The 209732-nt window shown below is 38.2% G+C and overlaps 10 protein-coding genes and 1 long non-coding RNA gene across 27 annotated transcripts; 8 read left to right on the forward strand and 3 right to left on the reverse strand.

The window, feature by feature from the left end:
- Window positions 1–6259: 6259 nt before the first annotated feature.
- On the forward strand, window positions 6260–17011 carry LOC127418699 (uncharacterized). 7 transcript variants are annotated; one of them, XR_007893527.1, is made up of 6 exons: window positions 6260–6329; window positions 6889–7010; window positions 7586–8577; window positions 11592–11811; window positions 12528–12735; window positions 14799–17011. It is a non-coding gene; the product is annotated as an uncharacterized LOC127418699 (long non-coding RNA). The 7 variants fall into 7 exon arrangements; XR_007893528.1 differs by lacking the exon at window positions 11592–11811 and having other exon boundaries at window positions 7586–7810; window positions 7905–8577; XR_007893529.1 differs by lacking the exon at window positions 11592–11811 and having other exon boundaries at window positions 7586–7810; window positions 7916–8577.
- Window positions 17012–20053: 3042 nt separating this feature from the next.
- On the reverse strand, window positions 20054–26992 carry LOC127418692 (ORM1-like protein 2). Of its 2 annotated transcripts, none has more exons than XM_051659403.1 (4): window positions 26913–26992; window positions 26270–26471; window positions 23597–23748; window positions 20054–21077 (listed from the first exon to the last, which is right to left on the reverse strand). In XM_051659403.1, exons 2-4 carry the CDS (start codon window positions 26441–26443, stop codon window positions 20942–20944), a joined length of 462 nt encoding a protein of 153 aa, XP_051515363.1. In that variant the 5' UTR covers window positions 26444–26471; window positions 26913–26992; the 3' UTR covers window positions 20054–20941. The 2 variants fall into 2 exon arrangements, with proteins under 2 accessions (XP_051515363.1, XP_051515364.1); XM_051659404.1 differs by having other exon boundaries at window positions 26270–26444; window positions 26913–26986.
- Window positions 26993–34532: 7540 nt separating this feature from the next.
- LOC127418659 (PAN2-PAN3 deadenylation complex catalytic subunit PAN2-like) lies at window positions 34533–72982 on the forward strand. Of its 6 annotated transcripts, none has more exons than XM_051659329.1 (27): window positions 34533–34621; window positions 40056–40356; window positions 40661–40830; window positions 41956–42076; window positions 43636–43713; window positions 44623–44893; window positions 50606–50951; window positions 51044–51103; window positions 57565–57661; window positions 58121–58240; window positions 58584–58703; window positions 62419–62547; window positions 62638–62837; window positions 63635–63783; window positions 63906–64012; window positions 64452–64550; window positions 64877–64959; window positions 65362–65503; window positions 65648–65785; window positions 66107–66166; window positions 66294–66384; window positions 66526–66683; window positions 68366–68509; window positions 68862–69041; window positions 71448–71541; window positions 71666–71869; window positions 72403–72982. In XM_051659329.1, exons 2-27 carry the CDS (start codon window positions 40069–40071, stop codon window positions 72435–72437), a joined length of 3684 nt encoding a protein of 1227 aa, XP_051515289.1. In that variant the 5' UTR covers window positions 34533–34621; window positions 40056–40068; the 3' UTR covers window positions 72438–72982. The 6 variants fall into 6 exon arrangements, with proteins under 6 accessions (XP_051515289.1, XP_051515290.1, XP_051515291.1 ...); XM_051659330.1 differs by having other exon boundaries at window positions 71666–71857; XM_051659331.1 differs by lacking the exon at window positions 51044–51103.
- A 4714-nt stretch (window positions 72983–77696) lies between these two features.
- On the forward strand, window positions 77697–81445 carry LOC127418679 (zinc finger protein PLAGL2-like). The gene is made up of 3 exons (XM_051659389.1): window positions 77697–77829; window positions 79866–79932; window positions 80042–81445. Exon 3 carries the CDS (start codon window positions 80088–80090, stop codon window positions 81240–81242), a length of 1155 nt encoding a protein of 384 aa, XP_051515349.1. The 5' UTR covers window positions 77697–77829; window positions 79866–79932; window positions 80042–80087; the 3' UTR covers window positions 81243–81445.
- Window positions 81446–89772: 8327 nt separating this feature from the next.
- On the forward strand, window positions 89773–97040 carry LOC127418519 (trafficking protein particle complex subunit 6b-like). Its single transcript, XM_051659105.1, has 6 exons — window positions 89773–89848; window positions 94410–94439; window positions 96002–96123; window positions 96324–96407; window positions 96704–96842; window positions 97009–97040. Exons 1-6 carry the CDS (start codon window positions 89773–89775, stop codon window positions 97038–97040), a joined length of 483 nt encoding a protein of 160 aa, XP_051515065.1.
- A 695-nt stretch (window positions 97041–97735) lies between these two features.
- Window positions 97736–111515, forward strand: LOC127418666 (targeting protein for Xklp2-like). 3 transcript variants are annotated; one of them, XM_051659350.1, is made up of 18 exons: window positions 97736–97862; window positions 98393–98519; window positions 100415–100451; window positions 100851–100997; window positions 101095–101212; window positions 102410–102484; window positions 102795–102929; window positions 105892–106001; window positions 107059–107222; window positions 107349–107517; window positions 107662–107800; window positions 108101–108317; window positions 108408–108503; window positions 108862–109032; window positions 109182–109328; window positions 110308–110419; window positions 110658–110845; window positions 111117–111515. In XM_051659350.1, exons 2-18 carry the CDS (start codon window positions 98475–98477, stop codon window positions 111225–111227), a joined length of 2181 nt encoding a protein of 726 aa, XP_051515310.1. In that variant the 5' UTR covers window positions 97736–97862; window positions 98393–98474; the 3' UTR covers window positions 111228–111515. The 3 variants fall into 3 exon arrangements, with proteins under 3 accessions (XP_051515310.1, XP_051515308.1, XP_051515309.1); XM_051659348.1 differs by lacking the exon at window positions 100415–100451; XM_051659349.1 differs by lacking the exon at window positions 100415–100451 and having other exon boundaries at window positions 110679–110845.
- Window positions 111516–112612: 1097 nt separating this feature from the next.
- Window positions 112613–148636, forward strand: LOC127418664 (serine/threonine-protein kinase max-2-like). Of its 2 annotated transcripts, XM_051659343.1 has the most exons (16): window positions 112613–112744; window positions 121514–121809; window positions 122560–122645; window positions 122847–122925; window positions 123633–124425; window positions 128297–128490; window positions 129236–129344; window positions 129454–129547; window positions 133951–134060; window positions 134238–134379; window positions 135092–135162; window positions 135723–135851; window positions 136850–136921; window positions 147280–147360; window positions 147881–148013; window positions 148168–148631. In XM_051659343.1, the coding sequence occupies exons 2-16, from the start codon at window positions 121545–121547 to the stop codon at window positions 148246–148248; spliced, it is 2439 nt and encodes an 812-aa protein (XP_051515303.1). In that variant the 5' UTR covers window positions 112613–112744; window positions 121514–121544; the 3' UTR covers window positions 148249–148631. The 2 variants fall into 2 exon arrangements, with proteins under 2 accessions (XP_051515303.1, XP_051515304.1); XM_051659344.1 differs by lacking the exon at window positions 147280–147360 and having other exon boundaries at window positions 148168–148636.
- A 1990-nt stretch (window positions 148637–150626) lies between these two features.
- On the forward strand, window positions 150627–169950 carry LOC127418687 (CD63 antigen-like). Its single transcript, XM_051659398.1, has 8 exons — window positions 150627–150788; window positions 154852–154936; window positions 163782–163964; window positions 165324–165398; window positions 165482–165577; window positions 168929–169072; window positions 169292–169375; window positions 169532–169950. Exons 2-8 carry the CDS (start codon window positions 154871–154873, stop codon window positions 169595–169597), a joined length of 714 nt encoding a protein of 237 aa, XP_051515358.1. The 5' UTR covers window positions 150627–150788; window positions 154852–154870; the 3' UTR covers window positions 169598–169950.
- Window positions 169951–170051: 101 nt separating this feature from the next.
- LOC127418680 (LETM1 domain-containing protein 1-like) lies at window positions 170052–176411 on the reverse strand. 2 transcript variants are annotated; one of them, XM_051659391.1, is made up of 9 exons: window positions 176292–176411; window positions 175221–175375; window positions 174800–174915; window positions 174604–174686; window positions 174284–174470; window positions 174028–174129; window positions 173100–173252; window positions 172916–173012; window positions 170052–170157 (listed from the first exon to the last, which is right to left on the reverse strand). In XM_051659391.1, the coding sequence occupies exons 1-9, from the start codon at window positions 176408–176410 to the stop codon at window positions 170093–170095; spliced, it is 1077 nt and encodes a 358-aa protein (XP_051515351.1). In that variant the 5' UTR covers window position 176411; the 3' UTR covers window positions 170052–170092. The 2 variants fall into 2 exon arrangements, with proteins under 2 accessions (XP_051515351.1, XP_051515350.1); XM_051659390.1 differs by having other exon boundaries at window positions 170080–171442.
- Window positions 176412–178900: 2489 nt separating this feature from the next.
- On the forward strand, window positions 178901–182847 carry LOC127418520 (gametocyte-specific factor 1-like). Its single transcript, XM_051659106.1, has 5 exons — window positions 178901–178918; window positions 179847–179973; window positions 180481–180561; window positions 180759–180819; window positions 182775–182847. The coding sequence occupies exons 1-5, from the start codon at window positions 178901–178903 to the stop codon at window positions 182845–182847; spliced, it is 360 nt and encodes a 119-aa protein (XP_051515066.1).
- Window positions 182848–200463: 17616 nt separating this feature from the next.
- On the reverse strand, window positions 200464–201459 carry LOC127418696 (protein reprimo A-like). Its single transcript, XM_051659409.1, has one exon. The coding sequence runs from the start codon at window positions 201258–201260 to the stop codon at window positions 200949–200951; it is 312 nt and encodes a 103-aa protein (XP_051515369.1). The 5' UTR covers window positions 201261–201459; the 3' UTR covers window positions 200464–200948.
- Window positions 201460–209732: the final 8273 nt, after the last annotated feature.

Below are 209732 nucleotides of genomic sequence, written 5' to 3' on the forward strand. Positions count from 1 at the left end.
GACTGTCCCACAGTTATGGCATCATTTTCACTACACCAAACAATTAAGCCCTAATAAAGTTTTATAAAGATATTAATTTTTTATTATTATTATTTTATTTTTTTGGCCATCATATTAAAATCAAGCTGTAATTTTGCCAAATTATGTAAAACATGTGAAACTTATTTAATTATGTGTATTTAGGATATGTGAAATGTTAGCTATTAAATTAGCTTTAGCAAGACAATTTGACCATTTTATTTCATAGTGGCAATATAGTGGATATTAGATAGTTAAAATGGGGACAATTAAAAAATCAGTGTATTGTTTGTAGTCATTAAATTGGTATGAGGCACACATAGATATTTATGTAGGTAGATATTTATTTTATAACCACAGTATTGTGTAGAATAATTTTTTCAAACCACTTCCATTATGTCCATGGCAGGGTTGAGGAAATAAATGTGGCCAAATCAGAACTCACATTTTATTAATTAAACCTCTCGCCATGGAGTTCCTCCTTAACGGTGTGTGTGTGTGTGTGTGTTTCTTTATTTTTAAGAGGAGGATTTTTTTTAAATATGAATTTTTAAAACTAAGTGAACATTTTCTTTATATATATATATATATATATATATATATATATATATATATATATATATATATATATATATATATATATATATATAATTGAACTTCTTATTAAAATATTTTTTGCTATACTTAGAAAAGTTGAGCATATTTAAAAAAGAGAAATTTGGGAACTTCTCCAAAGCTGTATAAAAAGCATCCTGGATACATCATGAAATTTGTCAAATTTTTGTCACCACATACAGTAATTCCTATACTTCCATTTGTGTTATCTCATATTTTTGATGACTTTATTATTCTAAAATAATGTGGAAAAAAGTAATATAAATAAATACAGAATGAGTGGGTGGGTGTGTCCACATCAGTGAATTAGTAATGCTTTGAGCCAAAGTTAAGAATTTGAATTGAATTGAATACTGTATTTATCGACCTTGAAATGTCTACAAGTAAACTTTGGACTCCAGTCCTTCAGACCCTCCTCTGATGCTGTGACGTTTAAGATGTGGGGCTCTAAACAGGGCTGGAGTCCAGCCAGCATAACCCCTGCCAAGCTCCAAGGGGATGTGAGTGTACAGTCTGAAGGTTTGCTCAAAGGACACGAATAACTCGTGAAAGTTTAGTATAATGAAGCCGAGGTCTCTCTTCATTGCCCCGCGGCTTGGTCTATTTGATAATGCTGGTCAGGTCGTCAGTAGCAGCACAGTCTCGGTCAACCGGAGGAGAAGAGGGCCAGAGACATGCACTTCACTTTTTAGCCGGAGAGATACGAGCCCTTAGTGGAAGAAGACGACAGCCAACATAAACGAAAAGAGAAAAAGAAGGCAAAAAAGAAAGCAAAGTATAAAAATGACAAAAGGCTATTCTTTATTTATTTATTTTTATTTTTGGTTTTGTTTTATTGGGTTATTTCCTGATCTTGTAGCTTACCTGTCCATACAGAATTGATGACGATTTCACTCAATATATGATACTATAGGTATTACAGTTATTGTTACAACTGTACCAACATAATAAATTAATACTGGATCTCTTAAAGAGTAAGAACATGTTTCATTTATTTATTTGACCTATAGATATCAGCTAAGTTACCACTATTTTACTGTAAAACCTTCACTGGCTATTTTGGTGGAAACTATTATTATGTTCAATTGCAAAGGTTCGTTACTGCAGAATTGTTAGAAATGTTATATATATATATATATATTAAACTGTTGTTTTGATAATCTTGGTTTGTCTTTATTGACATCCCAATGTACAATCCCAAACAAAACATACTCTACCAACCCCAATTCTTTAAATTCTTTAAACCACAAGATTATAAGTTTTCAGTAGGCTACAAATTTCAGTACTTGGCAAAGTTGCCATATTCACCAAGATTTAACTTTACATCAGTATTTTGATGACTGTAATGTACCTTCTGTTTTGTTTTCAGGCAATACATTATCTTGTCTGATCACTTCAATTTTGAGTGCCTGAGTGGCTTTGAGTTTGCATGATCTGATTGATTATGGTCAATCACTGATCATGTTTTCTATAGCTAATTCAAAGTTTGTGCTAATTGTCAGCTTTCTCAACAATATGAAATATGAATGGGACTTGTACAAATCATTCCATAGAACAAACAAATGAACGAATCAACGATAATGTGCAGAAACAGTGTGGTTTTAGGACTTGCGGGTGACTAGACTTATGATGGCTTTATTGACAGACAGTATATTTGTAGGATGAACTAGTGCAACAGACTTATATTTTGCCTATACTGAAAATGCACTTCTCTTCTTTAACAACATTAAAAACATTACGTTGCATTATATGAAGCCACAATGTGTTTTGGCTATATCAGGTACCTGATACACAATGAGGGTACAAGTCAGGAAGGGGGTCATTCAGGTCACATGCAGTGATCTATTTTTATGATGCAGAAATTTCCTCCCTCAAGATAAAGCTGTGCATCCTGTTTCTGGCCTGTTGAGAGTAACTGCAAGTGACTCCATCTATTAACCAATAATTCCTTGTAAATAACATGTTTTACCATGTAGTTGATACATTTTAGAGTTTAATCCAGCTAAAGTGTCCACTTGGAAATCCTTTAGGTATAGCTTAAAGTCTTTATTGTCTTTATTCTCTATGGAATAATGCAGCTGAGACAGAATTATCCTCCATTAGCCCCATTGCCTTACCCAAAACTATTTTATTCAAAGAAATTGGATTGTGTTTCAATTATTTAAATGACTTTACTTAGTTGTTCAGATGTACCAATGGCCAAAATGTAGGGGACAGATAAATGTCCTCCAGGTCTGACAGTCAAGAATTAATTTAATTCATGCAGTTCTATTAGTTCCATTTACTAATTAAAACTCTTTCACAGAATGTGTGCAATTAATTGGGTTTAAATATAGGCTATTATTATAATTTTCATAATACAATGCATGTTTTCTATTGGTTGTCAATTTTGTTTTGTTTTCTACTTCATGTGAGTGTAGTGTTTAATATTTGATGTTAAAACTGACTTTGTCAACATACCATTTGTCTCATAGAATGTAGGAAAGGCTCTTCGCTATAATTGGAAATGTCTGATGCTAGGGTTGCAGAACTTTTGGATACTCCACCTTACGATTGTTCCAGATTTTCACCCAGGAGGAGCTTGGGGTTGAGAGAACCAGTGACCAGTTATTAGCTATTTATATTCCAGAGTTTATTTTCGGAGTGGACCGGCTGTCTTCATACACAGACCCGTTAACACTGCATGTTGAGATGCAAATCTAAAAAATGGACTAAAGTGGAAGTCTCCAACCTTCAACAGAGACATACAGCAATAAGAGAGAAATTTCCTTTTACACTGAATCTAATCATATATATTTTGCTGTGATTGAAAGAGAATTTACATGAATTTCTATTCTTTTATTATTGAACTACAGAATGTAATATTGATTCTGTAATTATTTTATGCATAGGCTGGAATGTCTTTCTGACAATCTCCCATTATCTGCAGGTAATGTGTTCAAGTATCATGTTTTCAAGTAGAAGTAAGAGTAAGTGTTTTGAAACTGCAATTAGGACAGGAGCCTTTAAAAGGCAGGATGGATTTTAAGAGGAACAGCAGGAAAGGACAATCTGAACTGCTGCGTTAAACCCTATTTAAAAGGGCTACTGCAGTTGGCTAATAATGCATGATTGTGACAGATACTTAGGATATTTCCCTCAAAAATGTAAATGTTGTCATTATTTACTCATCCTTATGTTGTTCCTAATCCATATGGATTTCTTTCTGCTGTAGAACACAAAAGGAAAATTTAGGCAGAATGATTCACCATTCACCGCTCAGCCACTTCCAGGTTCTTTTGACAGCCCAGAAAAGTGCTATACACTCTATCGGCGCTTTTCACAAATTGAGCTAAAAATGCCCCAAAAATGTTGTTTGTTGGGTTGAAACACCCCATTTTCTACAGATTATTGGAGATTTAGGCTCCTTTAAATTTCAAACAGCATCATTGTATCAGGAAAAACTCAGGAGTTGACATATAATGATATTTCATGGATCACCGTCATTCATTGTCATCGCAAATCTGATCTGATCTATTGGACCAAAATGACCCGTTGCTGCTGTTGGTGGATTTGAACTTTTCATGAAGAAATCGCACATACTCTGATCGCAATTGGCTGTTTTTAATTTCCAAAGTGCAACAGCTTTGACAGATATGAGGCCAAAAATTATCTAACGATGATCTTATATGAACAAAATCCAAGGAAGGTCTAACAGGAAAAATGGGACCCCATCTCCACCATGCAGTCCATAGGCTACTGTTTGAGAAAAGAAATGTGAATAAAAAATAATGTCATACTGCTAAAATGATGTCTTTGCATTTATTTTGAAGGCAGTAAGTAACAACTGTTAAATCGAAAACGGCTGAACATGGAAGAGACAAGGGGCTTAGCCCCAGAAACACCCCCACCCAGGAATTCATTTTTAAAAATGTGTTAATATTGAATATTTTGATCAAACATATTCAGTGTATTTCATTGAATAATGTTTATAAATTTCCCCGAAATAATGTTTGAATAAAATTCAAACTTTAAACTTACCAGGTCACATTGTAAACTGTGAACATTTGAGAAGTCAGACATAAGATCTCAATTTTGCTGGAAAGTGGATAGTACCTGGTTACGCATGCATATTACCTCATCAGTTCTTTGAAACAATGATGGTCTGTTAAAACCTGCTGAGTGACAGCAGTCCCATCTACTGACTGAAACAGGTAGTGTTAAGCTGGCACTCTCCGGGTACCTAAATGAACATGCAAGCGGTAATCAACCACTGCTTTTAATCAAGGACACACTACTGGGCGAACAAAGGCAAAGTCATCAGACATATTCTTGAAGTGACACTAGTAAGAATCTTCAACAAAGCTCAGGGTCTTGGGATAATACATCAGGGGCTTAAGCCCCGGAAGCCTCACCCTCGCAACGCCCCAACTTGTAACTGCTCGAAAGAACCCGGAAGTGCAGTTCCCTGCAGTGTGAAGACAGAGTAAATCCATCGATTGAGCTGTTCAGTTGTAGTCCAAAAACCCAGAAGAAAATTAGCTTTTTTGGACCATGGGTTCCCTCCGGATGTTCCTATATGTTTTTAAAATGGCAGCGTAAGTATTTATAAGTAGGCCTAAAATAAGGTCTGTGGTAAACAATACTTTAAGATATTTGGAAGTTTTGTTCTACAAGATAAATTGCACAGAGTCATACTCTAAACGTGACTTTTGAAGCAGTCGTGTTTTTTAAAAAAAAAGTATGTTGCTAACAAGTTGCTAAATAATACTACTACATCAGTAGTATCTTTAGAAAAACTAAAGATAAAAAAAAAAAAAAAACGTTCATTCACTCAGACGAGAAGTACTGACTGACGTGTAAACTGGCCAATCGTCGATAAGAAGTTACATACGATCCAGCCAATAAGATTTGAACTTTTGGATGTAATTACCTAGTTTGGTTTAGACAGACGGTTCCTAGGTGTGCACTTGTCTTAGTGAGGAGATCTCTTAGAATATTGAAATGTACATTTGAAGAAAGAAGAAAAAAAGACTGGGTAAAATCCAGGTGTGTTTAACTACTTTTCTCTTAATCTTAAAGGTAAACGGCGTTCTTGTTTACATGACGCTATAGAATGTCGTTTTCTGCAAAAACCCTGGAATAAACTGTTTTCTTAAGTGCATGTAAAAGTGGTTATATACTATAATAGATTTACTTCATTTAAAAATGGACTCTTTGCCAATGTAACTTTTAAACCTATTTTAAAGTGTAGTCCGTGTGTAATGATGCATACATGGATGTATCTGGGCTACGCCCCGGATGTCCACTGACCCTAGAACTGGCCCTGCTTCCAAATATCTCCTTTTGCTTACCACAGAGGAAAGCAAAAGATACGGATACAGAACAACATGAGGGTGAGTAAATGATGACAGAATTTTCATTTTTGGGTGAACTATTCGTTTCACCTACCTCAAGATAAATTCCTGGTCTTGTGAACAAATCTTGTTTTCAGTATGTATTATGGTTGTGTGCGTTGTTATTTCTCTGTAAACAGTAAAATAAAATCCTTATTTTTCACGGAATGCTTGTAGTGTGTAGTGCGCATGCGTCATACGCGCTCCTTTTCACTCCACTACAGCAGATGACGCTGTTCATTTGTCGGTAACATCACTTCGAGCACTGAAGAAACGCGAGAAGACATCATGGCGGGATTCATGAAATATGAAAGTATCAGAGTGAGTGTTTTCTTGACTACTGTGTTGCTTTTCCCTCAGTTTTTTGAGGAAACGTCAGGTAAGTTAATGTTATACAGTGTTAGCCATTATAGTTTGATATACCTTGCTTTAAATTGCTTTGAAAAGTTAAGAAAGCTAATTGTTGTTGGCGTAATTATTAGTGTTTTGTTCATGTGAGTTAAGAGCGTGAATACAGATGTTTTGAATGAGAAAGTTATACATACGTCAATGTTTATCCTATTTGTACTTTTTCCTGTTATGTGTTGTAGTAAACCCAAAACTTCCCATCAAAATTTGAGAAAAGCATAGATTATTTCATCTTTATTCATAAAACTTGCATTCATTTAAGACGCTGAGGATTAAAAAAAAATGCACCAATGTTTTGTTTGGATATTTTTTCATGTGGTTTTTTGAAGAAAATGATGATTTAGAAAATTAATTGTATGAATCATTTATAAATATGAACCTAAAATCAAAAATAGTAGCGCCTCAGGAACATAGTGGTAAACATCTACATCCAAATCACCACACCAAAACACTCATGTTCATCTTTGTGTAGGTGCCACTCCTCTCATCATAGAAATTAAAGATGGACAAGAGATCAAAACACGTAACGCCCAGCATTTTTGCTATACTAATACCATCACACCTGGATGGAGGGAAACGTGGACTAGAATGCAGGTAAAAGATATACAGTTTTGATCTATGTCTCTGCCAGTGTGATGGCCATGATTTAGGCCACACATAGGGTCTATACTTTTATATCTGGACTTGTCAATAAATGAAAGGACACTGAGAGAGTAAGAGGCCAGAGCAACCATTTGTTAATTGAAATATTTTTTTGTTCTCTTCACAAATTAAATGATGTGAACTGAACTGCATTTTGCTGATGTTTTTTTTTTTTTTCATGTTTTTTTATGTTTTTTTTTTTATTATTATTATTTTTACAGTTTTTGCCTTCTCACCAATGGTGATGTTTGAGATCATGTTTTTACTGGCCTAAGCAAGTTCTAATAAAAGACTGTCACGATACACCCTCACTTTGCCCCTTGTTTTGTGGCTATGGTCTTTTTGTTGTGATTTGCTGATATTGCTTAAGGCACATCCATCACAACTGGTGGTAGTGGTGGGATGCCACTAGGGGGTAGTAGTGAGTGGTGTTTTTTTTCTCTCTCTTGCTTTTTTCTGGCCTTACTGCAGTCATTTTGTTTTTGCCTTTTTTTTTTTTCTTTTTTTTTTTTATGATGGGGCCAAAGAAAATTCAGACTGGGCAAGCTAAGGACGCCACAGGAGGAAAGGAGGATACCGAGATGGAATTGGGAAACCTTCCTTAGGATGCTTCTCTCCAGGAGCTCAGGGACATGTTCCAGATACACATTGAGATGCAGCAGGCACTAGACAGCCGTATGGAGCAAGAGGCAGCTCGTCAGGAAGCCAGATGGAAGTCCATGTATCATCAGTTTAGTCTACTCCAACAAGAGGTACATGTCCGCACCACTCCTGTACTTAATCCAGGGCTTGGCAGTAGTAGCCATGATGACGCTGTGTCTCATCCTTCCATACAACAAACTCTAGTGTTCCAACAGAGTCCTAGTTGCAGACAACCAGTGGCATCACCAGTTTTCCAGCAGTACAACTACCCTGGGCTAGGACAGCTGGCAGTACAAAGAGAGCTTCACCTGCAACAGCTATCTGAGTTAGATGACATAGAGCACAGCCTTACAACATTTGAAAGAAAAGCTGTGGTGTGTCAGTAGCCGACAACCGACTGGGCAGTTAGATTAGTGCCCCTGCTGACCGGCATAGCTAGGAGCGCCTATGTACATATGGACATTGCTGAATCACTCGACTATGAGAAATTTAAAGTGACCATTTTGAATAAATATGACATCAACTCTGAAAGCTATCGCCTGCAGTTCAGGTCTTCAGATGTAGGGAGGGATGAAACCCCAAAGCAGTTAATTGTAAGACTGAAAGAACTGTATCACATGGGTTCAGCCTCATAACCGAACCAAAGAAGAAATTGGGGAAGTGATTGTTCTGGAACAATTTCTGCGTATTCTAGCCACTGACCTGCAGATATGGATCAAAGAACGTGACCCAAAAACTGCTGCTGCAGCTTTGGTGGATGTTTTTATGTCAGCTTGACGAAAGAGCCCAGTATGGACTAACAGCCAGTGGACGGGGTCCAAAGAATCAAAGAGTCAGGCCAAGATGACTTCAATCTGGACCAAGACCACAAGTGAGGGTAAGTCGCTGGGTGATTGGGGTGGTCCTGTCAATCAGAAGTTTAATAGTAGGAAGGGTGTTGTGTGCTATCAGTGTGGACAGGAAGGTCATACTAAGCCAAAATGTCCCAACAATCCCTCCACTAATGCTAATTTGTGTTGTGTGCCACGACCTGTTCACACTGAGCAGAGAAAGGATGTTCCTTTATATTATACAACTGTAGACCTTAATGGTCAGGAATTAAGAGCTTAGTTGATACAGGAAGCATGCAGTCATTGGTTTGTACAGATTTAGTTCCAGAAAATCTCAGAAATCTTGTTATTAAGATGCCCATCCATTGTATTCATGGAGATGAGGTATGTTATCCTACAGCTGATGTCCATGTGAAAGTGCAGGCAGGTTTATTTGCTGAATGTTGGTCTGGTTGATGATCTTTCTTACTCAATGCTTTTAGGCCAAGACTTACCAGTGTTGTTTGATTTGTTGCCTGGTATTCATAAATGCTATGTGGCTGAAACACGGTCTATGGCTAGGAAGAGAGAGGAGGATACACAGTGTCTCTGTGCATTGCCTTTATTTGATTCAGATCTAGATAATCAACCAGGCAAAGCCCGTAAAACTAAGAGGCAAAAGAGACAAGAAAAATTCCACTTTATTGCAAACAGTACTGAGGATGAACCCCCTTCTGAACAGCTTAAATCATGGATAGATGTGCCTAAAGATATAGGTCAGTTCCATCAAGATGGTCCAGAAATTGGACCATTGTACAGACAGGCACAAGAGAACTCAAGTCAGAGTAGTGGAGAGGGCCATGAGTTTTATAAATGGGATGGAGTGTCGAATAGGCAGCAGGGTTCAGAGGCAAAGTTGGTTGTACCGCAGAAGGCTAGAGACTTGGTGCTTCAGTTAGGCCATTCAGTCCCCTGGGCGGGTCACTTAGGGAGACAAAAGACCACCGTATGTATAAGCCATAATTTCTTTTGGCCAAACATGAGAAGAGATGTGGGTGATTATTTTAGGAGTTGTCCCGAGTGTCAATGTACAGCCAGTAGAGGTCCCCCTAAAGTTCCTTTAGAATCCCTTCCTGTTGTAGTCATACCTGGGAATGGATGTGTTAGGACCCATTGAACGTAGCAAGACAGGGAACCGGTACATGTTGGTTATCACTGATTATGCCACTAGGTATCTGGAGGTCTTTCCTCTTAAAACAGTAAGGGCGAGAACTGTAGCTCTTTGTCTTGTCCAGCTGTTTCCTAAAGTGGGGTTCCCCCATGCCATAGTGAATGATCAGGGATCCAACTTCATGTCCAAACTATTGAAACAAGTGCATCAGCTGTTAGGGATAAAGGGCATAAGGACCACACCCTACCATCCATAGACAGATGGTCTGGTTGAAAGATTTAATCAGACCCTTAAGCAAATGCTACGCAAGTTCATCAGTGATACTGGGGCTGATTGGGACCAGTGGCTCCTTATCTTTTGTTTGCGTACAAGGAGGTGCCACAGACCTCTTTGGGGTTTTCCCCTTTTTAATTATTGTATGGTTGTGAGGTACGAGGACCCCTGCCACTTTTGAAGGAAACCTGGAAATGAGGCCAAGAGGTCATCGGTCCCCAGAGTGTTGTTGCCTATGTCCTCCGAATGAGAGAAAAGCTGGAGAGTGTGACACAACTTGCCCAAAAGAATTTGAGTGAATCTCAAAGTCAACAGCGAATGTGGTGTGACAAAAAGGCCAGAGCCAGATGTTTTGAGTCAGGAGCTAAGGTGCTGGTGATGCTGCCTAGTGACAGCAGCAAGCTATTGGCTAAATGTCAAGGGCCCTTTGAGGTGGTTTGAAAGCTGGGATCTACCACCAATGAGATTGCTTTACCAGGGCAGAGATGTTCCAAATGGGAAATCCCTCCAAGTGTGCTATAGCCAAAAGGGAGACAGAGTACTTGGGGTATGTAATTAGTCATGGTGTCATTAGACTGCAAATTCAAAAGATTGAGGTCATTCAGGGGGGGTGACAGCCATGATTTAGGCCACACATAGGGTCTATACTTTTATATCTGGACTTGTCAATAAATGAAAGGACACTACACCATTGGTTTGGCTTACCATCTTTATTTGTCATTATACTGAGTCAATGCATGGGCTTAGTTAACTGGCTTAAAGGAAAACAATATTAAAATCAGTTAAAATTCCTTTAGAATAAAATGTTACTAAAACCTGATTAATACAATTTCATTTATATTGACTAAAATACCTATAGGAAAGGCTTTAAATCTGTTATATCTTGATTTAAAATGTTTGGTACCTGCTGTGGTTATTTCATTATATTCGGATGGACTGGTCCAGCAGCTAAGAGTTTTATAGGAAATTGTAATGGTTGATGGAATAGACCAACAGTGAATTTCTGGAGGGAACATTGGGGAAGTTGGGATCTTGAGTAAATGTGATTTAATATAGCAGAATGTTGTTTACGTTAAACAAAATTATATCCATGGTTCTGATTTTGGTTAATTTATATAATGTTGTTTCCAGGACATGTGTTTTCAGTGTTTGTGTAATATTGTGTTTGTAATTCCCCCCTCTGTATGTATATGGTGCTGGCCACCTCCTTTAAATTCAGTGTGTGTCTTGTCTAGTGAGTCAGTCAGTTTGTTATTTATTTGAAGTGTCTGGTCCTGGTTAGGTTTTGTTGTGATTTGTCTTCTGAGAGAGTAAGAGGCCAGAGCAACCATTTGTTAATTGAAATATTTTTTTGTTCTCTTCACAAATTATATGATGTGAACTGAACTGCATTTTACTGATTTTTTATTTTTTATTTTTTTATTTTTGCCTTCTCACCAATGGTGATGTTTGAGATCATGTTTTTAGTTGCCTAAGCAAGTTCTAATAAAAGACTGTCACAATACACCCTCACTTTGCCCCTTGTTTTGTGGCTATGGACTTTTTGTTGTGATTTGCTGAAATTGCTTAAGGCAGATCCATCACAATCAGTAATATTGGAATAATGGTTAGAGCCCCTTCCCCTTGTTTGATTGACAGGTGAGAGTATGGAGCACCATAAAACTGAAGGTGACTATGGTCAATGATGAGCAGGATCTGCAGGAGCTTGAGAATTTCAGCATCTGGAAACTCGTGCAGTATTTCATTTGCGAACAGACTAACGAGACTACCGTGAGCGTCAGTATCTTTAGCAACAAGACATGTTTCCGAGTGGACCCCTCAGACTCACGGACGCTTTATACAGTACAACTCAGTTGATGTGAGTTGCAAGGGACTAACCATCAGGGCGTAAAATACATCAGTAAAATTGTCATAATTCTAATTAATTATTATGATGCAAAAATTTAGAAACCTGCAGATAATTCTGAAAGAACACTGGCATCTGGCCATTGGTAAGATACCACCTTTAAAATATTGGGCCTTTTCTAAACTAGTTAACTATCTACTAGTTAATTCTTTGTCAAGTTTAACCTTGGAAAATATGTAGACAGTACTTTTCTTTTTATCCTTGCAAAGCAAGTTGTTTTTTTGTTTTTTTTGGTATGTTCTTAAAGGCATCATGAAACTGCATTCACAACTAATTTAACTACCATAATGCAACGCATTACTGTGTGAAAGGGTGGAACTTGCTGTTTAGATCATGAAAAGTGAGCTAAGAATTTATTGGTTAATATAAATTTCCCTCCCTCTGCGGCCTTGGATATAGCAGCAGAAAACAAGTCACTTCAGGGCCAGAGAATGTTATTACAATTTCATAAATGATTATGACAACAACAACAAAAATCTTCAAAAAACATACACTAATGTATTGTGCACAATAAAGTCTAAGAGTTAATAGGGTCAGTTTTGATTTCAAGTTGTCTTGTAATGAAGTATTCATATAGTAGTCTTTGGAACGTATCAAAAGTTTTCTGATTGTTGTTTCTGTTCCTAGTTGTTCTGTGTCTTTATTTTTAGGTTATGTCCTTGTTGTAGGGTTCATCAGTTTTGCAGTGTGTTACCGTTATGGCCCCCTGATGGAGGAGCGAAGTATCAACATCCTGTCCTGGACATTGCAGATATTCGGCCTTCTGCTGGTGCATCCTGGAATTCAGGTCCAGCAAGTGGCTTTTGTTTTCATGGTGGCTGCATTTTGCTCCAAGAACCTGGAGTACCATTTTTCCATGGCTTTCCAGCTGTATCAGTGAGTATCTAACTCTCACCTCAGGAGAAGTCAAATCTAACAATTCATTTTAAACATTGTATTTTAATCAGATGTTCTTTTATTCTCTTGTGCTTTATTTGAGCCTCACAGCACAAATAGCAATAAAATATTGGAGTTATTTTTTGTCAAATGAAGTGCTACACAACAGAACATCACCAGTGTGAGAGATTGTGTAAATATAATCCAGTTACATTTGATTTATTATTATTAGTAGTAGTATTAATAGTATTATTACAGTGAATATTACATAACCCTAAAGTAGTGAGGTACTGTATATCTGTCATGTTTTTCTATTTAAATTGAGCTTTTATTTTGGTGTAAGCTTTTATTTTGAAGTGAAGCCCTTTCTGTTTCTGTATGTTTTTGACAGTAGTTTCTCCCTTTCCATAAAAGCAAGTCGTTACATGACCCAATGTGTTTATTAAACTGCAAAAGGCTGCTATTTAATTAAATAAATATGTAGTCTGTGAAAGTGAATTAGTGCTACAAATTGAATTTGCCATTACCTCACTGTCATCTGCTATAAACAGAGTGCTCAGTGCTCATGATGGTGTTTTCCATGTAGCCAAGGAGCTCTAAAAGTAGCCGGCATCAGCACAACACTGGCTCCAATCACAAGCATTCACATTTGAAGTGCACAGTAGAGGTCTGCACGGGACTGTTTTCCCATCCTGCTTTCGCCCGCTCCCACAAGTTTCTATGCCGCACCCGAATGCTCCCACTGAATTTTACTCCATGTTCACCCGCTCTCTGCCCGCAGTGATTTTCTTCCAGACTGCTCCCTTTCCCGCAATCCCGCATTGTCTTCCATATAGGGCAAATGGCATACAAATAGACAAGTGTAAGCCGCAGATCACCATTACCGCTGCTCACACGTTTATTACCTTTTCCTGATAAATACTGTTTAAAGCGTTCATAGGACTTTACTGTACACGATGGCGTATGTGTAACTGGTGTGAGATTGTGTATATAAACACACTTTGAGGATCACGCTTTAGAATTCTATTTAAAATTCTGAAGAATTTAGATGCATTGAACTGTAACATCTGTGGTGTACAATAGCATATTTTAAAGGGGTCATGAACTGAGAAATCAAAATTCCCTTGATCTTTTGACATATAAGAGGTCATTGTACTATAAAAACATCCTGTAAGTTTCAGAACTCAAAACTTTCTTGTTAGTCTAAAAACAGCTTATATTGAAGCCAATCTGCCAAAATGACAGGATGTGGAATGTGCCACTTTATTAAGTAATAGTGTGGCTAAACACCACCACCGCAGAAGAAGATCAACGCCTGCTTCTACATCACTGCCTGTTTAGCCCCGCCCACCAATTCACGCATGTAGTAGGTAAATAACGAGAGAGGCAACGCAGGTCTACGCAGAAACCAAACGATAAAGATGGCTGCGAAGACAACAAGATGCTGTGCATTGCCAAGTTGTGGAAAAACACAGTCTTTGCATTGCCTTCCTTCTGATCCCAACATTAGGAAAGAGTGGATGAACTTTATTTTTAATGAAGTTCCAGACCGCGTCAGTAAGAACTTTGTTCACTTCATTTGAATTACATCACACAAGTGTGAGTAACTGTTTTTATTACGTGGTCACTATTGCTTTATCTGTTATTACAGATCGTTTGATATGTACTGAGTATTTATGCGTTTTTAACCTAAATCTCAGCAGCGTCCATCTATGAAGGATGTAGGATTTTTAAATATGCAAAACTGTTAGCCAATCATACCAGTGGGCGTTTACTTCCTAGTCTACAATCCGCCACGCCTATTCAAACGGTATGTTACGATGAGGGGGGTCAAAACAGGACAGAAAATAGCCTATTACTTCTAAATTATGATGTTTTTTGATGTAAAAATCTTGATAACATTATAAGTGGACCTCAGAGAACAGTACAAAAAAAAAAAAGAAAAAAGGCAGTTCATGACCCCTTTAAGGTACCTTTGCGATATGATAGTTTTCATTCCCGGTGGTTCATATGTAAGTTGTAAAGTATTGTCTTTTTCTTTTTGCTAAATGAATGTTTTTAAGGAAACTGAAGCCAAAGAAACTAGAACCATGACAACTGCTCTCCGAAGAGGACTATCAGAGACAGGGAGGTAGAGACTCAGAAAGCTCTAGAGGAACTGAGGAAATATTGCAGCAGACCAGAGTTAAACACATGGAAGACTGTTTCTTGACTCCAGTCTCCTAAAAGATATGAGAGAGATTATTCTTGAGACAAATTACATTTATACTGTTTATATAAAAATGTAAATGTATTATATAATGTAGTCCCTTTATAAAGTTTCATGAAATGCTATTTTTATTTTTTTTTATCATCCACTGATAATGTCAGTAAAGTTTTTTTTGCACCAAAACTGTCATAGTTTAATAATAAATGATAATTTTCCACCTTGTTTCTGGCCCTCTGTCTGAAATGCTTGGTTTTGGCCTCAGTGACTCCTTTAAACTTCAGTGTAAACGCCCACTGTTCTGATTGGCCAATATCATGCAGCCCCTCAAATTCAGCCATATTTGAAACTCAATCGGAAGAGAATAAACAAGCTCTCCACAACATTATAAAACTAAATTTCAGGTTTACACACAATGCACATCCAATATATTGCATCCGAACATATGAAATATTCATGAATGAAACTGTTTTAGAGTTGCGCGGTTTACAGGTACTAACGAAGTACCACGATACCAAAAAAATTACAATGGTACGATATCATCTTGTTACTAATTTCGGTACTATATTACAGTATGCTCTCATTAGCAAAATGATATGAGATGTGACAGTTTTGAGATAAAATCAATGACCATTTGAAAATAAAATAAAAAAACCTTTGGATATGGCCAAGTGTGATCTTTTAAACAGCAAAAGGATGTAATTTAATTAAATAAGTCACATGCGCTGCACGCTACAGAATGAACAAGAGGTGCCACTCTGCTCTATCATATGAAACACACAGGCGCGCACACACAGGCGCACGCATGCGCGCACGCTCACACAAATGCAACACGCACTACTGGTGCTTAATTTTCATGCAGTGTGTTTAGAGTATAAACGGCTGTTAACACTTAAATGAACTTCTCTGGTGCAGCTCGGAGATTTCAGCTTGAGGGTCGCAACGGGAGTATCCCGGCATTAATGGGAAGCTTGATATAACTAACCCGAAAAACAGGACGAACTCAAAGGTCTGTCATAATAAAAGCTCTATTCAAATGGATGTGTAAAATTGAAAACAGAAATATATAACTACTTTATAAAAATGTAATATTCAAAAAGTAGCAATAATACTCATAATTATTTAATATTAAACAGTATTAATATTATTATCTGTAAGCATTATCACAAACGCAAGCAGCGCTGTGCTACAGGTAATCAGATTTTTTTCATTAATGTTTTCATTAATAGGGTGAAGCTCTGTTGTGCAGCATTTTATTTTACCAAAAATGAAATTAAACTTTTTTTGTAAAAAAACAAAAAAAACAAAACAAAGCATTGATATTTTTATTTGATTAATACTGTATGTATCAATTTGATTAAACAACATTTGATCATAACATTTAATTAAAACATTTAACATGGAAACGGAAAACGCATAATTTGAATCTGTAAGACTTTATGCAGTTCTTTTTATCAAATAATTTTCTGTGAAATTTCAGAAATACTCAAAGCTAATCTAATGGATAGTGGTGTACTTTTAGACGTAGAGTCAGGGCAAGCAGTTACTAAAATAACCTCTCCTTCAGGGAGGTCGGCATGCTCTTTAACGTTTGAGCAGCAAAAAGAGTTATTACAGCTTGAGTTAGAGCGTGTAAAACAACAAAGTGAACAAGGCAACCTTGAGCTTCAGAAATACAGTCTATATTTGATTCAAGCTGGTAAACTTGGTAATGAGCGTCCTTCTGATTTTTCTTAGCGTGATCCTTCATTCGACACCGTTGGAAATGTGCAGTTGTTACTGAAATTTTATGAGAAAGATCCTGATATATTTTTCACATTGTTTGAGCATGTGGCTGATGCAAAAAGTTGGCCTGATAAACATAGGTCAATGAGGCCAATGAGGCCAGTGCCCAGGGGCCCTTGACTAGGTCTCGCGGCCCATCAACTTTGAAAACAAATGTTTATATATGCTTAAATGTGTGGGCCCCAGAGCTTATACAAGGCCCCCTCAACAGGGCCCTGTGACTATGACGGCCCCCAGCCCTCTTATAGGACCCTTTTGCCTTCCTGTTTCTAATAAAAAAATTTGAGCAACTCTTTAACCTTATTACGCTGCGCGTTTCATATTTGATAAGTGACTTTCTAAAGCCTCTACATCATCATCACAATGTCTATGAGATGTCTACTGTCTCCTGGTGAAAGTCATGCTATACTGAAAGTAGAAGACCTTTTTATATAATTTTCAAAAGAGGCTTGAGTGCATCATGTTTTGATGCATTTTTATGTGAAATCTTTGCTGATTTTGAAGTAAAATTAACAATAGCGTTTATTTTGCTACTGATATTTCAAAATTAGTGTTTATGGAATTCAAGTAATATGTGCTTAAAATTTCATTATTTTAAAGAAAAATAGGTTTAAACAAAATTTAATTTTCTGACCGTTATTTCATATGTTAGGCTTTATATGGTTTAGCTTTATTCTTTGTATAAAAGGTCTGTCGAACAAAAATGTTTATTATACCATTCATTGCTATAACTGCATGTTTGCCCTATATTACAAAAAATAACTTGCCTTAGGTGGTTGGGAAAAAGAAGATATTGATATTTTACTGATTAAGTACTGATTAAACTAGATATGTAAAGTTTGTCAAGACAAACTATAATGTTGGTCTGACAAAACCTTGTCTGAATGTATAAAATAGTTTTAAATGCTTGAAGTTTGAAATATTTACAGGTTTTAAAGAAAGAAAGAAGAGAGCATCTTAAAGCAGATTAAAGGGCTTGTAAATTTTGACAGCTTAAGTTTGAAATCACGAAGATTCAAAAACAGACTAGACTCATTTTAACATTCTGTTAATATAATGTTTTTCTATGGAGTATTTGGACACTTTGAAAAGGCTTAAATGATGTCTTTGCAGGGCTTTTCGATGGAAGAATAATAATGGTAGCCAAGCTGTTGAGTTGTTCCAAACAGAATTTCCCCAAAAATGACCAGATGACCACTATTTCTGAGACCTACACCTTTCAGCCATTTGAAGCTCTCACAATGTAGGGTAAAGTCTTTAAAGGAAACAGTGTGTATGGATGATCACTTCTGAATGGAACGCACCCCATCATAAGGGAGATTTACAAAATGTGTAGTGTTGTAGAGCCTCCAGGAACAGGGTTATGAACCACTGTGTTTTCATTTTCAACCATTTCTGGTTGTTTCTAGTAGTAGTGTCATTATCCTGCTAAAAGACTGATGCACAGATTCAAATCACCCTATAAGCTGGAGGATAATGAAGGTTAGATTTCTTATTTGATCTTGTTCATGTATCAAAATGTTTATTTATTTATTTATTTTATTGATTCCATATAACAAAAAAACAAAACAAAAAAACCCCCCCGAACATTAATCGCCCCCACCCGACACAAACACCCCAGTGGTCAAATGCCAACTGACAATGACACACAAACAGACAATAAAACAGTAGAATTTATATATATATATATATAAGTATACGTTCAAAAAACAAAAAGGTTGCAACACACACATTCAAAACAAAAAGTCTCTCTCCACTGCCCCTCCCCGAGAGCCTTCCAAAAATGCTAAATAGCTGCCCCATTTCCTGATGAACAAATCTATGTTGCCCAGCCTTCTATGTGACAACTCCTCAAATGCCGCCACCCTGCCCATTTCCGCGTATCGCTCACGAAACGAGGGCGCTCCAGCTGACTTCCATCCCCTAAGGATGACCTGTCTGCCTATCATAACTCCGGCCAGGACCCAATTCTTCATGACTGTCCGAGAAAACTGAGTGCCCTTTTTCACTCCTGAATTCAACCCACCCCCCACCCCACCATGCACTACGAGGTGGTTACATACTTTTTCACCAAAAAAACCTTATCTGGTTTGGACAATTTATATATGAATTGAACAATATGCTCTCCAAAAAGAAGCAAATCGTCTTCAATTGAATCATTTTCACCTTTCTTTGGTCTTGATTTTTCAAATTGCTATTAGAGACCTGTGTCAGGGTAAAACCGAAAGCTGACTCAATTCTTTTTCCGGGTAAAAGATCCTGTCAGATACAAAGTCCTTCCCCAGCAGCTAGCAGAATAAGATGTAGTTCCTCTTTAAGCACTGTTTTACAGCTGATCACCTCTTGCTCTTTAAACAAATGCTGTGGTTGGACTGACCTTCATTGCTCAGTGTCGGCCTTTCTGATGACTGGCCTGAACAGGAATACAAAAGAAAAAAGAATTGGGAAACATTACCTATTTTATTGAGCTGTCACAGCATCTCAAAAAGGAATCTCGCCTCACTTTTTGGTTCTTGATCTGACTGATTTTGAAAGGCATCCACAGCTGCGGGCAAGAGATATTACACCCTTCCTTTTTATTCTTCCTCTGCACTGCAGGTTATGCAAATTTTGTTTGCATTCCAGCAGTGACATCAGCGGTGGTCCCCCTTCACGCTTGCACAGGATTCTACAGTATTCTAGTGCGCTGAGCCAGAAGAACATTTCCATGTGCTTCCGTGGTAAACAGACAGAACGTGTTACATTCGGTAGGCAAATTGGTGGCATCGGTGGGAGGAGGACACTGTTCCCCTCTTCCCTGAAAGGCAGAATGCAACCAACTTGTTAACATTTGGGAGACACCTGGGCCAGTAGGTGGGGATTCCCGTGCACCTATCAACTTATCGCTGTCGCTGGGCTTGCCCCTGTGTGTGTGTGTAGGTGGAGAATGTAAAACTTGCGGATTTCCCCCGATACACCTTCACAACTTATCCAAATGCACATCCATATTATTCTTTGGATTTGTGTGTACGGTACAGGTTTGTTATGCTTCCTCCTGGCTCTTTCACTCATGTTTGCTTGTGTGGTTTCCTCTCTTGTTATTCAATAGGTCAAAAGCGAGGATTCCCATGTTTCTGTCAATCTGCATGTGGTTAGATCAATCTTCTGCTATTGCTTCACAAGATTTACAGCAATATGATGCAACTACACTACTTCTACTTAAAGAAAGCTCTCAATTTGTTATCTGAACATCATACTTGCAATACATTGGTGACTAAGCAGATATACTCATCTGCATATCATATCATCAAATCACCTGGGCAAAAAAACTTTCTGTGGTTACTTAACTTCTGCAAGAGTAATTTTAATGAAACCAGTGCAAAATCTGAATCAAACAGATTTCAAACATACACAAAAACTGAACATTTAGACTGACGATGAAATTGCTTTTATGTTAACTTACACAGCCTCACTTTCAACAACATCTTCATGTGAACAAACATGATCCACACTGACATGTACATATGTGGAAATAGGGGTACGTTCTGTCACAGTTTAGAGGATTATGGCAATTACTTCAAGTTGGAATGTTTGTCATAATGATAAAACCAACTAAATAAATAAAGTTCAAAGGACTCTAAGCAAACTTCTGAACAATGAACTTTGAAAGAGCACTTCAACAGAAACAAGACGATTGTTTACCATCACATTCACACATTATTGCAGATGCTTATTCTGCACTTTTCGAGCAAATTAAATGAAATTGCAACACAAAATAATTTATAATCAAAACAGCATTCAACACAAGCCTTCAGGTAAGTAGTTTGGGGATAATTCTGATGAGACATGTAACATCTTGCATATTTCCTATTATTACCCAAGTTGTATACAATGGAGCACTGTAGGAAAAATGGCTTATGTATATATGACCATAATAGAATGAATTTCAGCAGACGATGGAATGGCATTTGTCTGTTATGCAGAATGCATCCCTAAGTGAATGTGATGAATTTAGAAATGATGATGATGTAAAGAATTTACAGACATAAAATGCCACAGATTGAATAATCCTGAGCATGAAAGGCCTTGTTTTTAAACAGTTTACTTGAGACCAGTTCAGTTTTGGTTCCTTAAGGCTATGGATCAAGGAAGCATCTTGTGGAGAGTGAAGGAACATCAGTAAACTTATCTCCATGATGCTATATCCCTCTCCATTTGTGGGGCTGAAGTGTAATATCAGTATTTGTTTATGCCAAACAGACGGACTCCATGAAATTGTGGCAACTTGGGAAGAAGTACACTTAGTAATGAGCCTGTGTTGACTAGGAAGTGGGTGGTATCATATTTGGTGTAGAAGCTGGCCAGAATGTACCTATGAGAAAAGATAAGGGACTTTAAAGAAACAATTAAAGAGTATAATTAAATGTAATTATTAGGCTTTTACAACCCCAGTTCCGAAAATGTTGGGACAGAATGGAAAATTCTTATTAAAACATGGCGTGTCATTTCACTGCTACGCCGATGACATGCAAACTGATCTTCCAATGAAGCGCGACGGAAAAAACATTCTTCAGCCATTGCTGGCCTGTCTCAAGGACATAAGCTTATGGCTCTCGTTAAACTTTTTGAATTTGAACGAGCAAAACAGGACTGATTATTTTCGGACCTTATGACAGCAATACTAGCCATTATTTGGAGTTAGGTGACCTTGCCTCCTTCACTACATCCTGTGTGAAGAACTTTGGCTTTCTATTGGATAGCAGCTTTGAATTCGACAGACACATTAATGCTGTGTTAAAATCAAGCTTCTATGACTTCTAGCTAAAGTAAATCCTTTTTTGTCCTTGAGAGATTTTGAAAAAGTTATTCATGCTTTTATCTCATCACGGTTGGATTAAGCCAATCATCCTTATTTTGATTACAAATGGTCCAAAATGCTGCCGCACGTCTTTTGAAGGGCATACGTAAATATGAACACATTACTCCAGTCTTAACTTCACTTCATTGGCTGCCGGTTCGTTATAGAGTTGATTTTAAAATTTTACTATTCGTTTACAAATCTCTAAATCATTTAGCGCACCCATACCTGTCAGAACTTTTATGTTTGCACAAGCCCTGTCTAGATCTCTTAGATCTGCGGACGAAAGATTGCTCTCAGTTTCCAGGTTGAGGACGAAGCTAAGAGGGTGATTGTGCCTTCTCCATAGCTGGTCCTAAGCTCTGGAACAGCCTGCCTCAGCATATCAGATCTGCCCCCCCATCAAACATTATTTGATGTTTTTACATTGTAAATTCTTCTTCTTATTATTATTATTAAATATACTGTACACTCATTTCAAATCAGATGATTGCAACACACTCCAAAAAAGTTTGGACAGTCAAGTGTTTACCACTGTGTAACATCACTTCTTCTAATAACACAAGTGTTTGGACACTGAAGATACAAGTTTGTTAAGTTTAGCAAGCACAATTTTCCCCCATTCATCCATTATGCAGGTCTTCAGCTGCTCAATTGTACAGGGCCTTCGTTTCCGTATTGTGCACTTCCTCAGTTGGAGACAGGTCAGGACTGCAGGTAGGTTTACACAGCCATGCACTTGTAATCCGGGCAGTATGTGGTTTGGCGTTGTCCTGCTGGAAAATGCAGAGACGTCCCTGGAAAAGATGGGGTCTGGATGGCAGTATATGTTGCTCCAAAATTTATATGTATCTTTCTGCATTATTGGTGCCCTCACGGATGTGCAAGTTACCCATGCCGTTGGCACTGACAAACCCCCATACCATGACAGACACTGGCTTCAGGACCTGACGCTGATAACAGCTTGGATGGTCCTTTTTGTCTTTGGCCCGGAGAACACGAAGGCTGTTTTTTCCCCAAAAAACTATTTGAAACTTGGACTCGTCAGACCACAAAACACTATTCCACTCTTCTACATTCCATCTCAGATGAGACCAAGCCCAGAGAAGTCAGGGGTGCTTCTGGGTAGTGTTGATGTTTGGCTTCAGCTTTGCATAGTAAATGCATCTCTGTGGATGAAGCGGCGAATGGTGTTCACTGACAAAGGTTTACCGAAGAATTCCATGGCCGATGTCAAGATATCCATTACAAATGCACAGAGGTTTTCAAGACAGTGATATCTGAGGGTTCGGAGAAGGAATGCGCGTGCATTCAAAAGTGGTAGTCTAGCAGGACAACACCAAACCACATCCTGCCCGGATTACAAGTGCATGGCTGTGTAAGCAGAGAGTGTGGGTGCTAGATTGGCCTGCCTGCAGTCCCGAATGTCTCCAATTGAGAATGTGTGGCACATTATGAAGCACAAAATACAGCAATGAAGACCCTGTAAAATTGTGCAGCTGAAGACCTGCATAAAGGATGAATAGGGGAAAATTCGGCTTGCTAAACTTAAATTTGTGACTTCAGTGTCTAAATGCTTAATTGTTATAAGAAAAAATTGTGATGTTACATAGAGGTAAACACTCGACAGTTTCAACACTTTTGGAGGATGTTGCAATCACCTGATTTGAAATGAGTGTTTATTAAAAAAACAAAAACAGTGAAATCCACAAGGCAAAACATCCAATAATGTGTTGTTGTCGTGCTTTCAACATAGCACAGGGTGTACAGAATTTACAAATCACTCCTTTTTTGTTTTTATTAGCATTTTCCATACTGTCCCAACTTTTTCTGAATTGGGGTTGTATATAGATTTAATACATCAATTACACTGTAAATCATTATAATTTAAGATTATACAAATAAAGAAAAAATAAGAAAATTAACAAAATTACAAGCCATAACCTACATTACTACAGTAATGAGCACATTGTGGTCATAATTCTGTGTCTACAAGTTCCTTGGGAAATGTCTCATATGAATACATGGCTTACAGTACAATGGGTGAGATGGTGAGGAACTTTCTCGATGCTGTGAACTGGATGCCATAGTCCATCTGTTCCCAGTGAGTGAGCAAGCGTGCCTTGCCCTGGTCCGGCGTCTCAAACGGAGTGCCTTTCACCGTGTGCAAAAACAGATACATGGCCTAGACAGCAGAGAAGAGAGTGAACAGTGAACCAAGAATTCAGCTCCAGCATGTTTTCTCCTTAATTACTTAAAAGATCACAGCTACTGAAGCTTGACTTGCCTATTCTGATTCATCATTTAGCTGATGCGACTTTCATCCAAAGCAACTTCCAGTACACTTATTAATGGGAATATTCCTGAGGAGGGGTAAAGGATAAAGTGCCATGCTCAAGTTCTAAATGGTTATAGTTCATGTATCACCACTTGCGATTTCAGAAAGGCACTTACAATGGAAGTGAAAAGTTTATTTCCACAAATATTAAAATAAACACCGTTTCAAAAGTATAGCCACAAGACATGAACATTATATGTGTTAACATGATTTTTGGTGCAATAAAATCAGGGATTTACCAGATAACAGTGCTTACCAGCATTACGTCGTCATTACAACTAAGTTGTAATATTAGATATAACTTTGCACAAATAAGGTTTTATCACACTAAAATCATGTTAAAGCATATATTGTTTAGGACTTTTGAAACAGTGTGTATTTCAATGTTTATAGACTGCCCCCATTGCAAATGCCTTACTGTATCATGAGTTTTGCTTTTTTTTTTTTTGTTTTAATGAGGGTCGATTATTTTTAGTATTTACATTTATGCATTTGGCAGATGCTTTTATCCAACACGACTTACAGTGCCCTTATTACAGGGACAATCCCCCTAGAGCAACCTGGAGTTAAGTGCCTTGCTCAAGGACACAATGGTGGTGGCTGTGGGGATCAAACCAACAGCCTTCTGCTTACCAGTTCAGTGCTTTAGTCCACTACGCCACTAGTATTAGTCAACATTATGTCACAAATGCTATCAATCAAGCTGAACTTGTATTGAACCCTGAACATTCCTTAAGAAACAATAATGTCATCATTTACTCACTCTCATGTTGTTCCAAACTGATATGACTTATTCTTCCTTCCGTGGAACACAAAAGACATTTTGCTAAATGTTCACAAATCTCTCACTGAAACTATTACTCACTGGAAATCTCATTTGCACATATTCAGTCTTGATGTTTGAAGATGTGTCGCACCAGGTTTGATGTCAGTGATGCCAAACACAATTGGTTCTGGCATATCTCATAAATAGGGCTGTCATGATTATGACACTTGGCTGATAAAGATTAATTGTCAAAGTAATAATTGCTATTTGTTACGATTAATTGTCTGTTTTGGGGCTTTCACAATTATGATTAATTTAATCAAGTCATACAAATTGTCATACTTTTGTATGTGTGCTTTATAAACCTTTTATAAAGTAATTTACAAAATATCTCAAAATTCTTCACTTTTACACTTTATTTTGACACTCTCCGATTAAACCCACCAGCCCTTATTTCACATGAAGAAAGACCTTTAAAGGGGTAGTTCACCCAAAAATGAAAATTCTCTCATTATTTACTCACCATCATGATATCCCAGGTGTGTATGACTTTCTTTCTTCACCAGAACACATTTGAAGAAAAATAGAAAAATATTTTAGCTCAGTAGATCCTTAAAATGCAAGTAGATGGAGATTTCTCTTTTGAAGCTCCAAAAATCACAGACAGTCTGCATAAACATCATCGATATGACTCCAGCGGTTACATTAATGTCTTCTAAAGCGATACGATCAATTTTGGTGCAAAAATAGATAAATATTTAAGTACTTTTTAACTATAATCCAATGTGAGGGTGCAGTCTCTCGTGTGACGTATTCGCATTGCCATGATACTGACGTAATCTCACATTCTCCACTCGTTTGAGACGTAAAGGATGAACACACAAACACACCACTGTGAGTAAAGAAACAGATAAATACAGATCTAAACTAAAACCAACCAAGCTACTTGACTTCTGTACAGCGTTCCTCCTTCTCACTTGTAAACAGCGCTGCTCTTCCGGCTGTGACACACATGCGCCAGTTCTCGCATGTATCAAATGCCAATGCGATTACGTCACACATGCGTACCGCTCCTGACCTGAAGCATGATTTAGAGTTAAAAAAAAGTACATAAATATTTATCTTTTACGCACCAAAAGCAACCGTGTCACTTTAGAAGACATTAATTTAACAGCTGGAGTCATAACGATGACATTTATGCTGACTGTCTGTGATTTTTGGAGCTTCAAAAGAGAAATCGTCATCCACTTGCATTTTAAGGACCTACTGAGCTAAGATATTTTTCTATTTTTCTTCAAATGTGTCCTGGTGAAGAAAGAAAGTCATAGGATATCATGAGGGTGAATAAATAATGACAGAATTTTCATTTTTGGGTGAATTATCCCTTTAAGATTCTGGGTTTCTTCATTTTATCATCTCCTTAGAAATAGAGGAAACGGGCGTGACACAGAGCTCCTTTGTGTCACTGTGTGTCATTAACACTGAGTGTATGACCCACAACGACAGATAGCGTTTGCCATTACACAATCGTTAAATTAAACTGAAAAATGAGAGGGTGAACTATTCTTTAACTGCCTCAAATGACTGCTTGCAAGGACTGACCAGGTTGTGTATGACATTGGTGAGTGTCCACACCACAGGAACACTGAAGAAAGGGATGCTGAGTAAGACGACATGAAGGACAGTGGTGAGCAACAGGTAGGACAGCCAGATTCCCCGGCTGTTCATCACCCGCGTGTTCGGGTTCACCTCGCTGTGAGCCACGCCCACATTCATCCTGCACAAACACAATGGCCGGGATATCCTTCATGCAAACACCCGAAGCCATTAAAAAACAAATAGGGTTGCCCTTTAACAGAGACCACGACATTAGCCCACTCAGTTTTACAAGGAGGTATGAATACATGTAGTTTCAGACTGACATTACATAACAAACAAACTTCCGCGACGATAACTTGTTAGTATTTAAGACGACTGACATAGTATGCACTTTTCATGGTATAAATTAGTAGACTGTACGACAGACATGCTGTTTTAGTATCTTAGCACTGTTAGCTATCTAGCTAGATGGTTGCTCAATCTATAAAGTAAAAATAACGCAGCGCAGGAACGCTAAACAAAACATGGAAAGAGACGAGTTAGGAGTAAAAACGGAGCATGCAGTGAAAACAGCTGAGAACACAAGTTAAAGTGAAAGAAAGTCATGTAAATAAAGAGCTAATGTTGTCATATGACAGCCACCCACCTTGCGAAGTAACCAGGAAATGGAGAGTATGGCTGCGTTTCAAAACCTATTGGGCTGCCTACCTAGACAGCAGTTTCCAGCGCTGTAAGTGCGCATACAGCGTTTTTGGGCGTCGTAGGCAGAGAGTGTGTGTGTTGAACTAAGTTGACTCACAAAGAGCCGACCATGCCTAAAAAATACTGCATCTGCACAAAACTGCTGTCTAGGTAGGTAGCTCATTAGGTGTTGAAACACAGCCGTAGACTTTCTGCCCGCTAACCTGCTCTGCGTCTCATTTAGACAGAATGAAGATTAAAATAAATACTTATATATATATATTATTAATATAAATAATTATTTATAATATTTAGACAGTTTAAACGTTTGTTGCACTTGTCTTATTAAGCTTGTTTATTATGTATAGGCTAATATAATATTTTATTTTTCCAATTTACTGTTTTTATACGACTTATAGGTTATTCTTTTATATGATAAAGCCTATATCTTTATATTGGTGAGCTTGTTTGATATCATACTTTAATATCACCCAAGTACTGTTACTTTGAACTTTTGACATTCTGAGTAGGCTTTATTAAAAATGATTTCTTGTGTGAGACTCGTGAGAGGAGTTATCAAAGGAAATATCTCCTGAGTTTTTCCAGGTTCACTGGTATTGGCAATATTCCCACTTCCTCTCTATGTATATGACCACAGAAGAACTTTACACGTGCATGATATTCAGTAAGACAATAATAAAAAAAAAAGGTAATAATAATAAATATAAAAAATAAGAAAATTATGGTAGAAATGCATAATGAATATCCTTGCACTCTATCATTTGTTTAAAAAAACGTATTTGCATATAATTTAAGTTCCTGCCACTTGCAAAAGTCTCCCATGCCTTTCCCCTTTCCTTTTAAAGAAAATTAGAAACTGTATTAGCTGGAATAAAACAATAATGTGACCTCTGTCAAATTTGCTTGCCTTGTGTGTTTACTGGTAAACCAAGTTCCCTTTTTTATGTGTGACATCACTATTTATGAGACAAAACACACGTGTCCCTGTGAAAACTTTTGCAGGAGTGGTCACAGCATCTCAGGGTTTAGGACGGACTTTGCAGGAAGCTTCACACTGATGTATAGAGTAGTCTGAATGTTTATGGAAATCACATCTTCCCTCTCCTTTTATTGAGAGCTGCTGAATTCAGACTGGGAAATTTCACCACATCAGCACTGTCATTTCCTTGTTGAGGAGAGTACTATTAGTATTAGTAGTCATTTGCACTTTCAGCTTCCAGATTAGTTCTTCAATTGATTCCTTTGTTCCCTCAAGGAATAATGAATGAAAACAACTTCTGAGTATTATGTTGGAATACTTGTTCACATATTTATTAGTTATAAATTACATGCATCCTTAGAAGTTGTATTAAAAATGTTGAAAAAAAAAACGCTTATTGTACAATAAATAGAAATAAATAAGAGTACAAGAAATACTTCAATAAATATCACCTCATGTAAAACATGAACTCTTAATCTTCAATGTAACTTCAAGCAATTGTTATATTCATGTTATTATAACACAGGAGAACATTTGTAGATGCAGCAAAAACTGTTTAAACATTTTGACCAACGTGATCATGACTAGTGTCTAAATCTATCTCTGTTCTCTGTCTTTCCTCCCGATTTAACATTGTTTAACCTCAGCTTTGGTTTTGACTGGGGAAGCCAGAAAAGAGAAGACACGTGCAGACACGATAGAAAAGGAGTAGAGCCTTTCCACACCGTCCCGACACAGAGCACTGTCAGGCCAGTCAACGGCGATTAAAGGAGCATCCACCTCAGGTTGTTGTGTTGGCTGCTATGAAGAAATAAAAAAGCGTTTTATTATAATTTCAAAACATTAAACTTTTTGACTCCATAAACTTTCATTGTCATTCTTTTCCTTATTGTAAAAATGAATGGTGACTAGGAAAAAAAAAGCAGCTTGGACATTGTGCTAGATAACTTCTTTTGTGTTTCACGCAAGAGTGAAAGTCATACGGGTTTGAAATGATGTGAGACTGAATAAATAAAGACAGAATCTTCATTTCTGGGTGAAATATGCCTTTTAAGCTATCAGACATTCTTTATATATATAAAAAAAAGAACAACATGTGGCAATAAAAAGGCACATACCTTCAGTGTCTGCAGGAGATTTCTTGAAACTTCTGCAATCTCGTTCGCCTGCTCTCTCCACTTACTGCAAGCTGAATTCTTAAACACACCATCCCAGTGAAAAATTCGGGTGTAGTTTTTCAAAGCAAGAACAATTCTTGATTGACACGTCTAAAATGCACAAATCGGTGACACAAGATTTAGGCACTGCTTCTGTTATACAAGATGAAAAATAGCTGTTAAATTTGTGTTCCATATAGAAGTCACTAATATAGGCAATGCATCTGATAGACCTTACCTCTTTATTGGTTTGAAGGCTCCAGGGATCACATGTGTCAACTGGTCTTATAGACACTGGAGGGTCGTCAATGATACTTGCCATATTTGGGGACTCAACCTGCATAGAACATATATATTGACTCATTAACAGCTTATAACTAAAAAAAGATGTATTAAAAAGAATATATGTCATCCTTAAAGTACCTACCTTGTTGTATAAATCCCTCGCCATCTCATTGAGCTTGATGGAGAGCGCTCTGCAGTCGGCGAAATTCACCTCACCTGGTGCGCGCGCCGGGGCTCCACTGGCGCGTGAGAATAAAGATAGCGTAAAGCAAAGTACTAATGTCAACGATGAATTCATAGTAATAATGTTTCTCTTTAGGCCTGTTACAGTTAATCCCTTCTTTTGCTGTGCTTGGAGGTCAAGCTGACTGTAGTTGGAGCTTTAGCGCATCTTTATTATATACAGTAGTGGGGCAGTGAGTCACCAGGATTTCCCCACTCGCGATCCTACAGGTAGGCTATTGTCACTTAATTTCATTAAACTAATATTGTTCCTTTTAAAAAAGATGCTCGACATAACACTTGAGGAAATTTTGATTAGATCAAATATTAGTTCCCTTGTAATTAGCTCTATGACGTCATGACAAGTAGGCTTATGTCTAAAGGTCCGTATATGATTTAAAAAAAATGTAAATCAATTTGTCAACTTAATAGCTGAGACTATCACACACACGCACACACACACACACACACACACACATATATATATATATATATTTAGATATACAGGGTTGGAAGTGTTACTTTTTAAATGTATTCCACTACAGGTTACAGATTACATGCTGTAAAATGTAATTTGTAATGTATTCTGTAAGATTACTCAAGGTCAGTAATGTACTCTAAATACTTTGGATTACTTCTTCAGCACTGGTAGATTTTTTCACTTGTTTTGACTATAAAAACTCTGCCAGTACAGTAAGACAAAATACACATGTTAAAAATACATTCTCTGAAAAACCTAAATATCTTATGCAGTGTTGTTTCTAAAACAAGATAAATCAAATTGATCATGTTTTAAGGATTTTTAGATATTTTTACAGGAAAACAATACAAAAATTATTATCAAGAATATGATTTTTGCCCTAATATCAAAGGTCTTACTAGAAAAAAAGAAATTATGATCTAACGTGAATTTTCTTGATAAAAAATATGATCGTGCCTGGTAACATGTGCATGTATAATGGCTAGAAATAGCATTTTAGCTTAGCATAAAGCTGACAATTTACACAAGGTTTATTTCTATTTCTTCTGCTCCAAACTTACTTCAAACTTACTTCTCTGTCAGCTCGTATGAATGTAACACATCATAAGAAAGTGTTTCACCGCTGTTCAAATGCACTTTGGATCACATCATTTATATGGATAAATGTTTTCCATCTGAAAGGACTAAATATTAAATGAAAAAAATGACAATAAAATGCAAAGTAATCTCTTCAGTAATTAAAATACTTTTTAAATGTAACTGTATTCTAATTACCAATTATTTAAACTGTAACTGTAGTGGAATACAGTTACTTATATTTTGTATTTTAAATACGTAATCCCGTTACATGTATTCCGTTACTCCCCATATATATATACAGTATATATATATATATATAAGGAAAATTAGCTTTTTTCTGGTTGAAAAGTGTATCAAGACTGAAAAAAATAATTGTATTTTTAATGAATATTGATGGAGCAACAGAATTTGTGTGAAAATTAGTCTATTAATTAGTCTATCAATAAGACTAATACAATTACACACTTCATTTTCATAAATGATTAATTTTTTTCATTAATGAATGTAGATGATCATACAACCATGTGTGAATTTGGTAAATGTCTGTTTTGCATTGCTGATGTATGGATATGGGTGATACATGCCATTTATGTACATAGAGGGAAGACCGGGGCTATTTGTTACAGTTTTTACTCCAGCGAATATTTCTCAGTGTGGGAATATTTTTGAAAGTCATGGTCTGTGTAGGCACATACCTAAAAGTCTTGGCTACTAATACACTTTTGGACTTTTGACTCAAAGCCTTATAGCTGAGATAGACCCAATAAATTCACTGTGTGAAAAGTAGTTCCTGCACACTTTCAAGTCTATTTCAGCATATGGAAAGTGGAAAGTGCAAGAACAGGCTCAGTTTGTTGTACTCTGAATACAGTTATCAGTGTTGGTGCTGCTGGTCTTTTTCTCACGATGCTGGTGTTCACCGTGATGTAAGGCCGGATATCATTGGAAATTTTGAAAACTAGTTCACCATGGTTGATATTATAAAAACATTATTAGTCTACGGCTTCCTCTTTACACTGAAGTGCAAAAGAATTGTCCCTAAACTGTCCACTGCTGTGGCTATCAGTAGATCAATGAGCAGATTTGTAATGTCTTAGAGGCCTACTGAAAGGGATACGGGAAGTTTGATTATGTAATACTTTGATAAACAGATGTAATACTAAGTCTATATATACTATTAATATTTGCTTTTGAAAATAACATTTAAGACATCAACATTAAAATATCTATTGCTTTATTAAAATTTACATAAACACCCAGTTATTTATTTATTTAATATATTTGAAGTAAAGAAGGTAAGACCAATTTAGCACAATATACCACTTTTCAAATTACCAGAGAGTCATGTACTTATCAGAAGCCAAGATTTGTACTTCTAGATTAAGGTATTTTTACTGGGAGTGCACCTATTGTCAGTAACATATACTGTAAGTAAGCATTCCTTGTCAATAACTTAGAAGTCAGCATTACATGCAACAGGAATTTTCTTCTTTCACAAGTAAACACATAGAACATTCATATGTGTTTGAGAGAGTGTCAAATCTCTTCTGTAGATCCTCCAATTCACAAATGTGTTATTATGTTACAATGGACCAAAACAATCCTCCCATTAAGAGAACTGAATTGATAAAACTTCCATTGCTGTAAATCAAATCACAGCATTGTTCTTAGAATCCTGAATGGGATAATTTCCTCATGTGAAAGTTGGTCAGATGTTATGCTCTTTTATTATTGGAGGAAACCATACATAAAGAGTGCATGTCTAATAGTTCAACAAGTAGTTGGCGTACCAATGGCTCAACAATGTTCTCTTTGGAAGAAGCATCAGATATTCTTCCCATTATATTTCATAGGTACAGATACAAATAATATCTACTAGAAAGTACGGTGAAAATACACTTATGACGAATCATCATCATGTATGAACGCTTTGGGGGGCTCAATGGCTTTATGGGGTTGGGATATATTTTATTGTGATATTTCACCCACCAGATGAGCTGGGCAACTTTGTAGAAGAGTTAGATATGCTATGGTACCCTTTTTCTGAAGATGTCTGTTCATTTGTGGGTCTTAGTAGCTTGAACATTCACCTTGATTGACTTTAAATAACTGACCTACTGGCTCTTCTGGTCATGTTTGATCTTAAACAGCTCTCCATTGCTGTAACTCACATAATGGAGAACCAGTTGGTCCTCTTTCTTTCACATAACCTTATCACAGACATTTCATATGTGCTTTCCAATCTCCCCTCCAAAGTTTTAACTTTCGATTAATGCTGCTTACTACCCCAACAAGTTCAACAGACACCTGCAGAGGGTTCATTATATTCACCTCTTTCCTTAGTCCTCCATCACCTCCACTCTAACTGCTGATGATTTCCCTGTTTTGTTTTTTGTTTTTATTTTTTCACTGAAATGGGGGCCATCCCATCTTCTTCAAGTCTCTCTGTAACACTCCCACCCTTCATCAGTTCATCACTCATTACTGGCTTCCCAACCACTTGTGGGAAGTGGGCTTGTACCTCCACTTCTACAAATCACTTTTTAAAAAACTTCCTATTACGTAAACGTATTAGAATCGGGGATATTTAACCTATATTTATTTTATTTGTTTTTAATTTTAGATTTTTATTTTTAGAGATTGTTTAATGTGTTTGAAGCAACATGTCTCTTAAAGACTAGCTAAGTGGCTATCTGGATTTGTATTTAGGAAGTAACAACAAAACAATAGAAAATCAAGAATTTTGAATTGGCAATGCCTTTGTCTTGGTGGTCTTTGGATCATTCCTATTGGCATAGAATTGGGGGAGATGGGGGAAACACATCCCCCCAGTGCTGTGAAGGGGGTGACATTAACATTACACATAAACATTAACCCTAATGGTTTTTCTGAATGTTTGATATGATACAATGTATAAATATTTAAGAGTATGCAATGAATACACTTTTTTATTTATGTATCTGTGCATTCATTTGAACTGTTTTTATGCATTGTGTAATGTGTTGTAATGAAGCGTTACAACCCCCCATATTTTGTGATGTTAGTCATATGTGGTCAAGCATAACATGTCCACCCCGTAATAGGAAGATATAGGGAAAATTTGTAAAATGTTACAATTTCAATATATTGTTAACAGAAATAAAATAATCAAAAATCACCATTTTATGAAAATTTTTGCTAGATATCATTCACAGACCATGTTGTGGTTAATTTATGACCCCTGTTATTTTTTCACCCTGATCAATTTTTCTTTCTGGTAACATTTGTTTTTGATAAGAAATTACCTAAAAAAAAATAAATAAATAAATAAATAAATAATAAAATAAAAAATAAAAAAAACATTTGCTAACGCTCTCTGTAAGTTCATATTATGTTGTCACACCACACAAAAACTTCCATGCAAAGTTCTGGGAACATTTATGAAGATGAAACCTTAAAAGAACATTCTAGTAGGGTTAGGAATTGCTTCCCAAAAATAACCAAACAAGCTAACTTTAGGAGAACATTCTGTGTTTTCTGGATTTCTCAAGTCATTTAGCTTGACTTATGTATTGACTTTAGTATGACTTAAAAAATCTTTAATATGTCCTTTTAATGATGAAACATAAAGCTGCTTATAAAATTATGTTTTTAATTTTTTTGAACGTTTTAAAGTGTAAATGTCACCGAATTGTAGGAATAACCCATTTATTAATTAGGTAATGGAAAGTTCTGTCTATTGAAATCAGTTCAAAGTGGCCATTACGACTCTATTTGTTTGTGTCTGCGCGTAAATAGTACTAAGCGAATGAGAAAGCAGTGTTTCACTTGACATTTTTATAGGGTAACCACGCTTATTTCGTCCACAATCATCCCGGATGCAGTTCTCACCCGGAAGTGTGTGCTTGTTTTTGTTTTGAGAGAAGCGAGTACTGTGCGCAGATGGATCCGAGGGAAACTACAGTCTAGAGGTATGATTTATCCCGTTAAATGTTCAAACTACATTTTCATACCCTTCCTGCCCAATTGTTGAGAAATCTGCATCCAGTATTGCATCCAGAACTTTTGACTGTAGAAATTAGTCATGCCATGCAATGAGAACAAATATGCTGGATTGCTTATTTATTCGTAGGTTTTATTGTACAGAGTTAAAACAAGAGGAATAACTGAATATAAATGCTTTAGATTTAATTGCATTGCGCTGCTATTACTTATGCTGCGTTACGACACAAGTTGGCTTGACGTTGGACGTTCGATATTTAGAAATAGTTGCAAATTTAGGGACCGTCTCTAAAGTTACATACGACATTGATGTACACATTTCTAACTTCAATAGCATTTGAAGCATATCACCCACAGTCACAAAACCAACAATAATGCACACCATTTAGATTTTTCACATTTACTAAAATAAACTATCAAATCATATGTAAACATTGCTATGTATATCCCTACTGTATAGGCTTATACACAAAATATACCATAATTTAAAGCTCAATAGCATTTGAAGAGACCAACTCCAAAGTGTTCATCTAAGTGACAGCTAGGATGTACACCGTTTAGATTTTTGGTAATTTTAAAAATAATTTTTTCCAATTATATGTAAATATTACTGTATTAGTATTGTAATAGGCCTTGGTGTCAGGATAACAGCCTTTTGGACTCAACAGACATTTTTTGTAATTGAGTGCAATTTTTGGAAAATGTATTCAATTGTAATTGAACTGAATACACTAATTAATCACTAAAACAACATGAAAAGAAAGACAAATTGCTATACAATACTGGGAACAGTTTTATTTATTTATGTACATGTTTAGACAGATTGTGGGTGGGAGCCATTGGAATTCACACTTATTTACATAGGCAGCACTTCCAGTCAACCTTTTGAGCCCTGTTGAACTGCTTGTCTGACATAGAAAGGCATGCCACATGGACATTCAAACTGAAAATAATAATAATAATTTTATCAAATTGCCCAGTAATCACTGAGTCACTCTCTCACTCATTCACTCACTCTCTCAGTCACTCCCTCTCTCCCTCCCTCCCTCTCTCTCTCTCTCACACACACACACACACACACACACACACACACACATACACTTGTAAACAACATAGTATGCCCATTAAACATAATCAATGCTACATTACCCACCCAAAATGTTTTTGGACCACCACCTGGGGATTTTGAGGCAGCACATAATGAGCAGGAATGTCCACTCTTAAATACTGAAAACATGCAGTTATATGTTAGTTGTGTTGGCAAATGGTACATACTGTAAATAGTATGCCTTCACATAAAGTAGAGTCTGCTCTGACCCTTCCTGTATGTAGCCTATATTTCCCACTCAGTTCTAGTTTGTTGTCTAGGTGCACTCCAAGATCTTTATAAAACTGAACCAAATCAACATTCTGCCACACAAATTTATAAGAACTGTGTCAGAGTTTATTATGAGAACTTGTGTTTTTCTTCATGTTGTGCAATTTAATGAGGAAAACCAACCTGCATGACAAACACTCCACAGCTGTCCCAGTCTTGTTGTGTGGAATGGTTAATTTGTCCTCCATTCCATTTTATGTCCACCCAGTTATTTTAAGAAAGTCATGAACATTGTTCATGTAAATAACCTTTTTATTTGTTCCTACTTTGTTGATTCTAAATGTACAGAAAGGTGACACATCAAAGGAAAATCCTGATTGCTTGTCTCCTACATGGGGCCTGGGGCCAGATTCATGGCTCTTAAGAAGAAGATTCTTATTTACTACCAATTTCATCTTAATTTTTAACTTAATTTCTAATTTCTAACTAGGAATTATTTGTATTCCAATAAATAAATAAAAATCTTAGGTGAGTTCTTATCTTGTAGTGTTGTAGCCTAATGGGCTGCGCTCATGACATGGGATGTAAATGCAACGCGTGTGACCCGGGTTTGTTTCCTGGCTTACAGTGTCCTTTTCCGATCCCATCCCCACTCCTCTACCCTATCATTTCCTGTCAATTCTCCAATATCCTTACCACAATAAAGGCCCAAATATATTAAATATATTGTTATTAAAGCAAGTTCATGTAGAAATGTGATTTTAGACCAAAACACATTTGAGTTTTATACTGTTTTTATTTTCATCTTTTAAACCATATGTTTACCAAATGTTATTACAAAATCCAAACAATAAATGTTGTTGTGAATCTTTTTATTAAAGATACCCATTATGTAGGTACATTTATTGTAAGGATTTGACATTGTTTAAAACTCATGAGCAGGCTAGTGTACTTAGACGATGTCAAAGCCTGTCATTTTATTTTTAAGAAAATAATCGTTAAGGATCCAGAGATTTGAAAGATCTATGCCAAGTCTCTGGAACACCAACAGGAGAAATTTTCAAGATGATATTGGAGAGCGATGACTAACAGCTTGGTCCAAAATATCGTATTTTTGTTTAGTTTACTAAAGATCTGGTGATAGAAAAGGTCACAGCATATCACTCACCATTCTATACCCCATGACAAGAAAAGAAAGCAAAAAGAGCCACTGGGCCTCTTTACACTAGGGGCTAAGCATTCAGGCTTTTTCTTCCTAATTTGTCACCCATCTTTTTAGCTACAGTATATAACAAGCAAAAATGTTACCGAAATCTACTGGCTGCATGCATGGATTTTGCTTCTTCGTCCTCATGTCCCACTGGGTCTACCACAAACACCTGGCTGGATGCTGCATGGAGATACTGAGCAAGATAAAACTAGATTACCTTAAATGAAACTAGAAAACATAAAGTTTGTAGACAAACTTTGAGGTTGGTTTGAAAAAGTCTAGCCTTAAAGTTTAAATTATGGTTGGATGGATGGATTCATTCATTCATTCATTCATTCAACTGCTCCAGACCCTTGTGTCTGGTGTAGATATGGTGAAAAGCATAAGGCTTTGTGTAGGTTTGTTTATATTTGAATTTTGATGGTTGTTTTTTGAATAGTCTTTGCTTATCTGAACATTCTATCAATGCAATTTTTCAAGCCAACCAAATTATGAACATCCTCCATACAATAGATTAACTTAACAGTGTCTCATGCATATTAAAAAAGGGACTATAAAATGTATTCAACAAAATATTCAATGATTCCTGTTGACATTCAGGAAACTTATCATTCCCTGGTAGTTATCAAAGTTCACCTGAAATCGAATAATTGACATTGTGTTGCTCTGAATTTATGACATTTCATTGTTTTGTAACTCTCTCAAACTCTTAAAGTAAATTTTTACCTGTGAAGTGATCTAGGATATAAATCCTATGTCCCTGGTTAGTGTTATTCACCAATACTTGAAATAACATTGGATGATCTAAGAACAAATGATCAAAAATAAATGATAGTTACCTCATCCAATGTTTAATTAAAAATGGCGGGGGCCTGGGTACCTCAGCTAGTATTGACGCTGACTACCACCCCTGGAGTTGCGAGTTCGAATCCAGGGTGTGCCTTGTGACTCCAGCCAGGTCTCCTAAGCAACCAAATTGGCCTGGTTGCTAGGGAGGGTAGAGTCACATGGGGTAACCTCCTCGTGGTCACGATAAGGGGTTCTCACTCTCAATGGGGCGCATAGGATATTGTGCGTAGATAGCGGAGAATAGCATGAGCCTTACATGCTGTGATTCTCCGCGGTGTCATGCACATCGAGCCACATGATAAGATGCGTAGATTGACTGTCTCAGAAGCGGAGGCAACTGGGACTTGTCCTCCACCACCCGGATTGAGGTGAGTAACCATGCCACCATGAAGACCTACTAAGTAGTGGGAATTGGGCATTCCAAATTGGGTGAAAAGTGGATAAAATAATAATAAAAAAAACAATGGCTTAACATTGTCATCTTTACATAGGTTACTATGTTCCTCTATGTTCACAAAATAATTTTCAATTGTCTTAAGAGCAAAGCATTTCCAAAAGTATGAATACTTTTATCTTACTTTCCCCACCAGCCATTTATGTGGCAGGAGTGTTTTCAGCTCTGAATGATGCAGGATATAAGACCTTTTTTGTCCTTTGACTGTGTGATGGCAGTGACTATCTCACATGCTTTCTTAGACCACAGAGCTTGGATCTGCAATGGGATATTTGAATATAATAAGTAAAGGTGGTATTCATATGAACAAAAGCTGTATGACATGATTGAGAATTGCATAATACCTGGGCCGATGTGTCCTCTGAATGATCCTCAGATGTTTGCTTTGTTTTGCATCTTTTTGGTTGGGGCACTGCCTCTGGTGGATCGAAATACTTTGTCCGATGCTTTGATGGTCTTTCAGATAGGGATATATATATATATATATATATATATATATATATATATATATATATATATAATAACACACCAATTCAATATTAAGGGAAAATAAAGTAGCTTTGGCCAAGCTGCTCAGCTAAGCTACTGAAAAAAGTAGTTAAGCTAGTAACTAGCTACTCCCAAAAACTGAGAAACACACATTCTCAAATAAATGTGATATTTACTAGAACTTCTGTCTGTTTGAATCACCTGTCCTCAAACACCTTTCCTGTCCACTGTCCAGTTTGCAGCCATTTTGCTCATTTTTCATTAGGTGGATGCACATTTGAAAATGTGGACAGCTAGGCTGGACCACTTTTCCTTTCCTTTACCCACACCATGTCTAACAAATGCCTTTCCTATTTGATTTCTGCCACCAGCCTTTGCCCAAAGGTCCTTTTCTCTTTTATGTTTTGCTTTTTAAAATCTGACCATGATGCCTCCTGCAGTCTCCTAACAGCATGCAACTCTTAATTGACTCTTTGCTAAGCCCCTCCCCCCTTGGAAGAGTTCCAAGAGTGTAGAACTCCTCATTGCTATCGAGCTTCAAATTATGGTATGTTTTGTGTATAAGCCTATACAGTAGGGATATACATAGCAATGTTTACATATGATTTGACAGTTTCAATATGAAAAATCTAAACGGTGTGCATTATTGTTGGTTTTGTGACTGTGCTTCAAATGCTATTGAAGTTAGAAATGTGTACATCAATGTCCTATGTAACTTTAGAGACAGTCCCTAAATTTGCAACTATTTCTGAATATCCAATGTCCAAGCTCAAGCCAACTTTATGGCAGTCAGAAACCTGTCATACACGTCAATATGACCTTTGTTTATTTGTTTGTGCTTTTGTATGCTTGATGTGGTTTATTATTCTTAATTTCTTTAAAGTTATTTAAGTTATTTTCTCCTTTCTTATATTCCCTTTTTTATATTTGTCTGTCTATTAGTTTATTAGTTTGGCACTTTTTGTAAACTTTTGTTTTAATCCCCTTTGCTCTAATGATGCCCAAAAATGTTGTTTCGGTCAAATTTGGCACAGAAACGCTGAACGGACAACTGTCAATCATCATACTGTCTCTTTCACCCAGCACCACCATCCTCATGATGAACTTCGAGGGATTGGAACCGGGTCTGGGCGAGTACGCGCCCAGTCTGCATGGCAGCATGGAGCCTGGTCTGAACTCATCCCTGGACCGGCGGCTCGACCCGGCGCTGCTGCAGGGTGTAGAGCTCAACCCCGACTCGCTGGCCGTCCCCGTGTCTGAGTCCATGCACATACTGGAGGGCATGTACTCGGAGCTTCACAGTGTGGCCGCGGAAGTCGGCATCCCCGTGACAGCTGCGCACTTCGACCTGCAGGAAGAGCTGTTGTGGATGGGGAATCACCGGGTAGAGTGACACATTTATTGCAGTTTAATTCAGTAAAATAAAACCAGACAATATCCCTGGAGATGCATTCACCAAAAATTCTGCATGAATGGATGAATTTCTCCATTGAAGTTTGGAGAAGTTAATGTTGAAGTTTAATCTCACACCAAAATTTCAGCTGTGGGTTTTTTGTTTTGTTTTTTGTGAGTAACCTCAAATGCATCATTTATGATCTACTTCCATATGAAGGTGATGTCACTTTATTCACAAGGCTCAGTCACATTACTGACTTGTGTGTGTGTGTGTGTTTTCTCTTTCATGACAGGGACACGCAAGTTCCTTCTTTGGTCCGACGATGGGACGGTATTCCTCTTTCCAGGTGCATATGGCTGATGACATTCGCCATATACAGAGTATGGACACGGGGGTACTGTTTCTGACCAAAAACAACCTCAAATGCCTCACACGTGGAGGATTCCTTATGTTTGATTATCCGTAAGTTACACACCTGCACAAACTAATGTATATAAATATTTTTTATTCCCATTTCCATTTCCAGCCGTACATTTATTTTTATGTAAACATTGCTGATGAAGCCTACTGATGGAATGTCTCCATTGGTTAAAAATTTTCAGCATTCAAAAGTCCCACAATACTTTCCTTTTCCTTTTGTTGGTTCACATGTTGTCCACATGCATTCTTAGATGTTGGGGGAAATTAACAAATTCTGCTGAAGATTCTAAACAGTGTTCCAGACAGACACTCACCGAGCACTTTATTAGGAACACTATGGTCCTTATAAAGTGCCCAACTTGGTCTTCTGCTGTTGTAGCCCATCCACCTTAAGGTTTGATGTGTTGTGCATTCTGAGATACTATTCAGCTCACTACAATTGTACTGAGTGGTTATCTGAATTACAGTAGCCTTTTTGTCATCTCGAACCAGTCTGGCCATTCTCTGTTGACCTCTTTCATCAACAAGGCATTTCCGTCCTGGATGTTTTTTGTTTTTGCCACCATTCTGAGTAAACTCTAGAGACTGTTGTGTGTGAAAATCCCTGGAGATCAGCAGTCATAGAAATACTCAAACCAGCCCCTCTGGCACCAACAATCATGCCACGGTCGAAATCACTGAGATCAAATTCTGATGGTTGATATGAACATTAACTGAAGCTCCTGACCCGGATCTGCATTATTTTACGCATTGTACTGCTGCCACACGATTGGCTGATTAGATAATCGCGTGAATAAATAGGTGTACAGGTGTACCTAATAAAGTGCTCGGTGAGTGTAGATCACAATGTCCTTCGCTTGATGCAGTTATGAAACAGCATTTGCATTACATTTATCTTCCATAATGTGACATTCCATAATGTGTCAGAGTGAAACAGACAATTTAGGAATTACTGTAGGCCAGAAACTTTATTCATAATTTTATCCTGGTTTCATCTACACACAAGCACAAATACTATGGTGTAATTCGTAAGCCTTAACATCTCAACATAATACCTATGCATCAGCTTATGCTGTTTATTGTGTGTATTATGCTCTGAATATTGGAATACGTTATTTCCTTGAGCATGCCTATGTGTGGATGTTTATTCATTCATTTTGTTTTCAGGATGGAGGAGGGTGCAGATATGCATAGCTTGCTTCTGACCGATAATAACACATTGGTAATGGGAGGTCTGCAGAACTATGTGGCTGAACTGGACCTCGCTACGGTGCAGGAAACACAAAAAGTAAGATAATAAAATACCACCATTAATTAATATTAAGTGGTTCATGTTTGTAGACTTAATTTACTTATTCAAGGACTATCAGACTATAATTAAAAACCTGTACAGTACATAATTTGAGTTCATCATAATGTTCTCAGCTGAAACTGTATCCCTTCTTATGAATTTCTATTGATTTCAATTCTTTTGTGACTCATTCCACATAACGTGATAAAATGTACTATGGAAGCAGCCCTCATATCATTTCATTATTACAGGTATTTATTCCTACATATAAAATTACATTTACAGTGGAAGCAAGGTAATTTGACCTTTTGTACAGTAAACATGGTCACTGTCACTAAATTGCCTGTTTTGACTGAGAGCTTAGACATCTTCGAACACTCAAAGGGGTAGTTCACCCAAAAATGAAAATTCTCTCATTATTTACTCACCCTCATGATATAGCAGGTGTGTATGACTTTCTTTCTTAACCAGAACAAATTTGAAAAAATAAATAAATAAATAGAAAAATATCTTAGATCAGTAGGTCCTTAAAATTCAAGTGAATGGAGATTTCTCTTTTGAAGCTCCACAAATGACAGACAGTCAGCATAATTGTCATACATACGACACCAGTTGTTAAATTAATTGCTTTGGTGCATAAAAGATAACTATTTAAGTACTTTTTTAAACTATAAATCACGCTTCCTTTCTGCAGTTGTACAAGCGTGTGACGTAATCGCATTGGCATTTGAAACGCTAGAACTGACACAAGTGCGTCACAGCCGGAAGAGCAGTGCTGTTTACAAGTGAGGAGGAGTAACGCATTAGCTTGGTTGTTTCGGTTTAGATGTGTATTTATCTGTTTCTTTACTCACAATGGTGCGTTTTTGTGCTCATCCTAGATCTCTCAACTGAGTGGAGAACGTGAGATTGCATCTGTATCCATGGCAATGCGATTATGTCACACAAGAGACTGCTTGGACTCCACCATCTTGTGAAGCGTTGGATTATAGTTAAAAAGTACTTAAATGTTAATCTTTTTTTGCACCAAAAGCGATCGTGTCACTTTAGAAGACATTAACCATTGGAGTGGTATCGATAACGCTTATGCTGACTGTCTGTGGGTTTTTTTGAGCTTCAAAAGAGAAATCTCCATTCACTTGAATTTTAAGACCTACTGAGCTAAGATATTTTTCTCTTTTTCTTCAAATGTGTTCTGGTGAAGAAAGAATAGTCATACACACCTGAGATATCATGAGTATGAGTAAATGATGAAATAATTGTCATTTTTGGGTGAACTATCCCTTTAAATATGTTCAGGAGACTTTATCTCATTACTTTGATTTGTTGTAAATCTTTAGAACCCTAAAATTTTCACTGTGATGTTTTGGAACACACTGTGTTTTCGGCTATTATTTAGTCAGTCAATAAAGAGACAAATTATTACATTTGCCTGGATGCTTTCAGTACAGATTTTTGAATTTTTCATGTTGTGCTATTACAGTATTTAGTAAACATAATTTCCTTATTAAGATGCAACTTTACATGCTTACTGTACATCCTCACTGTCACTCTAGTTTACTGTTGAGGTGCCTGGAGTCGCCATCATGAGACAGTCCAATCGCTTCTTCTTTTGCGGTCACACCTCTGGCAAGGTGAGTGAAGGAGTAAAATGAAAATGGATTTGGAACAAATAATTTCTTCCTTTTGTTTTTCGTACAGACTACAGGAAAAGTTTAGTTCTTAGCTTGTGTGGGAACATGCTGCTCACAATTAAGCTGTAAAATTAGGGTGGAATACTTGGTGCTTTTTCTTTTGATTTCTCCAGTCACACATTCCTGGTTTTCAGCTCAGACTGTTTGGCATTCAGAAGTTTTAGCTTGTCCATAGAATAAAATGTATGGTGGTTTATACACATTGAAAGATTTCTCTTACCACATGATCACACAATAGTTCACAACTACAGCAAAGGTTTTGCATGTTAGGATTTACATTGAAAAACACTTGGTATTTCATTAGTAATTGTTAATATATCTGTCTGCACTTGTGTATAGTACCGGTCAAAAGTTTGGACACCTTTCCTATTGCTACCTGTTTATTATTATTATTATTATTCACCGTTTGAGATGGTAATAAAGTCATCAAACCTATGAAATTAGAAAAATGGGAATTAAGCAGTGACCAAAACATCCTTAAATCAAAACTGTATTTTATTTTAACTTCCTCAAAGTATCTACCCTTTGCCTAGATTACAGTACTGCACACTCTGGGCATTCTCTAAACCAATTTTATGAGTTATCCATCTGGGATGCTTTTTTTCCCCATGTATGCTGGTCACTTGTTGGCAGCTTTTCCTTCACTATCTGGTCCAATTAAAATTAAAATTTTATTTTGTGAAGAATTAATTGTCTCATTTTGCCTACAATTTTGTTTTTCAAGCATTTAAGCATAAACCTTCAGATCAAATGGTCTTTAAAATACAGTATACATAAAGTAATCTTTAAATTATTCTTGTAATTTAGATGATTGTCAGTGAGCTTTCCTTTTTTTAAAACATTTCCTAGGTGTCATTGCGTGATCTCCGCACATTTAAAATGGAACACGAGTTTGACGCTTTCTCCGGCAGCCTGTCTGATTTTGATGTACATGGTAACCTGTTGGCAGCCTGTGGCTTCTCGAGTTGCGGCCTAAATGGACTGTCGTGTGACCGGTTCCTTATGGTGTATGACCTGCGCATGATGAGAGCAATCACCCCATTGCAGGTCCATGTGGACCCCCTTTTCCTCCGCTTTATCCCAACATACACCTCACGCCTGGCTATCATTTCACAAACAGGTATGACATACACGTGTGTTTGTGTGTGTGTTATAGACAATAGAGGTGCTGATACTTAACTATTATCACTGAAAACAGACAATAAATGTAACATATAATAAAAATATGTAATGTAAAATACATTATAAGTATTGTCGACCGATAACTATGCATAGTTGCCATACTGTATATATCAAGTAGGGATGTCCCGATACCATTATTTTGAGAATGAGTACATATACTGATACTTCATTTTTGGTACTCCCCAATACCGAGTAACTTAAGTTCATGAACATGTTTTGTTTATTGACATAACTGTTTCTAGGGTCATATAACTGAGATTGTTAATTGGATCAAATGAGCAGAGTGTTCGATCAATGCTGAAAATCTCAAAACATTAAAATATCGGCCAATAGGGCTGTTCAGCTGTGACGTCAGTTTTTAGGTAAACCCGGAAGGCTAATTCAATGTGAGTTACCTCAAGGTTTTTATAATGGCAGTTTTAGATTTAGGAGTGAAATAAGGTCTGCAGTAAACATTACTTGAAGAATTGTGGACGTTTTGCACTACACATCACATACATATTTCTGTAACTGTTGATCTCCTTGGATTTTCATGCAAAACAGTCTCTAAAGTTTACTCAGAATGGTGCCAAAACAAAAAACATCCAGTGAGCAGCAGCTTTGCAGACAGAAACACCTTGTTGATGAGAGAGGTCAGCGGAGAATGGCCAGACTGGTTCGAGCTGACAGAAAGACTATGGTAAATCAGATAACCCCTCTGTACAATAGTAGTTAGCAGAATAGCATCTCAGAATGCAAAACCTTGAGGCGGATGGGTTACAAAAGCAGGAACTCTGGAGACTTTTGTGCTTGAATATCCCAGGAGATATCTGCATTATTATATGCATTGCACTGCTGCCACACGATTGGCTGATTAGATAATCGCATGAATAAGTAGGTGTACAGGTGTACCTAATAAAGTGGTCACTGAGTGTAAATTGCACAAAGCCATACCCCAAATGTGAATTTTGAAGCAGCAGTGTGTTTAAAAAAGAAAAAAGAATGTTACTTCAATGCGTCTTCAGAATTCACGTTTGAGGTATGACTTTGGGTAATTTATGTTGTAGAACAAAATGTCCACATAGTAATGTTTACCACAGAGTTCTTTTTACTCAGAATTCCCAAAATGCCATTATGAAACCCATAGGAAAATCCTAAAGGAACCCATGACTTGAAAATGCTAATTCTCTTCCAGGTTTTTGGACTACAACCTGAACAGCTCTATTAATCACAGATATATCAATCCATCACTGGTTGTAAGTTTTTAAGCTCTAACATGGACATCTTATAGGTGATAATTACTGGTTCTTGGATTCTGCAATGGAACCAATGTGGCTTTCACATCCCAATTTCCAATTGTTCCTTTACTAATAAAGAAATTTTAGGGGATTTTTCTTTGCAACTGAAACTATTTTTTTGTCATTACATAGTGGTCCTCTTTGATCTACCATTTTCTTTCTCAGCCTCACGTTTTATATACAGTTGAAGTCAGAAGTTTACATACACCTTAGCCAAATACATTTAAACTCCTGAACAATTCCTGACATTTAATCGTAGAAAACTTTCCCTGTCTTAGGTCAGTTATGATCACTACTTTATTTTAAATTATAAATGATTTTATTTGAAATGTCAGAATAATAGTAGAGAGAATGATTTATTTCAGCTTTTATTTCTTTCATCACATTCCCAGTGGGTCAGAAGTTTACATACACTTTGTTAGTATTTGGTAGCATTGCCTTTAAATTGTTTAACTTGGGTCAAATGTTTTGGGTAGCCTTCCACAACTTCTCATAATAAGTTGTTGGAATGTTGGCCCATTCCTCCAGACAGAACTGGTGTAAATGAGTCAGGTTTGTAGGCCTCCTTGTTCTCACATGCTTTTTCAGTTCCGCCCACAAATTTTATATTGGACTGAGGTCAGGGCTTTGTGATGGCCACTCCAATACCTTGACTTTGTTGTCCTTAAGCCATTTTGCCACAGTTTTGGAGGTATGCTTGGGGTCATTGTCCGTTTGGAAGACCCATTTGCGACCGAGCTATAACTTCCTTGCTGATGTCTTGAGATGTTGCTTCAATATACCCACATAAATTTCCTTCATCATGATGCCATCTATTTTGTGAAGTGCACCAGTCTCTCCTGCAGCAAAGCACCCCACAACATGATGCTGCCACCCCCATGCTTCACGGTTGGGATGATGTTCTTCAGCTTGCAAGCCTCACCCTTTTTCCTCCAAACATAACTATATGGTCTTTATGGCCAAACAGTTCAATTTTTGTTTCATTAGACCGGAGGACATTTCTCCAAAAAGTAAGATCTTTGTCCCCATGTGCACATGCAAACTGTAGTCTGGCTTTTTTATGGCAGTTTTGGAGCAGTGGCTTCTTCCTTGCTGAGCAGCCTTTCAGGTTATGTCGATATAGGACTCGTTTTACTGTGGATAAAGATACTTGTCTACCTGTTTCCTCCAGCATCTTCACAAGGTCCTTTACTGTTGTTCTGGAATTGATTTGCACTTTTTGCACCAAACTACGTTCATCTCTAGGAGACAGAATGCGACTCCTTCCTGAGCGGTATGATGGCTGCGTGGTCCCATGGTGTTTATACTTGCATACTATTGTTTGTACAGATGAACGTGGGACCTTCAGGCATTTGGAAATTGCTCCCAAGGATGAACCAGACTTGTGGAGGTCCACAATTTGTTTCTGAGGTCTTGGCTGATTTCTTTTGATTTCCCCATATGTCAGGTAAAGAAGTTTGATGGTAGGCCTTAAAATACATCCACAGGTACACCTCCAACTGACTCCAATCAGAAGCTAATTGGTTAATTGTCTAAAGGCTTGACATTATTTTCTGGAATTTTCCAAGCTGTTTAAAAGCACATTTAACTTGGTGTATGTAAACTTCTGACCCACTGGAATTGTGACACAGTCAATTAAAAGTGAAACAATCTGTCTGTAAACAATTATTGGAAAAATTACTCATGTCATGCACAAAGTAGATGTCCTAAACGACTTGCCAAAACTATAGTTTGTGAATATTAAATCTGTGGAGTGGTTAAATTTTTTTTTAATGACTTCAACCTAAGTGTATGTAAACTACTGCCTTCAGGTGTATATATATATTTTAATGTCCTGATGAAGCCTGCTGATTTAATATCTCCATTGGTTACAGTTCTTCAGCATTTCAAGCATTTAATTATAAGTGTAGTGGTTTAAATCCATTTGAGTTGCCACATTGAAGACTGAGAATATTGCGCTTTTTGACTCAATTGAAAGAATAAAATATATAAATGTAATGTCCAGATGGTGGGGTTTCTTTTGTCCATCAGATTTATTTAGAAAAAGTTTTACAACTGAAATAGATTATGTTAAATAATAAAAGAAAAGAAACAAGAGCAGGGGTTCTTTTGTGCTGGAGTGCATAAGCATGTGGTCAAAAGACTGTGCCCCATTCTCAGCCACACCCCCATCATGGCATGGCTTCCTCTTATAGAACAGCTTGACTTGCAGAGGGGGCACAATCACAAATCTTTCCCAGACACCACCATGATGAGAGGCAGCTGGGGGATTAAAATTCCATTGGATACCATCCCGAAGCAGAGCATTTCGGATTCCATCTTCATTAATAGAACCGAGGGCTTCATTTAGCTCTCTTTGTGCACCCGCCAAATTTGTTCAATTATCCGATATGATATGCTTGACTTATCCTCTCCTACATACAAATCGTCTCAAAGAATGTGTACACGAGTCAGTGTCTAGTGAATGTGCTACCTCCAAATGTACAGCTCTATTGGACATGCAGGTGAACAAGACTCCATATCTCTTCACAAGACCTCTTCCTCTTTTCACCTCTAGTGGGCCAAAGTAATCCATTCCAACACTGGTAAAAGGGGGAAGGTCTGGTTGAATCCTATCCAGTGGCAAATGTCCACTAATTTTGCATTTCACATGGCGACAAATTGGAAATAATCTTTCTTGCTGCTGAATTGCCCTTTATAATCCAGTATTTCTTACGCATTTGGGAACGAATGTAGTTTCTCCCCATGTGCCCAGACTGCATGAATATGTTGCAAGATGAGAGTTGAGACATGAAGATCTTTGTGCAGGATGATAGGGTGTTTTATCTCATCAGGCATTGCAGATTTATTCAGTCACCCCCCAGTCCTCAGAAGACCATCTTTCAAAATCGGATCCAGTTTGTAAATTTTGCTTCCCTTCTGAATACTGCATGAGACAGCTCCCAATTTTGATATTTCAACTGAAAATACTTTCCACCATGAACATGTGAAACGCATTTTACAGTTTCTGCTTATGTGACCACTTGAAAGACATCCAAAGCATATCCCTTTAGTCTAAAAAGGTCACATAAGCAAAAACTGTAAAAGGTGTCTCACTTGGTCAAGCTGTTCTATAAGAACATTTTAAGACATCATAGGCATTGGCTGTTCCAAAAGGTACGTATCTTAAATATGCTGCCTAATGTCTTGTTTTGGCAAAATTCTGAACTGAAAAAAAGTCAACGTAAAGTTTAACGGTAAACTTAAAACCAACATAAACAAACATGCAGCGCGGCCGCGTGCATCTCTCTCTCTCGAACCGGCGTCTCTGGCCGCCCCTATATCTCGCTCTCCTGCTGATCAGCTGATTCAGCGCCATCACGGCCCGGCTATGCCCTCCTCCTCATCACACTCCTCCCCCGCATGATTCAGGCCGGGGCGCCACTGGTCTGACTAACCCCCCCCATCTCTAGGGGGGAGACGCTGTCCTTCTGGCCATTCTGTCAGCCGGTGGCCCACCCCGCTTCCTGTGAATCTGAGGGGAGAGACGAGGGGAGGCGTGGGGAGAGGGAAAGGGCAAGCGGAGACACACAGAGAGAGAGAGAGGAGAGAAGAACTTGCTCGCCGGCTCTCGGACGCACTGTCGCCCGGTCCTCAACTGCTCCTCCACCCTCTGGCGGATGCCAGCTCGCGCCTCCCCCGTTGGATGGCAGCGAGTCCTCCGGCCCATGGCAAGGAGGAGGCGGGAATCGGCTGAATGGTCAATGTAAAGTTTAATGGTAAACTTAAAACCATACATAAACAAACGTGCAGCGTGGCCGCTTGCGTCTCTCTCTCTCTCGAACCGGCGTCTCTGGCTGTCCCTTTATCTCGCTCTCCCGCTGATCAGCTGATTCAGCGCCGCCGGCCGTGCTCCATCACGGCCTGGCCACGCCCCCCTCCTCACACACTCTCTCATGAGGCATCATTTCCATGCAGGATGCTTCCATAGAAGACAGCTGCCTATGTAGGCAGCAGACCGTGAGGCAGCTCACTAAGTTTTGGAACAGACTGGTTATGTCTCCACTGGTTAACATTTTTTAGCATTCAAAAGTTCTAGCTTACTTTCATTTTCCTTTCATTGGTTCTCATGTTGTCCACATGCTTTCTCAGTTGTAAATAAATTCTGTTGAAGATGCTATACAGTGTTCTGTGCATGATGAAACTGCATTTCCTGTATCTCATCCAATCTGATTTTAGGGAGAAGAAAGTAAATAAATTAGAATTTATGTTGTCTTTAAAGCTTGCACAGATGTTAAACAGATGTTTGGAGCTCGATTGCCTTAAAATTATCTGCAGCTCTGTGGAGTGTTATTAAGTTTCTGAAATATGTGTGTGTTTATGTCTCCCTGTAGGTCAGTGTCAGTTTTGCGAGCCCACAGGCCTGGCTAGTGTGGCTGACATATTCCACGTGAACACAGTGGGGCAGCTCCTGATGAGCTTTGATGTGTCATCCAGCAAACAGGCACTCTCTTTTGGGGACTCAGGTGGCTGTATGCACCTGTGGTCCAGCACTCCAGAGGTGTCCTTTAACAGTTACTCCAGAGAGACCGAGTTAGTCCTGCCCTGTCTTGTGGACTCACTACCCCAGCTGGATTGGAACCATGAGCTGATGCCTCTGTCTCTTCTGCCCATGCCTCTCACTAGTACTGAGCCCCTGCTCTCTGATTGGCCCACGTCCCATATTGCGCCCAGCCCCAGGTATGACTGAGGCCCTTTTCCATCTTTGATAGATGTAATGTCATATACTTCTCCTGATAATGTGTGGATACTGTGCATGTTTGTCTTTATAGGAATAGTTCACCCAAAAATGAAAAGTCTCTCATTGTTTACTCACCCTCATGGTACTCCAGGTGTGTATGACTTTCTTTCTTCTTCAGAACACAAATGAAGATCTTTAGAAGAATTTCTCAGCTCTGTAGGTCCATACAATGCAAGAGAAAGGTGACCAAAATTTTGAAGCTCCAAAAAGTACGTAAAGGTCGCAAAAAGGTAATCGCTAGTTACGAATGTAACTGTGGTTCTATGAATTCCGGATGACTGCCAGTGGGGTTACTTGAGCACTAGTGGATTATTGCAGCACCAGCCAGATAGATCGAGAGAATATACCAACAAAGTCACATGGTGATGTAGGCGGAGCTCTGAGGATGGTAAGCCACAATATGACTTTCTCGCACATTCCGAGTTACCAAGAACTCTGGCGTCATTCGGAATTCACAGAACCACAGTTACATTCGTAACTAGCATTCTGTTTCATTTCTCCTGACTGCCAGAGGCATGCTTAAGCACTAGAAGCATTAGTCCTCTTAAGGTCACTATTCTGCAAAGGCTCGAACACGATTGAGCAAATGAAGTCATGCACAAGGGACAAATCCCACACTGGAAAATGGGGAATTGCGGGATGACGTTAAACGTTTTGCACCCTTTATAAAAATGCCAACAAGTGTATGGGAACCAAGGGAAGAACCACTAACAGGAACATAATAAGCAGAAAGGGCCGCAACATATACTGTACACTGGCGGCCAAAAGTTTGGAATAATGTACAGATTTTGCTGTTTCGGAAGGAAATTGGTATTTTAATTCACCAAAGTGGCATTCAACTGATCACAAAGTATAGTCAGGACATTAATAATGTAAAAAAACAGCACCATCACTATTTGAAAAAAGTCAAATCTAGACAGGCCCCATTTCCAGCAGACATCACTCCAACACCTTATCCTTGAGTAATCATGCTAAATTGCTAATTTGGTACTAGAAAATCACTTGCCATTAAATCAAACAGTTGAAAGCTATTTGGTTCGTTAAATGAAGCTTAACATTGTCTTTGTGTTTGTTTTTGAGTTGCCACAGTATGCAGTAGACTGGCATGTCTTGAGGTCAATATTAGGTCAAAAATGGCAAAAAAGAAACAGCTTTCTCTAGAAACTCGTCAGTCAATCATTGTTTTGAGGAATTTCAAAGACAAAGGACAACTGGCTCTAACAAGGACAGAAAGAGATGTAGAAGGCAAGATGTACAACTAAACAAGAGGATAAGTACATCAGAGTCTCTAGTTTGAGAAATAGACACCTTGCATCAAATCAAATCACTTTTTTTGCACACAACCATATACACAAGTGCAATAGTGTGTGAAATTCTTGGGTGCAGTTCCAAGCAACATAGCAGTCGTGACAGTGATGAGACATGTACAAATCTACAATAAACATCAAATTTACACAACACAATTTAAAATCTAATATACACATAATTACACACAACACAATATACAAATAATAACATACAGTGTACATTATAGGATACACACAATATAGAATACACATTATACAATAAAAAAAATAGTATATATAGTATATATAAAATGTACAGTAGGTTGTATTTTACTGTATTGACATTCAGGCTGTCGGTTGATAGTCAGTTGCCAGTGTGTTAAGAGAATATAATTTATGCATGTCCTCAGCTGAAAGCTTCATTGAATTCTACCTGCTCAACACCAGTTTCGTGTACAACAGTAAAGAGGAGACTCCTAAAGAGGAGAGAAATTTTTTTTTTCATATTGTAATAGTAATTTTTCACATTATTAATGTCCTGACTATACATTGTGATCTGTTGAATGCCACTTCGGTGAATAAAAGAACCAATTTCTTTCCATAAGAGCAAAATCAGTACATTATTCCAAACTTTTGGCCACCAGTGTACCTTCAAGGTGGAGGCTGCCTTGCCTGCATCCAAAAGATGTTGCAAGAAACTCAAAAACCGTGGAACCTCACAGTGTATTGGATCAACCCCACGGTCTCTGTGCCATGAAGAGAAGAGATTCCAACACGAGGCATAGAGCTGACGCGTAGAGGCAGCTGTAGTACTAGCAATAGTGTGAACAACAGCAGGTTCACAATCAGTTAGAAGAGGGCTGGACCCAGAGGCCAAACCCAAAGCTGCAGGCGGGCTGGGTGCGTGTGCCAAACACCGCTGTCCAGCAGTGAGAGGAGATCCCTCCTGAGGGGAAGCTGTCACGGACTGCCCACCAAGAGTTACAAGAGTAAGGGGAACCAAGGCCTGGCCGGCCATCGAGATGCTACTAGGATCACTCTGTGGTTGAACAAGGAGATCCTGTGTACTGTCTCCCACAACAGTGGAAAATGAGTGAATGCATAAAGTAGGCAGTTTGGCCAGTTGTGAGATAGTGTGTCCTGTCCCAATGGGCTGGATGTCTCTGTCCTTGAAAACCACAAGCAAAAGTGAGTGGTCGCCTCCAAAGCAAAAATATCATTTCTGCTTTCCCAAACCAGTGCCAGATGCTCTGCACTACATCCGGCTGAGGCCTCAATTCCCCTGGATGAAGAAGATTTCAGGAGAGAGCATCGCTACCTGATTGCTTGATCCCGAAGGTGAACTGCCCTCAATGAAGCAAACCGGGGAAGCGACCAGGTGAGAATCTTGTGAGTGAGAAGGACCTGAGGGACCTTGTGTCACCCTGATGGTTGAGATGGAACACTGTCAAGGTGTTGGCGGACTGAACAAGCATGTGGCTGCCTGCCAGGACCTGTAGGAAATATTGTAGAGCTAGGTAAACCACACATAGCTCTAGCAGGTTGATGTGATTCGTGGACTGATCCGGAGTCCAATGGCCGCACACTCCCCTTTGATTTCATGTTGTCCCCATCCCTTGAGGGAAGCATTGGCCGTGAGTACTTCCTGCCGAGAGGGAATGATACCTAGGGGCACACCGGTCATCAGAAACTCCCACTGGTTCCATTGTGTCAATGTTGGATGCAGCGGTTTGAAACAACATTCATCGACAGCGATGTCTGGTGGAGCTCAAATGCAAACTGTTGTTCCATCGATGGAGAGGTTTGAGGTGGAGCAGGCCCAGTGGAATTGCAGAAACGGCAGCTGTCAGCATCCCAATAAGCTGAAGCAGCACTCCATATGGTAGTCTTGTTCCCAGCCGGAAACTAGCAAGGAGCTGCATGATATTGCTTGCCCGAGCATGTGACAGAGTGGCCGACATTGCACAAGAGTCCAAAGTCATTCCAATTAATGTAATTGATTGTGTCGGAATCAAGCAACTCTTGGTCTCATTCACAGTTAGACCCAACTTCTGCACATGCTCCAAAAGCAATCTGGTGTTGTGGACAGCCTGACATCTTGTGGGGGCACAAAGCAGCCAATCGTCCAGATAAGGCAGGATTTGCATTCCCCTGTACCACAGGGGAGACAGAAATGCACTCATGCATCTTGTGAAAACACAAGGAGCCAGAGACAGACCGAATGACAGGACCTTGACAGGGCTGACGCAGCCCTGCAGATAATTTTCGGTGAGGAAGTTGGTAGCTCCGAGCGTCCCCATTGACCCTAGGCCTCTGTGGGGCTTGGGGTTGAGGTGTATGGTGTTGGCGGAAGCACTGTTCTGGTGTTGAAAAACGGTGCAGAGCCTGAGGTGTTGGCACCCTAAAGGCAGGAGCACGCTGCACCTGTGACAGCTACCAAGTGACCTCTGAAAACTTCACTCGCTTTTCCAGTAACTCTGGGTCATTTACCCTGGAACAATTGCCAGGTCCCTCAAGGTTCTCTTACATTCTTCAGGCAGCCTTGCCTGGGCAAGCCACACCTGATGGCGAGCTACCAGAAGTGTAGCTTACAGCATACCCAACTCACGAGTCTCATTACCCATGGTCAATAGAGCAGTTTGCAGAAAGTGCTGAACAGAGGGATCAGTGTTCACTGACTCCAACGTGCTGGTGGTAGCAAGGAGTAATTGATAGATAGTGTTCTCTGCTCGGATTATGTAGGCAACTGTCTTGTATGCCTTTTTCAAAAGTGAATCCATACATCTACATTGTGCACTAGGACAGCAAACATTACCTCATAGTATCTCGTCAGGAGACACTACCAAAGCCACAACAGCTTGTTCTATCTCTGTCACATGTCCCACACTATTAGAATCAGCTTCAGCCATATGCTAGAGTATGAGCAGTCCTTGAATGCCGTTTAGAGGCACTCAAACCAATAAGTGCATTAGAAAATTCAGCAAAGAAATCTTTACATGGCAGCATAACAAAAGAATTTGACGTAGAAGACTGCCTGAAGAAGTCATTGGACTGGGCAGCCTGGATAGGTCTCTTATCGAGGCCCAGCCAGGCCACTGCCATCTGGAGTACATCCAGATTGTCATCAGAAGAAGATGGAGCATTCACTGATAAATAAACAGAACCTCCACTAGAACAAACTGCCACTGTTAAATCACCAACAGGAACATTCTGAGGCAAAGGGTTCACAGTAACATTATCCAACTCCACACTGTCATGGAAAAATTAGTTGGAAGCACATGTAGACAAAGCATAAAAGTCCAAAATAATTGAGATTGGGGGAATCATGAAATGCTTCCCCAGTTCCTTGATTTTAACCCTGCTCATTCTCCAGTATAATTTCTACCGTCGGTGCTTGAGGAACAGGTTGAAGCAATTGAAGGAGACGCTTCATTTCTGCCATTTCAGAAGAAAGATCAGCAACTGTTTTAGATAAAAAATTATCAGTCAAACGGTCGCTTTTAGCTGCAGACTTCTTTTTGGGGGGGTCGATGGCTGCTGCAGTAGCGCGACGTTTCTGAGCACGTGGTGGAGTTAGCTCACGCTGCACAAGTGTAACGGATGAGTTAGGATCCAACTCGGCAAGGCGAGCTATCACTAAGACATAGGCAGCAAACTGCAGTGCAAACACGGGTGTGTGAGAGCATCTTTTAAATGCTGAACTCCCAAGCATGATGGGCAGATATCATGTCCATTATCAGGAAGGAGGACATTCAGACACATCCTACAGCTCAGCGGAAAGCCGGTAGCAAGAGTGCTGTGAGCCATAATCGGACTAATATGCCATCAACCCCTTCGGATAAAACTGTAAGGTAGGAATAAGAGGATAATATCCACCGATCAACAATCACTCGCCACCGGATTAAAGTGATACTGATCTACCGTAATTGCTTCTAGAATTCAACAATCAGCCGAAAAATAATTCAGTTAGCGGGGAACCGTAATTTTTCATAGCGGTCAACACCATCCACCAGATAGTACCGTGAGGCTCAGAGTGTTACTGACACAAGAAACAATCCCACACAAATGACACAAAACGTACCAAATCGATGAAAAACTTCACAACTGTAGAAAAATACAGTCCCACAAACGTAGAAAAGCACTGTCACAGCATGATAGGACAAAGCTTCGCTGCTCTAGTAAGCTGCACTTGACAGTGCGATGATAAAAATTAATGGCCTATCTGTACTGGCGAGAAAGCGAAAGGGACTGAATGCTGAGCTACTGTGACTTATCATCCTCAGAGCTCCGCCATTATTGGTACATTCTCTCGACCTATCTGGCTGGCGCTGTGATAATCCACTAGTGCTTAAGCACCGCCTCTGGCAGTCAGGAGGAATGAAACAGAACCATAAGACTTCAGTGGTTTAAAAAGCACATAAAGGCAGTATAAAAGTAATCCATGTGACTCCAGTGGTTTAATGCATGTCTTTTGAATTGATCCAGTTGATTTTGGGTGTGAACAGACCAAAATGTGACTCCTTTGTCACTGTACATATTGCCATTGCAATCTCTAGGCACAATCATAATTTCAAGATCGATTACACTTTCTAATTCTTGATGCATGTGAAGATCACTAGATAGCTCCAGGAAGTGTAATTGAGCCAAAAAAACATGATCACCAAGGAGACTGCTGATGTCAAGATTTATAGTGAAAAAGGAGTTACATTTTGGTTTTCGCACCCTAAACCAAATGAATCGCTTCAAGAGACATGAATTATACCACTGGAGTCACATGGATTACTTTTATACTGACTTTATGTGCTTTTTGGAGCTTCAAAGTTTTGTCACCATTCACTTGCATTGTGAGGACCTACAGAGCTGAGATACTCTTCTAAAAATCTTCCTTTGTGTTTTGCAGAGGAAAGTAAAGCCCTGTTCTTAATGGCGCACTTCATGTGGACTTATGCATTTCCTTGAAGTCCACAGAAGATCAATTTGTGTGTGCACTTGTGCGACGCCCACGCCAAATGTAACAGTGGACTACTACCAAATAGTCTTTGCAAAATTACATCACCAAAGTGTGTACTTAGTGTTGGGCTGCAAGGGCTTGCGGAATTATTTGGGAATGTTTTCTCTATGCTTATTTGAATGGAAGAATCTCCTGTAAGTGTTACAGTGTAATACTGCCCTCTGCAGTACACAAGGCTGGACCTATTGTGTCAGTATGATCAAGTATTTTGTGATTTACATAATATTTTGGCATTACGAAATTTGTTCGTTCCAGACGAGCTCCTCCTGTAGATCCAGAGATTCTTAGGACTATGAAAACTGTGGGATTTATTGGATATGCCCCCAATCCTAGAACCCGTCCAAGAAACCAGGTAAACCTGTTTTCTTCTCAAATAAAAACAGGACTGTAACATCTAGTTCATATTTTTAGATATGTGGAGGTGAAAAAGGCCACAGTATTACAGGCACTAATTTATTTATTGATAATTATATTTAGCACAGCAAGAATATAATATAATTTATTTATTGCATAAACAATTGTTTAGTAGTGGCTTAATCATCAAATCAGTTCTGTATTCAAACGTTCTGTTGGGGAAAACTGTGCTGTTTATCTCATTTTATGAGAAACAAACATGGTTACTAACTAACTGCTGAGTTATTTAAATGAGATTGTCCATGCGCTGTGAAAAGGAAGTCATATTTTAAAGTCATGCAACTAAGCAAGTGTTTCTGGTTAGTATGTTATCTTGACAGCCTGTCAGTCATTCCGGAATAGTAATGAAATATGAATGCTGTCGAAATGGGTTAACTTCTTGTCTGTTTGATCTCAGGTTCCTTATAAGATAAAAGATGTAGAGCTCGAATATGACAGCTATAATCAAGTCTCAGAGTCTCCCAATGGTCGAGATGAGGAGCCCCATCTTTACATGGTTCCAAAGAAGTACAGAAAGGTAGTTATGAGTAATTGTTCCATATTATTCAATGATCTTCTGTGCTGTTCTATTTAAATAAGCATGTGCTGTTTTTGCTATGTTGTCTGTTACACATTTTTTGGACTGCCCCATGATGCTATATTATATGACAATACTGCACTTGTCTTGAATAGAAAACCATTAATTGCTCATTTGTGTCATCACACAATTAAATAATTACTGTACGTCAAAATTTCAAATCTTGACCCAAGTATTGTGATAATATCTTGTTGTGGGATTCATAGTGATTCCCACTGTTGTTATATACATGTGAAACTTTAGGATTAGACAGTTCTGATTATGTGCTAAATGTTTGTGTTAGGTGACCATTAAATATTCCAAACTGGGACTGGAAGACTTTGACTTCAAGCACTATAACAGGACTCTCTTTGCTGGTCTGGAGCCTCACATACCTAACGCCTACTGTAACTGCATGATCCAGGTGAAACTATATGCACACATTTTGTACTGTTAAATTATTATACTTGTGCTAATTTCCTGGAGTCTCCTTTAAAATCCCCCCGTTGACTTAAAAACAGAGAAATATAGTATAATAATATATCAATTGATTTGATAAATATAGACAATATTAAATCTCCATTGGAATTTGATTGGATCATGAAAAGAGGATGTGTCCACTGTGAGTATATATATATATATATATATATATATATATACTGTGGTTATATATCCACAGTATATATATAAACCAGTAATATATAAATACACACACAAGTTTGGAATAATGTACAGATTTTGCTGTTTCAGAAGGAATTTGGTACTTTAATTCACCAAAGTGGCATTCATCTGATCACAAAATATAATCAGGACATTATCATTATCAGGACTGATGTAAAAAACAGCACAATCACTATTTGAAAAAAGTAATTTTTGATAAAATCTGGACAGGCCCCATTTCCAGCAGCCATCACTCCTAAATCATGCTAAATTGCTAATTTGGTACTAGAAAATCACTTGCCATTATATCAAACACAGTTGAAAGCTATTTGGTTCATTAAATGAAGCTTAACATTGTCTTTGTGTCTTTTTTAAGTTGCCACAGTATGCAATAGACTGCCATGTCTTAAGGTCAATATTATTGCAAAAAAGAAACAGCTTTCTCTAAAAACTCAGTTAATCATTGTTTTGAAGAATGAAGGCTATGCAATGCTTGAAATTGCCAAAAAACTGAAGATTTCATACAATGGTGTACACTACAGTTTTGAAAGACAAAGAAAAACTGACTCTAACAAGGACAGAAAGAGATTTGGAAGGCCCAGATGTACAACTAAACAAGATGATAAATAGATCAGAGTCTCTAGTTTGAGAAATAGACACCTCACATGTCCTCAGCTGACAGCTTCATTGAATTCTACCCTCTCAACACCAGTTTCATGTACAACAGTAAAGAGAAGACTCAGGGGTGCAGGCCGTATGGGAAGAATTGCAAAGAAAAAGCCACTTTTGAAACAGAAAAACAAAAAGAAAAGGTTAGAGTGGGCAAAGAAACTCAAACATTGGACAACAGATAATTGGAAAAGAGTGTTATGGAGCTTTGAGCTTTTGTGGGATCAGCTAGACTGTAAGGTGCGTGAGAAGTGCCCGACAAGACAGCCACATCTATTGCAAGTGCTACAGGAAGCATGGGGTGAAATGTCACCTGAGTGTCTGGACAAACTGACAGCTAGAATGCCAAGGATCTGCAAAGCTGTCATTGCTGCACGTGGAGGATTTTTTGATGAGAACCATTTGAAGTAGTTTAAGAAGTTCTTTTTCACATTTTTAATGTCCTGACTATATATTGTGATCAGTTGAATGCCACTTTGGTGAATAAAAGTACCAGTTTCTTTCCATAAGAGCAAAATCTGTACAATATTCCAAACTTTTGGCCGCCAGTGTATAAATATATACAGCTGAAGTCAGAAGTTTACATACACCTTAGCCAAATACCTTTAAACTCAGTTTTTCACAGTTCCTGACATTTAATCGTAGAAAACATTCCCTGTCTTAGGTTAGTTAGGATCACTACTTTATTTTAAAAAAGTGAAATGTCAGAATAATAGTAGAGAGAATGATTTATGTCAGCTTTTATTCCTTTCATCACATTCCCAGTGGGTCAGAAGTTTACATACACTTTGTTAGTATTTGCTAGCATTGCCTTTAAATTGTTTAACTTGGGTCAGACGTTTTGTGTAGCCTTCCACAAGTTTCTCACAATAAGTTGCTGGAATTTTGGCCCATTCCTCCAGACAGAACTGGTGTAACTGAGTCAGGTTTGTAGGCCTCCTTGCTCGCACATGCTTTTTCAGTTCTGCCCACAAATTTTCTATCAGACTGAGGTCAGGGCTTTGTGATGGCCACTCCAATACCTTGACTTTGTTGTCCTTAAGCCATTTTGCCACAACTTTAGAGGTATTCTTGGGGTCATTGTCCATTTGGAAGACCCATTTGCGACTGAGCTTTAACTTCCTGGCTGATGTCTTGAGATGTTGCTTCAATATATCCACATACATTTCCTTCCTTATGATGCCATCTATTTTGTGAAGTGTACCAGTCCCTCCTGCAGCAAAGCACCCCACAACATGATGCTGCCATCCCCATGCTTCACAGTTGGGATGGGGTTCTTCGGCTTGCAAGCCTTACCCCTTTTCCTCCAAACATAACGATGGTCATTATGGCCAAACAGTTCAATTTTTGTTACATCAGACCAGAAGACATTTCTCCAAAAAGTAAGATCTTTGTCCCCATGTGCACTTGTCTGGCTTTTTTATGGCTATTTTGGAGCAGTGGCTTCTTCCTTGCTGAGCAGCCTTTCAGGTGTGGGTATTACTGTGGATATAGATACTTGTCTGCCTGTTTCCTCCAGAATGTGTTTTCTTCCTGAGCGGTATGATGGCTGCGTGGTCCCATGGTGTTTATACTTGCATACTATTGTTTGTACAGATGAACGTGGTACCTTCAGGCATTTGGAAATTGCTCCCAAGGATGAACCAGACTTATAAAGGTCCACAATTTTTTTCTTAGGTCTTCGCTGATTTCTTTTGATTTTCCTGTGATGTTAAGTAAAGAGACACTGAGTTTGATAGTAGGCCTTACAATTCATCCACAGGTACACCTCCAATTCAGTACACCTCCTATCAGAAGCTAATTGGTTAATTGTCTAAAGGCTTGACATCATTTTCTGGAATTTTCCAGGCTGCTTAAAGGCACAGTTAATTGTGATTATAGTAAATTAAAAGTAAACAATCTGTCTGTAAACAGTTGTTGGAAGAATTACGTGTGTCATGCACAAAGTAGATGTTCTAAACGATTTGCCAAAACTACAATTTGCTAATACAAAATCTGCGGAGTGGTTAAAAAATAAGTTTTAATGACTTCAGCATAAGTGTATGTAAACTTCTGACTTCAACTGTATATGTATACACTACCGGTCAAATGTTTTGAAACACTTGACTGAAATGCTTCTCATGATCTTAAAAATCTTTTGATCTGAAGGCGTATGCATAAATGTTTGAAATTAGTTTTGTAGACAAAAATATAATTGTGCCACCATATTAATTTATTTAATTATAAAACTAAAATTTAATTAAAAAAAAAATAAAGAAAAGTTTTTGAAATTGATGACATGGACCAAATAATAAAGAAAAGCAGCCACTAAGTGCCCAACATAGATGGGAACTCCTTCAATACTGTTTAAAAAGCATCCCAGGGTGATACTTCAAGAAACTGGTTGAGAAAATGTCAAGAGTACATGTCTGCAAAATCTAGGCAAAGAGTGACTACTTTGAAGATGCTAAAATATAACAGTTTTTATTTATTTTGGATTTTGTTTAGTCACAACATAATTCCCATAGTTCCATTTATGTTATTCCATAGTTTTGATGACTTTATTATTATTCTAAAATGTGAAATATATAATAAAGAATGAGTAAGTGTTTCAAAACTTTTGACTGGTAATGTATACTAATCATGTAACTGACATTTGCTTAATCGGTCTGGAAAAATTCCACTACATCACCATGTCGGTTTCTCTATAAATTCCTAAGTTAGGTATTTTTTTTGTTCTCTGTAAGGAATTTTGGAAATTCACAGTATTAGATTTGGATGTTTAAGCTCTCTGGAATTGTATTAATAGTTAACTGTGTGTGCCGTGGCAGGTGTTGTATTTCCTGGAGCCAATCAGGTGCATGGTACAGAATCACTTGTGTCAGAAGGAGTTCTGTCTGGCCTGTGAGCTAGGCTTTCTCTTTCACATGCTGGATCTGAGTAGAGGAGACCCCTGCCAGGTACACGTGACATCACTACAACTGCATCTTCTCATCCAAATAGATTTCAGAGCTGCATAGCTATACAAACTTACATAATTTGTTTTTCAGGCCAGTAATTTTCTCCGGGCTTTCCGGACAATCCCAGAGGCATCGGCGCTGGGTTTGATCCTAGCTGACTCGGATGAGCAGACAGGGAAAGCCCGTCTGGGCCGTCTCATCCAGAGCTGGAACCGTTTCATACTTGCACAGCTACATCAGGAGACACTGGAGCAGGAGGGACCACAGGCGTACAGAGGAGCGAGCAGCAGGTGTGGACGCTACAGTGGAGCTGCGCCAGGCATTTTTTCATTGTGTATCATGATGTTGACTCAATTGTGAAGTGTGTAATTTTTGTGCCATGAGTGGCACCAGACACAGTCTACCATGTTTCAATTAAACAAATGGTCCCGTCCAGGCCCAGATGGAATCTGCTGACTTTTTTCACATTTTCTGTTGGATTAATTTTTTGAAGGAAAAGCTGTGGAATTCTGCGGAAGGGATTTTAATATAGTAAAATGTGTTAAATGTAGCAGAGAGTACTACACTCTTGTTGGTAGCTGAAAGAATAATTTTATGAGCCAGAATAGTTAATAAACAAACAGACAGATGTTTCAATTGCAATTCTGCGGAAATCTCTGCAGAAAGTTAAGTTCTGTGTGCGCAGATTCCGTCTGGGCCTTGTCCCCCCCCAACTTAAATTGTAAAGCAGGACTTTGACATGTTGGATCATTTCACTCAAACAATTTGCTCAATGTTTTGCAAGTGCCACCAAGTTTACATTCTTCAGAAAGTCAATCTACAAATTCTTTACTTATGTCTCTGCATATTAAACTGGGATAGGTTTATCATTGAAAATGACATGCTTCACCTTTGATGCATTTCGATAGGAAATTTGTGGATCAGAGCTGAAAAATGAGCTGAATTTACAGTCGCAGAGAATCATCTCTTTAATTTTTAGGTGTGTTGTTAATATTCCAGCTGCCACCTCTAATTCTGCTGTGTATACCTGCATGTGCCATTATGTATTCTTCTTTATTTACGTGTGTATGTTTTCAATCCATGGCAGTGCTCTGGGTTCTTCAGGGGAGTCTGTGATTGGACGGTTGTTTGGCTGTGAAGTGGAGAACAGCAGTTTATGTCGTTGTGGGAAGGAAACAGTTCGCTCCTCTTTGACTCTGCTGTTCACTATGCACTACCCTGAGCAGAGATCTCTTGGTCAGAACTGCCAAATCACAAATTATTTACACATTATTCCATCAATCTACACCCAGTAGGCATGTTTTCAAAAGTTAAATGGAGAATGGAATTGATTTGCTGGGCTGGTTTAATTTGGACAGATAAGACGATAGAGGAGCATGAATTTGCAGAGATCCTGAAGAAGAGTATTTGTCTGGAACAGATCACGCAGGCCTGGTGTGACAACTGTGAGAAATACCAGCCAACAGTGAGTCTCTCTGTCTCTTTCCTTTGTTTTCTCTTCTTTCTCTCTCGATGTCCTTCTGGTCTGGACCGCTTTCCCTAGTCGTGCATTGCTCTAGTCTTGCTCTAGACTAGACTTCTGGCTTTTTCTATCAGCATAAAGTCCTTTGCACTTTTGCTTTTTATTCTGGCCAAGAATCGCACATGTAGACAGGAAGGGGCTGTTTGGCTGCCATGCAGTATGACCAACCACAGTTTTTATTGTATGTGATGTATAAGGGCAGGGAACTTTGAAATTGAAATATTACAATAATAGACCGGTGAGCAATAAAGCCAAATAATGGCACAGCATTCTCTCTGAAAGATTGTACAGACAATACCTAAGAATTTAGAGGAAAGTGTGTAAATTTTGTGATCAGAATTTCAATTATTTCACAGACTTTACTGTGGCTCTCTCTTTGTAGGTGCAGACCCGAAACATTCGCTGTCTGCCTGATGTTCTGGTGATAAACTGTGAGGTGAACAGTGCTAAGGAAGCAGAGTTCTGGAAAGCACAGACTGAGGTCAGACCCTTATATAGTACCTTTTAATTGCCAGGATATATAGTCATGCATTCATTCCTTTCAGTCCTAAATCTGCCCTTAAAGGTCATATACTGTTTTATGCATGTTTTTCAGGTAATTAAATTAGACATACTGTCATTATATGAAGATGCCATCATGTTATGTTTATGTGTCATATTATGTGACGAGTTATTTAAGTGGTGTAATAGCAATGTAACAACCGGTTCATTGAGCCGATCTCTGTGTAATTGGTGTATTGCCCCCTTAGGCACATTGAGTTGTCTTTGTTTTCTGTTCTCTGAGATAAATACTCTTACTGTTCGCAGTATGCATTCAACAGAGCTCTGAAGAAAGAGGCAGCGGAACCTCCCAAACCAAAAGAGCCTCTTCCTTCAGAATGGTGCTTAGAGTAAGTCCGCTGATTGGAGAAATGTTCATCTGTCAGCCAGATTATGTTATCAAAAGCACACAAATACAAAGTCAGCACCATGTCAAAGCTGTGGCCTAGTGGTTAATACATGTTGAGCTGGTGCTCATGTGGGTAACATGAGTTCATTTTTTTCAAATCCCAATATTTTGTCATTTCTTGTTCTCTCTCTCTCTACACTATCACTGCTTATAAAATAGATGAAATGGCAAAAAAAAAAAAAACACAAGAAAAAGAAAATCAGCAGCATTAGAAACATTCTAAATGTAGTATTTTAAAATATGTTGTATTTATAGGTCCATTCATTCATGTAAGATTTAATGATAGATATCTTATATTAGAGATCCCTGCCTGTATATAGCTACAAATGTTTGCTTTGTATAGGGATGAACTGTGTAGTGTGGAGGGCTTGACGTTTGACATGCAAGCAGAGGACATGAGACATGTGTGGATCCCTCTCAGTCTGAAGATGTGCATTAGTAAGACTCAAGGCCTGGAGGTCAGCAGCCTGTCTGAGGGAAAGGAGGTGAGAAAATACACTCAATAATCATACTGGGAATTATCAAGAAGAATAGGCAGTAGAATTGCACGGGGGATGTGACATATGAGGTTATTTAAATTGAGGAACAATTGTGATTTTTTTTTTTTTTTTTTTTTTTTTTCCTCTTAGCTGACTGAAAGTGAAGAGGCAGAGGGGGCGTCTGTCTACGACCTGGTCGTCACGGTGTCGCATATCCAGGATGCTCGGACCGGAGGAAACCTGGTGGCTCATATCAAAGTGGGCGAGACCTACCACCAGAGGAAAGAGGCGAGAAATGGGCCCATAATTTAGTTTTCCAATGATCTCTGGAACATCTTTAAATTACTTGAACGAGACAATCAAACATTTATCTTATTTTATAATATAGCCTTTTACCCATGTTAAACTACTTGCATTTCTAGAGAATTTGTAATATTGTGTTGTTTTTAAAAGTGGCCTAGTTTTGCGTTCTATACACACACACACACAATGCTCTCTAAAAGAAATGTTAGTAGGCTGTGTGAGAAACACTTAATCTAATGTACCTACTAGACATTGGACTCCGTTAGACATGGGGAACAAACTGTCTTTTCTGTGTTTTGCTTTCAGGGAGTAACACACCAGCAGTGGTATCTATTCAATGATTTTCTGATTGAGCCTATTGACAAGGTAATAATACAACACCAAATAACCACTTATCAATAAACACCTTAAAATAAAATGCATTTGATAAGTTATTTCTACTCAATCCTGTCAAATAAGACACTGATTCTTTTCATGGATATATTTTTATTAGGCAGAATCAGCTCAGTTTGATGTGAACTGGAAGGTTCCAGCTGTACTTTACTACACCAAGAGAAACTACAACGCCAAGTATGACCTCCGCAGTACGTAACACTTTAAATGCATCCTGGCTCTCACTAAACATTTGTCACTGATTGCAAAAACATCATGGGTTATGCTTAAATTTTAGTATGATTATGAAAATGTTTCAACATGAGGGTATTCTTTCGTCCTTTTCCACATAGTTAAAAATCCCATTGAGGCCAGCGTTCTGCTGACGGAGGCCTCATTGGCACGGAAACAGAGGAAGAGTCATGCCACCTTCATACCCCTCATGGTGAGCGAGATGCCTCAGACTGGAGACCTTGTGGGACTGGACGCTGAGTTTGTTACGCTCAACCAGGTCAGTGTGTAATAAAGTCAATGATAGATGTCGAAAACCTTTGGTTTATTTGTGAAAGCAGACTGCCCAACAAAGCCAAAAATGTCTTCAAAATGTTTTGATCATCCAGCTAAATGTGGATTATAAAAAAGTCTAATTTTTTATTTCAGTCTTAACTCGGTTTTAACTAAATGCATAGTTTGCCTGAACAACGCAGTGTTGTGATGATGTGCATGTCTTTATAATTACCACACTGGTTTCACAGACTGATTAAATTAAAGTAAAACAGACACTAATAAACTAATTGACTCTTCGCTAAGCCCTGCCTTAAAGCGTTTCTGTGTCTCGCCTTAAATCCTATCTTAGCGACTGTTACGTCCGCCATTTCTCTAACAAGCGTTTGCTTTTTTTTTCAACAAAATTCTAAGGGAGTAATGTGTTTGAGTAATTTTAAGCTGAATTTTATAGAAATAAAACATTTTAAAAACTTTGTTACTGGGTCACTTTAATAGTTACACGAAGTACCTAGAGAGGATAAAATGTGTCATGACTGTGTCATTCCTAATTACAAAATGAACATGTATAACATCAGGAAGGACACCAACATTTGCTCCAAGGAAAATTAAAGCTAATAACTTAATGTTAATTCATTTATTGATTAAGGAATTAGTAGAGGTGATAGTATAAAAGAGTTTTCAGCATCATAGTGAATGTTTAATGAGATGTTATGAGCCGTTCTGTTCACTTACACTAATGCTATCAGGTGTGTAATCACCATCAAATAGCGCTGTTTTCTTTTCAAGTGACTAATAATAATTTGCCTCAATTCTAAATCACAAAATTCAGAAATCTATGTAGTTCAACCATTTCTTTTACAAAAAAAAAACATCAGATAAATCCGCTTTAAAATGTCACTCCTCATTCCAGTCTATGTAAGAATATTTTCAATTCTGTTTATGAGAATATGTTGCCAAAAACTGCGCTACTCTTGCAGTCTCCCATTTGTTCCTATGAGAAGCTCTGTCAGAGCGAGCAACGGTAACTTAGAGGGGGCGGAGATTAGCGAAGGGTCAATTACTAGTGCTCTTTAACTTTATACACACCGAGCACTTTATTAGGAACACTGTGGTCCTAATAAAGTCCACGACGTGGTCTTCTGCTGTTGTAGCCAATCCGCCTCAAGGTTCGACGTGTTGTGCTATTCTGCTCACTACAATTGTACAGAGTGGTTATGTGAGTTACTGTAGCCTTCCTGTCAGCTTGAACCAGTCTGGCCATTCTCTGTTGACCTCTCTCATCAACAAAGCGTTTCCATCCGCAGAACTCTTGCTCACTGGATGTTTTTGGCACCATTTGGAGTAAATTCTAGAGACTGTTGTGCATGAAAATCCCAGGAGATCAGCAGTTACAGAAATACTCAAACCAGTCCATCTGGCACCAACAATCATGCCACAGTTGAAATCACTGAGATCACATTTTTTCCCCAAAAGTGAACATTAACTGAAGCTCCTGACCCATATCTGCATGATTTTATGCATTGCACTGCTGCCACACGATTGACTGATTAGATAATCGCATGAATAAGTAGGTGTACAGGTGTACCTAATAAAGTGCTCGGTGAAGTGTATATAAGAAAAATACATGTTTTGTGCTTATTCAGTATGAATGAGTTGTATAATTTGTCATATATTTTGGATGAACAGGAAGAGGCAGAACTGCGCAGTGATGGGACCAAGTCCACCATTAAACCCAGTCAGATGTCTGTGGCTCGTATCACCTGTGTGAGAGGCCAGGGATCTAATGAAGGAGTGCCATTCATTGATGACTACATCTCTACGCAAGAACAGGTCTGTTGCACAGATGTTCAGTGAGGGGAAGATATTTTACACTTCTGCAGGGGGAATTATCAGGAGGCTATGATTGAGATGGTCATAATAGGGAAGCTTGGCTCTACAGCCTGAACATGTGAAATGATAAGGGCTTTAAATGACCCCAGGAAAAACCTCTTTGTGGCTTATCATAACTTTTCTGTTATCTGTTACTGCCACTTGTACTGGGTGACATTTCTGAGTCATTTAATTAAAAGTTGAGGAACAGCTCTGACTGTTCCAGTGATTTCCATAGTATTGCGTTTGGTTTCGGTGTTTTCGTCAGAAACATGAAATCATGTTAGAAATTTTAACCTCTTTGCTTATACAGGTGGTGGACTACCTGACCCAATACTCTGGTATCAAACCTGGGGACCTGGATGCTAAGATCTCTTCCAAACACTTGACAACACTGAAATCAACATATCTCAAACTTCGCTTTCTTATCGACACTGGCGTTCGCTTTGTTGGTCACGGTTTACAGAAGGATTTCAGAGTAATAAATTTGATGGTGAGTTGAACTGGAGTGATATCATTTTTGATTGCTGTCTATGGAAAAGTATAAAGGGAAACCTATGAAACCCCTAAATTTATTCTGCCTAGGGGTGTAACGGTATGAGATTGTGACGATATGTTAATAGTCACAGAAGATACCACAGTATTACGGTGTTAAGATGCATTGCTAATATTATTAGCAGTTTAATATTTAGTTCTAGCTAAATTTCAACTAAAAAGACATGTTCCCTACTGCAATTTAATTGTATGCCATAACTTTCAAAAATCATTTTTTAATTACTATTATTTTAAGATTTATGAAATTGATTTGAGCAAAAACAAACAAACAAAAAACTAATAATTTCTAAAGATTACTGCTCAGGTAGACAGATTAGATATGCATTTGATTCAGTAATTAGTTGCTTTTGTAATTTAGTTTGATTCTAAACAATATCTACTGAATAATTAAATGATTATTAATTTGCAGTTTATTTATTGGTGTTTTTTCAGGTACTTTATATATTCTGCTACAGTATCACTGTCCATTTCCTGTATGCCTAAAGCACTTTGTAATCCTTATTTAGTAGGCCTACCTAATTAATAAAGCATATCATTGCACATAATTATAGGATTAAATACATATTAGGCCTGCTGTTGCGCTGCACTTAAGCAAATAAATGCATGTACAAACAGTCGGCCCATCGTAATGTAGCATATACTGTCACAGAAAGCACAAACGTAAGCCAACTTATAAACCTCATTACAAATTATGTAAAACAGTATTGTATCTGGTGTTTTTTTAAGAAAGGGTCTATAATTTATTATTTCATTAATTGTATTTTCACTAAGATTCCTGTCTGCAAAATGGTGCTTGAAGAGATGGTGCTTCAGGTTTAAAGTGTTTCCTACCTAAGCTGACACTTTTTTTTTAACAAACCTTACAAATTCTTGTATTTGGTTCCCCCAAGCAATCAGACTTTTGAACTCTTGATCGCTCACGATACATATATCAGCACCGTGCTTTATTAGCCTCAGACTGGACCCACATTTTATACTTCACTTAATAACACACTGGCAACTATCAGCGGACAGCTGAATGTCAACACAACACTTCATATTTATTTCCACTGATTACAATATTTTTTATTGTATACAGTCTTTTTATTTTGTGCATACTGTATATTGTATATTATTAGGTGTACATTGTATATTGTGTTGTGTAACAGATGTGTAAACTGTGTCATGTTTATTGTAATTGTCATACTGCTATGTTGCTTGGAACCGTATTATTGCACTTGTGTATATGGTTGAGTGACAATAAAGGGATTTGATTTGATTTTGATTTGAAATTGGGTAACTGAGAAACATTGATTATGCCTCATGGGTAAAGTAGCATACCAATGTATTCCCACACCGCTGACTTAAACCACTTTGGTAGGGTAAATGAAGGTTCAGGCTCCGACGTGTCTGTGTGCTGCGCTAATGTACGGAGAGACGGTTAAATGTGAAATGAGGAAGCTGCAATTTAGAGATTTATTCGATCACGTCAGGGTTAAATTATGCTGTGTATGAATGAATGAATGAATGAATGTTACATTCACTGTATAAAGTGCTTTTCTGACACTACACTCAAAGCGGTTTACATAGTGAACAGGGGACTCTCTTCAACACTCACGCCATCCTGGATGTGTATGATTTTCTTTCTTCTGCAGAACACAAATGATATTTTTTAGAATAAAATCTAAGCACTGTAGGCCCATACAATGCAAGTGAATGGTGACTCCAGTGGGTAAATCCATGATTTAGAAGTGATATAAGTGTGGATGAGAAACAGATCAATATTTAAGTCCTTTTTTTACCATAAATCTCCACCTTTGACCAGCTCCGACCAGTAGGTGGCAATATGTATCAAGAATGCTAATGGCCAAAAAACAAAAGAAGAGGAATGTGGAAATGAAAGCGAAAGTGGACATTTATAGGAAAAAAAGGACTTAAATATTGATCTGTTTCTCACCCACACATATATTGCTTCTGAAGACATGGATTTAACTACTGGAGTTGTATGGATCACTGATTTTGTGATTTTTGCAGATTCAAAGTTCTGGTCAACGTTAACTTACATTGTATGGACCTACAGAGCTGAGATATTCTTCCAAAAATCTTCATTTGTGTTCTGCAGAAGACAGAAAGTCACACATCTGGGATGGCATGAGGGGGAGTAAATTATGAGAGAATTTAAATTTTTGAGTGAACTAACCTTTTAATTGGACTGATTTCGATTTTAGAAAAGCTCAGAGAACAACCTGTCCAACTGATGCGATACCGCAAATGAGAAGATGTCAATGGTATGAAAACCATCTGTTTTAAAACAGAGGTATACCATGAAACCTTTACATCCCTAATTCTGACACATCTGTTATAGGTTCCAAAAGACCAGGTGATTGACACCGTCTACCTCTTCCACATGCCTAGGAAAAGAATGATCTCTCTGCGTTTCCTTGCTTGGTACTTTCTCGGTAGGTTTCTCATACAAACTTGTGTATTACCAACTTTCCCTTTCCTCCTGAGTCCTGCATCAGGTATGTCTCTGTCAATTTCTGTTTAGCATTTTTTTTATATGTCTTTTGAATATTTGTTTAGATCTTAACATTCAGAGTGAGACTCATGATAGTATTGAAGATGCGCGGACTGCCCTTCAGTTGTACCAGAAGTACTTGGAGCTGAGTCATAACGGAGGACAAGAGGAGTTCCGGAAGGTTCTCAAGGCTCTCTATGAGAAAGGACGCAAGTTAGATTGGAAAGTCCCAGATACTGACCCTGCAGATGGTCAAGGTAGCCCAAAAAGTATGAATCACTGTCATGCCAGTGAGAATATTTTCAAGTAAAAGTATAAAAATTTTAACAATAATCAGAGGTTGTAAACTATGGAAACTTTTTTACAAGTAAGAATTTGCAAAGCGTTACCAATGTATTGCAGATGCTGATATCTTGAGAGCAGGGTGGGTAATGGCTGAAATATAACAAAATTAGTAACAGGAACTGAGATGTACACGAAATTGCTGAAAGGAAATAAAGTCTTGTTTTAAACAATATTTACTTAAAATTCACTTGTTTTTTTGTTTTTTTTTAAAGCAGAAATTGTTTTTATTTATTGACAAAGCCCATTACTCTAAAGTAGCTGAAAAACACCAGTCACCTTTTGGCTAACATTTAATGTTCTCATTTCTCGTCAAGTCACCACAAGTAAATAAATGGTGTTATCCAGGCCGGTTGAGTTTTAAATAAATAATCTTTCTTTGTCTTATTACATTTCATTTTTGTGTACATGTTTTTAAGTTCATGTTTGATGGACTTTTTACACTATTTTGCCTCCACAGGTACAGCAGTGTTTCCCTCTGTGATGGGTTTGTGATCCTAGTTAAACTCCACGTGCTGGCCACTGTATATTCCTGCCAAACAGATGTCAGCACACCAGTCACAGCCTTTCAGTTTTCTTTCAAAATCTCTTAATTGATCAGCGTATTTCATGTCATTATGTTACAAATGTCAAAAAAGGATGGTTATAATGTGCAATAACATGTTCGTTTTGCCATGTATAAAACCTTTGGGAATCGAATGAAAGATCAAATATATTTATAAAATTCTATCATGTCCTGGTTTTCTCCACAGCATTGTGTAGCTTGTATGTGGTATACCAGGAAAGCATATGTAAATTACACCTACTTAAACAGGACTGGGAAACAATTTTTAAAAAACCTGAAACAAGTGACTTGTTCACATTTGACTCTGTAGCTTTGACGGTAGCTTTTTGCACTAAGGTATTTTGTGTCTGAAACTGCACTTATGTAAATGTAATTAAGCAGTCAATGGATTTATACAGTGTAATTTTCTATTTTGTTACTATAATATACACTTTAGTAATGTGGCAGTTGAATAAAGATTTCTGGATAAATCTGAGTTCACAATTTCCATTTTCTAAAAGTGTGAATCAGTGCAGAAATGTATGGCAATAAAATACTGTTTGATGTAACCGCATACAGTACAGCAGACACTTTTATCCAAAGCGACTTCCAAATGAGGAATACAGCAAAAGCGATTCATCCTAAGGAGGCATGAGTGCTGCAATACAAAGTTTCAAGTTTGTTGAGAGAAGTACAAGCAGAAAGGAAAGTGAGAGACCACAGTGAAAGAATGTATTAAGAATTTTGAGAAGAAAGAAAAAGTTAGTGCATTAGTAGAACTGGGTCAAGGGCTCACGGAAGAGATGTGTCTTTGGATTTTCCTTAAAAGAGAATCGGTTGCTCGGATGGAGTTGGGAAAGTCCGGGAAAGTGATTTTGTACCTGTGTATGAGATGTAAAAATGTGTTTAATATTTAAAATCTCTATGTTAGTTTTATGATCAGAAACACCAGAATATAAACAATCAAAGCATTTAAATGGTATAAGACATGTAAGACACTTAACATACTTAAAACATAGGAATTACAGTTGAAGTCAGACGTTTACAAACACCTTAGACAAATACATTTAAACTCAGTTTTTCACAATTCCTGACATTTAATTGTAGAAAACATTCCCTGTCTTAGGTCAGTTAGGATCACTACTTTATTTTAAGAATGTGAAATGTAAGAATAATAATAGAGAGAATGATTTATTTCAGATTTTATTTCTTTCATCACATTCCCAGTGGGTCAGAAGTTTACATACACTTTGTTAGTATTTGGTAGCATTGCCAAATTTAATTGTTTAACTTGGTTGAAACAATTCGAGACAGAACTGGTGTAACTTAGTCAGGTTTGTAAGCCTCCTTGCTCGCACGTGCTTTTTCAGTTCTGCCCACAAATTTTCTATCGAATTGAGGTCAGCGCTTTGTGATGGCCACTGCAATACCTTGACTATGTTGTCCTTAAGCCATTTTGCCACAACGTTGGGGGTATGCTTGGGGTCATTGTCCATTTGGAAGACCCATTTGTGACCGAGCTTTAACTTCCTGGCGAATGTCTTATGATGTTGCTTCAATATATCCACATAATTTTCCTTCCTCATGATGCCATCTATTTTGTGAAGTGCACCAGTCCCTCCTGCAGCAAAGCACCCCCACAACATGATGCTGCCACCCCCATGCTTCACAGTTGGGATGGTGTTCTTCGGTTTGCAAGCCTCACCCTTTTTCCTCCAAACATAACAATGGTCATTATGGCCAAACAGTTCTAGATTTGTTTCATCAGACCAGAGGACATTTCTCCAAAAAGTGAGATCTTTGTCCCCATGTGCACTTGCAAACTGTAGTCTGGCTTTTTTATGGCAGTTTTGGAGCAGTGGCTTCTTCCTTGCTGAGCAGCCTTTCAGGTTATGTCAATATAGGACTCGTTTTACTGTGGTTATAGATACTTGTCTACCTGTTTCCTCCAGCATCTTCACAAGTTCCTTTGCTGTTGTTCTGGGATTTATTTGCACTTTTCGCACCAAACTACATTCATATAGGAGGCAGAATGCGTCGTCTTCCTGAGCGGTATGATGGCTGCATGGTCCCATGGTGTTTATACTTGCACACTATTTTTTGTGCAGATGAACGTGGTACCTTCAGGCATTTGGAAATTGCTCCCAAGGATGAACTCTTGGTCTTGGCTGAATTCTTTTGATTTTCCCATGATGTCAAGCAAAGTGGCACTAAGTTTGAAGGTAGGCCTTAAAATACATCAACAGGTACACCTCCAATTCAGTACACCTCCTATCAGAAGCTAATTGCCTTAAGGCCTGACATCATATTCTGGAATTTTCTAAGCTGTTTAAAGGCACAGTTAACTTAATGTACATTTCTGACCCACTGGAATTGTGATATAGTCAATTAAAAATGAAACAATCTGTCTGTAAACAACTGTTGGAAAAATTACTCATCATGCACAAAGTAGATGTCCTAAATGACTTGCCAAAACTAGAGTTTGCTAATATAAAATCTGTTGAGTGGTTAAAAAATGACTTTTAATGACTTCAACCTAAGTGTATGTAAACTTCTGACTTCAACTGTAGGTACCTCAGCTATTACTAATGTGGTCAAAAATATCCTGAAAAGTTAATAATAATTGGATAAATAACTGGATAATTAGGGATAGTTGCTGAAGACTGCAGTATGTTTTTATTTTTAGAGGTACCTTATTCCTATGTGTTAAGTGATATCTTTGACCACAATAGTAATTGCTGCAATTAAAATTTGTTCTGCAACTGCTATAAAAGAAATTCCACAGAAGATGGACAGTGAAATAATTCAATAAGTGTGTTTTTCATATTATATTGCATGTATATTGCTCTGATTTACTTTAGGGGCTGTTTACCTAATCTACTTTTGCCCCTCCTGATAAGTTTTGGTTAAAAAGAGAAAGTTCTACACTGAAAGCCTAATAAGTTGATTATTCGATTGAGTGAACTCATCCCCTCAATTTAATTGAGTAAAGGTGTCTTCAAAACTTGTGTATTTAAGTTCACTTAACATTGCGTTCGTATAGAATGAACTTAGCTATTTAAGTTAAGGTAACTTGATGCAAGCAGACTTAACTCAGATTTGCTATTTAAATGTTGCTTCATCTTAATAATTTTAATTGAATGGACTCAAATTTAGGTCATACAATAACACAACAAATGAAGATTATAACTAATTCTAGGTCAGTCATTAAATAAACATTTCTCCAAAGAATTGCATAATGCCTGTACTTCAATTACACATGCACAGATCACCTTAATGGTGACATCACACAAAACAACTATCTGCAACAAAATGACATAATACTAAAAAAAAGGAAAAAAGAAAGAAATTCTAAAACCTCTATAAATGGTTAATAACAACTATTTAAATGCCCCCATATGTTTCCTTTGACCAAGGAAGCATAATTAAATAATTCAAGCACAAGCCATTGCGGATATTCTCCGTAGCCTTTCAAAGAACATACATAGATATTTAAGTTATGAGCCCCAAACCTGATGTTTCAAGTAATGTTTAATTAAGACAACCTTATTTTTTCCAGTAATGACAACTTTAGGATTTACAGTTTGTGTGTGCCAAGTTTACTACAATATCCAGCTGTAAAAATACAATAATTAGATAACATTTATGCACTTGCATTGTTCTTCTGACCTCCAGATGTTTTATTTTATATTAAATTAGGTTTCATTAAGTTTTCATAATTGTTTCATCAGCAGCAGCTCTTTATGTTGTTTTCTGCAAACTCTTTGTCACACATTATTTTGAAAAGGGAAGGTAGAACTAATTCTGCTTCTGAAATAATTATTTTCTACTGTTTGCTGAGCAGGAAAGAAATAACACGTTGATGCAAAAATCTTTTGGACAGATTAAAAATAATATAACCCTAACAGCCATCATTTTGCATCCTTCTCTTAAGGGCCATTAAACCAGATGTGACCTGGACTATGCATAACAGAATTAATACTTTTCTTCACTAAACTGGGAAAAATTTGTTACAGTTTCAAAGGCACAATATAGAATTACTGCACACTTGCTTGCAAACATTTATCCCTATGACAGAGGCTGTTAATTGTAATTAAGAATAATTGAAGGATTAGAAAAATGTAGTGGCACTATTGCAGTTAAACGTTAAATAACAGTCTGCACATGTGATAGCTGTTTACTTAAAAAAAAAAAAAAAAGCATAAATATTGTAATTACATTATTTTATAAATATTATGAATTTAATTATATCTGTGTTATAAGAAATGTTATATACATAATTGCATGTGTTAATTTTGCTCTTCTTTTAATCATGAATGTTTGTGCACTCTTGACTGGACTACAATATGTTAATATATCTAGGCTATTTTCAAGGTAATTTTGTGAAATATGGAACTGTGATTTGCTGTATCAAAATCCCCTCATAAATTATTTACACTCACTAAACTCCTTCACTGAGCAGTTACCGACAATAACAATACTAGCTTTTCAAAAGCACTACAAAGGAAAATATCACCTTTTCTCGATCTTCGTAATGTTATGTTCAGTATTTTAAGAGAAATTCCCGGACTGTTGCGGTAACTGCACGTGCAATTATTACATGGTGCAAACTGATGTAAACTCACAAAATGCACCATTGCGAGATGGAAACAATGTTACATAAAACTGTATCTATTTGGCATGAAACGAAATTGTCTCACACAAAAATCACCTCGAAAACACAGAATACAAAATGAACAAAGTTATGCTACTTTTTCCATACTCGTTCCCGCGTGTAGACTAGGTTACCTTGGCAACTAGTTATCACCATGCAACAAATCGAACGTTGTATACAAATCGAATGGTTAGTAATATGATAACATGTTAATTTAATAGTCCCAAAAATAGAATTATTTGTTACAAATTGTGAAGGATTTGAATTGTCAGAAACTTTACTTAAATGCAAGTTGAACTAGTTAATGTCTGTTTAAATGGTCGTGGTTTAGATTTATTTTGTCGTTTATTTTACAGAGTTCAATGCAGTGCATGAGCGTTTGTAATGAGGTAGTTCAAATTGTGAAAAATATGAGTGAAATCCAAAGTGGTCTGACGTCACGTACGTTCCCACAATGCACGCGCCCGTCAGCTTGAGCTCTGCTGTGTTTAGAGGGAAAGAAGGCCTGAAAAATACACACATTATTTGGGTGGGTGGGGGGGAAGAAGTGACAAATTATCCACCGCGAACGATTCGTGCGAATTCATCGAGAAATGGACGAGCAACGAAATTTTGGTTTGCACCATTGAGAGATGTAGAATGGAGCAATGCCCGTGAAATGCAACTTTTGCGGCGATCAAAAGTTTCTGGTGAGAGCAAGACTGTTTTCATGCAAATGTTGCAGTGAATTTAAGACCGCGTGCGGTGTTTGCATTGATGTTGAAATGTTTAAAACCCTCATAGAGTTTAGTTGTACGTGTTTATAGACATTTAAAAAAGTACAGTTTGTGCCATTCATCCTCAGAAGAGGTCCAAATGTTGCATGAGCGAGCAAACAAATTAGCTACGCAAAACACTGTTGTATATTCACTGTATTTATTTTTTATAAGATTTGAATATACGTTAAAGACAAGAAAAGCGTGGAGGGGATTTGTGTTGATTTTAATTTCAGTTCATGTCGATTTTAGCATTTAATCGCAATTTTCTGCAGTTATCTGGAGATTTTGCTGAGCGAAGCTTGCCACAAGTTCAAATCCCGAAACGTGCAAAGAGTAAAAATAAAGATACTATTAAAACAGAAAAAAAAAAAAAAAAAAAGATTACTTTTTTTTTTTTTAAATCGATTTATATTTTTAGTTTATAATTCGTATCAAGCACAACTCTAAAAGTTTTGTTTTGTGTTCGTTTCAGTGTAACTATATTATTTAATAAATGTAATGAAGTCAAATTTTAGGCTCACATGATATTTGAAATTAATAATGTGTAAACAGTAATTTAATTTAATCACTTTGTCCTGAAATTCAAACTTCCTTTAATGAAGTGAAATGGAAATGGCTGTTACTATGTAATAATAACATAGTAACTTGATTATAAGTCAGGTGGCAATTGCACTACAATAAATATTCAAAGCTGACAATAATTAAAACTGTTTTTAATATGTGAATTACTTCCTTAGATTTGATGTTTGACAATGGATACATAAGCACATATTGTCCAGAATATTTCTTAAAAAATAAGAACTAAATAAAATAATCTAGAGTTAGATACATTTGAAACGTAAAGCAAATTATTGCTTGAATGATGTCCATCTGTTCTTTAGTCACTGAGGGTGTAATAATGGTCAGACGTTTTCCGGATGTCTGTCAGGATAATGAATGTGCTTTTGTGAGAGTTGAAACAGGTAAACAAACCCTTTATAAATGTCACTAACCAATCAGCATGGACATTCCTCGAGGGTGTTTTTAAGTTTCTTGTGTTGAAAACTGTTACCATCACTATTTGGGGGCAGGTGGGTTCAAAGACTACACTGCATTGCCATCAAACACACATTAGTGAAATGATTTTTTTTTTTTTTTAAATCCGAAAGTTCTTCTCTAGTTCCTATAAAAAAAACAATCTGAGGTAATTACAAATTTTCTGTTGGAAAAATCAACTGTTTTTGTCAGTGATTTGGAAAAAATGAAGTGCATTTGTCAAAATGGTTTTCTTCAATATTCTTTTTTTCTTAATAAAAGCCATACATTTTTAGTTTATTTATTAATTTTCAGAGATTTTCTGTGAGTGGTATTTAAGTGTTGAAAAGAAACAAAAGAAATCTATGCATATTTGTGCTCCAGAAATTTTAAAATATGATGAAGCAAGATTTTAGCATCATATTGCATACAACATACTCATTTTATAATTTACCTAATGTGAACCAAAATAAATTATATTTTTGACTTGAACAAAACCAGTTAATTTAGTCGTTACCACATTAAGCACATTTTTTAGGTTATCTGACCAAAAAAATAAATAAAAAAATGTATTTACTTTTTTTTAGTTTGTGTGCATTATAATATTATAGCAATAAATTATGATTGTTGTACTTAATCACATGTTAACATGCTTGTTAATGAATCACACTGATCCATTTTGGGTTTATTATTATTTAAGATACACAAGACTGTATCATCATTTGCCCTTTATTGCTATTTGCACTGTAATGCTGACACACAGTAATTTTGTTGTACTGTAATCATTGTTTATGTGCTAAGAACCAAGAAAAATTCTGTTGCATTATTGTAATAACGAATATAAAGTGATTCTGATTCTGACATTAGCAATAATTAACCTTATGACTTTAGGGATGAAAACATTTTCCACCTCACTGATCAGACACCTGCTGCATCATTGTGTTTGTGTGCAGGATTTTGAACATGTGTAAAAACGACCTTCAGTCTCAAGGAAAATTACCTGTCAGAGTTTCTTATCAGGTATTTGTGAAATGCTTTTGTCTTTAATATAATACGTACTCTCTTTCTGAACTTGTGGAATGTTGTGGTCTACACTAATGTATCAGAGATCTTCTTTGGCTTTTCTCAGATGTATAATTACATGCTCCCTGAAAACTACCTATATATGTGAGAAAATGTTCCATGGCAAAGACCAGTTGAACAGCCACCTCCAGACCCACGACCCCAACAAGCAAGAACTGGGGTGCGAAGAATGTGGCAAGCATTACAACACTCACCTCGGTCTTAGACGCCACGTGGCCACACATGCCACCTCTGCCACTGGTGACCTCACCTGTAAGGTTTGTCGGCAGGTATATGAGAGCATGCCGGCATTGCTTGAGCACTTGAGTACACATACTGGCCGACCACCCCCAGTGACTGTGGTACGTGAAAGGAAGCATCAGTGTGAACGCTGTGGTCGTCGCTTCTTTACTCGCAAGGATGTCAGGCGCCATGCGGTGGTGCATACAGGCAGACGGGACTTCTTGTGTACACGTTGCGCCCAACGATTTGGCCGACGTGACCACCTCACACGACACCTGAAGAAAAGTCATGCGCAGGAGTTGGAGACCCTGACCCCGATGTCCATCAAAGAAGAACCCAGTCCCACAATGTGCTCTGTTGGATCTCCAAAGGATGCAACAGAGGCTTTTTCTATGGGCATGTCCAGCCCACAAGGCCTGCCGAGAGCATCTACCTCAGGGGTCAATCATCATCATTCAGTGGTGTCTGTCCCCCTGTCCAACCCCATGGGTGTGGGCTGCTACCTCGAGTCGAGCAAGCCTCAACCGCAGCAGTACCAGCAGGCTCATAGAAATCAGCCTAGTTCCACTACCTCAAATCTAAAAGCAGAGATGGAGAACTTCCTGACCGAACTCCAGTGTGGGCCTATGCCACCACAAGCTGCCATAGCGACAGCTGTCTCACGGCCAGGCGACCTCCTCCCTGACAGCCTGGGAGGTCAGAGTGCACATTTCACCCTCAAGAACTCAGCGTTCACCTCAGCTGAGCCCCCTTCCAACTCTGCCAACATGGACCTTTCACATCTGCTGGGGTTCCTGCCGTTCGGCCTGCCTCCTTACAGCAATCCCTTGAATTCTGGAAGCCTCGTGATGGGATACTCCACCCCAACCACAGCTGCGTCCCCAAACCCTAACTCTCAGCTCTCTGGGCCACTTACCTCATTTCAGCCACAGTCACTGCATGAGCCTCAGGCTTCAGGGCACTTAAACCAGTTCTCTGGTTTCTCTCCAACTCTACCTCAATTCCATCAGGCCTTCCAACAGTGATGTTACTCATGTCCACTATGACCTGCCAGTCAAATGCAACAGCTCTGTTGCATCATTGCCAAATAGCTTACAGGTAATAGAGCTGTTCAGTCATGGCATGAATTTGTTGGCCAACATGGAAGGCTAATTCAACATTGGTTACCTTGGGAATTTCCAATGGGTGTTTTAGAATAGCGTTTTTCAAATTATGAGTAAAAGAAAGTCTGAGGTTAATATTACCGAAGAGACTTTACCATTTAGTTATACAACCCCAATTCCGAAAAAGTTGGGACAGTATGAAAAATGCTAATAAAAGCAAAAAGGAGTTATTTGTAAATTATATTCACCCTTTGCTATGTTGAAAACACATACAGATTATATGATGTTTTACCTTGTGAATTTCATTTTTTATTTTTATTTTTTTATTTTATTTTTTTAAATGTACAGTAATTTCGAATCAGATGATTGCAACACGCTCCAAAAAAGTTGGGACAGTCGAGTGTTTACCACTGTGAAACATCACCATTTCTTCTAATAACACTTATTAAGCATTTAGGCACTGAAGACACAAGTTTGTTAAGTTTAAAAAGTGGAATTTTCCCCCATTCATCCATTATGCAGGTCTTCAGCTGCACAATTGTACGGGGTCTTTGTTGCCGTATTGTGCGATTCATAATGCCCCACACATTCTCATTTGGAGATGGTCAGGACTGCAGGCAGGCCAATCTAGCACCCACACTCTCTGCTTATTCGGCCTGTATGTGGTTTTGAAGTTGTCCTGCTGAAAATGCCGGGACATCCCTGGAAAATACGGTGCTGGATGGCAGTATATGCTGCTCCAAAATTTGTACATATCTGTCTGCATTAATGGTGCCCTCACAGATGTACGAGTTACCCATGCCATGGGCACTGACACACCTCTGGCCCATACAGACACTGGATTTTGGACCTGATGCTGATAACAACTTGGATGGTCCTTTTCTTCTTTGGCCCGGAGAACACAACGGTTGTGTTTTTCAAAAACTATTTGAAATGTGGACTCATCGGACCAAAAAACACAGTTCCACTGTTCTACTTTCCATCTAAGATGAGACCGAGCCCAGAGAAGTCGGCAGCGCTTCTGGACAGTGTTGATGTATGGCTTCTGCTTTGCATAGTAAAGTCTTAACTTGCATCTGTGGATGCAGCGGCAAATGGTGTTGACTAACAAAAGTTTACTAAAGTAATCCCAAGCCCATGTTCATGATATCCATTACAGATGAATGATGTCCGAGGGATCAAAGATCACGCGCATTCAGAAGTGGTTTTTGTCTTGCCCTTTATGCACTTAGATTTGACCAGATTCCTTGAATGTTTTAACTATATTGTGCACTGTAGAGGGTGAAATGCCCAAAATCCTTCCAATTTGTCTTTGGGGAACATTCTCAAAGTGCTGGATTATTTGCAGAAGCATCTCTTGGCAAATTGAGAAGTCTCGAATGATCCTTGCTCTTGAAGGATTAGGCTGTTTTTGGAGGTTCCTTATATACCATGACACGATTGCCTCACCTGTTTAACATCTCCTGTTTCACATTGCCTTGTTATTTTCACTAGTCATATTGTTATTAGTCTTAAATTGCCCCTGTCTCAACTTCTTTGGAGCATGTTGCAATCATCTGATCTGAAATTACTGTACATTAAAAAAAACAAAAAAACAATGAAATTCACAAGGTAAAACATCATATAATGTGTAGTTGTAGTGATTTCAATATAGCAAAGGGTGAATATGATTTACAAATAACTCCTTTTTGCTTTTATTAGCATTTTTTCATACTGTTCATACTTTCGGAATTGGGGTTGTACAACATAAATGACTTTATTTCTTCCGAGGAACACAAAAGGCAGAATGTTGGACTGACAGCCTCAGTAACCATTCTCTTACATTGCATCTTTTTTCTGTACAATGAAATTAAATGGTGACTGAGGTTGTCTGTCTGCCTTGCATCTCCTTTTGTGGGAAGAATAAAAGTAATACAGGTTTGGATTGACATAAGGGTGAGTTATGCTGCCTTCAGGTGCACCTGGGAAGCTCCTACCTCCGAGTCGGGTATTCGTTATTACGACATGTCACATTCAAGTCGGAAGCAAAATGCAGAAGAATCCAAACTTAAACAAACACACAGTTTTCTGTTGCACTGGTCAATAGGCATAGCTGAATACTCCTGTGTCACTTTTACACAACCTATCTGATTTATTAATGCATGGGATCTAGCAAATTATTAATTCATTTGCTTAAAGGAATATTCCGTGTTTAATACAAGTTAAGCATAATCAACAGCATTTGTGGCATAATGGCGGTTTTCACAAAAATGTATTTCAACTTCTTGAAAAAGCGAAAGTCTGTTTTACAGTGAGGCACTTGAAATTGAAGGGGATGTGTCCAATCCGTAAATGTTAAAGTTCTCACTGTTTCAAAGTTATAGCTACAAAACATAAACAGTATGCGTGTTAACATGATTTCAGTGTAATAACCTTTTCTGTGAAAAGTTAGATCCAATTGTAAAATTTCATTGCCATGATGACGTAATGCTATAAACCCTAAAACAACCAAAAAAATGACAATTTAAACAACTTTACAGCTGAAATAATACACAATGTAAGTGTTTTGATAAAATTATAAGCTTCACATTTCTTTTTTTTTTAGTTTTTTCCTTTAAATAAAGGATGGACGAGTCAAAATGATTTTTTGTGGTAATCAACATTATGCCACAAATGCTGTCGATTTAGCTTAACTTGTATTGAACCCGGAATATTCCTTTAAAACTAACCACGAAGGGTGATTCATTAGTTGACTATCATATAAACAAATTCATATTATTGAAATAAAGCACTGAAAATTTAAATTAAGTTATTGCTGTCCATCATCTTTCATGTCAACACACCCCTTCCTTTTCGGCAGCAGTTATCATCTAGAATTTTGAGTTTCCTGCTGGTAAATATGACTTTGCTGGATAATTCATGTGCTCGGAACTCGTAATTCCGTTATTTCCTACTCCACTTAAGCACAAATAGTGGCAGAATTTTCATCTTTGAGTGAACTAATCCTTTAAAATTAGCAACTTGAAATTTTTTAAACATTTTCAACAGTCACGTTTTGAGGCATTTTCAAGTAATGTTAACCACAGATTTTATTTTACTCATAAATTGAAAACCACTATTCTAAAATCCCGTCTGAGGGAACCAATGGCTCAATTGCTCATGCTCATTCTCTTCTGGGTTTCAGGAATACAAACTTAACAGCTCTGTGAACTGCAGACCGTGACGTTGGGTTGTTTTTGTTGGGTTGGTCTTCATATTTCGGCTAGTCAAGTAGATCCCTTAGAAATAGAGCAAGTTGTTTAGCAATACATTGTTGCTAGGATAGATGGAGTTTTGCTTTTACAATAGTTTTCACTTTGTGTTTTTTTTCTAGAGGATCTTCCAGGTAACTGTTTGGTAGTGATGAGCTGATTTGTAGTATGAAGTGAACTTATAAAATTCATTTAAAGAAAAGTAAACAGAAACATTTGCAAAACATACCTCAAAATATTTTTTGTCAAGAAGGAAAAATGCTATTACAGTGTTCTGCGTTGTATAACGAAGCACTTTTTATCAGCGGCACTTCTATGACTAAGAGTCAGATTGAACTGTGGTCTTTGATTTACCTCTCAGCTCACAGTCACACAACATAAAAACCTACCTCTCTAAGCTGAACTCTTGTCATGAAAAGGAGTGTCCTGTTTGACAAGGATTGAAGCGAATCTTCATGCATTCATTGACTGTGCATGAAGAACATTATCCCAGTTTTTTTTTTGAATTCTCAAAATGTTTAGTTTTGAAGATTTTAGAGTCAAGTGATAGCATTAATTAGCTTGTGTTGATTTAGCCTTTAGGTACAATTTGTAGGTGCAGTTGTGCTCACATCCTTAATGCTAATGAATTGAATCACAGTTATAAGTGGAGACCTTGTCTCCTGTTATCCCCATCTCTATGTTCATTCCAAACTATTTAATAAGTGAAATGCAAAAAAAAAAAAAAATGTATTAAAAAAAAAAAAAAAAACATTATTGATTGTTCTGGGTTTAAAAGTCATAATGATAAGTAACCATTTGTTTAAAATGAAGTAGCCCATTCTGACAAATTCCCACAATGGGAACTAAGTGAAGTGACATGCCTTTAATTTCCTAAAATGTTTAGTAATTTTAGTGATCTATTTTAAAATGAATTGGTCATGCTGGCAATATTTGTGTCTTGTATATCTTATACTGTATATTGAAGGTGAAGTATGTAATTTCTGCACTACTAGATGCACCAAACTAAATAGCAAAAATACTGATTGCTTTCAAACAGGTTTGAATGGCTTACTCATAGTCACTGCATATTAAACTAGGAAAGCAGAAAATACTCATTGAAGAACATGGAAACATCAAAGAAATACACACTTCACCTTTAAGGAATATGTTTTTAACACGGTTGTGCTAGTTTTACACAAATGATTCCCGCATTATAAAGTTTTTATCCTAAAGATTTGTTGGAATTTTGCCTGGATTCATGAACTTCAAATTTGTTATTGCTGAAGCACTTCATGAATGAATGAATAAATGAATGATATAGTGCTTTTCTGACACTACACCCAAAGCGCTTTACACAGTGAACAGGGGACTCTCCTTCACCACCAGTGTGCAGCATCCACCTGGATGATGCGACTGCAGCCATAGTGCACCAGTACGCTCACCACACACCAGCTATTAGGAGAGAGGAGAGTGATAGAGCTAATTTATGGATGGGGATTATTAGGAGGGCCAGCGGGGGGAATTTGGCCAGGACACCCTTACTCTTTTCAAGAAATGTCCTGGGATTTTTAATGACCACAGAGAGTCAGGAGCTCGGTGTAACATCTCATCCGAAGGATGGTGCCTTTTTACAGTATAGTGTTCCTGTCACTACACTGGGGCATTAGGACCCACACAGACCACAGAGTGAGCACCCCCTGCTGGCCTCCCTAAATACCTCTTCCAGCAGCAACCTTAGTTTTCCCCAGGAGGTCTCCCATCCAGGCTAAACCCTGCTTAGCTTCAGTGGGCAACCAGTCTTGAGGTGATATGGCTGCTGGCTGTATGTATCATGTATCTCTCCATGTTAAATCAGGAGCACTGTCAGAAAAATATTCTTTTACCATTTAATTTTGAATAGCATTTTAGCACCGTCTCCTTTTAACTCAGTGTTACGCTAATCAGTGACCTGTAAGGTAACTATGATGGTTTGTTGTCAGCTCCATTTTGTTTAGACCAACTGAAGGGATGTATTCAATTCAAGACTGCTATTCCTCCCATTCTATTCAGATATCAGCATGGAATATATAGTAGGATTTGAGTAATGAATTTGGTAGGGCAGTTCCTTCTTTGACTGAACTGAAATGACACTGACATCAACTCAGCTGTGATGTTTAGACTCTGATCTACCTCAGTAAGATACACACTGTGCAAAGTTGTACTGTACCTTTAGTGAGAAATGTAAAGTTTCAGTGGCAGTTTAGCAGGAATAAAAGAGGTGTTTTACTTCTTTAAAATTCCCAGCATTGGCATTTTTGTGTTCAAAGGACTATTTGCTTTTATTAACATTTTGAAAACAAAAATGAATGTGAAAGAGGAATGGTGGTGAATACAGAAACAATGTTAAGGATGAGTTAAGAAATAAAGCATCTTGTAAAATGTGATTATTTTTGGTGTGGTTTATTGATTATCTGTATATTACTGGCTACCACTTTATTTCTATTAATGACTAATTATTTAATTGTATTTGGTGAAGGTGGGAATTACAAAACATTTCAAATGGATATTAAAACCATACTACATTATGATAGCTTTACATGCAGTTCTTAAGCATGCTTTTTAGGTTTTAGTGAGCACACAGAAGAAAGAGCATGATAACTAAATTATACTAAAGATAGATGCAGTATAAATATAAACAATTAAAATGTAATTAATTTATATTTAAACTGAAGTACTTGTATAGACCTAATATACTAAAATAGAGAATAAAACACAAATCTAAATTTAAAAGTACAAATGTTTCACAATACAAATTGAATAAAAATAAAACGATCATTAAATCACATTTGTGATCATTGAAGGCTAAATGCTAATCTTGTAGACAAACTTTTTTTATTAAGAACCTAGCAAATTGTACAAACAACAGTACATATAACAATTTAAACTAAACACCACAGGTAGGTTTATACGTAAAAAATATTCGAAAGTTAGTTAACACAAATTAAATCATAGAAAAAGATTGTACATATTAAACAATTGCGTTCGAATAGCTTTCACATGTTTACTTCCTGGTATTGTTTACAAGTAAGCCTGTGTTTTGATTTTAATTTTTAATTGTTCAAATAAAGGATTTTTATTTTTTTATTTAACTGTAATAACGAGCTATTATAAAAATTAAATCACATAATATACAAATTTTTATCATTATCAGTTGAAATACATTTGAACATTTATATATCTTTAAAAGTAAACACAATCTTGGCTCGTTTTTTATATATATATACTATTTCTAAAACGCTTGTGCTTTAGGAAAATCCCAAAATAAATGTTTAATTGTTGCAGGGGCATTTCTACAAAAAAGACAGTTATTTTCCATATTAATTTCAAAACGCTGTACCACGAGTGTTTGAACTGGGTAATCTTATATGAAACCTCCTTCAATTCATTATCAGTAGCGGTTTTAACCACCATGCAAACCACACAATTGCGTGGGGCTCTGGATGGCTGCCCCGGTAGGAAAGCTCTGCAAAAAATGCTTGAGGGGTGACATGTTGTTCAGAATCAGCTTTATTGCTAAGTAAGCTTACACATACAAGGAATTTGTCTTGGTGACAGGAGCATCCAGTACACAACAATACAAAAAACAATACAAACAGCAGCAAGACATAGATAATAATAAAAAATTGTTATATACACACAGACACACAGACACACATACACACATACACACAGACACACATACATACATAGTGCAATCTAATACAAATCTGATATCTGTTATGTACAGTACAAATGTTTTTTGTTCAGTTTTTCCCAGAGGAATGTAATGGCAGAAGAGGTTGGATGTGTTGGATAAAAATAGACTAAACTGCGTATTGCACATTAATTATTGCTCAATGGGGCAGTTTAACTGTTCATGAGATGAATAGCCTGAGGGAAAAAACTGTTCCTGTGCCTGACAGTTCTGGTGCTCAGAGCTCTGAAGCATCGGCCAGAAGACAACAGTTCAAAAAGGTAATGGGCAGGGTGAGTGGGGTCCAGAGTGATTTTTCCAGCCTTTTGTTCTGGGTACACGTGCGAATACGCTGTTGTCAGCGCTCTTAGAGCAGTTCACGTTAGAAACCGCTGGGGTCGGGACAGGTGAGTTTTTTTAAGTAGGGTTTGGGTTTGTACTTTATGAAAAAATATATAGGAAGTCGGATGAGCTAGGAGCTGTTCACACCGAACGTCTTTTTGCGTGTGTCTGCTCTGTTTTGCCATTTTTTTCCTTTGTAAACGAGCTGGATGAAAGTCCATACCTGCTGCACCGCGTCTCGCTGTTACTTAAGTGTCTCACGGAGGATTGGCACATTTTAAGGCACTGTGTCAAGTTAATAAGAGCTTCAGGTTTCAAAAATGCATGCCGAGACACCTGCGTTCTGTATCTGTCGTTGAACTGTGTCTAGATGTTGTTGTTTTTTAGCACAGGTGTCACAAAGATTTAACATTTTGAACAAGTTCAGGTTGCAAAGAGGGGACTGTTACAATGTTTAACATTATTCCAGATTGTTCTGCAATGATAAAGTTTCAGCGCTTGATAAACAGCAATGTTTTATTCCTTCTGCTCTAGTGTGCTGAGGGGCTGCTATGCCTTGTATATTTATTGTTAGTTACGAATGTTGCCTACAATGCTTACATAAAATACAGCCTCAGCATCAGAATATAAGATCCAGGTGAAAGTAAAGTAAATAAGACAGGAATATATTACTATTGTATACAACAAATCCTCAAAGTAATACAAATTATGTATCATTATAATGGCAAACTGGACAACAATAAATAATTGTTGGGTTATAAAATTAACAAATAACAACTGAATTCCAAAATGTTACTGGGTGTAGTAGGTTTTGCACACCCTGTTCAAAAAAATTGTTTTGTATAAATGTATGTAGGTACAGTAAATATTGCTTTTTTTTTTTATTACTGTATTGTGGAAAAACTGGAAAACATGCATTCATTTTCTATAACTAGATTTTTATTTAATTAAACATTTTGAATACTTTGCTACAATGGTTGATAGGATGAATTTAAAATTATGGATTTAAAATACATTTTATGTAATTTTTTAAGCAAAAAGTTTCAAAATGGGGCCCCAGCTTGGTCGGTTGCTTGGGGCCTCAGAAATCGTAAACCTACCACTGTTCATTATATAAACACAAATATATGCATTTATATATAAATATATCCCATTGGTATACTTATAAACCACCATTAATTTGGCAATGAACGACAAAGAACTGATCATGAAAGTGAATCTGAAAAACGAGAATCGACTCTCCGCTACTGTGCCACTGTTCCGTACAATCCACAGTTTCCCTGAGCAACCACTGAGTGGCGTCTTGATGATTCTAATGGCCTGTTTTTTGTTTCTGGTCTCCAGACGCAATGTAAAAACTACCAAAATGAGCGATTTAGATGGAGAACAACCACCATTTAAGTGTTTGGCATAAACATTAATTTCAGGCTCAACTTGTGCAGTTGATGGCTGGCATAACAACTCAAAGTAGTTAATGATATCACCGTAACTTAGCTCGGACCATCTACACACTACAAACGGTCATCTCGACATGTTTTTTATTTATTTATTTATGTATTTTTTGAAAATGTTTGCAAATGTAATACACTAAACATCACATTACACACTAAGAATATACGGCGATGGGAGTGAAAACACTGGAGACCGGAAATTGAAAACAGTCGAATCGTGGAAGACTTCTGCGTTCAGTAAAAAAGTGGATATCAGAGATTATTTAGCAGAGATGGGCCACTTCTATTTAAATAAATGGAAGAAATTGGAACTGAGTGTCCAACGGTTAACGGATGTAGATGTCAATCAAATCTAGAATGCGCAAGCGCATTAGCTATACAAACCGGGAAAATTGCATTTAGGCTAGAATTCTATTTAAAATAGAATTTAACTTTATGGTTTATTTGTTTTTAAAATAAACAAAATTTACAACTGCAATACAGGATGCCATGCAAGATGCAGACGTGTGAGCAACGAGCTCTGCGCACTTTGCTACATTTTTTATTATTTTCATGTTATAATCTGGTGAAATTCGATACACCCAGTTACACATTTGCTCTTTGAGGCAAAACATGACAAAGAAGTCAAAATCCTCGGGATCTGGAGACATTAAAAGACACTTATGTGTTCAGGATGAAAGCCCAGACAGGCCTACAGACCGGGGACTCGATTTGGATGGCGCAGCGGGAGAGGTGATCCAGCGTTAGTTGTCCAACATGTCGGTGATGCTGACGAAGGTTCTTGCTGACTTGGAGGATCTTGCTGTAATACGTCGATCGATTACGGCGATGGAAATAAAATTCTCTGAGTTAGTTACAAGATTGACTGATGTTGAGAGACGAATCGATTGTCTTTGGAGTGGGAATTAACCGCTAATCTGCCCGCGACCAAAGTTGATTTGGAACATCTCCTTGAAAAGCTTGAAGATCTTGATAATAGAAGCCACAGGAATAACGTTCTAATTGTTGGAATTCCTGAGCATAAGGAGGGCAGAGATATTGTGAAATTCCAAGACGAGCTTTTCCTGGGTCTGCTCGACATAACAGGCCATAAACTGGAAATCAAGTGAGCTCACAGAGTCCCAGCTCACAGATCTGCTGAGGGAGACAGGCCCCGATTGATTCTGGCCAAATTTCTGAGATCATCCGATAAAGATCTTGTGTTGCGCCAGGTGAGGAGCAAAGGGAAGCTTTCTTGGAAGAACCATAATATTTTCTTGTTAGTGGACTTTGCGAGTTCGACAAGAGAGAAACGCGATCGGTTCAAGGAATGTAAGAAACTCTTACATCAGAAAAAGATCACTTTTGCTCTGATGTTTCCGGCCAAACTGAGAATAGAAATGAAGGACGGTCGCAAAGTATTTACATGTCCCAATCGGGCAATGTCTTTTATAGAATCAATGGGTGAGTAAACCATTGGGTGTTTCTCATGTGAGTGGGTCAACTCACTGTACTTACTCTGGCTTTTGAGGAAGCTGGGCGTCATTTTGGTTCCTTTTTTCTTTTTTCTTTTTGCGTTGGCTCTGCCGAGTGGCTGGAGTTTGTTTTGTGAATAACATTTTTCCTTAAAGAAACTTTTGCATTGATGAAAGATTACTTTTGCGTTGAAGTTTTTCTTTTTTCTGTCTGTTTTGTTCGGGAGGAAGTTCGGGGTTTGATTGTTTCACTAATGGGGAATGTGGTCTGTATAATTTTGTTTTTGACACACAATTTATTTTTTCTACTATATCAAAATGTCAAATGTTAATATGAGTGTACTATCTCTCTCCACATGGAATGTGAATGGGTTGGGGCACCCCATAAAAAGAAGGAAGGTTATTTCTTTTCTTAAACGTAAGAAATATGATATAGTGTTTCTTCAAGAAACACTTCTTTCCCTGCAGGAAGCTGAAAAATTTGGGAAGATATGGGGTGGACATGTTTTCTTTAGTGCTGGCTCAAGTAAGAGCAAGGGAGTCATTATATTGATTAATAAACATCTACAATTCAAATGTCTCAAACAGACTAAAGATAAATTAGGGAGAGTCATTATTGTTTTAGCTGAAATTCAGGGGCAAAGGTTGATTTTGGCTAATATTTACGCACCTAACGCTGATGATCAGGGCTTTTTTTATAGATCTTGAAGGGATGCTGCAAACCGCTGGCACCCCTCATGATATAATATTGGGAGGAGACTTTAAAAAGGCATTTGATATGGTAGAATGGGATTATCTTTTTAAGATTTTGGAAATGTATAGGTTTGGGAGTACATTTATTGCTTGGATTAAGTTACTTTATAGACATCCTGTAGCAGTGGTACAAACAAATGGATTAATTTCAGATTATTTTACTCTGGATAGGGGCACCCGGCAGGGTTGCCCTCTTTCCCCATTATTGTTCTGTCTTGCCCTGGAACCATTAGCAGCTGCAATAAGAAAGGAGGATGATTTTCCAGGGGTGATTGCAGGAGGTGTGGCGCATAAGCTTCTGCTTTATGCAGATGATATTTTATTATTCGTCTCCGACCCTATTAGATCTATGCCTTGCCTCCACAGAAATATTAACTCCTTTTCCAAGTTCACAGGATACAAAGTCAATTGGTCTAAATCCGAAGCTTTGGCTCTGACAGCGTACTGTCCTGTAATGGCCTTCCAGCCGGGTACCTTCCAGTGGCCCAAACAGGGAATTAAGTATTTGGGAATTTTATTCCCAGCAAATTTGTCTGATTTAGTCAGAGTTAATTTTGATCCCTTAATAAAAAGGTTTTCGAATGATGTGGACAGGTGGGCTTCATTACATTTATCGATGACTGGGAAGGTTAATGTTATTAAAATGAATTGTATTCCAAAATTCAACTACCTGCTACAGTCTCTCCCTATAGATGTCCCCCTCTCTTATTTCAAGCAATTTGATAACATAGAGAAGGCCTTCATTTGAAATGGTAAGCGTCCCAGGTTAAATTTCAATAAGTTACATAGGCCGACTGGCAAAGGTGGGTTAGGCCTACCCAAGATTTTGTTTTATTATTATGCATTTGGTCTCAGACATTTGGCTCATTGGTCACTTCCACTTGAGAGAGCCCCTCCCTGGTTTTGTATTGAAAAGGAAGTTCTTGCCCCTATCTCGCCACTGCAAAGTCTTTCGATTAAACTAGCCAGAGAGGTTAAGTCGCACCCCGTTATTTTGCATTTGCACTCGATATGGACTAAACTGTCCAGAGTGTTTAATTCTGATATTTATTTAAACGTAACCTCAAGCATATGGCAGAACCCTAAACTATGCATTAATAAATCACCTTTCTGCTGGTCAGAGTGGATTGTGAGGGAGGTTAATACACTTGGTGTCCTATATGAGAGTGGAGTATTGAGACCTTTTGAAAATTTGGTTCAACATTTTGGCATTCCCAGATCTCAGTTTTATAAGTATTTACAGCTGCGCCACCTACTCTGCACTGTTTTTGGGAGTGGCACGTACCCCTCCAGTACGGCAGATACTCTGGGAGTGGTGATTACTGCTTTTGGGAAGGGTCATGAGGCATCAGTGTATTACTCCCTGCTAATTCAGAGTCTGGGGGATGGAACTTTGAATTCTCTCAAAAAATTATGGGAGAAAGATCTAAACTTGACATTGGAGGGTGGGGTGTGGGCTAGGATCCTAAAAAATGTCAAGTCTGCATCTAGAGATGCAAGGGTTCGCCTTATGCAATTTAAGATTTTACAACGATTTTATTGGACCCCCTCCAGATTGTATAGGCTTGGTCTTAAAGACACACCCACCAGCTGGCGATGTCAATCAGAGGTTGGAGACATAACTCATGTCTTTTGGGGGTGTGTTGAGATCCAGGAGTTCTGGTTGAAAGTTCAGAGTCTTATATGTGATGTATTGGGCACTCGGCTTTCACTTTGCCCCAGACTCTGTATTCTGGGCGATGGGGTGGTCATCGACGTTGAGAATCGGCACATAAAGAGTTGAGTCCTAACGAGCGTCATGATCACCAGACAGGTTATTTTAAGTGGTTGGAGGTCGGTTGGAGTGCCCTCATTTCATGAGTGGTTACTCGGAGATGGGGAGGGTGGCGGCCTTTGAGGAAGGGATGTATAGAAGGCTGGGAAATCTGGGGTTATTTGATAGGAAATGGGGCAGATATTTGGCCTTTTTGGAAGGCTTTCGTGGAGGGGTAGTGGAGAGGGATCTCTAGTTTTAAATATGTGTGCAATTTGATTGTTTTTTGAAAATATGCTTTTATTTATTTATTTATTTATTTATTTATTTATTTATTGTGTCTGCGTGTTTTGTGTTTCTTTTTTTTTAAATATATATATTTATGACCACTGGGGTGAGTGTTTGTATCTAGTGGGGGTGTTCAGGGGGAAGGGTTTAATTGTACATAATTTGATTCTGCATTTTCTGCGATGTTTATTTAATTTGTTGAATGGAATCAATAAAAATTGTTAATATAAAAAATAAACAAAATTTAAATTCAAGTAATAGTTCACCTAAAATAACAATTCTCATAATTTACTCATCCTCATGCCAGATGCGTATAACTTTCTTTCTTCTGCGGAACACAGATGAAGATTTTTAGAAGAATATTTCAACTCTGTAGGTCATATAATGCAAGTGGATGGTGACCAAAATTCTAAAGCTCCAAAAAGCACATAAAGGCAGCATAAAAGTAATCCATAATACTCGAGTGGTTTAATCCATGTCTTCTGAAGTGATCTAATCAATTTTTGATGAGAACAGACCAAAATAGAACTCTTCCCATCTTAAGCCCCTTTCACATCGCTAGTGCTTGGTATTGCTAGTCTCTGCACCATAAAGTAGCTAATGGACGTTCCTACTAATGTTGCTCTAACGTTACTGGTGAACTGCACGTCTGGCATAGTATCTTTTGAAATGCTGATTACAGATGATACTGATGGTAAAACGAAGAAATCATTCTAATTTGACAAGGAATTAGTTCTCTTGCCTCTTAAAATGAACTTTCTGCAGGAGAGAGTTTTTTTTTTGTTTTTTTTTATAAAACCTGCAGCAGTGCTCAATGCATCATATTATTAACAAGATGAATGATCTATCAATGTATGAATCAAACTCGCTCATTTTTATATGTCTTTATCCATGTATATGTTTACGTACAAATGATATGGAACAGTGAAATTGCTCACAGAAACTTTTAACTTCTCTGTTTTGCCTGCATTTGATTCCAGTATCTCACACGCAAACAAGGAGACCGATGATGTGAGCTCTGCTGCATTCTCTCTCATTGGTCGTCGCTCTCTAAAGTTTAACTTTTCTCAGCTTTGTTGTGTCGCTCACCACGCCACATCTTGTCGCTAACGGTCACTATCACTCGTGTCGCTGGAAGTCGCTGTGCTCTCATTGAAAGTGAATGACATCTAGTCGCTTTGTCACTCTATGTGGCTTGCGGTGTGAACAGGGCTTTACCATTGCAGTCTCTAGGCTTGATCATGATTTCAAGCTCGATGACACTTCCTAGTTCTTGACGCATGCACAGAACTAGCTAGATGGCGCTAGGAAGTATAATCAAGCTTAAAAATCCTGATTGACCAAGGAGACTGCTGATGTCAAGATTTATAGTGAAAAAGGAGTAATATTTTGGTCAGTTCTCACCCAAAACCAATTGGATCGCTTCAGAAGATATGGATTTTACCACTGTAATCGTATGAATTAATTTTATGCTGCCTTTATTTGCTTTTTGGAGCTTCAAAGTTTCGTTCACTTGCATTGTATGGACACACAGAGTTGAGATATTCTTCTTAAAATCTTTGTTTGTGTTCTGCAGAAGAAAGAAAGTCATACCCATCTGGGATGGCATGAGGGTGAGTTGATGAGAGAATTTTCATTTTTGGGTGAACTATCCCTTTAAAATAGAAGTAAAAATAATGACTAAATCTTATATACTCATCAGGTTTTTTGATCATTACAGGTCTACCAAAGACATACCACGTTTCAAAAATGAACTTGATGTCATGAAGTTCATCTGCAAAGATTTCTGGACCAGTGTTTTTAAGAAGCAGATTGACAACCTGCGAACCAACCACCAGGTGTGTACAAAATAATTGTAGCTGTTTATTTATACAGCTGTTTTTATTTTTAACCAAACTATGATTCTCCGAGGTGCAACAATTTTATCTATGCATTCCCATTAATGAATCCTTGTGAATCTTGTTTATTAATAACATGACAATAATGTCTTGAGTTGATTATCATGATCATAGTAAGTGAAGGTTTGAATTGTTTGTAGGGTATTTATGTGCTTCAAGACAACAAGTTTCGACTGCTGACCCAACTATCATCTGGTAAACAATATCTGGAACATGCCTCCAAGGTAAGCAGTAGACCCAGCTCACGACATGAAATAGGTGTAGAAGCTGCGTAAATAAGCATATATGGCATGTTAAATGAAAATGATACAATCTGCTTTAATTGAAAACTTTCACAGCCTGTGTTTAAAACCACCCCAGATTCAACATCGTCAGCACTTGTGTTGATTTTACCTTGAAAATGTTTTTATACCTTGTTGAGATCTCTGCGTCCTTGCACATTATTTGTCAGTCCAACAGATACATAATAACATATTGCTCTCTGTTTAGTGACTCAGTTTGTCATTTTTCTTACCTGCAGTTTTTGGCCTTCACCTGTGGCCTGGTCCGAGGTGGGCTTTCTTATCTCGGTGTGAAAAGTGTTGTCACTACGGAAGTGTCAGTCATGCCACACATAAATACACAGTCTAAGTCAAATAACTACTATGAACAGAGTTTTTGTATTAAAAAGTATTTACTAGTTTTAATACATAATATTCCATAAGTGCTTACACACTGAGCTCATCGAGTTCTGATTAATAATAAAAATTAACCAGCTCTTCCTTTCTTGTTTCCTTCCACATATTTCCATCCATCCCTCCGCTTTTTCTCTTTGTTTATTCTTAGGTAAATTCCAGGTGATGATCCAGAAGATGTGATTCACTACACATAGGAACATATTGCACACAACATTTGCATCATTTTATTGCCTTGTCAGTTTTTTGATTGCCTTTCTCTTTTTAATGCTATTGTCACTTTTATTTTGTATTATTTACAAAAGCTAAGTTTTATAACTACTGGCATTAGAAGTGTTTTGGCATGTAAGGGCAAGTCTTATTGTATTGTATCTCATTGAATTTTGACATTCACTATGCCCTGTCCACATTTACTGTATTTATTTGCATATTAATTTCCACTGATATCATTAAAGCTGAAATCATGGTATGGCTCAGTCTGTGCTTCATTTTCAGTGATGAAATAAAGGAATATTTAGAATTAAAATAAAATCAGATTTATTGATTAGAACAGTAGAACGCTTTGGCTGTATAAGAGCAACCGCGAATGTTTACTTATGTAATAAATGTATTTAAATACCCTAATAAAAACGTATAACTGTACTATGTGCAATACATTTTATGCAAATAGTACAAATATAAGTCTTTCCTCGGTATACAAATTTCAAGCAGTTTTGAAATGTCCCGCTAGTTTGTTATCAGTTGTTTTGTGAGTGGGAGACCGCCTCAGTCATCACGTGGTAAATTGCGACGTCATACGTCACACGCAATGGACCAATAGCAAGCGAGACGCGCCACATTGAGCCCTCTGATTGGCTGATTTGTAAAAGCAATTCTAACGGCGCTGACATTCAAACTAGCATTCGCTTCGGGTTGTTTGTGGCTGAAGGATACAAGGGGTTTCTGATTCAAAATACTTTATATTTTCAGCCTTTCAAGTTGATATCGAAGGCATAGATCTGAAGAGTAAGTGTTTATGGTTTTTTAAGAAGGTATTATTTGGTTCTTTTGTCTTACTGATGCAGTTTTATCGAAGCCTTCATGTAAGCGGTCGTATTGGGCCCTAGTCAAAGTCAGACACATTAATGCGAATTTAAAACTGTTAGTATGTGATTTAAAGGAGCTATTTAATAACTGTGTAGTGTATTTTTGTTCTTAGTGAATATAGATTGTTCTGCGTTTGTTTACATTTACTCTTTGTTCGTGCTAATGAGAGTTGTAGATGGAATTCTGACTTGCATGTGAACAAATTTCATTTTAAGGTTCCAGTCTTTCATTTAAAGTATTGTGGGAATTTATACAATTTCATTTAATAAAGTTGATGGTTACAATGAATGCTGTAGTTTCAAGACTAGGCCCAAAAACTGCCATTTTGCGCCTTCTGCTGTGCTGGTGTAGTATTGCTCTCTTTTATGCCATATAAACTTTCTGCACAACCAAGTTATGGATGCAGTGTGTGATGCAATTAAAGGCTGTTTAAATATCTTATTTCGCAGAAGTTTCCTGGTGTAAATATGGAAGGGGGTTCTGCTGATGCGTATACATGGGATGCCCCTTCTCATGTTATTGAATCTATAGATGACTTTGCCTTGGATCCTCAGGATAATGCTGATCAGTGGTTTGGTAAGGCTTTGTATCCAAGTTGTTTATTTATTTGCTTATTCTTAAATTGGTCCTGTAATTTGGTAATCTCTTGGATCTTACATTTGGTTAATTATATACCCAACAGTAAACAGACGTTTTCAAGCTTTTAAAGGAGAAGTTCACTCAAAAAATGAAAATTCTCTGATCATTTACTCACCCTCATACCATACCAGATGTGTATGACTGACATTCTTCTGCAGAACACAAATATTTTTAGAAGAATATCTCATCCATTCAATGTAAGTAAATGGTAATCAAAGCTTTGAAGCTCCAAAAAAGCACACAAAGGCAGCATAACAGTAATCCATACGACCCCAGTGATTTGTTCCATGTCTTCCGAAGCAATTCAATCAGTTTTGGGTGAGAACAGGCCAAAATGAAACATTTTTCACTCTACATCTTGCCATAGCAGTCGCTAGGCTCAATTAAGATTTCAAGCTCGATTACACTTTCTAGCACTCTGTGCATGTGTTAAAGACACTAGGAAGTGTAATCGAGCTTGAAATCATGATTGCCAATGAGACTGCTGATGTCAAGATTCCTAATTAAAAAGGAGTTATACTTTGGTCTGTTCTCACCCAAGATCGATTAGATTAATCCAGGTCTTCTGAAGCAAACCAATGGAGTCTTATGTATTACCTTTTATTTGGCCTTTTATGTGCTTTTTGGAGCTTCAAAGTTTTGGTCACCATTCACTTGCAGGGCTCCAGACTAAAAAAAATTACTAAGGAGACACTGGCTCCTAAACTGAAACATTTAGGAACCAAAATGGCTGTTTTAGTTGCCACAGATTAGATTGTTGTTAAAAAACAAGATAGAAAGCCAAAGAAAAGACAGCTGATAGCTCATTAATCGGGTGTTTAATATATATATATATATATATATACACACACACACACACACACACACACACACTGTAGTTGAGTGCACAAATTTGCATTCCCTTTTTGTCTCATACGTTTTCACACCTCTTTCAGAATTTATACAAAGATAAAATATATATATGTAGTACTGCCCTTCAGAATCTATATGACAGGTATTTACATAAAGTATAATTTGCATAAGGTAGTGTGTTGCCTTCTTGAGCATCAGTGAATGTTTGCACCTTGTGTAATAGTTGAGTCCCTCAATGGTCCTAAGTATCAAAAGCTGGATCTCCCATCACAAATAAATAAATAATATATATAAATAAATAAAAAAATAAAAATCTTAGTCTTTCTTTATTGTGACTAGATGGCCCAGACACATAGACTACAAGTGTGCAGATTGAATGAAATCCCAGATGCAGGTTATTGTGCTACTCCAATGTCAATTAATAATAACCAGGATAAAAAAAGATTTGGTACATAACACGGGACTTTTCATTATAAACAAGCCCGAAATATTCATGGAACTACTATTTTGAAATGTCTACGCTCCCAGCTGTGAACACACTGACGGCTGATTCGATGAGAAAGTGACTCAAATTCAAACTGCTAACCTGAGCCCCTGAGTTCAAATGAGCTCTTGTCAGGCGATTCATTATGAAGACCCTGTTCAAAAGAGTAATTTGTTTATGAATTTGACATAATTGCTCGCGCTGTGTTTGTTGCGTGCATTCAGCAAGCTCATATCATCATCAACAGAAAGGGTGAAACGTTGCGTGAGACACACTGGCACTCTAAAGATGTATTCAATAACTCAAATTATATCTGACGAAACCATATATGAAAGCACACATCCCGACTTTCGCCAATGGCGACTAGATTTTAAATTGGTGCAATCATTTATTTTTGGTCGCATTTGTGACCATTTTAGTGACTGTCTGGAGCCCTGATTGTATGGACCTACAGAGCTGAAATATTCTTCTAAAAATCTTCATTTGTGTTGTGCAGAAGACAGAAAGTCATACTAATCTGGGATGGCATGAGGGTGAGTATATGATAAGAGAAATTAAATTTTTGGGTGAACTATCATTTTTAAGTTAGCAAAAGATAGACCTCTACCTCCTAAAATTTGTAGTTGTAATTTTAAATGACAAGAAATTTTAAATTGACCTAAATGCTACTTAAAGTAGTTTTTCAAATTGTTTTTATAGTTGCCCATGCGGTTTTTGTGACCTCCAACAAATTGAGCCTAATGATATATTTATCAGTTAATTTGTCACACCACATGACTAGAAAAATTAAAAGCAGTGGAAAAACATGAAACTACAGTACATAAATTGGATGCATTTTCTCTTTTTACAGATATATTTTTTTAACCTTAAATATTGAGGCTGAGGGGAGAAAAGTTCATGTCCGTCTGTCAACTACCCTGTTTTATTTTTAGATTTAATGGCGGCTCCTAAAAATGGTACTTTGGAACAGCTCACCACCCCTTTACGGACCGCAAAGCCTTTTGATGAAACCCATGATACCAACAGGCCCAAAGCTTTGGTATCTCCTTTGGTCCAACAAGAGGAGACCACAAGATCAGGTTTGGGGGGAAAATTCTTTGTTACTTGAAACTTTAAAGAAATCTTAGGAAAGACATTAATTTTACACAGTTGCTCTTAACATTTGCTCTGCTTCAGATGTTACAGAAAGCACCTCTACAGAAGCCTCATCTAATATTGTAACATCATGGGGAAATGGCAAAACTACTGCAGCTCATGGTCAGGGCCAGAAGCCAGCTCCCTCTCAACCACGCAGGTATGGAGAATTTCAGCTTTACTAAGACCTTATTCAGAGTTTTCACCCTTTAGAAAGTTTAGGCCAGGGTTCTCAGCCATGGAAAACCTGGAAATATCAAGGGGTTTTAATTATTTCTAAGCCTGGATAAGTCTTTGAAATCAGAAATCTTGTAGGCATGGATATTTCTGTGGTCAAATGTAAGTTTAGACATTCTGTTCAGCTTGCAGTTTTTTCTGAATGCTTAAACACTTACAATGTTTCTTGAAGCACTATCTCAAACCATTAACACTTGTAGCCAATGCATTTACCAAGTGTGCCAAACTGAATGCATGTTCTCTGCTTTACACTCAGTTTGTAATTTTATAACACACTTTTTGCAAAACTGTAAACATTGGTCTCTACATTGCTACACTATTTCGCCAATTGCCTTTCCACATGTGAAAACACTTTAGATAATGAGTTCCTTTACAAATCAGAGCTTGAGCACTATAAATATGCCACAGTCTTATGGCCAGACCCACAAAGAAGGTGAGATGTAGCCTAATTATGTTCTTTTTTTTTTTTTCTAGCACAAATGTTTTAGTTTTCTTCTTCTGCGCTTTTGTTGATTGAGGATTGTTAGAATGTTGAGAAAACAAATAAATAACTTTTTCGCCTTATTTTTGATAGTGTGTTATGTTCGGAATACACATCCATACTTTACACATTTGGATGTATGTGTGTTTACTACGTGTATGACAACTTTATTGCAAACTGCTATGCCCTGCACACAGAAAAAGCAAAAGCCACAAGTGTTTTTCATTTATACTATCAGTGCGTAGTTGGCACTTTGTGTGCTTTTTTCAAATAATGGTTTGTGTGTACTGTATTGATGCAAAAACACAATTATTTAAGTGTTTGAAGAATTTTGCAAGAATTGTTTGCTTTTGCAAGAGACCTATACTGTTTTGTTGGTTTGGTGTAAGGTTTTGTGGTTAGCGCGTAGAGTTTTGCAAAAAAATAGCCTATAGTTTTAAAGATAGTGCCTAAGCAATGTAAATGTAATCAGTGGAAATGGCTAGAAATTGCTCTTTGTGAGTGCAACCATTATTATAATATCCTTTAGTAAAAGTCTTTCTAAAAGACTTTTACTGCACTAAATTATGTAGTTTGTCGCTGATTTATTCCATTTGTGGTTGTGGTCATATGTGTTTTGTCTGTATTTCCCTCCTGCAGAGTGTCAAAACGGCCAGTGCCCAGAAATGACAAGCCTACAGCTCCTACAACACCACCTGTTGTCAAGAAAAGGAGGTACGTGTAGTTTTGGTATTTCAATTCATTTTAGTCTGTTTCAGAATGCTTAATTAGCCATTTTGTCTCATAACATAGAGTTGTATCAACTACTACCGCAACGAGTGTTTTTGATCAAAGGCGAAGGTAAAAATCATCTTGGATTGCATTCGCAAAGCTGTGGGGGTGTAGCAAGTTTAGCTGGTTTCACTGGTGAATTGGCTGGTTAAATATTTCGTTAGAGCCTTACTCAAAAGTAATGCCTTTCAGAGTTTCTCTTTCATAATGTTAATTTGAGATTTAAAACATCCTGTTTTTTTTTTTCTTCAAGGAGCTCAATGTCCAGGTCTGCTCGATGCAGCGGTGGTGGTGTGAGGAGTAGTATTAGGCTGAAGAACAAACCAGCCCATGCCTCAAAGACCTCTGCTGCAGTCTCAGATACTGCTTCTACCTCCAACACTACACAGTGAGTGAGAATCTTTTAAATGGTGCTACAGCACATTGGTCAACTGTTATTGTGTTTAATTGTGCTATATAAATAAAGTTACTTTGACTTTACCTAAACTGACTCTCATATTTTGGGTCACTACATTGATTACAAACCATTCTGACAGTTGAATAAAATACCAAAGCAAACTGCATAATACTGCTTGGATTTTTCCCATCAGTAAAAGAACTGGAGCTCCCCCATGTGTCGTGTCAGTCATGGAACACAATTTTAAAAGCTCCATTTCATTTTAGATAGAATAACAACAGTCTGAAAATGGCATATTTTCATGTTGGGTTGAAATAAGGAATTGTTCACCCAAAAATGAAAATTGTCAACATTTCCTCACCCTTGTGCTATCTAAGATATGTTTGACTTTCTTTCTGCTGAACACAAAGATTTAAAAGAATATATCAGCTCTGCAGGTCCTCACAATGCAAGTTTATGGGTACCCAACTTTGATCTCCAAAAGCATATAAAGGCAGCATAGAAGTAATCCATATGACTCCAGTGGTTAAATCCATATCTTCTGAATATAAGTGTGGGTGAGAAACAGAACAATATATTTAAATCCTTTTTTTAATATAAATGCCCACCTTGAAACAGCCCTCCTAAGCTTTTCTCTTCTAAGAGGTTTTTTTTTTTTTTTTGGCGATTTGCATTCTTTGTGTGTATGGCGGAGAATTTTTAGTAAAAAAGGAATTAAAAATGGATCTGTTTCTCAAGTCATATCACTTCTGAAGATATGAATTTAACCACTGGAGTCTTAAGGATTACTTTTATGCTGCCTTTATGTGCTTTTTTTGACCGTCAAAGTTCTGGCCACCATTTGCTTGCATTACACAGACCAACAGAGCTGAGATATTCTTCTATAAATCTAAGAGCACATAAATCACTCATTAAAAAAATTTAGGAGCACAGTCAAAAATTTGGGAGCACAGTTGTAGTCCAGTTTTTTTTTTTAGAGATGGTAGCGGTAATGTGCCACAATATAACATGCACAAAAATGCATTAGAAAAATGCGCTTATCAATTATAACAAAATTCAGGAATATAATGTGTCATGACAAAGGAGTTTAAATTCTTATAAACCAAATTTTATATTTTCAGTTAATTTGACAGGCTGTCTGCAAAAAAAAAAAAAAAAAAAAAAAAAAAAAAATACAGCAGCAGCTCATGTTAACCTGTTTCACCTTGTGAACATAAATATACAAAAACACAATGTTCAGTCTTTAAAGTGTGGTCCTCTTAAATGTATTTAAGAACTCTAAATTGACATTTGCACTGCTGAACACAATGTTCCTATCACACAATGTACAGATTGTCAAACAAGTTCCTGTCAAACAATCAGATGCTGCATATTTCAGTTGGCCAGGCTTTGTAAACTTTTAAAGTAAAATTTGATGCTTTTAATTTCATTGAAGCTGACTAAAATGTCTCACACAACTTTCACGCTTGCTCAGTTGACTGAAGGGATGAAAAGCAGCCAATCGCAGTGTGAAACATAACTATTGCACAGTGTAGATGCATTTGGGAGTTGTCATTTTTATTCCGATTGTACTATATAACACTTCATGTGCTTAATCTAGGGTCGGGAATCTTTTGGCACCTCACGATTCGATCTGATTCTGGGAGTCACAGTCTTGATTTCAAAACTATTCCTGATAAAAATACATTTTTTCTTATTGATTATTCTGCTGTGCAAAGGCAAAACACAGTAACTTCACATTGTGACCAAAATTGGGGTTTTAAGACTGTAAGGTGCCTTGTGACAGACAGGTCTCGTTCAACTATAACCAGGTTTTGAGAAAATTGCAGTAACTACAAAGTCAACACTCAAATCAAGTAACTGTTTTGTTGGTCTACATTGTATTTACAGCCTTTGTATGGCAGTATTGCCATCATAAAAAGTGATAAACACTGACCTCTTTACACAAGAAAATAGATGAAATTGGTTTTCAAAACACAATACCATTAAATTAAATAATTCAGCTGATTGTTAACTTGTTTAAAGTGTTGTTGTTAATTTTTATATAATTAGTATTTAATTTTTAATTAGAATAAATCTATCCGAGGCCATTTTGTTTTTTTATTTCAACTATAACTACAGGTTGGTGCTCCAGGTTGATTACATGAGATATCTGCTGTGAGAGTGCAGGTGTCAGCTTCTCCTTTCCTCACCACAAGCGATAAAGCGGCACAAATAGCGGGAATATTATTTTAAAAAAAAATCTATCAAGCATCTCGTATGTGCTGTTCCATCTGTTTGCTCTGAGAGTAGAAGTCTCACCTGCTTAAAATGTATCTAACATAAAAAGTCGTTAGGTGTGCGCGCACTTCCCAGTGAGCAAGAGACTGGCAATGAGCAACAGCAAATGAAAGAGCGCAAGAGGAGTAAAAGACATTGGGAAACAGCAGATAAAAAAGAATTAGAAAATGGAAACATCACCCACGTCTCCCGAACCGCTGTCTCATCATTATTTTCAGGTGTTTTTTTTTTCCTTGTGCAAATTAGTGCAATAACGGGCGCAAGCTCATATTTCATGTTCTTTGTTGACATGTAATCACAAAATCAACTCTCCCGTTGCCATGTGCGTGAGTTTGTGAATTAATTTCGGGATCGTAGATTCATTAGGAGATGAATGGTGTATGGTTGATACATTCAGTCTGCGATCAGTTTTGTAGGATGTGCGTGTTTATAACATCTGTCTCTGGCGCGCGCGTAAGCTCCATTGCACTGCCGTGTTCTCAGAATCGATTTATCTTCCACCCCAACTTCAGTCGGGTCACTGGCGCACAGTAATTTTCACTCGCAAATGCGATTGAAATGGTCGCACTGTAGAGCCCTGATCTGGGATGGCATGAGGGCAAGTCAATGATGAGAGAATTTTCATTTATGGGTGAACTATTCCATTAAAATTATGCATGTTTTTAAACTACAGGCAGAGAAGCACAGAACAACAGGAGTTGGAGCGCATTGAGGCTCTGCAGAAAGAGGTGGCCGAACAGCGCCGTAAGAATGAGGCCAGCTACAGGGCTGCACTGGCTGGCAGTAAGTTGGCTTAAGTTTCTTCAGTTATTTTTCCCACTTTCCCACATAGGATCAATAATGTACTTCATTGGTCTATTATGCTGCCTTCATGTGCACCTGGGAAGCTCCTACGTCCAAGTTGGGTATTTGTTAATACAAGTCACATTCAAGTCAGGCACAAAATGGAGAAAGCCAAACTAAAACAAATACACAATGAACAACAGCAGAAGCTTTTTGTTTTTCTGTTATACTTGTGGATAAGCATAAGTGAATAAGTGAGCACTTTTACACCAACCTACATGGTAGGGATGGGCACGTGTACTTTGAAGTGACAAAACGATAATAAATAATGATCATGTGTGATTTGAAATTCAGTGACGTCTATACACCACCGTGTCAAACGGGCCTTATTTTTAATTTTGAGATTGTAATGATTTTCGGCAATACCTTGCAGTCTGAATCATCACAGCAACAAGCTCTAGCACAGTGTACCGTCACTTTCTGTCCAGGGCAGAGACCACACTCACTCTGGCACATGCACACACGAGGCGAGATTTTAATTTCAAACGGCAAGATGGAGCACAGCTGAATGGAAAAAACGCAGGGTCTTCAAAACTATTTTCAACTTCAACATGGCGTAGTGAAACCGTGATTATGGCATCTCCTCAGCATTCTTTCATTGAGTTGGTCAGCGAGTTTTCACAATGACAAAATATGATGCATTATATTTTGATTATGCCATCTTCTGTAGTTTTTTATAACATCACTTTATAACAGCCTATAATAATATGCGAGACTGGAGCAACAGTGACAAGCTATGCAGAAGCCTTCTTGCTGGTATGACTTTAAATAACTTGCAAGCAAACAATGCAGCATCCAAAGACATCTTTCTGACGTGTATGTACATTGCTTTCATCTTTCATGACAAAATTCCACTTCCAACCCGGTAACTCGGGCTTCATCTAGAATTCTGCGTTTCCCATTGATACAAACAACTTTGTTTGGTCATTCATGTGACCAGCTTATAATTACAGTATTTCAGACTCTGTGAAAGCAACATTATTTTTCTTTTTTAAAGGTCATCTTCCTAAGAAGCAAGTGCTATCCACCACCATTCCCAAAGAGTTTAACTTCCGTTCAGACAGCAGGGCGAAGAACCACACAGAGGGCACCTCTGCAGAGGACCACTTGTACAAGGAGGTGGACTTTACCTCTCAGCTCCGCAAGCACCCAGCTTCCCCTGTGAGTACCTGCACTATTTTGACGAGTATCAAATTTGAGCATAGAGGGTCAATAGCTACATAGATTGAGATTTGAGTTGGACCCTTTCGAGATGATTGATGATCTGATTATTATTTCTTCCTGTAGTTGAAGGCTCCAAAGGGAACAACCGTTCCCAAACCCTTCAACCTCTCTAGAGGGAAGCGGAAGCTAGATGAGACTGGAACCTATGTGTCGATGGCCCAACAGGTGGAGCTGTTTCAGAAACGCACACCTACCCGCTATCACTTGCGCAGCCGGCTGAGCCAAGAGAGAGGTGCGTCTGCTCTAACACGTTTTCTGGTAGCTTGTTCAATCCTATTTGTAGATAGCTAGACATGGTTAAATGACCTTGTCTATATTCTTGGTTTAAGCCTTACACTTTCACTTCAGGACTCATTTTGCCTGTTTTCATTTGCAGGACCGTCGCCAGCGAAGACTTTGAAGCCAAAGATCACACACCCTAAAACTCCACAGTTGATGACCCGCCAGAGGAGCCGCCCCACACTAGTAAAGAGCACTGCAGAGATTGAGGCTGAGGAAGCAGAAAAACTTCAGCAGTAAGTCAAGCTTGAGTGTTTTGTGCAGAGACTTCCATATGTATTTGTAAGGGATGTACATTCATTCGGTCATATCGCAAAATGAACCCCTTCAGGATGATGCAAGAATGCTGGCTGCACATTATCCTGCTCATTACATGGCTACTTATGAAATAAGCAAATAAATGGACATAAATGTTGAGCAGGCTGACCGTATGTGACATTTTTTGCTTTGAGTCCTGGTAAATTTCTGATGTTTGTCATGTAGTTGTTCTGATTAGCACAAGTAAGACCCTTCAAAACTTTCCTCTGTCACCTCAGGTTTAAGTTCAAAGCTCTAGAACTCAACCGAAAGATTCTAGAAGGTGCTCTAGTTCCTAAGAAGCCAACAGTGAAGGAAGTGACCCGGCCAGAGGGCTTCCAGCTGGAGATTGAGAAGCGACTTCAGGAGAGGCAGACCAGCAAAAAACCAGAAGAACCAGAGGACCACACTTTTCATTCCAGACCCTTACCTACCCGTATTCTGGAAGAAGTTGTGGTTGGTATCAGTACCCTTATCCCATCTTTTTCGGGCAATATATTTTTTTTTTTCCTAATTCTGCTTTTCCTCCTCTTTAAATCCTTAAAGGGAGTCCCAGAGAAGAAGGTGCTAAATCCAACTGTACCAGAATCGCCTGCATTTGCTCTGAAAAACCGTGTGAGAGTGGAAAAGAAACGGGAAGAGGTAATGGTTAAGCATACATGCTTAATGGGTAATCACACTTCTTCAGATCACTTCCATTCATGTGCAAGGTAGAGCAGGTGTGCAAGCATATGTGCTGAAGTTTCGTCTTTTGCTGTACCAAGTCGAAGTTTGGTGAACTCTGATTTGCTTATTTGTACAAGAAGATATCTGACCAATAGAGCATCTAAGCATCACAGATGGGCCACTTGCTCCCATAATAAGAATACAAACTGGCGACAACCATATACTTTGCAGGGTCTAAGTTTCAGTCACTTGCAAGTACTGTAACCGCACCTTGAATTTCATTAAATGGATCTGTTGATTATCAACCAATTCCTATGCATATTTGCACATTCAGGAAAAGCCTCCTGCCCCGATCAGAGCACTTGCTGTGCCTCACTACCTGCCCTTCCAACCTAAACCTCCAGTCAAGAGCCAGTTGGAATTATGCCCCTTCTCTTTCGAGGAACGTGAGCGTGAACGGAGGGCAATGAAGGAAAAGAAACTGGAGGAACTAAGGAATGAAGAGGTACGTTCTTTATGGAGGAGCTGAAAGCTCTAATGACCAAGCTGTGCAACTTCAAACCTCTCATGTTGCGCCTGTGGTACATTTTAAAAGAGCTTTAACTTTGCCAGTCATTTTCATCGTGCCAAAATACAATGCTTAAAATCCCTCAGGTGCCAAAGTTCAAGGCCCAACTGCTTCCTGATTTCCATGAAGTGCACCTACCTGAGAAAAAAGTTTTGGCGCCAACCAAACCTGCTCCATTCAGACTGATGATTGATGAACGAGGGGCAGCAAAGGGTGAACGCTGGGAACAGATGGTTAGTTTTTCCTCTTTCTTACTGGAATTTACTATTGCTCTGTAACATGGCTCATCCATTTGAATGCTCCTACCATATAGAGCTGTTATTTGTCATCAATATGAAATGTTCACAACCCATTTTGCTTTCATAATCTGACGTATTTTCAAGTGAACTAGGATATTCAAAGAGAAAATATAGGGTAGGATTTGATTAAGTTCATCTGGAATAGATTGGATTGTGAAAGTGCATTTTCTATCAAAATGGGGTCAGTTGATTGGATGGGAGGGGTCGAAAAGAGGGATTTGTGATGTCTAAGTTATTTCAGAGGGCACGTTATTACATTTTGCTAAGTTTATTAGACTTTTTTTTTTTTTTTTTTTTTTTTTTTAGAATAATGAAAGATGCATTGAACATTCAGTAAAGGAATAGTTCACCAAAAATGAAATGTAATCACCCTCATGCTGAACACAAAGAATTTTAAAGACTATTTGAGCTCTGTAGGTCCTTACAATGCAAGTCAAGAGGGTCCGAAGCTACAAAAAGCATAGAAAGGCATCATAAAAGTAATCCATAGGACTCAAGTTGTTAAATCCATGTTTTCAGAAGTGATATGATAGGTGTGTGTGAGAAACCGACCAATATTTAAGTACATTTTTCCTATAAATTCTCCTCCCTGCCCAGTAGATGGCGATATGCACGAGTAATGCGATTCGCCAAAAACAAGAGAGTGCTTGGAGGGATGTTTAAAAGTGGTAATTTATAGTAAAGGACTTAAATATTGATCTTTTCTCTCCCACATCCATCATGTACTATTCCTATTAGTAAATTAAGTCCATTTTTGATTTCATGTTCATTGTCAGTTCAACATTTGTAATCCAGATAGTCAAAGGCAAATCTAATTGAAATTATTCTTATTAAATATGATGGGTCTTTGCATTGTCTGTACCTTACAGTGACCAATGACACAATAACATAATGTAAAAATGTTTCTCCCCAGATGAAAGAGGAATTGAAACAACAGGCTGAATCAGCATGTTTTAAGGCACGACCAAACACCGTAACGCATAAGGAGCCTTTCCTACCAAAGAAAGAGAATCGCTCCATCCTGGGTATGTTGCATTTATGTGGTGGATGTTTTTGTATTTTTCCATCTAGTGCTGCGCTATAGATGATGTATTTCCAGTCGCTACTTTCCTTGGGCTTGCTGGCTTTGAGTGAAAATGTTGATGTGCACTGTTAACTCCAAAAACAATTCTTGCTTCCTTCCAACTTTCACACTGCTGTCACAACTCACTTTACTTGACTGCTTCATCTGGTCCTCTGCTTCATTTTTGGCACTTTCTTAAGCCAATACTACTCATTCTGCAGTTCCAGAGAGCTTTCAGTTATTGACAGAGCGGCGAGCAAAGGAGCGTCTGGTGTTTGAGAAAGAGATTGGCGAGAAGGAGACGCTGAAGGCTCGCATTGAAGAGGAGCTGGCTAGAGAACAAGAGGAGCAAGAAAAGGAGGAGATTGCAAGGCTACGGCAGGAACAGGTAAGAAATATCAGAGTAAATGGTCTGAATTAGACATTTAGAATTCAGTGAGTTCTTAAAATGAATCTTAAACATAATGCCACAAAATGTATGCTCTTGTGTGCATCTCTGATCACCTGAAATGGCTCTTTAAAAATTCGTATTCAGTAATCATCAGCAACTGGGAGTGTCATGGAAATTCATCGGGCTAAAAAGTGTGGGATACCTGACTTGTAGTGGTGGGTTGGCTTATGAGTTTTCTTATTACTCTTTTTCTCATTCTTTTCTAAAGGTGCACAAAGCCCAGCCAATCAGACGCTACAAGCCAGTGGAGTTGAAAAAGAGTGACATGTCCCTCACAGTACCACAATCTCCAAAGTTTTCGGACCGTTTCCGCATATAATTGCATTATGTGGCATTACATCAACTAAACTGTACATAGTTATTATTGTTTTTAGTATTTTTTTGTCTTGCCATTTTTCTTGTGTGCCTCGACAATGTCTCTTAATATTTAGAGAGTGTAGAAGTTTGTGTCTTGTGTACAAGCCTTTTCTGACCCTTTGTGGTCTAGTAAATGCATTTACAAGGATTTTAACTTTCCCAGCTCAATTTCTCTTTTCAAACCCCAGTATAAGCAGACTTTTTCTGTACTTTTTTTAACCGTTTTCTTCCATCTCTCATAATAAAGAAGCCTTGGTATACAAATGCTGTGTGTTTTGACTGACCAGGCCCCAGTATGACCATGTGTCAGTGTAAGATGGGCTCTATGAGAAGGCTAAAATCAGTCCTTTTATTTAAATGTAGGAATTTGAGCTATAGAGTATTTTAAGACATGAAAGGAATATGTATATAAGTATGTACATGTAGGAGTATGCTCTTTTAGGCTTTGAGCAGTTTTTCCTGTGTTGACGTATTTCCTTATGGGTATGGATAATAGCCAATAGCCTTGATTTGCTACAGAGCTGTTCAGCCATGACATCAATTTTTAGGCAAACCCGGAAGGCTAATTCACCATGGGTTCCCTCTGGAATTCCCTATATGGTTTTATAATGGGGTTTTTCAATTTATGACTAAAGGTCTGTGGTAAACCTTACTTAAAGATACCTGGATGTTGTGTTCTAAAACAAATTACACAGACATCAAATATGAATTTACATGGTGCCATGTTTAAAAAAAAAAAAAAAAAACCATGGCCTCTTATTTATTTATTTTTTGTTTTTTACCACATCAACTTTCTCATTGTTATTTACTTTTCATGCTGAAATGCTTGTGTATAAGTTTAGCGAAGGGCAAATTGTTTGTTCTTTAAAACTTCTGTAATTTTCTTACCCTCATGTTGTTCCAAATCTGTACACTGACTATTGTGGAACACAAAAGGATGTTTTTTGGCAGAATGTTAACCTCAGTCACCATTCACTTTCATTGGATGAAAAAAAGATGCAATGGGAGTGAATGGCGACTGAGGCTAACAGACTGCCTAACATCTCCTTTTGCATTCCACAGAAGCAAGTCATACAGATTTGGAACAACATGAGGTTGAGTAAATGAGGATGTATTTTTCATTTTTGGTGGATAAATCCCTTTTAAAGATGCATGAAGAGAAGTTATGGCATTCTATGGACTTGCGCTTAGAGGTGCATGGTCCACATTTGTTCAGCTCATGCTTTGCTGTCTTTAGTCCTTTGTCTTGGAAAGACTTCATGCCAGCTTTACGTGCCTCTATTATCAGTTTACTGTTTGAGCCCCCCTGTGCTGGCCTGCCTATTTCTGGTGTGGTGGCCATGCAACTGAGATAAAAGAGGAATCTGACAGGCTGGTACTCTGAGTACAAAGCACCAGAGACCAATCTTTCCAATCCCCCTCACGGAAAATACATGTACTCAACAGTAGTCGTCTCGGTTTGGATAAACAACATTACAGGTGAGTGTAAATTGAAGGGAATAACTTTGTGTATAGGGTTTCTGGGGTGTTTTATGTCCATTTTGTCATGTTTTGTGGGGAGGTTATATCCTCTTCAGGTTGGGAGCTGAAGAAATATTAATGTGGTTACAATTACAATCAGTTGTAAGTTGACATGAAATTGTGTCCTGCTGTGTGATGTGTTGTACTTAAGCTAAACAACTTTTTCCCAACTCTTGTAGAAGTATAATACATGCAGTTTTTATGACCTAATATTAATTGAGCTAATACATTAAATATTTGTACTTTTACAATTAATTTGTCACACCACAGAAGTGTTTCAGTGAACTGAAGAACAAGTTAAATGGATTTAAAAAAAACTGTGACAAGAAATTTGACCAAAAACTGTATTACAAAAACATCCCAAATCTAGAATCTTATCCGTTTGGCAAACATAATTTTGGAATGTTTAAGATCTTAAGAAAATATTTCTGGTTCAGTAGTAGTAAAGCTCAATTAACACCATTAATGGTATAATGTTGATTTCCACAAACATATTTTTGACTTGGAAAGCCAAAAATTATGTTGAGACTGTAAGGCACTTATAGTGGAAGTAAATGGGGCCCATCAATAAACATTTAAATGACACACTATTTCAAAATTAAAGACACATGACAATGCATGTTAACATGATTTTAGTGTGATAAAATCGCATACTAACCTCATCTGTGTTAAAGGAATAGTTCACCCAAAAATGAAAATCCTCTTCTTTACTCGCCCTTATGCCTTTTTTTTTTTTTTTTTTTTGGGAGATATTTCAGATCTGTAGGTCCTCAATGCAGGTCAACAGGGTCCTACACTTTGAATCTCCAAAAAGCACACAAAGGCAGCATACAAGTAATCCATATGATTCCAGTGGTTAAAACTATCTCTTCAGAAACGATATGATAGATGTGGGTAAGAAACCGATTCATTTTAAAGTAAATAGGTGGCGATATGCACGAAGTAATAAATAGCCAAAACCAAAAAACTTTAAGAAGAAAAGAGTGCTTAGTAGGGCTGTTTTAAAGTGGTGATATTATAGTAAAGAAGGACCTACAGTTGTGAGCAAAAGTTTGCGTACTCTTGGAAAATTGGTAATATATGTACCATTTTTATTTTTTGTTATTAAAAGTTTTTATTTATTCCATATAACGTATAAAAAATATATATATATATAAAAAATAACAGAATATTTTGAATCACATTATACAATATATTTGATGTTATATACAATATAATTGACAAAGACACAATAAAACAGAAGAAAATATTTAGAAATACATTTAAAAAAGTATATGTTCAAAAACAAAAGGCTACCACATACACATTTAAAACAACACATCGCCCTCCACTGCCCCTCCCTGAGAGCCCTCCAAAAAGGCCAGATAGCTGCCCCACCTCCTGATGAACATATCCATGTTGCCTAGCTTTCTATATGACAACTCTTCCCAAGCTGCCACCCTGCCCATCTCTTCGCACCACTCATGAAACGAGGGGGCTCCAGCTGACTTCCATCCTCTAAGGATAACCTGTCTGCCCACCATAACACTGGCCAGGATCCAATTCTTCATGTACTTATCTCTTACATCAATGACCATCCCGTCACCCAAAATACAGAGCCTGGGGCAAAAGGAGATCCGAGTACCCAATATGCCAGCCATAAAATTCTAGACCCTCAACCAGAACTCCTGTATCTTACAACACCCACAAAAAACATGGGTGGTGTCTCCATCTTCTAAATGACATCGCCAGCAGGTGGGTGTGTCCTTAAGACCAAGCCTATACAATTTAGAAGGGGTCCAATAATATCTATGTAGAATCTTAAATTGCATAAGGCGCGCCCTTGCATCTCTAGATGCAGACTTTACGTTTTTATGAATCCTAGCCCACACTCCCTCCTCCAAAAACAAATTTAAATCTTCCTCCCATAATCTTTTGAGGGAATTTAAAGCTCCGTCCCCCAGACTCTGAATTATTAGGGAGTAATACACTGATGCCTCATGACCTTTTCCAAAAGCAGTAATCACCACTAACAGAGTATCTGCTGCACTAAGAGGGGTGTGTGCCACTCCCAAAAACAGTGCAGAGTAGGTGGTGCAGCTGTAAATACTTATAAAATTGAGATCTGGGAATCCCAAAATTTTGAACCAAATTTTCAAAAGGTCTCAATACTCCACTCTCATATAGGTCACAGAGTGTATTAAACCCCCCTCACAATCCAATCTGACCAGCAGAAAGGGGACTTATTAATGCATAGTTTTGGGTTCTGCCATTTGCTCGAGGCTACTTTTAAATAAATATCTGAAATAAACACTCTGCACACTTTTGTCCATATCAAGTGTAAATGCAAAATAACGGGGTGTGACTTCTCCGATTAATTTGATCGAAAGGCTATGCAGTGGTGAGATAGGGGCAAGAACTTCCTTTTCAATACAAAACCAGGGAGGGGCTCTTTCAGGTGGAAGCGACCAATGAGCCAAATGTCTGAGACCGAATGCATAATAATAAAACAAAATCTTGGGTAGGCCTATGTAACGCTTACCATTCCAAATGAAGAACTTCGCTATGCTAACAAATTGCTTGAAATAAGAGAGGGGAACATCTATAGGGAGAGACTGTAGCAAGTAGTTGAATTTTGGAATACAATTCATTTTAATTACATTAACCTTCCCAATCATCGATAAATGTAATGAAGCCCACCTGCCCACATCATTCGAAAACCTTTTTATTAAGGGATCAAAATTAACTCTGACTAAATCAGACAAATTTGCTGGGAATAAAATTCCCAAATACTTAATGCCCTGTTGGGCCACTGGAAGGCACCCGGCTGGAAAGCCGTTACTAGACAGGACGCTGTCAGAGCCAAAGTTTCGGATTTAGACCAGTTGACTTTGTATCCTGAGAACTTGGAAAATAATTAATAATTCTGTGGAGGCGAGGCATAGATCTAGTGGGGTCGGAGACGAATAATAAAATATCATCTGCATAAAGCAGAAGCTTATGCGCCACACCTCCTGCAATCACCCCTGGAAAATCATCCTCTTTTTCTTATCGCGGCTGCTAATGGTTCCAGGGCAAGACAGAACAATAATGGGAAAAGAGGGCAACCCTGCCGAGTGCCCCTATTCAGAGTAAAATAATCTGAAATTAATCCATTTGTTTATACCGCTGCTACAGGGTGTTTATAAAGTAACTTAATCCATCCAATAAATGTACTCCCGAACCCATACATTTCCAAAATCTTAAAAAGATAATCCCATTCTACCATATCAAATGCCTTTTCAGCGTCTAGTGAGATGGCAGCGATCGGAGACTGATCATTCGCCACTGACCACATGATATTGATGAGACGCCTGATGTTATCAGAAGAGCTGCAGCCCCGAATAAACCCCTCCTGATCTATATGTATAAGAGATGTCATAACATTACTTAATCAGTTAGCCAAAATTTTTACATCTAGTTGGATCAGGGAGATTGGACGGTAACTTTTACACTCGCTTGGATCTTTGTCCTTTTTAAGAATCAGACTGATCATCCATTCTTTATTGATTCCATATAAACTTCTAACAAAAGTGAAGCCAGTTCTGTAGCATAAGATCTAAAAAATTCTGTGGCAAAACCATCTGGCCCCGGAGCCTTGCCAGTAGGTAGGGACTTAATTACCTCGTCAAGCTCCTGCAAGGATATCTCAGAATCAAGAGTGTTTTTTTGCTCAGTCTTCAGTTTAGGAAGATCTAATGGTTCCACAAAGTTTCTAATATCTTCATCAGTAGACAAAGACATGGAACTATAGAGATCAAGATAGAATTCTTTAAAAGCATTATTAATATCAATGGCTGAGGTAAAAATTTCACCACCAGCAGATTTCACTGAGGGAATGGTAGAAAAAGACTCTCTGCTTTATATATCTAGCCAAAAGCTTCCCTGCATTGTCCCCTGACTCAAAGTATGACTGTCTTGCCCTGAATAACCAAAACTCCACTTTCTACAACAAAATAGTATTATATCTATATTTCAATCTGGGCCATCAGATGACATATGGCGCTTCAGTCTGCCTCTGCACTTTTAATATTTCCTTCCAACTCCACGAGTTCTCGTGCTTTGAATTTTTTGATGAATGAGGCATACTGTATGATCCGACCCCTAAGAAGTCTCTACCAGATGGGTTCAGAAGTCTCCAAATATCTGTAAGACCAAGATTTTTACACATCCTGTGACGCGTTAATGTTGCTCTTGGGGGCTTACACACTTTTGCTTTACTATGATCAAGGACTGAGTCCATCAAAAGATTAAAGTCTCCTCCCAAAATTATATCGTGAGGGGTGCCAGCAGCTTGCAACATCCCTTCAAGATCTATAAAAAAGCCCTGATCATCAGCGTTAGGTGCGTAAATATTAGCCAAAATCAGACTTTGCCCCTGAATTTCTGCTAAAACAAAAATGACTCTTCCTAATTTATCTTTAGTCATTTGAATTGTAGATGTTTATTAATCAATATAATGACTCCTTGCTCTTACTTGAGCCAACACTAAAGAAAACATGTCCACCCCATATCTTCCCAAATTTTTCAGCTTCCTGCGGGGAAAGATGTGTTGCTTGAAGAAACACTATATCATATTTCTTACGTTTAAGAAAAGAAATAACCTTCCTTCTTTTTATGGGGTGCTGCAACCCATTCACATTCCATGTGGAGAGAGATAGTACACTCATACCAACATTCGACATTTTGATATAATAGAAAAATAAATTGTGTGCCAAAAACAAAATTATGAAGACCACATTTCAACATCAATGCAACAATAAAATCCCGAACTTCCTCCCGAACAAAACAAACAGAAAAGTGTGCATTAAGTGTGCATTAACCCCACGCACAAAAGCGCCAACCGGCGTCAATCCCTTTAAATTTAAAGACTCCATGTATGCCTACGAGAGCCCGCACGACAACTTTGCCATCGGAGTGCTCAATTTTGCCTCACAAATTTGTAGGTCACAATTACATAACATAAAATATTTTGTAAAACAAACCCCAGTCAATAGGCAGAATAAACACAAAGAAGGTGTGGACTCATTCACAGAACTGTCTCAAAGGTTTGTTCCTTCACAAAACAAATTCCAGCCGATATAAAGCCGTTCAGTTTCCTCGGTCAGACAACCGAATCATCAGTGAGCCAGCTGATGAGTGCAGCAGATGACATAATCATTCCAATGTCCCACGAAAATACTCCACAAATCATACTCCAGCCAACAGGAGGCATAAGCACAAGGAACTGACAGATTCATCCATAACTGTCCCGAAGTAATGTTATTTAACAAAACAAGCTCCAACCGCTAGGCGGAACCAGCACAAAAGGAAACGAAACACGCATTTTGTTTCCTCGGATTGTCAAGAGTCAATTCACTTGGAGGCAGCATAAAAGTATATCCCATGACTTACACAGTCCGCCAACTTTATAAAAGACATCCTTTGTGTGGGCATGTAGATATTTTGCGGTCATCCGTTCATTGTAATAGTTATCTTCCGTCAATGCAAAAGTTTCCTTAAGGAAAAGTGTTAATTCACAAAACAAAACAAACTCCAGCCGCTCGGTATGTATAGTGAGTCAATCTACTCACAAGAAAAACACCCAATGGTTACTCACCCATTGTTTCAATAAAAGACATTGCCTGATTGGGACATGTAAATTATTTGCTGCCATCCTTGGTGTTTATTCTCAGTCTGGTTGGAAACATCAGAGCAAAAGTGATCTTCTGCTGATGTAAGAGTTTCTTGCATTCCTTAAACCGATCGCATTTCTCTCTTGTCGAGTTCGTAAAGTCCGGGAACAAGAAAATATTGTAATTCTTCCAAGAAAGCTTTCCTTTGCTCCTCGCCTGGCACAACACATGATCTTTATCAGAATCGATCGGGGCCTTCCTCCCTCAGCAGAGCTGTGAGCTGAGACTCTGTGAGCTCGATTTCCAGCTTGTGGCCTGTTATGTCGAGCAGACTCGGGAAAATCTCATCTAGGAATTTCACCATATCTCTGCCCTCCTCATGCTCAGGAATTCCAACAATTTGAATGTTATTCCTGCAGCTTCTATTCTCAAGATCTTCAAGCTTTTCAAAAACACGTTCCAAATCAACTTTGGTCACGGGCGGATAAGCGGCTAATTCCCTCTCTGATGACTCCAAATAATCGATTTGTTTTACAACATCTGTCACTCTTGTGACTAGCTCAGAGAATTATTTTTCCTTCGCTGTAATTGATCGACGTATTACAGCGAGATCCTCCAAGTCCGCAAGTACCTTCGTCAATATCACCGACATGTTGGACAGTTGACGGTGGATTCCTTCTCCCGCCGCGCCATCCAAATCGAGTCCCCGGTCCACAGGCCTGTCTGGGCTTTCATCTTGAACTCATAAGTGTCTTTTAATGTCTCCAGAGCCTGAGGATTTTGGCTTCTTTGCCATGTTTACCTCAGACAGTAAATGTGTAACTGGGTGTATCGAATTTCACCGGATTATATCATGAAAATAATTTTAAAAAATTAGCAAAGTGCGCAGAGCAACATCTACCCTTCGTATGGCATCACCGTACTCCCTCTATGTACCATTTTTAAAGAAAACATGAGTGAGCAGGCAAAACACATTTATTTCTTATTGGATTCATATTCAACTGTAGGTTATAACTGAATGGCACAATCATAAAACAAAACATGGCAACAAATATAAAAATGAAATGACCCCTGTTCAAAAGTCTACTGACCCTTAGTTCTTAATACTTTGTATTGCCCCCTTTAGCATCAATGACAACGTGCAGTCTTTTGTAATAGTTGTCTATGAGGCCCCAAATTCTTGCAGGTGGTATAGCTGCCCATTCATCTTGGCAAAATGCCTCCAGGTCATGCAAAGTCTTTAGTCGTCTTGCATGAACCGAACGTTTGAGATCTCCCCAGAGTGGCTCGATGATATTAAGGTCAGGAGACTGTGATGACCACTCCAGAACCTTCACCTTTTTCTGCTGTAACCACTGGAGGGTCAACTTGGCCTTGTGCTTAGGGTCATTGTCATGCTGGAAAGTCCAAGAGCGTCCCATGCACAGCTTTTGTGCAGAAGAATGCAAATTGTCTGCCAGTATTTTCTGATAACATGCTGCATTCATCTTGCCATCAATTTTCACAAGATTCCCCCGTGACTTTAGAGCTCACACACCCCCAAAACATCAGTGAGCCACCGCCATGCTTCACAGTGGGGATGGTATTCTTTTCACTATAGGCCTTGTTGACCTCTCTCCAAACATAGCGCTTATGGTTGTGACCATAAAGCTCTATTTTGGTCTTGTCACTCCAAATTACAGTGTGCCAGAAGCTGTGAGGCGTGTCAAGGTGTTGTCGGGCATATTGTAACCAGGCTTTTTTGTGGCATTGGTGCAGTAAAGGCTTCTTTCTGGCAACTCGACCATGCAGCTCATTTTTGTTCAAGTATCGTTGTATTGTGCTCCTTGAAACAACCACACCATCTTTTTCCAGAGCAGCCTGTATTTCTCCTGAGGTTACCTGTGGGTTTTTCTTTGTATCCCAAACAATTCTTCTGGTAGTTGTGGCTGAAATCTTTCTTGGTCTACCTGACCTTGGCTTGGTATCAAGAGATCCCCGAATTTTCCACTTCTTAATAAGTGATTGAACAGTACTGACTGGCATTTTCAAGGCTTTGGATATCTTTTTATATCCTTTTCCATCTTTATAAAGTTCCATTACTTCGTTACGCAGGTCTTTTGGCAGTTCTTTTCTGCTCCCCATGGCTCAGTATCTAGCCTGCTCAGTGCATCCACGTGAGAGCTAACAAACTCATTGACTATTTATACACAGACACTAATTGCAATTTAAAAAGCCACAGGTGTGGGAAATTAACCTTTATTTGCCATTTAAACCTGTGTGTGTCACCTTGTGTGTCTGTAACAAGGCCAAACATTCAAGGGTATGTAAACTTTTGATCAGGGCCATTTGGGTGATTTCTGTTATCATTAGATTTAAAAAGGAGCCAAACAACTATGTGATGATAAATGGTTTCATATGATCACTATCCTTAAATAAAAGAGTTTTTTTGCATGATCAGTCATATTTTAAAAAAATCAATGCCAAAATTTCACAATTTCTGCCAGGGTATGCAAACTTTTGAGCACAACTGTAAATTTTGATCTGTTTCTCACTCAAACTTATCATATCACTTCTGAAGACATGGATTTAACCACTGGAGTTGTATGGATTACTTTTATGCTGCCTTTATGAGCATTTTGGAGCTTCAAAGTGTAGGCTGGGATGGCGTGAGGGTGAGTAAATGATAAGAGAATTTTCTTTTTTGAGTGAACTATTTCCTTTCAGATATATTCAGTATTACAACTTAATTAATTATTTTATTAGATATAACTTTAGACATATGTTAGTAAGCAATTTTATCACACTGAAGTCATGTATACACAAATAATGTTTACTCCTTGTGGTTATACTTTTGAAACGATGTGTATTTTAATGTTTATGGACTGGCCCCATTCACTTCCATTGCTAATGCTTTACTACAGTATAACCACAGTTTTTGTTCCTTTTTTGAGTTGAAATATTTTTTAAACATTATGCCACAAATGCTGTCAATTGGAATTAACCAGTTTTGAACCCAGAAAATACCTTTAATTGGCAATTGTATTTTTAGTGTAAGTATAAAAGAAAAAACATTCTTGTCATTAACACCAGGTTTTCTGTCCTCCCAAAATAGTTATCTTCCTAGCACAATCTCCAGTTCACATATGTCTGTCAAGGGCTCAACAAAATGCCCTGTGCCTCCTTCCAACCCCATAACCCTGGAGGCCAAGGTTGATGACTTGCGATTTAAAGTGGATCAGCTCCTAACCAGGAGCTCCGAAAGAGGCTGCTTGATGTGTGCGACCTGTGCCCAGCACAGCACCCTGCAGGAGGCTCTGACCAATCAGCTGTCAGCTCAGGCCAAACTCCTGGATTGTCTGGAGAGGAAAGTCATGGAGATGAGAACAGCCCTGGAGGAGCTGGCTCATGGTATGGAAACCAGAGAAATGATGCTGCTATTGTACCACAGCTTCATATATTTAATAACCTTTTCCTGGTGTTATGGTGTAGTTAAATGTGGCTACTGTGATGTGAAGGACTATTTTGAGATTGCAGCATACTGAGTTCTAATTCGAACAATTAGACTTGTTACATCTCAAACAAGCTGGTTGAAAGTAATAATAAAAACCTTTGTCATTTACTATTTGGATTTCACGTTTATTTTGAGTTTTTGACTAATTTTTCCTTGTGTTATACCAGTCAAATGATTGGACATATTTGATTTGACATTATGATTTTAAAATAATTTTGATCTTAAGGCCTGTGCTTCAATGCTGGAGATTAGTTTTAGATACAAAAAATGATTTGTGCCTACACATGAATTTATTTACAACAGTAAAATATCCATAAGTTGATGAAGGTAAAGCAGTCAACAAGTATCCAGCATACACAGGAACTCCTTCAATACCATTTAAAAGCATCCAAAGTGGACGCTTCATGAAGTTGGCTGAATGCCAGGTGTGCAAAGCAATAATAATCTAGGCAAAGGATACTTTGAAGAAGCTAGAGCTAAAAGATGTGTGAATTTGTTTTAATTTTTGGCCATAATTCTATTTGTGATGAATTAGGCCTAATAATAAAGAGCAAGTAGATGTGTCTGAACTTTTGACTATATTCAGTATGTATGATATATAAATGGTACATGCAATAATTTTTTTATTGGTCTTTTGTATATGACAGGTCTGGAGGAGAGAGAGTGTGAAAGAGTGTCTGTGCCTTTAGTTGCTCTACAAAGAAGGAAATCGCTGCCTGTCCGAACCTCTGCGGTCAGTGGGACAAGAGTCTGTCCATAATTTCACATGGACAGTCACTGTATTTGCCAGCAATATAAGTTTTGAAAGTGCTTAATTTTGCACATATATTTGCAAACAGTCATTGTATTGATCAACACATAGCATAATAAATAGCTGCTTTTGGTGTTCTGATATGTCACATTGTAACCCGATTTACATTCTTTATCCATGCAGGAGGAAGTCTATGTGTGCTTGGATACACATAGAGACCGTAAAAAAGTGCCATATGCCCTTAATGTGCCCTCTGAGAAAGGTGACTACAATGATCAAAGATTATTATGCTGTTAAAATATTACTCTACAGAAGTATGTGTCTGGCAGCCCTCATTTGGACAGGTGGAGTGAGCCCCACAGGATTCCCATGTTCAGTTTGATTTGAAAGGCATAAATCTGAGTGACAGGCCTATTAGCATGGTAACTATTTATGCCAATGCAGAATGACAGGGAGACCTACAAATCACCTGACTAAAGAACAAATAGCAAATTAAACTATAAATAGATTGTAAAACAATAAGGGTGCAGTTATTGGGTTATAGAATTTTTAACCCTCTATTGCATGCATTATGAAAACCATGTTAAAAAAACAAATTGACCAGTAATATCAAGCACAAAATTTTGAAAAATAATGTCACTGTGTTACCATGGTAAGGAATTAAAAACAGATTTTATTTATTTAAATATTGATATTGAAATGACTATGTAATTGTTTTTATATATATAAAAACAAGAACAATTTAAAGAATAACAGTTTTAATGAATAAAACAACAATGCTATTAAGCAATTTTATTACACTAAACATCGAATGGAGCCATAGAATTGGCCCCAGCTCAACTTATACTAAATTATATAAACAATGAATATTACATTTGCAAATTTTAAGGTATACTTCAATAAATGTATGTATTTTTTTTTTTTTTTTTAATATACACTTCATGAATTATGTGTCATGTGTTAATGCAGGATTATTGCTAGAAGTCATTGAAAGCAATACAATGAGAAAAGAGGACCATCAAACTAAAAGAGATTCATCAGAGGTCAAAGTTCAGCATGAAGCTAAAAACAAAGGAGAAAGAGAAATATCTGCTCTAAAACCAAAATTGGACATATCACAACATCACAAGCAAACACAGAACACGAATAAGGTTGAAAATAAGAATATGCCACCAAACAGGAATGACATAAAGACACCCAGTGTTGCTCCTTCTGCAACAGTGGTGACCCAGAAGTTGGTCACAACCACAAGCATTGTTCCAACAAAGACAGAAGTCCAAGACGACAGAAAAGTGGAACCACCAAATAGTAAAATACTAAAGACGACAACAGCAATGTCTGTTCCTGTGGCTTCGTCCAACACTGTCGGTCTGAAGACTATCAAAACAGAAAATGCAACTGTTCACCAAAATCATATTGTACCAAAGACAACTGGACTGGTTGCTCCTACAGCAGCAACAATGGCTCCAAGTATGGTCACATTGGTACCCAACAATTCTTCCAATCTGACTTTGTCAGAAGTCACTACAGATTCAATGCCAAGCCATAAACCTCCCAAACCAAGTCCAGTTCCACCTGTAACCACTGCACAGAGTTATGGAAAATCAACAGTAAATACAACAACAAAAATGGCAACATCACAAGAGACATTGTCACCTCCAAGCCATAAGCCACCAAAAACGATTGGGTTGACTGTTACCACAGCAACAAAGGAAGCCTCCTTTCTCAGACAAGTGCACAGCTGCCCTTATTCTTTGCAAAAGTAAGGCAAATAGTCGATACTTGATATATTTTTTATTTTATTTATTTTTTTGCCAAAATATAAAGTACAGTTTGGATTTTTTGCAACAGAGGTCGGGCAGGCTGACTGTATATACACAGTGCATACTTCACCTCACCTATTTTCAGGCATTATTTTTTGATCTTCATTGTTAAATTTGTCAGTTCAAGATAACTTCTTACATTTTGATTATTATTTTTTACCTTTTGAAATAACATGCACCAATGATTTGTTCACATTAAATGTACAAGGAAATGTATTAAAGGGGTTATAACAGGACTGGTCAGTATGGGGAATGAAGAAGCGTGGTACAGGTATCTTTAAACTCTTTATTCACACATTAACACTCAAAGTCGGAGTCATTACTCTAATGGGTCGCACTCCTGTGCAACAAGAAACAGCTGTTAGACCTAATTGTCATCCAGGGATAAATCCTTACTGCTTCTCCTCTCCCTGGATGACATTCAACCACACCCTCGCCACACACCCCCACCGCCATTTCTGGATAGGAAATCCGCAACAGCCATCTGCGCCCCTGGCCTGTGGACCACTTCGAACTTAAAAGGCTGTAACGCCAGATACCAACGGGTGATTTGCGTGTTAGTATCCTTCATGTAGTGGAATCACTGGAGTGAGGCATGATCTGAACAGAGGGTGGACGGCCCACTTGATGGCCAAGCATATCTTCTCCATGGTGCTGTACTTAGTCTCTCTCAAAGAGAGCTTCCGGCTAATGTACAGCACTGGCCAGTGAGAGGTGGTCTCCACAAGTGAGATGATTGGCTTTTACGTTCACCTCTGGCCTGAGCTCCGCCCTCTCTGGAACCACAGTCGCCAACGTCACAGGGACCGCCTCCCTCCATAATTTCAGGAGGTTGAGATGGATTTGACATGCGTCACCTCTATCTGTTCGTTTTACCTCATAATCGAGATCTTCCACTCATCGTGTGACCTCAAAGGGCCCTTGCCATTTGGCAAGTAATTTGGAGCTCAAAGTTGGGAGTAATACAAGCACTTTGTCTCCTGGTGCAAATTCCCGTAGCCGAGCTCCCCTACCATATAGCCAGCTTTGGCGTTCTTGAGCTTGGAGCAAATTCTCCTATGTTAGTTGACCCAAAGTGTGGAGTTTTGCTCTAAGGACAAAAACGTACTGAATTTCATTTTTACTGTTTGAAGGTCCCTCCTCCCTAGTTTCCAGCATGACGTTGAGCACGCCGTGTGGCCGACGCCCATACAGCAGTTTGAATAGGGAAAACCCTGTAGGGGCTTGGGGCACCTCTTGGACTGCGAATAACAGGGAATCGAGCCACTTATCCCAATTTCTAACATCTTCATGCATGAACTTACGAATCATATTTTTCAGGGTTTTATTAAATCGTTCCACCAACACTGTTTGTGGGTGATAAACATTTAGTGCGAATTGATTTAATACTCAGTAATTCGTACAGTTCAGATACACAGTGCCGTCCATTCTAATGGCCCGACGAAGTCCATGCCAATTCTCTTGAAGGGGACCTCAATTAATGGCAGAGGGCGCAATGGCATTTTTGGGGTGGCCGGTGGATTCACCAACTGACATTCACGGCATGCCGCACACCACCTGCGAACATCCTTGTGAATGCCCGGCCAATAGAAACGTGCCATTAGATGGTTTAGTGTTTTTTCTCGCCCTAAGTGACCCGCCATTGGATTATGATAAGCCATCTGGAATAGCATTTCCCAACAGCTCTTCGGTATCAACAACTGGGTTGTATCTTATTTTGTCTGAGCGTCATGTGTCACTCGATACAACCTATCTTTAATAATTGAAAAATAAGGATATGTGAGTGCAACGTCTGGCCGGAGACACTGAGCATCAATCACTTTCACTTGATCAAAGGCATGTCTATGGGTCTCGTCTCGCAACTGCTCTAGAGGGAAATCCCCAGCAGGGAATCCTCTAAGGGCTGGGGAAGCCAAGACTTCCCCCTCCCTTACAGCATCATGACGTGGAGCTGATGTAGATGGCCCTGGCTCCGCCTCCACAGCCAGTGAGTCACACACCACACACCGATATGCTTTGTCGCAGGACCCATCCACACACATGCCCCTCAATAAAGAAGTAAATGCCAGCCAATTCGTTCCCAAAATTAGTGGATGGGTGAGGTGGGAATTAACCGCAGCCTCGATACTATATTTTTGTCACCGAAATTGAAGAGTGACTGTCACTATCGGGTAGCTTTGAATATCCCCGTGCACACACCACATCTTCACCCTCCGCCCCATGCCCAAAGCCTCATCTTGAACCCAACATTGCCATATGGTCCTCAGCCAGCTGGACAGCCTCTTCCAGTGATGCTGGGTGGTGGCACTGGACCCATTCTGCTGTTCTGGTCGGCAGACTAAGGACAAACTGCTCCAGCACTACCAGATCAATAACTCCCTTGGCGTCGCGCTCCTCCAGCATACGTCACGGAGCTGTTGGGAAAATGCAAACAGGCGGCCATGCTCGCTCAGCGTCAGCGAGCGGAAGTGCTGTTGTGAAGTGCTGTTGTTGTTGCTTGGGGCTGTGGCCGACCCGTTGCATGATGGCTTTCTTTAAGTCCTCTTACACCAGAAGGTTCGCGGCAGGCAGGTGTTGGGCCACGAGCTGGGCTACCCTGGACAACAGCAGCAGGAGGCGGGCAGCCCACTGTGATTTCGGCCATTTCCACAGCTCTGCTGTTCGCTCGAACAACTCGAGGAATGCCTCTGGTTCACGTGCGGGCCCATTTTCATCAGGGTGAACGGGGGCATGGAAGGTGTTGGGTCTGGGGTTGTGGCTGATCCTGGCTCCTGGTGTTTGAAGCTCCAGAGCGCTTGCCAGTCCTCTGCTTGAGCCCGGATAATCGCCTGGAAACACTGGTCTTGGTCTCAATGCAGCTCAAGCAGGACCTGGTGTTGTGCCCGGTGAATGCTGGCGAGGGAACTGATGACTTCGGCCAGCAGTGAGGACTCCATGACAGCGTATTATCTTCCTTAAGGTTCCTGGGTTTTGGCACCACTGTAACAGGACTGGTCGGTATGGGGAATGAGGAAGCGCGGTTCAGGTATTTTTAAACTCTTTATTCACACAATAACACTCAAAGTCAAGGTCAATACTCTAATGCATCACACTCCTCTGCATCACTCTCTCTCTCTCCCTGGGCTCTGGTGTGGGCTTCTCTTATTGCTCTTCCCGGATTACTGCAACAAGAAACAGCTGTTAGACCTAATTATCACACAGGGTTGAATCCTTACTGCTTCCCCTCTCCCTGGATGGACATTCAACCACGCCCTCACCACAGGGGTCATGACACAAATTTTCCTTGATCTTTTGACATACTGTATATGAGGTCATTGTCCTATAAAAACATACAGTAAGTTTCAGAACTCAAAACTTACTCCTCACTGTGAAAATAGCATTTGCTGAAACCAAGCTGCCAAAGTTCCTCATTCTCTACTTCCTCAACACTGTGATGTCACGCTGTGGTAGACATTTGCATCTGACCACCTCCACAACAACACATCAGCGCCTGCTTTACCTTGTTTCTTCCATAGCCCCGCCCAGTGGTGAGCAGTGAGATGGCAAGGAAAGAGCTGGTCAGTCAAGCCTAAAAGGAGAAGCAGCACCAAAACTGAACTTTTCTGACAGAGGGTCAGAATGAGGATGGGAAATTTTCATGTTTTAGAAATATGTGATATATTTTTGTGCAAAAACTAAACTTACTAATATTATAAGTGAACCTCAAGGAACATATTAAAAAAGAAATCAAGACCCCTTTAAGAAAGTAAATAGGGTCAATTTTGATTTCATGTTGACTTGAAGTGTTGCAGTGTTTTTCATTTTATAAAGATTTCAGGTCACTGGAGAAAAGGCAGATTCGACCCACATGGTAACCGCACCACTGGCAATGAGAGGGAGTGAAGCAGCTCGAGCTGTAAACCACATAGCAGGTGGAATACAGATTAAAATAAGCCCAGCAGCAGACAAGAATCCAACTCAGATGAAAAGCAATAACCCTCCTAAAACCAGTTTCAAAATTATAGGTAAATAACCATTGTTCTTGTGCAAAGGATATTTGCAACTGATGCTGTTAGTAGACAACTAGATTATTAGTCTGTATTTTTGTACTATTCATTCTTTACAAAAACAAATAAGACTGAATTATGTGCACCAATTACTAATTAGATGGCAGTAGTTGTTGTGTAAAATTGTTTTAAAAGGTTAAATAGGTGACAGCAAGGCCTCTAGCCTGACCTTAGAAATTTGATGTATTTAGAATATGATAATCCTTCGTCCCCAGTGTGTTATTGTCCCATCCACTCTCCTACAGCTGTTCCCACTCCAACCCAACAGGGAGAGCATTATAGATCAGATATCACCAACAAAAATATCTCATGTCTCTGACCTAAGATTCACATTTAAGTAGACGGACAATTGAAAAGCTGTGTATGTGGTAACAGAGATGCCATATAGTTTTTAAAATTACACTGGTGCTGGTGCTGTCAAAAGTGGAATTGGTGCCAAAGAAGAATCCAACATACAGTGGCCCCAAAAGGCATTCGGACACTTAAGCCACACTTTCAAATGTATGAATGCCTTTGCATTATATTACAAAATATCAAACCAAGTGTCTCTTCTTTTAAAGAAATATAGCAGCACGCAGGTCCATAATGTAGTGAATTGCACCTGTGGTTACTCTGCAAGGACAAATGAGTGAACTTCAGGGGAACTGACTTCCAAAGTTCTGTATAGTCTGATTTTATAATATGTCCTCCTGTCTCTTTTCAGATGATGTTCCACCTCAGCCTGCCCCTTTTGCACACCGGTTTGTTTCGTTGAAGTCCAACCCTCCATCCTGTGATGTCTTCAGTATTCACACCAGAGAGGTGCTGGGAGGGTAAGATAAAAGAATGAAGCATTTCTTGAATGCCCAAAATTTTGCCCCAGTAATCAGTCATCCTTTCCTTTTAAGTAATAACCATCATATTAAATAACTATGTTGTTAGTGGTCGCTTTGGGAAGGTGCACAAATGTACGGAAAATAAGACAGGGATGAGGCTCGCTGCTAAGATCATCAATACACGAAATGCCAGAGAAAGGGTAAGTGCACTATACTTGAGGTCAGATCCATGTTTGTGTGTGTTCATCTTGATACTTCACATCATTGCATCAGTTAAACACTTAATGTACTTGTGAATATATATTTTTACAGAGTTTGTTTAATAGAAGTTTAGAAGTGTATTAGATGTTTAGTGTTTATTAGTGTTTGTTTGGTTTTTGGCAGTATTGCTCATCTTCATCACCTTTTTTAATTATCTGTTTACTTTTGTAATAATTACCTCATTTTGTACTAATTACCTTTATTATTTTTGCTGGATATAAAAAGTATAGATCAGGGATTTAGACGCTGACATAATACGTTGTAAATCAGTTGTATTGTTGCATTTTAATTGATGCCCACAGGTTTACAATTAGCATATTTTAGCAAATATTTCCAGCCAATTTTCAATTTCAGCAATTCCATTTTGGGCAACCATATTCTTTCCCAGTGAATATAACTAGTTCATTACTAGTCTTGTTGTGTCCTCAAATATTCACATTCTGGAAGTGTATCATGTAAGGAATATTCTGGGTGCAACACAAGTTAAGCTCACTCAACAGCATTTGTGGCATAATGCTGATTATCACAAAAAAACATTTCGACTCGCTCCTCATAAAAAAAAAAAAAAAACACTTACTTGCCTTATCTGTGTCAAATTATATCGTTACATTTATAAGGTTACATTTATTAACCTTATAAATGAACTAAAAATTAACAACATATTTTTTTTTTACAGTATTCTTAGTATCTTTGTTAATGTTAGTTAATAAAAATACAATTGTTCATTGTTAGTTCATGTTATTTCACAGTGCATTAACTAATGTTAACAAATACAACTTTTGATTTAAAAAATGTATAGTATATTGTTGCGACCCCAACTAGGGTGAGGCCGCAACATAAAGTTTGAACACAAAATGTCTTCAAGATGAGATAGAAAATGTAAACTCTCCAAGCATCACGTTGCCTCCAAACATCACAGTTAACAATAGAAATTGCCAGGATCAATAGTATAAAAAAAGTGTCTATCTTGAGCACTCGATTTTATGAGCTCCAACTCCGACAGGGCACGAGGCAGCATGCAAAACCTTTTACTCCTTCTGCACTTTCCTAACCAGCTAACCCTGGAGGAGTGGGGCCCACAACTCCTTTGGCCACAGCAAAGTTGCAGCAACATGCTTAAAAGCTGTGAAATAGCAGTCAGCTTCTGATTTCCTTAAAGAAGGAACTAACTTGATGTGCTTACTAACATCAAACTCCGCACCAGCGACAGCACCTCTGTCCAGCAGTATTCAAGGTGGATGCACTTAAAATGCACTTCACATCGAGTCCGTCTAAACTGGGTTTTGCTCAATTCTAAGAACCAAGACAACGGACTTATGAAGACCAGTCTTGCTAAGCTACCTTCGGAAGGACAGGAGGATGTAGAACACACCTACTACGAGCTTTGAGATGTGCTGCGATCTTCCTGTTGCGCAATTAACCATCACAGCACATTTGAATCCAGTGAGAGATAGTCTCTGTTATGTACGTAATCTCGATTCCCTGAGACGAAGGGAGCGAGACATTGCGTTTTGCTAACGCATATGGGGAGTGTCCTTCCAAATGACTTAACTCTTAACACTGGTTCATCTTGGACAAAACCGTGGAAGACAGAATGCCATTGAAAAGGGGGTGGCCAACGTGGAAATTGGATCATATACCCATGTTCAATAGTTTTTAGCACCCAATCTGAGATACCCATATACTTTTTTGCATTTATTGCATTTTTTATTTCATTCATATGAATGTGAGACACACAAACAACATTTTGAACAATATTGTGAACAGCAATATTCTTTTCCCGACAAACAACAGTGGGTAGATGGGGAACAGTGTTTTGTGTCTCCAATCAAGCCTTCTTGGAGCAGACCAAAGGGAACAGCGAGCTCTGCATTCCGCTTCAAAGGGCTGTGCCCGTCAGGAGCACTTTTGGTGCGCAGGTTTTTTCTGCCAGCGTGGGGTGTGCGCTGATATGGCTGCTTTAATTTGGGCCTCACTGGTGGCTCGGCAGCGGCAGGTGGTGGCGCTGAGGCAGCGGGCATGGGACTTTTGGCCGGGCGCTGACTTGAAACAGAGTGGGAGCGAACCAGCTGTGATACATTACTCTGTTTTGGCATAAAGTGTGCCAGCAAGTGTTGCTGAGTCATGACGTAATGCTCGAAAAACTTATGCACAGTGCCACCGAGGAGGCCGGCTGGAGACACTGGAGCATCCAACAGAGCGGCTTTTTACTTGTCACGCATTTCCTTGAGGGTCAGCCAGATGTGACAATTCAGAACTAACAGGTTGCCCATTGACTTTCCAATATATATATATATATATATATACAGGTGCATCTCAATAAATTAGAATGTCGTGGAAAAGTTAATTTATTTCAGTAATTCAACTCAAATTGTGAAACTCGTGTATTAAATAAATTCAATGCACGCAGACTGAAGTAGTTTAAGTCTTTGGTTCTTTTAATTGTGATGATTTTGGCTCACATTTAACAAAAACCCACCAATTCACTATCTCAAAAAATTAGAATATGGTGACATGCCAAATCAGCTAATCAACTCAAAACACCTGCAAAGATTTCCTGAGCCTTCAAAATGGTCTCTCAGTTTGGTTCACTAGGCTACACAATCATGGGGAAGACTGCTGATCTGACAGTTGTCCAGAAGACAATCATTGACACCCTTCACAAGGAGGGTAAGCCACAAAAATTCATTGCCAAAGAAGCTGGCTGTTCACAGAGTGCTGTATCCAAGCATGTTAACAGAAAGTTGAGTGGAAGGAAAAAGTGTGGAAGAAAAAGATGCACAACCAACCGAGAGAACCGCAGCCTCAGGATTGTCAAGCAAAATCGATTCAAGAATTTGGGTGAACTTCACAAGGAATGGACTGAGGCTGGGGTCAAGGCATCAAGAGCCAGCACACACAGACGTGTCAAGGAATTTGGCTACAGTTGTCGTATTCCTCTTGTTAAGCCACTCCTGAACCACAGACAACGTCAGAGGCCTCTTACCTGGGCTAAGGAGAAGAAGAACTGGACTGTTGCCCAGTGGTCCAAAGTCCTCTTTTCAGATGAGAGCAAGTTTTGTATTTCATTTGGAAACCAAGGTCCTAGAGTCTGGAGGAAGGGTGGAGAAGCTCATAGCCCAAGTTGCTTGAAGTCCAGTGTTAAGTTTCCACAGTCTGTGATGATTTGGGGTGCAATGTCATCTGCTGGTGTTGGTCCATTGTGTTTTTTGAAAACCAAAGTCACTGCACCCGTTTACCAAGAAATTCTGAAGCACTTCAGGCTTCCTTCTGCTGACCAGCTTTTTAAAGATGCTGATTTCATTTTCCAGCAGGATTTGGCACCTGCCCACACTGCCAAAAGCACCAAAAGTTGGTTAAATGACCATGGTGTTGGTGTGCTTGACTGGCCAGCAAACTCACCAGACCTGAACCCCATAGAGAATCTATGGGGTATTGTCAAGAGGAAAATGAGAAACAAGAGACCAAAAAATGCAGATGAGCTGAAGGCCACTGTCAAAGAAACCTGGGCTTCCATACCACCTCAGCAGTGCCACAAACTGGTCACCTCCATGCCACGCCGAATTGAGGCAGTAATAAAAGCAAAAGGAGCCCCTACCAAGTATTGAGTACATATACAGTAAATGAACATACTTTCCAGAAGGCCAACAATTCACTAAAAATGTTTTTTTTTATTGGTCTTATGATGTATTCTAATTTTTTGAGAAAGTGAATTGGTGGGTTTTTGTTAAATGTGAGCCAGAATCATCACAATTAAAAGAACCAAAGACTTAAACTACTTCAGTCTGTGTGCATTGAATTTATTTAATACACGAGTTTCACAATTTGAGTTGAATTACTGAAATAAATGAACTTTTGCATGACATTCTAATTTATTGAGATGCACCTGTATATATATATATTTGTGTGTGTGTGTGCTTACAGTTATCAAGAAAATTAACCTATGAATGGCTTACTAATAGTTGTCTCTGCATATTAAGCTTGGATAGGAGAAAGTATTTTAACACAGAAAAAGTTACATACATCAGTATGTACATCAGCTTTAATGTTATGGACTGGCCCTATTAACTTCCATTGTAAGTGCCTCACTGTTTGTTTGTTTTTAAACAAGGGATGAGTCTAACTTATTTTTTGGAGGATATCAACACTATGTCACAAATGCTGTGACTGAGCTTTACTTGTATTGAACCTGGAATATTCCTTGAATTAGACCCTACATACTGGATATCTACATTAGCACAAATAACATAAGAGCATGAATAACACAAATTGGACTATTCTAGGACATGATATGAAACTTCTAAAGGTTGGTCCCACTTTCCATGCATGTTGTTTTTTGCAGGATATGGCACTGAATGAGATCCAAGTAATGAATCAACTGAGTCACCTCAATGTCCTCCAACTCTATGAAGCCTTTGAGGTCAAGAATCAGGTTGTGCTAATCCTGGAGTAGTGAGTAGATCCAGATCCACATTTAAGCACTGTAAATATGCAGTATAAGCTCACTTTGACAACTCAAGACTAGAACCAGATCCTCTAATGCTAATTCTTGGCCAGTATGAATCTCAGAGTTATTAAAGTAAATCAAAGCAGCATATAAAGCCCATTCAGTCTCTTTTTTTAATCCAGTGTGGAGGGAGGTGAGCTGTTTGAAAGAATCGTGGATGAGAGCTGCCCTCTGACTGAAGTGGATGCTATGGTATTTGTGAAACAGATCTGTGAGGGTGTCCAGTACATGCACCAGATGTATGTTCTTCATCTGGATCTTAAGGTAATTGCTACATTAGTCTAATTGCGACTTGAACCCGTGATCTTGGTATTGTTAGCACCATGATCTAACATTACATCCTAAAGCATAGTTTTCCTGTTGACAGATTAAGCCTTTTCCACTAATAGTGCAAAGAATGCCAAAGAGAAATGCATGTCATAAATAGACTTCACTTTTCAGTGTCACTAAGAAGTTAAAGGCAACAACTGTCACTGTCATACTGTTGTTGTATTTTGTGGCATGATTTAGAAACAGCTATTTCATTCTCTTTCACATTTTATGAGAAGAGAATAAAATTGGCATAATGAGATATGTGGGCCAATTAATGCCTCTCAATCGTTAAAGAAACTGGTAAGTAAACTAAATTAAGGTATATAATCAGTATTGATCAAGTAAATTAAATAATCAATCATGAAATGTGTAAATGTAGATAAATTAAAAAGAACTGACAATTTAATAATAAACACAATGACTAAAGTTACTCCCACAAACCATTAATTAATTTACCATTATTTATATATTGTCAGATGCGTAATTGAATATTGTATTTTCACTTTGTTTATTTATTAATTAATTGATTAATTGATAAATTTTATCAAATTGGAAATTTTTCTCATACATTTTTCTCATATTACTTTTTATAAATGGGCCCAATATCTGATACAGCTTTTAAAAATGTATTTTCCTATTAGTTCTCATTTCACTTTATTTCCAGCCAGAGAACATCCTTCTTGTTAATCGCTCTAGCCATCAGGTGAAGATCATTGACTTTGGACTTGCCAGAAGGTAGGCTATATATATATATATATATATACACACACACATATACACACACACAGTACCTGCTATTGCATGTTAATTAGTTTATATATTAGTTTTCCAATGACTGCTGTTTATTTATTGTGTTGGTAACACTTACAATAAGGTTGTATTTGTTAACATTAGTTAACTACAGTACATTATTTAGCATGAACTAACAATGAACAATACTTTTACAGCACTTATTCATCTTGGTTAAAATGTATTTCAACATAAAGCCTACTAATAATTTTTTTTTTTTTTTAAATAAAAAGTTGTATTAATGCTAACATTAGTTGCATTATGAACTAACATGAGCAAACTACACAATTGTAAATGTTTAAATTAACATTAACAATTTTTTATAAACGCTGTAAAATAGATTGTTCATTAATAGTTCATGACACTTAATGCATTTGCTAATGTTTACAAATAGATCCTTATTGTAAAGTTTAACCAATGTGTTTATCCTCCAAGAATTTAAATATTATAACTGAGGCTTATTTTAATGGGTTAAGTGACTGTCCTTCCACCTTGTCCATCTTTAGGTACAAACCACGAGAGAAGCTCAAAGTGTCATTTGGAACACCTGAGTTTTTAGCTCCAGAGGTGGTGAACTTCGATTTTGTCTCGTTCCCTACAGATATGTGGACGTTAGGAGTTGTCACTTACATGCTGTAAATAACACACACAAGAACACATACTTCACAGTTTGACAATCATTTAAACATATTTGTACATTTAAATTTAAAGGAACGTTCAGGGTTCAATACAAGTTAAGCTCATTCATCAATTGAAAAAATAAAAAAATTAATCCAAGCATAAAATCAGTGTAAGGCACTTACTATTTAATTAAACTGTATCAGTGTCTGGACAGTTTAAAGCCTGAAATATTTTGCTTATGTTTTTGTTAAAGCACTTACATAAATTATTCCATAAAAAAAAATGTGTAATACATTTTGTGTAATTACTGTACACACAGAAAAAATGAGGGATGAGTTGAAATATTTTTGTGTTTGATAGAGCTTAACCTAGAATCTTCCATTAAAATAAATTAAAATGTCACCATATGAGTCATATGCCCAGTTTAACAAATAGTTTTATGATTTATGATGTGATTGGCTAACAGGGGGGACATGCAGGAAAAGATCTGGGAGTGAGTCCAACAACATCAAGACAGCCATCCAGATCTCTCAGTCAAACGTTTAGTCTAATTAAAGCAATACCGGTGTGATGTATTATTTTGGATAGGTTCCAAAACCTTGTACAAGACCTTCTAAAATAATCTAAATCATATATTAGTTTTAAGTTGTTTCCTAAGTGAGAATTGTTGAAAGATTAAACAATTAAAAGTAGATTTTTTAAACAATATTTAAATGGTGCTTGCACATGAAAAGGTGCCACCAGTGTGTTCTGGGTGGTTGTCAGAGCATTGTTATGTAGTTGCTGTGGTGTTTAAAGCAGTTGTTAGCACATTGCTATGTATTTGATAGGGACTTCTGAGTAGTTGCAGGTATTGGATCAAGTAAAAAAAAAAAAAAAAGTCTGCTCCCAAGTCTCTGTAATATTCTAGTCTATAGGTATGGCTTGGGTCTCTCCTTACCACAGCAAGCTCGACTAGTTAGGGAATAAATCCCAACTATTAATCAACCACAATCAATTTTTGTTGTTCTAGCATAAGTGGCCTCTCTCCTTTTCTGGGTGATGATGACAGCCAGACCCTCAACAATGTACTCATGGCCAATTGGTAGGCAAATGTTATATTTATATACACAACACATGTGCTAATCACAAAAAGCGCTGAAACAACCAAGGAAAATACAGAGAAGGATATAGCTGCAGGCAGAGCTCCAAAAAGAGGCAGGAGCTCCAAACTGCCAGCAAAAGTATAGAGAACCCCTAACCTAACCCATTCCCTAACCCGTTCCCTAACCCTAACCCCCGCCACCTTTTGGAGTAACCCCGCCTTCTTTTGGAAATGTTGCCCCCATTTGGAGATCTCTGGCCTGCAGCTACATTATACCTACTTGTAAATACCAGGAGAAAGCTTATGTTAGCATTCCAATTAATTTGACATAAATTATATATATTTTTTTTTCTTTTTTTTTTTACATTTAAATTTCATGACAAAGTTCTATCAAATCTGAATGGTATAATGTTTAACAAAATTAAATTAATAAAACATATATATTTTTTAGATTACATAATTCAAATGTAAGGAAGTTTCTTATGAAATTAAAATGCGTAAATCTTACAATTATTTTTTTGAGTGCATTTGCTCGGCAAGCGTAGGGTTCCTTGGAATTATGCGATCTGGAGGCTGAACACCTCTATCAAGGGGCAGCCTACAAGTTTAGCAAATCAAAACATAACGTAGCTGTACACTGGCGAGGAGACCAAAAGCCATTCTTTTTGAATGGATGTTTATGGAGAAAATGCTTCAGTTCACCAAATTAAATGCTTTTTTGAGGAAACAGCTCATCACTTAATGAATTCACCTCGTCCGCTAATCTTCAACATGTTTTACATCAAACAATTTTGAAGTGGACTATATGTGGAGATTACTATGATAAAACTGCTGTTTTGTAAGAGAAGTCATAAAATTGTCCATGACAGGTAGGTGTCTGTTTACAGCTTGACACATTCATTTGTATGGTTTCTGAAAACTGTGATTTACTGTCGTAACACTTTACATGGTTTATTGAGGTCATGTCAGGGCCATTATATGATTGGCTTAGAAGACTCACATGATCCAAGTTGACCGTTATGCACTCTCCTATGGTAAAACCACTGAGGCTGATATCTTAGACCCCGTTTACACCTGGTATTAAGATGTGTTTCGGGTGATCCAATCACATGTGGTCAGGTGTGACACCACTGTTTACACCTGGTTGCTTAAATGCATCTCCTGTGACCACTTGTGATCAGATTCAGAGGGGAGAGTCTCTGATTTCATGAAGACATACAACAATCACAATGTCAGTGCATTACTGCATGACATTAAAGCGTAAAAAAATCAGAAAAGACAAAGAAAGGACTCAAGATGGCGCCGAGTATGGCTGCTGCGTTGCGAGCTCCGACACAACATAGTAATGTTTTGTTAACAATTCTTATGTTTTTTTTGTCTTGGATGTTGTCTGCCTTATTGTCCACGACAGACAAACACTTTTGGACATTGGTTCAGCAATCTCACACCGTAAACCGGACTTCACATTCCTCAATGCCGACCCGCTGTTTACAAACACGCAAGCAGAGCCCTTTGTCTGGGCAGCACGGCCGGGAAACGCAGGAGGAAAAGGGGAAACAGAGCCGGCGTTCTCATCAGAGTAAGACGCCGCGCAAATCGACCCCCGCTACCCACTATTCTACTGGCAAATGTTCAGTCTCTGGATAACAAGCTCTGCGAGCTGAAAGCGCGGATCTCTTTCCAATGAGATACAAGGGACTGCTGCATTATCTGCCTAACAGAAACTTGGATGTCTGCGGAGATTCCAGACTCAGCCATTGAACCCGCGGGGTTCTCCGTGCACCGAGCGGACAGAGCGAAAGACCTCTCAGGTAAAAGCAGAGGTGGTGGTGTATGTTTTATGATCAACAAATCCTGGTGTGATCAGAGGAACGTACATTCTATCAAGTCTTTCTGCTCTCCTGATCTGGAATTTCTTATGCTTCTGTGTCGACCATTCTGGCTACCGAGGGAATTCACAGCGGTCATTATCACTGCTGTGTACATCCCCCCACAAGCCGACACAGACCGGGCACTCAAGGAACTGTATGGGAGTATAAGTGAGCAGGAAACCGCGCACCCTGAGGCCGCGTTCATTGTGACCGGGGACTTTAATAAAGCCAGTTTAAAATCAGTCGCACCAAAATATCACCAGCACATTAGTTTCAACACACGAGGGGACCGGGTTTTGGACCATTGCTACTCTCCGTTCCGGGATGGCTACAAATCCCTCCCCCGCTCACCATTTGGCAAATCGGACCACTCTTCCATTCTGCTTCTGCCCGCTTACAGGCAGGAATTGAAACAGGAAGCACCCACCCTCAGAACGATCCAGTGCTGGTCGGACCAATCAGATTCTACGCTACAAGACTGTTTTGATCACACGGACTGGGAGATGTTCCGGTCCGCCTCTGATGACGACATCGAGCTTTACGCTGATAGCGTAATGTGTTTCATCAGAACGTGCGTAGAGGATGTCGTTCCGACCAGAACTGTACGAATCTATCCGAATCAGAAACCTTGGATCAATAGCGATGTTCGCGCGGCACTTAATGTGCGGACCTCCGCTTTTAATTCCGGGAACATGGAGGAGCATAAACAAGCCAGTTATGCCCTCCGAAAAACTATCAGAACTGCAAAACACCAGTACAGGAGTAAGATTGAAGGACAGTTTAACACCACCAACTCTAGAAGCATGTGGCAGGGAATTAACATCATCACGGACTTTAAAGGGAATAAAAACTCCGCCATGAACACCGCTGCCTCTCTCCCAGATGAGCTAAATACATTTTATGCTCGTTTCGAGGGAAATAACACCGCCCTCGCGGAGAGAGCTCTCGCGGCTGAAGCTACAGAGGTTAGTTCACTCTCCGTCTCTGTAGCGGATGTAACACGATCCTTCCGACGGGTGAATATCCGCAAAGCCGCTGGCCCAGACGGCATTCCGGGCCGCGTCATCAGAGCGTGCGCGAACCAGCTGGCTGGTGTTTTTATGGACATTTTCAACCTTTCCCTCTCTTTGTCTGTAGTCCCCACATGCTTTAAAACATCCACCATTGTGCCTGTTCCAAAACAATCAAAAATAACTTGTTTAAATGACTGGCGTCCTGTTGCTCTGACCCCCATCATCAGCAAATGTTTTGAGAGACTAATCAGAGATTACATCTGCTCTGTATTGCCACTCTCTCTTGACCCGCTGCAGTTTGCTTACCGCAACAACCGCTCCACTGATGATTCCATTGCATCTACAATACACACTGCTCTCTCCCACCTGGAAAAAAAGAACACTTATGTGAGAATGCTGTTTGTAGACTACAGCTCAGCATTCAACACCATAGTGCCCTCCAAGCTAGATGAGAAACTCCGGGCTCTGGGCTTAAACAGCTCACTGTGCAGCTGGATCCTGGACTTCCTGTCAAGCAGATGCCAGGTGGTTAGAATAGGCAGCAACATCTCCTCATCACTGACCCTCAACACTGGAGCCCCGCAGGGCTGTGTTCTCAGCCCACTACTGTATTCCTTGTACACACATGACTGTGTGGCAACACATAGCTCCAATGCCATCATTAAGTTTGCTGATGACACGACAGTGGTAGGTCTGATCACTGACAATGATGAAACAGCCTACAGAGAGGAGGTACACACTCTGACACACTGGTGTCAGGAGCACAACCTCTCCCTCAACGTCAGTAAGACAAAGGAGCTTGTGGTGGACTTCAGAAGAAAAGACAGAGAACGCAGTCCCATCACCATCAATGGAGCACCAGTGGAGAGAGTCAGCAGTTTCAAGTTCCTGGGTGTCCACATCACTGAGGAACTCACATGGTCCATCCACACTGAAGTTGTTGTGAAGAAGGCTCATCAGCGCCTCTTCTTCTTGAGATGGCTGAGGAAGTTTGGAATGAATCGCCACATCCTCACACGGTTCTACACCTGCACTGTGGAGAGCATCCTGACTGGCTGTATCTCCGCCTGGTACGGCAATAGCACCGCCCACAACCGCAAAGCACTGCAAAGGGTGGTGCGAACTGCCAGACACATCATCTGAGGTGAGCTTCCTTCCCTCCAGGAAATATATACAAGGCGGTGTGTGAAAAAAGCTCGGAGGATCATCAGAGACTCCAACCACCCGAGCCATGGGCTGTTCTCACTGCTACCATCAGGTAGGCGGTATCGCAGCATCAGGACCCGCACCAGCCGACTCCATGATAGCTTCTTCCCCCAAGCAATCAGACTTTTGAACTCTTGATCTCCCACGATCAAAATACATCAGCACTGCACTTTATTAACCTTACTCTTATATCTCACACCGGACTGTCATAAATTATATTATTATTATATTATGTTCTCTCTTAACAACTGACTATCAACCGACAGCCTGAATGTCTGTACAGTATTGTACTGTATTTTCTATATATATATATATATATATATATATATATATATATATATATATATATATATATATTTTTTATATATTTTTATTTTTTATTTTTATTGAATAATGTGTATCTATATAGTGCGTATTGTATACTGTACAGTGTATGTTATTATTTGTATACTGTTGAGTGTAATTATGTGTATAACAGATGTTTAAATTGTGTTGTGTTAATTTGATGTTATTGTAAATTGGTATATGTCTCATCACTGTCACGACTACTATGTTGATCGGAACTGCACCCAAGAATTTCACACACCATTGCACTTGTGTATATGGCTGTGTGACAATAAAGTGATTTGATTTGATTTGATTTGATTTGAGAAAGTGCTAAAAAAAATAAATGGCACACTGTTTCTCTCTGTTGTTGCTGAAATTTAATCTATGCGCAAAAGCAACATTTCGAGCATAATTATTCATTATTTTAGTGGATTACCTGTATTAACCTGAGCTTCAGATGTTCGTGCTCCTCAAAGAGATGCGTTTTTGATCACATTCGAATGTGGTTTTTGTGATCTGATCACAAAATATTTTAGACCTGTATTTAGCGCTAACCACATGTTAAAAACAATCTGATTCTGGAAAAAGATGTACTGTAATGAAATAATTGCGATTTAAGTTGTTCTTGGAAAAATAATTTATTTTGTCAAAAAAGATGGCTAATTTTAAAAGGCTTTCAATGGGAAAACATGCTTTTTTCCATCATAGGGTGTAGCTCCAGCATCTACTAGCAGGCGCAAACAGGGACCTGCTAACCAGCTAATTCCTGACCACCTGGAAACAACTAATTAGAAATCACAGGGTCGATAAAAACTACTATTAAAGAACATCTTGGTTACGTACGTAACCTCGGTTCCCTGAGACGAAGGGAACGAGACAATGCGTTTATTAATGCATATGGGGAGTGCCTTCCACACCACCTAGTTGAAACCTCTCTACAATAACACCAATATTCTAATACTGGCTATGGTGTTTGAGCCCCGCCCGTTTTGGCGCGAAGCTGTCTGCTATAAAAGCAGATGTACAAACACCATTTCCTCAGAATTTCTGACTAAGAACTCTGAGTCTTGTAGTGCGGCTAGCGTTCGCAATGTCTTGTTCCCTTCATCTCAGGGAACCAAGGTTATGTACGTAACCAAGATGTTCCCTTACGACTCGGTACACTTCACATTGCGTTTATTAATGCATATGGGGAACAGAATCCCATCACGCCGCACTACACGACATAACCTCCCAGAAAGGAAGCATGACGCCACAGTCTTGTGGGATGGCGACCGACATGAGTATGCCGCAGTGAGCGACCATTGTGTTGGACCAGGAGGGGAGCACTTAGGATGAATATATGAACTATATTCATATAGTATGAATTAACTCCTTCATGAACCCAGTTGGGAAGGGAGTTTATTTATAATGTAAGTGCTAGTGACTTATGGTAAATTACAATGGCCTAATGCAGGCGGTTGTGTAAAAGATGGAGAGCTCTTCCTAAAAGGGAGGAGCATAAGTATATATATTTGGCCAATGGATAGCAAGCACTCTAAACAGAGAGGACTTGTGAAGAGAGAGACATTACGTCTAGGTTGTAAAACCTTGCGAATATGTTTTGAGAGGACCATCCTGCATCCACCAACATATGTCATGTAAGGACACACCATTTGTCCATGCCCATGAGGAGGCCATGCCTCTAGTTGAGTGTGCTTTAACACTTATTGGGCAAGTCTTACCCTGCGACTCATAAGCCAGGGCATTTGCATTGACAATCCAGTGAGAAAGTCTTTGCTTGGAGATGGACATTCCTTTTGTGCATCCTCCATAGCATACAAAGAGCTGAACAGACAATCTGAACTGGTGCGTATGCTCAACGTATGCGTGTAGTGCCTGCACAGGGCATAACAAATGCAATGATTGTTCCTCATCTGAACTAAATAGAGGGAAGAAGGCCTGAAGGTGAACCACCTGCGCTCTGAAGGGCGTGGTTAGGATCTTAGGCACATAGCCTTTTCTGGGTTTGATAGTGGCTCTTGAAAGACTGGGGCCAAACTCCAGACCTGAATTGTCGATTGATAGTGCATGCAAGTCACTGACCCGTTTTACTGAGGCCAGAGCCAGCAGTAGTGCGGTCTTAACGAAGAGCATGCGCAAATCAACAGAGTCCAAAGGCTTGAAGGGGGGCCCTGCGTGAGCGTTTAGGACTAAAGATAAGTCCCAAGTCGGGACTGTAGCCGGCCGAGGTGGGTTTAATTGCCTTGCTCCTTTAAGGAACTTTGATTAAATCATGCTTGCCTATAGAGGCGCCGGCTTCTTGTGTGTGATATGCAGATATAGTTGCTACATACACTTTGAGCGTTAACGGAGTCCTGCGTCTAATCGCTCCTGAAGAAATATGAGAATTTAATGTATGGGGCAGTTTTCTGAGTCTTTGCCATGTGAGACACCAATCAGTGAACACCTTCCATTTTAGCACAGAGGCGTCTCATAGACGGCGCTCTGGCCTGTAAAATGGTGTTTATGACTGAATGTGTCAGTTCTGGTGCATTTAGCATGCTCTGTTCAGGGGCCACACATGCAGGTTTTACAGCTGGGGCTGGGTATGCCAGTTTGTGCCTTGCGCCTGAGAGAGGAGATCTCTCCTTAGCGATATTTCCCATGGCGATCTGTACAGCATCTCTAATCATTTCCAGAAACCATGGCTGGATGGGCCATTTCGGGGACTTTGCATATGACAGAGTGAATCGGGCATAACGGGGGAAATGCATATTTGTGTTTCACCAGCATTTGTGTGCCATTGCATCCGCTTCTAGCGGGGCTTGTGACTTCGAGTACTAGAGGGGACAGTAGGTATTCCCCACTGAGGCATATAGATCGATGTCTCAACCGTGGTGGTGAATGAATTCTGCATTGGCGGTTTATAGATGCCACAACTGTCATGTTGTCTGAGTGAACCAGGACATGACAGTTCGCTATTTATTACTGAAAAGCCTTTAAGGCTAGAAATACAGCTGATAGCTTTAGGCGGTTGATATGCCACACTTTTTCGCCCCTGTCCAGGTGCTGAAAGTTGGGCGTCCACCACCCCCCAACCTGTGTTGGAAGCATCCATAGTCACCACTTTCTGCCTGACATCTTGCCTCTGCGTGACACCTCGCTGGTAAAACGCAGGAGCTTTCCATGGTGCTAAAGCAGCTAAACAGCGGCGGGATATAGTGATGCACATGCGCCCTTGGCCCAAGCATGTCATGGCACACTGCGCTTCAACCAGCACTGAAGAGGTTGTCGCCACCATAAATCCCAATGCTTTCTGAAATGGCTTCAGTGGAAGTGTTCTCCCCAGTTTGAACTGAGACAGACACTGTAGAATGGCCTGAACGTGCTCGCTCATGAGGTGTGTGCACCCGCTCGTATTGTTGAGGTGGACTCCCAAAAAAAGGACTTGTTGGCTGGGGGAAGAGCGTGCTCTTCGCCCAGTTCACATTGAGGCCCAAGCTGTTTAGATGCTGAAGCAGTAAGTCTCTGTGCTGGCATAACAGACCTCTGATTGCACCAGTAACAGCCAGTCGTCGAGGTAGTTCAATATACGTATGCCGCTCAGTCTCAGAGGGGCGAGAACTGCATTGATGCACTTTGTGAATGTGCGAGGAGACAGAAACAGTCCGTAGGGCAGGACTTTGAATTGATACACTGTTCCCTCAAACATGAATCTCAAAAACATCCTGTGATGTTGTACAATTTGGATAAGAAAATACACATCCTTCAGGTCTATCGACACAAACCAGTTGTGTGGGCGTACATATGATAAGATCCATTTCTGAGTAATCATTTTGAAAAGGCAATTTGTGAGTGCACGATTTAAATGTCTCAGATCCAGGATTGTCCGAAGCCCGCCATCTTTCTTTGGGACAAGAAAATAATGTCTGTAAAACCCTTTTTGGGCTTGACAATTTGGCTCAATCTCTATCACGCTTTTCACGAGGAGATTGTATTTCAGGACGGGGTGGCAGGCATGCAAATTGGACCATGTTTGATCGTTTTTTGCACCCATTCTGAAATACGCGTTAGGGCTCGCCACGCATCCGCCTAAAAGGACAGAGGGCAATCTGGTTTGTTTACCGTATGATATAATGCGTCGCTCACTATAGGGAAGTGGTAGCGAACTGGCTGTAATGTACTCCGTTTGGGCATAAAGTGTCTCATAGCCTGTGACTGCTGCTGGGTCGCAACGTAACGCTCAGCAAACTTATTCACAGAGCCACCAAAGAGGCCGCTGGAGACACTGGAGCATCCAGCGGAGTGGCTTTTTCCTTATCACTCATTTCTGTGAGGGTCAGCCATATATATCGACCCAGAACTGCCAGGTTGCCCATAGACTGTGCAGTGACTTTTGTAGCATGCAGCGCTAAGTCTGTAGCAGTGCGGAGCTCTTTGAATGTCTCTGGATCGAAGCCGTGCTCGTCCATTGCTTGACGAGCTTGGCTTGAAATACCTGGAGCAACGCCATTGCGTGGAGTGCTGATCCAGCTTGTTCTGCTGCTGAGTAAGCTTTTCCCGCCAGTGCGGACATGTCTACACGGTTTGGAAGGATGTATGGGCCGTGATTTCCACGGCCTGGTACTCCCTGGGCAGAGGTGTACCCCTCCACAGTGGGTAGTTGGGCATAACCCTTTTCTTCCCTGTGATCCACATTAGAGAGAAGAGCATGCACCAGGACTTAGACAGTTCGTTATGAACTTTGGGGAATAATGGGGCAGATTTGTGGGATGCTGCCATTTGATGGTATCCGGACTGCAGGAACCATTCATCGAGGTGAGACTTTTCAGGTTCCTCTGGGGGAGACCACTCAAGGTGAAGCTCTTCGATCACCCTTGTAAGGATGCGGAGCATCTCCCTGTCAGTGGCGCATACACGTTCCTCGCCCTTGCTGCAGGGAGGGGCGGCAGCATCATCCACTGACCACTCGCCTGATGCAGCGAGAGACATGACCTCGTCATTATTATCCCCGGCATCAGAACCACTGAATGAGACGAGGCCACCCGCTCTTTCAGATGGCTGGAGCTCATCTCGCACATAGTGTATCGGAAAACGTGCTTCGTAGAGATTGAGGGGCTCGCAGGGCGTGTGCCGCCACAAGGACCACCTCAAAGTCATCCTGCTTGACCTTACGACCCCGCCGTGCCTCCTCGTGTGAATCCTTGGGTATCACAGAAGAGGCGGGTGGGAGGGCGTGTGATTCAGAATCGTCCCTCAAAACGAGGGTGATTCGCGTGCGAAGCGTCATGAGACTCATGCCCTCACAGCGAGGACAGTCTGTCTCCATGAGAGCAGTCTCTGCATGGGCATGGCCCAGACAGTAAACGCAGCTCTCATGCTGATCTGATGGCGGGATGTGCCTCTCGCACAAGGAACACTTATGGAAGGACATCTTTTAAAAGACGCAAACACATAAGTGACTCTCTTAGATATATAAATAAATATAGATTTATATCACACAATATACATACTGTACAATTGCTTTGTAAGGATAAACAAACCCTGTCGAAGCGCTGTGGGGAATCAGGATGCTGAGGCCCATTCACCAGCGAAGCATCAAGCGGCGAGGCAGTGTGATGTTCATTGTAGCACTGCAGGGGAGCGGAAAGTATTCCCGCGAAGATTCCGCCCGCTGACTCGTGTATATCGATGGCGAAGTTAGAAGGCTTCTAGACAAGAGATGATCGCTGTCTTGAAGGAAGAAATTCTGAGGAAATGGTGTTTGTGCACCTGCTTTTATAGCAGACAGCTTTGTGCCAAAACGGTGTCAGGCATGTAGAGAGGTTTCAACTAGGTCGTGTGGAAGGCACTCCCCATATGCGTTAATAAACGCAATGTCAAGTGTATTGAGTCATAAGGGAACTGCACAAGCCTGATGGCCCTCTGTAAAACAATGCCCCCTGTTGGATGTGTGTAGGTACTTTGATGAGGATGCCTTTGAACATGTCTCTGCTGAGGCTCAGGACTTTGTCACCAACCTGCTGATCAGAGAGAAAAGGTGAGAGTGAAAACACAGAAACAGCCTTTTATCATAAAGGGCTAGTCGCTCAGAAATGATCTGCTCTGCCTCTTTGCCCTGTGTAATTGTGTTTCTTTCATGGAACACAAAAGGAGATGTTTTGCAGAATGTCCAAGCTGCTCTTTCATATAAAATGCACTGGTCAGAGGCTGTTAAGCCCAAGAATTGACAATAAGCACCATTTAAGTACCTTAAAATAGTCCAGTAATAGAATTCCAAGTCTTCTGAAGACATATGATAGGAATGTATGTAGGAACAGACTGAAATTGAAGTTATAATTCACTAAAAGCGTCTGCCCCAGCTCTCTAATTTCAATCACACTTGCATACATTCAAATCAGATGTGTCATGATACATGCCAGAACCAATGACGTTGGATCTTGTCCATTGGATACCTAGTTGTAGTAGTCCATTGGTATCTCTAAAAAAAAAAAAAAAAAAGTATCTAATAATTTTTCCTTTCTCTTTTTGCTTTCTGGCTTCTGTCCTCTTGGGTGCAGTGGTCGTCTAAGTGCTGCCCAGTGTCTCAAACACCCTTGGCTTAACAACATCTCTGAGAAGGCAAAGAGCGCTAATATTGTGCTCAAGTCGCAGGTTCTCCTGAAGAAATACATGGCCAGGCGAATGTGGAAGGTATGGAAATAATGAGCATGCAGATGATTAAACATACAACCTAAATCCCATTTAACACACACACACACACCCAAACCCACACACACCCACCTCAAAATGTTTTATTTACATGTTTTATTTCTCACTCTCTTTCCATCTCTCCTTCTTTGTACAGAAAAACTACATAGCCATTGCTGCAGCCAATAGGTTTAAGAAGATCGGAAGTTCAGGTTCCCTGACTTCGATTGGAATCTGAGTGTTCTAACTCACTAAACAGAGGTCCTGCCGACTGTGCCCACTATGTGTGTTTTTTAAATATGCAGATCATGCCTTTGTAATTGCTGTGTTGCATTGCCACTTTTCATATTTGAGCACTTACTGGTTGCCATTTTGATCATTTAACTTATTTGGTAAAACAGAGCTTAGTGTATACAGTATAATGCACAAGCAAACTGTAACATGCAATGATAGTTATATACAAAATGCTAATTTCTCTCTGACCTGCTTTGTGCACCATAATGTTAAACAGTGGTGTTAGTGCAGTACAAATAAAGGTTTTCTGAAGCGTTCAAAAAAAAATTAAAAAAATTTCTTTGTCATAATATTATTCTGACAGAATATTTTATTATAAACAATGATGGTAAGGGATGAAATGATTGCTTTGAAAAATTGCCTTACAGTTGAAAATGCATATTTTGAAAATCACAGCCAATAGTAGAAAAACACCAATGCAGTTTCTGGCATCATTTACACACCCTAATGTTGTTCCAAACCCATATGTCTTTTCTCTGTGGAACACAAGAGGGAAAGTTGGGCAGAATGTTCACCTCAGTAACCATTCACTTTTATTGCATCCTTTTTCCATACAATGAAAGTGAATTGTGCCAGAGGCTAACATCCCCTTTTGTGTTCCAAGGAGAAAAGTCATATGGGTTTGAAACAACACAATGGTAAGTAAACTATGATAGAATTTTCATTTTTGGGTGAACTATCCTTTTAAAGGGACTTTGGTTATGCAGACAGTCATTAATAATGTGGACTGGAACATATTTTGAGAGGTGAGATTCACCTCATAAGCAAAGACCAGGAAATAAAAACAGGAAGTGCAAGCCTGGTGGTTGTCACAACTGTATTGTATGGCAGTGAAAACTAGGCTAATCTCTAGGCACAATGCTCCCCTTTTTCCACGCAGCCTTCTTAACCTCTAACTGAACTTGAATACCAGGTACCCCCGTGTCACCTCACAGTCCAGGATGGGCTTTTTAGGTTGGCTGTGAGTCCAGCCCTCCAAAGTTCTGTCAACACTCTCAAACGTTTCCCCAGCTCTTGACCAATGTATTTGAGTTGAGCAGCTGCATATGAATGGTGTGGCCATAATAAGGCAACTCCCATAAACCTTTTGAAGAATGGCAGATGCCTCATGCACACCAAACAAGAAGATCCTGCTAAAGTGCCCAGCTATTTGCAGAAGCAGTGTTTGTTTGGCTGTATGGAAGAGAGGTACCTGCTTATAACCCACCTGACTGAGTCACTGAGAGCTGACTGACAACCCCACACTTGGGGTAAAACATCCCCAGGGGAGTTTTAGTGATACTGTGTAGATATAGGGGCAATAGTTATAGTGCAAAATATGTCATTTTAATGCAAATAATTGAGAAACAAGATGCTTTTTGAGTGACAAATTAAAATACTGTATGAAAAACAATCACTTCAGAAAAGGGTGTGACATTTCCTGTCAATTTCAATCAATTTTGACATTTCACAACATCAAGTATTTTATAAACAAATGAATCTCCATTGTGATAGGATCAATGTGAGCCCACTTTGAAAAATTTTCATAACAAATCTATTTGCCCCATTTAAGAAATGGGGGCCTTTAGCCTCTGCAACAGGGGGGCTTTTTACCCCAAATACTGTCCTTTCACATATTGGACAGTTAAAAGTTTTACAATAATTTAATCACCTTGAACAAAACTGAAAATAAATAAGTATTTTGATATTTTCAGGGATTTTCATTAGCAGCATAAATTTGCAACATTTCTAAAATTATTAAATATTAGATAAAATTACCTCAAAGTCAACCTTTAGACATCACACGCAATGATCGCACGGATCAGGACATTTTTGCAGTGTATAGTGACAAACTGGGCATAGATTTTGTTGCCATTTAATGTTTTGGGAGAAAATCAAATCAAATGTGCCTTTTTCCTGGGGGACCTTGAGCCCCATTGTACCCTGTTCCATTAAAATGACTTCACCCAGCTTCGACAGTGTTGCAATAATACTCGGCGTGAATGTAACTCCTATTCTGTACAGGCATCTTTGACGTGTTGTATGATATTTGCAGAACTACAATAAAATTCTCTCACATTGACTTCAGATTACCAAACAGTATAAAATAACCCTTCTTTAAAATATTTGGACTAAGTATGGTATGGACTATGGGGGTTGATTTCCTTGTGCCCCCATAAACGTTTTTCATTACTATTTGGATGCATATTGAATGATCTGATAAGCGTTATTTAACATAATAACGTTAATTATGTTCAGCCCCTGTCCCTACTAAGGTCTGTGCACGCCACTAACATGTTGAAACTCCCCTAGAGAATTCCTCTGATGAAGTCCTCTAGAAGTAGGCTCATTTGCAGTAAGGGGTGGGTTACAGTAATAGGAGGGACCAATGTTAGACAATACACATCGACTTCTTATATCCGTGTATCGCTGCTTGGGTAGACATCATCTGATTCTACGCTCTACAGGTTTCTAGTACACTAGATAGAACACTTTTAACTCAAGGTAAGCATTCCATTTCTTTTACATCTTTCCCGCGTCAACTCTTATTTAAATTCTAACGGCAAATTTTCGGAAAAATAACAGATTCCAGACTGAAACGAACCCCACATTTTTTTCCATCGTTTATCGGGACAACTCGGCTTTGTGTTGTCTTAAGTAATTAGTTTTGACTAGACATAATCGAAATTACACGCAGAGAGTAATTGTGTTTACCCAGTGAATGGTCACATTGTTTCCTTTACATCGAGGGTCTCGTGGCGTGTCGTGGAATGAATTTCGACACACTTTGCGTTGTTGAGAGAGTGAGGCCCAGACACGCAGTTTGAACGACTTCTAAACTACTGACATATTCAAATTAATTCATGTTAAACACGCGAATCTTTGTCATCAGAATACTAAAAAAAAAAAAAAAAAAAAAAAGTTGTTGGAGTTGAAAAGTTGATCTGGGAAAAATTGAGAAAAAGAAAATCTCTTGTTTAATGCATGGGGGAGGAGGGGGATTAACGTGAACAACCCCAGAAATACCAAGTGTCGTCATATCAATTTTATTTAACTAATCAATATTTATTGTATTTATTTAACTGCCTTACTAATACAGCGAAGCAACACTAATAACCCTTTAAGTATATATTTAATACATTTAAATTACATAAATTGGAATAAATTGATTACATCCTCGGAATTTCCATCTAATAACAGAACTCTTTAGTGCTAATCTCGTGATCTCAATCAGATGTGGTAACAGCAGCAGTTCCTTTATGATTCAGTACACTTGACATTGCCACTAGTGATGGGTCGTTCATTTTGAACGAATCTTTTATGTAACTCAGGCTATGTTCAGACTACAGGCAAATCAGATTTTTTCTCAGATCAGATCTTTTCAGGCAGACTGTCCGCACTATTAACTGCAAGTGATCAAATCAGATTTGCGCGTTCAGACAAAACAAACCTATATGCATGGGTTGCTTTGGTAACTACGTAGGCGTACCCACGTGACGATGCTTTCAAAACAGATGCGGGAATAATCTCGCTCTCCAAATAAGCGCCCTGTCCAGTCGCGGTGCAGAACTCCTCCGTCGCACAAGAAAAACTCAGCGACGGAGGAGACTGGTAAATATTGTGATGTTCCATGCAGCAGTCATGGCCGGCTTATGAATACTTCCGGCATTTCAGTCACCGATTTTTGACGTCATCGTTGTGTGTCGAGTTAAGAGTGACGTAGAAGACCATTTGAAATCCGATTCGAGCAGCCAGAGCGTCCGGACCGAAATGCATCTGAAAAAATCTGATTTAAATCGCATTTGAAACCACCTCCTGATGTGGTTTGAATCAGATTCTGAAAAATCAGTTCAAGTGTGTTTTTGCTGTCCAGACTATCAAAACTCAACTGGATACGCAAAAAAAAATCTGATTTTTAGTGGCAGTCTGAACATAGCCTCAGAAGAACGAGTAGTCTCGGAGAATGATTCGTTCATTTTGTGTTGGCCACGCATGTGCATTGCGCAACATCCGTTCCTTAGTTCGCGAAAACAGCAGAGGTGCTGTACAGGAAACAGAAATGATTAATTCACCTTTCAACTCTTTTGGTCCGAGTCGTTCGTTCTTTTGTCACGTGACAGCCGTATACGCTATGCATTGCTCACACAGGAAACCGAAATGATTGGTTCACCTCTTGAGTCTTCTTTATTTGGCTATTTAAAATGTAACATTTTAATTTAATTCTGCTCAAATGAACGAAATGACTTGAATAAAGATTCGTTCATTTTGCTGAACGAGATTCAAAGATTCAAGTCAGTGAAATGATCCAATCATCCCATCACTAATTGCCACTAAATTGACACTATTGGGAGGGGGAAGTGTCCTTCTGCAGACCTAATTGAAACCTTTCTACAATAACGCCTGGATTGGCTATAGTGTTTAAGCCCCGCCCTTTTAGGCGTAAAGCTGTCCAACATAAAAGTGGGCGTGCAAACACCATTCCTCAGAATTTTTTTCCTTCAAGACTGAGATTCATCTCTCGTCTAGAAGCCTTCTACTATTTTGCCGTCGACATACACGAGTCAGCCTCTCAATCTCCATATACTGAATCCATGCCTGATACAGTATGTGCTTAACGAGCTTTGGCCCTCTACAAGAGCGCACAACCTCATCACGTTCGGCGGTTCTGATGCTGGGGATGATCTCATGTCTCTCACTGCATCTGGCAGTGTTCAATGGAGGACGTTTCCGCCCCTTCCCCCAGCGAGGGCTAGGAGCGTGCACGCGCCACTGACAAGTAGATGCTTTGCGTCCTTTCAAGGGTGATCGAAGAGCTTGGTCTCAAGTGGTCTCTTCCAGAGGAACCTGAAATATCTCAACTTGATGAATGGTTCTTGCAGTCCAGACACCGTCAAGCGACCACGTTCTGCAGATCTGCCCTGTTCTTTCCGGAAGTTCATAACGAACAGACAAAATCCTTACGTGTGCCCTACTCGGCTCGCTTGCACAGCAAGTCCACTTTAGTGAGGAGAGTGGAACATGGGGAAGACAAAAGGTTATGCCCGACTACCCCTTGTAGAAGAGGCGATAGTGGTACATCTCTGCCTGGCGACTAGCAGGTTGTGGAAATCATGCCCCGTTCATCCTTCCAAGCCATGTCGACTGATGTCCACACTGGCTGGAAAAGCATACTTGGCAGCGGGCAATGTTGGTTCAGCACTCCACGTGATGGCGGTGCTCCAAGTTTTCCAAGCTAAGCTCCTCAAGCAAATGGATGAGCAAGGCTTCGATCCAGAGACATTCAAAGAGCTCAGCACCGCTATGGACTTATTGCTACGAGCCACAAAAGTCACTGCACAGGCCATTAGCAAGTCAATGGGCAACCTGGTGGTTTTGGATCATCACATCTGGCTGACCCTCACGGAAATGCATGATGCGGAAAGACTATCTATTTGATGCTCCGGTGTCTCCAGCTGGCATCTGTGGATGGATTTGCTGAGCGCTACGTCACGACTTGGCAACACTCACAGACTATGAGACTTTTTATGCCAAAACGGAGTAGTACTTCATCACAACCTGCTCGCTCCAGCGCCCGGCTAAAAACCCCACACCAGCTGCCGGATGGTCTTCTCAAAACATATTTGCAAGGTTTTACAACCTATATGTAAAGTCTCTCTCATAGCAAATCCTCTCTGCCTAGAGTGCTTGCTATTTCATTGGCCAAACATATACTTATGCCCCTCTTTTTATGTATGGGCTCACTGTCATTTTACACAACAGCCTGCATTCAGACCGTTGTATTTCCCAAAAGTCACAGGCACTTTAATTACAAAAAACTTCCTTCCCGACTGAGTTTGTGAAGGGGTTAATTCATACTATATGACCATAGTTCATATATATTCTGAGTGTTCACCTCCTGGCTCACCATGAGGTTCATTGTGACATACTCATGTCTGTCGCCGTCCCGCGGGACAGCGGCGTCATGTTTCCTCTCTGGGAAGGTTATGTCTTGTAGTGCGGCATGATGGGAATCTGTTCCCTATAGCGTCAGCTCAGTGACACAATGTCAAGTGTACTGAATCGTAAGGGAACGTCTCTGTTACGCATGTAACCTCGGTTCCCTGAGATAAAGGGAACGAGACTGTGTAAGCTGGCCGCACAATGGACTCAGGGTTTTTTGAGGTGCGAGCGTTGCACTCTTTGCCCCTTAGTCAGAAAATTCTGAGGAATGGTGTTTGTGCTCCCGCTTTTATACCGGACAGCTTCGCGCCTAAAAGGGTGGGGCTGGGGCATGGTTTTAGGCTTTGTTCTTTGTTCCAAGGGATGTGTTAACAGTTTATATAGTTAATGCATATTTAAGTGCCACTTTGTATCTCTCCACTGTACATAACCTTGCCCTTAGACAATATTCCAAGTGCTTTTGGTTTCTTCAAGTTGTTTGAACAGTATGCAGTTAATTATTAGCCTCATTTAGCTCCTATCAGTAATCTGACCTATATATTGTTCATGTATTTTTAACCTTCCAGGTATTGGGGCCAGTGGGTGTGGTGACATGCCTTCATTTATGTATTTTTCATTTTATTTTCAGAATCTAATCTAAAAGCACAATGGCTGTAGAGGGAGGAGCGAAATGTGTCAAATACCTGCTCTTTTTCTTTAATTTCATCTTCTGGGTGAGTAGGTAGTGAAATACCTGTTTTTCATATCTGCCAGGGTATGCTGGTCCATTTCCTGCTGTTGTTGGCTCATTTAGTGTTATTCTGGGCCTTTATTGAGAAAGATTTATAGTAATGCAACAGTCGGCTAAATCTAACCTTTCCTTTTTTATAATTCATGCTGCATCACACTGACTTTGACTTTAGCCACTGTGACCGACGTTGACGTAAAAGGTAAAGAAAAATGTTTCGGCTTATGTTGATCTTTTCTCTACTTCTCAAATTTGGTCTCATACACAAACTTTTTTGCCCCCTCTCAAATCCTCCACAAAAGTTTTGAGAGTTCCTAGGAACTGTTTTACCAGTCGGGAGGAGTTAAAGTCAAATGAGATTCCTCTTGTGGTGATTCAGATAGCAAGGCCAAAAATAGACCTTTTTCACACTCCGGGTTTTGGTATGCGGAAGTAAGTGTTTGTCGGGAAAACTTTGACTGCGTTGAATGGGAGACACAGCAAATATTATTTTCACTTGCCCATTTGCTCCAAGAGCAAAATAAAAAATCCACTATTACATTTTGAGTGACTGTCCAGAAGAAGAAAAAAATAGAGAGTGGTGGATTAAGACAGTAAAATGGGAGAAGATGCCAAATTTGTCACTCTCTCAGCAGCTGTAATAGAAACCCCTCGCAGCTGTGGTAATTCATTTTTTAAAACTAATTCCAGGGTAAAAAACACAAAGCATAATGTTATAAACTTACACTCAATATTTAAAAAAAATTATCATATAAAAAAGTTTGGTAGATTTACGCTGCTAAATAAGGCGGAAACACATCACAGTCTGTGAAAAAGGTCTATTAGGGGCCAAATTATTAAGTTTAATGTAATTTAGTGCTAGAACAGGGTTGGTCAACTTTGAAGGGGGCGAGGGCCAAAATGTTTTCTCCTTTCTAGCAAGGGGCTGGATTACAAATCCGCACTCTAACAATGTTCACCCCCTTACTCAATTTCCTCATTATTGTGGGTAATTTATGCACAACTAATGCAATGTTCTTTTAAAGATTGTTACCTATATTAACATTTTTATTTAACAATTTATAAAACCTAATATAATTATTTTGTAACTTGCGTTTTTACTAAAACATGCCGTTCACATGAACAAATTCATGTTCAATTGACAAGCAATATACTTCAGACTTACATTTTCAAGAAAATGTATCACATTTGCAACAGACAAAGACACAACTGAACAGACAACATTTTCAACCCCACCTCATAAAACAGCTTGTAGGTATTAATTAAAATCTAAATATTATCATCAATAACAATACTGGATAAAAGAACATAACATTTCAGTGCATTAATACAAAAACATTTCAGCACCACAACATACACGCATGGACTGAACAGTCCCATGCTTCAGAGAACATTCTCTCTATTCGCAAGACTTTTCAACGGTCAGGCATCTCAATCGCGCATTTCTTCAAAGTTTCTCCCCTTATAACAACTTTTTGTTTTTCACAAGCACGAGCGAAATGGCATTAGATGTCTTTGATTCCCGCACTGACACAGATTTCGTAAAAACGTTTGATGCCTTTTACCCTTGTATTTTATTTACCCTTTACATCTGTGAGGAGAGCTCTGGTGTATGTATCTCTCATACTGTACGCCTCTTTGATCACTTGATCAATGGTGTATTTGCGAATCAAATTGAAATCTTTAATGACGGATTTCGTATCCAGGCAAACAAAAGACATGGGTTCCACCTGCATACATTAACAATGGCGTGCACTAGCTCGCTGACAAGCTGAGGTCAAATTGAGCTCGATTTACCTTATAAATGATGAGCAAGTGTAAGATGTTGCATGCTAGAATCCTAGAGTGATCAGCAGGTCTGCTACGAATAAGCGACCTCTTCTGGTCAATAGTTGTAATAACATAAATTGAATGCAATCTTTACATAATCCCTTTTTCAAAGAAATAAAATCAATCCACATTCTTGTCCGATTGGCCGTATTCAATGATACAGAGGGCTGCCAGTTGCCCATCTCTGTGTTAGAATATAGATAAAATACATTGGGTCTTATGAAGGCCATAATTGTTAACTATTTCTCTCTAGTTTTACTTATGTTGAGGTGTTTTATAGCTCATGAAGATTAGAGTGTGTTTACACTTCTAAACAGTAAAGTTGTTGTTAGACACTTCAAATTAACCTTAAGCTAACTAGAAACTAAAAGAAATAGTTCACACAAAAATGAAAATTCTCATCATTTACTCACACTATCCCAGATGTGTGTGACTTTCTTAGAATATTCTCAGAAGAATATTTATGCTGTTTAGGTCCATACAATGCAAGTGAATGGTGACCATAAAGTTTTTCCACAACTTTAAAGCTCCAAAAAGCACACAAAGGCAGCATAAAAGCAATCCATATGACTCCAGTGGTTTAATCCATGTCTTCTGAAGTGATCTAATTGATTTTGGATGAGAACAGACCAAATTATACTTTCTTTTTCACTGTAGGCCTACATCTTTGGATATAGTATGTGTAATCAAGCTTGAAATCATGATCGCCAAGGAGACTGCTAATATAAAGATTTATAGTGAGAATTTTTATTTGGTTTCTCACCTAAAACCAATTGTATTACTTCAGAAGATTGAGTAAACCATTGAGTCATGAATTATTTTATGCTGCCTTTGTGCATTTTGGACCTTCAAAGTTTGGTCACCATTCACTTGTATTGTATGGACCTACAGAGCTGAATATTCTTCTAAGAATCATCATTTGAAGAATGTATGTCATATCTGGGATGGCATGAGGGTGAGTAAATGAGGTAATTTATATTTTTGGGTGAACTTTTCCTTTAAGCTGATATGCACAATGTTTATAATCCAGTAAAATTGGATTTCCAGCTAATAGTGACAGCATTTAAATTAGGCCTATTGTGTTCCAGTTGTATAATTTAGGCTACACAGTGCAACAAAGGTTAACAGCATAGTGCAACTTCAATAAGGATAAGTCCTGATGCAGAAAGTTAATTTTGTGGCGAACTCTCCAGTTGCTGGTTGACATTGAGAACTAGAACATTTATAGTGGACCTTTAACAGTTGACTAATTTAGCAAGGCCACCTTCTTGGTCATGGAAACTTAACACTTTATTCAAAAAAGTTAATTTGCTCACCCAGAGCACAATATCTGCTGTCGCCACTCATCCGTCTTGTGCTGCTGCTGTTGACATTGCTTGGTGTCCAAGCATTTCATAGTCTTGGCTTGCTCACCACATTCACAAGTTTAACTTGAGCCTTTACCTTGAGGTATGTTTCCTGATAAAACATTCTTGCATGTACAGAGCTCTCTTCAGTTACTGGGTGTAACAGTTTAAGGATGGGCAAGGAGGCGGCGGGAACCGGCTGAACAGAAAACAAAGTTTTAATGTCAAACTTAACTAAAAAACAGACACACCACAGCCGCATGTGTCTCTCTCTCAAACTGGCGCCTCCGGATCCCCTTTATCTCACTCTCCCGCTGATCAGCTGATTCGCCATCACGGCCCGGCCATGACCCCCTCCTCATCACATTGGGGTAATGTGAAGTCTCTTTCAAATTGACAACATCATAAGCTCAGCTCATGTTCATAGTGCAAATGGCTATTTATATGTAGGGGCTAACAGCTTGTTTCTCACATACACTCTTGTGAGAATTTGCACGTCTTCACACATTTGCTCCTCCAACTACACTTCCTGTGTTCACATGATCTTTTTTGCTATTATTAAATCTTATTTCACATAGAAGTTCTCATCTGTAATGTTATAAAGTATGAGGGATCCAATGTATTTCAATCACAATTTTTCAACCTATCTTATTTTAAAGGTGAAACAATATCAGTGAACACACTTTAAACCATTCCCTTTTTACTCTTCTAATTTGAAAGCAATTATTAAGGCTTGAAAATTAATTTCCTCACACCCTAACTACAATCCAGACATTCAAACCTGAACAATTCCTTTGTTTTGGAGAATTAGAGCTGTGTTTGTTTTGTGCCAACCTGGAAAAGTAAAATTCATTTAGGACCAGGTTTGCACGGAGGAATTAATAGGGTGTATATATATATATATATAAAAAATGCCCATGGGTATTTCTTGCTGAAAGAGAGAGAGAGAGAGAGAGAGAGATGGTAAAGTACAGCTTCAGTCATATGGTTGATGTTCCTGTTTATAACGGCATCATGTGACTTCCTGACCATCAACATTTTCTGTGACTATTGCCAAAAGCTGGCAGGAATATGGGCTGATAGTAGATGATTAAACACCACTCTGAGTCCTTATTCACCTCATCAAGCGCTCCTTTATGCAATAACAGGTACTTCTCCTGGTTGTCAAACTCGTACGTTGGGGTGAAATGTTCATTAGTGAAAATGCTATATTTTGCACTCTTACAACTTAAAGGAATATTCCGGTTAAGCTCAATCGATAGCATCTGTGGCACTTCAACAAAAGCAAAAATCGGGGTTACAGTGAGGTACTTACAATGGAAGTAAATGGGGCCAATCCGTAAACATTAAAATACTTACTGTTTCAAAAGTGTAGTCACAATAATATGCGTCTTAACATCATTTTAGTGTGATGAAAAAAATTGCTTACTAAACTTTGCAGTGTAAATTTATATCCAACTTTGTTGCCATGACGATGTAATGTAAACCCTAAAATGACTGTAAAAACGACAATTTAAATTATCGCTAAGATTTCACAAGTGTCGACATAATATTTTTCCGTTTAACTCTAGCGCGTAACCTCTGTCGATACTTCAAATGTTGCGAAAAACTGTTTTGGAAACACTTTGCATTAATGCAAAAATGTAGTGTCACATGACAGAATTTACCCCAATCGTTAGCCTGTGTTAATCATGATGACGGTATGCATCCTTGAAAGCCAATTTATTGTACGTGATTATGGATTGATCTTAATGGCATAACACAGATCCGATGCTGCACTCATGACACTTCCAGGAGTGCCAACACAAATATCTCGTATTATGCACATCGACAAGTGCACGGAGAACAAATTGATGTCCACTCTTTGCGATTAATTTAATCACGGTAGACATCCGTTTATTTAAGTTGATTTTCCACATCTATCAAAATAATAGGCAGCGAATTAGCCCACAATACAAAAAAACCATATCATTTCTGTGCACAAAGATGTTTTAAATTAAAAATAAATACACAGTACTAGGAGAAAAGCTTCAGTGTGCTTTTTTTGGAACACTAACATATAGCACAATTCTATTAAATTATTGTTCTACTTTTGAAAAAAATGCCGGCAAAATTCCCTGTATTAAATTATTCATTTGGTAGGCTAAAGCATTAAATAAAATTAATTAATTACCAAGCAAAAAAAATATATATATATTTTTAGACAAACTTATATTAGCCTTACCCTGTTCTGTAGATGAAAGAAAGTCGGCTGAATGACATTCTCAGAATGTTCTACACTTTTTTTCAAGACTATAAACTATCAGAACTATTTGTCCAATGAGTTCACTTTCAGAAAATGAGCTTTTGAACATTTTAAATCTAACCGTCTTTACCCCGGATCGCATTTGTTGAGCTTCTTCAGAAAATATCAATTGAATTATGATGCTAAAATTAATTTTAGATGACACTCAAATTCAGTTGGTCATTAAAAGTTACTGGACAGATATGCGGGACATAATGCAGTTGTGATGGCAATGCTTTAGATGATTGTTCAAAATAGCCTATTAAATATCAGGAATGTATCATATGTAAACCCTGATATTACACTGCATCAATTTTTCTTAAATAGCTGTGCACACTGCATATACACATCGATGGATGGTCCTTATATGAAGTTCGAAAGTACTTGGTGCAGGTTGCCAGCTTGAACAGGGCCTTGACGATTTGCTTTCGGGTTGGAACCGGTGGCAACCTGCAATAGGTGCAACATTAGGACCAGTATTACAATCCTATCAGAAGGGCAACGGCTCCCTTTTCATTGCAATTCCTCATCTTCTGATTGCATTTATTTGTGAAATTAAAATGACAGTAAGCTGGCTAATTCCAATGAATTTTCTCAATACTCTCCCCATTTTACTAAAACTTAAGGTGAAAAACATTAGGGACATATGTGAGGTGAGAGGTACACAATTAGCGATAAACGCATTTCTGTATGGAAATGGTTTAAGGGCAGATTTATTTTGCGCTAAACCAAAACTTATGTGACAAAGTGTTTTTTTTAAGGCATGACATCACGCACACCATTTTTATTAATAAAAGGCCATTTGAATGGAAACAGACAAGACGGCAAATTTTGCAAAAACAATTACGCATTTTCACTTTGTCTAACAAAATAGCGTGAAAAGTGGATGGAAACTTGGCTAGTGTAACTGATTTTTTTCTTTAAAAAATAAATGACAATAAGGGATGCATTGAATTTTTTTTTTTTTGAGGTAATCAATATTATGAATATTATTGTCATAACCATTTGAATAAAAGGTTGAGAAATGTACCTGAATCTATTTTTGGTACACTTTTGCTTTATCAACATGCTTAATATAATTTGTAATGAAAATCTTTGTTTTAAATTATAAAAAAAGTGCAAAATGGAAGCATTTTCACTTGTGTATTCAGATTTTGCAACCCATTGTATGTTCACTACTTAAAAAGACTAGAGAATACACAAGAAGGATGAATCATGCTTTTGTTTGCTGAATGAAATATGCTCTGTTTTCATTCCGTATTGTACAGGTACCTGCTGCCACTAATTAGCCCCTTGAATATTTACACTAGTGTTGCCTGTGTTCCAGGAGATCTGGTGTAGTCATAAAAGAAGATCAGGGCTGTCGGCTGGCAAGCGCTTGTGACGTCTAACAGCCTACATGTATACAGCCTACAAATAAGCCTAGATATTACTGATGATCCTGCACTTTGCTCAGCTGTGGACGTGCTTGTCACTCCTACTTTATAAGAGTCATTTGACAGTCCGTTATCTCTGTGATAATGGTGATGCGTAACTAATTTGCTCAAAGTTTGCATAGGGTTATGAACAGACTTTGAGAGCCAATGTTATTGAGTGTTCTAAAATGTTTGGACCACTGCAAAGAATTTCAGGTTTGATAAGTTAATGCCATTTTTAGGCAAAATTTGGAGCAACCTTTACAGAATAAGTGCCTTGATCAAGAGTATAATGAAGTTTGATAGAGGAAATATTAATATAGGGATTCTCTTTTATGTTGATTTAAAACCAACAAACAATGGCACATTAAACAAATTAAATTAAAAAACATCAAACAGTGGCAAATTTGGCCCAGAACAGATTTCACCTTTGCCATGAAATCCTTTACAACTCAGTCATAGCATTTGGTTCAATGTATCTCTTTGTATCCATATTGCACCGGTCAGAAATGTCATGGTACAATTTATCTTGGCAAGTGAGTGACCTAAAGTGATGTGACAACACTAGCAAGAGCTTCAGTATTAATTACTTAATAAACCTCTTTGGTGTGAAAAAAAAAAAAAAAAAAAAAAGTGTACAAATAGAAAAGTAGTATCTGAACTGCTTTTGTACATTTAAAAAAATACTTGTTGATGTGGAAAGTATGTAGTAGTATTACCTTCTTGGAGTGTCACGGACTGACCGTCATGCATTACATACAGACCAAAATGTAACTCCTTTTTCACTTTAAATTTTGACATCAGCAGTCTCCTGGCAATCATGATGTCAAGTTAATTACACTTCCTTATGCTTAACACGAGCAAAGAGCAGTAAATGGTGCTAGAGTGTAATCAAGCTTGAAATCTTGATCATGCCTAGAGACTGCAATAAGATATACAGTAAAATGCATTAGTGAGTCAGGGGAATGAGAATACATGCTTCAGAGGAAGATATATGAGCGCAGCGCTCCACAGGAAGAAAATGCTGGATTTGCGCAAGATTTGCGGTAGGGATGTGACGAATCAAATTTTCATATCACGATAATTGGTGATGCATTTATCATGGCATACAGTATTATCATGGTATTGTAGTGAATAGCAAAATGGGCTGAAAGATAAAAACTTTATTGTTGTTCTTAATTACAAGATTTAGTTATTTGTTTTTGTACTTTTTCAATTAAAAGATCACAAAGAAAGTAACTTTGCAAAGATCAAATATAAGATTTAAAGAGATCTGGTGGCTTTCAAAAGAGTCCAATGCTTCAAATTTATTACTGTTTATTTTCATTGCAAATGAACAAGTAACAACACATTTTTGAGTTTACTAGTAATTTCCTTCTATTACTGTAAGAGTCAGTGTTGGGAATGTTGATTTATAGATAGAAATGCTACAGTGCATTTAGAAAAACCTATTAACCAAACTGTTTAGATTATGTAGAAATTTTCACAGTATTTTGAAGTGTTCAAGATAACAGTATTGTGCCTTTTTATATCATTGGACAAGACAGTTAAAAGTCACAGGACTGTTGAGGGGAGAGAGAGAAAGAAAATGAAACATGCGAGCACTTTAAAACATCATGAGCACTTGTGCGTCTGTCGTTGCTCTGAAATGCAGGACAGTTTAAATGAGACATTGTGATTTGGTTGTTTACGTCTCAGACGGCTCCCTCACATACAAGCATGCGATTCTCAACACCCTCGCGGCTTGACAAACTGATTGGCCAAACCAACCAATGCCGATAATTACAAAATTCCAAATATCTGCCAATTTATCAGTTAACCAGCCACTAATCATCACTTGTCTTCTGCTGAGTGACAACTAAAATAGTCTTAGTGGTCTGTTTGCAATTCATGTGGATAGGCTGTTCTGTATCAAACTTAATTTTCCTACTTCCTGTCTCTGTCTTTTATCTCCAGCTTTGTGGCCTGGCCTTAATAGTTCTGGGGATACTGGTTTACATTGCTTTCCGAAACACGGCGGTCATCAAAGGATCTTTTGGTCCTGCCATATTCATCATTGTGGTGGGAGTCATTATCTTTTTCATTGCCTTCTTGGGCTGCTGTGGAGCCTGCAACGAGAATCACTGCATGGTCACAACGGTAAGGATGTGGAACAGAATCATTTGATTTATAGATTTGAGTTATATTACATGTCATGAGAATTTCTCTTTTAATGTGAACTAGTGTTTGGAACATTTTGCACTATTCGGATTAAATAATCTACTGGTTAGGGTTGCACCAGTCGTTTGTATTTAAATTGAAATTTAATGCTTATACTACTGGCTACTAGTATTTAGTAGTACAGGAAATATTGTTGAAAGTCATGCATTTGACTGTAACAAGTTGAAACTGAAATGCGTAAGTAGTTAATATAATGACATAAGTTTAGTGAAGCTTCTCGCACAACTCTAGATAAAGAGGATTGGTGCGTTCTATACTCTATGCTGTCAGAGATTTCATTTTGCATGGTGCTAATGTGAGACGCAGTTGTCAATTAAATGTTCTGATTATGCGTGTGCATTAAATTTTAATAAAGAATTTAGTATAGTGATTAATGGTATAGTTCACTCCAAAATGAAAACTCACCCTCATGCCATTGCAGATGTGACTTTTTTTTCTTCTGCAGAACACAGATTTTTAGAAGAATATCTCAGCTCTGTTGGTCCATACAATGCCAGTGAATGGTGACCAACATTTAAGTTCCAAAAGCACATAAAGGCAGCAGAAAAGTAATTTTATAAGACGATTTTGGGTGAGAACAGACCAAAGTGCAACTGCTTTTTCACTGTACATCTTGCCATTGGAGTCTTTAGGCCCGATTATGATTTTAAGCTCAATTACACTTCCTAATGCTTGACGTATGCGCAGAGTGCTAGATGGCGCTAGGAAGTGTAATTGAGCTTGAAATCATAATCGCCAAGGAGACTGCTGATGTCAAGATTTATTGTGAAAAATTTGTTCTATTTTGGTCTGTCTCACCCAAAATCAATTGGATCGCTTCATAACGTACAACCTTAGTATTTATTTTTGATTGTACATTGGCTGCAGCATGTCAGTGTTAGCGCTGTCAACATAAGTCCAGTAGGTCTAACCAGATTCCTGGATACAATAATCCTTTTGATGAATGGAAAATATGAACCTGCACATGGTGCAGCAGCAATCAGCTGTAAATAAAATCATTTTAGTGTTTAAAGGGTTAGTTCATACTGAAACTTTGGTGTAAGATGCTGCATTTCTGTGTTCTGTGGAACATAATAGGAGATGTTAGGCAGAAATTTATGATCTGACAGCCTCAGTCACCATTCATTTTCTTTGTACAGAAAAAGTGCAATGACTTTCAATTCTGGCCAGAATCCCATTTTGTGTTTGGAACAACATGACTAAATGATGACAGATGACTAATGATGAACTATCCCTTTAAGACTTGATGTCATCTCTTATCTCTTTGTTTCCTTCTAGTTTGCTGTTTTTCTGTCCCTCATCATCATCTGTGAAATCGCTGTTGCAATCGTTGGATATGTCTTCCGTGGGAAAGTGAGTACTCCTCTCATCTACACTCCATTGGTGTTAACCTGTTTCCCAGTAGCATTTGTCTCATGATTATCTCTGTTCTTCAGCTGAGTGCAGTGCTGGACCAGAACTTTAAAGATGCAATTGCAGGATACAACACCTCAGAAGATTTAAAGAAAGCCATTGATGATCTGCAAAAAGAGGTTTGTCAGCCACCAACAGTGGCTAAATAAGGCTGTTTACACTTGTTTACATCTATTCTGTGCATTATTTTTATTTGTTTTTTACGGGAGGATGCAAAATACAGTTGTTAACGGGGGCCAAATCATTTTGTGATTTGTCCACTTCAACCACATTCTGAAGTGGTCTAAATAACTTTCGACCACGTTGTGCTTGTAGTGTAAATGCTAATGCGTTCAAATAAGGGATGTACAGATGCGCTCAGTAGGCCAAATCATACACAGCTAGTGGTTGCGCTGCCGCTTGCATGATGCATGTCCTGTCTGCAACACAGAATAAAAAACACAAACGCACATCCTTGCTTGTAAAGATAGAGCAGGGGTTAATATAATGATGGAGCATTTTTCTGTAGATTAATATTATGGTTTCTGCATAAACTTTGATAGTGTATTAAAGGGATGGTTCACCCAGAAATGTAAATTCTCTCATTTACTCACCCTCATGCCATCCCAGATGTGTATGACTTTTTTCTTCTGCTGAACACAAGCAAGGATTTTTAGAAGAATATCTCAGCTCTGTTGGTCCTCTCAATAAATATGATTGGTGGCCCAAACGTTGAAGCTCCAAAAAGCACATAATGGCTGTGTAAATGTAATCCATAAGACTCCAGTGGTTTTTAATCCATGTCTTTTGAAGCGATCCAATCGGTTTTGAGTGAGAACAGACCAAAATGTAACTCCTTTTTCACTTTAAATCTTGACATCAGCAGTCTCCTGGCAATCATGATTTCAAGTTGATTACACTTCCTTATGCTTAACACAAGCAAAGAGCAGTAGATGGTGCTAGAAAGTGTAATCAAGCTTAATCTTGAGACTAGACTACCTAGAGACTGCAATGGCAAGATGTACAGTGAAAAAGAATTTACGAATTTTGTCTGTTCTCACCCAAAATTGATTAGATCTCTTCTGAAGACTTGGATTTAACCAGCGGAGGCTTATGGATTACTTTTATGCTGCCTCTGTGCTTTTTAGAGCTTCAAAGTTTTGGTTACCATTCACTTGCATTGTATGGACCTACAGAGCTGAGATATTCTTCTAAAAACCTTCACTTGTGTTCTGCAGAAGAAAGTAATTGAAAGAATTTTCTTTTTTGGGTGAACTATTCCTTTAAATTACAACATGACAGCAATGATAATCTCATCAGGTCTTGCTGGGAGAGCATGCAGGTACATTCACCTGAAATCTCACCCTCAACAGTGTAGCGGTATGTGATTAACTGTTCACCCAGTGTGTTATTATTTGACTTAATTTCAAATAAAATGGCAAGGTCTGAAATATCACATTCTGCAACATGGTTTTGATAAACTCAAATCTGTATCTTTTATAAAAGTAATTATTAACAGTAATACATTACCAGTAAATTTAATGTAAATTAATTTAAACAGCCTGAATGTATTAAAAATACACTGACTGAACTGAAAAAAAACATTACGAGGAAAATACCAATGCTTGCATTTCTTAAGTGTATTTATGTAAATTATATTAAAAAAGCCTGCCTGGCAGACACCTCGGCCTGGATAAAGGAACACCACCTGCAACTCAACCCAGCCAAGATCGAACTCCTTGTCTTTCCAGCCAACCTTGCTGTTGAACACAACATCACTGTGCAGCTGGGTGCAACTACAGTAATGCCTTCCAAATCAGTCAGAAATCTAGGGGTAACCATCGACAACAGACTAAATTTCACAGACCACATCTCAAAGACCGCAAGATCATGTAGATTTACACTCTACAATATCAGGAAGATAAGACCCTTCCTCTCTGAACATGCCACACAACTGCTTGTTCAGTCACTTGTCATAACTAGACTGGACTACTGTAACGCTCTCATTGCTGTCCTCCCTGCATGTGCAATTAGACCCCTGCAAATGATCCAGAATGTAGCAGCACGTCTGGTCTTTAATGAACCAAAGAGAGCACATGTTACACCACTCCTTGTCTCTCTCCACTGGCTGCCGGTTGATGCACGTATCAAATTCAAGGCTCTGATGCTGGCATACAGAACAGTCACTGGGTCTGCTCCAGCATACCTAAAATCATTTATGCAGAGCTACGCGCCCACTAGAAGCCTGCGGTCGGCTAAGGAACGTCACCTTGTTGTACCAACACAAAGAGGCACCAAAACACTTAACCGGACTTTCAGCTTCATCATACCACGTTGGTGGAACGACCTTCCTATCTCCATCCGTGAAGCTGACTCACTCTCTATCTTCAAAAAATGACTAAAAACACATCTTTTCCATGAGCACTTAACAGTCACAAAAAATAAATAAATAAATAATAATTCTTGTTGCACTTTAATCTGTTTTGAATACTATTCTGATGCTAGTGAAACTTTGTAATACAGCACTTTTCATACCACTGTCTCCTTAAGATGATTCGCTTATGTTTTCCTCTTTTGTAAGTCGCTTTGGATAAAAGCGTCTGCCAAATGAATAAATGTAAAAAGCAGGCTACATGCACATACTTCGGTGGCTGTTTCATGTTTTTACCTTTCCTTCTACAGTAAGGAATGTTGACGTTTCCAAGTTTGCATAAGAACGGTTGGTCAGTCAAAAAATACTACGTTGTTGTAAATAAAGCTTTGATTAAAGAAAAAAGTTTCAAGCTGTTCATCACTTACAGTTTATTATTATTACTGTTAATGATTAATCAAATTTCATTCAATAATGATAACGATTGTCAATTAAGACAAGTTCTAAAAATTTGCAACACTAGTTGTAATGAGTTGAACGTAAGTGAAGGACCAGCCACTCGCCACTAAAATAAATCTGCAACATTCTGCTCGATGTCACATTTGTGTTTAGATTAAAATTCATATAAAATTGAGACCGTCCACTTTTTATTTTTTTTACTTTTGCATTTTATCATAATGCAGTAACACTGATTTAGTGAGTGATCTATGCAGTCATGAAATCAAAGTGATTGTAGTAGGAGACCACATTGTACTACCAGGTTTATACAGTGATGCGTCTTGCCTGCCCACATTAGATTGGATCACATGAGATGGATCTTAATACTAATGTAAACAGGACCTAGGAGGCTTACATAATGCTCAAAAAATGCCTAGTTTCAATTGTCTTGCCAGCCTTGTTTGCCCAGTGCATCTGTTGATGTTAAACCGACATCCTGCTTCATCTTGTGTTGTCAAAGAGCTCAATGTCTTGCCCTTCAGTTTACACCCTGTGCTATACTTCCTACTGGCTCTTTGGCAGAAATGCATCTATCTTTATTTTTAATCAGTGTGGCTCAAATCCAAAAAGACAAGTTAAATAAGAAATGAGGTTGAATTTGTGATGTCTTTCTCTCTTCTAGCTGAAGTGCTGTGGAGCAAACTCCTCTGATGATTGGGTGAACTTCAACGCCAGCCGCAATTCAGTCCCAGACTCTTGCTGTAAAAACGAGACTCGGAATTGTGGTATCGGAGCTATCCATGATGGCAACAAAATCTACATCAATGTAAGAAACTCCAATGTTTAGGAAATCTCTGTGGTTTGGTTATCTGACAGCTTTGTTCTATGGCATTTTAAAAGCAAGTCTACAAAAATTAGGCCGCTTGTTTTTTTCTTTATATGAAATTATAAAATGTCATTGTTTTATTTTTTGTTTGATTATTTAAAATTGTATATTGGACAGGGTGTTTGGGATGCACAACAATAAGATGTTTTTGTGTTATAGGGATGTCAGTCCACTGTGGAGAAACTTCTGAATCGGAGTATGTTGTGGATAGCTGTAGGAGCTCTGGTCATTGCATTTATTCAGGTAAGACACTTAAGATTTTCAAAATTCAAGATGTTTTTCCTCTGTTACATGCCCTTGATCATACAATCATCATATTAAACTCCCCTATCTGTCCTTGTCTCTCTCACTCTTTACATTATAAGCACTTAAGCTAATTTCTTATTGTTCTGTTTGTAGATCACGGGCATTGTGTTGGCCTGCATTCTGACGAGAGCCATTCGCAGTGGCTACGAAGTCATGTGATCACATTGAGCCACAGTACTTCACCCAGCCAGATCAGGGCAACAGGACCAACCTGTCACTTAAAGTTTTTAAATACTCTTTTATAGATGCCAGTTCTTTTCCCTCTTTGCTGAACAACTTGACAATACTTTTGAGAGTGGAATATACCATATTTCTGACTAATCGAGTAGATTAGTCTCCAGTTGTTAAGTCCTATTTGTATTCTTTCTTCAGTCTTTGTTTTAGACTTTTTATCTTTAACCGCCATATTGACTACATTTTACTTGAGGGTCAATGAATAAGTAATATGCCAATTTGTATACATTTATAGAATGTTAATGTCAAAGAAAGAACCAATAAAATGTTCCAAACCAGTTTGTCCTTATTTTTTAATAGGAATTATTTTAAGTATTTTTTGTTATATTTGAGCTGAAGCTGAACAGTAAACTCAAAACACTTATTTGCGAAATACTCACTGTGCTTGATGAATCAGTTCTTGTTTGATGAAAGATGCAATCAGAGAACATTTAGTTTAAAGTCATTTAATAGAAGTCCGTTCAGATCTTGTCTTGCATCATTTCCTATTGTTTCACAGAGTGGAAGTAAACAGAAATGTTTCTTTATATAAAGTACAAAATATCTCAACATTGCAGTACAATTGGCAACTTAAGTTTGTTTGCACCCATGTTCATGAATAAAAAAGGCACCTGTTAAAGGCTACATAAGATGATGGTTATTTCAGGACATTTTCTTAAATGTCTCTTGCATGAAGATACATGTTTGGCATTAACCTAACTACAATGTTTTGACCAAACAGCCCTGTGCACAGCAAACAAATTATATATTTATTTTGGATATAACAAGGTGCAGTGTTACTTGTGTAGTTTTAAGTATTCAAAAATAAATAAATACATAAACTTAATTAAAATGTGTGTATGCCGCATAATAGAATTTAGCTGCTTATATTAAAACAATATGCCTTATTTGTAGTATCTCTATATAGGCTATGTAAACGTTTTTTCCAGTTGTCAAAATCTTAATAACTGGGGTGATTTAGTATTTTAAACATCTCAAGACAGACTGTTCCTTACACTACTACCCCAGAACATTTAATGAGGTGGAAGGTGTGCTTGTCTTTCAGTCAGTGCGTAATATAACCAGTCACAGAAACAGTTGCCTTTTCAAGCAAAGTTGTGCACAGCTTAGAAATTGTAGTTTTAAAGGTGAAATGGGATGAGGGAATAAGAAAAAAACAACTATTGCTAGTAGAATAATATCATTACATTATACAAGTGAATATGTCCCAAGATAAGATAATCCAGTGAGTTCTAATTCCAAACGGATGCATTTGGCACATATCATATTTGGTCATTATAGTCTGTCACACAGTCTAAATGTGATGTTTTTTGTGTGCCACTAATCAGAGAAAATTGAATGGTTCCAGACATTCCAGAATCCTGATGCCCTCTTTTCACAATAATATCCCCCTCTATGTTCACCAGTCAAGTAAACAAAATTAGATGCGTATCCAAAAAGGTTTAAAGCATGACAGCTCCTTTAAAAAAAAAAAAAGTATTTGTTGAAGAAACTGAAATATTCACTATGACATGTAACACAGATGATTAAGCAATATGACTCGAATGATAAAGCTTTCACTGGTCTTATGGTGTGCTGCTTGAATTTGCATATGAGATTCTTTGTTCCCATGGCATTTTGCCCTTGGGTGGGGTCCCATTATATTCTGTAAAGTCACTGCAGGCGAAATGAAAAGAAGTCATGTGGCTCTCCAAGGTCAGTGACGTTGGTGTTTGGGGTAGTTTACAGTGAGCAGTACCATACAGTGCAGATAGAGGGAGGTCTCAGACTCTGAGAACGGAAACAATGTCACAATGAATATGCAACAGAATAACAGTCATGCCAACAGTGCAACAAAAGGACTTTGGGAAATGGACTCTCTTCTATTAGCTTTTATTTCTTTGAACGAAATAATTATTTAACTCCTACTAACACAAACCCTTAATAAAGCATTTAAAGTATAAAGTATAGTAATATACTTCATTTCAGCATAATTTCGAGCATACGAAAAGATAACAGTTCAGCACAGTTCGGCTATGTTCGGAATGGAATACTAGCTTAGCACTTAATGAAAACTATGCAGTACACACTTTTACTATAATTACTCAACAAATGCGTTACCAAGTTAACTTAATTAACTGAGTTGTTTCAACGTAGAAAAAAAAGGGTCTTGTCACTTAATCCATTTATGTTGGGACAACAAATATTTTGTTGACATTAACTGAAACCGCAGTGATTTGTAGATCCCAACTTCCTTTGCACGAGACTGGATGGAGAGTGTAAATGTTGAAATTAAGTGTTATTTTATGTGTTACTGAATATAATGTGAGAACAGTTAGTATTTAATGTTTGTTATGTTGAGATTTAGAAGTGTTTCTGTAATGCTGGAATTTTGGGGATTACCACATAGGTTGAGGAGGACAAATACTTAATTTGATATAGCTTTAACCAATGAGCTATTTTTGTGCCACTCACAGCAGAGTGGTAAGAATCTGCTTTGTTGAGATTCATTCCAATACATTTATACCATATCAACGCAAACTGTTGCTTAATGTTTTAAACTGAAAGAATAAATTATGCAACTTACCAGCATAAAATGAACATAATAATAATAATAATAATAATAATAATATGCAACACAAACAAATACAAATGGTTTGCATTTACTCAAAAAGCTTGTTCAATTTACTTGAATTTCTTTAATTCATACAACTAAACCGTGGCTTGCTGGAACTACTCAACACTGTTGTGTGGAACCACCTGACACAGCTTTTTTAATTAAATCCAATGGTTACTTTTTTGAGAGTACATAGTGTATACTGCCTACTACTTTCTTTTATTTCTTTTTTTTATTTGTGAAACAGTAACAATAACATTTTAAACAGTAGTGTGCTACATTGTTGTCACATGATCTCATTACCTTGCATGGGGGTAGTGTGAAACAGTTATGTTGCATTTTATTGGAATTTTGTGTATTTTGTATTCATTTAATTAATATTATGTTAAAATATCAAAAATAATAAAAATCACAGCTGTAAATACTTCCGGTTTATTCATCACGCTGGTAATTGTGTGCATTGTGGGATACAGTGTTCTGTGCAGTGTGTTCTGTTGTATACTGAACATTTTGGCAAATGTAGTTAGTCATCCAGGTATTAAATGCATAAAGAAAATTCACACACTGTGCACAATATTGCAGAAATAGCATGTAAGATATGTTAGTATGCTATTCTGAACATAGCCTTGATCTCATGGCCTACATACCTTTGAGGTGTGTTGAGAAATTCAACCATTGTGTGAGCCATTCTCGGCACTGTCCGGGACTCAGACGGTCTGGATTCAGCCCTCTCACGTAACATAACTAGAAGACATATTACAGATACAGTATGTGATATAAAACACAGAGGGTAATTGGCAAAAAAAGGGTGCTATGGGAGTGACCTCTGACCTCTCTGAGCTCTGCATCATTTAACTGGTGCAAGCCTAATCGAACAATGGCCCGGTCAAGCTGCATGAGTTCTAGGGCGTGGCTATTCAAGCGTCGACCAATCAAGAAGGCTGGGAGGTGGGGCGTCAGGAAGAGCAACGGACAGAGTTGTCTCTGAAAACAAAAAATAATAAAACAAAGATTGAGCTTCAAACTTTAAAAATGTAAAAGGAATAGTTCATCCAAAAATTCTGTCATTATTTACTCACCCTGCAGTCACTACAAAAACACAAAACAATGGAACACAAAAGGGCAAATTTATCACACGAGTCACTGCAAGTCTTCTGAAGTCCTACAACAGTTTTTTGTGAGGAACAGACCGAAATTGAGTTGCATGGACAACTTTTATGACACTTTTGTGGTGTTTTTTTCTCCTCTTTGGACTTTGACAGCTGTGGTCACTATGTTCTGTTAATGTATGGAAAACAGGAGCATACACATTCTTTAAATTTCTCCTTTTGTATTCCACAGTGAAAACAGCACACATAAAATTAATAAAAAATAATATAAAAATAAAATAATAAATGATAAATAAATAACATAAAAATAATCATAATTATAAATAAAAATAATAAAAAATAACACAAAAACACAAAATAAAATAAACTTAAAAACAAACAAACTTAAAATAATTTAAAAATCATAAAAAGGTAAAGACCATACATGTTTGGAACAACATAAGGGTGAGTAGATAATTAAAGAATTTACCTTTAAGGTGAACTATTCCTGAAAAGTATAGTTAATAATTATGCAACTTTCTGGCCACTTGTACAAGTGCAACATAAAAAAATAAAATAAAAAAAACTACAAATAAGAACATTAAAATCTATACAATCTGTTATAGATATACAGAACAGCAACAGAGCATGCAGGACAAATGGGAGCTCACCATCTGGTCTGCATACATTCTCCTGATACCTAAGGGAGGTCCAGAGAACAACGTTCTCACTGCATGGACATCAGACACCACAGGATGAACACCACTTCGAACCTGCAGACACACATATACTTCGTCTTCATAGGTGAATAAAAAAAACAACTGGCTAAAACATTGTGGCTTGGGCTTGGACACTGTCAAACAAAGGTTATCCCACACATACATAACACCATAAAAAATGTTGATGGTAAAGTTGAGCCCAGGCTACCTTACTGCAGAGCTCTGTAAGGCGGCTTTTAAGTCGGCTGTCTTGGACAGAAGTTGCTGTCCTCTCCAGTCCTTTGACTATAGCCCAGTGGTGGCGTGCTCTTTGAGTATGATACACTCCCTGAAACTCCACCAGCTGCTGTGGGGTCCAGAAATGCCGGATCAGGAGTTGGCGAGGATAGAGGAACCTGGTGACAGAGGAAGGTGAACTTACATTTCAAAGTTTAAAAAAAACAAAGAGGTATACTTCATGATGGTGAAAAAGGAACATACTGTATAATCAGCAGAGGAACTTAGCAGTGGAAGACATTGAATACTCACATAAGGATAAAGACCAAATAGTTGGCAAAAGGAGGTATTGATATGATGACCAAGGGAATGGCTTTGATCATGTCCCTGCGGAACTGAAAGCCACGCACAAAAATTATAATGACTTACAACTTTTGCTACAGCAATCTAACATGTCTCATAAACTTATACCATCAGCTTGTCAGTTTTCCTAGAGAATGCAACTCACCTGCCTGAGTTTCTCCATCTCACGATAAGGCAACATCTGGTGGTCAATATTGTTGGTGAGCATTCGGGTCTTGATTCTTCTCACTTCTTGAGCGTCTTGAAACAGGAGACGAAAACCTACACATAAAAACATCACATCAAAATCAGATAACATTTGCCCGACGGATAGTTCACCCAGAAATAAAAATGTCATCATGCTGTTCAAAACTAGCTTGACTTTCTTTCTGCCATGGAACACAAAAAAATTAGGCAGAATGTTAGCCTCAGTCACTTTTCACTTTCATTGTATGGAAAACAGATGCAATAAAAGTGAATGGACACTGACACTAACACACTGCCTAGCATCTCCTCTTGCATTCCACAGAAGAATGTCTTTGCTTTAATGTAAAAAAAATCTTGAAACACTTTTAAAAACATCTCACCTCTCATAAAGGTGTGATAGAGAACATAAAAGCGAGGAAAGCGCCGCTGCAGCAATCGCTCATATTTCTCATTGACCCACTTGAGTCTGGACACGATGCTTCGACCAATCCCATGCCTTGCTTGTGAAGGTGAGTAGTGTCTAACAAACCACAAACTAATAGACAGATAGATAGATAGAGAGAGAGAGAGAGAGAGAGAGAGATAGAGAGAGAAAGCATGTAAAATATGTATATGGCAAATAGAAAACGCATAAATAAAAATGTCACAGTAAGGTAGTAATATTTCACCCAAAAATGAAAATTCTCTCATCATTTACTCACCCTCATGCCATCCCAGATGTGTATGACTTTCTTCTGCTGAATGCAAGTGAAGATTTTTAGAAGAATATCTCAGCTCTGTTGGTCCATACAATGCAAATGAATGAGAATCAAAACTTTGAAGCTCCAAAAAGTGTATAAAAGAAATATTTAAGTCCTTTTTTTAATTATAAAGTCCCCTCCCTGCCCAGTAGGTGGCGATGTGCACGAAGAATGTGAATTGCCAAACACAAAGATTGTGAAAGTGAAAGTGGAGAATGATAGTAAAAAAGGACTTACCCACACCTATCATATCACTTCAGAAGATATGGATTAAAACACTGGAGTCTTATGGATTACTTTTATGCTGCATTTACGTGATTTTTGGAGCTTCAAAGTTTTGGTACCAAGTCACTTGCATTGTGAGGACCAACAGAGCTTAAATATTCTTCTAGAAATCTTAATTTGTGTTCATCAGAATAAAGAAAGTCATTCACATCTGGGATGGCATGAGGGTGAGTAAATGATGAGAGAATTTTCATTTTTGGGTGAACTATCTCTTTCAGTCCGATGCAAATGAAATCATATTTTATAATGCCAAGAACTATAAATAATATAATTTCATGTGGAATAACTAGAAGCTCAATGATAAAACATAGACATTAGTCGCTTATTATCACAACATGTCATCTTGGCTTCAAGGCTATGGTATGAAGACAACTACAGCCACCGCCTATAACATCATCGCTAATTTTAGACTTTTATGTATAGTACCTTGATTGTGTGGACGTCAATCTAGGTGTGCAGAGACCTACTTTGACCCCGACGGGTCGTATTCCATACAGTATGACCACTGAAGCCCCGCGGCATATCCCTCTACAGGACAGCGCCATCTTGAACTGAGCAATTGACATTTTCACGTGGGCGTGTCTTCAGAAAATGGAATGCGGGCACTGCGCTGTGATTGGCTGCTCTAATAACTGCATATATTGTAGCAAATGCGCAACACATTTGCCAGATTACCGTAATATTTGAGTGAATTTGGGAATTTATGTTAAACAGCAGTATATACTGTATACGGCTTACTATTGAAAAACACTACATGAAACAGGGAATTATGTGAAGATAAATGTTTCAAACAACAGTAGTATGCTACATTCATCACACTCCATGACTACTTCGGCGAGAGGCAGCTGCGTCCATTTTTATTTTTTTTTATTTTTTTTGTATATATAAAATTAATTTTTATGACAAAAAACGTTGGCGATTAACAAAAAAATCTCCCAAATAACACTTCAAATAATAAGATATAATTCTGGTATCACTTCTGATTCATTCGTCACACTGGAAAAGGAAAGTCAGATTGAGTGCATTGCCTTTATGGAACACAGTCTTTATTCCACGCAGTATACTGCTCATTTTTAGAAATGTAGTAGGTCAACCAGGTATTCTTTGCATTCAGAAAAGATGCATACTTTGGACATCTGTACATACTCATAGAAAACTCATAGAAAATTTTCTTTCCATTTATATTTGTCAACAGAGTTCCTGTAGAGTTCCCTTGCTGAGGCCACGCTGGTAAAGCCAAATGCATAAATGTGAAATGTCTATTTGTGTTATTTTGTGTTTTGTTTATTGCTTTTTTATACTGCCTGAATGTGGAAATATAGTGCTTGCTACAGACATACAATTATGGTGATGATGCAATATGCAAACCAAATCATTATTGCTTTAAATGCATCACATGATGACCAATTGATTGACGAGCTCAGTTGATTGCATCACAAGGTGGAGGGAGCACGCGCCACACCTCGTGACTAAGTAAGTATTGTTCTGGAGTTCATGGAGAGCGAAACAGTGTAGAATGCGACATTACTGGCACGATCGAGTTGTGATGTTTTAAAATTGCAAGTGTTTTTGATCGAACTAGAACGCCTTTTGGCTCTCGCATACCCTTCTTTTTAGTGATCTGAAAGTCTTGCACAGCACGCGCCGCTTTCCTACTGTTCAAAACCTGGGAAAACTAGTGCATTTTTAGAGTTTTTAATTTGGGGTTATTTTTTTTTACTTGTATAAAATAATGAGCCCTCATAAGAGGAAGACTCCAGTTATATCAGTAACTCTATAAAAGCTGTTTTATTTAACATGGAGAGGGTCCCCACATGTAGGCTGCCACCTTAGAATCACATGACCAGTCAAATATTTCTCAAAGGAATATTCCATGTTCAATAGAGCTTGGGGAAACTACGCCCCTACGCATTGCATTCTGGGTAGTTGCTGCCATGTTTTAGGACACGCTCATCAGTTATCAGATATTAGTACACAGCCATAATAAACAGGAAAAAAAAAATAATGGACCGAACGAAGACCAATCGCACTCCATTTGAAATACGGTTTCCACGCCGGTTGTGAGTGCGATTATGGCAGTTAATTACACAACAAGCATTCGCCATTGTTACGTATTTTTATCTGTATAATACAAACTATACCGTCTATTTCTAATACAACACAGTATCCACCACAGCTTCCATGTCCTAAAGTCCCAACATGCATTGCGTTGCTGACGTCACGTTCCCAGAAGCTATACAAGTTAATCTCAATTGACTGCGTTTGTGGCATAATGTTGATCACCACAAATTAATTTGGACTCGTCCCTCGTTTTCTTTTCAAAAAGATAAAATTAAGTTACAGAGATGCACTTACAATGGAAGTAAATGTGGTCAATTTTTGGAGGGTTGAAAGGCAGAAATTTGAAGCTTATTTTATAAGAGCACTTGCATTAATTCTGTTAAAATTCATGTATTATGAGTTGTAAAGTTGTTTAAATTGTCGTTTTAGGGTTTGTTGACATTGTCAGTTGGCTATAACTTTACACAGAAAAGGTTAGTTTTTTTTTTTTTCACACTACAATCATATTTACACATTATTTGTCTTGTAGCTATACTTTTCAAACCGTGAGTATTTTAACATAAAACAATTGGCCCCATTCACTTCTATTGTAAGTGCCTCAAATGTTTGCTTTTTTAAAAAGGCGGGGCAAGTCCAAATTTGTGGTAATCAAAATAATGCCACAAATGCCTGTTGATTGAGCTTAACTTGTATTGAAGTCAGAATATTCCTTTAAGACCAAAGTATCCACCTTTTCTTGAATGCAGAAGTGTTCCATGATTTGCCGGTTTTCAGTTTCTGGTCTTCAGTGTTTTTATTCGCATTGGCATACATTCCTAGCAGGTAATGTGGTGTTTAAAGTATTACATTTGTAAGAAAATGTGGCTCTATAGTGCCGAGACTTCAGAGTCGTTTGTTTTGACAGTGCCTCACCTGAATGGGTTGTTGACTTGAAGCGATGGTCCGAGGTTAGTTACGTTCATTGACTATGAGATATGGCGGCCAACAACTGCGTAAGTTGAGCCTGAAGTTTTTACTTAAAATAACACATTGTGCTGTTCTCAGTTTGGACCACTCGATTTGGTAGTTTTTACATTGCTTCTTGAGACCAGAAACAGAAAACAGGCAATTAACACCATGGTGCCGCCCAGTGGTTGCTCGGGAAGACTGTGGATACTTCGGTCAGACACGAACGATAAGTGTCTGTGTACTGGACGCATGACGCAAATTATGCAATCAGCAAGGTGTTTGAGCCCTGTGCATGCAGGTTTTTTTTTTTTTTTCTTTTTTTTTTTTTTCTAACCATGTGTACTCTGGACATGTAGAATGAGCATGCTTCTGGAGTTATTTGCTCTGATTAGTGGGTCCACAATGTGACCATTCACAATTGGACCATTGTGGTCACAAATAAGCACTAGGAGACGTAATTACTAGAAACCACAGCTGTGGATGTGCACGTCAAGAGTATAGCTCTAGTCTGAAGGAATATAAAGTCAACTTTAAGGGTCTAAACTCCTGAAGAGAGATGGTCTGGTGTCTCATTGCAGTAGTCATCGCACGTATGTGCCAACTGCCTATGTATGCGGTCAAGTATATTTTGAAAGGCTGGTGTTCGACTGTACTTGTACACTTAAGCGTTTGCGTCAAAAGTGAAGAATACCTGGTGCTTAAAGCTCAGTGTCTGGCCTGTAAATGGACACTTTCACTCATGGGTCAAATTAATCATGGCTGACTGAATAGTGAATTTCTACAATGGCATCAGTAACTGAACTACTGCATTTAAATGATGCTGCATCCAGGCCCCTAGGTGTCAGTGTAAGTCAAAGTCGACATGAACAAAAACCCTTAAAGTCATGTTTATGGATGAAGGTCAGTGTGGTGCAAGCTTTCCTTAGGATTGGTGTTATGAGAACATGATCTGTCCACCCCCATCTGTTTTAGAACCACCCCAAACTTGCCAATGAATTGAAGACCTGCCCTTTCAATGACAGGCACTTGTTTCCAAAGCACGAGTTGTCACATCACATAGCAAACTGTGAGGACAAGAGGTCACTGAGTGCTGAAGATGGTTAATGTTGCTGGTGATCATCTTTGTTTCCATGTTTTTTATTTTTTATACAGTGCTTTTCTACATACAGTGACGTCAAAATGCAAGTCCGAATTATACAATGCAAGTCAATGGGGTTCAAAATGTTAAAGCTTGTATCGCTTCAGAAGACATAGATTAAACCACTTGAGTCATAGATTCTTTGTGCTGCCCTTATGTCCTTTTTGAAGCTTGAAATTTTGAAAACCATTGATGTCTATTGTATAGAGAAATGCACAATTGTTTGTGTTCTGAGGAAGAAAGACACATGAGTTTGAGAGCATAAGGATTAGTCATTCTTATTTTAAGAGAATTATATCTGGGTGAGCGATTCCTTTTGCAGTATTTCACTAGTTTTACGGTGTCTCGAATAATTACATGTGGAAAAAAATCAATTTAACTTTTCATTGAACATTGACTTAATATTTCTGTTGCAGTCATGCTTAATCACAGTAATGCATGGCCTCTGATTGCTTAACGCTTTTTCAGGAAATGTAGAGGTGTTAAAGAAGTTCCAGGTGCCTGTAAATACCTGGACAAACCCTTCACCCAATGAGGACTGGGAAACAGGTCTGTGACCTAATGAATGTTAGCAGTGGTTTTCTGGATGTATTATCTTATGGTAGGCCTCAACTGTTTATCCACTGTCATTCAGTTTGCCTCCATGCCTTTGTCACTTTAAGCTTAATGTATGGTTTGTAACCTTTTTTTAATTCTGCATGTTTGATTTAATTGAATAAATCCTTTTTTGGGCCATGTGATTGCAGAGACTGATGATGCTGCTGTGTTTGTTTGGGGTGAATCCAACAATCAGCTTGCCCAAAACAAGTGAGTCACTGTGGTTCCCCTGTGATTGAATTGCAAAATAAGCATTGTTTTCAAACCGCTTTCCCAATGAAGGAAATCAATTTTTGATAGTGACAGGAGAAAGTATTTTAACACACAAGCTACACATATATATATATACAGGTGCATCTCAATAAATTAGAATGCCGTGGAAAAGTTCATTTATTTCAGTAATTCAACTCAAATTGTGAAACTCGTGTATTAAATAAATTCAATGCACACAGACTGAAGTAGTTTAAGTCTTTGGTTCTTTTAATTGTGATGATTTTGGCTCACATTTAACAAAAACCCACCAATTCACTATCTCAAAAAATTAGAATACATCATAAGACCAATAAAAAAAACATTTTTAGTGAATTGTTGGCCTTCTGGAAAGTATGTTCATTTACTGTATATGTACTCAATACTTGGTAGGGGCTCCTTTTGCTTTAATTACTGCCTCAATTTGGCGTGGCATGGAGGTGATCAGTTTGTGGCACTGCCGAGGTGGTATGGAAGCCCAGGTTTCTTTGACAGTGGCCTTCAGCTCATCTGCATTTTTTGGTCTCTTGTTTCTCATTTTCCTCTTGACAATACCCCATAGATTCTCTATGGGGTTCAGGTCTGGTGAGTTTGCTGGCCAGTCAAGCACACCAACACCATGGTCATTTAACCAACTTTTGGTGCTTTTGGCAGTGTGGGCAGGTGCCAAATCCTGCTGGAAAATGAAATCAGCATCTTTAAAAAGCTGGTCAGCAGAAGGAAGCATGAAGTGCTCCAAAATGTCTTGGTAAACGGGTGCAGTGACTTTGGTTTTCAAAAACACAATGGACCAACACCAGCAGATGACATTGCACCCCAAATCATCACAGACTGTGGAAACTTAACACTGGACTTCAAGCAACTTGGGCTATGAGCTTCTCCACCCTTCCTCCAGACTCTAGGACCTTGGTTTCCAAATGAAATACAAAACTTGCTCTCATCTGAAAAGAGGACTTTGGACCACTGGGCAACAGTCCAGTTCTTCTTCTCCTTAGCCCAGGTAAGACGCCCTGACGTTGTCTGTGGTTCAGGAGTGGCTTAACAAGAGGAATACGACAACTGTAGCCAAATTCCTTGACACGTCTGTGTGTGGTGGCTCTTGATGCCTTGACCCCAGCCTCAGTCCATTCCTTGTGAAGTTCACCCAAATTCTTGAATCAATTTTGCTTGACAATCCTCATAAGGCTGCGATTCTCTCGGTTGGTTGTGCATCTTTTTCTGCCACACTTTTTCCTTCCACTCAACTTTCTGTTAACATGCTTGGATACAGCACTCTGTGAACAGCCAGCTTCTTTGGCAATGAATGTTTGTGGCTTACCCTCCTTGTGAAGGGTGTCAATGATTGTCTTCTGGACAACTGTCAGATCAGCAGTCTTCCCCATGATTGTGTAACCTAGTGAACCAAACTGAGAGACCATTTTGAAGGCTCAGGAAACCTTTGCAGGTGTTTTGAGTTGATTAGCTGATTGGCATGTCACCATATTCTAATTTTTTGAGATAGTGAATTGGTGGGTTTTTGTTAAATGTGAGCCAAAATCATCACAATTAAAAGAACCAAAGACTTAAACTACTTCAGTCTGTGTGCATTGAATTTATTTAATACACGAGTTTCACAATTTGAGCTGAATTACTGAAATAAATGAACTTTTCCACGACATTCTAATTTATTGAGATGCACCTGTATATATATATATATATATATTTTTTTTTTTTTTTTCGGACTAGGTGCGTCCAACAGTGAGCATTAAAATAAACTTGCTTTGTGTACTATGTCTGCAACTCAATGCATGACATGGTTTTTGACATACAGCCTTTGAATAAATAGGGCTATATTGAAGAAGTGACACTATTCAAGAGCAAAAAGATTTGAATCATGATTTCACTTTTCTAAACCTTGTGCTCATTTTTCCTGTAATACCAGAGCCATCTACCACTGTCAGTTTATCTGATGGATTGCGGGCACCTCGAACTCTTCCATGGAAACTCTAACAAGGTATTATTAGCTTATTGAACACATTACTCTCTTGCCAGATGGCAAGCCTACCTGGAGATGGCAGCAGCACTCCTAGCTAACTTAAAGTCCTCTTGAAAATGTTACTGTGTGTGTGTGTGTGTGTGTGTGTAAACCGAATTATCAGTTTCTCCAATTATTTCCCCGTCTTTTTGCAAAGGATGCGTCACCTCTGGACAAACGCCAGAGGACAATCTCTTGCGTTTTTAATATTTTGAACCCTGTGACTTCTAGCCGATCTTGTTTCAAAGGTACCCTTATTTTCAAGTTTGTTTTTAATTTTGAAGTGCCTTCAAATTTTTGTAGTGTTATACAGTACAGTTTGTAGTCTGTTTTCAAAAGCTTATTTTAATGTGTCTGTAAATGGATGTTGCATGTGCAAAGGTGCCCTTTATTGAACCCAAGGATTAGTTACGTCATCTACCATCAGTATTATGCTTTTTGGGCTGCATGTTTAAACTATTGCATTTTGTGAAAATGATAACCTTAATCCTCCCCTGTACTGATTCAATAAAAGGTTTCTTCATGTGGCCCTTTGTCTGTGGCGTTTGTCTAACATGCAGTATTTTTCCAGTTGCTTTGACATGTTTTTTTTTGCCCCCCATCTGTTGCTTTTGAGATGAAGTCTTTTTCCCTTTGTGAAATTTCCTAAGCGCATATATATATATATATATATATATATATATATATATATATATATATAATCAATTATTTGTACAGTATTTTTCATGTTAAACTTTTTTTTTTTCCTGTAACAGGCCTACAGTAAACCATATTAAAGTAATGGGACTTACAGTGGAATAGTTCGGAAGTTCAAAAGTGAAATGGTTATAAAACAATGTATACCTCAGTTCTTTAGTGACCTGGGACCTCATTCCACCCCCTGTACCCCACCCTTTTTGGGGGGGGAGTAGTGATGCCCACACTTCCAGTATTCCTCAACTTTTCACTTCTGAAGTGAAACTTTTTTTTTCTGCCAAAAAAAAAAAAAAAAGGTCAGTGTATAGCATCATTGTTGCTTTTTGTGCAACCATAAATATTTTGATTTCATATCTATAGAATTTTACTGTCACAGGACATACACTGTGACCACTTTATTAGGTACACCTGTTTATTCATGCGATTTATCTAATCAGCCAATCGTGTGGCAGCTGTGCAGTGCATACAGTTAAGCAGATACGGGTCAAGAGCTTCAGTTAATGTTCACATCAACCATCAGAATGGGAAAAATTATCTCTGTGATTTCGACTGTGGTATGATTGTTATATTAAATTATGTAAATTGGGTGTCTATTTAGACTCAGTGTAGAAAATGTCTTATGTTGTGTAAAATTTCAATTTGGATGCAAGTAATCCTTTTCTATATTTGTTGCATCATCCCTTTTGATATGAGATTATCAAAATATTTTCTAGTTGTCTTAAATGTTTTGAAAATGTGAAATTCTGGCATTTTGTAGATCCATTTGTGATTGGATATATGTGCTTGCTCGCTAAAGACCTGAGGTATGTAATGTTTGGTGAAAAACCCATGCCTTTTAAAGGGTTAGTTCACCACCCAAAAAAAATTATATTTACTCACCCTCATGCCATCCCAGATGACTTCAGCAGAACACAAGATTTGTAGAAGAATATCTCAGCTCTGTAGGGCCAATCAATGCAAGTGAATGGTGGCCAGCACTTCGGAGCTCCAAAAAAAAGTACAGACAATCGGAGTAAAAGTAATCAACTCAACTCCAGTGATTGTCTTCTAAAGTGGTGTGATCACTTTGGATGAGAAACAGATCAATGTTTACATCCCTTTCACTATAATTGTTTACTTCCGGTCGCTCTCCAATGCACATCCATGAAAGGACCCAGTTCAAGCTGCCTCTCACGTGATGTGAGCGTGTTGGCATTAACCTGAGAACTGACGCGACACAACCGGAAGTGCAGCTCGATTTGTTTACAAGAGAGCGCTGTTCACAAGCTTAATTTGCTTTGCTTTCATTTGAACCTGCCAAGGCACTTGCATTGTGCTAGAAGCAGCGTGATCTGATTCCCTGTTGTGCATTTGGAGAGGAACCGGAAGTAAACCATTATAGTGAAAAGGACTTAAATATTGATCTGTTTCTCACCCAAAGTGATTGTGAAGATATACATTTAAACACTAGTCGAATGGATTTTTTTTTTTTAAAGTGCTGAGCACCATCCACTTGCATTGTATGGATCTACAAAGCTAAGATATTCTTCTAAAAACCTTTTGTGTTATGCTGAAGAAAGTCATTCACATCTGGGATGGGATGAGAGGATTTTCATTTGGGTGAACTATTCCTTTAAGGGTTAAATGAGTGGCTGTGGAAACATATTGTTTTTTAACATTAAAATGTGTGAGATTTATGATGCCCTTACACAATATGTCTGAAGCATTTGATTAGTTTGTGAACATTCTGTCCTTTTCCGTGACTATGGCTGGCTTAAGTCACAGAGACGATGGGCCAGTGTAATATGTCAATATGAATGCAGCATGAGTTGGTATGGCAGGGCCACAGGTCTGCCCCTCTCTGCCTCATCTTCCGTTCCTCATTTAACCCACACAGACAGCTGGCCACACCAGCGCTCCCCTACAAGCTGCACTGACAACAGACATTTGCACAAATGACATGGGCGCTGTGTGTGCGCTGGTGTTTTTGTCTGCAGGGATGATTGCCCGCCCCCTCTGGCATCTCTGAAACTTGTGACTGTTCAACACAGCTGTGTGCAGCTTTTCCTTGAGTGCCTTGTTGCTCCGAGGAGCAGTTTACAATCTCCATTTCATTTTAAACTTTGCACATTGGCATGTGAGCGCAAATGAGGTACAATGAAATTTAGGAATGCTAGTGGTATGTATTAGAATGAGGTGTGAATTAGGTTTCCTTGTATTGTTGACATATTTCAAGCAGTGTAGTCTATTTTTCATATTTTGTATTTTAATTGTTTTTAATGATACAGCAATCACGGAAATAAACTACAAGCTCAAAACAAGTAGGTCAACTAGTAGGCAATGTAACTAGTTGGCTACATAACACAATAAATACGGTAGGTGCAATGCTCACATGCCATTTCATAAATACTCATACTTCTGACTTGAAATTTATCTGTAACTATATTGCATAATTTTTATTCAGATTTAAATGTATATTTTTGCTGACTTTGTTAATTGAGAGACAGCATGGAATATTAATTCCATTACAATTTGTCACCACATGACTTAAGTTCCAGTAACTGTGAAATACTGGAAAAGAAAAAAGTGGAAATGTTACAAATGGTGACAAATTACAGCTTTTATACATGTACTCTCTCCCATTCATATGCATTTCTATCTAATTAAAACTATTTTTTCCCTATATTTTGGCAATCACTAAAAACCAAATTAAAACAAATTAAAAGTTCAAACCAAATTAAAACAAATACTAAAGTATATAGTTAAATGGATATAATGCATACAGTATATCAATTCATAAATACTCATGCACTTTGACTACTCTTACTTTCAAGCATGCATACTGAAGTGTATCTGTAGCTGTTACATCATTTTGATACAGTCATCTGCCTAACATAGCCACGCATTAATCTTTTCAATCTAATGCTTGAAGAATTGTTTGCAGTTTGATGACTTCATTTTATTGAGACTGCCACTGATTGCTGATGCTGCAGCTACAAAGCGACGTGATCTCGTTCATTTTCGATGAGCGTTGCTGATTTCCGGTGACACGAGCGACAGCGTTGGCAACAGAATGTGGGGTGGCAAGCGACACAAAGTTGAGAAATGTTTCACCTAATGTAAATGCAGAATGATTTCATACAGCAACTACCAATAGGAGTGAAGAAAGTGTGTACTGTAAAAGCTAAAAGTTGGTTTAAAAAAAATAATCAAAAACAAATGGCCAGGTACAGCACACTGGCCAACTGTACACACACAAATCCTTTTCTGTTTATATAAAATGCAACCTAAAATCTTGAGACTATGTAGTAGATTAGATTAAGCTTATTTTTCACCTGATTTGTGTAATCTTTGATAATACATTGTTTTATGAATGTTTACAGGGACATGCCAAATATAAATACCCAAATGCTGGATCAGACAGCAGGCTTTCTCCCAGCTCATTAATGTAATATAGAATATTGCCCTCTTTCCCAATTCTTTAATCTTAAACCATTACTAAACTAGATCTGAGCTGGTAAATCCTAGATTACACACAAGACATGATGCAACGTGACTGCCAGTAAAGGCCCCTGACTTGCATCTGGTTTTCTCCTGTGCAACAGATGCACAAATTACCCGGCATCATACTGTAATCTCTCACACTCCCGTTGCTCAGTGTTTTGTGCTTTGACACAAGCATGCCACAATTAATTATTAGCGTGTGCCCTGCATCAATGACATAGCATAATGAGACAGTTGTGTTGAGCAGAGAGGAAATGGGTCACTCAAACCCTTTAGCTATGCTGTAAGAAAAATTATGCCACTGAAAAAAAAAGTTCTTAAGTCATTCTTCTGGATTTTGATAGGAACTTGAATATCCCTAGACAAAATAATTGGATAGATGGGAACAAATAATTGTCAGCAGAAAATAGTATTATTAACATATGTAGTTATTTGCCCTTTCTCTTGAATGTTATGGACTTCATGAGGTGCAAATATATTCTGTCCTACAATTAATTTTTCCCAGATAGCAATTCTCTAGGTGCTCCTCTGCTCTTTTGCATGAGGTGCCCCTCAAATGGCACCCAAAATGAAGCATGCACACCCAAACAAAACCAATTTTTATGCTTCATAATAGTATTTAGGGGTGTTAAAATGCGTCAATATTATGCTGAAACATTGATGCATCGATTACGGAGTTTAATAATCAATTATAATGTCTAAGATTTCAAGTGCACTCTCGCAACAGATGCTAGGCACATGACAGAGGAAACAAATGTGCACTAGTTTTGTTTGGATTTCTGCCTCGTTCATAATTGCGCTCGTCTACATACAATATGCACAATAAAAGAATTGGTATTTTCTCCACAATTGCGGTGTAATGCATATAGTGTAATAATTGGAGAATACACTTGGAAAAGTAGGCAATACTGTACTGTGCTTTGACTCACGATCATTATTTGTCCTAAACGTGTTACACAACATTACGTTTTTAATTCTGTGAGCCTGCTTGGCTTAAAGATCAGACTTATCTACCTGTATAGGTATTTTATTTATATTTCAGTTATTGGTTCATGCAATATTATGCATAATCGGCAGTCTACTTACCGTCAGTTTGTGTTAATATCATGTCTGAATTAATGCAAACTATCCACAATTAATATAACTATTCATCTTGGCCCAATAATTAACAGTACTATTGATCTTTTTTGTATTATTATTATGAAACTAACCTTCCTGTACTCCATAAATACAAAGAATGTTTGGAAAAGATTTTTAATTTTCTTACAGTTCTTACTTTTAACTTGCATTATTCTGTTCAGCACAATGCATTACACAATTATTTCTTACCCATAATTAAGCTTTTGAACCAGTGAAAGTAACCTAAAACCATGTTTTGTTTTTTTTTTTTTTCCCTGTATAGTGCAAATCATCCCACCATTTCTATTTTTTGTGCTTGGCATATTTTGGAAAATAATTATGAATACAAAATTTAATCGAATTGACTAATTACTAAGTATAATGTTTTCATACATAAACAGGCCTACCTACTAAATTATTACACCAAAAAAGAAATATAGGCTGTGAACACGCACCCGCTTAGTCCGATGGGGATTCTATTCCACCCCCCAACACCCCACATTTTTAAGTGACTGTCCCTCAAGAAGGTTTAGAGCCCCTGCCCCTCAAAATATCTGTGCATTTCCCTGTCTGGGATGTCCAGTATGACTATTAACCCATCAGCCACAACATTAAAACCACCTGCCTAATATTGTGTAGGTCCCCCTTATGCTGCCAAAACAGCGCCAACCCGAATCTCAGAATAATATTCTGAGATGCTATTTTTCTCACCAAAATTGTATAGACCGGTTATCTGAGTTACCATAGACTTTGTCAGTTCAAACCAGTCTGGACATTCTCTGTTGACCTCTCTCATCAACAAGGCATTTCTGTCCACAGAACTGCCGCTCACTGGATGTTATTTGTTTTTGGCACCATTTTGAGTAAATTCTAGAGATTGTTGCATGTGAAAATCCCAGGAGATCAGCAGTTACAGAAATACTCAAACCAGCCCATCTTGCACCAACAATCATCCGCGCGAATATCTAATCAGCCAATCGTGTGGCAGCAGTGCAGTGCATATAATCATGCAGATACGGGTCAGGAGCTTCAGTTAATGTTCACATCAACCATCAGAATAGGGACAAAATTTGATCTCAGTGATTTGGACTGTGGCATGATTGTTGGTGCCAGACGGGCTGGTTGGAGTATTTCTGTAACTGCTGATCTCCTGGGATTTTCATGCACAAAAGCCTCCAGAATTTACTCAGAATGATGAGACCTCCACAAGTCTGGTTCATCCTTAGGAGCAATTTCCAAATGCCTGAAGGTACCACGTTCATCTGTACAAACAATGGTACGCAAGTATAAACACCATGGGACCACACAGCCATCATACCGCTCAGGAAGGAGACTCATTCTGTCTCCTAGTGATTAACGTAGTTTGGTGCGAAAAGTGCAACTCAGTCCCAGAACAACAGCGAAGGACCTTGTGAAGATGCTGGAGGAAACATGTAGACAAGTCGCATTGGGTCTTCCAAATGGCCAATGACCCCAACCATACCTCCAAAGTTGTAGCAAAATGGCTTAAGGACAACAAAGTCAAGGTATTTGAGTGGCCATCACAAAACCCTGACCTCAATCCGATAAAAAATTTGTGGTCAGAACTGAAAAAGCATGTGCGAGCAAGGAGGCCTACAAACCTGACTCGGCTACACCAGTTCTGTCTGGAGGAATGGGCCAAATTTCCAGCAACTTATTGTGAGAAGCTTGTGGAAGGCTACCCAAAATGTTTGACACAAGTCAAACAATTTAAAGGCAATGCTATCAAATACTAACAAAGTGTATGTAAATTTCTGACCCACTGGGAATGTGATGAAAGAAATAAAAGCTGAAATAAATAATTCTCTCTACTATTATTCTGACATTTCACATTCTTTTTTTCTTTTTTGGGGGGGGGATTTTTCCCCTTTTTCTCCCAATTTGGAATGCCCAATTCCCAATGCGCTCTAAGTCCTCGTGGTCGCATAGTGATTCGCCTCAGTCCGGGTGGCAGAGGATGAATCCCAGTTGCCTCCACGTCTGAGACTGTCAACCCGCGCATCTTATCACATGGCTTGTTGAGCGTGTTGCCACGGAGACATAGCGTGTGTGGAGGCTTCACGCCATCCACCGCGGCAACCACGCTCAATTCACCATGCGCCCCACTGAGAACAAACCACATTATAGCGACCACGAGGAGGTTACCCCATGTGACTCTACCCTCCCTAGCAACCAGGCCAATTTGGTTGCTTAGGAGACCTGGCTGGAGTCACTCAGCACACCCTGGGATTCGAACTAGCGAACTAGCGAACTCCAGGGGTGGTAGCCAGCGTACCCCCGACATTTCACATTCTTAAAATAAAGTAGTGATCCTAACTGACCTAAGACAGGGAATGTTTTCTATGATTAAATGTCAGGAAATGTGAAAAACTGAGTTTAAATGTATTTGGCTAAGGTGTATATGAACTTTTGACTTCAACTGTAATTTAATGTATGCTGATATAAGGGGCGGTCCTGCTAGGCTTTGAGAATGCAAATTATTTTGGACACCACAATGAACCAGGTTATGATGTCATGAGCAAGGGCTTCTGGTTTTAATAAATAATAAATCACAAATAAGATGGACTGTTGATCTAACGCATTAATAATGTGAAAAATATCAAGTTAAAAAATGAACGCTATTAATAATGCCCCCGATTTATACATAAATTCTGCAATAATGTTCCAACCATTGGAAATGGAAATTTCATTAATTTATCTACACATCATGTAATTCAACAAAATATTTAAATGATTGACAGCCCTAAATAACATAATTTTATAGTCCAAATGTTTTATAGGCAAAATATACTGTCTGCTTGCTTTCCTGCACAATAAAAACACACAGCTTTGAAATATGTATTCCTTGAATTGAGCCAAGTCTCCTTTCCAGTCTCCTGCATTCTGATGAGTTTGAATAGAAGTGAATGGAGTGTGCAATGTGACCAGCACCTAAAAAAAAAAAGATTACAGAAAAAAAACATTTTTACAGTATTTTTACGTTTAACAGAATAAAACACTACATTAAAGTAATGAGCATGTATTCTAGTGAGAATAATGGGAATTACAAAAAAAAAAAAAAAAAGTTAAAAAGGATTACAGTAATGAGAATTTGGGAGGATGTAATTGTCATGAAATTAATGTCACAATTGAAAGTAAATCTCAGGCTTCAGAGATAAAAGAGGGCACTCGCCATTTGTTTGGGCTCCTTGAACACAGACAGTACAATCAGTGGAAAAGGAGGCTTTATAAAGGTGCATTATTTGCATGCTAATGCAATACAATAATTGTAGCACTGAGAGCTAAGTTGAGATCCCAGAGCTGTCTGGGTCACTGTATGCGTAAGCTTGGTGTAAAAGGGATACTCAGTAGGAATCGGCACACTGCGGTTTGAGATGGCATGTTTGAAAAAGTTCAGTGAGTCATTTATGACAGAAAACCATGGGAAGAAGAGCCATGCAGAGAGAGAGAGAGAAAAGGAGTGGGTGGACATCAAACATGAATTTGATTACATCACTGTTTTCTTGAGCCACAGAGAAGTTGGCCAGACTGTTAAACATTTCATAATTTCATAATAATTTTTTTTAATAATTGTTATGCTTTATTAATATCTTATTAAGAAAAATAAGGACATTTTATGTTACCTTCACTTCAGTGAAGATCTAGATTTCTCAAGTTCAGTCATGAAGAAAATATGAAAATGTGTTATGCATTGGGGGAAGATTGCTGCCATCTGCTGGAAAAATTAACATAAAAATGACATGAAATGACAATTATAACCAGTAGATGGCTGCAGAAATCCCACAGTGGAAAATGTGAACCCTCTCAGACTTGGACATTGTTTTCTCTCTCTCTCTCTCTCTCTCTCTCTCTCTCTGTGTGTGTGTGTGTGTGTGTGTTCTGCATTGTGGACATGTGAGAGTCTCACCCCTTCATTTCTGTGTGTGTGTGTTCTGCATTGTGGCTGATTTATTGATTTTATTTGACAAATGCAATGAAAAAATGCACTGTGTTGTAGTCTCATTCATTCCTGTGTGCGTTGTTGTGTGTGTGTGTGTGTGTGTGTGTGTGAGTGCATATGTTCTGCATTGTGGATGTGTGTGTCTCACCCCTTCATTTATGTGTGTGTGTGTGTTCTGCATTATGCCTGTTTTTTTTTTTTTTTTTTTTTAACATTTTTAAAAAATGCTCTGTTTCATAGTCTCACCCATTCATTTCCTAAAGTGGGTCAATTCGACTCCAAATACAATGAGTGTTCTTTTTCTTTTTCTTTTTTTTTTTTTAATCACACCGCCACACAAACTTATTCCAGTCCAATAATTTTTGTGTTTAGATAGCAAATGTAGGAAAAGTAACTAAGCCTCATACCACTTTTATTAAACCATTTTTATTAAAGAAACAAAATTCAAATGGGTAAAAAATGACCTGAACAATACAAGAGGATTAAATAACATGGGGTTATGTGCAAATAAACACCACACCTTGCAAATAATAGATGGTTTTCTAGTAAACTGGAAAACGCTTACACAATTTAGCAACTGGGTTTCCAAGACAGAAATTTGGAAATCTAAACACTGGAAGATTTTAAATGGAGATCTAACAGTAAAGTGTGTAATTTCTGCACCACTAGTGGCACCAAACAGAAATAATGACTGCTTTTAAACAGGTTTCTGAACACTCCCCCCATATGCTTTTGGTCAGACAAATAGATAATCCCACCCTAAATTCACACCATTGGTTGAGCCAATGTGGATTTGTGGGATACTTAAATGAACAGCACATTTTGAAAGAACCACAGAGCCATTTTCGGAGTAATCAACTTATGATTGGCTTACAGATGTCTTTATATATTCAGTTGGGTTACGAAAAAGTATATATTTTTTTATATCTGAAACATTACACACATATCCTTTATTAATAGTAGAGAAATAAAGTTTTCGGTCAAATATGAAGGCTGAAATTAATTAAAAGCAAAAATTTGAATAACAATATCCATAAAACTATAAGAAGCCTTTTATTTGGAAATGAACTTTATCAAAATATGCAGCCTGTAACTCAAACTGTCAATTCTCATCAACATCTGGTGATGCAATATTTGGTGTGCTGTACAAACACTTGGACTTTACAGTGCTGTGGCTGGGCTTAAAATGCCTTTTGCTGTCAATCATATTAAGAATCATTGTACTGAACAAAAAGAAAGGGATGGGGGGAAAACATTCTGTCACTTCCTGTTCTTCACACACCACTGGAATGATGGGACGCTCCGTCCTGACTGTGATGGAAAGGTATTGCAGCTGTTGCTCTCAAATGCAGAGCTAAAGTCTTGGGCCCATGGGCGAAAGGGAGGGCATCAGAGCATGTGCAAATTTGCATTTGTGCATGTGAAACAGAGACAGACATTTGGAGAGAGAGAGATAGAACAATAGCAAATGTGATATCTCAACTGACTGCAAGTCACAAATAACTGAATTATAAGGATTCACTTAAAAAGATGAGAAAGTCTGGCCAAGTCCACTGGCTGGACAGTGGGGTGCCTGGTGTCAGTTATTGATGCATCTCTTGGTGTATGACAAATACTATACTGAAGCGTAATTTGATTAAAGTGTATTTAAAGATCTTTAAATCTATATTGTTTTACTATAATGCGTTCTGTGATGATGGATGTCTCTTTCATACATAGTTGGTTCAATCTTTTAGAACTTATTAATGGAAACATACACAATACTTACACTAATACCACTATACCATTTGCCATGCATCACTTTTGTCATGCTGCTCAATGAAAATTAACCAGACAGCTAGATATTTTCTTTTGATACCCACACTCTTGCTAAGTACAGTATATGGCTAAAAGTTTGTGAACACCTAAACACCACATCAATATGTGCTTGTTGAGCATTTCATTTCAAAACCATGAGCATTAATTTGGAGTTTGTCCTCCTTTTGCTGCCAAGAACAGATTCCACTCTTCTGGGAAGGTTTTCCACAGATGTTGGAACATTCAGACACAAGAGCATCAGTGAGGTCGTCATTCCAAATGTGTTCATTCACATTCAAATGTTCACCAGTCTTAGTAAATCATTTCTTTATGGATCTCGCTTTATGCACTATGACATAGTCATGTTGGAACAGAAAAGCACCCCATTCTACTTTAAATTTTGTCTAAGGAAGGAGATTGCATGGTTGGATAATTTATTTTATGCAGCTGTCAATAATGAGTGTAGCTGAAAAAGACAAACATGTTAATTAGAAAGGAGTGTTCTTATGCTTTTTGCCATATTGCCATAGTGCATACTCTTGGTTGCGTATCTTCCTAAACAGAGATATTGAGGCATGATTAGTCACTTTTTTTTTGCACAATTACTATTCATAGAGGTCAAAAGCACAATAAACTATTTGGTTGTGGCCCACACTGAATTATTGGCCTATATCTAAACGCAAAGTCCAAACTAAACTAAACTTTGTAAGTTTCGACACATTTTGAGAATGCATATCAAACTTTTGTAAATCTGTCATAACTCTGCAACTGTTTTATCAAGGGAGTTGGAATGCATTGTCTTTGGTTCTAGTGCTAACATATCCTTAAAATAGCAATTGGACAAATCAACAAAAAAGGCCACCAGCAAAAAAATTCAGTAGTTAACTTAAATTATGAATGGTTGAACATAATTAAATTTGGCATATACATAAATGGTGTCGAGATGAGCCTGTGTACCAAATTTTGTGAGAATCAGTCACATGGTGGCACTGCAATAAACTAATACATTTTTGCTAAGAACTCCAAAAATGTAAGGACTAGTATAAAAAAAAAAATTATTTCCTCTGAATCCTTCTGTGCCCCCAAAACAATTTGATCATATATATTTCCATTTCCACAATATTCTTACCATTTTGATTGTATTGAAAAACCTTTTTTGAACCTGTCCTAGGCTGTTTGTCTGATTCACTTTAAATGTTTTATGTATCATCTGCTTCTAAGAAAAAGTTATCAAAAGAAATTTGATTAACTGTTTATAAGACATGAGCCAATAAGATTTTGGGTGTGGCCCGTAATGACCAAATGGACTGTATCTTGTAAGCGCAACATCCAAACTTAACAAAACTATGTACACATGGACAACACAACATTCTTAGAGCACACGCTAAATTTCATGAATTTCCTATACTAGAGAGAACTATAACTTAAAAAAAAATAAAAATCTTCTTGTGCAATTGTGTTAGAATGTTCATCTAAATGACAAACTTCAGTATGTTGTGTTGAGTGTTGGGCAGAGGGTAACTGAGGATGTGAGATGGTGTGATTAAAGGGAGTTTTTTTTATTCCTGGAATCCCAGTTAGTCTCCAGAGAAGCTTTTTTGGGCCATGTCCCCTGTGGCTTCTTAACAGACCCTTGATTTTGTATAACATCTGTCAACAATGAATACAAATACTGATTACTTGTGGGAGTTAAAGCTGTCGGATACAATCTTAAAAGAAGAGATTTCATAGATGGTGAAAGGCTTTGGATTCACCTCAGTAGTTTTGGGCCTACTGGTCTCCCAGCTGACTAGCATCCAAAACACTTCTAAAACCAGCAAATAGACCAGCCTTACCATGCTGGGAGACCAATTTAGACCGGTAAGCCAACTTAGCCTAATTAAACTGAGTTAAGCTTCTTTTTTTGCAGCAGGATTAATATTGTTTAGGATCATTTTAAGGGTCCTAAATACAGTAATTTCCACTTCTTTAGATTTTGGACTTGGGTTCTTGGCTGTGCCGAATTTCACATTATATCTCTGCTGGTTGCATATCAGTTGAAGGCGGTAAAATCCCACCTAGTTCCTTTTTACTTTTTACTAACATTTATTGTAAAGACCTAAGTTTTTGTTTCTTTTTACTTTTTTTACTCTGACATTTCCCCTGTTCTATAGCCTTTCTCTAGCTCTGTCAGTTCGTAATGCCACGTCACGTCTCAGGACCATACCGCTGTCTGACAGCCACTTCCACCGGGAGTGACCTTTTCTTCCATTCTTTTCATCTATGCTACCACTCTCTCTCTCCTATCTTTACAGAAAGTCTGAAGAAATATAAAGCAATCACAGCATCAATCATTCCATGCATTACTAGGGAAAATGCATGAGAACAAGTCTCTTTTTAGCCCCATCGTCATGTTTTCTTCTTGCAGAAATATAAGATATGCATAGATGGCATCTTCAACTTCACAAACTGAATTTTGTTTTTTTCATTGTGCTACTGTGAAATAATAAGCAACAAAACCATGTATATCAAGATGTTCAAAAGTCGGAGAGTACTAGTGAAAAGTATTTCTCTTTTGCATTTTTATAATTTAATACATTTTAAACATTATTTTAGATATTTTTATTACAAATTACATTATCAGCATAACTATTAATTTGAAGAAATTATCATGTATTTCAGAATTTCTTGATATACACTACCTGTCAAAAGTTTTGAAACACTTATTCTTTATTATATTTTTTTTCTTCACATTTTAGAATAATAGTAAAGTCATTAAAACTATGGAATAACAAATGGAACTATGGGAATTATGTTGTGACTAAACAAAATCCAAAATAAATCAAAACTGTGTTATATTTTAGCATCTTCAAAGAAGTCACCCTTTGCCTAGAATTTGCAGACATGTACTCTTGACATTTTCTCAACCAACTTCTTGAGGTATCACCCTGGGATGCTTTTTAAACGGTATTGAAGGAGTTCCCATCTATGTTGGGCACTTATTGGCTGCTTTTCTTTATTATTCGGTCCAAGGCATCAATTTCAAAAACTTTTTTTTTAATTAAATTTTAGTTTTGTATTGAAAACAAATTTATATGGTGGCACAATTATATTTTTGTCTACAAAACTAATTTCAAACATTTAAGCAAACACCTTCAGATCAAAAGATTTTTAAGATCATGAGAAACATTTCAGTCAAGTGTTTCAAAACTTTTGACCGGTAGTGTATAACAGCATACACTTGAGCTGGCATGGACTCCACAAGTTAATGATCCATGTTATCCCAGCCTGATTTGAGGAAGTCCTGAAGAACGTCTTGTGATTTAACGGACACAAGGAAATAAACTTTTTTGTACTAGGGAGTTAACAAATTTCAGTAACAAAAAACAGTCACAAATTTGTCTATATTTGATTAGTGACCTATAGTGCAAATTTTTGAATATTTCTTCTACATTTGTCATAACTTTTTGTCCTTTTTTTTAAAATTACAAATCTTAAAGCTATTTATTTTCAGGTTTAAATGAAAAGAAAAATCCCAAACTGTCAATGTGGTCTGACATTTGGACTCCACTGTATGTCTATCCATCCAATAGAAACTGGAGACAGGACTGACCAGACCGGGTAGGGATGGGGAATAAACTGACTGACAAACTAGACCAACCAACACGCACGACCGACTGGAACAAACACAAGACGAACTGACACTGGACAGCAAACATGAGGAAACTGAAATAGGGAGAGAAATCAACAGGTTAACAAGACAGGGCAAGTGTGACTAATAAACTAATAATGGGCAAACAAGGTGGTGGGGTATGACGTAAGACAGAGAGACATGTGGCGATACAGAAACAAAACAAAGCCATGTGCTCCCACAAGACAACAAAACACCCGAATGGCATGAGCACACATCGCCAAGGCAATAAACACCCATGCCAACTGACAAACAAGACGAGAGAATGCGTAGCAATGCCAAACAAAGCGATGCCACGCATTCTCATACTAAACGAAACCTGAGTGTACATCTCGAGGCAAATGCCACGTGATGCATGCAACAGGCGACAAAAACAAGACAGGACATCTGTGCGAGAGTTCGGCCTAACACACACCCGACAACTCAGACCAAAGTCACCGAACCTCAGCACAACATGAAGACAGCTCATGACCCGGGCGCGCAGCGCAATGCACATCAGTGTTTGTGAGAGACAGAAAAACTATTGACGTGAGTGCATGCTGCCAAGATGACATAAGCGCAATGCACCAATGTCAATAACAGACAAACATAAAGCACGAGTGTCCAGATTCTGACAGACCGAAGCCGAACCAGACAGGAAGTCAGGATCCAGACACCGTTCTCCCAACATGAAACAAGACAGACCGAAGAGCACATGGCAGGGAATACAGCCGAAACCGTGCGCCCACACAAAGACAGACAACGAAACACAAGACAGACATGGGATGGTGATGCCACGGTCCTGTCAGACAAAAGCCCAGACTGACAGAGTGACAGGACCATGACACACAGGGCATTATAAGCTTCATGACTTGCAAACTGAAAAGTGGGCCAAAAGCACAGAGATGCATAGAAACAACACTCAGTTACGTGTCTGTGTGGGGTCTTATGAGCTGAATGCTCTGGATTGGGGTTAGTGATATAGCATTCAGCCTTAATCTCTAATTTGGATTATGGTTTCTTGCCCTCCATTGCATATATTTCAGCACCATCTGTTTTAAAGCACTGATTATAGTAAAGTCTTTGGCACATTTTCACCCATCACATGTATTACACTGAATAGTCGTCCGTGTAATATGATGCCATGCTTTATGGAGCAGTGTGTGTAGGAGTACAGAAAATAAGGTAATATCCAACTGATTTTGTGGAATTATGCAACAAGCCAGTTATGTTATTCTCAGGTTACAGATTAACAACACCGATATGAAATACTGTTTATGTTTATGCAAACATTAATAAGCCTGCTATTTCAGAGTTATTCTTTGTTAATGTAGTTAATATAGGCTACTTATATAAGGACGAAAGGCTAAATTAAAAGAGGCTTGCTTGTTTTTGAAACACCATGATTACACCATTCTCTTGATAATTAAATAAAAAAATCTTCAAATAAAAATTAATTTTTTTTATTTGCATTTTTATTTATTTTTTCTCCCCCATTTGTAATGCGCAATTCCCAATTCCCTCTCTAAATCCTTGTGGTGGTGTAGTGACTCACCTCAATCCAGGTGGCAGAGGATGAATCTCAGTTGCCTCTGTGTCTGAGACTGTCAATCCACAAATCTTATCACGTGGCTTGTTGAGCACGTTACCGCAGAGATGTAGCGCACGTGGAGGCTTCACACTATTCGCAGCATCCATGCACAACTCACCACAAGAGCGAGAACCACATTATAGTGACCACGAGGAGGTTACCCCATGTGACTCTACCCTCCCTAGCAACCAGGTCAATTTGGTTGCTTAGGAGACCTGACCGGAATCACTCAGCATGCCCTGGATTTGAACTCACGACTCCAGGGGTGGTAGTCAGTGTCTTTACTCGCTGAGCTACCCAGGCCCCTGAAATAGATATGATTAAAAGACACCTGTAATGAAGGTTAGTGAGTCTGCACAATTTCACATTTTGGACCATTTAAAGCACTTTAGCTGCTTTTTGGTGGAAAAAAAATAAATACATATAATTGTTGCAGTTAAAGTGTTATTATAAACCTTACAGTTTATAAAGGGAAGTGATTTCTTTTTTTTAAGAAAGAAACAGTCTTAATATATGATATACCAAGAAATGTACCTGTATGCATAATTTGGAGAGAAAAAAACAAAAAAACAAAAGAACAGCCAGAATGAATTATGCCGTATTTCTCAATGCTGAGAAGTTTTTGAGCTCACTGCTGGTTATAAAGAGAGGTCAGATATATGAAGTACAATTGAAAAAGCACAACTGGCTAAAATGTTTTAAAATGTTGGCTAGGTTATCCTTTTACCTAGGAAGCCATATTATATATATTTTCATCATATTGATGAAATCATATGAGATTTTTTAATTGCCACTAGAGCTGGTCAGTGTGAGTGATCTGCACCCAAGGTGTAATGCATATGCAAGATATTAGAAAAAGGAAAATATGAAATGTGATTCTAACTTGTATTGCCCAACTCACTGTTTTGTCTTTTCACATTCATATTTCATTTGTACATTTTTTTTTAAAAGGACTCCGTTTACATACTACTACAGTATTGCTTTGCTGAACAGACTTTCTGTTTAGACCTTTGCGACATACTACGGTGATTGATTAAATAATCATACCATTGGGTAAATAGTTTATTCTCTTTTGTGTAAATGGGTACATTATGTTCATACTCTTTTATGTATTGATAGACAGAAGAATTACAGTTCTAACTGCAGGTTGGATTGTTTTATATTCATTCTTAGCCAAAGGTCGAATGAAGGTTCTATTTGGATTTTTTTTTTTTTTTTTTAAATATCAACAAAAAAACTCAGGATGAAATAAACTTTTAATTTCTTTTTAATCCATTTGCATGCAAGTTTACACAATGATCTTTCTAAAACCCATGAAATAATCAAATGGAATCACCAGATGCAAGTTATACAACAAAGGAACCCCTTTCAATTCAGCCACTTCAGATACAAATTTGACAAAAAAATGTCAATAAAATAATAATAAATTAAATAATTGACATTCTTCACAATTTCACATTTTTCATGTCCATCTGCTGTTTCAAGATGGATAAGTACATGTATGTCTTATCTTTCTCTGCTCATGATTTCAGTTGCCTTTATGAAGAATGTTTTTCTCACAATTCTGAAAACTGAGGAATGTGAAGACACAAGACATTTAACAGACTTGAAGCGGTCTGGAGAACACCCAATGTCTGCAACAGGACAACAGTATAGGTCCAAGATCAAAAGTATAAAAATTCCATCCAGTTAGCAAGGAAATCAAACCAACAAGCTCCGTCAACTTCTGCCTTTCAAGTCAATTTAGTGAGAATTATGGAACACTCAGTGTCTGTTCCACTCACGCAGCAATCATGATAATTTCCGCATCTTTTGAAGGTCTGCGGTCCTCCACCAGCAGGTTTATCATGCTCTCGGACTTTATGAGCAGATTGCAGCCGAGGAAAAAGATTCCGAAAATGACAGTCAGTGAGAGCACACAGAGAACCGCTATTTGTACCAAACGCATGATGAACTGGTCGCGTTCCTCCTGCAGCGGCGCACCGAAGCCGTCGCTCGTGATCACCGAGAAGTTGCAGCATCTTCGCACGCTTTCCAATGGATGCTTGGCCGTAAAGATAGTCTGATTCAGTAATCCGTGTGAGACATTCATTTCGAGTTTGTTTCAAGTGCTTACTAGTGTTGATTATCTGAAACTTCCAAATGGTCCTGGGTTTGCCAAGGTCACTTGTGCGCTACCAAAAACAAATGGTTTAAAGTTCCTTTTAAGAGCCATAAAAAGTCGTTAAAGTGTAGGTACAGGCTTTGGTTTAGATTTGTGATATGCGGTAGAGTACATCATTCAAGCATATCTCCTGCAGTAGTGGTGTGTGGAAAAGCGCACTCCGGTATTTGTGTGTGCCTTTGAGCGCGCGCTCAAAGGGACCTGCACGCGCGCACGCTGTCTTCAATCTAATCTCAGACCAGTGAATATTTACAGTTGTGCTCAAAAGTTTGCATACCCTGGAAGAAATTCTGAAATTTTAGCATTGATTTTGAAAATATGACTGATCATGCAAAATGATCTTTTATTTAATGATAGTGATCATATGAAGCCATTTATTATCACATAGTTGTTTGGCTCCTTTTTAAATCATAATGATAACAGAAATCACCCAAATGGCCCTGATCAAAAGTTTACATACCCTTGAATGTTTGGCCTTGTTACAGACACACAAGGTGACACATACAGGTTTAAATGGCAATTAAAGGTTCATTTCCCACACCTGTGGCTTTTTAAATTGCAATTAGTGTCTGTATAAATAGTCAATGAGTTTGTTAGCTCTCACGTGGATGCACTGAGCAGGCTAGATACAGAGCCATGGGGAGCAGAAAAGAACTGTCAAAAGATCTGCGTAACAGGGTAATGGAACTTTATAAAGATGGAAAAGGATATAAAAAGATATCCAAAGCCTTGAAAATGCCAGTCAGTACTGTTCAATCACTTATTAAGAAGTGGAAAATTCAGGGATTTCTTGATACCAAGCCAAGGTCAGGTAGACTAAGTAAGATTTCAGCCACAACTGCCAGAAGAATTGTTCAGGATACAAAGAAAAACCCACAGGTAACCTCAGGAGAAATACAAGCTGCTCTGGAAAAAGACGGTGTGGTTGTTTTAAGGAGCACAATACGACGATACTTGAACAAAAATGAGCTGCATGTTAGAGTTGCCAGAAAGAAGCCAATGCCACAAAAAAACCCGGTTACAATATGCCCGACAACACCTTGACACACCTCACAGCTTCTGGCACACTGTAATTTGGAGTGACAAGACCAAAATAGAGCTTTATGGTCACAACCATAAGCGCTATGTTTGGAGAGGTGTCAACAAGTACTGTGCTCCTTGAAACAACCACACCATCTTTTTCCAGAAAAATAAGCACAAATCTTGTTGTAGAGACAGTCCTAGCAATCAAAATAGGACAGATTGCAGAAAGAGATCTGCACTTCTTGACCTCATGTCTTAAAGGAATATTCCATGTTCAATACAAGTTAAGCTCAATAGACAGCATTTGTGACATAATGTTGATTACCACAAAAAATAATTTAGATTCGTCCCTCCTTTCTTTAAAAAAAACAAAAAACAAAAATAGAGGTTTCAATGGAAGTGAATGGGGCCAATTTTTTGAGGGTTTAAAGGTAGAAATGTAAATCTTATAATTTACATAAAATACTAATGACTAAAACTGTAAAATACTAATTAATGTATATGTACATAACTAGGCTTCATACAGGCTATTAAAATACTGTAACTGCGTGTAGCTGTATGGTGTAAAACTGCCTTTAAACGTTAGATGGCAGTATTGCCTTGACCAGTGGAACTGGCTGTTTGAGTTTGTGCTTAGAAAGAGTGATCATAAATCAAATGCAAACCAAAAGATGGCCAATGAAAAATCCATTACTCATCATCTTACAACAAAATAAAAAGTCAATAAAAAGTTGGTCAATGTTGACAATATTGCTATCATATGTAAGAAAAAATTGTTCTTAACTACCTTGCAGCTTACTTTTTGGTGCTTTGATATTATCAACAAAGTGAAAACCCCTAATTTACCTTAAATACATATCCATACCATAGCAAAACAATGGTCATGAGATATTTTAAGACCTTTCTAAAGTCAGTGAGCATCACAATGACAGCACATTAAATAGAGGCAACTTACAAAGCAATGAGCTGTTTGTGATGAATGTTACATTAGAAGTTTTTAAACATGAGCTACTTAATGGCAAGATATTTGCCTTTATTCACCAAGACTGCAACATTAGTTGCTGCTGACTTCTCCCCTTAAATGTCTGGTTTGCTAATGTTGGCTATACACTTTCACAACCCTGAGAGACTGACTTTAATATAATGTGTGCCCCAAAAAATATGATTGTTATTTTTGTATTAAATTGCACATTATAATGCATTACAAATGGTATTAGCATATGCATTTACTTTTTTTCCTTGCTATTTTGCATGGACATCCCAGTGACGCAAACTTTCATAGACTAGCTGCAAAATGCTAAAGTTGGGACTTGTAGTCTCAGTTCACCTAGAATCCAGGTTTTTGAAAATAGAGAAAGGAGAGTAGAGAGCTAAGGCTATTTTAAAAAGGAGAAACTTCAGGTGAATACTTGTTGTCCGTTATCCTTAGCGAGAAACATAAAAAACAGAAGTGTACCTGTTCTCTTTACAATACAACATGTCTTAAAACAACATAAAAAAGATACTAAGTCCTGGATACTGATTGGTCAGTGGCCAAGAAATGACCTCTTCACCAAGCTCCTATTTGTATTAGAGCACCACTAGCTGACAGTTATTCTTGTTGCATAGTGATGTTCTGTTTTCTGCTTACTTGTGACTATATCTTCTAGCGGAAAGATGGCATTTAATGATTTTAATTTAGAAAAACGTGTGTAATTTTAGTATGTTGTATCAAAGTTCTTTGTTTTCATGGCAAGGAGGAAGCGGGAGACGGCGATTGCTCTGGGCCCATTTCCTATTAAAAAATACTGTTTATAATTTATTGTGGGGGGCCCCTGGACCTGTGGGCCCCTAGAATCATTACCAACTTTCACCTCACTAGATACGGCCTGCAAAAGGGGTTCTATTTCCCACACTTCTCAGTCTCAAAATCACACCAGTGGACACACTCAAATAAGGCTTTTCAGCACAACACAAATATCACACTCTGGAATACTCTGCTCCGTGCAGCTCTCTCCCCCTCACTGGGGTCTGGCTCGCTCTTAAAAGCTCCACTCTCACTGCAATGACAAACAGCTGTTAAAGACAATCATTGCCAGGTGATGATCCTTACTGTTCTCAACTCTTGATCTCACTCTCCATTCACAAACCGTCCCTCAACCACGCCCCCACCACCACCACACACACACACACACACACACACACACACACACACATATATATATATATATATTCAGGTCTATTCTCTATATACTGTATATGTGTATATATAATATTCACAATACAGTACAGCTTCTCATACTTTGTTTAATTAGCACACTTATCTCAAATTCATTAAACACTGCATTTTTGCAAAATATAATGAATATTTAGAAGTTTAATACAACAAGCACTGTATACTCAAAATTAACTGAATTACTACATTGCTGGACTTAAATATCACCAGGCATCCAGTGTAATGGTTCGCAGTACTGCCATGCACCTCCAACATATTGCTTCCTAGAGCACATATTTAAATACTCCAAGAGGAAGGGCTACTTCTAACATATATACTGCATGTTTGAAACAGAGTATGACAGCTTCTTGACATTATCTAAATGTTTCTCTTGACCTTTGAATCAACCTTTTGATCTCAAGGCTTATGTTTATTACTTGAAATTAGACAAATATAAAATATCTAAAAATATCTAAATATGAAATCTAAAAATATGTATAAAATATGGATACGTATAAATGTCTTTACAAAGCTACAATTCTAGTTAGCAAGTTAGTCAGTCAGGTGGTTAGTTAGTGGATGAGTGGACCAGATCGTGAAGACTACAAAATACAGTACAATGCAGGCTGCCCACATGTTAGCTCAGCACTATTGTGGATATAGTCATCACCCCGTTGTTAGCAACTTGTTTCCGTTTTACCATGGTGCAGGATTTTCCTGAAGTCCAGATGAGAGAGACGGTGTCGCTTACAGTTGCAAAGTGGTGTGATAATTCCTGAGGGGCCCTACTTGGCCAGCATTTGCTCCATCACATCTAAGTACCGTTATTGATTTCATGTGATGAGAGGGTATTTTTAAACTCAAGGCTAATGTTAGAGACTGGCAATCCCCACCTATGCCACCCTTCTGTCAGCCTAAAATATAATTCCTCTAAGGAACAATGTGTACACTGAAAGGAATCCACACCTGAAGTATGTAGGTGAGTCTGTGAGAGAAAGAGTTAGAATGTGTTCACATGTTTGAGTTAATGTGTAAGATATAAATATAAAATCATACACAAATGATTATTAAAAAAACAATTATTGTATTTTATTTCTCATTTAACAAACTTAAATGTAAAGTATGTCATTTCTGCACCACTTGCATTTTCAATCACTCCGTACTATCTTTCATTGGTCGGATGAACAGATAGTCCCGCCCCAAACTCATGCCATTGGTTGAGCCTGTTATTGTTTTGGACTGGTCAGGTATTTCTGCCTTTACACATTTTAGAGGAATCAAACTCAGATAGCTGAGGGGCAGTTCACACCTAATGCATTTTTGCATCCGTCTTCACTGTTTTTTATTTGCTTTTCTATGTAAAAATGCTAGACTGACATATCTGACCACTGCGCCAGGGCCATTTCCTAAGCGAAATCCTTCTTAGAGGCCCACTGTAGCCCATGGAACCTATGGCTCCCGACTTGTTTGTGCGCTTCACGATGACGAAAAACTCTTTGAGCGTGCATGTGCCTGTGACATCTAGCTACAACTCTCTCTTCTTGCAGTCACATTCTCCCTTCCCTCTCAGGCCACAAGGGGGCCCCATCTAACTGTCAAATTGAGCCATAACAGCTGCCTTCTTACTCGCACCTTTTAGTATATTTAAAAAAGAAAAATTTAAATGAAAAAACGACCTTGCTTTGCAGGGCCCCCTGGTGGCCGCTTATAACTAGAAATGGCCCTGGCTGCGCCACACCTTGCTGTTTTTTCAGAACTTGATGTTTAAAAAAACACTCTAGAGAAACCTGCTTTCTGTTCCTTTTGTCCATTAAACCTTTTAACCAGGATATGAAAAAGTAATTTAGTGTCCAAAAAATGACACATTTCATCTATCACATACCATTTCATTATTTAGTCAAATGCAGGATATGAATTACATGCATCAACAATTACATTTTCACCAGTTAACATGCTATTTCTTAAAATCAGTAATTACTACTAGTGAAAGTGCTATTTTTTTATATCATTAATTAGGTTTGCAATAGTAGAAATGTTAATTCTTGATACAAAAAATACATAATTAATCGCAGAAATACACATTCTTGATATTAAAAATGGAATTTCAACTTGTGAAAAACATTTTTATTTATATAAAAAATTTCAACTTGTAGAATTTCACAATGATGTCATTAACTCCTATTCAAAGTGCAATTACAGATATCTGTAATTAATTTCTTAAATAAAATTCCACGTCATAAAAATAAATTTCACATGTCAGCAGTGCACTTCTTACTAGCAAAAATGATCATTTGTTAATATCAATAATTACATTGTTAGTAAAGTAGTGCAAATGTCCATTCCTGATATCAACAACTGAATTACAACTAGAATTAGTGAAAGTGAATTTGTTTTATTTTGTTTTTATTTTTATTTTTTTTAGATCTGTAAATGTATTTCAACATGTTAGATTTGGTATTTCAGATATCTGGAAATTAAGTTTAGATGTAAATAAACTGGAAGGTAAAAAGGTCTTAATTTTTTTCTTACTGGTTACAATCACATTATAGATGTATCTGAAATTAACAGTATCACTAGTAAAAAAACAAATTACAGATATCAAAATTTTTATTTTTCTAGTAATAAGTACATTGCTAATATGTGAAATTGAAGTAAGACATTTATTATAGAAAACTTTTATTGCCTTTTGAATGGGGGTGCACTAGTTCTACTAGTGAAAATGCAATTGTATACAGAATGATGTGTTTTACTAGATGAAATTTCATTTTTGATATCAATAATCTGCATTAATAATTAGTAAAAGTAATGATGTCATTTTTTTATATAAAGAATGAACAATTTTAATATAATTAATAGTATTGTAGTTAATGTAATTACTGATATCACATTTTGAAACCTATGATGGGTATTTCTGCAAATAATCACATTATTTCTGATATCAAGAATTTGTACTAGTGCAAACCTAATTAATTATATTAAAAATGAACACTTTCTTTAGTAGTAATTCCACTTCTGATATCAATAATTAACATTTTAACTAGTAAAAGTTGAATTGTTGATATCTATAATTCATATTCTTCACATAAATAAAAGTCAATTCCATTTAAATTCCATTCGGCTTGCTATACTTCACCTTTACGTGGAAACAATGCAATGGAGGTCTATTACTGCTATACACGATAGGACAGTTGGCAGTGACGCTTTACTCATTCATTTGCATTTTGTGAAAGATTAAACCTGCTCAGCCAGTTTCACAGAAGTTCTGAGACAAGATCCTGCCTATTGTGGTTGACAAAATGTGTGAATAATGTGAAAAGCCATGTTAATACAAAGAGAGAAATTTAACAGTAAGCTTATTTGTAACAGCTGTGTACTAACAATGCAGTTGCTCTGTGAACAGGCTTCACTGAACACACTGAAGCATTACCTGTGGGTCATGTCGGTCTAAGAGGGGGTCCCTACGTGATCAGCCGCATATATGAGTGTTATATCTTTTCAGTTTATTTTGCATATGTATTAAAGGGGTCATATCATGTTGAATCCAATTTTCCTTGATCTTTTGAGATAAAAGAGTTTGATATACTTAGACCATGTATAGAAACTAAGGCCACATCCACACTGATAAGTTTTTGCTTGAAAATGTATTGATTTTGCCACAATTACTTTCCTCTCATCCACACTAGAACAGCATTTTCCTCCACCAAAACAACCTTAACTTTCCAAGCATGCTTTGGAAAACGATGGCATTATGGGAAACTGAAAATGAAAACAGATTATACTGGATGTGGCCTATGCTGCCAAAACTACTCATTCTGAACTTCCACAACTTTTAAAAAAATCAATGATGCCAGAAACTTGACTGGAACAGTAACAGATAGACACTATTATTTGGGACAGTATATAATAGGGTGTTCTGGTTAATTTAATTATTATTATTATTATTATTATTATTATTATTATTATTATTATTATTTCTGTTTATTTTATATTACATTAATATAAAAATAATAATGAAACAAATTATTATATGATTATTTAATTAATATGATTCATTATTATTATTTTTTATTATATGTTCATCATATTAATATTATTTATTAAATATAGTTTAAGTTGTTGTAAAGTGATTTATATTTTATTTAATTTTTTGTCATTTGGTCGAGCTTACTACATTATAATACAGGGACATTCAGAAATTTGTTTTACATTTTCTCCCCAGTTCAGGCAGTCAAATAATTTGAGAGTTGCCTAGGGTTGCGTCAGAGTTTAATTGTGGGGTTAGCGATCAAGAATTCTTGTAATTATTCCCAGGGTGAAAGGCTTTCTCTGTTGTGTGGGGAGGCTCTTGTCTGGGAGCTGTTCTGTGATTTCTTTTATCATCTGTCCAATTAAATGGAACAGTTGTTTGAGAGCTGCATTGGAACAAGTGCAAAATGGAAATAACCAGAGCTCCTCATTTTGAATGAAGCATATTTAAAGGCATATTTAAAGGGTTCACCCAAAGCTTAAAATTCTGTTTTCATTTACTCACACTCATGTCATTCCAAATCAGAAGGACTTTTTCCTGTTCCATTGAAAACACAAGGAGATGTTAGGCAGAATGTTAGCATTCTCCCTGTCTGAGTTTTCATTTTTGGGTGAAGTGTCTCTTTAATTTTGATGCATACAGTACATTGATCTATCTTTATGTATTATCTTTCTCTCCTATCTTACTCTTAGTTCTGTCTCACTCTCCCTACACTCATTTAAAGCACTAAAAAGCCATATTAACATGACACGTTTTCACACTGCAGCATGACATATCACATGATACCCAATCTGGATTGGTTTAGCATGTTCAGACTGTGTCATAAGTTCAGTGAGTACAGTATATTTTCCATTTGATTTTATGCTGCGCTCACTATCGATCATATGGTTACTGCACCTGTTTGTTGCATGGCAAGGCATCAACAACACTGTCAACTCATTGACTGAAACAACATGGGTGCTAGGTTTATAAAATAACCTTGCTGTCTGTCTCTCTGTGAGTGAGAAAATGTTGCAAGCAGAATCACCTACAAAGACAGAACAAAAGCTACTGGAAATGTAAAGCAGATACAGGGTTTAAAGGAATAGTTCACCCAAAAATGATAATTCTCCCGTCACTGACTCACTCTTATACAGTCTCAAACTCTTTTGGGGTG

The sequence above is a fragment of the Myxocyprinus asiaticus genome, chromosome 28 (assembly GCF_019703515.2).
Source record: "Myxocyprinus asiaticus isolate MX2 ecotype Aquarium Trade chromosome 28, UBuf_Myxa_2, whole genome shotgun sequence".
Taxonomy (NCBI): Eukaryota; Metazoa; Chordata; class Actinopteri; order Cypriniformes; family Catostomidae; genus Myxocyprinus; species Myxocyprinus asiaticus.

Coding starts and splice junctions, on each gene's coding strand:
- LOC127418519 (XM_051659105.1), top strand. CDS start 89,773: ATGAACGACAAAGAACTGATCATGAAAGTGAATCTGAAAAACGAGAAT. Junction 89,849..94,409: donor CGCTACTGTGCCACTGTTCC/GTACAATCCACA, acceptor GTTTGTATCTAG/TGGGGGTGTTCAGGGGGAAG. Junction 96,843..97,008: donor CTACTATGAACAGAGTTTTT/GTATTAAAAAGT, acceptor GTTTATTCTTAG/GTAAATTCCAGGTGATGATC.
- LOC127418680 (XM_051659390.1), bottom strand. CDS start 176,410: ATGGCGCTGTCCTGTAGAGGGATATGCCGCGGGGCTTCAGTGGTCATA. Junction 175,376..176,291: donor TTGACGTCCACACAATCAAG/GTACTATACATA, acceptor TCTGTCTATTAG/TTTGTGGTTTGTTAGACACT. Junction 173,253..174,027: donor GAATGTATGCAGACCAGATG/GTGAGCTCCCAT, acceptor TTTTGTTTTCAG/AGACAACTCTGTCCGTTGCT.
- LOC127418666 (XM_051659348.1), top strand. CDS start 98,411: ATGGAAGGGGGTTCTGCTGATGCGTATACATGGGATGCCCCTTCTCAT. Junction 106,002..107,058: donor CAGGGCTGCACTGGCTGGCA/GTAAGTTGGCTT, acceptor TCTTTTTTAAAG/GTCATCTTCCTAAGAAGCAA. Junction 109,329..110,307: donor GTGAACGCTGGGAACAGATG/GTTAGTTTTTCC, acceptor GTTTCTCCCCAG/ATGAAAGAGGAATTGAAACA.
- LOC127418659 (XM_051659329.1), top strand. CDS start 40,069: ATGATGAACTTCGAGGGATTGGAACCGGGTCTGGGCGAGTACGCGCCC. Junction 66,385..66,525: donor CGCCAAGTATGACCTCCGCA/GTACGTAACACT, acceptor TTTTCCACATAG/TTAAAAATCCCATTGAGGCC. Junction 71,870..72,402: donor TGGTCAAGGTAGCCCAAAAA/GTATGAATCACT, acceptor TTGCCTCCACAG/GTACAGCAGTGTTTCCCTCT.
- LOC127418687 (XM_051659398.1), top strand. CDS start 154,871: ATGGCTGTAGAGGGAGGAGCGAAATGTGTCAAATACCTGCTCTTTTTC. Junction 154,937..163,781: donor TCTTTAATTTCATCTTCTGG/GTGAGTAGGTAG, acceptor TTTTATCTCCAG/CTTTGTGGCCTGGCCTTAAT. Junction 163,965..165,323: donor ATCACTGCATGGTCACAACG/GTAAGGATGTGG, acceptor GTTTCCTTCTAG/TTTGCTGTTTTTCTGTCCCT.
- LOC127418679 (XM_051659389.1), top strand. CDS start 80,088: ATGTTCCATGGCAAAGACCAGTTGAACAGCCACCTCCAGACCCACGAC.
- LOC127418520 (XM_051659106.1), top strand. Junction 179,974..180,480: donor GTCACTGAGTGCTGAAGATG/GTTAATGTTGCT, acceptor ACGCTTTTTCAG/GAAATGTAGAGGTGTTAAAG. Junction 180,562..180,758: donor CAATGAGGACTGGGAAACAG/GTCTGTGACCTA, acceptor ATGTGATTGCAG/AGACTGATGATGCTGCTGTG.
- LOC127418692 (XM_051659403.1), bottom strand. CDS start 26,443: ATGAATGTGGGCGTGGCTCACAGCGAGGTGAACCCGAACACGCGGGTG. Junction 23,749..26,269: donor CCAATGTCATACACAACCTG/GTCAGTCCTTGC, acceptor TCTGCTGTCTAG/GCCATGTATCTGTTTTTGCA. Junction 21,078..23,596: donor ACCATCTCACCCATTGTACT/GTAAGCCATGTA, acceptor CTTTTCTCATAG/GTACATTCTGGCCAGCTTCT.
- LOC127418696 (XM_051659409.1), bottom strand. CDS start 201,260: ATGAATGTCTCACACGGATTACTGAATCAGACTATCTTTACGGCCAAG.
- LOC127418664 (XM_051659343.1), top strand. CDS start 121,545: ATGTCTGTCAAGGGCTCAACAAAATGCCCTGTGCCTCCTTCCAACCCC. Junction 124,426..128,296: donor TGCCCTTATTCTTTGCAAAA/GTAAGGCAAATA, acceptor CATTTTATAAAG/ATTTCAGGTCACTGGAGAAA. Junction 128,491..129,235: donor AACCAGTTTCAAAATTATAG/GTAAATAACCAT, acceptor GTCTCTTTTCAG/ATGATGTTCCACCTCAGCCT.